At 43.3% G+C, this 288,358-nt stretch overlaps 2 protein-coding genes across 2 annotated transcripts; both read left to right on the top strand.

Moving 5' to 3' along the window:
- The first annotated feature begins 16,652 nt into the window (after positions 1-16,652).
- LOC124711543 (transmembrane protease serine 11D-like) lies at positions 16,653-55,427 on the top strand. The gene is made up of 2 exons (XM_047241678.1): positions 16,653-16,961; positions 55,029-55,427. Exons 1-2 carry the CDS (start codon positions 16,653-16,655, stop codon positions 55,425-55,427), a joined length of 708 nt encoding a protein of 235 aa, XP_047097634.1.
- A 76,157-nt stretch (positions 55,428-131,584) lies between these two features.
- LOC124711542 (UDP-glucosyltransferase 2-like) lies at positions 131,585-256,987 on the top strand. The gene is made up of 6 exons (XM_047241677.1): positions 131,585-131,590; positions 182,731-182,977; positions 197,533-198,116; positions 228,414-228,636; positions 243,053-243,272; positions 256,687-256,987. Exons 1-6 carry the CDS (start codon positions 131,585-131,587, stop codon positions 256,985-256,987), a joined length of 1,581 nt encoding a protein of 526 aa, XP_047097633.1.
- The last annotated feature ends 31,371 nt before the right edge of the window (positions 256,988-288,358 follow it).

Genomic DNA, 288,358 nt, shown 5'->3' with positions numbered 1-288,358 from the left:
AAATAACAACCAACACAAGGTCTCTTAAAATTGTAGTTCAGAGGTCAGGATCTACTTTCAGTTCCGTTCTACAAATTCTAGACGGCGAAGTTCGATTGTTGTCGAGCTTTTTCTTTGATTAAAGCCTAATTAACTCTGTACATACAAAAATTACGAAGCTTCTGAATTCATACAGAACAGTGTTATAAAATATGTGTCTAAGAAAGCGGCCGTTTAGAGGCTACTACTGGGGCATAGAGCGGATGACAGCAGCTGATCCCTTGACTGTACACTGCGCCTGTACATAAATACGGCCGTAGAGGCAACGACTTCACTTCGCACCCAGCTACCTTACGGTCCGTGTCAGTTAAACAACGGCTTACACGCTGCCTCGGGTGACGTCACAGACAGGCAGCTACTACACGCGCATTTTCAGTAATAATAGAGAGTTAACCCGCGAGGACTGTACACCGTCCTGTATCGCTTAGATTTCACGGAAGTAACTGTTGGTGTGCCGCCCAGGATGTTACCAAAACGCGTGGCGAGTGGTGACATTATTTTCCACTATATTTATTGGAACCTTACCGTACAGGTCGCCTCTGAACTGCTCATAGCGCTGTTTATGTCAGAGACTTCAATATTATTATTATCAGGAATATTACACTAATGGCCATTAAAATTGTTACACCACAAAGATAACGTGCTACAGATGCGAAATTTAACCGACAGGAACAAGATGCTGTGATATGCAAATGATTAGCTTTTCAGAGCATTCACACAAGGTTGCCGCCGGTGGCGACACCTACAACGTGCTGACATGAGGAATGTTTCTAACCGATTTCTCATACACAAACAGCAGTTGACCGGCGTTGCCTGGTGAAACGTTGTTGTGATGCCTCGTGTAAGGAGGAGTAATGCGTACCATCACGTTTCCGACTTTGATAAAGGTCGGATTGTAACCTATCGCGATTGCGGTTTATCGCATCGCGACATTGCTGCTCGCGTTGGTCGCGATCCAATGACGGAATCGGTGGGTTTAGGAGGGTTTAGGAGGGTAACACGGAACGCTGTGCTGGATCCCAACGGCCTCGTATCACTAGCAGTCGAGATGACAGTCATCTTATCCGCATGGCTGTAACGGATCGTGCAGCCACGTCCCGATACCTGAGTCAACAGATTAGGATGTTTGCAAGACAACAACCATCTGCACGAACAGTTCGACGACGTTTGCAACAGCATGGACTATCACCTCGGAGACCATGGCTGCAGTTACCCTTGACGCTGCATCACAGACAGGAGTGCCTGTGATGGTGTACTCAACGACGAACCTGGGTGCACGAATGGCAAATCGTCATTTTTTGCAGATGAATCCTGGTTCTGTTTACAGCATCATGATGGTCGCATCCGTGTACGGCGTCATCACGGTGAACGCACATTGGCAGCGTGTATTCGTCATCGCCATACTGGCGTATCACTCGGCGTGATGGTATGGGGTGGCATTGGTTACACGTCTCGGTCACCTCTTGTTCGCAATGACGGCACTTTAAACAGTGGACGTTACATTTCAGATATGTTACGACCCGTGGCTCTACCCTTCATTCAGTCCCTGCGAAATCCTACATTTCAGCAGGATAATGCACGACCGCATGTTGCAGGTCGTGTACGGGCCTTTCTGGATACAGAAAACTTTCGACTGCTGCCCTGGCCAGCACATTCTCCAGATCTCTCACCAAATGAAAACGCCTGATCAATGGTGGCCGCGCAACTGGCTCGCCAGAGTACGCCAGTCACTACTCTTGATGAACTGTGGTATCGTGTTGAAGCTGCATTGGCAGCTGTACCTGTACACGCCATCCAAGCTCTGTTTGACTCAATGCCCAGGCGTATGAAGGCCGTTATTACGGCGAGACGTGGTTGTTCTGGGTACTGATTTCTCAGGATCTGTGCACCCAAATTGCGTGAAAATGTAATCACATGTTAGTTGTAGGATAAGCTTCACTTGACGTTAATGAGCAGTGGTTAAATTTTTTTCTGAAAGCTACATTTTCTTTTTGCAAGGATGTTGCGGAGTGAAGAAGTGAAATATTGAACACGTACTTACCCATGGGGCAACTCCTCTCTACTTAACTTCGTTTAGATTACCTATGATAATAGTTGTGAGTGACTAAGAAACAGGCGCTTACACACGCACACACACACACACACACACACACACACACACACACACACACACACACACACACAAGGTCACAGCAAGTACAGGATGTGAAACTGAGAAGAATTTGCCTCATAACGATTAGCGCGCCAAAGTCTTTGCCTTTATATGAAGATAGTATCTGTTCTTTCGGAAAGAACAGATGTCATAGGTGATCTTGCAGCTCTCGAAGAATGAAGTTACAATGAAAAGCAGACCATTAGCTGCTTACAGGCGTTAATAAATATCAACGGCAACAGTTGAAAATGTGTGCCCCGTACCCGGGATATCACGCTTACACGGCAGACGCTCTATCCAATAGAGCCTTTTTTTAAAATTATTATCAGAGTGACTTGGTACTATCATGAAACTTCAGTAGACCATAGTCAAATCATCGAGTAATATAAGCCGCAAATGGGAGAAAAATTTAATTATGATAGCAACAATAGTAAAAGGAGAAAGGAAAAAACACGAGAACATAGCGGAAAACCACCAACAAGCTCTCATGATAGGTATAAGCAATTTCTTATAGTTTTTTAATATTTATTCAGTTTTTTTATTTTTATTTACCCGACTGGCCATTAAAATTGCTACACCACGAAGACGACGTGGTACAGACGCGAAATTTAACCGACTGCAAGAAGATGCTATGATATAAAAAGGATTAGCTTTTCAGAGCATCCACACAAAGTTGATGCCGGTGGCGACACCTACAACGTGCTGACATGAGGAAAGTTTCCAACCGATTTCTCATACACAAACAGCAGTTGACCGGCGTTACCTCGTGAAACGTTGTGGTCATGCCTCGTGTAAGGAGGAGAAATGCGTACCATCACGTTTCCAACTTTGATAAAGGTCGGATTGTAGCCTACCTCGATTGCGGTTTATCGTATCGCGACATTGCTGCTCGCGTTGGTCGAGATCCAATGACTGTTAACAGCAAATGGAATCGGTGGGTTCAGTAGGGTAATACGGAACCCAGTGCTGCATCCCAACGGCCTCGTATCACTAGCAGTCGAGATGACAGGTATCTTATCCGCATGGCTGTAACGGATTGTGCAGCCACGTCTCGATCCCTGAGTCAACAGATGGGGACGTTTGCAAGACAACAACCATCTGTACGAACAGTTCGACGACTCTTCATTCGATCCCTGCGAAACCCTACATTTCAGCAGGATAATGCACGACCGCATGTTGCAGGTCCTGTACGGGCCTTTCTGGATACAGAAAATGTTCGACTGCTGCCCTGGCCAGCACATTCTCCAGATGTCACCAATTGAAAACGACTGGTCAATGGTGGCCGAGCAACTGGCTCGTCACAATACGCCAGTCACTACTCTTGATGAACTGTACTATCGCCGGCCGGAGTGGCCGAGCGGTTAAAGGCGCTACAGTCTGGAACCGCACGACCACTACGGTCGCAGGTTCGAATCCTGCCTCGGGCATGGATGTGTGTGATGTCCTTAGGTTAGTTAGGTTTAAGTAGTTCTAAGTTCTAGGGGGCTTATGACCACAGCAGTTGAGTCCCATAGTGCTCAGAGCCATTTGAACCATTTTTTGAACTGTACTATCGTGTTGAAGCTGCATGGGCAGCTGTATCTGTACACGCCATCCATGCTCTGTTTGACTCTATGCCCAGGCGTATGAAGGCCGTTATTACGGCCAGAGGTGGTTGTTCTGGGTACTGATTTCTCAGGATCTATGCACCCAAATTGCGTGAAAATGTAATCACATGTCAGTTCTAGTATAATATATTTGTCCAATGAATATCCTTGTAAATACCCAGTAGTGTATTTACAAAGAATTAGATTATATTCTAAACAGCAAACTAACAAAATTTCCAAGATGATTTCAAGGATTGTATAGGCTCATGTGTGTATATACGTCATCTACATACATTTCACAATAGAACTGTAGCGATACTGAGTCAAAACACAAACAAAACAAGCAGGTAAACTGGGAGAGAACATACCGAAGCAAATCAGACGGGAAACATACACAACAAGGACAACACCTATAATCAGGAAAATGAAATTAACCAACTGCTTGCCGACGGAAAAGGCGAAGAGGTCTCGATATCGAGGCATTCGGAAGCATGTCCAGAAGGCCGGATCATGTACTGCATAAAGTTCATGTGATCTTCCCCCTCGTCTTCTACGACATAATGAACGAAGTGTCCCAGTAACCACATAACGGTAGGGGTTTTCGACCGTAGGAAGAAGGAAGAATCTGGCACCAATATGATGTGCGTAGTGTAGATCCAGTAATGAGGGCCAATTGCCTCGTAATGAAAGACCAAGATGCCATAAGACCTCCACCATTAAAGCGATGGCGTATCGTATCTGTAGAAGTACAACGATTACATAAATCCGTGTCGCTGATCCCAATACGGAAAAGTCGCTCGTTCGTTGGAATAAAGTTATTTACTACCTTATACCAAGAGTACACTATGCGCATCGGTATATCAGAAGACTATATTGCACCAAACTATTGCCCAGTTTCTTTGCGGCTGTACTCTTTCAACGAGGTTCGGGCAAGGGACTGTTTTACAACGAGTCCATAGGAATTTCAAGGTGAGGATGAGTCTCCATAAATTGTCATCTCCTAAACAGCTTACCGCAAGATAGAAATCACGAACGTGTTTTAATTTGTAACTTATGCGACCAACATCAATAGCGCGTTCAAGAGTAGCAGGACGGAAACAGAGAAATAAACGAGACGTGAATGTGTGAATTTCTTGAGTTATCATCAAAACAGTGCGTCACACATATAACATGTGCGTCTTCCTTCATACGTCATCCGGGCCCAACCCCCCAAAGGAACGAGGCTTCGTGACCACCTCATACCGTAAGCGAAAGATATGTCGTTTCCTTAAGAAACGACCAGGCAATTGCTGTAGTTTTTTCGCCATCGTCGAGAGTAGCGGATAAACTTGGGCCTCGTAAGAAGCTTTGCATAAAACATAAGTACCCAGTACTCAGACTTTCTGGAGCAGAGTAAGAGAACGCCTTTCATGTTCTAGTACCGCTCCCTGATTTTTTTCAGTAACAGACTTTCAGTTGAGCCTCGCCATTTTGAGTGGACAACGATCAGTGATGATACCGAGAGACGTATGCCGATCCACCACAGTAGCCCATGGAACAACGGCGTCATCAAAATCTCGCAAAGCGAGAAGCCTACAATTACCTCCATTAAGTACTGAGGCAATACTGACCCTACGACTTGTCTTAGAACAAAGATTAAGGAAAGGCAAACCTACGTTTCTAGCATTTGTACACTTAGAGATAGCTTTTGACAATGTTGACTGGAATACTCTCTTTCAAATTCTGAAGGTGGCAAGGATAAAATACAGGGAGCGAAAAGCTATTTACAGTTTGTATAGAAAGCAGATGGCAGTTATAAGGGTCGAGGGACATGAAAGAGAAGCAGTGGTTGGGAAGGGAGTGAGACAGGGTTGTAGCCACTCCCCGATGCTATTCAATCTGTATATTGAGCAAGCAGTAAAGGAAACAAAAGAAAAGTTCGGAGTAGGTATTAAAATCCATGGAGAAGAAATAAAAACTTTGAGATTCGCCGATAACATTGTAATACTGTCAGAAACAGCAAAGGACTTGCAAGAGCAGTTGAACGGAATGGACAGTGTCTCGAAATGAGGATATAAGATGAATATCAACAAAAGTAAAACGTCGATAATGGAATGTAGTCGAATTAAGTCGGGACATGCTGAGTCAATTAGATTACGAAATGAGACACTTAAAGTAGTGAATGAGTTTTGCTATTTGGGGAGCAAAATTACTGATGATGGTCGAAGTAGAAAGGATATAAAATGTAGACTGGCAATGGCAAGGAAAGCGTTTCTGAAGAAGAGAAATTTGTTAACATCGAGTATAGATTTATGTGTCAGGAAGTCGTTTCTGAAAGTATTTGTATGGAGTGTAGCCATGTATGGAAGTGAAACATGGACGATAAATAGTTTAGATAAGAAGAGAATAGAAGCTTTCGAAATGTAGTGCTACAGAAGAATGCTGAAGATTAGATGGGTAGATCACATAACTAATGAGGAGGTACTGAATAGAATTGGGGAGGAGTTTGTGGCACAACTTGACTAGAAGAAGGGATCGGTTGGTAGGACATGTTCTGAAGCATCAAGGGATCACTAATCTAGTACTGGAGGGCAGCGTGGAGGGTAAAAATCGTAGAGGGAGACTAAGAGATGAATACACTAAGGAGATACAGAAGGATGTAGGCTGCAGGAGGTACTGGGAGATGAAGAAACTTGCACAGGATGGAGTAGCATGGAGAGATGCATCAAACCAGTCTCAGGACTGACGACCACAACAACAACAACAAGTACTGCACCTGAATTCCGACAATAATGACCGATTACAGCCTCCAGTCGATGTATCTCCGCAGAATTGCGGAGTAGAACCATCACGTCATCTGCGTAAGGCCGAACAGCTCCGGAAACCTTCCAACCATTGAGGTGGGATGCTAGCATCCGAAGAAGAGGGGCTCCAGAGACAACACAAAGTCATTGACAGCGGGCATCCTTGAGGTACTCCCCGACGGATATTTGTGGGGGGCGTCAGTTGGCCATTAACAACCACTGAAGCTGAAATCCCCGTAAAGAGATTTGAGAGCACTCACCGTGTGTCAACAGTAATACCAACTGCCTCCAGAATCCGAAGCAAATATTCGTGATTAACACGATCAAACGACTTATTAAAGTCTAGGAAACCAAGGACACAAGGGACTTACGTTACAGCTTGGGTTGTTTGGGGAAGGAGACCAGACAGCGAGGTCATCGGTCTCATCGGATTAGGGAAGGATGGGGAAGGAAGTCGGCCGTGCCTTTTCAAAGGAACCATCCCGGCATTTGCCTGGAGCGATTTAGGGAAATCACGGAAAACCTAAATCAGGATGGCCGGACGCGGGATTGAACCGTCGTCCTCCCGAATGCGAGTCCAGTGTCTAACCACTGCGCCACCTCGCTCGGTGCGTTACAGCAGCAACCAAAACCATGTCACGACACTCGACTATAGGAGTAAGAATGGTTCAAATGGCTCTAAGCACTATGGGACTTAACATCTGAGGTCATTAGTCCCCTAGACTTAGAACTAGTTAAACCTAACTAACCTAAGGACATCACACACCTCCATGCCCGAGGCAGGATTCGAACTTGCGACCGTAGCAGCAGTGCGGTTCCGAACTGAAGCAGCTAGAACCGCTCGTCCACAGCGGTTGGTTAGTAAGAATGGTACGACCAGGTACGCAGCTTTGATGTTTGGCAACAATCATCTCCGTCAGAGCCAACATCCTACTATTAACTGCCTTCGCCACAGTCTTATAATCAAAGTTTAACAAAGTACAATTGAAAGAAAACAGCCCTCGGTCACTATTTTTAACGAATTAACCGGGTTTCAACAATGCTGGGAGTGTCTTCTTCAGAATTTAAATCAATACGTTTTTAGTCATAATTCTGTGACCATGTTATAGACCATTCTTTGATTTAAATTCTGAAGAAGACACTCCTAGCAGTGTTGAAACCCGCATAATTCGTTAAAAATAGTGACCGAGGGCTGTTTTCTTTCACGTTTAACTATTCACGGCCTCTGAACGTGCAGCCATGTACAAAAGTTTAACAAAGTAATTGGGCGAGAACTATCGGGGAAAGCCGGTCGAGGGCGTTTTGGGATTAAAAGAATTTTTCCTACTTTGAACGAGGTCGGCACTACTGTACCCTGTAACACTTTGTTCAAAATGGAGGTAAAGGCAGCACAGAACAGCGGCCAAAACCGCACATAAAATCCCTTGCGGAGTCCATCCAAAACCGGAGACTTTTGAGAAGGCAACCGCACAATAAGTTTGTAAACTTCCTCAGGCTGAAATGCAGCTGAGAGCGTTCATTATGTACTCGTGTAGTTGTCGTATCCAAGATGATGACTGGTGGGTCGTAAAGTGTTGCACTGGACTCGTCGATGTCGTAGATGTCTACATAGTATTTGTGTAAGACACGAACTATATCAGCTTCTCCGGTGCGATACGTCCATTATTTGTCGTGAGAGAGTGAATACAAGCGCGTCGGCGACGGGTCTGATGCAGAAAGCAAATGATATAAGAAAGTCAGTTCTTCTGTCACCAATGACGTGGCTAGGATCGCATTTTCAACCCTTCCATTTGCATTGTTTTCAAGGTCTACAATTCTGCCTTGACACGCTTAACATCCGCTATTCGCAGAGGGGCGTGATCCGCAGCATCACCAAATTCACGCAAGATGGAATAGTAATATTCGTAAGTTCTCAGAAAGTTTCGCACTTTGGCAGCACAGAGAGGTATCAAAAATTGCCTGAACCTCGGTTTTGCAAGCTGTGTCCACGAGTCAAGGATGGAAGAGTACTTCCCAGAGGCCTGTAGAATACGATCCCATAACGCTCAGATCACGTCATCGCGAGAGGGGTCAGCTAGGTGAGCGACGTTTAACATCGACGGAGTGCGAAACAATTTGACTGGTTGCCTTTCTAGATTGATGGTTGTAGTCACAACACAGTGATCCGTAAAGGAAGCTGGGATGACTTCAACATTAAGAATGCAGTCGCACAGGCTGTCTGATAAGTAAAACCTATCTAACCGGCTACTAGAAGTCGCAGTAAAGTGAGTAAATTTAACTAACGCCGGGTATTTACATACCCAGACATCTTGCAGGCGTAAGGAGCGGACCAGTTCTTGTAATTCGCAACAGAAAATAAAATTGGGGATTGATCTGCAGGACGCAACACACAGTTAAAATCACCGCCCAACAGAGTACCCCGAGGACTCTTATGCAACAAAAAAATGGCTCTGAGCACTATGGGACTCAACTTCTGAGGTCATCAGGCCCCTACAACTTAGAACAAATTAAACCTAACTAACCTGAGGACATCACACACATCCAAGCCCGAGGCAGGATTCCAACCTGCGACCGTAGCGGTCTCGCGGTTCCAGACTGCAGCGCCTAGAACCGCACGGCCACTCCGGCCGGCAATCTTACGCAACAGATAAACCATCTCATCTTTATAAAAACGTGAATGATCCACTGCGTGACCAGTGCCAGAAGGAGCATATAAAAGAACCAAGTTAAGATTAAAAAGTTGACAACCTATGCCCCTGCCAGAATCCAACATTTCCACCTCAGCAACAGGAATGCCTTCGGGAAAGAATAAGGCGGTCTCCGTAGAATATTCAGGTGCTACATTAAAGATCACACGAAAACCAGGTGAGGAGAAATGCCTAAATATGAGCCCGCATCTCGTGGTTGTGCGGTAGCGTTCTCGCTTCCCACGCCCGGGTTCCCGGGTTCGATTCCCGGCGGGGTCAGGGATTTTCTCCGCCTCGTGATGGCTGGGTGTTGTGTGCTGTCCTTAGGTTAGTTAGGTTTAAGTAGTTCTAAGTTCTAGGGGACTTACGACCACAGCAGTTGAGTCCCATAATACCCAGAGCCATTTGAACCTAAATATCACATACTGTAAGAAGACTATGTCCGCACATGGATCATAAATGAACTGACGCAGAGAATCGAATCGCAGTTCTGATTCCACATGATTAAGGAAAGGAACGTGTTGGCTTGGGTCCCTGATCACATCTATACAGGGCTGTACGGAACGCCCGAGCAGAATTAGGTAGACAGCTGAGAGTCAATGTCCATTGCAGAATCCACAGAGGAATCAGACATTGGTGGACCAGAACCTCCGTCATCGCAACCTCTTTTCTTAGATTTCTTAGGTGCCACCACACAGTCAGGTTGGATACGCTGTTTCTGTCAGCTACGTGGGATGGCGGCCTCAGCAGGCGGATGTGTGGGAGGGATCAGAGGCACAGCTTCCTGCCCCTCAGAACTGCGGTCATGTAATGCAGTTCCAGTCACTAAGGTGGAAGGATTCTGGTGATACTTGGAAGTATTCTGGTGATACTTGGTCGTCAATTTTATTCTCCTCGCGAGTTGCTGTAGTCAGTAGGTGGCTGAAGACGAAGGAGCAGGAGGACACAGCAGCGTCTCAGACTGTAACGGAGGACACAAAGACGAAGAGGGTGGGGGGCGACTCCGCTCCCTCTTCACACCCAGGCAGTTCAGAAGGAGCCACTTCGCGAGCAGGAGGGATGCTAGAGGTAACTTCTTCGCCACTTACCGTACCACGGACGGTAGGTATCGTAGCATCGAGATAAGCAGGGGAAACAATTGATGCGGAGGAAGTTGGCGCAGAAGGCACGGCCAAATCCTCACTATCACCATCCTGAATGCGACACCGCTTGTTTGTCACCGTTGCGGGTTCTATCCTGGGGGCAACAGGATTCGGAACCAGTCGCGGAGGTAGAGGCGGAAACTCATTAACATGATTATCAGAATTGACTGTCCGTTCATTATGATCCGAAGCAGAAGTAGGTCCGACGTCGGGAATGGAAAGAAAAAGATCAGCAATCTTCAATTTGCGACGCTGCACTAATGACGGCTTTAATACGAAAGCCCTCCGCGGGCAATTAGTCCGAACGTGTCCACTTCCATTACATAGGAAGCAGGTTCCCTCTTGACCAGTATACATGACACGGACGCGGTACCCACACGCTTGTAAATGTGATGGAATGTTGCGTTTGACATGCATTGCCACGGAACTATTTACACTACAACACTGTAATATGCGTTGAGTAGACCAGCGTCCACGACGGACGTTTTTCAAGTCAACGTAAAGAGTCAATCTGTCCTTTAGAAAGTTGTCATCAACTTCCGACGGGAGGCTGAACACTCGAACATTGGTATATTCGATTTCAGCATCTGCGAGTGACACCGCCGGCCGTGGTGGCCGAGGGGTTCTAGGCGCTTCAGTCTGGAACCGCGTGACTGCTACGGTCGCAGGTTCGAATCCTGCCTTGGGCATGGATGTGTGTGATGCCCTTAGGTTAGTTAGGTTTAAGTAGTTCTAAGTCTAGGGGACTAATGACCTCAGATGTTAAGTCCCATAGTGCTCAGAGCAGTCAATCTACTAATTGCCGTAAGACTTTGAGCAACGTGAGGGCATCCGCACTGAACAAGAGCATTGGCCGGTAAGCCTTATACAGGGTGTTTCTTAAATGACCGGTATATTTCAAACGGCAATAAAAACTAAACGAGCAGCGATAGAAATACACCGTTTGTTGCAATATGCTTGGGACAACAGTACATTTTCAGGCAGACAAACTTTCGAAATTACAGTAGTTACAATTTTCAACAACAGATGGCGCTGCGGTCTGGGAAACTCTATAGTACGATATTTTCCTCATATCCACCATGCTAGCAATAATATGGCGTAGTCTCTGAATGAAATTACCCGAAACCTTTGACAACGTGTCTGGCGGAATGGCTTCACATGCAGATGAGATGCACTGCTTCAGCTGTTCAATTGTTTCTGGATTCTGCCGGTACACCTGGTCTTTCAAGTGTCCCCACAGAAAGAAGTCACAGGGGTTCATGTCTGGCGAATAGGGAGGCCAATCCACGCCGCCTCCTGTATGTTTCGGATAGCCCAAAGCAATCACACGATCATCGAAATATTCATTCAGGAAATTAAAGGCGTCGGCCGTGCGATGTGGCCGGGCACCATCTTGCATAAACCACGAGGTGTTCGCAGTGTCGTCTAAGGCAGTTTGTACCGCCACAAATTCACGAAGAATGTCCAGATAGCGTGATGCAGTAATCGTTTCGGATCTGAAAAATGGGCCAATGATTCCTTTGGAAGAAATGGCGGCCCAGACCAGTACTTTTTGAGGATGCAGGGACGATGGGACTGCAACATGGGGCTTTTCGGTTCCCCATATGCGCCAGTTCTGTTTATTGACGAAGCCGTCCAGGTAAAAATAAGCTTCGTCAGTAAACCAAATGCTGCCCACATGCATATCGCCGTCATCAATCCTGTGCACTATATCGTTAGCGAATGTCTCTCGTCCAGCAATGGTAGCGGCGCTGAGGGGTTGCCGCGTTTGAATTTTGTATGGATAGAGGTGTAAACTCTGGCGCATGAGACGATACGTGGACGTTGGCGTCATTTGGACCGCAGCTGCAACACGGCGAACGGAAACCCGAGGCCCCTGTTGGATCACCTGCTGCACTAGCTGCGCGTTGCCCTCTGTGGTTGCCGTACGCGGTCGCCCTACCTTTCCAGCACGTTCATCCGTCACGTTCCCAGTCCGTTGAAATTTTTCAAACAGATCCTTTATTGTATCGCTTTTCGGTCCTTTGGTTACATTAAACCTCCGTTGAAAACTTCGTCTTGTTGCAACAACACTGTGTTCTAGGCGGTGGAATTCCAACACCAGAAAAATCCTCTGTTCCAAGGAATAAACCATGTTGTCTACAGCACACTTGCACGTTGTGAACAGCACACGCTTACAGCAGAAAGACGACGCACAGAATGGCGCACCCACAGACTGCGTTGTCTTCTATATCTTTCACATCACTTGCAGCGCCATCTGTTGTTGAAAATTGTAACTACTGTAATTTCGAAAGTTTGTCCGCCTGAAAATCTACTGTTGTCCCAAGCATATTGCAACAAACGGTGTATTTCTATCGCTGCTCGTTTAGTTTTTATTGCCGTTTCAAATATACCGGTCATTTTTGAAACACTCTGTACCATCTTCATATACGATAAGGCTTAGTAGCCAATGATCTTCTACAGGGCGGATGTACTCACGTTGCTCAAACTGTTACGGGAATCGGTAGATTGACTGCCGCGAGTAATGAGTATAGTGGGCAGGGGAATTACAAAAGTAGTGTGTGGACAGTAAGTTGGAAATATCGGTCTCAAGAGGAGCGTACCAGAGATAAGCTCCTGCAGTCGCTCTGTCGTCGGTGTCAAAAAAAAAAAAGTTCAAATGTGTGTGAAATCTTATGGGACTTAACTGCTAAGGTCATCAGTCCCTAAGCTTACACACTACTGAACCTAAAGTATCCTAAGGACAAACACACACACCCATGCCCGAGGGAGGGCTCGAACCTCCGCCGCGACCAGCCGCATCGTCGGTGTCCTCGATGGCTCACTTGGATAGAGTGTCTGCCATGTAAACAGGAGATCCCAGATTCGAGTCCCGGTCGGGGTACACATTTTCAACCGTCCCAGAAGCAGCTAATGGTCTGGATTTCATTGTAACTTCGTTCTTTACATTTAGCCTGACTCGCCCCAGCAGTGCCTGATAAGGTAAACAACGCAATTACTGTGTAATTGCCCGCATCTCGTGGTCGTGCGGTAGCGTTCTCGCTTCCCACGCCCGGGTTCCCGGGTTCGATTCCCGGCGGGGTCAGGGATTTTCTCTGCCTCGTGATGGCTGGGTGTTGGGTGTTGTGTGCTGTCCTTAGTTAGGTTTAAGTAGTTCTAAGTTCTAGGGGACTGATGACCATAGATGTTAAGTCCCATAGTGCTCAGAGCCATTTGAACTGTGTAATTATGTCAAGGCTACTGTTTAACCTGAATAGTCAAGACTAGTCAGATTTTAAATTTCTAGCCGGCTGGTTTGGCCGTGCGGTTCTAGGCGCTTCAGTCTGGAACCGCGTGACTGCTACGGTCGCAGGTTCGAATCCTGCCTTGGGCATGGATGTGTGTGATGCCCTTAGGTTAGTTAGGTTTAAGTAGTTCTAAGTTCTAGGGGACTGATGACCACAGATGTTAAGTCCCATAGTGCTCAGAGCCATTTGAACCATTTTTTTAAATTTCTGTCAATGGTTGGTTTCGTTAAATGCGCCTTCTCTCTTATGTGTACTGGGTAGGGTCCACTATTAGGAAATGTGGAAACAAGGCGGCAGGACACCTGCAGTTACCTGAAAGTATTCGAGACAAATGCCATTTGAACCATTTTTTTTAATTTCTGTCAATGGTCGGTTTCGTTAAATGCGCCTTCTCTGTTATGTTTACTGGGTAGCGTCCACTATTAGGAAATGTGGAAACAAGACGGCAGGACTACTGAAGTTGCCTGAAAGTATTCGAGACAAATGTTTCAATAAGCATAATAAGCAAAAAATTAGTGACCGACAATAGACATCACACTAATACTGGGTAACACTGCCTCTAACCTTGACAATCGCCTCAGCTCATAGAGGAAGAGACTCCATAAGTATCACTAAGTATGCCATGTATCCTACCAAAGTCACTCGCTGATGACGAAATCCAATAGAGCTAGAACCTACAAACCCCGTCAACATGGCTTGTATACTTACCATGTAGAAGAGAAGGCAAAACCTGGTCATGGAGGATGCTGAAATAAACATCCTAGGTCATGGTAACAGCGAACAGAATGAATGGGCCCAAGTCAAGGTACCAAGAACAACCTGGAAGACATCATAGAAGTACCTCCTGACAGAACTGCCCCTCCCCCCCCCCCCACCCCATCCCGCTCCGACCCCCTCCACATACACGTTGTGTAAGTTTCAATGCCTCATTCCGCTATTGGGGCACTCGTCGCAAAGTCGAGGCAAAGTCTCAACTCGTCGGACCCCAATACAACCTTCAGTCACCTTCTGCCCAGTGTGTACTGTTTGGATCACTGAAGCTGTGCAGCTGTAGGTTGCACTGAGAGCAACGACGTTTTGCGAAGTAACTACCTCTAAATGTCCATTGTGTGTAGGTTCCTTCGCAGAGCCCACTTGGAAACTAGTTGAGATAGATGTGCAGGCAGTGACACCAGCAACTCCTACCAAGTTCGGCAGCGTCTGTCACCGACAATGCGTGACAGCTGCGTCTTGTCCCTATTGATCGTAACTTTTTTTTTGACCACTGTTCTTTCGCCGTATTACATCACTGTAAGCTTCACACCATTGCTTCCTAACCCGTGGGACAGTTTGCACTGATACAACGAACTAGGCAGCTTCGTTTGTTGTGTGGTGACGAACATCTCAAAACACAACCGCTCCCTTATGACAGCACGTATCATCCCTATGTCAATTCATGTTACATCACTAATTCCATACAACCGACTAGCACAAGCACGCCACTTCACTGCCATGAGTCATTTCAGCGGTGGAGGGTCACGTGGCAGCCTAATACCAGTCCTACACCACCAACAGTGCTCCAGAGCGACCAGTGTGCTCTGTTATTGGGGTGAGTATGTGATCGTACGTCTTTTATGAAGCAACACCCTAAATTTTCGAGTAACTGTTCGACAGGTGAGTTCTACACTCGAAAACAAGTTGACCTTTTCAGAACAGATACATGACCCGATGTCTGAACATTTTGTGACAACAAGACGAGCTCTGTCGTCGAAAACAACTTGACTTTTCAGAATAGATAACTGACTGAGTCTCTGAGAATTTTGTAACAAAGCTGTGTGATATCTCTGTACATTGTATGCCACTTGAGATATGACCTTTGCAGACGTTGAATATCGACAAAGGTCGCATTGTTCACGGAGCAGTCTGATAGTGCCCAACAAGTGTCTGGGCGGTACAAAAGCGGCCTTACAACCTGCGCCTCGGCCCCTGCCTCCGCCATGACGCGCGCAGCGCCTGTCATCGCCGCGGCGTGTCTGCTGGCGCCGCCGTCGCTGGCGGCTCCCTGGCTCACAAGGGAACCTCCTCATCGCACCCCGCTCAGATTTAGTTATAAGTTGGCACAGTGGATAGGCCTCGAAAAACTGAACACAGATCAATCGAGAAAACAGGAAGTAGTTGTGTGGAACTATGAAAAAAATAAGCAAAATATACAAACTGAGTAGTCCATGTGCAAGATAAGCAACTTCATGGAGAGTTTGAGGGCAGGAGCGCCGTGGTCCCGTGGTTAGCGTGAGCAGCTGCGGAACGAGAGGTCCTTGGTTCAAGTCTTCCCTCGAGCGAAAAATTTATTTTCGCAAAGTTATGATCTGTCCGTACGTTCATTGACGTCTCTGTTGACTGTAAAAAGTTCAGTGTCTGTGTTTTGCGACCGCACCGCAAAACCGTGCGATTAGTAGTGCCTGTCCAGTGGGAACCGAAAACATTTGATCGCAAGGTCATAGGTCAACCGATTCCCCCCACAGGAAAACACGACTGATATATTCTATACGACACTGGTGACGGCATGTGCGTCACATGACAGGAATATGTTGTCCACCCACCTAACTTGTACACTTGGCCAATGGGTAAAAAGATTCTTCTACCTTGCTCGATTTAGGTTTTCTTGTGGATATGAGAATCACTCCCAAAAAAGTGATGAAAACATAAGAGTTTGTCCAGAAACAAAAAATAAAAAAATTAAACTTTTGATTCGAGAAGAGACTTGAACCAAGGACCTCACGTTCCGCAGCTGCTCACGCTAACCACGGGACCACGGCGCTCCTGTGCTCACACTCTCCTTGATGTTATGTATGTTGCGCATGGACTACTCAGTTTGTAGATTTTGCTTATTTTTTCATAGTTCCACACAACTTCTTCCTGTTTTCTCGATTGATCTGTGTTCAGTTTTTCGGCGCCTATCCACTGTGCCAACTTATAACTAAATCTGAGCGGGGTGCGATGAGGAGGTTCCCTTGTCAGGGCTCGCGGCCACGGGCGCGTCATCAACGGCACGGCGGCCGACATCGCCGACTTCCCTTGGATGGCCTCCATGCAGATCCTGGACAACAGCGGGAGCGGCGCGTCGATCATCGGCAGCACGTGGGCGCTGACGGCGGCTCGCTGCGTCCTCGCGAGCCAGGAGATGCCCGACGCCCACGCGACTTGGCGGGTCTGCTCGTCCTCCGCCTCGACGTCGCGCAGATGATCAAACACGCCGACTTCCACATGTCCACCGACGACGCCGACAACGATATCGGCGTCATCCAGGTGAGCCGACATTCAAGAGCACATTTATGGTACGTTTACTTCATGGTGTATACGCGGACAAGGAAAAAAAATTCCCGGATTTTCCCCGGGTTTCCTGGTTAAAAAGCACACTTTTTCCCAGGTGAAAATACACATCTTCCGCGTTAAGTGACAGTATACGTTTCCTCAGAACTGTAAAACTTATCAATCCTTTAAATGGTTATGATTTTATACACCGGCGTAGAACTTCTCAGCCCTTTAGAACACGCAACTAAGAAAAGACACAGCGTATACCGCAAGCCAACGCATACAGATCTATATTTGCAGGCCACAAGCTGCCATCATCCAGCACAATGCGGTAGTGCATTACGTACGCTAGCTCATAGAGAGCGTGCGGTATCTGACTCTGAAAGCCTGCCGAGTGAGATGCAACATTTGAAGACAGTCTTCCGTCAAAACGGTTATTCTGAGAGACAAATACGTAATGCATTCAGGCCCAAGCGAGTTCAATCTATGGAGCAGAATGAAGATACGAAGACACCCACCACCTTCGCCTTCTTGCCGTACTTTGATGCCATGTCGTCAAGAATCGGAAGGCCACAAGCTGCCATCATCCAGCACAATGCGGTAGTGCATTACGTACGCTAGTTCATAGAGAGCGTGTGGTATCTGACTCTGAAAGCCTGCCGAGTGAAGACATTTGAAGGCATTCTTCATTCAAAACGGTTATTCTGAGAGACAAATACGTAATGCATTCAGGCCCAAGTGAGTTCAATCTACGGAGCAGAATGAAGATACGAAGACACCCACCACCTTGGCCTTCTTGCCGTACTTTGGTGCCATGTCGTCAAGAATCGGAAGAGTCCTCGATAGATATGACATCAAGTGTGTTTTCCGACCATCTGCGAAACTGAGGAACCTGTTAGGTTCGGTTAAGGATGATCTCGGTCTGAGGAAACGTGGTGTGTACAAGATTCCTTGTCAGTGTGGGGCGGCATATACAGGTCAGACATGTCGCACAGTACAAGAACGTTGCGATGAACATCAGCGTCATACACGCCTACGCCAACCGGAGAAGTCGGCAATTGCAGAACACTGTCTGAACACAGGACATCACATGATTTATGAAAAGACGGAAGTTTTATCCCCAGCATCCTCTTTCTGGGATTGCGTCATTAAGGAGGCAACACATATCCGTACAGCTGATAACCTTAACAACAGGAATGCGGGATTTCAGTTGAGTACAGCCTGGAACCCTGCATTGGCTACTGTTAAATCACGACGAGCTTTCGATAATAGACCCGTCATAACTTTGGCAGCATGTTAGTAAACACAGCGTCAGCGCACGCGCAGAACGGCCGCTCTGCGTTTCCCGGCAGAGGGCGTTTGAGTCCGGCGCCATCTATCTGCAAATTTTGCGCATGCGTGGTTTCCGCGCCTGCGCAATCTTCACGCGCGTGCTCTATATACAGCGGCGTCGACATGCGGATCTTGTCAGTCGTACCCAGCCACCAGCGAAGTTCAACAACCTGATGATATCGGACAGTGCTCCGAAGAAATATTGTGGGATTTGCACAACGTCATCCGGCGACACACCCGTGAAGACTATTTACAGCATTATCACTGTTAGAGCATACACACAAATAGGAAAAGTTAATGGTGTAAATTAATATACATAGTGTTGCTACAAGAAAAGCACAGCTTCCACATATAATGTTGGTCTCGACGATTAAGAAGCTGCAAGACAAGCTAAACTTTCACGTATAATGTTGATCTTTTTTGCGCTTGTTACGCTTTAAGATATATCACACAATTGTGCCAGTAAAATTTTTAATACCGATATAAATGTCTGATCTCCCGGGCTCGAAATTTTTTCTAAAAGGCCTTCCTCAGTTGATTTTTGAATGAGTCAAAAGCTCTGTGATTTAAGAAATTCATCGCACATTCTCGCACATAGTTCATCTTGCTTAAAAAGAAATTTACTTTGGAAGTAACGCTTTTCAATCAATCATTCGCAATATTTTCAAAAATGGTTCAAATGGCTCTGAGCACTATGAGACTTAACTACTGAGGTCATCAGTCCCCTAGAACTTAGAACTACTTAAACCTAACTAACCTAAGGACATCACACACATCCACGCCCGAGGCAGGATTCGAACCTGCGACCGTAGCGGTCACGCGGTTCCAAACTGACGCGCTTAGAACCGCACGGCCACACCGGCTGGCGCAATATTTTCCCGCAACCTGTTAGAAAGAGATTCGTTTCAGCAGCTGCCAGAGAGCGCCAGATAACACGCTTCACCGCGCTTGCGCAGCTACGATGACGCAGGAATTCCGTATGTTCGCACGTGTAAAACATTGAAAGATCATACATTATGTCATAAAAGAAGCAAGACATCAGAGGAATTTCGTGAACCATACTAAAATGCATAATTCGGCTTAAAGTGCATTGTATTATGACATGTTTGGTTCTTTAATATGGCATAATGCCATACGTGCTAGAAGATGAAATGCAAAAAATGGTTCAAATGGCACTGTGCGACTTAACATCTGAGGTCATCAGTCCCCTAGAACTTAGAACAACTTAAACCTAACTAACCTAAGGACATCACACACATTCATGCCCGAGGCAGGATTCGAACCTGCGACCGTAGCGGTCGCGCGCTTCCAGACTGAAGCGCTTAGAACCGCTCAGCCACCCCGGCCGGCGATGAAATGCAGCAAACACTCGAAACTAGCCAGTGGTGTGGAATTAAACACTTCGTTTCAAATAAATTGACTACCTGAGCGGAAAAGATTAATAAAGCCATATTTCTCTAGCAAACCGACAAAAATATCTTCATTGTTCCGCAAGGCGATTAATGCTCGACTGAAATTGCCACTCGGGGCAGATACCCCGGTTTGCTCCCACTGAATATAGCAGCTTGCGCGCGCAAGTAAAATTTTTCCGGGTACCATCTTGCTGCTTGCCTATACAGCTAAGTCATACTTTTGTACCCAGAAGCGCATGCATGCGCATGGGCTCGCTCGCAACTGCTCACACGAATCTAATGTAAACAGTTGTGACATCGTGCTCATCGGAGGCAATTTGTTGTTATGAAGCATTGCAGAGTCTTCCTGAAGCCTTTTCGCTACTGGCAGGCGCTTGTATTAGCACTAGCCGGCCGAAGTGGCCGTGCGGTTAAAGGCGCTGCAGTCTGAAACCGCAAGACGCTACGGTCGCATGTTCGAATCCTGCCTCGGGCATGGATTTTTGTGATGTCCTTAGGTTAGTTAGGTTTAACTAGTTCTAAGTTCTAGGGGACTAATGACCTCAGCAGTTGAGTCCCATAGTGCTCAGAGCCATTTGAACCATTTTTTGTATTAGCACTGCATTTTGTTGTGTACATGGCACATTTCCTTTGTAACTTAAGTTTTATTTTAGTTTTTTCTCTTGTTCATGTTTTATTGCTGCAGTCCTCTGTTAAAGTATTATTTCTTCCCAGTCAAAATTACAAAAATTTAACTGAAAACTAAAACAAAAAGTATCCCCGAATTCTAAAAAATTCCCGGGTTTTTCCCGGTTTTCTCCCGGATGAAAAAATACCCGGGTTATTCCCGGATCTCCCGGTTGTCTCGGGTCCTATACACCCTGGTTTATTCTCCAAACTGCTCGCCAGCATGGCTCAGTGATGATGAAACTAGCCCATTGAATCTTACTGGTGCATTTCACTTGCACGATCGCTGCTCGCCCCGCCATTCACTACGACCCTCAGCAGTTGAGGTTCGTCTTTGGAGCAGCGAGCATCGCTCCCAGTCCTTAAACTTGAGCTGTGGTTCGCTGCTTCAGTGCCGCACTAGCAGAACCGTTCTTTAGAGACCTGCAAAGCGCTTTACGCGCCTTCTTGTGCACAATACACTAAGGTAACAAACGTCATGCGATTCCTCTTAATACCGTGTTGGACCTGCGCTTGCCCATACTCGACATGGCATGGACTCAACAAGACACTGGAGGTCCCCTGCTGAAATACTGAGCCACACTGCCTCTGTAGCCCTCCATAAAGGTGAAAGTGTTTCCAGTGCAGGATACTGTGCACGAAATGACCTCTCGATTTTGTGCCGTAAACGTTCGATGGGATTCATGTCAGGAGGTTGCATGGGGGCTTAATTATAAATAAATGACTAATATTAATGAATAAATGCAATGATTATACTACCTGTGTGGCCGGTTACGAAGTTTCGTAACCTGTTGGCCCTGACTCAAAGCACAAGTGTAACTGTTCTGTGTGTGGTAGTGTGACTCAACGTACATACTGGGTGATCAAAAAGTCAGTATGAATTTGAAAACTGAATAAATCAAGGAATAATGTAGATAGAGATGTACAAATTGACACACATGCTTGGAATGACATGGGGTTTTATTAGAACCAAAAAAATACAAAAGTTCAAAAACGTCCGACAGTTGGCGCTTCATATGATCAGAATATCAATAATTAGCATAACAAAGTAAGACAAAGCAAAGATGGTGTTCTTTACAGGAAATGCTCAAAATGTCCACCATCATTCCTCAACAATAACTGTAGTCGAGGAATAATGTTGTGAACAGCACTGTAAAACATGTCCCGAGTTATGGTGAGGCATTGGCGTGGGATGTTGTCTTTCAGCATCCCTAGAGATGTCGGTTGATCACGATACACTTGCGACTTCAGGTAACCCCAAAGCCAATAATCGCACAGACTGGGGTCTAGGGACCTGGGAGGCCAAGCATGACGAAAGTGGCGGCTGAGCACACGCTCACCACCAAACGAAGCGCGCAAGAGATCTTTCACGCGTCTAGCAATATTGTTGGAGCGCCATCCTGCATAAACATCGTATGTTCCAGCACGTGTTTATCAGCCAGGCTGGGGATGATGCGATTCTGTAACATATCGGCGTACCTCTCACCCGTCACGGTAGCAGTTACTGACGATTTGCTGTCCAGCGCCATCTGTCGGAAATTTTGTGAACTTTGTTTTTTTTTCTAATAAAACCCCATGTCATTCAAAGCATGTGTGTCAATTTTTACCTCTCTATCGACATTATTCCGTGGTTTATTAAGTTTTCAAATTTATGCTGACTTTTTGATCGCTCGGTACATCTGGCTCGGTTCTTTCTCAATACGACAAAATATTTTAAACACCATTTACAATGAACTAATTGAAAAACCAGAAATACTATAATTGCACAAAGAAAGCAGAATTACAAGTCTAATAAATGAACATGAGCCAGATGCTTCGTTGACTGTACCTGTGAGCAAGAGGGATTGTTATTAAAGAAAACTGTAATACCTTTTACCTCATTATATATTGACGAAAATATTCCATTACACCAGCATCATAAATCAAAAGCCCATCTCCTTTCTCAAATATATTCTGACAATTGCATCTTCTTCCATCTATACATTACACCAACCGAACAGTACAAGATTTCAGTCAACACTCAGATCGTCTACTCTCTCGCCCAACAGAACAACGACTGCTCTCTACATCCTCTGAACCACTACTGGGCCCAGTGGAGGCGGCGGAGTAGTAATCTTTGGCGGAAGCTCTGGCGCTGTGACTCAGTGTAGCCACCTTTCAAGATCTGGGCAGCCAAGTCATTCGCTTGAACTATCCAGAATGCCCTTCAAACCAACTGTTAGCAACTGTGGCCCAGTAACATGGTCCATTGTCATTCATAAAAATTCCATTACTATTTCGGAACATGAAGTCCATGAACGGCTGCATATGATCTCTAGGTAGCCTAGCAAAACAATTCCCAGTCAGTCGTCGATTTTGCTGGACCAGAGTACGCAGTTCATTCCGTGTAAACACAGCCTATGCTCTTGTGGACCCACCACCAGCTTGGCCGGCCGCTGTGGCCGAGCGGTTCTAGGCACCTCAGTCCGGGGTTAGGTTGTTTGGGGGAAGAGACCAAACAACGAGGTCATCGGTCTCATCGGATTAGGGAAGAACGGGGAAGGAAGTCGGCCGTGCCCTTTCAAAGGAACCATCCCGGCATTTGCCTGGAGCGATTTAGGGAAATCACGGAAAACCTAAATCAAGATGGCCGGACGCGGGATTGAACCGTCGTCCTTCCGAATGCGAGTCCAGTGTGCTAACCACTGTGCCACCTCGCTCCCTCACTCCGGAATCGCGCTGCTGCTATGCCCGCAGGTTCGAACCCTGCCTCGGGCATGGATGTGTGTCATGTCCTTAGGTTAGTTAGTTTTAAGTAGTTCTAAGTTCTAGGGGACTGATGACCTCAGATATTAAGTCCCATAGTGCTCAGAGCCATTTGAACCACCAGCTTGCACAGCTCCTTGTTCACAACCGAGGTCCGTGTCTTCGTGAGGTCTGCGCCATACTAGAACCCTACCATCAGCTCTTACCAGCTGAAATCCGGAATCATCTTTCCATGCTAGTTTTACAGTAGTCTAGGATCCAACCGATATAGTCACGCGCTGAGGAGAGGTGCTGCAAGCGATGTCGTCCTATTAGAAAAGACACTCGCGTCGCTCATCTGTTGCCATAGCCCATTAACGCCGAATTTTGCCGTACTGTCCTGACGAATACGTTCGGCGTACGTCCCACATTAATACCTGCGGTTATTTCACGCGTTGTTACTTGTCTGTTGGCACTGACAACTCTATGCAAACACCACTGCTCTCGGTCGTTAAGTGGAGGTCGTCGGCCATTGCGTTGTCTGTGGTGAGAGGTAATGCCTGAAATTTGCTGTTCTCGGCACACTATCGACACTGTGCATCGCGGAATATTGAATCCCTAAAGCTTTCCGAAACTGGATGTTCTATGCGGCTGGCTCAAGTTAGCATTCCGCTTTCAAAGTTTGTTGAGTTACGTCATAATTATGTTGGAAATTTTGTGTTAGCAGAACAGCCAACACCGTGTTACGAGTGGAGGCCGAAATGCACGCGATTTAGCTCACGCAGGCTGGCGTGAAGAGGGAAGAACTATACTGACGTGAAGTCTGGTACATGACAAGGAATGAGAATTCAGAAAGCGGACATAATTAATTTGATACTTAACTTTAATCCATTAATGATGAACGTCGCTCTTGACGGTACATGATTCACAATATTATCTGTTCAGAATACATTCTTGAAGATAGTACTTATAGTAACTGAATATGGCGCCTTGCTAGGTCGTAGCAAATGACGTAACTGAAGGCTATGCTAAACTGTCGTCTCTGCAAATGAGAGCGTATGTAGACAGTGAACCATCGCTAGCAAAGTCGGTTGTACAACTGGGGCGAGTGCTAGGGAGTCTCTCTAGACTAGACCTGCCGTGTGGCGGCGCTCGGTCTGCAATCACTGATAGTGGCGACACGCGGGTCCGACGTATACTAACGGACCGTGGCCGATTTAAAGGCTACCACCTAGCAAGTGTGGTGTCTGGCGGTGACGCCACAGGAAATCTTTTCACGTCAATCATCTGAGTGAAAATGACACCTCCGTCAATATACTCCCCTTTTATACCTTACTAGCTGACCCGGCGAACTCTGTTCCGCCTTAAAGCCAATAAATAATCAGATTTTGGATGTTAAGTTCAATTTTTTATTAGGACAAATAAAAATTAAGTATTTTAATGATTCTTTATGTTTTTTGGTGCATAGCTTCCACTCTTCAATTCAGTACCTTGTGATACACGACATTTTTTGTTTTATTATCAGGCGCAAGAACAAACAATGCATATGGTCTTCCGACCAGTGAACATGCCACATATAATTGACCATTTGAAAAATATGGATATTCCAGATTTAAACCACAAACTTTCAAGGATTAGCCTTGTGATTTGTTAATGGTCATGGCGAATGCAAGACGGATCGGAAATTGAAGTCTTTTAAACTCAAACGGCACATCGGTTGCGGGATCCTCTGAATGAGAACTTCCTCACCCTCGAATTTTCCTTTGAGTATCGTCGCGTAAATAACATTGGTCATCAATTTACTTACCTCAAAACGTTTACCGTTGCACAGTTTTGGTTGGTTTATGTTTCGAAGCATGATTACTACAGAGCCAACTTTTAGGCGTAAATTGTGCGGTGGTATGTCAGGCACATCCTAAGAGTTTAAAAATTCAATTGGATAGTTGGTGGCTTCATCTTCATTTGTTACACAGTCAATAGATTTGAATGAATACATTTTACCAATGATCTCATTCTGAATTATGTAGTTTAGATCATCTACATCTTTATTCTTAGCAGCTAAAATTGCTCGCTCACTCAACCATTCATTACTTTTGTAGTTAGTAATGATGTTTGGGAATACTTTGTTGATAAGTTCGTCTTTCGATGAGACAAAGCTACAGAAATTATGAGGAAATGAAATCAATCCGCTCGATTCTTCGACAGGTACTCGACCATTACCGATAGTCAGCAATTGCTCAAAGAAATCTTCAGCAGATGTATAATTAAGCAATGCAAATCTCATGTTTGTTGTCAGTTAAAGTTTCTTCACAAAGCGCCATAGATTCGATGATTTGAGGCAAGCATTTATTTCATCTGCAGCCATTGATCTTGGAACTACTGGCAGTGTTTGGCGGAATTCGCCAGACAGCTACTCCAAAACATCTCGAGTCATTGCGTAGATCTTTCAATGTTCGGTTAAGTGCCTCTAAAGTGCCTCTAATGCACGTTTATGAGCCGTTGTGCATTCGTCCCAGATCTTGGATGCTGATAAAACTTCGGCCACTGCTGAGTTTTTTGTAATATTACATGTTGGTTATTCAATAGCTTGAAGATTTAACGGTAATTTTAATGCTGACTGAGCCGTACGGCATCTTTCTAACAATGTGTCTGCTATTCCGGAAGAACCAACTGCAACCGCAATGTTGGATCTCGCACGAACAGTGGCTAAAACTACTGACATGAGGAATCTCTTGCCAGTTCCACTAGGGGCATCCAGGAAATATAAAGCACTATTTCCATCATCAATTGCCTTCATTAATGTATCATAAACTTCCTTTTGTTGGGGGTTCAACAGGGGTACATTCGTTTGAACTACTAAATCTAATTTGCGTTTTGTTATTCCACGCCAGATGCGTTTCTGTTATACTACGTTTTATAGCGATCGAACGGGATAAAAAGTATCCTATGCCCGTCTCCTGGTTCTAAGCTACCTCTCCACCAATTTTCAGCCAAATCGGTCCAGCCGTTCTTCAGTTATAAATAGTGTAACTAACATGTCTTTCTTTTATATGTATAGATTAAGTATTCATTACACATTTCTGAACGCACGCGTAATAAAATACACATAATGGTTTATTCATCCATTTTAAATAGTTTATCAACGCATCCATAAATGTCAATCATTACTTACAGATTTTGACAAAAAAATTTGACAGCTCCGAAACTAAAGAACTTTTAGGGAAAATATCGCATTGTTCAAGTATTCGTCAATTTTTCATTATTTTTTAGATGTATTCTGCTATTCGGAGCGGAGACAAATCCAACAAATCAAAAACCATGAAAATTTTTATTCGTCAATTTTTCATTATTGTTAAGATGTATTCTGCTATTCGGGGCGGAGACAAATCCAGCAAATCAAAAACCATGAAAATTTTTATTTGGCAATTTTTCATTATTTTTAAGATATATTCTGCTGTTCGGGGCGGAGACAAATCTAACAAATCAAAAACCATGAAAATTTTTATTCGTCAATTTTTCATTATTTTTAAGATGTATTCTGCTATTCGGGGCGGAGACAAATCCAACAAATCAAAAACCATGAAAATTTTTATTCGTCAATTTTTCATTATTTCTAAGATGTATTCTGCTATTCGGGGCGGAGACAAATCCAACAAATCAAAAACCATGAATATTTTTATTCATCAATTTTTCATTATTTTTAAGATGTATTCTGCTATTCGGGGCAGAGACAAATCCAACAAATCAAAAACCATGAAAATTTTTATTTGTCAATTTTTCATTATTTTTAAGATGTATTCTGCTATTCGGGGTGGAGACAAATCCAACAAATCAAAAACCATGAAAATTTTTATTCGTCAATTTTTCATTATTTTTAAGATGTATTCTGCTATTCGGGGCGGAGACAAATCCAACAAATCAAAAACCATGAAAATTTTTATTCGTCAATTTTTCATTATTTTTAAGATGTATTCTGCTATTCGGGGCAGAGACAAATCCAACAAATCAAAAACCATGAAAATTTTTATTTGTCAATTTTTCATTATTTTTAAGATGTATTCTGCTATTCGGGGCGGAGACAAATCCAACAAATCAAAAACAATGAAAATTTTTATTCGTCAATTTTTCATTATTTTTAAGATGTATTTTGCTATTCGGGGCGGAGACAAATCCAACAAATCAAAAACCATGAAAATCTTTATTCATCAATTTTTCATTATTTTTAAGATGTATTCTGCTATTCGGGGCGGAGACAAATCCAACAAATCAAAAACCATGAAAATTTTTATTCGTCAATTTTTCATTATTTTTAAGATGTATTCTGCTATTCGGGGCGGAGACAAATCCAAGAAATCAAAAACCATGAAAATTTTTATTCGTCAGTTTTTCATTATTTTTAAGATGTATTCTGCTATTCGGGGGGGAGACAAATCCAACAAATCAAAAACCATGAAAATTTTTATTCGTCAATATTTCATTATTTTTAAGATGTATTCTGCTATTCGGGGCGGAGACAAATCCAACAAATCAAAAACCATGAAAATTTTTATTCGTCAATTTTTCATTAGTTTTTAAGATGTATTCTGCTATTCGGGGCGGAGACAAATCCAACAAATCAAAAACCATGAAAATTGGCCCAGCAGATCTCGAGTTAAAAGTGTTGTAACAAACCCGACATTGTTTTATGTATATAGAAGATGTACTCGATACTACCGCTATCTGTATATGTGCATATCGCTTTCCCATGAATTTTGTCACATCGCTGTGCGTGTACTTTTACGTTCTCAGCTGCACCTGTACCCTTCACAGCACTGTGAACTGTATGGCACAGAGTAATTTTGTCACATCGCTGTGCGTGTACTTTTACGTTCTCAGCTGTACCTGTACCCTTCACAGCACTGTGAACTGTATGGCACAGAGTAATTATCACTGAGTAATTATCACTGAAACTCATATTAATCCCTCTTCCTATAGACGCTACAGTCTGGAACCGCAAGACCGTTACGGTCGCAGGTTCGAATCCTGCCTCGGGCATGGATGTTTGTGATGTCCTTAGGTTAGTTAGGTTTAACTAGTTCTAAGTTCTAGGGGCTAATGAACTCAGCAGTTGAGTCCCATAGTGCTCAGAGCCATTTTTGAACCTCTTCCTATACTATTCGTGTAAGGAGCGCGGGAAAAATAACTCCGTAAATGCCTCTGTACAAAACGTAATTATTTTAGGCTTACCTACACAATCATAGTGAGAACAATACGTAGGAAGTTCTTGTACTCGTATTTTTTTTTTAATTCCTCGCTTGATTCTGGCACTTGAGGTTTTGTAAGTAGTGTTACAAGAGACAGTGTCTGTCTAACTTCAAGCAATTGGCAGAGGTTTTGATGAGTGAGTTTGCGAGTATCAAAATACGCTACTAAATGGCTCTGAGCACTATGGGACTTAACATCTATGGTCATCAGTCCCCTAGAACTTAGAACTACTTAAACCTAACTAACCTAAGGGCATCACACAACACCCAGCCATCACGAGGCAGAGAAAATCCCTGACCCCGCCGGGAATCGAACCCGGGAACCCGGGCGTGGGAAAATACGCTACTGGCCATTAAAATTGCTACACCAAGGAGAAATGCAGATGATAAACGGGTATTCGTTGGACAAATATATTATACTAGAACTGACATGTGATTACATTTTCACGCAGTTTGGGTGCACACATCCTGAGAAATCAGTACCCAGAACACCTCTGGCCGTAATAACGGCCTTCATACGCCTGGGCATTGACTCAAACAGAGCTTGGATGGCGCGTACAGGTACAGCTGCCAATGCAGCTTCAACACGGTACCACAGTTCATCAAGAGAAGTGACTGGCGTACTCTGGCGAGCCAGTTGCGCGGCCACCATTGACCAGGCGTTTTCATTTGGTGAGAGATCTGGAGAATGTGCTGGCCAGGTCAGCAGTCGAACGTTTTCTGTATCCAGAAAGGCCCGTACACGACCTGCAACATGCGGTCGTGCATTATCCCGCTGAAATGTAGTGTTTCGCAGTGATCAAATGAATGGTAGAGCCACGGGTCGTAACACATCTGAAATGTAACCTCCACTGTTCAAAGTGCCGTCATTGCGAACAAGAGGTGTTCGAGACGTGTGACCAATGGCACCCCATACCATCACGCCGGGTGATACGCCAGTATGGTGATGACGAATAGACGCTTCCAATGTGCGTTCACCGCAATGTCGCCAAACACGGATGCGACCATCATGATGCTGTAAACAGAACGTGGATTCATCTGAAAAAATGACGTTTTGTCATTCGTACACCCAGGTTCGTCGTTGAGTACACCATCGCAGGCGCTCCTGTCTCTGATGCAGCGTCAAGGGTAACCGCAACCATGGTATCCTAGCTGATAGTCCATGCTGGTGCAAACGTCTTCGAACTGTTCGTGCAGATGGTTGTTATCTTGCAAACGTCCTCATCTGTTGACTCGGCGATCGAGACGTGGCTGCATAATCCGTTACACCCGTGCGGATAAGATGCCTGTCATCTCGACTGCTAGTGATACGAGGCCGTTGGGATCTAGCACGGCGTTCCGTATTACCCTCCTGAACCCACAGATTCCATATTCTGCTAACAGTCATTGGATCGCGACCAACGCGAGCAGCAATGTCGCGATACGATAAACCGCAATCGCGATAGGCTACAATCCGACATTTATCAAAGTCGGAAACGTGATGGTAAGCATTTCTCCCCCTTAGACGAGGCATCACAACAACGTTTCACCAGGCTACGCCGGTCAACTGCTGTTTGTGTGTGAGAAATCGGTTGGGAAATATCCTCTTGTCAGCACGTTGTAGGTGTCGCCTCCGGCGCCAGCCTTGTGTGAATGCTCTGAAAAGCTAATCATTTGCATATCACAGCATCTTCTTCCTGTCGGTTAAATTTCCCGTCTGTAGCACGTAATCTTCGTGGTGTAGCGATGTTAATGGCCAGTAGTGTGTGTGACATAAATAGCCGTACGTTTTAATTGCATTGACTTACAAGCTTAAAGGTGTATCGTAGTATTTTAACTTGATGACTCGACGCTTACCCGAGAAAAACAAGTCTGAACAAACGGACGGACGGACAGACTGACAACAAAGTAATCCTAAAACGGTTCCTTTTCCTTACGATTCAGGTACGCAACATTAAAAACTGAAACCACCTGTTAATTAATACCAAACTAGACCAGTAGGCTCAGAAATATTACCGTTAAACATGGTGAGTCACCAACTACTGACACCTAAAATAACTCTGAAAGTATGGTCGTACCTGAATAGTTTGTGGGACAAATGTTGCGTGGGACAACGAGAGCCATAATATGACGTTGGTTTTTTGTTGCTAGGTGGGGTCGCGTCCGAGATGTAAAGGTTAACTTTGTTTTTTTTTTTTTTTAAATGGGATGCTATATTTTGGTTCTTATTTTCTGATAGCGGTTATCGAGACGAATCTAATGATGTGTAACAGTAAGGTCTTTGAAGGTCAACGAAGGTCAAAAAGATAGCATGAACTTCTATTTACAGAAGGTGTTGGAAGTGATGACCATTGGTATCAGTGCACTGCTGCCATCTTCTTATCATGGACAGAGTGGTATTCCTTATCACATCGGCACTTATCGAAGCACATCCCCTGACAATTCTCTCTCGTATATCGTGCATATAGTAAATATCAGCCGAATACGGCGTTTTGACATGTAAACACCATTCGACGGTTTCGTAATACAACACTAATAGGAACGGTAAGACAAGTATCGTCGAATCAAGCGAATGTGAATGACGTATTCCTTCGAACAACAAGTCGATATGCTTCTCGTTTACGGAGAATGCCAATGATATTGAGTGAGAGCTAGAGACCTATACGCCGAAAGATCTCCTCAACGTACTCACCCTACACCTCGTACATTTAAATATGTGTATGCTAAATTGAGAACAACTGGATCTTTAACGCATCGGAAAGGAAAGTTACTAACGAGAAAGCGGAAATTGGTACTCTTGCCACTGTGTTAGAGATCCTCGTGTTAGTTCGCGTCAAATCGCAAGGGAATCTCGCATGAGCCAGAGTCGTGTTGTTCGTTTTCTGCATCGCCATAAATATCATCCTTACCATATCAGAAATAACTGGTAAGGATTATATGCGTCGCATTGAATTCTGCCGACGAGCTCAACGTCAGATTCAGAGGGATGACACATTTATTAATTTGATTTTATTTACTGATGAGGTTATATTCACGTACCGTGGAAATGTTAATTTGCATAACATGCGTTATTGGGCAACTGAAGATCCATGTTCGCTCCGGAACGTTTCACACCAAAAACCGCGCTCGGTGAATGTATGGTGTGGGATTCTGGAGGACAGAATTATAGGCCCCTATTTCATCGAAGGAAATCTTAATGGTAGGAAGTACATCACATTCCTGCAGGAAACATTACGTCTGTTACTGGGAGAAATACCTTTTGGAACAAGGAATAGAATGTGGTATCAACGCGATGGGTGTGCTGCACATTTTTCGCTGATGGCTAGAAATGAGTTGCAGAGACTATTCCCAAATCGTTGGATTGGACGCGGAGGAGATGTGTCGCGGCCGGTTCTTTCGCCAGACTTGACGCCTCTGGATTTTTTCTTGTGGGGATTCGTAAAAGACATCGTTTATAAAGATGTTCCAACTACACCTGAAGCTACGCGAGAGAGAATTGTCAGAGCATGTGCTTCGATAAGTGCCGATGTGATAAGGAATACCACTCAATCCATGATAAGAAGGTGCAGCACTGCATTGATAATACCGACGGTCATCGCTACGAACACCTTCTGTAAATGGACGTTCATGCTACCTTTATGACCTTCTTGACCTTCAAAACCCTTATTGTTACAAATCATTGGATTCACCTCGATAGCCGCTGTCAGAAAATAAGTACCAAACTGTAGCATTCCATTTAAAAAAATTGACTTTATATCTCTGACGCGACCCCACCTAGCAACAAAAAAACAACGTCATATTATGGCCCCCGTTGTCCCATGCAACTTTTGTCCCACAAACTTTTCAGCTCCCATAATTCCTTCGGTGTTATTCTTGGTGGAAATAGTTATTGACTCACCCTGTATACTCACGCGTCTTGAAGCAAAACAGTTTGACTGTTCACAATTTTGGCCGGAAGACGTCTTCCCTGGGAAGTAGTGGGGGAAGCTTACTATTATTCGGTGTCAACTGGAATTTATTTTAAGGAAAAGTTGCATCTTCTACACACCCTGAGACTACCGATAACTTCCGACTATCAGAATGCCGTTACGTTGGCACAGCTGAGGCACACAGATGTTACCTCCTGGTTCCTCACAGGGCTTTCAAAACCGACCGCTTTATTCACGAAATCAGATAGGGTACATAGCAAGGAAGGTCAATTAATAGGATACCAATACATAACAAGTAAACACATTTTGCAGCTAATTTTTCCTCCAGAGGCTTGTCATAACCGTAAAAGAGTGAAATGCCTTGTGACTCACGTATTAATATAACGTTCGGAAATTCTCACTGACAAATATTATGGAATAGAATTGACGGTACCGTTTCAGTACCGCTGGTAAGTGTACTTAATGTAGTGATTAAATTCGTGAAATAGTCCTTTCATTTTCTGAATTATCTCCATTTCCTGACCGCATATGTTGACCAATCAGAAGGCGGCCTGCCTTTTGGACTTTGTTCTCTCTCCATTCGCACAGTCGCTACTCGTCACGATTAATGGTGACGGTTTGGGTTCTCTAGTTTTCCATCGCGTGAGTGAGAGATTGTGAATTTTTGGTTGCCGCATCACTTTTCTATCGCCTGGGTCGCAGTAGGTTCTAAACAACATGAACATACCCAGACTGAAAAAAATCACACCACCAAAAAATAATAAATGTACAGTAATGAAATTTCGGGAGTAACATACGTAAGTGATAAATATTGCAAGATTTCAGGTTAATGTAAGTACGAGATACGCCATTTCAAATGTGAAATGCTGATACATTATTAACCAGTGTAACCCCAGAATGTTCAATGCAAGCATGCAAACGTGCAATCATCGTATTGTATGGGTGCCGTAAGTCAGTTTCAGGGTGAAGTTCCGTGGCTGTTCCACGTTGTCGATCAATACAGGGACGGTTAATGCTGGCTGTGGATGACGTTGGAGTTGTCGACCGCTGATGTCCCTTATCGTCCAATGAAGTCCCATGAGTGTTCGATTGGAGACATATCTGGTGATCGAGCAGGACAAGGCATCATGTGTACTCTCTGCAGAGCTAGAAGCTGGTCATGAATGTTAGCACAACAGGTCGAATCACCAGACCGACATACAAAACTGCGTTCAGGGGCGTGGCATAACTGTCAGAGTGCTCCCGCTGTCATACGAAATCACACCCCACACCATATCTCCAGATCTAGGTCCAATGTGTCTAGTACGGAGACAAATTGGTTGCATGCCATAAACTGGCCTCCTCTTAACCAACACACGGACGTCACTGGCGCCAGGGCAGACCAGTTTCATCAGAAAACACAACAGACCTTGTAAAGAAACTGTTTCTCTACTTTTTAAAAAGAAAACCTTTTTAAATAATAAAACATGACCTATACAAAGACTCTGATTATACCTGTTAGTCACGGACAAAAAAATTTGGCATAGTCTTTGTCAGAACGTGCAGAATCGTATGTGACACCAATAAGACATCAATTTTTATCTACATATGGTATGCCAATGTTTACGTAATAAAAAATAAATTAGGTAATTCAGTACAATTATTATATAGATGCGATAATCACTTTAACGAGGCCAAATGAACAATTAAAGTCAATATAATTCAAAGAAACCTGCAAAAGTAAAAACAAATTATTGTAGGGGCCTACATAGACATCGCGCATCTGCTAGATGACCACGAAATACGTAATTTTGTTTTGAAGCTGACAGGCAATGAGAAAATAGGTGCAGTTTTCAAGCAGTAGTGGCGGACAGCATTAGCTGGTAATACATGTAATTTTATGGTAGCTAATTTTGAAAAATGGTTCAAATGGCTCTGAGCACTATGGGACTCAACTGCTGAGGCCATTAGTCCCCTAGAACTTAGAACTAGTTAAACCTAACTAACCTAAGGACATCACAAACATCCGTGACAGAGGCAGGATTCGAACCTGCGACCGTAGCGGTCTTGCGGTTCCAGACTGCAGCGCCTTTAACCGCGCGGCCACTTCGGCCGGCTAGGTAGCTAATTTTACTACAGAAAAAATAAAATATGTACTCCCTCCAAAAGAAGTTACAAACAAACATTAAAATAAAATTATAATGAGCAGCAAAATGTCTGAGAAGAATTTTGAAAGAAAATTTTTAATTGAACTTTAATTCGGCAGGTTTTCAACACTGTCAACAAGACGAAATAATGGAAAGAATATTTACTGTAACTTAACAAAATTGAGATATTGTGACAGTATTTTTAAAATAGTTGATTTAACTGCAATTGTCCTTAATTTTGAAATGAGAGAGAGCGTAATAATTTTCTTTTAATGTCTTAACTGTTGCTGCAGGCAGTGCGATGACGTCAGCGGTGGTCCGCGCGGACGATGTGTGAAGTGAATCCTGGTTCGTGGCGTGAAGATAATGATGGATCCTCCTGTTTCATTAACATTCCAGTTACGGCGGTGGTCCACGTCTCCGTTGTAGTCGAATCAGCTGGCAGCACTGGCGCGATAGTAATAGTTCCAGTATGTGCGTTGTCGTTACGCGCGCGACGTTTTATTGTTAAGGATTTATTAATCACGCGGTGCGGATAGGTCGGAATTAGGCAATGTATTAATGTCTTTAGTATTTATGATATATATCCGGTTAATGCCAATACTTCACACAGTTCTTTCACCGTGTTGTCACAGGAAAACAGTCACATGTATTTATCACTGTAACAGTCCGTTAAACATCAGTTTAAATTTACGTCGTCGTCTTTAAGACAGTTTGGACGATGTAATAAATGTTTCTTGATCAAATCAGAGCACTGTTCTTTTACTTAACATTTTTGGTTTGTTCCACTTCCACGCAATTCTAACAGTTGGTGTCTCCACACGACAATGGTGTCTGATTCATGGCTAATTGTCACAAGTTCACACAGTTTGTAAAAGCATCACACTCGATATACTTTTCAGGTTTTACTGTTCACTTAATAATGCACGATCTCCTATTAACACAGGAGAGGCACTGTAATTAATGGTTCCCCCGCGTATCATAGTCTTTCACACCGACCTTGGCCACGGTTTTCCACCCGCGAACCGGCCACGTGTGGCAACAACTCGCACGCTGTCTATCGATAGTCGTTCGCTCTGACACAGTACTTCTCCTACCGTAACCAAAGATATAAAAAGCATATAAAACCAGAACATTCATGTTCGTACAATATAAAATATAAAACAGTAGCAAAATGAATGAAGAAACAATGTGACGTATTAACAAAAAAAGAACAAAGAAATAAATTATACATACGTGCTGTGACAGGGTAAGCACAAAAGAAAAAAAATATTATCGACTTTCGGGGAAAGCCATGTCTTTACAACCTCCACCTTGCCCTCCCATGTGCTTTCGCTTGATGCCACTGAAGTCGCAAATAGAGGTGGTTTGGAGTCAGTGGAATGCACATTATGGGGTGTCTGGCTCGCACCTGTCCTTGAGGAAACCTTATGTAACAGTTCGTTGTGTCACTGTGGTGCCAACTGGTGCTCAAACTGCTTCTGCAGATCCAGTTACGATGGGCCAGAGCCATACGCCGAGCACGATGGTCTTCATTCTCGGTAATGCAGCGTAGTTATCGGGAGCCCGGCCTTCTTGCGACTGCACATTCCCGATACCGCCGCTGCCAGCAGTTATTTAGAGTGGCTGCATTCCTGCCAAGTCTTTCTACATTATCACAGAAGGAACAACCAGCTTCTCGTATCCCAATTACACGACCTCGTTCAATCTCACTGAGGTGTTGATAATGGCGTTTTCGTCGCCATAAGTGTAGTCTTGACTAACGTCAACTCACCACGTCCCATCTCAAAGGTAGCTATCGCTCATGACCGTTCCAGTGTGCATTTAAAGCAAACGTGATTTGCATCCTCACAGGGCGCTCATAATGCCATTCTCACGCGACTGGCGTGAAATTGGAATAGATACCATATTTCAGATGTAGAAACACGCCTACCAACTTCTGCTTATGTCGCACACTTCTTCTTGGCTTTGCGATTTTTTTCCTTCAGTGACTTTTAGTATAATTGTTTGTGGCAGCTGGAAGAATGAAAGGGGGTTCATTAATTAGATATGCAGGTGGCTACCGAACTGGATCGTGTGTATAAACCAACCTTTGCACTGCGTCCTATTCATAGAGGGCTATACTTAGTAATCTTAAATGATAAAACTCAGTTTAAACACTGCAACCAACTGATTCATTCCAAAGTCTCGAAAGTGTGGACAGTCAACGTGCGATTTCCCTACCGTTGGCGAGAAACTGTAACGTCCAGAACGTTCTAGTACATTAGCAATACCGCAGCCATTGGGAAAGAGCTGTCTGATTTGGACTTTAGACAGGAGATTGCAGAAGCGTATGTCTTGGGTATAAGGTGTTTAAAGCACTGTTCTACCGTTGAGCTTGTGTGTGTGTGCAAACCGTAATCTGCAGAATCCGGCAGTCTGAGATCTGCTATGTATTAATCAAGCGCTGGCCGGAGTGGCCGTGCGGTTCTAGGCGCTACATTCTGGAACCGCGAGACCGCTACGGTCGCAGGTTCTAATCCCGCCTTGGGCATGGCTGTGTGTGATGTCCTTAGGTTAGTTAGGTTTAAGTAGTTCTAAGTTCTAGGGGACTGATGACCTCAGAAGTTGAGTCCCATGGTATTCAGAGCCATTTGAACCATTTTTTTTTTATTAATCAAGCAACACATATACCTTCACCTGTGTGTCCTGTCACACGACCCTGGACAGATACACCCAACAGCCTGCATACAGCGTGTGCAACAACGTCAGTAGAAATTAATAAAATGCTAAGATCGGGGATTCGAACCGAGGACGAACAAAGCTAAGTTAGGACAACTGACACACCCCGCCGACAATACGTTTTGATTAACATTTCAGAAGCATGATTTATATTTGACACTAATTATTTGCACTAAAAGGGCTAGGACGTTGATAGCGAAAACCAGTGCCAGTGCAGCAAGGTAACTGATGTACATCGTCTCACCAACGCTGCGCATTGTTATAGTAAAATTTACCAACGAGTTCATGCTCCTTGAGGAAGAAATCCCGCGTGAAATGATAATTAAATCAAGGCCCTAAGCTGTCGAAAATGTGTGCCCCGACCGGATCTCGAATCTGGGATCTCCCGCTTACATGGCAGACGCTCTATCCATCTGAGCCACCGAGGACGCTCAGGATAGTGCGACTGCAGGGATTTATCCCTTGCACGCTCCCCGTGAGACTCACTTTCCCAACTTGATGTCCACACACTACATTCGTAGTGCCCCTGGCCACTACACTCATTACTCGCGGCAGACAATCTTACCGAGTCCCGTAAGAGTTCGGGCAATGTGTGTGCATCCAGCACAGAAAGGTCAATGGCCGGCTAGCCTTAACTATATATGAAGATGGTATCAGTTCTTTCGGGCACGTCCGAAAGAACAGATACCATCTTTATACAGAAATCCTGCGTGTCCGCCGCTCATGATGACCCATGACGAAGTGCCTTGTCGTTCGATGACGTCCTCTTATTAGATTGCACAACGTATGTAAGTGTCAGCCAATCATGGGCTACTCTATCTTCCAGGCTACTCTATCTTTTAATGGTTTTTATGATAACTTCTGTTTTGAAAAGTAATTAATATTTCCAGATGACTTGGTGGAAGACCAACTCACTTTGTCTATATCTCTTGAATTTAGGTTGGCCGCTGTGACCGAGCGGTTCTAGGCGCTTCAGTCCGGAACCGCGCTACTGCTACGGTCGCAGGTTCGAATCCTGCCTCGGGCATGGATGTGTGTGATGTCCTTAGGGTAGTTAGGTTTAAGTAGTTGTAAGTCTAGGGGACTGATGACCTCAGATGTTAAGTCCCATTGTGCTTAGAGCCAATTTTTTTCTTGAATTTAGGATGCAGTTTTTTGTTTTAAACACGACAGGCTCAGTTTGGAATGCAGAAGTGTGATTAGTTGGATCCATTTTTGGTGTACTCTGGTATTTTTTTAGATGCACAGGGCTAGCTGGACCGTTGGCTCCACCCCCAGGGCGATCAGTGGTTTTCGATGGAGACGAGCCGTGGTCCTGCGTTCCACCGGCCCGCTTGCAAAGAGCTTTTGCGTCTCCTGACACCCCCAGCCAGAGGGTTTGACAGACGTTCCACTCCTGCATCCGCCTTTGCGTCGATTTTGAGTGTAGCTACAAAACCTGTCAACAAGCTTGTGGTCTTCTTAGACATGTGCTCCGTTCTATTACAGTGTTAAAAATGCACCTTTACAAGTTCCCTAAACGTTAAAATTGCGAGTAACTGTATCTAGTAGACAAAAACAGGAAAGGGCACTTCCACTCAAGGAAAGGTACGTCTAACGCAAATTTTGTTCAGTACAATCGAATCCGAATGTCCTCATGGTTTCCATTCATATATTTGCTCCTCTGTCCCACTGTAGGAACTCCGATTCATTCCCTTCTTCTTCTGCGTCTTCTTTCTTCTTCTTCTTTATATCTGTTGTGGATTGCCAAGAGAGCCAACCCACTATGAGAGGAAGCCGAAAGGCACGCGTTTTAGCTCACGCAGGCTGGCGTGAGGTCTGGAACAGGTCAAGGAAATGATACTAGCAAAAAAGGACGTAGCTGAGGAATACTTAACTTTAATCCATAAATAGTGAACATCGCTCTTGACGGTACATGTCTTACAGCATCAATAGTAACTGGTAATGGCGCCTTGCTAGGTCGTAGCAAATGACGTAGCTGAAGGCTATGTTAACTATCTTCTCGGCAAATGAGAGCGTAATTTGTCAGTGAACCATCGCTAGCAAAGTCGGCTGTACAACTGGGGCGAGTGCTAGGAAGTCTCTCTAGGCCTGCCGTGTGGCGGCGCTCGGTCTGCAATCACTGATAGTGGCGACACGCGGGTCCGACGTATACTAACGGACCGCGGCCGATTTAAAGGCTACCACCTAGCAAGTGTGGTGTCTGGCTGTGACACCACATTATCCTTTTCGTCTCTTCCATTTCCCCCTCTTTATTTGCCGTGCATCTTCGCCTGTTCATGTCCCCTTTCTCACTGCTGCTTTTACTGGGTAGGAGAGACACGTTGTGCCAACCTGAAGTTTCTTTGCTGTTTTTAGGAGGCACTGTTGGCCTAGAGAGTAGTTTCTCTGGCTCTCCGTTTGCCGTCGGTAGCGGATATTAGTATCTTCCTCCACTATCTTTGCGTTAGCGTCCAATTCAAGCTCATTTAATTGCTCAGAAATGTATTCTCACTAAGTTTAGGCAAGTAATCACCGAACAAACATCCAAAATAGGGAAAATCCTTGATCATAACTATTTTTTAGTCAACACATAATACTTTTCATAAAACAAGAGAATCATACAGAGTAGTGGTATATGCAATTCACGTTAACCTAAACATTGTGGTAGAGCAAAAAACTGCAGAGAAATAGATTATTCTTTCATACGTCTGCAAAATTGCATATATTTGTAACTACAACATAGTTATTAATCTGAACGTCGTACTAAGTTCAGTGCTACCTGCAGAAGCCTATACTGTTTGCACGTACCTTTTACATTAAAGTAAACACATGGAGCAATAATAACATCCATGTCATAATTAGTAAATTAAGTTTTGATAACGAGCAGCCGACACCGATAAAGCATCGCCTCGTTGCAGACCAGAAGATGAAGACGAACGTACATTTATGTACAGTTAACACACAACTGCAGTATGTGAAAGTAGCAGTTTGGTTGAAAGGTGGCTACACTGTGCCACTGCGCCAGAGATTGCGCCAAAGAGTACTATTAAGCCGCCTCCACAGTGTGTGGGCAGAGCTCGTAGTAGTCAGTGATTGTTAAGAGATCGGAGAGGACAGTGCTAGTAGAGAGCTCGTGGAAGTCAGTGGTTGTCGAGAGTTCGTGGAAGTCAGTGCTTGTTGAGAGCTCGTTGTAGTCAGTCGTTCCGAGATGTGCTAGTGGGCACTGCTTGTCGTGAAGTCGGAGTAAGATATAATAGTGGAGAGTGTTGTTCCATGTTTTATGCAGTTATTTGATGGGAGAGATAGCAGATGTTATTGTAATGAGTGCATTTCGTCAATATATATGAAGGTAAAAATTACAATGTTCTTTTATTAATTGTGTGTCTGAAATAATGCGTCACTACAGGTTCAGTCAACAAAGCATCTGGCTTGTGTTCTTGTATTAGAGTGAATTCTGTTTTCTTGCGTAATTATAGTTTTTCTAAATTTCTTTTGTCACGTCAGCATAGTGGATATTTAAAAAATTCTTGTCTTGTTGGAAAAGAACCGTGCCAGATGTGGACGTTGAGTCACACTCCCACATACAGAACAGTTACATTTGTGCTTGGATTTTGTAGGTTTTATAGTTGCTGGGGACTTAATTAATTAACTGTGTTTACGAAAATTTTCTTACATTGTTCTTTGCAGTCAGATAGCGTAATAATACTAGTCAGGGCCAACCGATTACGAGACACTGCGTAATCGGACAGACATACTAAAACAAAAAATCATTTTCAATCATATATATTTAATAAAGCCCCCATGCACGTGGCGACCGCTGCTTCGGATCGTCCCTTGGAATTTTTCTGACTGTAAAAGTAGTAGACAGTAGTTTTGTTGTAGTAATTTGTAGCTAGTAATTGTAGTCTATTTTGTATGTGTAGATTTGGTAATTGTCATTCTTCTAATGGTATTTTTTTCTCAGAATTGAATTTGTTGCCTTGTCAACGGGTTTGACAATTTAGTGCAATTATTTCAATTGTTCGATTGATCGTGTTTGAGGGAGTCATTGCATTTGAATGGTATTGTTGGAGATAAAGAGTCATTGTGTGTAATTTTCGTACAGTGACGAATTTTTTGTATGTTTTGCAAATGATTACGCGATCGATGAAAAAGGGAAAAATGATGAATAGTGAGAATGACGAAATTGTTGACATGGCGAACTCGCCAACAGAGGAAAACAGTATGGTGGATAATGAGGTGGAAAACAATGTAATAAGTCGGGAAAATAGTCCGGAACCATTTCAAAATTTTTCTCAATCAGAAAATTCGCAGAATCTGAGATTAACGACAGAAGATTCTGGAATAGTATCGAACACAGATAGCCTTATGGCTATGCAGAAGGAAGTTAGTTTTGCGGGAAATGTTAGGGGCGAAAAGAATTTTGAACAATTTAATATGGAGCAGTTGATGAGTGCTATATTAAATTTGGGAGCACGTATGGAAACACGGTTAGACTCACAAATAGGAACAATTAAAACTGAGATGGGAACAATTAAAACTGAGATGGGAACTTTACGATCTGAAATTAGAACTGAGATGGAAGCAATGACAACACGGTTATGCTCAAAAATAGGAACAATTAAAACCGAGATGAAAGCAGTGGGATCACAGTTACGATCTGAATTAGAAACTGAATGGGGAACAATGGAAACACAGTTAGGCTCACGAACAGGGACATGTTTTAAATACATGGAAGACGAATCAAATAAAGAAATTAGAGAAGTACAACCGATTTTGAAGGCTCACAATAATAGCTTAATTTCAATAGAAATCAGACAAGAGGAACAGGACAGAGAACGGGAAGGAAAAGATCGCGTGATAGTACAGAAATTTTCAGAGTTAAATTTACAACGTGCAAAAGATAAGGAAGAAATAATTGAAAGAATCGAGGAATCCGTACCAAATGACAGAATAAATAACTTAACGCAACAGTGTGAACAGTTAACTACCAAATGTGACAACACCGAAACCCGAGTCGCGACATTTACAGAAGACGTGAATAAACAGAAAGAACAATTAAGTGACTCATCGGAAAGAGTTGAGATGATCTCAGATAAATTGACAAGTGTTAGTTTAGCAGAAGGGTGTGAAGAAAATAATTTATTTCATTTACGGGATGCGACAAGAGAGCGCCAGGCGCGCGAACTTGACAATAATCGACATTCAAACTGGGACAGACGCGGTAGGTCTTTGTCGCCACGAGGCGAAAACATTGACTGTAAACACTTCTTAACTGTTCGGAAATTTAAGATCTTTCGCAATTCTAAGAATGACATACATCCATGTGCATGGTTAGAACAAATTATGTACGCACTTCCGCCAAAGTTGCCATTAAGTCACAAATTAGAAATTATGTGCAGTTATTAATGTCCTCAGGGGATTCACTACTCCTAAGTGAATATGTGCCGTAGCGAGCATAGGGCCCCGAGCTGTAGTGGTGCTATTTCTCTTTTAGATTTCTGTACCGCTGCCTACTCTTTCACTATTCTTTGCATCTGTCAAACCAACTCTTCGACTATCAATCTATCTAGAGATTAAGCAAACAATAACCGGATTTGACTATTTACCTAAATGAGATTTCGAAAATTACTGTTTGAACTTATTAATGTCCTCAGGGGATTCACTACTCTAAGTGAATATGTGCCGTAGCGAGCATAGGGCCCCGAGCTGTAGTGGTGCTATTTCTCTTTTAGTTTTCTGCACCGCTGCCTACTCTTTCACTATTCTTTGCATCTGTCAAACCAACTCTTCGACTATCAATCTATCTAGTGAGTAAGTAAACATTAACCGGATATGACTAATTGTACCTAAAAGTGATTTCGTAAATTACCATTTGCACTTACTGTACCTTCAGCAGCATTCATTCCTAGTTACCTGTTTATCTTCGTGACAACATTACTTCATATGTTGACGATATTCTTATTGCTAAACGTTCTTGGAGTGAGCACAACAAAATTTTGGATTCATTGTTACGTATTTTTGCACGAGTTGGCATTACAGTGAACTTAAAAAAATCTGAATTTGGTCGTTCTCAGGTGAAATTTCTCGGTCACATTATTGCTACAGAAGGTATTCTTCCTGATCCAGAGAAACTAGATGCTATTCAGTTCGCAATGACATTCCTTTTTAAACGAAAATCGGTCGACAACTCCGTTTGGTTAGTTTGTATTCCTGATGAGTGGATCAATAAATTGATTTGGTATACGCATTTCAGTTATGCACACTTTGGTCCCAGAAAATGCTTTCATAAATTACGAGAAAATTGCTATTTCAATAATATGGAAAAACGTATTCGATCTGTTCTGGCCAAATGCAAATTATGTCAAAAGGCTAAGCCGCCAACAGTTTCTCACAGAGCACCGTTGTTTCCTATCATTCCAGCGAAATTAAAGGAGATGGCTGCAGTTGATTTGTTCGGTCCAGTGGTTCGATCTACTAATGGTTTTGCGTACATTTTCGTAGCAGTGGAGTTGACGTCAAAATATGTGTGTTTTACACCGTTACGCAAAGCAACAGCTCGTTCAGTATCTAACGCTTTCATCAAACATTTTCTTAAAGAAGTTGGTCATGTTGACAAGGTTATATCAGATAATGGATCACAGTTTCGTTCTAAAATTTGGCTTCGTACTCTACGGCGTCGTAAAATCAAACCAATTTTCATTTCACTTTTTCACCCTCAATCTAATGCTTCAGAGAGATGGATGAAGGAAATCAATAAATTGTGCCGTCTTTATTGTCATCAGAATCACAGATCTTGGGATCAGTATCTTCATATTTTTCAAAACATTCTGAATGAACTTCCTAATGACTCAACTTCTTTACCGCCTCTATTGATATTAAAAAATAAAGTACCAACAAATCGCATTTCTGAAATCGTTCCTTTTCTGCCTTCACGGAAACTACGGCATTCTGAAGTTGTGGACATGGCTCTACGAAATATTGCGTCTGCGGCTGCTAGAAGAGAGAAATCAGCTAAGCGTCCTGGTCGTTCAAAAATCTTGTCAGTTGCTCAAAAAGTGTTAATTAAGTCTCATCGTTTGTCGCACAAAGGAAAAGGCTTGTGTCGCAAATTTTTTCTGCTTTATAACGGTCCATATAGAATTCGCAAAATTATTCATGATAACACTGTTGAAGTAGAAACTCTTAAATCTCGACGCTCTAAAGGAATACATCATACACTCCTGGAAATTGAAATAAGAACACCGTGAATTCATTGTCCCAGGAAGGGGAAACTTTATTGACACATTCCTGGGGTCAGATACATCACATGATCACACTGACAGAACCACAGGCACATAGATACAGGCAACAGAGCATGCACAATGTCGGCACTAGTACAGTGTATATCCACCTTTCGCACCAATGCAGGCTGCTATTCTCCCATGGAGACGATCGTAGAGATGCTGGATGTAGTCCTGTGGAACGGCTTGCCATGCCATTTCCACCTGGCGCCTCAGTTGGACCAGCGTTCGTGCTGGACGTGCAGACCGCGTGAGACGACGCTTCATCCAGTCCCAAACATGCTCAATGGGGGACAGATCCGGAGATCTTGCTGGCCAGGGTAGTTGACTTACACCTTCTAGAGCACGTTGGGTGGCACGGGATACATGCGGACGTGCATTGTCCTGTTGGAACAGCAAGTTCCCTTGCCGGTCTAGGAATGGTAGAACGATGGGTTCGATGACGGTTTGGATGTACCGTGCACTATTCAGTGTCCCCTCGACGATCACCAGTGGTGTACGGCCAGTGTAGGAGATCGCTCCCCACACCATGATGCCAGGTGTTGGCCCTGTGTGCCTCGGTCGTATGCAGTCCTGATTGTGGCGCTCACCTGCACGGCGCCAAACACTCATACGACCATCATTGGCACCAAGGCAGAAGCGACTCTCATCGCTGAAGACGACACGTCTCCATTCGTCCCTCCATTCACGCCTGTCGCGACACCACTGGAGGCGGGCTGCACGATGTTGGGGCGTGAGCGGAAGACGGCCTAACGGTGTGCGGGACCCTAGCCCAGCTTCATGGAGACGGTTGCGAATGGTCCTCGCCGATACCCCAGGAGCAACAGTGTCCCTAATTTGCTGGGAAGTGGCGGTGCGGTCCCCTACGGCACTGCGTAGGATCCTACGGTCTTGGCGTGCATCCGTGCGTCGCTGCGGTCCGGTCCCAGGTCGACGGGCACGTGCACCTTCCGCCGACCACTGGCGACAACATCGATGTACTGTGGAGACCTCACGCCCCACGTGTTGAGCAATTCGGCGGTACGTCCACCCGGCCTCCCGCATGCCCACTATATGCCCTCGCTCAAAGTCCGTCAACTGCACATACGGTTCACGTCCACGCTGTCGCGGCATGCTACCAGTGTTAAAGGCTGCGATGGAGCTCCGTATGCCACGGCAAACTGGCTGACACTGACGGCGGCGGTGCACAAATGCTGCGCAGCTAGCGCCATTCGACGGCCAACACCGCGGCTCCTGGTGTGTCCACTGTGCCGTGCGTGTGATCATTGCTTGTACAGCCCTCTCGCAGTGTCCGGAGCAAGTATGGTGGGTCTGACACACCGGTGTCAATGTGTTCTTTTTTCCATTTCCAGTAGTGTATATCAAACGTTAAAATTTTTGTGGAATGACATACTTTGGAGAACTAACAGCTACATGTAAACACGCAGAGAGTACAAGGATACCGCGCTGTGTTTTGGCGGCGGCACATACTCAAAGCAACAGTGAAGTCTGCGCGCCGCACAAGGCAGTCGTTGACCGCGAACAATAGCTTCCTACGTCACGCGCCCACAGCTGATCGAGCGCTCAGTGCGAATGCACTGACAGCCGTAAACAAACACACAGGCTAATTTCTCCGACTAAATTCTGTATAAAGCTATAGTGACTTGATGAATTCTGTTATTAACATTCAGTATTTTCCAGGATACGGTTGTGTAAAATATTTGAGAACTTCAGGTAAATTCTGTGTGTCTCCGACGTTAAGACGACTTGCTATCGAGAAATTTTCAGGAAGAATGTAATTTCGAAGAAGAAACTAATTAACTAAAAAAAAAAGAAGGTAACTATTAATTGAGTTTATTTTCAGGTAACAAATTTCCACTTAGGTACGTACTTTAGACGTAATTTGCTGCTCGCGATTACGTGATTCATACTTTGTGCTAATTTCATGTTCTATGAATTTACGTGTGAAGCGACGCGCTTGCGTACGTTAACTGATTTTGACAATGATTATTAATGAACAGGGTTGTTATTTGTATATATTATGCATCGCTTGGCTGCACTGCTTTTTCACTGATGTCATATTTTTTTTAATTATGTGCCTGCTGTGCTTATTTATTTAAATTATAATTGTCATCTGATTAATTGTGCTGACTGTGGTTATGTATGTAAGTTATACTTTGTGATTTATCTGCTTGCGCCTCCATGTTTACTTGCTAAGATGACATATGAACATTTATTTGCCTATGCTGATATGATGCTAATGACCTGTTTATTACGTAAGATATATGTTTACTGCTATGCGTATGGATTACATATTTACACATTTCTGTTTTGTTGCCATAACTGCTCTTTAATTTGGTGTAAAGAAATGCTGATATACTGTGTATAAACATAGAGTTTAGGTCACACTATTGGATTAATTATAGATTGTTCGCTTGGCAGAGCCTCGTTGTAAGAATTGTGCTGCATCCACTTGTTGACATTCTGTTCTCTACTGGTATATTTACTCGTTATTGCTTGTTTTGCTTACGCTCAGTGCCTTACATTTTTAAGATAAGAAAATTAACTGCTATAATTCGACGAACGACATTAGTACAAGAAAGTCATTGAAGTCACATGAGCTAAAGTTTTATGGAAGCTGTATAAATGTATGCTAATAGAAAGGAAGCTAACGACATGACAGACCAAAACTAGGTTTAGACCATTGACAGTTATTACACTGCATTTTCGTGAGCAATTGAAATAGGAAGTGACACTTGACACAAAAAATACTCCACATGTTTGCTTCTGTTTGCCATAATTCTTGAAGTGGTGTACACACTGTGAAATATTATGATCATTCACACTCCGTAATCGTACTTAATTACTGAGAGTTATTCGAACTAAGTCTGTTAGAGGTCAGGTATGCATTTCTTTTATTTAATGATGGACAAGGAACCAAAATGTATCTTATAATTTATAATGAGTAGAAAATTTGGGTCAGATGGATTACACAGAGGTTGTGTGTGGACACTGTGTCTTCGGATTGTATGGGATACTGAATTGAAGTTGCATTAGGATTTTATCTGTACTTGTTCAAGGAGACTGACTAGAGGAAAGAGTTGTGTTGGAAGTGAAATGATATTGGTGCTGAGGTTTATATTTATCGACGTATTATTGAGGTATTGAGAGTATATGAAGTTTATGATTATTGGAGTTTTTGTGGACAAGAGGTAAGGTGAATGATATTGATGATAAGAGTTATATGTATCGACGTATTGAAGAAGTATTAGTGACGTATTGAGATTAAGTTGATGATTATTGGAGTTTTGGTATATAAGAGGTAAAGTAAGTGAGGAGCATATTTTTTTTGTTGGTCTTATGGAACAAGGAGGATGAAGATAGCAGACTAGAACACTAAAATAGAAGGAAGATAGTCTATACACACACTTTGTTAAATCACTAAGCAGTATATACTTTTTTTTGAAGAGAGGAAGTAATTGCATATCGTGGCTCACTGACAGTTGTTCAACAACAGTACATTTTGATCTGGCTTGGCAAACATTGGTCTTGACATGATGACTATGACGTTGACTAACTATTATTGACTGTTATACATTGCTGCCACTACTACTTGATACACATGATGAACATCAGATTTTGACAGAATTACATTTACACAATTAACACTATTCAATTACACAGTAGTACTTAATGTGGATGAAAGATGAGTGAGTGTGTTTTGTGTGTTTTCCTTTACTAATCCTACCCACCTATCTCCTAAATATTATTTTATTTGTTGGTAGTGGCTTGCACTGACACCCATAAATATTATAGGTTTACTGGTATTTGAGTATTTGTAATAGTTAATATGAAAATTATCTGATATCATTTGTGTGTTTGTTATGATTTGTATGTTAGTGTAAAAGCACTGTATGTGTATTCAAACTATTGTTCATGCCTGAACTGTCTGATTAGTGAAGATAAATATTCTGAACTGTTACCTGCACTTTTCAACATGATGTGTGACATTTGGACGTGTTTAATTTCTGCTGATGAACTGTGTGATCAGTGATTGTAAAAAAAAAAAAAAAAAAAAAAAAAATTATGGACTGTTACCTGTACCTTTTCTACATGATTGGTGCCACTAGGACATGTTTAATTTGTGCTCATAAACTCTGATGAACAGTGTGATCAGTGCTAGTGAATTTGATGGAACTGCTTCTGCTGAGAGATGTGACTTTTTGCTGTCTGCACCTACTCAATATTGCTGGGTGCCACTGATGAACTGCTTCTACTGAACTAATGTGACTTGTTGCTGTGTGTACCTCTGCAACTTTACTGGGTGCCACAGATGGAACTGCTTCTACTGAAATAATGTCACTTGTTGCTGTCTGCACCTGCTCAACATTGCTGGGTGCAACTGATGGACTACTCCTACTGAAATGGTGTCACTTGTTGGTGTCTGCACCTGCACTCAACATTGCTGGGTGCAACTGATGAACTGTTTCTACTGAAATGGTGTCACTTGTTGGTGTCTGCCCCTGCTCTCAACATTGCTGGGTGCAACTGATGAACTGTTTTTACTGAAATGAAGTCACTTGTTGCTGTCTGCACCTACTCAACATTGCTGGGTGCCTCTGATGGACTGCTTCTACTGAAATAATGTCACTTGTTGCTGTCTGCACCTACTCAACATTGCTGGGTGCAACTAATGGAACTACTTCTACTGAAATGATGTCACTTGTTGGTGTCTGCACCTGCTCAACATTGCGGGGTGCAACTAATGAACTGTTTTTACTGACATGAAGTCACTTGTTGCTGTCTGCACCTACTCAACATTGCTGGGTGCCACTGTTAGAACTGTTTCTACTGAAATGATGTTACTTCTTGCTGTCTGCACCTGCTCAACATTGCTGGGTGCAACTGATGGACTGCTTCTACTGAAATGATGTCACTTGTTGGTGTCTGCACCTGCTTAACATTGCTGGGTGCAACTGATGGATTGCTTCTACTGAACTAATGTGACTTGTTGCTGGGTGTACCTGCTAAACTTTACTGGGTGCCACTGATGGACTGTTTCTACTGAAAAGATGTTACCTGTTGGTGCCTTTTTTTTGTATAAACTAATCATTGAAAGCATTTTTATGTGAACATTTGTATAAACTGATTTTTTGTATATTGTGTAAACTATTATGTAAAGCCACATGCATGAAAAGAAGTTGTATTGCTTACTGTATTTCATATATTAGGTTAGTGAAGGTCAGTGCAAAGCCAAAATTTCAACTAATTATGTGATATTTAGGTATTAATATTATCTTTTATTTTTTGTCTGTATTTTTGTGGACGAATTTGGTGGTATTTTCACCACCAATGCTGGCAAAAATACCATCAAATTCTGGCCTGTGGAGGAGGGGCATATGAAAGGTGGCTACACTGTGCCACTGCGCCAGAGATTGCGCCAAAGAGTACTATTAAGCCGCCTCCACAGTGTGTGGGCAGAGCTCGTAGTAGTCAGTGATTGTTAAGAGATCGGAGAGGACAGTGCTAGTAGAGAGCTCGTGGAAGTCAGTGGTTGTCGAGAGTTCGTGGAAGTCAGTGCTTGTTGAGAGCTCGTTGTAGTCAGTCGTTCCGAGATGTGCTAGTGGGCACTGCTTGTCGTGAAGTCGGAGTAAGATGTAATAGTGGAGAGTGTTGTTCCATGTTTTATGCAGTTATTTGATGGGAGAGATAGCAGATGTTATTGTAATGAGTGCATTTCGTCAATATATATGAAGGTAAAAATTACAATGTTCTTTTATTAATTGTGTGTCTGAAATAATGCGTCACTACAGGTTCAGTCAACAAAGCATCTGGCTTGTGTTCTTGTATTAGAGTGAATTCTGTTTTCTTGCGTAATTATAGTTTTTCTAAATTTCTTTTGTCACGTCAGCATAGTGGATATTTAAAAAATTCTTGTCTTGTTGGAAAAGAACCGTGCCAGATGTGGACGTTGAGTCACACTCCCACATACAGAACAGTTACATTTGTGCTTGGATTTTGTAGGTTTTATAGTTGCTGGGGACTTAATTAATTAACTGTGTTTACGAAAATTTTCTTACATTGTTCTTTGCAGTCAGATAGCGTAATAATACTAGTCAGGGCCAACCGTTTACGAGACACAGCGTAATCGGGCATACAGCTTAACTAAAAAATATTTTCAATCAATCTTATATTTAATAAAGCCCCCATGCATGGTCTTGAATCACTATTTCGTTTAGGAAATTATTAAATTACACAAAAGAAATTATGGGAGCGACCAAACTGGTTCAAATATTGACGTTTTATCAGAGGCATCAGACTGATAGTCTCTCAGTTTATTTAAGTGCAGATAAGAGCTGGACGGTGTGGCCGAGCGGTTCTAGGCGTTTCAGTCTGGAACCGCGTGACCGCTACGGTCGCAGGTTCGAATCCTGCCTCGGGCATGGATGTGTGTGATGTCCTTCGGTTAGTTACGTTTAAGTAGTTCTAAGTTCTAGGGGACTGATGACCTCAGTTGTTAAGTCCCTTAGTGGTCAGAGCCATTTGAACCATTTGAACTCACAACAACCCTCCACATAAATTCTGCTGCCGTAATGTGTGTCCTTTGCCTGAGGCTGTGACGTAATGGGTAGTGATGTAATGGGTAGTGACGTACATCAGAATCGCGACGTATCTAATGGTTCAAAATAAGTATCCTGTTGATCTAAGCTATGTCGATAGCTAGTAAAGCAGACACTTCACTGCATCCAAGTGGCACTGGTAAACCCTCAAAAATTTGCCAATTCTGGTGGCATGAAAACGGTGTTTGCGATGTTTTGATTCAGGCGGCTTAAAAAGCGTTAGAAGGGCTAAAAATGTATCAGAAAATTATTAGAAAATACTGGAATAAAGGTTAAACAGAATATATCATGATGTACGTTTAATAACTCCGACTGATCAGAGAATTGCAAAACTGTAATTAAATTTCGTGTAGGCAAAGTCTTATGAAAGTTACTGATTTGCCTTTAACAATGTTATAATTAATTAATAGTGATTATAACAGCGGCTTTCGAGGGAGATGACTTGTCAGAACAGAGGTATTGTGATCTCCTCCTTGGACTGAAATACATCAACTGCTTAAAAAGGTTTTTCTAGAAGAAAGTCAAAATTACGGTGAGCCATGTTCTCGTATCAGGATTTTCAAGATTAACTCAGGGAAGTCATCCCTCACAAAACCTGTTACGTCACTGTGAATAAGAGGTGGCTGTGACTTCCAATAAATGTTAGCAAAGCTGGCGATAGTTTCTAAAAGACAAACCAAATGTGATAACTTTAAACAGCATGCCTAGGAGAACTTCTGCAATGTTTATCTTCAGTACAAATGACCAAAGACAGTGCTGTGTCGGAAGAAGGCGGAGATGAAACAGATGAAACATGTCCAAAGATAATGGTACAACAAGACAGTAAAAATGCAATATTTCCCACTGAAATACAATTACCTCTCATAATAAGAAACGATATAGAGTACAAAACACACACACTCAGGTTGTTTATAATAATATGCAAGTATAATTATTGACCCCTGTTCACAAATTTGGTTTCCCTAGTTCACTTAAGTCAAATGCTATGATGGTTCCCTTGAAAACGACACTGTCAAATTCCTATCGTATCCTTCCTCAATTCAGTCCTGTGCTCCATCTCTAATACCATCATCATCAACGTTACTTGAAGCCTCTCCTTCCTTGCGTCTGTCACCAATTATACAGCCGTGAACAAATGTGCTTTATCCACTATGCGTCCACCTGACACAAAAATTGCCTGCGTGCAACTGATTACTCTGATGATTTTAATACATGTGACATGATAAGCTGTTCCATTTGTCATGATGATGGTGTCACTGTGGCTCTCATATACCAGGTGTCACGCAGTCAATTGATCACTAACGTACACTAATGTTGGTGAAAATGGCGACACAGTGAAAGGATAGTCCGTATACATCCAGACTTGGAGGTTGGGTGTAATAGTTTGTCGGTTTTAAGCGACTGGGATTAGGGTGATAACGAGTACATACCAGGTTATTCAAAAATGGATACAATTTAATAAACTTTTATTTCATGAAATACTAATTTTATATGAGTAACTTAAGTCAGTCGGAAACAGGTAGTTTTAAAGTACACAACCACAGGTTACCAGTGTATCTACACACATCAAAGAAAGTTTTGCATCACCTCGGTTCCGAGAGTTCCGGATCCTGTACAGAAAATTGGAATACATTATCAATATAAACATCATTTCCGCCCTTTTCGTTGCTCGTGAAAACCACACATTGCATGTTGTACCACCATACAGCGAGACCTTCAGAGGTGGTGGTCCAGATTGCTCTACACACCAGCACCTCTAACACCCAGTAGCACGTCCTCCTGCATTGATGCATGCCTGTATTCGTCGTGGCATACTATCCACAAGTTCATCAAGGCACTGTTGGTCCAGATTATCCCACTCCTAAACGGCGAATCGGCGTAGATCCTGCAGAGTGGTCGGTAGGGTCACATCACCCATTAACAACCCTTTTCAATCTATCCCAGGCATGTTCGATAGGGTTCATGTCTGGAGAACATTCTAGCCACTCTAGTCGAGCGATGTCATTATCCTGAAGGAAGTCATGTGCACGATGGGGGCGCGAATGAAGACGAATTCCTCGCGAGTATGCTGCCGATATGTTTGCTCTACCGGTCGGAGGATGGCATTCACGTATCGTACAGCCGTTACGGCCCCTTCCATGACCACCAGCGGCGTACGTCGGTTCCACATAGTGCCACCCTAAAACAGCAGGGAACCACCACCTTGCTGCACTCGGTGGACAGTGTGCCTAAAGCGTTCAGCCTGACCAGGTTGCCTCTAAAAACGTTTCCGACTATTGTCTGGTTGAAGGCATATGCGACACTCATCAGTGAAGAGAACGTGATGCCAATCCTGAGCGGTCGATTCGGCAAGTTGTTGGGCCCACCTGTACCACGCTGCATGGCGTAGTGGTTGCAAAGATTGATCTCGCAATGGACGTCGGGAGTGAAGCTGCGCATCATGCAGCCTATTGCGGACCGTTTGAGTCGTAACACGACGTCCTGCGGCTGCACGAAAAGCGTTATTCAACATGGTGCCGCTGCTGTCTGGGTTCCTCCAATCCATAACACGTAGGTAGCGGTCATCCACTGCAGTAGTAGCCCCTGGGTGGCTGGGCGAGGCATGTCTTCGACAGTTCCTGTCTTTCTCTATCTCCTCCGTGTCCGAACAACATCGCTCTGGTTCACTCCGAGACGCCTGGACACTTCCCTTGTTGAGACCCCTTCCTGGCACAAAGTAACAATGCGGACGCGATCGAACCGCGGTATTGACCGTCTAGGCATGGTTGAACTACAGACAACACGAGCCGTGTACTTCCTTCCTTGTGGAACGATTGGAATTGATCGGCTGTCGGACCCACTTCGTCTAATAGGCGCTGCTCATGCATGGTTGTTTACATATTTGGGCGGGTTTAGTGACATCTCTGAACAGTCAAAGCAACTGTGTCTGTGATACAATATCCACAGTCAACGCCTATCTTCAGAAGTTCTGGGAACTGGGTGATGCAAAACTTTTTTTGATGGGTGTAATATCGCAGTCCGTTGCTCTCACGTCCTCATCCGACACATGACATCAGTTTGCGCTTCTTCCTACGCATGGACATCCAGTTTGTAGAAACTGCTCGAACCAGTAGCTTATACTTTTCCTGGTTGATGTTTCAGTAACAAGTAGAAGGCGAAATGCCCATTTTACTGAATTGACGACTCAACTCTTCTGAAGTCAAGAACGCAGACTGCCTGGTAGCCTATTTATTTACAACTGCTGTGAAATGGTTGCCTGTCGGCATGAGCACTCAAGCTGTCGTTTACGCAACTATCAGCGCGCTGGAAGTGGTAATAGGAACTTTAGATCCTCGTCTTTTCAATGGCTTGTAGGTTATTGATATCCAGTTTTTGTTACTTGAAATTCAAATTATCTGGTACAAATATGTGAAATATTTTAAGATACTGCCTCGTTTGTTTCCCAAACTAGAATTACACTTGGTGCAAAAGTCGCTGCATTTGAGTGTTTGAAAATGTTAGTAATATCTTTCTGCTGTTTGAAAACCTCATCAATTTGTATCCCAAAAACATGGCTCATTGTACCATATTCACCAGTTACTGTTCATGAAGTATATTAATTGTTGGTATTATTGTACTTGCTATATATAATTAAGTAAATTAAGGGAGAGTTTATTTGTTAAGGAAAACATACTATTTTTCTGAAAAAATACTATCAATAATTTCTTCTACGTTTTAGTCATTTGTAGCATTTGTATCAGCTATAGAGTGTTCCAGTTTATGTGATTACGTAGGCTTTCCCAGCGTAATAAGTCTTGAAAGTCTCTTTGGGTTTGCTGCCGGATCCTAAAATCAACTTGACTCGAGAACTCTCAGCAGGGCTCATCAGCAGAAGGAGCATTTCCTGAAGATGGCGACCAGTTGGATGGCCGAAATATCGAGTCAAGTTGATTTTAGGATCCGGCAGCAATCCCGAAGAGACTTTCAAGGAATGTTCCAGTTTATTCCCAGCGTTCCCAGAATTTCATTAATATGTATTCGTACCTGCAGTAGACATGATGTGGTCTTCTTTTTTTCTGTACTCAGGCTTCTGAGCCGTTCCCACTAGGCTCGAACATACAAGTGGTCAACCTCCCTGCCGACGGATACGACGCTCCAGCAGGCCTGCCAGTCACTATCTCGGGCTGGGGCGTCACCGCGACCGAATTCAACCCCGTCTACCTGCAGCGGGCGGACATGCACGTCTTGGACCGCGACACCTGCCGGGACATGATGGCCGACGTTGCGGCAGTGACGCTGGGCATGGTGTGTGCGGGGGACCCCACGATGGCCATCTGCTATGGGGATTCTGGGAGCCCCCTGGTCTATGGGGACATGCAGATTGGCGTTGCATACTGGACCCGGCCTGGCTGCATCAGTACTACCTCTGTCTATGCCAGTGTGGGCAACTTCCGAACCTGGATCAGGAACAACACAGGAGTTTAGCTCCTGGATGCATAACAGGGATCTTTCGGACCTGACAACCTTTAATTTTATCAACAAACTGTATTAAAAATTGGTTATTTTTGTTTAAGTTCAGTGTAATTCTTGGAAATACAACTGACTTTGTTTTGGAAAAACATTGTCTGGTGCTGATCAAATCAATTATTTTTCTTTAATACTAGTTTTGTAATCCAACGCGTCTAATGCATGACAAGGGTCTTCCAGACACCTTACCCGAAAATCCATTTCTCGAATAGTTTATTCATCTGACTCTGATGAAACACAATGTAGGCAAGATAACTGACAACAGTTAACAGTACTGGACACCTACACTCATTGTCGAAAAGTGAGAAGTACTGCAAAGGTTACAATAGAGTATTCTTTTGAAGATAAGTGTATTTCTTAACGCCGAAATTGATTCACGGGATTCTTGAAACGCATCCTTGTTGATTTCTGAACATTTTTCAACACATACAAAACTGTTCAGAAAAAATAGCAATACAACAAAATACATCCCTTAGGAATGAAATAAATAGGAAGTGCAGGGCAGCAAATGCGAAATGTTTGTAGGAAAGATGTGACGAAATCGATAGAAAAATGATCGTCAGAAGGACTGACTCAGCGTATATAAAATTCAAAACAAACATCGGTGAAATTAAAAAAAAAGGATGGTTTCATTAAGAATCCAATGGCCAATGGGAATTCCACTGTTAAACGAAGCAGAGATGGCGGATGGACGAAAAGATTACGTTGAAGGCCTTTATGAAGGGGTGGATTTGTCCGATGACGTGAAAGAAGAAGGAACTGGAATCGATGTGGAAGACATAGGGGATCCAGTATTAGCAATTAGAAGCTCTGTGGGAGACTTGAGGTCAAATAAGGCAAAAAGGATAGACAACATTCCATCAGAATTTATGTACTCATGGAAAGAACTGGCAACAAAATGACTATTCAAGTTGGTGTGTAGAACAGGGTATGAGGCCGGCGTTGTAAGACAGACTTTCGGGAACATATCGTTCACGCAATTCCAAAAACAACAAGGACAGATTAGTGAGAGAACTGTCGCACAACAAGCTTAACAGCTCATGCATCCGTCGCAACGAAAAACGCCTTTGTTTTACTGATCGCCACTCCAATTCACGTATCATGTCTGTGGCACTCTCTCTCCTACTTCGCGATAATGAAAAGCGATCTGCCCTTCTTTGTACTTTTTCGATGTTATCCGTCAATCCCATATGTTTCGTATCCCACACCGCACAGCAGTAGCCCAGAATATGGCGGACAAGCGTGGTGTAAGCGGTCTCTTTAGTGGTCCTGTTGCACCTTCCAATGAATCGCAGTCTTTGGTTGGCTCTACCCACAAAACTATCTATGTGATCGTTCCAGTTTAGGGTATTTGTAATTGTAATTCCTAAGTATTTAGTTGAATTTTGAGCCTTCAGATTTGTGTGGCTTACCGCCGAAATTTACGCCGGCCGGTGTGGCCGAGCGGTTCTAGGCGCTACAATCTGGAACCGCGTGACCGCTACGGTCGCAGGTTCGAATCCTGCCTCGGGCATGGATGTGTGTGATGTCCTTAGGTTAGTTAGGTTTAAGTAGTTCTAAGTTCTAGGGGACTGATGACCTTAGAAGTTGAGTCCCATAGTGTTCAGAGCCATTTGAACCATTTGAACCGCCGAAATTTAGCGGGTTTCTTTTAGTACTGATGTGAATAACTTCACACTTCTCTTTATTCAGGATCAGTTGCCACTTTTCGCACCATACAGATATCTTATCTAAATCATTTTGAAATTCGTTTTGGTCATCTGATGACTTTACAAGACGATAAATGACAGCATCATCTGCAAACAATCTAAGACTGCTACTCAGATTTTCTTCTATGTCGTTAATATAGATCAGGAACAATAGAGGGCCTATAACACTTACTTGGGGAACGCCGGGTACTATTCCTGTTTTACTCGATGACTTTCCGTCTATTACTACGAACTGTGACCTTTCTGACAGGAAATCACGAATCCAGTCACACAACTGAGGCAATACTCCGTAGGCACGCAGTTTGATTAGAAGATGCTTGTGAGGAACGGTGCCGAATGCCTTCTGGTTCAAAAATGGTTCAAATGGCTCTGAGCACTATGGGACTTAACATCTATGGCCATCAGTCCCCTAGAACTTAGAACTACTTGAACCTAACTAACCTAAGGACATCACACAACACCCAGTCATCACGAGGCAGCGAAAATCCCTCTGGAAGAAGGTGGACGACTGCATCTGGCTCAGAGACATCGTCAGCTACAGATAATGTCTGAAACCTGTTTGCAGAACGAACCAAGGACGCCCTACGATCGGCTCCTCGGAAAGTTTTTCACTGCCTGCCAGACTTGGGAATGATCTCCCACTTGACCACAGGTGAGGGGTCAACCTCAGTGCACGCAGTACAGCAGTGGACCGAACGTGGGACACGTGGGACGCGCTCAACGTCTCTCGTATCCCCACGTCTGACCCCACCAGTGATGCCCCTTCGCAGCAGCCTCAGGCTGTGTGACGGAAGCCAATGCAGCCTGGAGCTATGAGCGAAGGGTCACCAACTCAGCTCGCATCTGTACAAAGCAATTACAGTTCCTATCCATTACTGTAGTTGCTCCCGTTTGAAGCTCGTAAAAATATACGACAAATGAACGGTGTACTCGGCTTATTACTAGCAGGAACATGAGGTGCTCTATCAGTCATGGTCTATCCATCACCATATTAGGCAGGTGTCCTAGTTTCTTTGGCTCTCAGTGTAAATGAGCGAAGAGATCTGGTACAGTTCTATTACATTACTGACGAGAAATCACTAGAGAAAAAGAAGCGATTATAAACTATTCGGAAGTAACTATCCATAGCAAGCTATAGTGCAGTGAGTACATAAAGCAAATAGTAGGAAAACCAGACGACATGCTGAGTTTCAGAGGAGAAGTCTTCAGGAAGTGTAATCCATCCACAAAGAAGGTGGCTTACAAACACTTTTTCGACCAATTTTGAAGAGTTACCCATCAGCGTGATCCCACGCCAAATCAGACTAACAGAAGATGCAGACAACATCTAATGAAGAGTGATTCGTTTTTCAAGAGATCGTTCTTTCGGCAGAAGATATTAAATGAATTCCTGTGGTAGAAATTACAAGAGATGATTTGTGCATCAGGGAGAGGTTTACTGCTGAAATAAATTCTGGTGAACATATTACTTCCTCCCGTGTACACTTTGCGAAATGACCACAACGAGAAATTACGCGCCACATCATAAAATGGCATGCAAGCTTTATATATCTGATTTTCAGTGTAGCGAGAAACATCATCTGGAAAAAGCAAAAGAGAGGGTGAAACGGAGGAAATCTGTGTTCTGCACATTTCACGATAATTTAATCAAACCTTGGATGCATATTAGAGGCTCTAACCTGCTATGAGAGTCTGGAATAGAATCAAGCAGGTCCAGATTCATGAAATTACTTGTAGGTTACTAGAGAGTGTTTGATTCTAGATGTTTCTCTGCCCTATAGGCATATTCAGAAATGAAATAGTGACAGTCTGCATGCAGTGTTATTTCTCTCATCTTACTCTCATAGACTCTACGCAAGGTATGCGATGGTTGCAGTAGAATTACCACAAAGTCTAATTTGAATGCCCTTTCCCTAAAATTAATTTTATGATGTATGGCTTTGGTGTCATTGTTACACAGAACTCGTAGGAACCCACCAATTTCGTATTTGTGGAAGGAGATTACCATTACAGAAATAACGAAAGATACGTACAATGGCGGACAATTGCCGAATTGAGGTGTAGCAATTACAGAAAGAAAAAAGCACTGATGACAATAAGCAAATTTCACTGCAAAATTGGAAAGATGGAACTCACTGTAGGTCACAAAGACAATAGTTTAGTGAATATCTGTTAATGGCAGGAATATAGAGAAAGGCAATCCCATGCTGCAATACACTAAAAAAGGAACGACAGAGAAAAATTTGTTGCATCTTCTGTGTTCGTGGAATAAAACGCAGCCTTTACCTGCTATTCCAGGGGACCTTAGCACTGTTGTTTAGGCTAATAAGGTTATTTCTTCCCATTTTTTTGTGTATGTACAGATATTATTTAGAAATGTAATAACAAACTTATAACTATGGATATTACACGTTAGGTGTGTTGAGAAAAAGGAATTACACGTGCCAGTGTTCAGAGTCAGAACGTCCCCGAGCTTTTAGCAGCACATTACATGATGCGATCATTACTTGTTTAATCATTATGATATGAATGGAAGCATCTGAAATGCATTGGCAGTAAGATTGGCTGTTGTTTTGCACTAGAACAAAGTGCTAATTGTGCCCCTGCTGCTGCTGGGTAGAGTGATGCGAGGTATTACCGTTGTACACTGATCAGCCAGAACATTATGACCACCGACCTAAACCCGTCCAGGCGATAGCAGAGTCACCTGGCGAGAAATGAATGCTAGTCAGACACACACATGATGCATAGAGTGTCAGTGAGCGTGCTTCCCGTGTGTAGAATGAGTTTGGCCGAGGTCAGACTGCGATGGCCTGGAGACTCGGCGTGAGCAATATGAAACTGCACGACTTGTCAGGTGTTCGAGGAGTGCTGTGGTGAGTGTCTCGTTCGAGGAGTGCTGTGGTGAATGTCTCCAGCACGTGGCGAAACCAATGTGAAACCACGTCCAAACTTCATGGGGCTGGGTGGCCATCTCTCATCACAGGTGTCGGGCGTCGTAGGCTGGGCAAACTGGTAAGACACGACGGGTGGCAAACTGTGGCGGAACTGACATCAGACTTTAATGATGGACAGAGTACAAGTGTGTCTGAAAGAGCAGTACACCGAACACTCCTAACGATGGGCCTCTGCAGCCGACGACCCACGCCTTTGCCAATGTTAACGCGACGACATCGCCATGTACGACTGAAATGGGAACGCGGCCATCGACGTTGGACGTTGGCGTAAAGGCAGAGTCGGCATAGTCTGATGAACCCCGAAATCTTCTTCATTTTGCCGATGGAAGGGCTCGAAACCGTTGTCTGCTGTGGGAACAGTTCCTTGACACCGTACTGTGGGACGTAAATAAGCTGGCGGCGACACCATTATGCTCTGAGCATCCATCGGTCCAGTGGAGGTAGTGCAAGGCACCATGACAAGCAAGGAGTATCGTATACCAGTTGCAGACCACGCACGCCAATTCGTGGCGATCATGCTTCCTGGCGGCAGTGGCATTTTCCAACAAGATAATTCGTCATGTCACAAGGCCACAGTGTGACGGAGTTTTCCGAGGAACACAGTGGCGAGTTCCAGCTGAGTGATGACCCGCCAAATTGCCAGGTCTGAGTCCGATCGAACACATCTAGGATCTGATTGAACGTGGCGTCACAGCTCATGCCCCCCCCCTCCCCCCACTTCCTGGAATTTACCTGAATTGGGTGACTTGTGTGTGCAGATGTGGTGTCACCTCCCTCCAGCCACCTACCAACAACTCATTGCTTCCATGCCACGACACATCGTCGATGTTATCTATGCCAAAGGTGGATATACACTACTGGCCATTAAAATTGCTACACCAGGGAGAAATACAGATGATAAACGGGCATTTATTGGACAAATATACTAGAACTGACATATGATTACATTTTCACACAATTTGGATGCATAGATCCTGAGAAATCAGTACATAGAACAACCACCTCTGGCCGTAATAATGGCCTTGATATGCCTGGCCATTGAGTCAAACACAGCTTGAATGCCGTGTACAGGTACAACTGCCCATGCAGCTTCAACACGATACCACAGTTCATCAAGAGTAGTGACTGGTGTATAGTGACGAGCCAGTTGCTCGGACACCATTGACCAGACGTTTTCAGTTGGTGAGAGATCTGGAGAATGTGCTAGCCAGGGCAGCAGTCGAACATTTTCTGTATCCAGAAAGGCCCGTACACGACCTGCAACATGCGGATGTGCATTATCCTGCTGAAATGTAGGGTTCCACAGGGATCGAATGAAGGGTAGAGCCACGGGTCGTAACACATCTGAAATGTAGCGTCCACTGTTCATAGCGCCGTCAATGCGAACAAGAGGTGACCGAGACGTGTAACCAATGGCACCCCATACCATCACGCCGGCGCCAGTATGGCGATGACGAATACACGCTTCCAATGTGCGTTCACTGCCATGTCGCCAAACACGGATGCGACCATCGTGGTGCTGTAAACTGAACCTGGATTCATCCGAAAAATGACGTTTTGCCATTCGTGCACCCAGGTTCGTCGTTGAGTACACCATCACAGGCGCTCCTGTCTCTGATGCAGCGCCAAGGGTAACCGTAGCCGTGGTCTCCCAGCTGACAGTCCATGCTCCTGCAAACGCCGTCGAACTGTTCGTGCAAATGGTTATTGCCTTGCAAACGTCCCCATATGTTGACTCAGGGCATGAGACGTGGCTGCACGAGCCGTTACAGCCATGCGGATAAGATGCCTGTCATCTCTACTGCTAGTGATACGAGGCCGTTGGGATCCAGCACGGCGTTCCGTATTACCCTCCTGAACCCACCAATTCCATATTCTGCTAACAGTCATTGGATCTCGACCAACGCGAGCAGCAATGTCGCGATACGATAAACCGCAATAGCGATTGCCTACAATCCGACCTTTATCAAAGTCGGATACGTGATGGTACGCATTTCTCCTCCTTACACGAGGCATCACAACAACGTTTCACCAGGCTACACCGGTCGACTGCTGTTTGTGTATGAGAAATCGGTTGGAAACTTTCCTCATGTCAGCACGTTGTATGTGTCGCCACCGGCACCAACCTTGTGTGAATGCTCTGAAAAGCTAATCATTTGCATATCACAGCATCTTCTTCCTGTCGGTTAAATTTCGTGTCTTTAGCACGTCATCTTCGTGGTGTAGCAATTTTAATGGCCAGTAGTGTATCTGCTATTAGGTAGGTGATGATGACGTTCTGGCTGATGGTGTATCTGCCAAAAGTGGCCCCTCTGTTTGCTCACATATGCCCTGGCAACCGTATGGCTGTGTTTGTGGTGGAATAATGGCAGCTGTAGTAGTTGCAACAAGCCATCACACTCCACTCTGTACGTACAAGGAACCCCTTCAGTAGTGTGAGATCGCAAAAGGCCAGCGATGTTGAAGGCATTCAACTCCCCACATATTGTCGACAATGAAACCACAATATTGTCTGGTAATAGAAACAGGGGGTGGACTGGACGAATCCAATGGTGAGCAGAGCAAAAGGCTATGGAGCGTGGTTGAACTGCTTATTCGACGAATAGCTCACTAAAGTACCACAGTGCTAGTAGTGTTGATACAAAGCAGAACAATGGCAACGATAAACAAAGTGAACGTTGGATTACGTCTACAACAACCGCTGCCGAAGTTGGCATATCGTCAGAAAGGAACCCAAGGTATTTCTCAGAATCAGATGAAATATTAGCGTTTCTGCAAGATGAGTGCGTGGAATGTGTAGTGTCGTTTACGCTTGACTGTGCGAACAATGTACATGAGCTGTACGATGATGACGATACGTGCTTAACAAGTGACAGTGATACTGAAACAGGTGTAGAGCCATGTTCGACAGGGAGCCACAAATTCCGTCTCCAGTGATGCTCTGCAAAGGACAATCGATGTCCAAGGAGCGAGTACTAGACATAATTAAATACATGGACGATCATCTGGAACATATAAAAAAAAGGTTACGAACAAAGTCGAATAAGTCCGCAGCAATACGGCCGTGTGGTGCACAAGAAAAATTACGGATATTCAAGCGAGGACAAGGCACACTTGTTACAAAAACCGGTGTCTGCGCGTTTCAAGGGCGCTCGATATAATTTACAGGATGCGCGCAACAGTGATCTATTACGTTATGCGCGTTAAACTGGGCGCAACAGAGATTACAGTGCTTTCAAGGGATGCAGTGGATGGTTGCACAGTTTTAATGCTACAGAAGTGGAAGATTTAAGATAACGAAATTTCAAACAAAGCGTCAACTTGACGATGCACAGCAAACTGTGGATTTGGCTCGAAAATTTGTGGATGAGAAAGAAAAACTTATCCTATCGTTCAATAAGGAGTTTTTTTCATCTATGACAATCGGGATTTGAAAAGGATATGCATATGAAAGGAACCCTGGAAATTAGAGGTACCGAGAGAACTGTATCCAGCAGAACTAAAATTAATGTCTTAATGCATTCGTATACGATTTGATGACTGTTAATCTGGATGGTAAACTGACTGGAAAGTTATTCATTGTGGTGCGAGAAGTTGGAGGTGCTCTGCCCCTTTAGATTCTTTCTCGTGCGCGTGATATTGCAATGGCAGTGGGGAACATTCACGTCACAAAATCAAGAGTGGGAAAATGGACGTAAGAGAACTACAACTATGGTATGAGCGCTGCTTTTGGCCTATAGCTGGTCAAAATAACTTGGTTTTCTTGATTTCTGGTCTGTGTATAAAAATGATGCTCTTTTGGAGCAAACTATCCTTCCTGAAAAGTTTGTGACATTGCAGTTCATACCACGGGAATCCACTGGACAAGTTCAGCATCTGGATGTTTGTTTTTCCTGTGCCTATAAAACATATTATCGCACTATCTGCAGTTACGCCTAAAACGATAGGCAGTTTCACGATAAGCCCCACGACATACTGTTTCGCAATGTTGCATGCCATCACTTTCCATCAGGTTCCATCAGCCCTTTGCACCAATACGATTCTATTTGCATTCTTTAAGTGTAGATAACTAGCTGAGTGTCCCACATGGTTTGTAACTCCCAAGGAGTTCGCCTTCGACATTGATGGTGCGAATCTTTGTGATCGCTGTGGAGCGCCATTTTTCATTCGGTGTTCATGGTACAAATTAATGGTTTGTTCTGAACATTTATTGTGTAAGGTTATGTTTAGGTGGTTTCTTATGCTATGACTGAACGCAATTAAGCTGTAATGACATTGTTTAATATTACAGTCTTGTCACAGAAATACACGTTTTTACACAGTTTACAGTGTGACAATGTTAAAGACAGTTGTCAAAATTACGCATCTCGTCCTCTGAAAGTGAACTAATCCTAAATGCAACAGTATTAAATTTTAACTCTCAGCAAGTTAAATAATCCTCAACACAAATTTTATCTAGAAGTTTCTTTACAAAATTATTCTTACGATTACGTTATGATGTTGGCCAGTACTACTATAAATCATACGATTCCGCTTCAAAGTTCGGTACTATTTTTAGGATGACAGTCAAGTCCACAGAGAATACTTAGTTTTACGACAAGTTGAGCAGATGATTACCCAACGTCGCTCGAGTTTACAGTGGACACAAACTGGTGAACCAACAAGTTTACACCTCTGCACGCGGTATTTACCATAGCTGCGATGAGCTGTCGTCTGCCTGACTGCCCTCGCCCTCTGAAATTCCCATAAAAATAATTAAACCTTTGCTGAATTTTCCAGCAGAAACTCTCCCTATGTTTCTCGATATGTGAGAAAACATGAACTCATCCCAAGTCTCAGACTATGGCGATATACACACGCTTGGCTGGAGCATCGTGCATATTATAATGCCCTCTCAGTTCTCGCAAGAACAATTAACTAACTGGCTGGTTCGTTTCTCCACAGTTGGAGCTCAACGACGCTACAGCTGATTTCTAGCTGGAGATCGGCCGCTGTGAACGCAGTGTTCACACAAATTTCTCCTCTACATCGTACAGAGCATTATGTGCCCCGTTCTGCACTAGACGCCAATTCAGAGAAGAGCCCCTGAAAATTTCTATCTTATCTTTCTCATAGCTGAACTGCCTCCCCGCCTGCATTCTTTTGTGCTCCACATCACGGCATTTTTCGACCAATAGGAGCATTCCCCTTATTTTGTGGAAACTCTCTCTTCCAATCGCAAGGGTCCTACCATTAAACTGCGTCGAAAGCTCGGCACTTTATTCCTTCCCAGTGTGTTTCCGCCAATCAGACGGTTTCTGACCGCTCCAGACGCCTAAAAAGTTACATGTCTCTATCATGTGTGTACCCCTCTAAGTTCACATGATCAAATGCATCACTGGTTTTGTTTGTATCCATTTGGAATTTTGAAATGCAGCTTACCAAAGCTTTTCCTGTCCTTCTCCTGGTGGCCTGGCCCATTACTCTTTATCCCATCTGAGTCACCTGGTCGGTTGGTCGTTGGCTGTCTCCTGGGACGCCGCTTAAGTGTTTTCCGTGGTGCTCCCTGTGGCGCAGCATTCACCTCCGCCCGCCCTTGCTTCCAAACCAAAATGTTTCCTCTCACTGCTTGTTCCACCTTCTGCTCATAGACATACATTGTATAGGATCAGTGTGTTAATCCCGTCGATTGAGTGTCATCCCTTTTTACATTACATACAACTAGGCAAATTTGCTCATTACTGCCAAATTAAGTTAGGTGCCATATTCACCTTCCCATTGAAATGCATAAAGTTCTTATGTAAGGTGCAAAACTGATCTTCATTTATTCCGCCACCTTACAATTGAAATCGACGGTGTCCATTTTGTGAAGTGTAAGACATATATCCCATTGAAGATTGATCTCTGCACCTCCGGGACAATCATTCTCCATCGTTTTCCTGATGCACGTAGTGACTCTTAAGCAGCAATACTTTTCGTGTCATAATTATTAACACAACACTTTCAGATGAGCCTCACTGAATATTGAGCTTCCGACCTCGCACTCATGGAGTTGATTGTTACAGTACACATCACTGACCACAGAAGGTAATCTCCTGCATTTCTACTTGTCAATTATGACATCGTTATTTTTCCAGTCCTGTAACAGTGTTGGTTGAAGCCTAAGTGTGGGATGTTGGCCTAATTTAGCAATGTCTCGTGTGTGTATACACTTGTCTGTAGAAGCGTTCTTTCTTGGATATTTTTGCCCTTCCACCATTGTTTACAGTTGTACTACAACCTTAACCATGTCAGACTCCTCTAACACTGTCCAATACCGACGTGATAGGCCGCAGGCAACTGATATTTAACACACTAATAATGCAGTGAGAAGTTCCTTACAGTGAAACATGGATTTGTTATGTGGCAGTGTATTTGTTTTTAAATAATCTACAGTGTAAATGTTAAACATTTAAACTCTCTTATTTATGATAACCTACGTGTGTCCTTGGATGATTATCTCGAAATGTGTATATTTGGAATACTGGGAAAAAATCGGCAAAACTGTCCAAAAACTGCAACAAATTGCCGAAAAAGTATTAATAGTACTGAGCTGGTAGATGCTTGCTGTACCACACATCTACTTTCAAAGTGTCTGACGTCATTTTTCAAGTCAAAACCATAGTGATTACGATAATTTGGCCAATAGGATAACGCCCATTTAAATTTCGCACTACTTTTAAGGCACTTAATCGGCCTAGAGAAATGGGGCTGTGGAAAAGGTGGCGGGAAGGGTAAAGGATAACCCTGACTGTGACTCATATCCTTTCTTACAGAAAAATCCCCAACAACACTGCAGAGTGATCCAGCTTGCCCAATGCTCCAGTACTAACTAGTTCTGGTATTTACACATTTATTACATTTGTGGAGTGTATATAGCGTACATTATATATAATTACATAATGATGAGAATACACTTTTAGAAACTCATAAGGTATTACTTTATTTTACCTACCTGTTTGTTTGCTAGAAGAGGATCTCCTTTACCATAACATGTCGTTTTATTATATCAACACTTGTTTCGATGCAAAAAACATAATCTATGAAATTCAGAAAGTCTCAGAAACGTTAAAAAATGTACGAAATTTGCAGACCTCTGATGATATTTCAATAAAACGAAACGTATGTGGTGTATCAAATTCGCATTTCGTATTTACTGACTGGATAATGTATCATACAGCAACTACAGGTATGATGGACAAACAAATTTAACAGTTTGTTATTTATTTAAAGCTACATGAACTGGTTATGTATCTAAGAGGCTTGCTTTAGTTAGAGTTAATGGCAGACAAAAATAAACGCAATGAACCTGTGGATATATTGCAAGATTAACGTATTTTTCACTACAATGTTATTTATTCTCAATCCTAGTATGACTAAAGAAAGGGAGCCACGAACCTGTCTGTTACGGTGTCATAATAGGAGGAGAGGTGTACTCCAACGTGGCGCGTCCCAGGTGGCGGATAGGGGAGTCCTCACCAGCTTGCTGGCGGACTTGAGCGAAATAAATAGCTCTCGTGGACCAAATACATATCCCATCAATCTCATTTTTTTACCATCCATAATTCACCCATCACCTTTCAAGATCAAATCTGGAATTATAAACCCTGACCTTGATCAGACACTTGATCATTGATCAGACAATCAAATAAACATGAGGAGTCTTCTGCTGAAAGCATCCACCGGTTTGGACAGTCACGATAAGGTTATCCAGGCGAAGACACCATTCGGAGGACGAAGGTGAGTAGGAGCGCCTAGTGATGCACTGAATGAACAAGCAAACATGCTACATATTCCATATAAAAAGGTGCTAAAATTTAACAAACCAGGAAGATTTTCGTATTTTGCAACGGTAAATATTAATCCTTCGGAAATTTGGTAAATTGAAACATTTAGCAGATGTCTTAGATCAACAGAACATAGTTATCACAGCCCTTCAAGAGTTACGCAATACTGACCAGGACTCGATCGAATCAGGAGGATGTCGACTTCATAAGGGACCACCAGGAGAAAGAGTATATAACAGAATATTGGAGTCCATAGAGGATTTTTCATCCAATTCCTCAAGAATGCCATTTTTAACAATTATGATGGAAAACAAAAGATACACACCGATAAAAATTCATGCTCCATCTAATGTTAAAAATGGAACTGAGAAGAACGGAACGGAAAAATTCTGGGATGAACTTGATAAGGACCATAACGGATACTAACATTAAAATTCTGCTTGGAGACAGTAATGCGAAGATAGGACGAGAGACGAAATTCCGAGGTGTGGTGGGGTGATGGCCAGCCCATAAACTTACAAACAAGAATCGGGAACGGTTAATTGAATTTTGTACTACAAATGGGTTGGTTTTGAGACAACAAGTTTTAAGAGAAGACCACATAAGTTAATAACATGGAAATGCCCAAACGTCAAGCTAGGAGAGTTCCAAATAGATCATGTGGACATGGATCAGAAATTCCTTAAGGAAATCTATAATGTTAAAGTGCTGCGTGGCGTCGATGTTGATTCATACCACTACATTTCAAAATTTAAAATCAAACTGACACCTAAAAGAAAAGGCAAACCTCAAAAGTTAGATACAAAGAGAACATATGACCCTAGTTATATTATTAATAATCAGTTATATTACGAGAGATCAATAATACCCTTAAGTGACAATCTAGAATCACTGTCAATCAATTCAAAGCCTTGGATGAAGAAGTAGCTCCCGTACGGAAACGCAAGTAACATGCATGGTGGAATGAGAAATGCGATGTAGCGATTCAACGTAGACATAAGACCTGATTAAGGGACCAACAAAACAGAACTGAAAGCTCTAGGGACGAATTAATAAACGCTAGACGATCAACCGCTAAAGAAATTAGAAGGGTAAAAAGGCAATTTCATAAGGACTCGCTAAAATGTATCGAGGATGCTTTCAGTCGCCACTGGTCAAGAGATTACTATCAGACATTCAAACAGTACCAGACGAAATACACCCCACCTACTCTTATGATGAAGGATACAAACGGAAACGTAGCGCATGACAACAAAGGCACTTCAATGATATTGGCTAAATATTTCAGACAGTTACTAAATAGCGTTGAACTTGAACATCATTTGGAATTTGATCCCTGTCCAAGAAACAAAACGCATTTAGAAAGAATTATACCACCACATCCAGATGAAGTACAAGCAGCGATTAACTCACTTCGGAATTATAAAGCAGCAGATGAAAACCAACTAGTGGCAGAACTTTGAAAATATGCAAATGTACAAACTATTCTGAACTTACACAAACACCTTACTGACATTTGGAATACTGAGAAGTTACCAGAGGAATGGAATGTTGCAATAATCCATCCACTACGCAGAAAAGGAGATAGACCGGATCCAAATAACTATAGGGGTATATCCGTGCTGGATATTACTTATAAAATTTTCCAGGGCTCTTTATTTCAGAATTCATGAACAGTTTGATGGTGAACTAGGCGAATATCAAGGAGTCTTTCGTCGAGGACGAAGCTGTCCTGATCAAATTATTAGTCTCAAATGGACAATGAAACATCAAAGGGTCAGGAACAAGAAGCTTGTGATCACCTTCGTCGATTTTTAAAAAAGCCTACGACAGTATCCATCGTGAATCTCTACTGTCAATTCTTAAAGAATTTGACTTACATCAGAAACTTGTCAATCTCGTTGCAATCACCCTTCTAAAAGCCAAAGCTAGAGTAAGGTTCAGAAATGAATTCTCTGAACGTTTTGAGATTCATACTGGCCTTCAACAAGGCGATGGATTGTCTCTATTATTGTTCAGTTGCGTACTGGAGAAAATCATGCATGAATGGGACAAGATATGCCCACCATCTTTTAAGATAGGAAGAAAGATTCGACTTAACTGCCTTGTATTTGCAGATGATTTGACGCTGTTAGCAAACAATACTGATGAAGCAAAGGTTCAGGTAGAACAACTAGAACGATTAGCGGCAAAGGTTGGATTGCAAAATTCGTTCGAGAAAACAGAAATGATGCCGAGCTTCCAAATTGACACATCCTATACCATACTCCATAATGATCAAAAAATTACAGTAGTAAAAAAAGTTTAAATATGTTGGTGAGATTATTACCTGGAATTCTAATGAAAGAGCGTCAATAGAGAATAGAACATTAAAACTACAGCGAGCGTAAAGAACTGCATGGCCAACCTACAGAAACGATCCCTCTCAATAAATGCTATATTTCGACATTACTCCTCCGTCGTTAAGCCGGAAGCAACGTATGCAAGTGAAACACTATTCAAAGTAAATACTCAAGCAACAAGTGACAAATTGCAGAAAGTTGATAGAAGAATACTCCGAAAAATAATCAGTAAAAACACATCAAGTTAATGGGCAGTGGAGACTTTTGCCCAATTCAGTAATGTATAAGGAAAGTGAATCCATTATTGATGTTGTTGTTGTTATGGTCTTCAGTCCTGAGACTGGTTTGATGCAGCTCTCCATGCTACTCTATCCTGTGCAAGCTTCTTCATCTCCCAGTACCTACTGCAACCTACATCCTTCTGTATCTGCTTAGTGTATTCATCTCTTGGTCTCCCTCTACGATTTTTACCCTCCACGCTGCCCTCCAATGCTAAATTTGTGGTCCCTTCATGCCTCAAAACATGTCCTACCAACCGATCCCTTCTTCTAGTCAAGTTGTGCCACAAACTTCTCTTCTCCCCAATTCTATTCAATACTTCCTCATTAGTTACGTGATCTACCCACCTTATCTTCAGCATTCTTCTGTAGCACCACATTTCGAAAGCTTCTATTCTCTTCTTGTCCATACTAGTTATCGTCCATGTTTCACTTCCATACATGGCTACACTCCATACAAATACTTTCAGAAACGACTTCCTGACATTTAAATCTATACTCGATGTTAACAAATTTCTCTTCTTCAGAAACACTTTCCTTGTCATTGCCAGTCTACATTTTATATCCTCTCTACTTCGACCATCATCAGTTATTTTACTCCCTAAATAGCAAAACTCCTTTACTACTTTAAGTGTCTCATTTCCTAATCTAATTCCCTCAGCATCACCCGATTTAATCTGACTACATTCCATTATCCGCGTTTTGCTTTTGTTGATGTTCACCTTATATCCTCCTTTCAAGACACTGTCCATTCCGTTCAACTGCTCTTCCAAGTCCTTTGCTGTCTATGACAGAATGACAATGTCATCGGCGAACCTCAACGTTTTTATTTCTTCTCCATGAATTTTAATACCTACTCCGAATTTTTCTTTTGTTTCCTTTACTGCCTGCTCAATATACAGATTGAATAACATCGGGGAGAGGCTACAACCCTGTCTCACTCCTTTCCCAACCACTGCTTCCCTTTCATGCCCCGCGACTCTTATAACTGCCATCTGGTTTCTGTACAAATTGTAAATAGCCTTTCGCTCCCTGTATTTTACCCCTGCCACCTTCAGAATGTGAAAGAGAGGATTCCAGTCAACATTGTCAAAAGCTTTCTCTAAGTCTACAAATGCTAGAAACGTAGGTTTGCCTTTTCTTAATCTTTCTTCTAAGATAAGTCGTAAGGTTAGTATTGCCTCACGTGTTCCAACATTTCTACGGAATCCAAACTGATCTTCCCCGAGGTCCGCTTCTACCAGTTTTTCCATTCGTCTGTAAAGAATTCGCGTTAGTATTTTGTAGCTGTGACTTGTTAAACTGATAGTTCGGTAATTTTCACATCTGTCAACACCTGCTTTCTTTGGGATTGGAATTATTATATTCTTCTTGAAGTCTGAGGGTATTTCACCTGTCTCATACATCTTGCTCACCAGATGGTAGAGTTTTGTCAGGACTGGCTCTCCCAAGGCCGTCAGTAGTTCTAATGGAATATTGTCTACTCCCGGGGCCTTGTTTCGACTCAGGTCTTTCAGTGCTCTGTCAAACTCTTCACGCAGTATCGTATCTCCCATTTCATCTTCATCTACATCCTCTTCCATTTCCATAATATTGTCCTCAAGTACATCGCCCTTGTATAAACCCTCTATATACTCCTTCCACCTTTCTGCCTTCCCTTCTTTGTTTAGAACTGGGTTGCCATCTGAGCTCTTGATATTCATACAAGTGGTTCTCTTCTCTCCAAAGGTCTCTTTAATTTTCCTGTAGGCAGTATCTATCTTACCCCTAGTGAGACAAGCCTCTACATCCTTAAATTTGTCCTCTAGCCATCCCTGCTTAGCCATTTTGCACTTCCTGTCGATCTCATTTTTGAGACGTTTGTATTCCTTTTTGCATGCTTCATTTACTGCATTTTTATATTTTCTCCTTTCATCAATTAAATTCAATATTTCTTCTGTTACCCAAGGATTTCTATTAGCCCTCGTCTTTTTACCTACTTGATCGTCTGCTGCTTTCACTACCTCATCCCTCAGAGCTACCCATTCTTCTTCTACTGTATTTCTTTCCCCCATTCCTGTCAATTGTTCCCTTATGCTCTCCCTGAAACTCTCGTTCTTTCAGTTTATCCAGGTCCCATCTCCTTAAATTCCCACCTTTTTGCAGTTTCTTCAGTTTCAATCTGCAGTTCATAACCAAGAGATTGTGGTCAGAATCCATATCTGCCCCTGGAAATGTCTTACAATTTAAAACCTGGTTCCTAAATCTCTGTATTACCATTATATAATCTCTTCCAGGTAAACAACCTTCTTTTATGATTCTTGAACCAAGTGTTAGCTATGATTAAGTTATGCTCTGTGCAAAATTCTACAAGGTGGCTTCCTCTTTCATTTCTTCCCCCCAATCCATATTCACCTACTATGTTTCCTTCTCTCCCTTTTCCTACTGACGAATTCCAGTCACCCATGACTATTAAATTTTCGTCTCCCTTCACTATCTGAATAATTTCTTTTATCTCGTCATACATTTCATCAATTTCTTCATCATCTGCAGAGCTAGTTGGCATATAAACTTGTACTACTGTAGTAGGCATGGGCTTTGTGTCTATCTTGGCCACAATAATGCGTTCACTATGCTGTTTGTAGTAGGTAACCCGCACTCCTATCACCTGACCAAAAGTCTTGTTCCTCCTGCCACCGAACTTCACTAATTCCCACTATATCTAACTTTAACCTATCCATATTCTTATTTAAATTTTCTAACCTAACTGCCCGATTAAGGGATCTGGCATTCCACGCTCCGATCCGTAGAACGCCAGTTTTCTTTCTCCTGATAACGACGTGCTCTTGAGTAGTCCCCTCCCGGAGATCCGAATGGGGGACTATTTAACCTCCGGAATATTTTACCCAAGAGGACGCCATCATCATTTAATCATACAGTAAAGCGGAAAAGAAGGATTGCATTTTTCGCTCACATATCTCACCTATCAAATACTAAAATCCTGAAGCATCTTTGTGACTACTTCTGGAACAGTAAAACCAAAAACGTCTGGTTTAAAGGAGTACAAAGTGATCTGGATGAATTGAACATCACCACACACCAAATTCGACACAGAGAAGAGAAACTGCTTCTGAAGAACAAATACACACGGCTGACATTCAAACCATCAGAACGGAAGACGTCTGTCACATTTGCAGAAGAACGAGCGGCCAGATCACACTGAATGAAGAAATTTTGGGTAACGAAGAATTGGCTAGCTGTTAAATCTAAACTTAATCATTGTAGACTCTGTTGTATTATGTTTGATTTTAGTGCTCCAATGTGGGCGTAAACTATGTAAATAAATAAATAATGGGAAAGGAATGGGAATGTAGATTGCAGAACACATTTTGATAATATTTGGGTTAATAATTATATTGCCAAGGAATTACACCGTTTGAAACAAAATGTCTTGCAAGTTGCTAACGTTTCTCCTTCACATTGTTGCCTGCTCTTTGCACAATAATTCTCAGTGTCTTGAGTAAGGGTCCGTCACAAACATTTCACCATCGACAGCGAATTCACCAATCTATTGGTTTTCCTATCGAGTGCGTGAGAACTTAAATACTTTCCCAAACGTCATGTAAGTATAAAGCAGACGACAGACTTTTTTGAGCTTTCAGGTTTCAGTAATACTGGTTTGTTTAAGACCTTAAACACAGAACTTAGAACACCAAAGCGTTTTCCACCACGTGCTCGTGACAATCTCATAACTGGCCACTCTTTATATAGAACTTCCATCAATGTATTCTTCATGCAGTTTCATAATATATTTCCGTAATGCGAATTCTCTGTCAATCGAAATGAAGCAAAGAATTTCAGTTCCATATGGTACTTGGAGTACATTCGGGGAACATATGTTCAATGATTTTTCTTCTAGGTTCTTGTATAAGTGAGTGACGGATATCTTGCCCTAATACATAACATTTACATACAGAAGAACTGGTCCGTCTTGTAGCAAAGTAGATGGATCCTTTCCAGCTGGTATGTTTTTCTTTCACCCAGTACACTGCAAATTCTGAGATATGTTCTGTAATGTTATTCAGCTGTTATGTTATTCACGTGGCATGTGCACAGTACCAAAAATCTAAAATATTAACTAAGGGATCATCCAGTTTAACTTTATTATCTATTACATTCTTTAATTGTCAGAAGTTAACGAGCTAACTAGTTTGCCTAAAAACCATGCTAATTACGAAATATCAGTAATTTGAGATTTTGTTCGAATTTATGTGCACATGGTTTCCACACTGATACGACTGTTAGATTTCGAGGGCAGTGATTTGAGAACTTTATACAGAGACTGTGTTAATGATGTCTTTGCCACCACATTAATGATGACATTAGTAATAATGCTTAATTATGCCTGTGTTAGGTTACTGCACCCGAACAATACTGCCGAATATCAGTGCAGTGTACGCCTGCTTAGCTGGGTGGTAACGTGCTCGCCCCCCATGCAAGTGGGCCCGGGTTCGATTTCCGGCTGGGTTGGAGTTTTTCTCCGCTTGGGGACTGGGTGTTGTGTTTTCCTCATCATCATTTCATCCTCATCACCGGCATGCAAGTCACCCCATGTGGCGTCGACTGAAATAAGACTTGCACTTGGTGCCCGAACTTCCCCGAAAGGGGCCTCCCAGACAACGATGCCATACGCTCATTTTACTTTTCTCATTGCAGTATGTGGCTAGTAAAGCAGTCTATATCAAAGCGTGCAATAAAAATTGCAATTCTATACAGTTTTGTGGTTACATTGTTTTATTTCACTCGCCTTTATTTCAGAGCCTCGATAATTATATCACAAATTCAGGCACACTTAGTCGCTTCTCTAAACATGGTGTCCGTTTTTCTTATTTTGGGCTCAATCATCGACTTTAATTGTTCAGAATCATATAACGCCAACTGAGTAAAATTTTTAAATGCATCTTTCACCGCTTCTAAATTGTTATCTTGCATTAGTCTGTTTCCATACTGTATTCATACAATTCTCTCAACCTCCAAGGCACTTTTCGTTTCGGTTTTCAACAGCTTTGGTTGTTATACATCAGTATGGAGGCTTGCTACTGCACGTGTCACATTCTTGCATACACTGAGTATGCATTGATCAGCAGCAAAACTCATGCTACAGAATGAAGTCACATATCGACTGAGCACAGAACGCCCATATGAAGACGGTGAGCAGCAGGTGGTAGTGTGGCGTCGAAAAAGAGTGGTGACTGGTAGAGTAGTGAGGAGTAGGTGGTAGAGCAGGAAAGTGGTGAGGCAGTGAATGGTAGGTCAAGAGCGACATTTGGTAGAGGGGCAGAGCAGTGCAGCTGTGCATTGTAGAGTGGTGAGGGGCAGATGGTAGAGTGGAGAACGCAGGTGATAAGGTGGTAGTGTCTTGGATGATAGAGTGGCGAGCAGCAGGTCGTAGAGCAGTGCAGCAGTAGAGTGGCGAGAGGTACAACAGTGGCCAGCAAGAGGAACAGTGGCAGAGCAGTAGAGTAGTGAGCGGTGGACAGTGAGTGGCATCTGGTAGAGAAATGGAGTCGTAGAACAGTGAGTGGTGAGGTAGTGAGTGGTAGAGTGGTAATAGACCAGCAGAGCAGTGAGTGGTGGAGCACTGAGAGAAAGGTGGTAGAGCACCACCAGCACTCGTCACCCACCAGCCTAACACTCACCACTCTGTGGGTCTAACAGAGTGGTAGAGTGGTGAGTGTTAGGGTGGTGAGTAACTAGTGGTGGTGCAGCAAAGCAGTAGATCAGTGTGTAGCAGAACAGTGAGCAGCTGATGAGAGAGCAGCAGAGCTGTAGATCAATGAGTGGTAGAACAGAGACCAGCAGGTGGAAGAGCAGTGAGTGGCAGCTGGCAGAGCAGTGAGCAGCAGGTAGTAGAGCAACGGAAGGTACGGCAGTGTGCGACACATGGTAGAATGGTGGAACAGCATAGGAGTGAGCGCTCGAGCTGTGAGTGACAGGTAGTAGAGTACTGGAGCAATGACTGGTGGGAGGTAGAGCAGCAGATGGATAGAGCAGTGAATGTTACAGCAGTGATTACCAAAGTGGTAGAGCAGTGAGTGGTAGAACAGTGGGTAGCTGATAGTACACCAACAGAGCAGCAGATCAGTGAGTGATAGAGCAACGAGTAGCAAGTGGCAGAGCAGTGAGTGGCAGGTGGTAGAGCAGTGACCAGGAGGTGGTAGAGAAGTAGAGCAGTGGGAGGCACAGCAGTGAGCGACATGTGGTAGAATGGCAAAACAGTGCTCCAGTGAGTGGTACAGTGCTGAGTGACAGGTGGTAGAACACGTGAGTAATGAGTAGTGAGTGGAAGAGCTGCAGATTGATAGAACAGTTGTCAAGCAGTGAGTGGTAGAACAGTGAGCAACTGAAGGTAGAGCTGCAGAACAGTAGATCAGTGGGTGGTAGTGCCATGAGTGGCAGGTGGTAGAGCAGCGAGTGCAAATGGTAGAGCAGCAGAGCAGTGGGAGGTTGGGCAGTGATTGACAGGTAGTAAAATGGCAGAGTGGCATAGCAGTGAGTGGTAAAGTGGTGAGTGAAAGGTGGTAGAATACCAGAACAATGAGTGGTGAGAGGTATAGCAGCAGACTGATAGAGCAGTGGCTGTTAGGGCAGTGAGTGACGAGTCATAGATTAGCAAATGGTAGGGCAGTGAGTGATAGAACAGCGAGCAGGTGATGTTAGAGTAGCAGAGCAGTAGATCAATAGGTGGTAGAGCAGTAAGTGCCAGGTGACAGAGCAGTGAGCAGCAGGTGGTAGAGCATTAGAGCAGTGGAAGGTTTAGCAGTGAGTGACGGATGGTAGAATAGTGGAACAGCATAGTAGTGAGCGGTAGAGCTGTGAGTTGCAGGTGGTGGAGAAGCAGGGCAATACAGTGGTGAGTCGTATAGTGGCAGAGTAGTAGAATAGTTGGTGGGGCTAGCTATGACAAGACCGACAGAGCAGTATTTCCCATGAGGGACATGACGCTGAACAAGAGCATGGTGGGTCGTTGGGAGAGGGCTCTGTCATCTTCGCAACAGGTCACACCAAATTGTCCCACGTGTCAGCCAGCCACTCATAGTTGTGATACTCGCAATATTGGAAATTGAAGAAATGACTTCAGCGTGTTCGTCGCGACAAAAACGCCAACAGGTTTCTTCTTCTTCCTAACAACGCAAAAAACCCCACAATTCTGCACACCGAGAGGAGCCCAAAACTTCGTTGGACTGTCCTTTGTCATCCACCAACAGTCCAGATCGTGCACCTTCCGACTTTCATCTGTCTGGCCCAATCAAGGATACACTCTGCCGGCAGCAGTACGGCGATGATGGGCAGGTTATTGATACAACACGACGTTGGCTCCGACGTCGACCCGTAGAGTGATACCATGCGAGCAAGCAGACTCTCCTAGTAAGGTGGCTTAAGGCGGTGGCGTAAGTCTCCCAAATCGCCAAAGAGTTGGAAGTGTTAAAACAACAGCGTCAGGGCGGTCAGGTTATTTCGATTACACGATAAGTCACACAAATATGAATTCAACAAAATACTTAGGGATTACAGTTACGAATAACCTAAACTCGAACGATCACATAAATAATGTTGTGGATAGAGCAAACCAAAGACTGCGAATCGTTGGCAGAACACTTAGAAGGTGCAACAGACCTACTAAAGAGACTGCTTACACTACACTTGTCCGCCCTAATCTGGAGTATTAGTGTGCGGTGTGGGATCCGTATCAGATGGAACTGACGGATGATATTGAAAAAGTTCAAAGAAGAGCGGATCGTTTTGCATAACCGCGAAATAGAGGAGATTAGTGCCACAGACATGATACTTGAATCGGAGTGGCAGTCATTAAAACAAAGGCGTTTTCCGTTGCGACGGGATCTTCTCATAAAATTTCAGTCATCAGCCGGCCGGAGTGGCCGAGCGGTTCTAGGCGCTACAGTCTGGAGCCGCGCGACCGCTACGGTCGCAAAATGGTTCAAATGGCTCTGAGCACTATGGGACTTAACTTCTAAGGTCATCAGTCCCCTAGAACTTAGAACTACTTAAACCTAACTAACCTAAGGACATCACACACATCCATGCCCGAGGCAGGATTCGAAGCTGCGACCGTAGCGGTCGCGCGGAACCAGACTGTAGCGCCTAGAACCGCTCGGCCACCCCGGTCAGCGCTACGGTCGCAGGTTCGAATCCTGCCTCGGGCATGGGTGTGTGTGATGTCCTTAGGTTAGTTAGGTTTAAGTAGTTCTAAGTTCTAGGGGACTGATGACCACAGATGTTAAGTCCCATAGTGCTCAGAGTCATTTTTTCAGTCACCAGTTTCCTCCTCCAATTGCGAAAAGATTCTGTTGGGACCAACCTAAATAGGGAGAATGATCAGCACGATAAAATAAGATAAATCAGGGCTCGCACAGAAATATTTTAGTGCTCGTTTTTCCCGCGCGCCTTTCTAGAGTGCAATGGTACAGAGGCAGCTTGAAGATTGTTCATTGAACCCTCTGCCAGGCACTTAATTGTGAATACCAGAGTAATCACGTAGATGTAGATGTAAATGTTCTAGTTCACCAGTTGTGGAATATAATGGAAGTCATTTGTCCTCGCAAGACTCGCCAGCTCCGTTCCCCAGGTCGGCCACTGAGAGGCCTGGTACAGCTCTTAGTGCAGTCACTCAAACAAGCAACATTGTGACTCAAGGCACAAAGTTTTTCACAAAATGACGTTACCGATCAGCAGTTCTAATACGATAAATAATATAGAACAAGACAATGTTTTGTCTAACGTTCCATACTTTAACGGCGTTCCATACTAACTGCAGTCTATGAAAATTCCTTTGTGGTTGTATGTTGTTGATTTTTGTCCTGTGCTACAGATTAGTAAAACGTTTATTTTTCATTGCGTGTATTGCAAATAATAATAAAAAGTTATCCGTTACAACTACAAGAAAACTGCCTTCACACAATGTACTTCGCACACAGCACGTGTGGACAGAATAGTTAATGCGCTTGCAGTGTCAGTTTCTGGGAAAACACCAGCACAATATTTTTGGACTTAGGGTTTGTGTTCTAGTTTTGAGTTATAGCAGCAGTAGCTCTGTATGCATCGTGTGAGGTAACGGGCGAGTTGCGGCGCCCTGGAAATATTCTAAGTTCAGAGTTGGTGGCCACCGCTCAGACCGTTTGGCAAGCCGCGGCTCGTTAGCGTCCGCGTAGTGCCTCACAACGGACGGAGCACGTGGTCCATCGGCCTCGTGGCTGGGAATTCCGCTATGACGAGGACGGTGCTCTGTGTCGATGAAGGAGGCACGCCGGGAGTGCCAAAGATGGCGGAATTCGTGAAGCCTTAATGGCAGACATTTCACAGTTCGTACAGAAATTAATAGCAGCCAGATGAATCGTGATACCTCAAAAAGAAACATGTACATTGCCATTATTTGCACGACGATTCTGATGGTGTAATCTTTATTAGTTTAAAGTTTAGTATGTGACGGCAAATTATATAAGTAACCAAAAAAGAAATGGTTCAAATGGCTCTGAGCACTATGCGACTTAACTTCTGAGGTCATCAGTCGCCTAGAACTTAGAACTACTTAAACCTAACTAACCTAAGGACATCACACACACCCATGCCCGAGGCAGGATTCGAACCTGCGACCGTAACGGTATCGCGGTTCCAGACTGTAGCGCCTAGAACCGCACGGCCACACCGGCCGGCTATAAGTAACACCCAGCAACGAATGTCCAAATGAACACTTCATCCGATTTTGTCAATCGCCGTGTCTTTAGAAAGCTATTAGTGTAAACCTAAATTGGTATGAATTACAGGCATGTAACTTAAATAGTACATGAATTATAGGAGGTCAAAGTGGCCGATTACTATCGATCGCGTCAGGCCATAAGTACTCCACAGTTACACGAAAATACGGTAGCAGCATGCTTGCAAATATATTTATTCATCTATGTCCTTGTATATATCCGACATATACTATTCATGAAGAAACTGGTTAAATATTTACTGTGTGTTACAAAGCACAGAGACATTAGGCTCCTGGCCTACCTTTCGCTTCTTTTCTTTTAATATATGTCTATTTAATTGTTTATGTATTTAATAATGGGTGTTAGAGCGTGTTTATGGTCTAGACGTAGGAATATTTCTTTAATTTCAAGTATTTAAATGTAAATCCAGTATTTCGAATATGTTTCATTATGTTTGTGAGTGTGCGTTGACATGAAGACATGGCGCGAGCGCTCTAGCCAATCACAGCGCTCGTGAATGGGGGGACTGGATGGAAGCGAGAGAAGAGTGCTTTGCAGGACGCCACAGGACACGAACTGCACAGGACAGGACACGGGGTGGTGCAGGACTCAGCAGTGTTTGGCTTGTAATGCGGCAACTACGTATTCCAGTCCCTAGACAACGAAACCAGCCAAAACTTTTAATATTGCAACGCAACGTCGGAGGGTGCGTAGTTAGTTTGAAGACCCGCAATCTACTACAGTGCCCTTTTTGTTAAATAAATTTGACTTAGTGGTGTAATGGAATCCACAAATGGGAGCATGTAGACGTAACAGTGGAGAAGAATGAACTTTCCGGTCCCTTGTTCTAAACGTGATATGCTGCCCAAGAGTGATAAATTGCCTTGCCCTGCCATTACTCAGGTGTAGGGTTGCGTTCCACCAAACCTACCGTGCGGTAGCTTCGGTACAGTACATGAATAACGTAGTAAGTTGTAGGATTACTGGTAATATTTGCAGCATTCGTAGGGAAAGCAACATAAATGAATATGTGAGAGGGAAACTGGAAGCCGACGATTTCTCTTTGTTTTTTTGTTTGTTTGTTAGTTTGTTTTGCACATAATTGGAACCGCACATCGTTCACTGTTAGTCCACTGTGTAATTTTTTCCTTACAAAGTATAAACTGCATTTTATATGTAATGAAAATTGATTGATCGCGTAACTTCTGCGCTTTTATCTACTGTCGATGCAAGCACAGTTTACGCAAATAAACATAAAAAAATCCATATTTTGTTGTTATTTTCTACTCAATAGAACATGCTTCATCACGCTCAAAGGCAGGAGTTTCCTGCTATTATTAATATGTGCGAAACTTATTTATGAATAACGGAAACATGTTTTATAGAAGCTCAACGAAGAATTGAAGCGATGTTTGATAGTTTTTTAGTCCGCCCCGATAGCTGAACGGTCAGCGTGACGGAGTGCCGTCCAAAGGGCCCCGTGTTCGATTCCCCGCTGATTCGGGGATTTTCTCCGCACAGGAACTGGGTGATGTGTTGTCTTCATCGTCATTTCATCCCCATCCGGTGTGCAGGTCGCCCAATGTGGCGTCGAATGTGATAAGACCTGCACCAAGGCGGGCGGACCTGCCAATGACGCCAAACGCTCTTTTCCATAGTTTTTTTCACATTAATTTTTTTTAAATTTTACCTTTTCTTGAGGTAATTGTGAAACGTCCCCTTTGAACAATTATAAGTGACTGTGCTTAAACTGACACACAATATTTTTAGCGCAACGCAATCTGACTTTTAATAATCCCTACAAAAGAATGGCCCTGACTAACATTAACCTATACATTTCACAAATCACTAACCTCACAAAAATCTTCGTTACTCGAACTACTGCAATACAGCGAGCGCCACTACTGCCAGCTAAATGAAAGATTCAAACTACTGAAGGCACTAACTACTGATAGGCATAGTTAGCAAATGAAAGGCTTTGATAGAGAACACATAATGTATTTACCTTAATAGTGTTCAAAAGTGATAATATATATAGCAGTTCATGACATTCATTCTTACAAATGTACTGTTTCTGATGGACACACGTCCAGATCATCCGCTCTCAAAACACTGCCATTTCTCTCCCCACATCCACCACTGCTGGCGGCTCGCCTCCAACTGCGCAACGCTACGCGCTGTTAACAGCCAACTGCCCAACACTACAATAGCAGACAACAATGCAAACCAGCCACAGACTGCACACAGCACAGCCAGTGATTTTCATACAGAGCGCTACGTGGCGTTACCAATAAGAAAACCTAAACAGCCTACTTACAATTGTGTTGTCTGGTACTATATGACAATTTTTTTTATTTTTACTGCAGCATTTCTCTATTTCAAGTTAAAAATCAACAATTTTCGAGTAAAGCCTGAATTAAACGTTGAAAATTTCAATTTTGCAATAGGTACTGTTTATTTTTAAGTAACAGTCACGGGGATAACTACGCAGATCAGAAATGGTCCATAGGTTACGTAGCTCTTTATTCATCCTCTGTCAGTTACTAAACAGTTCACTGCGTCCGGTTTCTGGGGTAATCTGTTATAAGACTGATCGCATACGCAGACAAAGGTACTGGAATCAGGTGACATCCGATAGGTGTGCAACACACATAACGTACAGGTAACTCAGTACGATCTTAACTGACCAAGGCCACAAAGCCTACAAGGAAAACTATCATAGTCTGCGCTTGATTGCGATCGTCTACGGAACACTGCGGTAGGTTTAGGACTGCACGCAGGTGACGTGAGTTTCATTATCTTTTTGTGGTTCAAATGGCTCTGAGCACTATGGGACTCAACTTCTGAGGTCATTAGTCCCCTAGAACTTAGAACTAGTTAAACCTAACTAACCTAAGGACATCACAAACATCCATGCCCGAGGCAGGATTCGAACCTGCGACCGTAGCGGTCTTGCGGTTCCAGACTGCAGCGCCTTTAACCGCACGGGCACTTCGGCCGGCTATCTTTTTGTGAGTACCATAGTTTCCCGAGGCTTTTTCCTTTGTAGAACCTCCTACTCGTTTCGTTACGTGCAAGCTTAGTAGTCATTTTGTGCAACAGAAACGACAATTCTGTGAAAAAGTAATAAGCAATGCAGCACACTTTTTCCTTCGACCAATTTCTGGTGAGACAATGTAGAGTTCGTTGTACACCATCGTGGAACATTCTCGCTTCAGCACCTGTAAGTTCGTGAGTTCCGATATATGGCAACGCCATCAACTGAAGTATGTCCCCTTCTGAAAGACGGGTTTGCCTGACATGAATGAACCAGCGTCGGCAGATATCATGAGGAAAAGTTCTAAGAATTTTTGGCGGTAGCAAGCGACCATAACCATTTACGCCTTCACCGAACACGCGCAAAGTTTGAATGCGGCGGCTGAACTCGATAAATGTAGAACTACGGGATTCTGGAATCGGGAACTGAGTGGGTTTAATAATTCTAAATATCCACGTGAGGTTGAATAATTCTATTTCTTCATATGTGTCAGAGATCACAGCAATACCGTCAGCTAAATACTTTGTTTCCCCTTTTAAACAGCCAGGTAGAAAAATGTATGTTGGATACTGTGAGATCTCGATCAATTGATCGCTGGAATTGTTTTCAAAAACGAGCCCAGTTCTCAAACATTTCTAGGAAACGCCTCAAGTTTTATAGTGGGCAATCTGATATTAGGTGGTGGAATAACTGAAGTGTCGGTCGTAGCAGGTTGTTTATCACTAATGGTAGTGCGAATCATGGATGGAATTCGTAAGTTTCCCAGCGTTCACCATTTCTCCTGTAATCGATCTTTCGAATATTCAAAATTTTCAATGGTAGTTGTTTCATTAAAATTGTGTACTTCGTTCAAAATACGTCCAACATAGCTCTTGCCCTTGACCTCGCCCGCAGTCCTTTCGAGCGTTGTAGCTGATAGTTGCTATCAGCGTTTCCCGTTTCAGGCATCGTGAAGTGATTGCAATCGTCTAAGCGGATCAAAATAGTACGTAGTTTGGTGAGCAACTAACAGATGGCAGCACCAGTCACAAAAAATTTGATAATCCGTTAAGCGCTAATCGAACAGCTACAAAAGCAGTATAGAGGGGGAATAATACGATCAGTTGCTTTTGCAAATTTCATTACAAATATGTGACGTTATAATTCAGTTGTACTTAACTGTCTATGCAGGCAGTTGTCGTCGGACAGTTTGTTACGTGGCGTGTCAAATCACTGCAGTGAGATCCTCTTGGTATTACCGCCTGAAGTACGTTAAAAATCGTGTTGTCACAGCAGCAGTCGTGGAAATCTCCCGGGTTTCGGCACCGATTCTTATGTTGTGAATCACAGTAGGAAGCAGCGATTTGCAGTCTAGCACCATACTTTATTTAACAGTCACAGAACATACATATAACGAAAGAGTTTATAACATGTTATGTCTTTCAAAGAGTATTATTAATCAGAGATATGAATGTCCCGACGACTTCGATTGCCAACAGCTGTGATTGTTGGTATGCTGGAAAGTCCGGCTACTCTCGTCTGAGGTGATCGATAGATCACAATCAAACATCTCGCTGCACAACTAGGTGTCTCTGTCGGTAGTGATGAAACACTCGTCCACCAGTTGGGGTGCTGAAAGGGAAATTGAAGAGACAACTTCATCGTGTTCGTCACAACAAAAACGCGAACTAACTGCTCCTTCTCCATGACAACGCAAGGCTTCACGCAAGTCTCCGCATCCGAGACGATCTCACAAAACTTCACAGGACTGTTCTTCCTCATCCACCCCCAAGCCCGCATCTCGCAAACGGGAAGCAATACGTAGGTGGTGGAGAGGTTCTTCATGCTGCAAGACATTGGCTCCGACATCGAGTGGCAGAGAGGTACCACGCGTGTTTGAAGGCTCTCCCAAGCAGTAAGGTGACGTATGACCGTCACATTGCATGTAGCTTATGTTGAAAAATACGGTTTTTTGACCAGAGGATTGGGGAAGAATATGGAGTATTCGAATCCTGAATAAAACAAACCGTCCTTCAGAAAAAAAAGGGTTGCTCTGCCTACTGAATTCCCCTTCTACAAGTGATAGTCTGTGAGAGAGCAGGAATTAACTGTTTTTGTGTAGCTTACATTTGATCGACAAAGGTCGTTGTGTTCTTTTATAATTAGCACTACCTGTAGGGACTTCAATGACCAACAGACGTGTTTCATTTTATGTGTATGCAATACACTGAAGGTTGCTGACAGCCTGGAGTAATAAATGAAGTGGTAATGGTATCAAGAATCGACAATCTGTCTGAGAACGGAGCGCTGTAAATTATCTTAAGTTTGTAGGTATTGTTGTTGTCTGTGGTATTAACGTCTGTAGATAAGGAATTTTACTGTCGTTACCAGAAGTCAATGGCTTGATCGACAGTCTTCACTAGATAGTGGCGTGTCCATTGTAGCCAACATAAGATGGATTGTCGATACGTGCCAGAGATTTTCAGAGTGTATTTAAAGAGCTCAGACTATTGTAGACGTTTTTCAGGGGTGTTCGTAGGTTTTCCCGACGAATACACTACTTGGAAATCTCTCGGGCATGCAACTGAATTGATTGATCGTTGTAGAACGATTTTTTCGAGCCGGCCGCTGCGGAAGAGCGGTTCTAGGCGCTTCAGTCTGGAAACGCGCGACCGCTACTGAGTTGTAGTTGCCGGTCCTATGCTCCCATGCGTTAGTTTGACGTGTGTGTGACCCCCATGACTGATTGGGTATAATTGTATAATTGTACGGTATTAAAAAGTGAGCAGTGGGAAAACTAGAACATAAGAGAATCGAAGCATTTGAGGTGTGGTTGTAACCTCCCCCTTCCTAATCGGCCTACTGGATTGCGATGTAACTGGCCATCATCGTACATGCCTAATGAAATATTACAATGAAAAGGCTATTGTTACCGAAGGAAATTAACGCCGGTTAGTTGGAGGAAAGTGTACAACACTCTTTTGAAGGAAGAATCTATTCCAGGGGCGTCTTCTGAGATAATGCCACTGTGCCATGGCACTACTTGTACGAAGAACATATATATATATATATATATATATATATATATATATATATATATATACAAATTGCGCATGAAACATTGTTTCGGAGAATGTATTCTCTGATTTGAAGAGGCGAGATTCGATGCGCGCGATCTCGCGGTAGTTTTCTGAAGCTTGGAGCCAACTGCAGATTGGCACCGTCTGCTCTCATAAGCTCTGCGTTTAAGGTTCGGCAGTCGGTTTCTACACGTCCGTTATGACGGATGTGGAGCCACAGCTGCACTGACTCAGATCTTTACGTACCTTCCGCCAGACGGCAGTACAGTGCAGAACGTGCCCTTGTTAGAATATACTGGAGCTCAAACTTCTTGTAATCCAGTGTTACAATCTTTCTGTAAGTTAATGTGTGGTGTGCGTACTATAAGACCTTTGGTATCGCATTATCTGACTTGTCGCAATAACGAAGTAGGCGAGTGTCAGCAATATGTCTCATGGTCTTATCGTGGCGTGTTTATCTTCTGCCGTTAGGTCAGACGATAGAAATTCCACTTGCACGCTTAGAGTAGCAGATTGACGGTGACCAACTTTAAACAGAACTTGATTAGTTTTCACGCACATTTATTAAAATAATAAAAAATAGACATTACGTAACTTGATTCTGGATGCTGTTTACAACTGACAATCTGAAGGTCCTTTGGTCTTGGTACGTTAATCTTATTCTCATATATCTCTGATACTTGACAAAGTGTCTATACATTTTGCTTCATGGCTATGTACAGGAATATGATAATCTTATTAGGTGCAGACTGAAAATTGACTACAGACTAATGCAGAGTAATGCAGACTGACTAATCAGAGGTCTGTACACTCCTTATAATACGTCGAGCGTTCAGGTATCACTGCGCGAGTGTGATCCGCGAGGAGAAAGGTTTCTACATTAACAGCAATCTCATTGGCTGCCTTACATATTAATACGCGGATCGGCGGAAGCAGAATTTGGTCCGTCTCTAAGACAGCGCCACCTCGTAGTGCGGAGACAGACGAGCGCTGCGCCTGCACTGTTGTGCTTAGTGGGGCGCGCTGTAGTGGGAAAGTAGTGTACGCACCGACTACGCAGAACTATGTACACAACATAATGCTAATGCACTCACAAACAGAATGTAATGCTCCATTAAACTCAATGCAGAAATAATATGCTTAAATATCGTCATAAACAGCTTGATATCGTTCGAATATAATTATGCCCTTATATTTTGAAACTAAGAGGATTATTCAGTATTTGTATATTTCAAAACAACAGCTCAATTCACCACCTGTTGAGCATCTATTTTCCAAACAACAGTGTAGTATTTCCGTTCATATTCAATACAGAATGTAATACAGTTCTGTACAAACACATTGTAGTTATCGTAAGGTCAGGTAAAATGGTTCAAATGGCTCTGAGCACTATGCGACTTAACTTCGGAGGTCATCAGTCGCCTAGGACTTAGAGCTAATTAAACCTAACTAACCTAAGGACATCACACACATCCATGCCCGAGGCAGGATTCGAACCTGCGACCGTAGCGGTCACGCGGTTCCAGACTGAAGCGCCTTTAACCGCACGGCCACACCGGCTGGCTAAGGTCAGGTAATTGATGATATATAGCTGTGAGCACAGTGTTATCTGTAAGTGAAAATTCAGTTGACTGTGTAAGTAGAGAACACGAACTAAATAAGTGAGTAATTTAAAACATAATTTAGCGACAGGACTCTCAGTGAAAAAAAATCACACTAGGTAGGCCACTCCCGAATCTGAATCTGCGGCAGCAAACAAAAAGTCGGTGCTGTAATTTCAGTCCAGAAATTTACCAAAAGAACAAATGGATTTGTGGCTGTGAAGAAAACAATGCTGTTTTTTTTTGTTTTCCTTGTGCATTATATGGGGAAGACGTTCATTGATGTTAAGACCGGAATAACTGATATTGGACATAAATGGTCTAAAATGAAAGTACATGAAATGTCGAAGCAACACATGAATAATATACTTAGTCTCTCATTTCTAGGCAAAACCAACATTCATCAAAAATTAGATTCGCTATGTAGACAAACAATGGACAGCCACAACAAACGTGTAGAAAAGAATAGATATACAGGGTGGTCGGAAATTCCCGTTACAAACTTCTAGGACTTTAAGAGGGGAGTGAGTACGTAATATTTTGAATTGGAACACATGTCAGGAAACGCACTGTTTTTGTGCTACAGCCGTTGGCAAACATGTGTGCTAGGTAGGTTTGCAACAGGATACTCATAATGGTGGGTGCTTACGTCAGTTCGGCTGATGTCATTTGACATCCTGTCCTACCTCACTGACCTGGTTGAGCCTCATTCACGCGCCTGTCAGTGTTGGAGCAACATGGTTGAGTACAAGTTTGCAGAAAACACCGACATGATCTTCCAGAATGGAAGAGCTGTTCGTCACCTTTATCAAGATAGTTCTCCACAACTTCAGACTACGTCGCGTACCCTTCTCGCCACAATCACGCAGCGGTTTCGAGAACGGGTATCTTCACCAGCAGCAGGCGTGACTGTGGCGCTCCAGGGAGGCCCCACACGCCCGAACTGGAAGCGGCGTTAGTGCATCATGTTGATGAGGACCCGTCAACAAGTACGAGAGCAGCCTCATTGTCTATTAATGAGTGGAACTGTAAAACAAGTGATTTACTGGATCACGCCCAGTCAACTACTTGTAAAAATGGTCGCATTAGCAACACGTTTTCAAATGGTTGTAGCACGAAAATGGTACGTTTCTGAACATGGATTCCTGTTCAAAATATTATGTACTCACTCCCCACTACAAGTTCTAGAAGCTTGTAACTGGAATTTCGGAGCACCCTGTATATTGAATTTAACTGTAAACTGCATTCGGTTTTTTGGCGCTTTGGAACTGGCTCTCAGGAGCCACGATGAACCTAATGCCTCTGAAAATCAGAGGGTTTCTCGTGAGCTGGTTCATTTCAGTGCAGAACTGGATAAAGATCTTCATCTCAGTCAAGTATCAGTGTTCAAATCCACTTCTAACGCTGTTCAGAACGAACTACTGCAATTCGTGTTGGAAATGTACCATGATGAAGTTCCTGAAGAAATAAAACGTGCCGATTATGTTGGAATAATCGCGTCTGAAACCACAGAGGTGTCTTGCGAATTTCAATTGGTTGCTGGCTGGTTCAAATGGCTCTGAGCACTATGGGACTTAACTTCTAAGGTCATCAGTCCCCTAGAACTTAGAACTACTTAAACCTAACCAACCTAAGGACATCACACACATCCATGCCCGAGGCAGGATTCGAACCTGCAACCGTAGCAGTCGGGCGGCTCCAGACTGTAGCGCCTAGAACCGCTCGGCCACCCCGGCCGGCAATTGGTTGTTGTTTTGCCTTATATTTTCGAGGGAAAACCTGCTGAAAAATTTCATACTATATCTGAGAGTATTCTGAAACAAAATGAACCATTAATTGGCGATGACCAAGCAACAATACTAGCTCAGAGTTACGACAGTGCATTCGTTACGAGTGTGAAGTCGAATGGCGTTCAGAAATGAGTTAAAGACAAATACCCAAAAGCAAACTACATCCATTGTTATGAGCATCAGTTCATCCTTATTATGTCTACGGCAGCCTCTGTTAATAGAAAAGCCTGCATCTTTTTTGCACATCTTTCAGATATATCTTCTTTCTTTTCTAACTCGCCACAGTAATCAAAAGTGCTGTATAGCATTATTCAAAAAAGCTTGCCTCATGTGTGTGTCGCAAGATGGAATACCATTCGAGAGTAGCAAAACATGTTTGTGAAAACAGAGAAGGTCTTATTACTGTTACGGAAGTCAGAGAAACAAGTGAGAGCATACAACTATCTTCTACTATTGGGAAAGCCGATTCATACAAACAAAGACTGCGGGATAACGAATTTTTGTGGCTATCATTTTTCTATAAGATAATGCCTCATGCAGAAGTACTTTTTAATCGGCTTCAGAAGAAGATAACCGATCCGACCAAAGCAAAACAAGACATCTAGAGCTTCGAGGCTGTAATGGAAAACATCAGGGACGACATTGGCTCTATCGTTAACGAGATTAGTTTCGAAAATGACGAAACAGATCCTGCCAAGAAGCCACAGACTCTTGATGAGCATTAAAAAAGAGATATTTTGGAAGTGGTCGATCCCATCCTTTCTGAAATAATACTACATTTTCATTTCACTGGTAACCTCATTGCAGCCAACTTATTTGACGCAAAATCAGTTTGACAAATACTGTACATCTCAAATTTTCCAAATAGCTTGAAATTACAGACACATACATATTTCTTGAAAAAAGGAAGGTGAAGGATAAGTTTCAAGTCTTCTATGCTAGGCCTGAATTGAGAGCAGTTTCTGGCGCAGTTCCGTTTGTAAGTAGGCTGTTTAGGTTTTCTTATTGGTAACGCCACGTAGCGGTCTGTGTGAGAATCACTGGCTGTGCTGTGTGCAGTCTGTGGCTGGTTTGCATTGTTGTCTGCCATTGTAGTGTTGGGCAGCGGCAGCTGGATGTGAACAGCGCGTAGCGTTGCGCAGTTGGAGGTGAGCCGCCAGCAGTGGTGGATGTGGGGAGAGAGATGGCGGAGTTTTGTAATTTGTCATGAACTGCTACATATATTATGACTATTAAGGTAAATACATTGTTTGTTCTCTATTAATATCTTTCATTTGCTAACTATCCCTATCAGTAGTTAGTGCCTTCCGTAATTCGAATCTTTTATTTAGCTGGCAGTAGTGGCGCTCGCTGTATTGCAGTAGTTCGAGTAATGAAGATTTTTGTGAGGTAAGTGATTTCTGAAAGGTATAGTTTAATGTTAGTCAGGGCCATTCTTTTGTAGGGATTTTTGAAAGTCAGATTGCGTTGCGCTAAAAATATAGTATGTCAGTTTAAGCACAGTCTTGTATAATTGTTCAAAGGGGACGTTTCATATGTCGACCCTTAGCCGAGGATACCTCACTGGAATCTTCTGATTTTTTTCTTGTAGTTTGTGTAATTAGTGTAGCTTTTGTTTATTGCTAGCACGTAATTATAGAGAGAGTTTCCATTGTAGTTGTAGTTTTTCATTGTTGTACAGTAAAACAGTTGTGGCATGTATGTAGATTTGCACCAAGTATTTCGCAGCTGCGCTTGCAATTAAGTAGACATTATTTCCATTGCTATGTTATTTTGTTTTGCTCTTCAAATTGTGCTTTTCTGTGTTATCGTGTGAAATATTGTGACAATAATGGCGTGTGAAAAACGTAATACTAGGCTTCAAAGTAAACTGAGAAATGACAGTGAAAACGAAAGCAGTGTGTTAGCGTCACCGAGTAATGAATTAACTGATGTTCAAAGTAGTAATTTGGTAATTGTGCATAGGGAAATGGAGCGGGCTGCAAACACTGGTGTACACAGTGAAACAATTAGTGAACAGGGAAGCATTATCGATCGATCGGTCGGCAACAGCTCGCCTCAGGAATCCGAAATGACAGGAAACAATCTCGCAAATACTGTAGATTCAGGTTTTGGGTCCTCACCGTTTTCTCAAATAAGTCAAGACACATTTTCTGTTTGTCAAAATGTGAATGTTGCCGGTGCAAATGCACTGCCGAAAAGCATAGAGGAACAGATTCCAGACACTAATACATTATTATTGCAATTAATGCAACAAATGAAACAAAATCAGAGACAAACACAGCTACAGTTAGACACAATGGAACAAAATCTTCAAAAGTTAGACATAATGGAACAAAATCTTCAAAAGTTAGACACAATGGAACAAAATCAGAGACAAACACAGCAAAAGCTTCAAAAGTTAGACACAGTGGAACAAAATCTTAAAAAGTTAGACGCCACACTTGAACACACACGTGAAGATTTAACTACTGAGTTACATAACATCGAATCGAAATGTCAAAAAGTCTGTAATGACGTAAAAACACAAATTTGTGAGCATTTCCAACCTATTTTTTCGCGTCATGAAAATGCATTACAGAATCACCAAGCAGCCATAAAAGAACTGCAAACTATTATTCATGAAAATCACGACACCTTGCAAGCTAAAATTGACTCAGTTGCATCTACCGATTCGGTTACGCAACTTGCAAAAACTCTAGAAAACTTAAAGGACACAGTAGATTCGATTTCAACACAAATGGACACTATGAAACTTGGTTCAGAAAAACACACTGAGGAAATGTGTTCACTATCGGAGAAAGTAGCCGAACTTTCGGATCAGGTCACTAATTTATCTACGAAGGTAGATGATAATCTGAATGACACAGAAGAGTGCAAACAAATTAGGAAATTCAAACAAAATCAGAATCAAATTAATACACAACACCAAAGAGAAATTCGGGAAGTACAAGATCAGCTGACACAGGTAATATAAGAATTACGTATTTCAGAGGACACTCGCGCCCCAATACGGGAAGAGGGACATACAAATACGGAACAGCCACAAAAAAATAACACAGTGCATTTCAGAAATTATGAAAGAAATTGGCAAGGTGCACCGAATTTTGAAATGGACACGCGAAACGACGTAACAATGACCGATATGCGACTCACCGACATGATGACTTTGACTATAAGCTGTTCATCACTACACGTAAATTCAAAACATTTAAGAATTCTGGCAACGACATTCATCCACAAGCGTGGCTCCATCAATTCTCTCATTGTTTTCCTCCCAACTGGTCATTAGAGCACAGATTAGAATTTATGTGTGGCTACTTAGAGAATGAACCAGCTGTAAGAATGCGATCGGTCATTCACGATTGCCACAGTGAAGGAGAGTTTTACCATGCCTTCCTCTCAGCATATTGGTCTCAAGCCACACAAGACCGAGTAAAACATGGCATCATAATGATGAATTATTTCGAACAATCTGAATTTTCCAGTCTTGTGAAATACACTACTGGAAATGGAAAAAAGAACACATTGACACCGGTGTGTCAGACCCACCATACTTGCTCCGGACACTGCGAGAGGGCTGTACAAGCAATGATCACACGCACGGCACAGCGGACACACCAGGAACCGCGGTGTTGGCCGTCGAATGGCGCTAGCTGCACAGCATTTGTGCACCGCCGCCGTCAGTGTCAGCCAGTTTGCCGTGGCATACGGAGCTCCATCGCAGTCTTTAACACTGGTAGCATGCCGCGACAGCGTGGACGTGAACCGTATGTGCAGTTGACGGACTTTGAGCGAGGGCGTATAGTGGGCATGCGGGAGGCCGGGTGGACGTACCGCCGAATTGCTCAACACGTGGGGCGTGAGGTCTCCACAGTACATCGATGTTGTCGCCAGTGGTCGGCGGAAGGTGCACGTGCCCGTCGACCTGGGACCGGACCGCAGCGACGCACGGATGCACGCCAAGACCGTAGGATCCTACGCAGTGCCGTAGGGGACCGCACCGCCACTTCCCAGCAAATTAAGGACACTGTTGCTCCTGGGGTATCGGCGAGGACCATTCGCAACCGTCTCCATGAAGCTGGGCTACGGTCCCACACACCGTTAGGCCGTCTTCCGCTCACGCCCCAACATCGTGCAGCCCGCCTCCAGTGGTGTCGCGACAGGCGTGAATGGAGGGACGAATGGAGACGTGTCGTCTTCAGCGATGAGAGTCGCTTCTGCGTTGGTGCCAATGATGGTCGTATGCGTGTTTGGCGCCGTGCAGGTGAGCGCCACAATCAGGACTGCATACGACCGAGGCACACAGGGCCAACACCCGGCATCATGGTGTGGGGAGCGATCTCCTACACTGGACGTACACCACTGGTGATCGTCGAGGGGACACTGAATAGTGCACGGTACATCCAAACCGCCGTCGAACCCATCGTTCTACCATTCCTAGACCGGCAAGGGAACTTGCTGTTCCAACAGGACAATGCACGTCCGCATGTATCCCGTGCCACCCAACGTGGTCTAGAAGGTGTAAGTCAACTACCCTGGCCAGCAAGATCTCCGGATCTGTCCCCCATTGAGCATGTTTGGGACTGGATGAAGCGTCGTCTCACGCGGTCTGCACGTCCAGCACGAACGCTGGTCCAACTGAGGCGCCAGGTGGAAATGGCATGGCAAGCCGTTCCACAGGACTACATCCAGCATCTCTACGATCGTCTCCATGGGAGAATAGCAGTCTGCATTGCTGCGAAAGGTGGATATACACTGTACTAGTGCCGACATTGTGCATGCTCTGTTGCCTGTGTCTATGTGCCTGTGGTTCTGTCAGTGTGATCATGTGATGTATCTGACCCCAGGAATGTGTCAATAAAGTTTCCCCTTCCTGGGACAATGAATTCACGGTGTTCTTATTTCAATTTCCAGGAGTGTATTTTGAAGACATGTTGCACAAGAATCAGTATCTTTCAAACCCATACAGCCCCTCAGAACTCATCCGCATTTGCTTAATCAAATTACCTGAACATTTAGGACATATTATTTTGGCAGGACGTTGCAAAGATGACATTGAAGCTTTTCAGGGACTCTTACAAGAATTAGAAATTGACACAGACAGTCGCAGGATGCGAAAACAGGAAAACAATCACTACAGGTCACATCCGTCACAATTCCGTGACGACAGAAACAATAACTGGACACGACAGGTCTATTCTTACAACGCAAATCGTGACCAAAATAGACACCACCCGTACGACAACCGTTGGCAGAGTAGTAATAATTACAGGGAAAGATCACCTCTCCGCGGTAATGACTATCACAGAGACAATCAGAGAAACAGACAATATGGGAACCAAAATAATTATTATCAAGGGAGACAGAATAACTTTAGACGCAACGGTCCAGCGCACAGTTACGACTCAGGGAGAAATTCTCCACCACGTGACCGACAAGAAAGAAACTATGGAATCTACCGACATGACGACAGACGATATGATCGTAACAACAGACCTGAATTGCATCAGAACTGGCGGGATTTAAACAGGGCAGGGCCCTCTCGTCACGGTGAATTTGTAGAAGTTATGTCTCCAAATCCCAATAACGACGCGCGCCAACAAAGAGACAATAGGCAATGACTCACACCGCTGGCAGCCACAAAACGTACTTATGAAACTGACGACGCAGCTGCCGTAGATAGTAATTACGTAAAAATGGAAGACATTAGGGACATCTTACTCCAGGAACACGACGTAAAACATAACAACATTGCATATCCTGTGATTCACATTACAGTAAATGACGTAAAATTTACGGCAGTACTTGACTCTGGCAGTCCCATTTCAGTAATTAGTGAAACAGCTTTTAGCAAGTGCAACAAATCGAACGATTGCCCCACACTTCCGTTACGGAAGATTAAATTACAAGGTGCAATCTTTGGAAAAAGTGTAGATGTACGCCAACAAACCAATTTAGAATTCCTTTGCCAAAGCCACAGCTTCTCTATGAACTTTCTTGTTGTTCCATTATTGTCGACGGAAATTATATTGGGAGTAGACTTTTTGAATGAATACAAAGCAATCTTAAACTTTCACGATGCGGAAATAAGTTTAGAGAAGGAAGGTAAGTCAATAGCTTTGAAATTTGAAGATTGGCTCTCAAACCATGACGAGGAAATTAATCAGCTTTACCTTCTGTTAGACAACAGTTCGGAATTTTCTATGGAACTAGACACTAATAATCACTCTGCAAGTACTGACAGGGATGATATCGACGGCATATTTGAAATTAATGAGTTAATTCAGAATAAAATTCAAACAATTGAGAATTGTAATGACACTGAGAGGCAGGACCTTTTTGAGATTTTACAAGCACATTCCACAGTTTTTACTCACAAAACAGGAACAATCAAGGGATTTCAATACCAATTTCGTGTTCATGAGCATACTAAGTTTTGTGTTAGACCATACATAAATCCGGCGCATTATAGGGACCGTGTTAGAACAGAAATACAATCTATGCTTAATGAGGGCATTATTGAGCCTGCAGTAAGCTCATACAACAATCCATTACATGTTGTTGAAAAGAAAAATGGACCGATCAGACTTGTCTTAGATTCGAGACAAATCAATACTATCATCATTCCTGAAACAGACTGGCCGCAAACGTTGGAAGAACTTCTTCAAAATTTTAATGGTGTAAAAGTGTTGTCTTCTATTGATCTCAGATCCAGCTTTTATCAGATCGAACTTCATCCAGAATGTAGAAAATACACAGCTTTCCTTTGTTTCGGCGTTTGTTATCAGTTTTGGAAACTTCCTTTTGGTTTGAACATCTCTTCGGCAGCATTCATTCGCGGGCTAAATTCCATATTACCTGAGTTCTTAAAACGTCACATCACCTTATATGTGGACGATATTCTAATAGCAGAAGCTTCATGGGAACAACATAATCGCATCCTCAACAGTTTGTTACGTATTTTTGCAGAATCTGGAATTACAGTTAACTTGGAAAAGTCTGAATTCGGTAGGTCAAAGGTGAGGTTTTTGGGACATATTATTTCTTCTGAAGGCATTCAGCTGGATCCTGAAAAGTTAGAAGCAATCAGAGCCATTCCAGTTCCATCCACAAAAAAACAAGTCTGCAGTTTTCTAGGTCTCGTAAATTTTTACCGTCGTTTTCTGAATATGCAAATTCTTGTTACACCAAAACTTTGTTCTCTCACTGGAAAAAATACTATTTGGAACTGGGACGAACAAGCACAGTTGGAATTCAATTCTTTGAAAGAATCGCTACTTAACGCGCCAATACTAGCTCATCCAGATCTGTCACAAGATTTCTGCCTTAGCACAGATTCTTCTAAAGTCGGTCTTGGTGCCCACTTATTTCAAGAAGCCACAGAAAATGACACTACTGTTCATAAAACCATTGCTTTTGCTAGCCGAGTGCTAACAAATTCCGAAAAAAATTATTCCGTTACTGAATTAGAAGCTTTAGCAATCGTTTGGGCATTTAACAAATTCCGTTTCTTTCTTTCTGGTAAGCACGTAAAAGTATACAGTGATCATCGTGCATTACAATTTCTTATGTCTTCAAAATTAAATCATGACAGGTTAAAACGTTGGGCATTGTTTCTGCAAGAATTCCACTTCACAATAGTCTACATTCCCGGGAAGGAGAACATTGTTGCGGACGCACTGTCACGCGCACCGGCTGGGCTTGAGAAAAGTAACACAGAAGGCAACCTCGAGAAAAATTTCAGTATTCTTTACATTCAGAAAGTCGCCTTTGAAAACTTCATCACCACATCTTTAAAGGACATTGCTCATGAACAAGATAAAGATCCGATTTGGAAAGACATCAAAAGCAAATGGCATGAAAAGACACACACACAGATTCGGCATTATTATCTGGTTAGAAACAACATACTGTTCAAACGCTGCACTGTTGATGACAAGCTATGGGCACTTTGCATTCCTGACGATTTTGTTAATAAGCTCATTTGGTACATTCATTTCAGCTACGCACATTTTGGTCCACGACAATGTTATCATATTCTTCGAACGACTTGTTATTTTAACAATATGGAAAAGAGAAGTCGAAGAGTCCTGTCTATTTGTATACTTTGTCAAAAGGCTAAACCATCTACTATCTCACATCATGCTCCGTTGTTTCCTATCATTCCTTCTAAATTAAAAGAATTTGCTGCAGTTGATCTATTGGGACCCCTTGTCAGAACATCGAATGGATTTTCGTACGTTCTAGTCACTGTTGAACTTACATCAAAATTTGTTTCTTTCACTCCGTTACGTAAAGCCACTGGACGATCTGTATCCAACTCCTTTGTTAAAAATTTCTTACGTGAAGTTGGTCACGTTGCTAAAGTCATTTCAGATAACGGACCGCAATTTAGATCTGCTGTTTGGTCACGCATGCTTCGGAATCATAAAATCAAACCTGTTTTTATTTCATTGTACTCACCACATTGCAACCCATCTGAAAGGATTATGAAAGAAATCAATAAGCTTTGCAGACTTTATTGTCACAGAAATCATCAGCATTGGGACAGATATTTACACTTATTTCAAAATGTGCTGAATGAAATGCCTCATGATTCCACTGCTTTACCACCTATTCTTGTACTGAAGAATGAAGAACCACCGAACAGAATCAGAGAGCTTGTACCTTTCCCGAATACACGTAAACTTCAACACAAAGACATAATTGATTTGGCTCTTAAAAATATAAAATCTGCAGCAGACAAAAGGAGAAAACTACACGGTAAAGCAAATGCAAAGAAATTGTATACTTTCTCATTAAAGCTCATTCATTGTCACATAAGAAGAAACACTTGAGTCACAAATTCTTTGCAGTTTACAATGGACCTTACAGAATCCGACGTATACCACATGATAATTGCGTTGAAGTTGAAACTCTGCGTACTAGGAAGAGTAAAGGTTTACACCACATTTCACATGTAAAACCGTTTATTGAAAGATAATCTGCTTTTTAACTTTGTCTTTGCCATATAACTTTTCACTTTACATTACTAGTATGCTTTGTCAGACTTAGAATCTGTTAACATACAACAATGTTTGAAGTTAAATATCCAATCAAGAACCAAGAGAACTTATTTAAACAGAAATGACGAATGAATTGTTATAGTGAACAGACGTCACAGTGCTATTGTGTGTGTACATTCTTGCTTGTTAGTTGCACGATTATGGAACGACTATAAGGCTTATATACTTAGAACATTTACCAGTACTGCTAATGAGATTTTAATGCAACATTTTGGTTTACTTGAAAATATATTCTGGATTTAAAGTACTTTCATTGAGATACCAGATGACACAGTGGTTAGTTTATGTGACAGCTACACGATTTTATCACGACGCTACTAATGAGTGACAATTTACAATGTTGCTTTTGCAGTGTTTCTGTTTTATATCTGCACAGTTTTCTGTTTTATTCTGGAAAGTAAAACATGTTTTAGTAGTAACTTTTGTGGTATAGCTACAATGAGACTGCCTTTTCCGTAGCACAACAATACGTTACAGCACAGCACTTTCTTCATCATGGCAATAAGCGTAATAACTAAGATATCTATACATAAAGCATTTCACTTTTGTGTATCATGAGGTAAGTACATTGGCTTCTGCAGAACTTAGCTTTCAGAGGACGATAACTACGACACTTCCACATAGATTATCCTACAGCAAGACGCACATTTAGCGCTACAGGACACGTATTTGAGTGATTAATTTCGCACTTAAAACATGCATTTTTTAAGGTATTTGAAGTACAATGATACAAGGGTTTTCTGTGATATATTTCATTCCATTGCTGTAATCTGTAACACCTGAGGGAATAATTACATTAATCCTCAGGGGGGTACACGCTTACTTTGTGTACCATGTGTTTGGCAAGCACAAGGAGCCCTAGCTAATATGGTATTTGCTTATACAACTTTACACATCGGTACCATACTTCTCTAACACACAAATTACACAGCTATCTGATCATTTAACTGAGAGATAAACTTTTTTTTACTACGTCAGTGACACATGTTACGTAATTACACAGTTGGATAACTTCACACTTATGAAATTGTATTTTGTCTGTACTTTGTGAACTGTTCATATTTTTTCGGAACCATTGTGATACTATGAGAGCTTTGAGATATTTAGTATGGGATCATGATTTTTAAAGTGCGTTTGAGGCAGATGACACTTTTGACAAGAGCAGAGAATTTTTTTAGGTTTTGAAATTATTGGAGGAAGCTACGACGATTTTGAGAGTTGACTGAGATGTTATGATATTATTACGACGACAATGTGTATTATGCTGTTGAGGTATGTTTATGATCAATAAGATGATGATACCGTATATGAGGAGTTTGATTATGCTACGTATTTCTTATGATGAAATACCGAAGAAGTGTTGACGAATAAGGTAAGGAATAATGAGTAGTGATTAGGGACTCTGATTTGTGGAAAAGGTTGTTGGAAACCAAGAATCGTACTTTAAGAGTTATGAAATGTGTGTATATGCGTGAATGTATCACAATGCTGGCGAAAATTTTTTGGACGCTGTTATATTTATAGGATTTTGTTTCTACAGATTTTTAACCCAAATTCTTGACCTGTGAAATATTTTTATATGAGACTGTCACTGTAGCAGAAACTGGTGTCGTAAATATTTCGGTAAGAAAGTTAAGTGACCATCTGCACGTAATGCGTCGTGGGCACCCAGCTGGGCGACAGTCGCCTGAAAAAAAAAGGGCCATTAGCATGTGCCTTTCAGAGGTACAGGTGGAGGAAAAAAAAAGGAGGCCATTATCCTCGCCATTGTCATTCCTTTAGAGAAAGCATCGCAAATACGACACGCTAATTACTTGGAAACATATCGTACTTTCTGATATTTACTGAAATGCCTAATGAAATGACAAGAAATAGTTTGTCTACACACCTGACTATGACTACTGTCTTTCTAGATGAGAGATTTTTTTAGTACTTATGAAATGCCACATGACCATTGAACGATGTTCTTATGCTTTGCTTTGTACATAGTTGCTTATTTCATTTGATATCTAGTTTCTAGCTGCACTGCAGCATTGATTAAAATAAAATTTTATAGCTGTACTAATATAAATATTTTCTGTCTACAGATCGAGTAAATAATAATTTTTTTCAAAAAAATGAGGAAGCACAAAACGACATTTACCTTCACAGGAACTGCATTCATAATTTTCTTTTCAAGTACTTGGTAACTTTTTTGGTAGAATAACTTCTTGTGGTGCACCACTTTAATTACATAGACATTAAGATGTGATTATACATTACCTTTATCTGCATTGTTGTCTTTAGTGTACTATTTTTTCTGCTTGAGCTTTGTCATGCTTAGGTATACATTATAGCATTTACTGCTGCTGTTTGCCAGGCATAGTGCTACTGAATTTTAATTTGTGTTACTCTGCTAAGCCAGTTTTACTACGCATTTATTTTTCTTGTTTGCTGCTCATTGCCTTATATTAGTTGTAATTTATGCTGCTTGCTTTGCCTTTTGTATTTTTTATCATTGCTGTTTGTGTTAATTGTTTTGTGCTGCTGCATTGCCTCGTCCCTTAGTTTAGCATCTGAGCTCAGTAGATTTAAGTTAGCTTAAGAGGGGGTAGACTATATAAGAAACTAACTATGATGAATTGGAAGAAATGCATTGAGAAGATATAAGAAAATGGTTTGGCCAAAAAAAAAAAAAGGGGGGTAGTGTACAGTGGAGAAAAACTATTTTGAAAGAGGATGTGAACAGAAGACAGAAAGCAGGCTTAGATAGTACTTTTGGGAATAATGATGAACAAAGGGAGATCTCCATGCAAAATACTGCAGTAAAACAAACCCTGTCCTTTCCTTTTGTGTCATCCCTCTACATGTTTGTGTACCCTTGTGTATTTGTGTTTTTCCTGTCTTTATGTGTTTAGCTGATGAGAGTTATGTTGTAGAATTTTTCTAATACTATGTTATTTACTTTGTAAAGATGTTTAGACATTATTTATTCTGTTTTGTTTTAATGCTCATGTGTGAAGTTGATGTTTCGAAAGTTATTCAGACCTTTTATGTATTTACTTATGTCATATTTCCTGTAACACTGATATATATGTTATTTCTATTCTTTTGTAAAGCCTGTTTTACTACAAATGTTATCTGTATTGTTATGTTCTTTAAAGATGTATTTTGTACCTTTGTAATTGTATTCTCATGTTATAAAATTGTAATTGACACCAGTTCATCAAATTAAGTACCTTATAAGTTACATTTCACTGCACAAGTTTCTGTTGGTCATAGTATATGGACAATATGTGAGAAGTAGGGACCGTTAGTGTTTGCACGTGTGTTAATAATTCAGCAAGGGACTGGATAACAGCATTGCTGGTTCTAAGGACATTTCAAACAAACTTTTTGTGAGTGGACAAGTGGTGGTTTATGGACTTGCTATATTCTCCGCAAGACTCTTCGATGGTGATTGTGCACCTGCACAGTCGCAACAAGTGGCTGCTGGCCGTCTCTACATGGACTACAGTGGGTCTGCATCTTTGATGGCCCACCAAGACCATTATTTCTACAAGGACTGCAGTGGGTCTGCACCTCTGGTGGCCCACCAATACCATACTCTCTACCAGGACTACAGTGGGTCTGCTCTGTGATGACCTACCTACCAATATTCTTCAAAACGTCGAATGACTCTGCTGTGGGTTTGCTCTATTGTGGCCCATTACTTGTCTGCATGTCAAGAGTCAGCACTGTCTTTCCATTGGAAGGACACTACTTCTTCAAGACTGCATGGAAATCCACTACTTCTGTGTGCATTCTCTTTTACTGTTCAGACTTTGAAAAAAAAGAAAAACACTGTAATTTTACTGTGATGAATCAGGACTGTCTTTATGGACTGTGCCAAAATTTTAGCTTTTGACCAACATTGTATCAATAAGTGTGTGCATTTGATTTCTTTGTTATTGTAATAATGAAAAATTTTTTCAAATCATTACTGGCCACTGCCCAAAACAATTTGTAAAATATTTGTGGGGAGCGTGGGGGCTATGTAAGTAGGCTGTTTAGGTTTTCTTATTGGTAACGCCACGTAGCGGTCTGTGTGAGAATCACTGGCTGTGCTGTGTGCAGTCTGTGGCTGGTTTGCATTGTTGTCTGCCATTGTAGTGTTGGGCAGCGGCAGCTGGATGTGAACAGCGCGTAGCGTTGCGCAGCCCGCATCTCGTGGTCGTGCGGTAGTGTTCTCGTTTCCCACGCCCGGGTTCTCGGGTTCGATTCCCGGCGGGGTCAGGGATTTTCTCTGCCTCGTGATGGCTGGGTGTTGTGTGCTGTCCTTAGGTTAGTTAGGCTTAAGTAGTTCTAAGTTCTAGGGGACTTATGACCACAGCAGTTGAGTCCCATAGTGCTCAGAGCCATTTGAACCATTTGTAGCGTTGCGCAGTTGGAGGTGAGCCGCCAGCAGTGGTGGATGTGGGGAGAGAGATGGCGGAGTTTTGTAATTTGTCATGAACTGCTACATATATTATGACTATTAAGGTAAATACATTGTTTGTTCTCTATTAATATCTTTCATTTGCTAACTATCCCTATCAGTAGTTAGTGCCTTCCGTAGTTTGAATCTTTTATTTAGCTGGCAGTAGTGGCGCTCGCTGTATTGCAGTAGTTCGAGTAATGAAGATTTTTGTGAGGTAAGTGATTTCTGAAAGGTATAGTTTAATGTTAGTCAGGGCCATTCTTTTGTAGGGATTTTTGAAAGTCAGATTGCGTTGCGCTAAAAATATAGTATGTCAGTTTAAGCACAGTCTTGTATAATTGTACAAAGGGGACGTTTCACGTTTCTTTCGCTGATCCCTCTGATTCTAGCGGATGAGCTTCGTGATGCTTTCGAAGAGACTGTTAAATTCTGAAACAGCTAATCACGATGTCTGTCTCGACATCGGAAGCTGAACTGTGCTTTTCAGTGCACTATAGAATTAAAACGTTTTTACGAAACACCATGAAAGAAGAACGACTGAGTGCCTTAAAGACGCTATCTTGTGAAAAATCATTCGTGTGTGAAATTGAGGATTTCAGTTCAAGAGCGACAGATTTATTTGCCAACAAGAAGAAGCGGCGGACGGATTTCCAATACCGTTCCTTCTAATTATTTTAAAACTATCTTCTTAAAGTCATGGAGTTGCTGCTTTTGGTGAGTACAATGCTTTTAGTTTTAAATGTTGGCAATTTGATTAAATTTGCTTCCCAAAATCCAGACTAAAATTTCGAATAATTTATGCCTGCTCTATTATTTCTCCTGTTGGCACTTACGTTGTAGCGGACACTTTTCCGGCAGTCGACCGCGAACGTAAAACAAATGAGGAGTTCAGGCTGTCGACAGGAGAGGAGCGGAGTGGGGGGGACAAGCCACGCCTCCATCTCACAGGGCTGGCAGCCTACGTCCGTGTTTTGTGCTCCTGGGAAGGCAAAACCGATGTAATAATGTACATATGGATCCCTGATTGCATCAGGTTTTGTGAGAGTCGTATTCAAACCCTGTGACACAGCAAGACTGCTCTCTGCGCTCATTTGAAAACAAGAAAAGTAAACAACCAGCAAGCGCAACACACAGCAAAGTGGAGTCACAAATCATACAGTAGCGGCTGGAGCGCAATTGTTAGCTGTGGTGGTTCAGGCCCGAAGTCTCGCCAGTATCTTAGGCAACCACACATACCTTGTGAATAGTAAAGAATTGTGCTGGTGATATGTGTACGAGCGTACAGTTTCATACGCGAGAGACATTTTCGGAGTTTCTGTTACGATTTATATTTCATGCAGACATGCGAAAAAGATAGCTACAGCAACCCTCTCTCTCTCTCTCTCTCTCTCTCTCTCTCTCTCTCTCCCTCTCTGAATCTTATACAAACTATACAAACGCTCGCTATCATGTTCTCCAGGAATATATCAAACTCCTACTGTGCGTAAGAAGGATGCTGTTGTAAAAAGTGTTTTGTTTCACTATATGTTTTTTTATATGGTATCGTACTAAATGTGCGAATTATTGACAAAATTTCGTAATACGTTCGATGCGACCAAACAAATATTTTTTTTAGATGATAATCTTGAAATAGGTGGAATATAGCGCAATCGGTCACGAACCACACAGGGGTAAAAAGGGTACCACCTAATATTTACTACAAAAATCACTGATAATACAAAGAAAACACCGACTGGCTAAGAACAAGGATAACTGAACGGTGACCAGCGCGCTAGGGCAAAGAATCTCCAGAATCTTGAGAAAGTTAATGGCAACGAAATCTAAGCAAATAATCACTGGCGTAGCAACAGAAGGTTGTCGTGCTTTTCAACAGCACACAGTTCATGAGAAAATAAACGAATCAGATAGCACTGAGTTTCAAATTATTTCTTCTGAAATACTAAATTTTGAAAGTAACGTCAAATGAAATTACTGGTTAAATAAATGCCTGGCTTAACTTGTAAAAAAAAAAAAAATAACTTTCAGTAACCACAGTGTAACGTAATGAAAAATTTAGAAAAAGGCAACCAATTTACTTTTGATTATTGAAAGATTTAACTGAATGTACTTTAAGCAAATGAGCAATTGGTTTTACTTTTCAAAGAACAACAATAAAATACACTCCAAGCCAGCAGAAGTCACTTGCTAAGCTAAATACAGAATAAATCAAATTGCGCACTCTTAATCCGTGCTGCATCTTTAATTATTAGTTTTGCCAGTGAAATTTTAATTTACTTTCAGTAGTCTCTGTTATGCAATACAACAATGAACAGTTACTGCGGCAGAAAATTTAGAGTGAAACTGGCCTTTAGCAAACACTAATTGGCAGTAAACAGTTAATCACTTTTCATATTCTTACGACATTCGGTGATTGCGTGGAAAGGAAATGGATCCTGCTCGGTAACGACAATGACACTGACAACACAGGTGCCACTCAAGTTTTGATTATTGCAAGTTATTATTCAAATTATTCATACCTTGTGAAAGAAATACTGCTGGGGAATGCCTTGACAATCTTACGATGTTGTAGCTGTGCGGAAGACGAAGAATACAGCGGCCGACAATGCTGAGCTGCCGTTGTTGCTGCTGCTGCTGTTCGATGAGAACCCGAGTCGTCTCCAGAGCGACGTATAATTAAGGGACAGGTAATATTTGGAATTGCAGCTTCCTCCGCCTGTCCACACCTGCTGTCAATACTCGCGGGTTAGCAAATCAGGCGCGTTTTACTCGCGCGAGCATAGCTGCACACCGCGGCGGCGGGAGCGCGCAACAAACACTTCCGCACTCTTTTATGACTCAAGCCGCTTTGCTTCCTCTGTTCGCAACGCGACAGAGACTCTCTATACGCAAAGATAAACACCAACACACTATTACCATTTCATCGTTGCTATCGGTACATTTAAGTAATGTTCCCTTAGCTATTACCCAGCAATTTACAATATTTTCTTTATAATTAAAATCAGTTATATACAGTCGAAAATACACACACTAGTACATCTATTACATATTAAATATAGTTTCTGTAATACAGATTAAAACTTCAGAATCGAAAGTACAATACAAATTGTTGTTGTTGTTGTTGTTGTTGTTGTGGTCTTCAGTCCACAGTCTGGTTTGATGCAGCTCTCCATGCTGCTCTATCCTGTGCCAGCTTCTTCATCTCCCAGTGCCTACTGCAGCCAACATCCTTCTGAATCTGCTTAGTGTATTCATCTCTTGGTCTCCCTCTACCATTTTTACCCTCCACGCTGCCGTCCAGTACCAAATTGGTGATCCCTTGATGCCTCAGAACATGTCCTACCAACCGATCCCTTCTTCTAGTCAAGTTGTGCCACAAACTCCTCTTCTCCCCAATTCTATTCAATACCTCCTCATTATTATGCGATCTACCCATCTAATCTTCAGCATTTTTCTGTAGCACCACATTTCGAAAGCTTCTATTCTCTTCTTGTCTAAAGTATTTGTCGTCCATGTTTCACTTCCATACATGGCTGCACTCCATACAAATACTTTCAGAAACGACTTCCTGACACTTAAATCAATACTTGATGTTAACAAATTTCTCTTCTTCAGAAACACTTTCCCTGTCATTGCCAGTCTACATTTTATATCCTCTCTACTTCGACCATCATCGGTTATTTTGCTCCCCAATAGCAAAACTCCTTTACTACTTTAAGTGTCTCATTTCCTAATGTAATTCTCTCAGCATCACCCGATTTCATTCGACTACATTCCATTATCCTCCTTTTGCTTTAGTTGATGTTCATCTTATATCTGTCAAGACACTGTCCATTCCGTTGAACTGCTCTTCCAAGTCCTTTGCTGTCTCTGACAGAATTACAATGTCATCGGCGAACCTCAAAGTTTTTCTTTCTTCTCCATGGATTTTAATATCTACTCCGAACTTTTCTTTCGTTTCGTTTACTGCTTGCTCAATATAGAGATTGAATAGCATCGGGGAGAGGCTACAAGCCTGTCTCACTCCCTTCCCAACCACTGCTTTCCTTTCATGTCCCTCGACTCTTATAACTGCCATCTCGTTTCTGTACAAATTGTAAATAGCCTCTCCCTCCCTGTATTTTACCCCTGCCACCTCCAGAATTTGAAAGAGAGTATTCCAGTCAACATTGTCAAAAGCTTTCTCTAAGTCTACAATGCTAGAAAAGTAGGTTTGCCTTTCCTTGATCTTCCTTCTAAGATATGTCGTAAGGTCAGTATTGCCTCACGTGTTCCAACATTTCTACGGAATTCAAACTGATCTTCCCCGAGGTCTGCTTCTACCAGTTTTTCCATTCGTCTCTAAAGACTTCGCGTTAGTACACTCCTGGAAATTGAAATAAGAACACCGTGAATTCATTGTCCCAGGAAGGGGAAACTTTATTGACACATTCCTGGGATCAGATACATCACATGATCACACTGACAGAACCACAGGCACATAGACACAGGCAACAGAGCATGCACAATGTCGGCACTAGTACAGTGTATATCCACCTTTCGCAGCAATGCAGGCTGCTATTCTCCCATGGAGACGATCGTAGAGATGCTGGATGTAGTCCTGTGGAACGGCTTGCCATGCCATTTCCACCTGGCGCCTCAGTTGGACCAGCGTTCGTGCTGGACGTGCAGACCGCGTGAGACGACGCTTCATCCAGTCCCAAACATGCTCAATGGGGGACAGATCCGGAGATCTTGCAGGCCAGGGTAGTTGACTTACACCTTCTAGACCACGTTGGGTGGCACGGGATACATGCGGACGTGCATTGTCCTGTTGGAACAGCAAGTTCCCTTGCCGGTCTAGGAATGGTAGAACGATGGGTTCGATGACGGTTTGGATGTACCGTGCACTATTCAGTGTCCCCTCGACGATCACCAGTGGTGTACGGCCAGTGTAGGAGATCGCTCCCCACACCATGATGCCGGGTGTTGGCCCTGTGTGCCTCGGTCGTATGCAGTCCTGATTGTGGCGCTCACCTGCACGGCGCCAAACACGCATACGACCATCATTGGCACCAAGGCAGAAGCGACTCTCATCGCTGAAGACGACACGTCTCCATTCGTCCCTCCATTCACGCCTGTCGCGACACCACTGGAGACGGGCTGCACGATGTTGGGGCGTGAGCGGAAGACGGCCTAACGGTGTGCGGGACCGTAGCCCAGCTTCATGGAGACGGTTGCGAATGGTCCTCGCCGATACCCCAGGAGCAACAGTGTCCCTAATTTGCTGGGAAGTGGCGGTGCGGTCCCCTACGGCACTGCGTAGGATCCTATGGTCTTGGCGTGCATCCGTGCGTCGCTGCGGTCCGGTCCCACGTCGACGAGCACGTGCACCTTCCGCCGACCACTGGCGACAACATCGATGTACTGTGGAGACCTCACGCCCCACGTGTTGAGCAATTCGGCGGTACGTCCACCCGGCCTCCCGCATGCCCACTATACGCCCTCGCTCAAAGTCCGTCAACTGCACATACGGTTCACGTCCACGCTGTCGCGGCATGCTACCAGTGTTAAAGACTGCGATGGAGCTCCGTATGCCACGGCAAACTGGCTGACACTGACGACGGCGGTGCACAAATGCTGCGCAGCTAGCGCCATTCCACGGCCAACACCTCGGTTCCTGGTGTGTCCGCTGTGCCGTGCGTGTGATCATTGCTTGTACAGCCCTCTCGCAGTGTCCGGAGCAAGTATGGTGGGTCTGACACACCGGTGTCAATGTGTTCTTTTTTCCATTTCCAGGAGTGTATTTTGCAACCGAGACTTATTAAACTGATAGTTCGGTCATTATCACATCTGTCAACACCTGCTTTCTTTGGGATTGGAATTATTATATTCTTCTTGAAGTCTGAAGATATCCCGCCTGTCTCATACATTTTACTCACCAGATGGTAGACGTTTGTCAGGACTGGCTCTCCGAGGGCTGTTAGTAGTTCTAATGGAATGTTGTCTACTCCCGGGGCCTTATTTCGGCTTAGGTCGTTCAGTGCTCTATCAAACTCTTCACGCAGTATCATATCTCCCATTTCATCTTCATCTACATCCTCTTCCCTTTCTATAACATTGCCCTCAAGCACATCGCCCTTGTATAGTCCCTCCATATACTCCTTCCACCTTTCTGCTTTCCCTTCTTTGCTTAGAACTGTGTTTCCATCTGAGCTCTTGATATTCATACAAGTAGTTCTCTTTTCTCCAAAGCTCTCTTTAATTTTCTTGTAGGCAGTGTCAATCTTACCCCTCGTGAGATAAGCCTCTACATCCTTACATTTGTCCTCTAGCCATCCCTGCTTAGCCATTTTGCACTTCCTGTCGATCTCATTTTTGAGACGTTTGTATTCCTTTTTGCCTTCTTCATTTACTGCATTTTTATATTTTCTTCTTTCATCAATAAAATTCAGTAGTTCTTCTATCACTCAAGGACTTCTATTAGCCCTCGTCTTTTTACCTACCTTATCCTCTGCTGCCTTCACTACTTCATCCCTCAAAGCTACCCATTCTTCTTCTACTGCTTCTCTTTCCCCCATTCTTGTCAATTGTTCCTTTATGCTCTCCCTGAAACTCTGTGCAACCTCTGGTTTTGTCAGATTATCCAGGTCCCATTTCCTTAAATTCCCACCTTTTTGTAGTTTCTTCCGTGTTAATCTACAGTTCATAACCAATAGATTGTGGTCCACATCTGCCGCTGGAAATGTCTTACAATTTAGAACCTGGTTCCTGAATCTCTGTCTTACCATTATATAATCTATCTGAAACCGGTCAGTATCTCCAGGCTTCTTCCATGTATATAACCTTCTTTTATGATTCTTGAACCAAGTGTTAGCTATGATTAAGTTGTGCTCTGTGCAAACTTCTACCAGACGGCTTCCTCTTTCATTTCTTAGCCCCAATCCATATTCACGTACTACGATTCCTTCTCTCCCTTTTCCTACTCTCGAATGCCAGTCACCCATGACTATTAAATTTTCGTCTCCCTTCACTATCTGAATAATATCTTTTATCTCATCGTACATTTCTTCAATTTCTTCGTCATCTGCAGAGCTAGTTAGCATACAGACTTGTACTACTGTCGTAGGCGTGGGCTTCGTGTCTATCTTCTACATCTACATCTACATCTACATCCATACTCCGCAAGCCACCTGACGGTGTGTGGCGGTGGATACCCTGAGTACCTCTATCGGTTCTCCCTTCTATTCCAGTCTCGTATTGTTCGTGGAAAGAAGGATTGTCGGTATGCTTCTGTGTGGGCTCTAATCTCTCTGATTTTATCCTCATGGTCTCTTCGCGAGATATACGTAGGAGGGAGCAATACACTGCTTGACTCTTCGATGAAAGGTATGTTCTTGAAACTTTAACAAAAGCCCGTACCGAGCTACTGAGCGTCTCTCCTGCAGAGTCTTTCACTGGAGTTTATCTATCATCTCCGTAACCCTTTCGCGATTACTAAATGATCCTGTAACGAAGCGCGCTGCTCTCCGTTGGATCTTCTCTATCTCTTCTATCAACCCCATCTGGTACGGATCCCACAGTGCTGAGCAGTATTCAAGCAGTGGGCGAACAAGCATACTGTAACCTACTTCCTTTGTTTTCGGATTGCATTTCCTTAGGATTCTTCCAATGAATCTCAGTCTGGCATCTGCTTTACCGACGATCAACTTTTTATGATCATTCCATTTTAAATCACTCCTAATGCGTACTCCCAGATAACTTATGGAATTAACTGCTTCCAGTTGCTGACCTGCTATTTTGTAGCTAAATGGTAAGGGATCTATCTTTCTATGTATTCGCAGCACATTACACTTGTCTACATTGAGATTCAATTGCCATTCCCTGCACCATGCGTCAATTCACTGCAGATCCTCCTGCATTTCAGTACAATTTTCCATTGTTACAACCTCTCGATACACCACAGCATCATCTGCAAAAAGCCTCAATGAACTTCCGATGTCATCCACAAGGTCATATATGTTTATTGTGAATAGCAACGGTCCCATGACACTACCCTGCGGCACACCTGAAATCACTCTTACTTCGGAAGACTTCTCTCCATTGAGAATGACATGCTGCGTTCTGTTATCTAGGAACTCTTCAATCCAATCACACAATTGGACTGATAGTCCATATGCTCTTACTTTGTTCATTAAACGACTGTGGGGAACTGTATCGAACGCCTTGCGGAAGTCAAGAAACACGGCATCTACCTGTGAACCCGTGTCTATGGCCCTCTGAGTCTCGTGGACGAATAGCGCGAGCTGGGTTTCACACGACCGTCTTTATCGAAACCCATGCTGATTCCTACAGAGTAGATTTCTAGTCTCTAGAAAAGTCATTATAGTCGAACATCATACGTGTTCCAAAATTCTACAACTGATCGACGTTAGAGATATAGGTCTATAGTTCTGCACATCAGTTCGACGTCCCTTCTTGAAAACGGGGATGACCTGTGCCCTTTTCCAATCCTTTGGAACGCTACGCTCTTCTAGAGACCTACGGTACACCGCTGCAAGAAGGGGGGCAAGTTCCTTCGTGTGTGTAAAATCGAACTGGTATCCCATCAGGTCCAGCGGCCTTTCCTCTTTTGAGCGATTTTAATTGTTTCTCTATCCCTCTGTCGTCTATTTCTATATCTACCATTTTGTCATCTGTACGACAATCTAGAGAAGGAACTACAGTGCAGTCTTCCTCTGTGAAACAACTTTGGAAAAAGACATTTAGTATTTCGGCCTTTAGTCTGTCATCCTCTGTTTCAGTACCATTTTGGTCACAGAGTGTCTGGACATTTTGTTTTGATCCACCTACTTCTTTGACATAAGACCAAAATTTCTTAGGATTTTCTGCCAAGTCAGTACATAGAACTTTACTTTCGAATTCATTGAACGCCTCTCGCATAGCCCTCCTCACACTACATTTCGCTTCGCGTAGTTTTTTTTTTGTCTGCAAGACTTTGTCTATGTTTATGTTTGTTGTGAAGTTCCCTTTGCTTCCGCAGCAGTTTTCTAACTCGGTTGTTGTACCACGGTGGCTCTTTTCCATCTCTTACGATCTTGCTTGGCACATACTCATCTAACGCATATTGTACGATGGTTTTGAACTTTGTCCACTGATCCTCAACACTATCTGTACTTGAGACAAAACTTTTGTGTTGAGCCGTCAGGTACTCTGTAATCTGCTTTTTGTCACTTTTGCTAAACAGAGAAATCTTCCTACCTTTTTTAATATTTCAATTTATGGCTTAAATCATCGATGCCGTAACCGCTTTATGATCGCTGATTCCCTGTTCTGCGTTAACTGTTTCAAATAGTTCGGGTCTGTTTGTCACCAGAAGGTCTAATATGTTATCGCCACGAGTCGGTTCTCTGTTTAACTGCTCAAGGTAGTTTTCAGATAATGCACTTAAAAATATTTCACTGGATTCTTTGTCCCTGCCACCCGTTATGAAAGTTTGAGTCTCCCAGTCTACACCCGGCAAATTAAAATCTCCACCCAGAACTACAACATGGTGGAGAAATCTACTCGAAATATTTTCCAAGTTATCCTTCAGGTGCTCAGCCACAACAGCTGCTGAGTCAGGGGGCCTATAGAGACATCCAATTACCATGTCTGAGCCTGCTTTAACCGTGACCTTCACCCAAATCATTTCACATTTCGCATCTCCGTCAATTTCCTTCGATACTATTGCACTTCTAATCGCTATAAACACGCCTCCCCCTTCACTGTCCAGCCTGTCTCTGCGGTATACATTCCAATCTGAGTTTAGGATTTCATTACTGTTTACGTCTGGTTTCAGCCAACTTTGTGCCCCTAGTACTATATGGGCGTTGTGACCGTTTTTTAATGAGAGCAGTTCTGGGACCTTTCTATAGACGCTCCTGCAGTTTACTATTAGCACATCAATATTGTTATTCCCTGTTGCATTTTGCCTACTCCTGCCTTGCCGCGTCTCAGAAGGCGTCTTGTCGGGCCTAGGGAGGGAATTCTGTAACCTAAAAAACCCCCATGTGCACTCCACACGTACTCCGCTACCCTTGTAGCCGCTTCCGGCGTGTAGTGCACGCCTGACCTATTCAGGGGGACCCTACATTTCTCCACCCGAGGACCGCGATCGGTTCTGGGAACGATACTACAAATAGTTAGCTCTGATTCCACCCCGCGAGTGAGGCTTTCCGCCTTCACCAATTCCGCCAACCGCCTGTACGAACTGAGGATGACCTCTGAACCCAGACGGCAGGAGTCCATTGGTCCCGACATGAGCAACAATTTGCAGTCGGGTGCACCCAGTGCTCTCTATCGCCGCCGGCAGGACCTCCTCCACATCTCGGATGAGACCCCCCGGCAAGCAGACAGAGTGAACACTGGCCTTCTTCCCCGACCTTTCCGCTGGCCACAATAATGCGTTCATTACGTTATTGGTAGTAGCTTACCCGAACTCCTATTTTTTTAATCATTATTAAAACTACTCCTGCATTACCCCTGTTTCATTTTGTATTTATAACCCTGTATTCACCTGACCAACAGTCTTGTTCCTCCTGCCACCGAACTTCACTAATTCCCACTATATCTAACTTTAACCTATCCATTTCCCTTTTTAAATTTTCTAACCTGCCTGCCCGATTAATGGATCTGACATTCCATGCTCTGATCAGTAGAACGCCAGTTTTCTTTCTCCTGATAACGACGTCCTCTTGAGTAGTCCCCGCCCAGAGATCCGAATGGGGGACTATTTTACCTCCGGAATATTTTACCCAAGAGGACGCCATCATCATTTATCCATACAGTAATGCTGCATGCCCTCGGGAAAAATTACGGCCGTAGTTTCCCCTTGCTTTCAGCCGTTCGCAGTACCAGCACAGTGTGTTACAATGCCAGATCAGTCAATCATCCAGCCTGTTGCCCCTGCAACTACTGAAAAGGCTGCTGTCCCTCTTCAGGAACCATACGTTTCTCTCGCCTCTCAACAGATACGCCTGCGTTGTGGTTGCACCTACGGTACGGCTATCTGTATCGCTGAGGCACGCAAGCCTCCCCACCAACGGCAAGGTCTATGGTTCATGGGGGAGGTGGGGTGGGAGGGGGAAGCAGCATGTAAATACACTCCTGGAAATGGAAAAAAGAACACATTGACACCGGTGTGTCAGACCCACCATACTTGCTCCGGACACTGCGAGAGGGCTGTACAGGCAATGATCACACGCACGGCACAGCGGACACACCAGGAACCGCGGTGTTGGCCGTCGAATGGCGCTAGCTGCGCAGCATTTGTGCACCGCCGCCGTCAGTGTCAGCCAGTTTGCCGTGGCATACGGAGCTCCATCGCAGTCTTTAACACTGGTAGCATGCCGCGACAGCGTGGACGTGAACCGTATGTGCAGTTGACGGACTTTGAGCGAGGGCGTATAGTGGGCATGCGGGAGGCCGGGTGGACGTACCGCCGAATTGCTCAACACGTGGGGCGTGAGGTCTCCACAGTACATCGATGTTGTCGCCAGTGGTCGGCGGAAGGTGCACGTGCCCGTCGACCAGGGACCGGACCGCAGCGACGCACGGATGCACGCCAAGACCGTAGGATCCTACGCAGTGCCGTAGGGGACCGCACCGCCACTTCCCAGCAAATTAGGGACACTGTTGCTCCTGGGGTATCGGCGAGGACCATTCGCAACCGTCTCCATGAAGCTGGGCTACGGTCCCGCACACCGTTAGGCCGTCTTCCGCTCACGCCCCAACATCGTGCAGCCCGCCTCCAGTGGTGTCGCGACAGGCGTGAATGGAGGGACGAATGGAGACGTGTCGTCTTCAGCGATGAGAGTCGCTTCTGCATTGGTGCCAATGATGGTCGTATGCGTGTTTGGCGCCGTGCAGGTGAGCGCCACAATCAGGACTGCATACGACCGAGGCACACAGGGCCAACACCCGGCATCATGGTGTGGGGAGCGATCTCCTACACTGGCCGTACACCACTGGTGATCGTCGAGGGGACACTGAATAGTGCACGGTACATCCAAACCGTCATCGAACCCATCGTTCTACCATTCCTAGACCGGCAAGGGAACTTGCTGTTCCAACAGGACAATGCACGTCCGCATGTATCCCGTGCCACCCAACATGATCTAGAAGGTGTAAGTCAACTACCCTGGCCAGCAAGATCTCCGGATCGGTCCCCCATTGAGCATGTTTGGGACTGGATGAAGCGTCGTCTCACGCGGTCTGCACGTCCAGCACGAACGCTGGTCCAACTGAGGCGCCAGGTGGAAATGGCATGGCAAGCCGTTCCACAGGACTACATCCAGCATCTCTACGATCGTCTCCATGGGAGAATAGCAGCCTGCATTGCTGCGAAAGGTGGATATACACTGTACTAGTGCCGACATTGTGCATGCTCTGTTGCCTGTGTCTATGTGCCTGTGGTTCTGTCAGTGTGATCATGTGATGTATCTGATCCCAGGAATGTGTCAATAAAGTTTCCCCTTCCTGGGACAATGAATTCACGATGTTCTTATTTCAATTTCCAGGAGTGTAGTTCATATTTGATTAACTGATATCCTCATTTACCTAGAAATTTAAATTTAAGGACGTTTGGCTAAAGGACAGTCAGTCTATTCAACATAAAGAGATCATTTGTAATTAGTTGTATAAATACTAATGAGAAGAGCTATTTGTTTCTAGGTTCCTGTAGAAAACAGTTTTCCTGCATGAGTGGGGTTTCCATACCTAGCTGGGATCTCGTTGGGACATACTGCGATGGCTGTGTAGAAATGAAATAAAAAATGTATTTAATGAAATCACTTTTTATTTGGAACACAGTTACATTGAACTTGTGCGGCAGAAGTAATTGGTACACCGTATTTTTAGGAAGATTTCACCTTTTTAAGCAAGTCTTTTTCCCTTTCATGTATTCATATAACTCCATGCTAATCATCTTGTAGTTAAACTGGCAGTGGCCCCTTCAACTTTTATAGTGGCAGTGGCCCGTTTCACACTGGGACACTGGTGGCGGTCGCCAGTGACGGTCACCGGTAATTGTGGTGAACACTGCTGTATCACCGCTGTCCGACACCGCAGGTATTGCCAACTGATTAGTTAGTGAAATGGACTCGAGAGAGGAGGAACTTTTGTTGGTACTTCTAAGCAGGAGGTTACAGCTTTTGAAACCAGTGTATGAAAGTCTTCTTCCTCATATAGAACATATATACTTTGTACCATCGATCTGTAACAGTAAAATTGAGACATGTTATCACAAATGGTTAAGCGTCTCATGAAAATGCGTTCTCCAAGATGTAGGTAGCTCTCGAAATGCCGTAACAGAAGTTTCTTTTTTTTTTGTGGTTTTAGGGCGCACAACTACAGTGGTCATTAGCGCCCACACTAAATTATGAACGCACTGCGAGGCACAAGTTGAAACAGCAACTAAAAAAGACAACACTATAAAAGGCACATTAACAGGCAAGGGATTAAAAGAAAACAGCATAATCAAATGTCCTTAGACGGGTTTGTCAAGTGGATAAAAATGAAGAACGCGAGCAGCTGCTCCTGGGTCATCCGCTAAAAGTTCATCCAGAGTGCCATAACAGAAGTAAGGAGTGCAGGAGGAGGAGGAGAATGAAGACAAAACGTTTATTTCACGCACATCCACTGCTACGTTATCGGCTGGAGAAAGGATTGTTTTATACTCTTTGTGTCGTTTGAGGATACGTTAGTTATTCAGGAATTGCAGGACATGTCGCCTCGTTTAGTCCGTGGAGGAAATATTGCGAACAGTGTCAGACATGACTTTGCAAACTATTTCGTTAGCCCTGAAAGTGAAGAGCCCTGGCAGCTGCAAAAAATGTAAGTGCTAGAAATGTTACGTGAACGTTAATGTGGTTAGGCCTCATTGTTCATCTGGCATTGTATTTGTGAAATGCATCGTGCAATCATTACTATGTTAACTGTAGGAAGTCACATTATTGTATTCACTGCACTGATTGGAACTTACAATTAAAATTATAGTGTGTCAGGAACTTGTACCTCAATAATATTATAATAAATAAATAAAATTCATTATTGTAGTAGCCACATACGCGTAAATAATTGTAATGAAGAATAATATTTTAACTATATTTTTTGGGCCATAAGGCGGAACGCCTTAAGACACAGAAGAAAAGAGGGGCGAGGGATGCAAATGTACTGCTTGAAGGTTACTTCCCTCCTAGCCACCACTTTGTTGCTGTAGTCATCGCTTTTGACATCCCAAATACACTACTGGCCATTAAAATTGCTACACCTAGAAGGAATGCAGATGATAAATGGGTATTCATTGGACAAATATATTATACTAGAACTGACATGTGATTACATTTTCACGCAATTTGGATACATAGATCCTCAGAAATCAGTACCCAGAACAACCACCTCTGGCCATAATAACGGCCTTGATATGCCTGGGCATTGAGTCAAACAGAACTTGGATGGCGTGTACAAATACAGCTGCCCATGCAGCTTCAACACGATACCACAGTTCATCAAGAGCAGAGACTGGCGTATTGTGACGAGCCAGTTGCTCGGCCACGATTGGCCATACGTTTTCAATTGGTGAAATATCTGGAGAATGTGCTGCCCAGGGCAGCAGTCGAACATTTTCTGTATCCGGAAAGGCCCGTACATGACCTGCAACATGCGGTCGTGCATTATCCTGCTGAAATGTAGGGTTTCGCAGAGATCGAATGAAGGGGAGAGCCACGGGTCATAATACATCTGAAATGCAACGGTCACTGTTCAGAGTGCCGTCAATACGAACAAAAGGTGACCAAGACGTGTAACCAATGGCACCCCATACCATCACGCCGGGTGATACGCCAGTATGGCGATGACGAATATACGCTTCTAATGTGTGTTCACCGCGATGTCGTCAAACACGGATGCGACCATCATGATGCTGTAAACAGAACCTGGATTCATCCGAAAAAATGACGTTTCGCCATTCGTGCACCCAGGTGCGTCTTTGAGTACACCATCGCAGGCGCTCCTGTTTGTGATGCAGCGTCAAGGGTAACCGCAGACGTGGTCTCCGGGCTTATAGTCCATGCTGTTACAAACGTCGTCGAACCGTTCGTGCAGATCTTTGTATCTTGCAAACGTCCCCACGTCTCAGGGATCGAGACGTGGGTGCACGATCCGTTACAGCCATGCGGATAAGATGCCTGTCATCCTGATTGCTAGTGATACGAGGCCGTTGGGATCCAGCTCGGCGTTTCGTATTACCCTTCCGAACCCACCGATTCCATTCTGATAACAGTCATTGGATCTCGACCAACGCGAGCAACAATGTTGCGATACGATAAACCACAATCGCGATAGGCTACAATCCGACCTTTATAAAAGCGGGAAACGTGATGGTACGCATTTCACCTCCTTACACTAGGCATCACAACAACATTTCACCAGGCAACGCCGGTCAACTTCTGTTTGTGTATGACAAATCGGTTGGAAACTTTCCTCATGTCAACACGTTGTAGGTGTCGCCATCGGCGCCAACCTTGTGTGAATGCTCTGAAAAGCTAATCATTTGCGTATCACAGCATATTCTTGCTGTCGGTTAAATTTCGCGTGTGTAGCACGTCATCTTCTTGGTGTAGCAATTTTAATGGCCAGTAGTGTAGTAGGAGGACTTTCTACTTCACTTATAAAACCTTCCGTATTAATGAAACCTAAACTGATGCCTACAATTTGTACAGTATAATATATAATGAATGTTTCGCGGCACTGTCTCAGAAATAACTGCCTGTCTGTTGGCAGATCTGCAGCGCTGTGCCGGTGATCTGTGTCCCAGTGCGAACACTCCAATTCAAACTAATGAATGTCCAGCGGTGACTGCTGTGATCAAAGTGACCGTGTCGGTCACGTGTGGCGAGTGTGAGTCACTGTTGCGTCACCGTGGCCTGGTGAGGCGGTGTATTGTCCCGGTGTGAACGCTCCAGTTCAAACGAATGTACCGGTATGTCTGTCGGTGACCGTCGCTGGTGACCGTCACCAGTGTCCCAGTGTGAAACGGGCCTTGATTCATTCCACAGTCCCTGGCAGCAGTGGATTCCTTTCATCAGTCCACTGGGCCGACATCAGCGAAAATACTCTTTTCACAGTGGCGTTGTGTGCAGGAATAGATAACAAACACTCGCATAATTATAGCAGTTGCATTTGCGTTAAGGATTTTCGGTTTCGTTACAAAGTAAACTCTCCTTTCTTAAGTCCGCCCCCGATAGCTGAATGGTCAGCGTAACGGACTGTCAGTCCTCTCGGCCAGGGTTCGATTCCCGGCTGGGTCGGGAAATTGTCTCAGCCCAGGGACTGGGTGTTGTGCTGTCCTCATCATCAACCTAACATCCTCATCGACTGCAGGTCGCCGAAGTGGCGTCAAATTGAAATACTGGCACCCGGCGAACGGCCTGCCTGACGGTGGGCCCTAGCCATACGATTAAATAAACAAAACCTTTCTTAAACGGAGTGTTTAGACTTCCATTCTTCCGAGCCACGCTCAGTTTCTAAAAAAGCTCTTCAAATACGTATATTCCTGAAAATAATTGCCGCGTAAAATCTACACACTAGTTTAGTCCGGTGTAAATAGTGTTTGCAATCATAACCCAGTCTGGGATTTCAGATAGCATCATCCAGTCAAATACTTGGCATTTATTAAAAGAAATAGCCCATTTCTCCAAGTATTCAAATTCTATGTCATAGAAAGCCAAATCCCACAAATTTCGCAATCGAATTAATTGTTTCTCGGTTAGGGTTCTCGTTCCTTAATTTGTTCAAATCCATCTTGGTTTGCATGTCAGTGAAACCGGCAGTAATCACCTCAAATATTGCTAATTTGCACTCGTTGTTCATATTGTGTTTACAAAGAACCGTCTTAGCAGACCGCTATTCAAATGGTAAATGCTCGATTCTTCCGCATGACGCTGCTTAAATATTCCAGCCCCGTACAAATAGCGAAGTGTGGTATTTTCTCGAATATTGGCACTAGATCTAGAAGATCCTTGCATCGTCTATACGGGATATGCATCATGCAACAACATCTGTGAAACGAACTTGTCAACATAAACTCATTGACATGAGTAAAACCAACTGAGGCTGCATTTACATTGTGAGGAGTCCATTTGTACGTGGAGACCTATTTTGTAAAATATTTCATGAAAAATGACCATAAATGGTTATCACATGTAGAAGAGATTGTATCTTTGACATCACTGAACCAAAGATGTTGCCTGAGTGGCAGAATCGATTGTAAGTAGGGGCGCGCGAAGCGCCGTAGCGGTTTGCCGTTGCATTCTGTTAAAGGAAGGATGTAAGACTTAAAGATAGTGGCTAGCTGTGAAAATTTAGCTGTTGGCCTATGGACGCAACATAATACAGTTTTGTAAGGTAATGAAGTTTTGTATGTTTAGTTTTAAGTATGCAGCAACGCAATGTGGATCTTGCTAATTTTACAGTTCTGACCATTCCATGTAAGAACTATGTACTTCCCCTCAGGTTTAGTGTATAGATTCATTTGGTATGCCCGATTTGTAATATTTTGTGTGTTTTGTAATCCTGAGACAAACAAGTTACATTTTGCAATCTATTTGTTAAACGCTGTTAAACTTTTCGTCATGTAACAATCCAAGTAAGTAAGAATTGTAGAACAATTGAGAAGTTCATTGATATTGAAATTAATGTAAAATGTTTCATATTAGAATTTGTGAAGAAGAAAGTTTATTTTGAATGCAATTTTCGGACTGAAACATTCGGTCTTAGCATATCCCGTTATCAGTTCCTCGCCCTCTTCCATGTCGTGTTTGTTTAAATCCAATGAGTATTATTGAAAGAAATTTTTGAATCAGAATCAGAAAAATATTAATGTCCCAGTATCAGAAAAGTATTAATGTTTGTAACAGTTTTAATGCAGGCGGCATTACACAGCGCTGAGCCAATATCGGAAATTATCACTGAACATTTGCAACGTTATTCATTTATCAACCAATCTACTGACATTATTTGTGTGAAGCTATTTTACGGCCGGTATTGCAATTCGCTGTGCCAAGACAATATTTTCTATGCCTAGTGTGGAGAGGACAGAATACCAAGATTACATCCGTTGCGACTCAAGAGCTGAGAGAAATGTATTTCATTGTTTATTTGCATAGGGAATTTTATCAGTTTATTGCACAGGGCCATAGAACTCGGCGCTCACGAGACTGAGTAAATTTCAGAGGGACTGATTTCATTATAGGCATACTGGTTTTCCAGATTAAGTTGTTTAATTTAACTTTGGATTGCAGTAAAACTGATTAAGCACACCATTAGCTCAACAACACATCACACAAAAATTTGGAAGAGATAGAAAGTTGCGCTAACAGACGGCGTTACTTCAGTTCTTGAGTCAAACTCGTAGCAGTATTTTGCAAAATCGGGAAAGAATTCGGCCTTGTCGGGACAAGAAGGGTAATAACAGTGACTGTCCCGATATATCGGGACGGATGGCAGCCCAATGCGTGATTGATATTATTGAGAATGGGAAACGCAATTTGGAATCCGCAGTCACGTGATCAGTAATGATTACGTTAAGTGTAAGACACTGCTGTAGTAGCACCCCGTGAGGTTGTAGGGTATATGTACAGATATAGTATCGGTTATATATCTTCAGCACCTATCTGAACAGTGGAACTAAAAAGATGGAGAGATAAAGAGGAAAAAAGCTGGTTCAAAATGGTTCAAGTGGCTCTGAGCACTATGGGATTTAACATCTGAGGACATCACACACATCCATGCCCGAGGCAGGATTCGAACCTGCGACCGTAGCAGCAGCGCGGTTCCGGACTGAAGCGCCTAGAACCGCTCGGCCACAACGGCCAGCAAAAAAACTGGAATCACTTCTGTCACGCAATTGAGCTCCACATGAGAATTACGATAATAAAATATTAAACAAAACACATAGAAGTTTTGTACACAAATAAAACGAGAGACACCGTATTCTGTGTAATGCAAACAACAATTGTAAATATTCCTCGAGCCAAGTACTGTAAATACAGTTTTACAATTCGTGGAGCTACCAAGGAAAGATACTCTGCACAAGTTCCTAAGTGAAGTTAATAGAGTCGGATTTCCGTATGTAAACCTAGTGTTCTTCACTCGAGTTTGAATGGATAAAGTAGTATGTGGGACGTTCCTGCAAGCCAAGACAATAGGTGATGCACGCGAGCAGACATTTGAAAGTGCACAGTGCCTGTGTACTCAACTCTTATAAGCTGTAAGAGACGTGAGACTGAGTGATGGATCCAAGGACGCTCCCCACCTTCTGTATCTACCGCAGTTGAAGATAAGCACTCGCACTCACAGGAACACATGATACCGCTGCAGGCCACAGACATGAACTAGCTTCCTGCTCAAACACAGGGTGTCAACAATGCCACGTCAAAACCAACTGTCGCTGTGTCTCTTCTAAACTAAACAGCATTAATTGAATATCACCTATAGTTACACTATGCTGACGTATGCTTGTTGTCTGTGATGAACATCTGAGTCACCTCTATACAACGAAATGTTTCATATATTAAATGACTGGGAAGGACAGTCCTGTTTGTAAATGTGTTGCCTGTCGCATGCAGCAAACAGCATTACCAGCTTATGCCTAGCACAAAATATGCCCCCAACGGATTCAGGCCATAGAAGTGTGTAAATGCGTATATTTGCAAATTATAATTTCTTTGTAACATGAACGTGCTAAGCAATTTGGTCACAGGGCAGCATAGACCGTCAAGTCTTAACGTAAATCTGATAATGCCCCAACGATTGCTTCATGAGTCCCTTGACAAGTGGTATGAAGAACATCGATCACACCAGACGACCTGTGCAGCGACCGGCAGCTGACCTCGGCGGCCGCGGTTTCTGGCCACGCCCCCTCCCCCCTCCACCCCCCCCCCCCCCCCCCACTCCACCCTGCACCCCATCTGCCTATCTGTCGTTACGTGGCAACATACGATGCCCGCTCCGATCGTCCCCTGCCGCAAGGAGATGAAGCAACCTTGGTTCAATCCCCGACGACGCCATTTTATCATCATGTACAAAATTTTTCTCGAGAACTAAACTTTCACAAAGAAGTTCGACGTTGAATAAACAGAAAGATTTCATCACTGTATTAGTCAGTTTATGTACGGAAGGAATAATTATTTTGAACTCACTAAGCACAAAAGATAAAAAGTGTGTGAAATCTGAGATTCTTCATGTATGATAAGCATGACTGTAACTCATGAACACTTTACTAAGTATACAATTTCGGGTCAGAGCATTAGATGTGCAGAACGAACGGTGACGGCCTTCGCTCTGTAGGATTTTTCCTCGTTGGCTATTTTTTCCCACAAGCTGATCCCAGACAGGGAAGGACAGACAACTCAAAAGAATAAATAAGCCAAGAACATCAGACTACTGCAATATAAAAATGAACTCTGTTATCACGAGCATTCTCATCACGCTACCAATTATCCTGAATGTCTTTCAAGACTCTACCATATTTGTAAACTTTCCTTAACAAATGATTCATCAAATATTTTATTTTCTATCTCTTATCTTACACTTTATTTATTAAAAGTTAACATAAGTACAGTATACTGACAGATACCTCCCATTCCTATTGCAGTTGAATGTTTGTGGTGTATACTGGGTTGATACACTAAGTACAACTATACAAGGGGGCGATAAAGGTTTTTATCTTATCAACTATTTTTTGCCCTAATTTTTGTTCTCAAAGTTGGTAATAGGAAAGTTGTGTAATAGGAAAACCATATCTCATTTGCAAACAGAGAAATATGTTTGTGGGAAATGTATTCACCATATGTTCAAAGACTGATAGACCGATGACCTCGCTGTTTGTCCCGCTCCCCCAAATCAACCAACGGACCAAAGATTGCATTAAACACGGAAAAACTTCCGGAAGCTGTAAAAGTTGTGAATGCAAAGCCATCTTCTTTCTGTGTTATCACTTTTTGTCAATTGGAGCTCAAACTGAGCTGACGTAAGTTTCGTAGTTGTCAATATATTTTCCGGCCGTTGTGGCCGAGCGGTTCTGGGCGCTTCAGTCTGGAACCGCGCGACCGCTACGGTCGCAGGTTCGAAACCTGCCTCGGGCATAGATGTGTGTGATGTCCTTAGGTTAGTTAGGTTGAAGTAGTTCTAAGTTCTAGGGGACTGATGACCTCAGATGTTAAGTCCCATAGTGCTCAGAGCCATTTGAACCATTTTTTTGTCAATATATTTGATCGATATAGATCGTTTAATTCTATCTGTTGTGTCGGCTCCGTCATTGGCTCAAGCCACTACCTTGTCTCTTTATCATTTATGTTGTGATTTCCACATGTTACAGGATAACGTAGGCGATGTTGGCGGTGGATTGTTCGGTAACGAACGATCGGATATATGTAGTGTCCATTCTTTAATTACTTTTCAATTAAGTATCGGAATTCCCCTGAGATGTTTATTCCGATCATTTGTCGTCTGTATATAATGTTTTGCAACTTAAACTGCGTGGGTGTGATCGATTTCCGTTTCGGAACAGTGACGTCTGCTGGTCTACTCAGTGACCTAATTCCACGCTGATCTGCTAATGAACCGCACGACGGTGGATTTCTATGAGATAAATTGTTGTTGTTTTAAAACAGGGAGCTTTCCTGTGACGCAGCACGTGTACGCTTTTTAGTAAAATTATCCATCCTCAATTGGGGTTACCTCCATGTTACAGCTGTTCTATTATACTGCGCTGCACCATTTGCAAATTGTTAAATTCTCGCCGCATCTTTGAGAAACCTTTCACTCTTAACTCTCACTGTGAGGCAAAAGAGAAACGCCTCATCCTTCCTTCTCCTGTCCGGTTTACATCTCGGTTTCCTCTGTCCATCTCCTGCTCCCCACTCTCTCTGACCTCGAGCCTTCATTGTTGCTGTTGTTGTGTTGGCTACTGTGGGAGTCAGCACCGACACAAACAAGGAAGGAGAGAAGTTACGATGGCCCGTGCCAGGAATCCAAAATCATATGTACAGAAGACTGTAAAATTGACTGAACACTTCATTCTTAAAAAGAAAATAAACATAGCTTCGCTGAATTAAGTGACTTCCTGTGTCTCCTATTGCAAGTACGTACGCCATTATCATTACTCGCAGAACGCAGGCTAAGTAGCGTCTTCCCATTCCTCAGTACTGATGCTCTCGAAATCTGCGACCTAATTGGGGCGACCAGCCATGGGCGGCTGGTTAAGGGGGGGGGGGGGGGGGTTAGGGCGTCAAACGGGCCGACTTGGAGCACGAGAAGCACCACAGGACATTTTAACTTCCACTGTCTATACTTTTACAAGTAAATTGATAAAACTGTGTCAGCATGACCAGGAAGGATTCGGGATTCACACTCGTAGCAGCGGAAGTTCAAAAACATAACAAAATAAATTTTTTACATGTGAAATTTCATCATTTTTTCACTTAGTATTGGCTGCATTTGTTGCTATAGGTACTCTTTTCTTCATAAGTAAGAGAGACTGTTCGATGAATTTTGCACAGCATACATACTCAGGAAGTCATTTCTGAAAGTATTTGTATGGAGTGTAGCCGTGTATGGAAGTGAAACATGGACGATAAATAGTTTGGACAAGAAGAGAATAGAAGCTTTCGAAATGTGGTCCTACAGAAGAATGCTGAAGATTAGATGGGTAGATCACATAACTAATGAGGAGGCACTGAATAGAATTGTGGGAAAGAGGAGGATGTTCCACTACTTGACCAGAAGAAGGGATCGGTTGGTAGGACATGTGTTGAGGCATCAAGGGATCACCAATTTAGTATCGGAGGGCAGCGTGGAGGGTAAAAATCGTAAAGGGAGACCAAGAGATGAATACACCAAGCAGATTCAGAGGGATGTAGGTTGCAGCAGGCACTGGGAGATGAAGACGCTTGCACAGGATAGAGAACCATGGAGAGCTGCATCAAACCAGTCTCAGGACTGAAGACCACAACAACAACAACAAACCATACTTACAGGTGCCTGAAACTCTAGAATCTATTTCATTTATGAAAAAATGAATGACCTGTTACGTTTTAAATTTTATGTTTAGAAAAAAAAATCTAATTTTGTAGTTAATTATCTCGTTTTTTACCACAGTTTTTAATAGATTTGTAAAATTGTAGAGTTTCATACACCTGTAACTATGATTTGTATGCTGTGCAAAATTCATCAAAGAATCTCTCTTACTTGTGAAGAAAAATGTACCTATAGCAACAAGTGCAGCCAACAGTAAGTGAAAAAATGATCAAATTTCATATCTAAAAAAAATTATTTTGTTATGTTTTTGCACTTCCACTGTTATGAGTGTGAATCCTGAATCCTTCCTGGTCATGTTGACAAAGTTTTATGAATTTGTTGTAAAAGTATAGACAGTAGACAAATGTCCTGTGGTGCCCCTCCTTTTTCAGGTCGGCCCGTTTGACGTCCTACCCCCCTTAATTCAGCGTTGACACGGGAAGCTGAGCTCTTTTCCCGGGCGCCTTCTTGCCGCTTCGCGGCGCTGCGCTGGTCGGTGTGCAGTCTATCCTATGGAACTGCACAGTTATTGCATAATATTCTGTAGTAGTTGTCCAGTCATAAGCTGATATGCCATAAATACCGCTTTTCGGTTAAAAGATTCTGAACAAATGAAGATTTACTTGTTTATTTACATTGATTATTGAAGCCGTCAGTGGCTTAGAAAGGTGTTCAGTACGTAACAACAAAAGCGTTTGATCGTTTGCCCACTAACATAAAATGTCTGACAGGCAGCAAAGCATAAATTAAACATAACTTAAAATCATTTCTCCTGGACAGCTCCTTGTACTCCACTGACAAATTACTTAAAAACTGTCAGCCAGTAAGAAAAAGATTCGCTCAAATGATCTGTGGAACATTTAGCTAACTAAATTATGTAAACCACTAATCTAGCAATGGGTTGCTATCCAGTAATTTCACTTTGTTATAAGCATTACCTTGCATTCGTTCATTTTTAAACAAAATTAACAAGGGATCCCTTGAAAGCCAGATCAGAAAGGCCAACGGTGGTTACGACATCCGACGCACCACGTAATGTCTACCATGCAACCACAATATTGGCTGCTAATGGGAACAGGGGGTGGGACTGGAGGTATTGTAGGGAAGCAGCCTACTCACGCCTTGTAAAATTCACATCAGTCTTTCCATTGTGTGCCAGCCAGTCTTGTGTAACTAGCTGTGACGTCATAAATGTTGCGCAATACTTTAAAAATCAAGTAAATAACCTGAAACGTTTCTAGCATGTCAGGAGTAATACTAAATCAATATGTGTTGAATATCAGTTCAATAACTTTAACCATTTTCGAAATTTGGACGTTTTTCTGTAAAAATCATTGGCGCAACAGAAAAGAGCTAGAAACTTAGAAATTTATATTTAGATTCCTTTTGCATAATAATTTAGTAGAAAAAGTATTCTGGATCTCACAAATTAAAATTTTAGTTGAGATTCATGATTTTCTGGTTTTTGTCTTAGAAATTAAGGAAGTAAGATAGATTAAGTAGGCGAATAAATAAAGCTAGGATGTTTAAATTTAAGTAGAAGGGAGATCCGCTATAACCATAAAAATGTGACAAGTTTCAACAGAATAACTATAAAACTATAGCTATAGCGTATCTCCAAAGAGCAAGTTCAGAGCTCATTCTACTGGGTGTAGTGTAATTAAATTAATTCTTAGCCACGTCAGACTTTTATTATGATTACTTACTTGTGTGCTGATTGCACAATTAAATTGAAAGCTTCATCGACCATCAGCAAAGGAAGCAATGATTTATTCGATAACTTAAAGTGGTGCATTACTAGCCCAGCGGCTAGTCGGGAGAGCAGATTTGATCAGGCGTTCCCTTAGCCGTCCGCACCGCGGCTTTGTATGTAAGAACGCTGCGCGACAAAAGGAAGGCCCCAGTTCTCTCCAGACGCTGGCTGATTAGCGCACCACCTGTGACGGGAGTCGCGTCGGTATCGTTGATATAAACAGCCTCGGATGCGGATGCCGTAATAAGTTACTCGGGATACGCGTAACCATGAAATCGTTTTCGAGTGAAGTGTTAATTCTGGGATGAATTTAATGATCTATCTTCAGTTTGCGTATGTCGTTTTTTCACGTGCCGCCGCAGGACAGACATTCTACCATTGTTTAGCGTGGCGTTTGATGAACATTATCATCAAATTATGACGAGCATTCACTTATACATTTAATTTGAACAGTTATAGTTGCATCAGCGCATTAGACTCTAAACTGCTCTGGTAGTTGGATTGTGTGGATTCTTTTTGGTCTGTGACTTTCAGAATATAGTGAACATTTTAGAGAGAATGGTTTTTGATTATGAATCCCAGACAATCTCCTAATTCCTCAGAGCTATAAGCTGTGGCTATAAATGTATTTCTCAGATGAAGTGGGCACTAGGAATTCTAATAACAAAATGGTTCAAATGGCTCTGAGCACTATGGGACTCAACTGCTGAGGTCATTAGTCCCCTAGAACTTAGAACTAGTTAAACCTAACTAACCTAAGGACATCACAAACATCCATGCCCGAGGCAGGATTCGAACCTGCGACCGTAGCGGTCCTGCGGTTCCAGACTGCAGCGCCTTTAACCGCACGGCCACTTCGGCCGGCCATTCTAATAACAGGCTTCACGTTTTGCTAATCACTTTCTGGTTGCCAATATTGTAGTTAGAGAGCCAGTGTTGACAACGGCAAACAGCATAAATACAAAACATTTATTCCATTATTCCACCGGCCGCCCCACAGTATCCAATGGCGAGCACACAATGAGGCTACGGAGCGTAGTTGGACAACTTAGTCGACGAGTAACTCACAACACTGCTACAGTGCTAGTGGTGTCGATACAAAGCAGAGCAATGGAAACGATAAACAACGCAAACATTGCATTATACCTACGACAACAGTTGCCAAAGTTGACATTTCGTTAGAAAGGAACCCAAGGAATTTCGCAGAGTGAGAAAGAAGTAGCAGATGAGATTTTAGCCTTTCTGCAAGAGGAGTCATTTGAATCGTCGTACACGCTCGACATGAGGAGTACAATGATGGCGATACGTGCTTAACATGTGGAGTCGTATTGAAACAGGTGTCGAGCTTTTAGTTCATCGTCCTTGTCGGACTGGGAGCCACAAACTCTGTCTCCAGTGAAACGTCGTAAAGGACACGCGACGTCGAAGAAGCGGGTATTAAACATAATAACGTACGTGGAAGATCATCCGCAGCATAGTAAAAGAAAAGAAAATTATGGCAGATTTCGATTAAGACCACATCAGTATGACCGTGTAGTGAAGAGGAAAAACTACGAATATTCAAGGAAGCACAAGACGCACTTGTCACAAAAAGTAGTGTTTGCGCATTTCAATATGGTCAGTACAATTTACAGGATGTGCATGATAGTGACTTACTACGTTATCTATATAACTTGAAGCACTGATACAGGACTGGAAAGCGCAAGATAATGACAAATTGCGTATTGGGCCAGAAAATTTGTAGTAGATGAGATAAACAAACTTATGTCATCGTCCAGAAAGAAATTTGTCTTCAACTCTGAGCGTCGGGATTTGAAGAGGATGCGAATGCGAAATGAACACTTGAAATCAGAGGTACCAAGCGAGTCGTATCAAGGTCAACTAACATCATTGTGTTAACGCATTCATATACAACTGTGTCGACTGTTAATCTGGATGGTAAATTGGCTAGAAAACTTATTTATTGTGCTGCGAGAAGTTGGAGGTGCTCTGTCCCCTACGATTCTTTCTCATGTGCCTGATCTTGCAAGGGCAGTAAGGAATATTTACGTCACAGCAAGCAAGATAGGAAAAGTGGGCATAACAGAACTAAAATTACGATATGAGCACTGATGTCGGCCAACAGGTGGTCAATATAACTTTGTTTTGCTTGATTCGTGATCTGCGTATAAAAATCTACTCCTTTATAGCATACAATCTCTCCTGAAAAGTTGGTGACATTGTAGTTCATACCACATGGAACCACTGGACAAATTCAGCCTGTGGATGTTTCTTTTCCGTGCCTATAAAACATAGCGTCTCACTATCTGCAGCTACGCCTTAAAGGACAGCCGGTTCAAATGGCTCTGAGCACTATGGGACTCAACTTCTGAGGTCATCAGTCCCCTAGAACTTAGAACTACTTACACCTAACTAACCTAAGGACATTACACACACCCATGTCCGAGGCAGGATTCGAACCTGCGACCGTAGCGGTCGCGCGGTTCCAGACTGTAGCGGCTAGAACCGCGAGGTCCCATAGTGCTCAGAGCCATTTGAACCATTTAAGAGTGGATTACCTAGCTGACTGTTCTGCACGGTTTGTAACTCCCAAGAAGATCACCTTCGATCTTGATGTTGTGAACCTTTGTGATCACGGTGCCGTGCCATTTTTCATTCGGTGTTCACGGTGCAAGTTAATGATTTGTTTTGAACATTTCTTAAATGTCTACGATGTCCATTTTGTGAAGTGTAATACATGCATCCCATTGAAGGTTGATCTCTGCACCTCCCGCCGTCCTGATGGACAAGTTGAGTCATCAGCAGCTAATATTTTTCCTGTCGTAATTGTTAATACAACGCTTTCAAATGAGACTTACTAAGGACTGAACTTGTGACCTCGCACTCGAGGGGTTCGTTTTAAGTTTTACTGAATATCCTCTCCATTGTCCAACGTTGACAATAAACAGCATCTTCTGCAAAACAGTCTCATTATGCTGTTGACGCGACCGGATAAATCCCTTGTGTATAGGAAGAACGTTAAGGTCCTATTACGCTTCTCTGGGGCACGGTCGGTGTTATTATAGCTCCTGTTGACTACTTGCTGTCCAGTATAACATACTGCTCGAAAATTCTACGGGTTATGTGAGGATCATCCATGTGATCGTATTTTGGTTATTAATCGACGACGTGTAAATAAATTCTGTCGGAGCAATAAGTAATCTTTCAGTGATGGAAAAGCCAGTTCCCACATCAATACGCAAGGTATTAAAGTTCACCTGCGAAACGCGAGTCACCCTGAGCACCTATCACCAGCCAGATAACGACCGACTTGTCGCAGATAAACCGGTAAGGAGCGCGCCTTTCGGCCAGCAGTTGCCGCTAAGTGGGCTCGGCGCTGTGACGACTCCTTATCTGCTGTTCCCGCTTCGCCGCCAGCTGAGCTCCGACAACATGAAGGTGAGTTATACGCAGTGCGCTTGGGTCTTGCGTCCGTCTCGGCGCCGTCGTCCACGCACGAACGCTACACAACTGCCAGGAAAGCAGGCGTTTCTCGCCGACGGAGACGTTCTCCGTCTCCCTCTATCGCCTGGCTCCGTCCCTCTGCTCCAGTTGCCTGCACTCACGTCTGACCACCAGTCACTGAAGCGAGCAGTTAGGACTCAAGATTGCCTGCCGCTTTTACGGCAGTTCGTGTCACGCCTGAGCACAGTGGTCGAGAATAGTAATTTGCCACTACCTCCCACGGTCAATGGATCCGTAATTTCTAAAGCGGTGGCCCTACAGGTGTAATGGAAGGTCGGATACAATCGGACACGTATGCTTCTTCGAAATTAAATTTTTTTTTCTGAAGATTGTACTTGCACAGTTTTAACACTAAAGACTACTATCCATGCGGCTTTTCGCGGATGATGCTGTAGTATACAGAGATGATGCAGCATTAGAAAATTGCAGCGAAATGCAGGAAGATCTGTAGCGGATAGGCACTTGGTGCAGGGAGTGGCAACTTACCCTTAACATAGACAAATGTAATGTATTGCGAATACATAGAAAGAAGGATCCTTTATTGTATGATTATATGATAGCTGAACAAACAGTGGTAGTAGTTCCTTCTGTAAAATATCTGGGAGTATGCGTACGAAACGATTTGAAGTGGAATGATGATATAAAATTAATTGTTGGTAAGGCGGGTGCCAGGTTGAGATTCATTGGGAGAGTCCTTAGAAAATGTAGTCCATCAACAAAGGAGGTGGCTTACAGAACACTCATTCGACCTATGTATATTTCAGTATTGCTCATCAGTGTGGGATCCGTACCAGGTCGGGTTGACGGAGGGGGTAGAGAAGATCCAAAGAAGAGCGGCACGTTTCGTCACAGGGTTATTTGGTAAGCGTGATGGCGTTACGGAGATGTTTAGCAAACTCAAGTGGCAGACTCTGCAAGACAGGCGCTCTGCATCGCGGTGTAGCTTGCTGTCCAGGTTTCGAGAGAGTGAGTTTTTGGATGAGGTATCGAATATATTGCTTCCCCCTACTTATACCTCCCGAGGAGATCACGAATGTAAAATTAGAGAGATTCCAGCGCGCACGGAGGTTCTCCGGCAGTCGTTCTTCCCGCGAACCATACGCGACTGGAACAGGAAAGGGAGGTAATGACAGGGGCACGTAAAGTGCCCTCCACCACACATCGTTGGGTGGCTTGCGGAGTATAAATGTAAATTTAGATGTAGACTATGATATACTACTTCATTCTAAAACTCAGTGTCAAGAGAATATGCAATCGCTTGTTATTGTGTACTTTTTCGAGCGTTTTCATTTCGGTCGTTAAAATTTTTGAAGGGTTGTATCGGACATGAAGTTTTAACGTGTAAAAAACATCATTTTTTTACGAAAAAGCTTTAAATGGACCGTAAATGATTATTAACATCAAACTAAAATAAGAACGGGATGGTTATAATCGAAGTACACCTACTCACGGAGATCCAATGTGGGCTGTAATTATCGTACGGGAGCGAAACTTAATAGATACGCTAATGCGTTAACGCTGAAAAAACATAGTTCCAGTTTTGCTCACCAGTTGCTTATCTGACGCAGTACACTGTTGGTATGACATCCAAGCTCTGATTTTACAAGCCGTGACGTGAGCGAACGGTATGGCTAACGAGAAGGAACACCGTGCGCTGTTACATGGTGAAACTTGTTTCATGTGAATGCCAGAAACTTACAGTGCTGCTTTGAGGGACTATCGCCTACTGAAAGGTCTAAGGAGAGGCGCGATGTCATTAAATAGTTTAAAAAAGATGAGAATGAAATTAGAAAACACGGGTGAGCTTGGTGTGGAACCTGGAAGATGAAGGCGTCCTATCCTGGTGGAAGTTATTGATGAGATGGCTGTTCCTGTAACTGACCATGCAGCACGTGACCCGGGTAGCGCTAGAACTCGTAGAATGTTACGAGAGCTGTCCATCCCGTGATCAACAGCACCGAAAGTTGCCCGGTCTGTTGTACGCTAGTACTCGGATCTTGGTCTATTTCACACTGGTACCTGTACACGATCCAGACGGTGCAGCAACTGAAACCATTTCATCAGTAGCAACCTCCTGAATTTGCTCATCGGTAACTGGCGCGGATCGAAGTTGATGACATCTAGCTGGGCAATATTCTATGGAGTGACGAAGCACGTTTTACACTACAGGTTTGCAATGAATACACAGAACTGCCGAATTTGTGGTTCTGTTAAACGGCCTGTTGTGGACTAAGAATTATTGCCCTCACCATATGTGAGTGCACTTTTACACTCGGTTCGTTCTTCTTTGAAGAGAGCACATCCACAGGGTCCGTCATGTGTACTGTGACGTCTCCACGTTGTCGAAACTCCCTTGTTCAGCATGTGATTCCTGTTCTGGAAAAGCATACCTGTGTGGGAACCACTCTTTTCATGTTATATGGGGCAACAATTAAGCTCGCTGGCGCAGTGAAAAAAAATGGTTCAAATGGCTCTGAGCACTATAGGACTTAACATCTGTGGTCATCAGTCCCCTAGAACTTAGAACTACTTAAACCTAACTAACCTAAGGACATCACACACATCCATGCCCGAGGCAGGATTCGAACCTGCGACCGTAGCAGTCGCGCGGTTCCGGACTGAGCGCCTAGAACCGCGAGACCACCACGGCCGGCGCGGCGCAGTGAAAGATCTGCATAGTGCAGCTTTCCTCGAACGTGTTATGTCAAGAGATTTTCCTGATGCGTGGCCTGCAAGGTCACGTAATCTGAATCCATGTGATTTCTGGTTCTGGAGATATCTAAAAGAACGCGTTTACCAGGGACACATTTGGTCTCTCTACCTGATCTGAATGCCGGTACACAGGAACACGTGGCTCATATTCCACCGAAACTGCTGCGAGCAACTGTTGATTATGTCGTTTCACGGATGCAGAGCCTCGTCGACGTCTCCAGTGCTCACACTGAACAAATTGTGTAAGTGGCAGTTAACAATAAAATCAACATTTTTTTTTTTTTGCTTTCTCACATGTTTGACTTCTTCCGTCCATGTCCCATTCCTAACACAATACATATGGAACCTTTTTCTATACGTCTTTCTTGTATTCACAGCGCCCGATTTGAGTCTTGCAGCCAAAACTGAAACTAAGTTTTTTTTTCCATCATAAATCAGTTTCGCATTAACACATTAGAATATCTACCAAGTTTCGCTGCCATGCGATGATCACAGCATACGCTGGACTCCCATGAGTAGCCGCACTTCCATTATAACTACCCGTTACTACCTATACGCTGCGGTGTGTACGGTCGTCTGGATAGAGCGGCTTCCACGTGTTGTATTAGGTTTAGGTGCTGTGAAGTGGACGGAGGAACTGTGACAGTGCAAACGAATTAGTGACGCACAAATACACCTTTTATTGCGCTGCGATATTTAACTTAAGTTGTGCAGCAACTCGCTGGAAGTGCTTGCGGAAAGATACAACTAGCAGTGGCCTGTCAAGTCATGTGTTCGGAATGTAATCTCAACAGGACTATGTCTGTCCTGAATGCTACACTATCAGTCACTGTAGTAAATACTTCTCCCTTTGTTAACGCTGTAGGCGACTCCACTTGTAGATTAAGTCTCGCAGGCCGATCTCCACTATAAACTGTAACTACAAACTGCAACACTCGAACCCCATACTAGAACTTTTATACACCAACGCCGAACATGAACTCAGTTGCTAATAACGACACTGGCGGCACGGTCGCAGGTTCGAATCCTGCCTCGGGCATGGGTGTGTGTGTTGTCCTTAGGTTAGTTAGGTTTAAGTAGTTCTAAGTTCTAGGGGACTTATGACCTCAGCAGTTGAGTCCCATAGTGCTCAGAGCCATTTAACACTGGCGGCGACGTGGAGTTAGCTGTTGGGCCGCACTTGTGGCTGGCGGCGAACTTCAAAGCTCCGCCCGTGGCGCCAATCGGCAGCTCCGTTTGCGAGGCACGAAGCTCTGAGGCGACAAAATGCATGGGACAGTGCTGTTCATGTATACAGGTGGCGGTAGTATTACGTACAGAAGGTAGAAAAGGACAGTGGATTGCCAGAGCTTTCGTTTGTACGCGGGTGATTCATGTGAAAAGGTTTCCGACGTGATTATGGCCGCGCGATGGGAATTAACAAACTTTGAACTTTGAATCGTTCGGGGATTCAGTATTGCTAGATCCACAGTGTCAAGAGTGTGCCACGAATATTAAATTTCAGATATTACCTCTCACTATCGACATCGCAGTGGCCTATGGCCTCCACTTAACTGCGAGAGCAGCGGCGTTTGCGTAGTTGTCAGTGCTAACAGATTAACAACACTGCGTAACATAACCGCAGAATTCAATGTCGGACTACGACGAACGTATGCGTTAAGACAGTGCTGTGAAATCTGGCGTTAGCAGCAGATGACTGACGCCTTTGCTAATAGTACGACATTACTGGCGGCGCCTATCCTGGACTTCTGACCATATCGATTGGAGCCTAGACGACTGGAAAACCGTGGCCTGGCCACATGTGAGTGGGTAAGAGGTGATGGTAAGGTTCGAGTGTGGCGCAGACCCCACGAAGCCATGAAGCCAAGTTGTCAACAAGGCACTGTGCAAGCTGGTACTAGTCCCATAATGATGTCAGCTGTGCTTACATGGAATCAACTGGTCCTCTGGTCCAAATGAACCGATTATTGACAGGTAATGTTTCCGTTCGGTTACATGGAGACCATTTGCACCCATTCATGGCCTTCATGTTACCTAACACCGACGAAATTTTGGTTAATGACAATGTGCCATATTACCTGACCACAGTTCCTCGCAATTGGTTTGAGGAACATTCTGGACACTTCGAGCGAATGACATGGCCGCCCAGATCGCCCGACATGAATCCCATCGAACGTAATCGAGAGGACATTTCGTGCAAAAAATCGTGCATCGGTTACGTTTTCGCAATTATGGATAGCTATAGAGGCAGCATGGCTAGTATTTCTGCAGAGGACTTGCAACGACTTGAGTCCATGGGAGGTCGAGTTGTTGGACTACGCTGGGCGAAAGGAGGTCCAATACGGTATTAGGAGGTATCCCGAGACTCTTGTCACCTCAGTGTAGATTTTCGTACTGCGTGTCGATGTAGGGAGAAAGTTGACTAAAGTTAGCAAACATTCGTAATAAAGTCATTAAGTTAAAGTTTTGAAAAGAACAGGCCTAAATCAGAATATTAGTTTAATCCATACTGAAACACTTATCACGTATAGTAAAGACTGTTCGGCTTTCTATAGATACAGTTCTTACGGGCCAAATCCTCACAAATATCTCAGTAAATCCAGGCTGCTTCGAAACTCTCGCGGAGTTGTTTCCTGTTCATCAGTGAATGTTTTCGGAATAAGCTCGGTAGTTTCTAAAGCACTTTTCATGGTCACTTCTGTTTTCCCGTAAAGTTCTTAAGTCTATCACCTGCTCTACTTCTTGGAACAGAATATTTCTTACTCGCTCCCCTGGATGTCATTTCAGAGAGTAGATTTTTTCGTGTTATTTTCATCTAATTTATGTTTTCATTTCCCCAAACTCGCCTGTTAAAAAGAAAACTTGAAAACTTCAACTTTTATGGTATCTGTGGTGTCCAGTCTGTGGCGGAAAAAGCGATACATTTAACTGTTTCGAACGTTTCAAAACAGGAGGCAACTGTCCTTGACAATTGTATCGCTGTCAGCCAGTCGTGCGTCTGCTTACTTGTTCTGTCCACACGAGATACGACATACTTGGTTATACACTTATTATCCCTCTTTTGTTGGTTGTATGCGTGGTTGGGTGGTGTGTCTTGCCGTTCGTTGCAAATTAGCTTAGCGGTTAAAGTAAGATGAGATGCTAAATCTAAAAAGCTCGAACTTGCCAATAATATTTGTGCGTCTGAAAAATCAAGAATTTCGACGTTGTCGGTAGATGATATAACGGAAAAGTTAAACATGAATACTGAACCGTCCGCCCCAGTAGCTGAGTGGTCAGCGTGACGGATTACCGTCCTCTGGGCCCGGGTTCGATTCCCGGCTGGGTCGGAGATTTTCTCCGCTCAGGGACTGGGTGTTGTGTTGTGTTCATCATCATTTCATCCCCATCCGGCGTGCAGGTCGCCGAATGTGGCGCCGAATGTAATAAGACCTGCGATATGGCGGCCGGACCTGCCCCGCGGGGGCCTCCCGGCCAATGACGCCAAACGCTCATTTCCATTTCCAATACTGAACCAAGTGCGACAATACAGTGAACGGTAAAAAGTCAAATGATAGTCCAGAACGTCGAGTTCTGGTTCCAGAAATCACATTTTGTGGTAAAAATGACTGTTTAATCGTTTCAAACAAAAAACTTCGTAAAAAATTTTGCGTCAAAAGAAATAAAAATGGCATGAACGTGGCACAACGCTGGCCTACCGTATGTGTGTCATCTTCAGGTGATTCAAAAATAGAATAGACAGTTTTTTTGCAGAAAAAATATTTATGAAGAATGGTCTGCTCATCTACCTGCTGCTCAAATAGTACTTTGTGCTAAAAAGAAGACTTTGGAATATGCTTGAACTAGGGCATTTCAGAAGTGAACAAGGGATAACATCCCATTTATTTCACGGTGCTTTAAAAGTCGCGAAAAGCAATCAACCTTTCAGAGTTTTTTAAACCGAAACTGACCTGCAAGAAGTTAACGGAGTTACCATGAGCCGCATTTAACATTCTCGAAATGAGTGTACTGACATTATTAACCACACTGCACAAGAAATGAAGAACATAGTGTATAAAGAGTTATTGAGACAATTTCAAAAACATCATTCTACATCTACATTCTAGATCTCCATTTATACTCCGCAAGCCACCCAACGGTGTGTGGCGGAGGGCACTTTAAGTGCCACTGTCATTACCTCCCTTTCCTGTACCAGTCGCGTATGGTTCGCGGGAACAACGATTGCCGGAAAGTCTCCGTGCGCGCTCGAATCTCTCTAATTTTACATTCGTGATCTCCTCGGGAGGTATAAGTAGGGGGAAGCAATATATTCGATACCTCATCCAGAAACGCACCCTCTCGAAACCTGGACAGCAAGCTACACCGCGATGCAGAGCGCCTCTCTTGCAGAGTCTGCCACTTGAGTTTGCTAAACATCTCCGTAACGCTATCACGCTTACCAAATAACCCTGCGACGAAACGCGCCGTTCTTCTTTGCATCTTCTCTATGTACCTCTGTCAACCCGACCTGGTAGGGACACCACATTGATGAGCAATACTAAAGTATAGCTCGAACGAGTGTTTTGTAAGCCACCTCCTTTGTTGATGGACTACATTTTCTAAGGACTCTCCTAATGAATCTCAACCTGGTACCCGCGTTACAAACAATTAATTTTATATGATCATTCCACTTCAAATCGTTCCGCAAGCATACTCCCAGATATTTTACTGCTACCAGTGTTTGTTCCGCTATCATATAATCATACAATAAAGTATCCTTCTTTCTATGTATTCGCAATACATTACATTTGTCTATGTTAAGGGTCAGTTGCCGCTCCCTGCACCAAGTGCCTATCCGCTGCAGATCTTCCTGCATTTCGCTGCAGTTTTCTAATGCTGCAACTTCTCTGTATACTACAGCATCATCCACGAAAAGCCGCATGGAACTTCCGACACAATCCACTAGGTTATTTATATAAATTGTGGAAAGCAATGGTCCCATAACACTCCCCTGTGGCACGCCAGAGGTTACTTTAACGTCTGTAGACGTCTCTCCATTGAGAACATCGTGCTGTGTTCTGTTTGCTAAAAACTCTTCAATCCAGCCACACAGCTAGTCTGATATTCCGTAGACCCCTACTTTGTTTATCAGGCGACAGTGCGTAACTGTATCGAACGCCTTCCGGAAGTCAAGGAAAATGGCATCTACCTGGGAGCCTCTATCTAATATTTTCTGGGTCTCATGAACAAATGAAGCGAGTTAAGTGTCACACGATCGCTGTTTCCGAAATCCATGTTGATTCCTACAGAGTAGACTCTGGGTTTCCAGAAATGACATGATACGCGAGCAAAAAACGTGTTCTAAAATTCTACAAGAGATCGATGTCAGAGATATAAGCCTATAGTTTTGCGCATCTGCTCGACGACTCTTCTTGAAAGCTGGAACTACCTGTGCTCATTTCTAATCATTTGGAACCTTCCGTTCCTCTAGAGACTTGCGGTACACGGCTGTTAGAAGGGGGGCAAGTTCTTACGCGTCCTATTTTGCGTATTATTGATGAGGGCTCAATAGTTAGCCAATTATCATGGTTAATAATTTATTTACGAAGCGAACTGCCTGGCATGAGCCTTCAAATTTTTCATTGATATAAACAAACACAGTCCGAACAGACCGTGAAGGCCCAACGGTACCGACCGCCCGCCACGTCATCCTCAGACCTCCGGCATCTTCGGAAGCGGATACGGAGGGGTATGTGGTCAGCACACCGCTCTCCCGACCGTCGTCAGTTTTCGTGACCGGAGCCGCTACTTCTCAGTCAAGTAGCTCCTCAGTTTTCCTCACAAGGGCTGAGTGCACCCTGCTTGCCAACAGCAAATTTCGATCACTAGCTTTCTCCTCCGAATTCGAAAACATTTTGTTGATGCCGACCTACACAGGAAGAAACGATCATCATAATAAAATAAGGGAAATCAGAGCTCGCAACGAAAGATACAGGCGTTCCATTTTTCCGCGCGCTCTTCAAGAGTGGAATAATAGAGAACTACTGTCAAGGTGGTTCGATGAACACTCTGTCAGGTACTTATGTGTGATTTGCAGAGTATTCCTGTAGATGTAGATGTGGCCAAGCTCGACGGCGCTTAACTTCGGCGATACGACACTGTTACCACTACGGCAAGGTCATTGGCTTTCATTGACATAGTTGAGCTAAATAGTGTTTCTGCTGGAAATATTTGTAACACATTGCTAAATTATTTGAAATCCGTGGATTTTCTAACCAGTTCCAGAAAGAGAATCTTATTTCAGCTCCAACAGAGTCAGCAACGGTGGTGATGGTGAGAAAAGAAGTTTCCACGTTAATGCTTCAGCATGTCTCACAGATTTTAGTTTTTCATTATAGTAACCATAGACCTCAATTGTCTGATAGTGATGTAATAGAAATGGACCTTTCCTCACAAATGAATAACTTCAGGTCTTTCTCACACAATCTATATTCAGTGTACCACTAGTCATTGGAGAACGGTCGAGAGTTAAAGCAGCATGTGGAGCTACTTGAAATTGAAATTCTGAAAATAAGCAGAATATTGTGCACAGGATTGGTAGCATCGAGCTTCAAAAATGTCAGCAGTGTGGATAAGCTTTAAAGCTTTCGTTGTTCAGCTGCAAAAGATGATCAAAGCATGGAATCAACTAACAGATGTTTGTACGAAGGTTTAATGAAGGGCATCATTAAAGTTGAGTTCATTCTCAACTTAGCTCTAATGAGTGATGCTCTTCAAGAATTATTTGTAATAAGACTTTAACTACAGCCACATGAAATCAGACTCCATTCTGTCCAACGGAAGCTCAGAAATCAGCTTTTGGTGTACGGAGAAAGGGAACTGAGCGGTAGTCCTCATTCATGTGAAGCTCTCACAGCAGTAGATGAGCTGAACTTCAGAGGAATTACTCTTTCCCTGCAGACTTTATGTTTGCCTGAAACATCGGATGAAGAATTGTCTTCCACATACAGAGGATATTGCTATCTGTGAACCTGCAAACCTGTAGGACCCGTCTACTTGGCCTGAAAATCCTGCAACAGTGTGTGAAAACAAGTCTAAAAATCTGTTGTCGTCGTACTGGTCTTCCAGAGAGAGAGAGAGAGAGAGATACTTAGAGGATTTCGGAATTATTTGATAAGAAGAAAATACCAGCATCCTTCCTTTCTCTTCTCTATGCAATGAAATATCTTCCCACGGCATGAATATGAGCGTGGGTTTTCGCAAATGAATCTCAGTATCACACATACAGGAGCTTCATTCCATTCTTCTGCCATCAGTGTTCTAATATCCGTTAAATTGTTTGGTCCTCCACTGTGGTTTTTTTTAACTTACGGGTTATGTACGCTGTTGGTTTCCGAAAGGCAGACATCTTGCTACTGATACCAAGGGTAATGTTAGAAGGGCTAAAGACTAAAGCAGCCATGAACTGATGTACAGGGTGACTGTTATTGAACTACGAGGGTTGTAACTTAAATAGTGGCAATTATTTATTCACAACCGATACAAAAGAGTTACATGCTTGCACCTGTTACTGTCCTTCAAAGTAGTCACCAGCGTTGTGTAGAACCCGTTGCCAGCGATGTGGAAGGCGTAGTATACCATTAGCAGAGCCTGTTCTGTTGATGGTGCGAATGGAGCGGTCTACTGCCTGTCGAATCTGTGGAACAGTTCTGAAGCGAATGCCACGAAGTGGTTGCTTCATCTTCGGAATCAAATCAAAGTCAGAAGGACTTAAGTCCGGGGAGTATGGTGGATGGTACAGTACTTCCCAGTCCCGTCGACGTAACAGAGCAGCCACAGCTTGCGCTGTATGCTCCCGCGTATTGTCGTGCAAAATGATGGGTGGGTACGGCAGAAAAGTGTCGCCGCTTCTTTCGCAAAGCTGGTCGCAGGTGATGCTCCAAAAACGAACAGTGATACTGTGCACTAACGGTTTGCCGTGGAGAAACGTAATGCGTTAGGGTAATACCATCACAGTCGTACACGAGATTCACCATAACGTTCACCATACTAGGGCTCTGACGCACTTTCGACTTTCGCGGCGACCCATAATGCTTTGCGAAAGAAGCGGCAATTCTCAACAACCGTGTTGCTCACGATTACTCCTCTGCCCTGTCCCCCTCGCCCAGGCTGAATCCCGCTTGAACATCGTCACAACAACAATTGTTTCATCTGCAAAGAGAAAAAGTTTTAAGTTATCTGTCATGTTTATTTATTTATTTATTTATGCATTTATTTTACCTGGCAAGATTAGGGCCTTCAGGCCCTCTCTTACACCTAACCAGGCATACTCAGATTCAACAAATTTCAGTGTCTACAGAAAATTAGGACATATAACATGTTATACAGTATTAATGTTAAAGAAAAAAAATAGAGATTATAAAAGTAGTACAATGATAATTATAACAATCAAAAAATAATTATAACAATCAAGAATAATAAAAATAATAATAATAATAATAATAGTAATAATGACTATGTATATGAAAGTAAACATATTTTTCTTTTATGAGTGTCAGTCCTATTGCTAGTTGGGAATTTTCTCGTTATATTCTTGCAGCTTGTGAGTTATTCTCATCAAGCAGAGACATAAGACGATGGAATGGGGTGAAAGAGATATAGAAGAGGTAGATAGGTTAGAGGAAGAGAAATAGAATGGTAAAATTCGAAGCTATGATGGAGAGGAGAAAGAAAAAGATGAGGTGGGGCACAACAATGGTGGCTATACCGTCCCTAATATGTAAGTCTTAAGTTCCCTCTTGAATGTTGAGTGGTTTTGGATAAGACGCAGATCACAGGGGAGCGCGTTCCATAGTCGTATGGCTGAGATGGAGAATGACACGGAGAAAGATTTTGTGTTATGTAAAGGTACAGCCAAGATGCTAGATGTATCCGATCTGGTATTGCGGTTGTGGAATGATGATAGGTGTTTAATGTGAGAAGATAAGTATTGGGGGCTCCAGTGGCTAAGAAATCGATGAAGTAAGCACATCGTGTGGAGATCGCGTGCCTTATGTGGGCGTATCCAACCTAGCTGGGAGTATGAAGGACTGATATGATCATACAACCGTATGTTGCATACGTATCTAACACAAGCATTCATCACTAGCTCGAGGCATCTCGAATTTTCATTAATTGTGCCATGTTGAACTACATCACAGTAGTAAAGATTAGGCAAGACTAGTGTTTGGACTAATTTTTGTTTAACATGGGTTGGAAATATTTTTCTAAATTTTTGAATTGCATGTAGGGAGGAGAGCGATTTCCGGCAAGCTGTGACTGTTTGTTCTTCCCAGTTTAGGTGTTCATCCAAGATTATTCCAAGGTCTTTTACTGTTTTTTGGTATGGTAGTTGGGTACCATTGAGGAGTATTTGAGGGACTGTTTCGCGAAAGTACCGACTGATTAACTTTGGATGAGATATAAGTATGACCTGGGATTTCTTGGGGTTTAGTTTCAGACCTAGGTTCTGTGCCCATCGAGAAACAGAGCAAAGATCTGCGTTCATACTCGCTACTGCGTCAGCAATGTTCTTGGGGCTTGCACTTATGTACAGTTGGATGTCGTCGGCATATAGATGGTAGTTGCAGGAGTGAATCACTGAAGAAATATCATTAATGTACAGTGAGAAGAGTAATGGAGCAAGGACGGAGCCTTGGGGAACTCCAGAGCGCACGTTTTTCCATGATGACTTTTCCGACCCACAAATGACTTGGTGACTTCTGTTTTTGAGGTAGCTGTCGAACCAGTGTATTGCGCTGTTTGAGAAATTCAGCTGCTTCATTTTAATTAGTAATATATCAAAGTCAACTGTATCAAAAGCCTTGCTAAAGTCAAGCAGTGTTAGGATGGTAGCTTCACGTCTGTCCATGGCATGTTTAATGTCATCAGTTACTTTGATTAATGCAGTTGCTGTACTATGGTGCTTTCGAAAGCCTGACTGATATTTGTCGTGGATGTTATGAGTTTTGAGGTAATCCGTCAGCTGTTCATGGACGATGTGTTCTAGGGCTTTAGATATTGCAGGAAGTATGCTGATCGGCCTGTAGTCACCTGGCGACTTAGGGTTTGTCAGTCTTGGGTATAGGTTTAGTGGCAGATCATTGATATTTATATTATTCTAAACAACGGATCCCGAACAGAATTCTGTGGCATTCCCCCTCACTTTGGCACTGACATTGAGAGACGACCTGTTTCCAACTTTCGAGATATGAGACGAAACATTGTGTTTTCCTAATCCCATAATATTTCACCTTATGCAGAAGATTGCATCATACACTGGACACTCCTCTTCCTGAAGTTTGTGTAATGAACAGCGCCACCGCTCTCCTAGACAGGGTGTATCGCAGTTAACTGCGTAAACGCATACAGTTGATACAGATCTCAGTAAACATAGACCCTACGACACATACGTTAAGAGCTTGTTCACCTTGGTCGCTGTAAAACAAATCTCTTCTACTGTAAGCTCATTGCTTTCCACGTTTTGGGAGCAAGTGGTATGGACCACATCAAGAAAAAAAAACGTCCAGTAAACATAGAATCTAACACATATACTTTCATAGCTAAGAGCTCTTGTCCATCTTCGCTACTTTGAAACACACCCACTGAATACTCATAGCTCTTAAACTATGCATTCTAGAGCATATGTTTACTGGGCGCGTTTCTTTCTTTTTTCGGTCCATACTACCCTTCGAAAAAATGGAAAACAAAGAGCTCGCAGCAGAAGAGATTTGTTTCACAGTATTGAAGATCAAGAAGAGCTCACAGCTCTTAAGCTATGCATTTTAGAGCCCATGTTTACTGCGACTTCTTTGCGTCTAGTGTCGCCTACTTTCAACTGTATGCGTTTACGCCATTAATCGTGATATACTCTGTACATTGTTTTCTTAATTACTTTTCGAAAGTAGCAAATAAACTGGGCGGTTATTGTCTACGTTATCTCATTCATCCTCATATACTACACAAAACACCCTTTACATCTAGGTGCCCAAAATATTTCAGTATGACCTGTACGCACTTGCATTCGGGTTCTACCAATCGAAAACCAGAAATATTGTCCACATAGACGCATTAACGTACATTTTCCTAAATGTAGGTCAAGTCGGCAACACAGAAAGCAGGTCTGTGTTACAAAGTCGGCTTTCCTGTTTCACATTCCCTCGCGATATCAATTGATTGTACTCGTAAGTACTGATACCGTTGCTTACGTCATGTATTCAGCCGTCTTACATCTGGACGCGCTCTTAACAACATTGCTTCACTCCATTTCCATTTTGATGGTGGCTTTTTATTATTATTTGTTATTATTAGGTTTTGAAATTAGTATTTAATTTTATATTATTCTGGCTTTTAGAATGTTTGAACTCAAATGCAAGTCTGAATCAAGTTAAAATTATCTTTGGCTAAATCTGTCATAAATTAGAGCAAGAAAATTACGTACTTGAAAAATTATGTAAAAATATTTTTAAATATTGAAATTTGAATGCAGTTTGCCAGATATTTACCACCATAATAATTAATGATTGATATTTTGTAGCTAGGCTCCTCTATCGTGATTGTCTGTTGGCGAGTATAATTTTGGGATGTGATTTACGCCTAAAAGTTGTCGGTCTTCGTTTTGTATAAGTGAAATTTTAGATTTAGGTTCTATTCTCAAAGCAAACCAAACGTATTACACTGATTGGTGCCGTTAATATGCGATCGTTCACTAACAGTCATCCCTACACAAAGTAAGCCACATTTAATTAGCAAATTCACGAAGAAAAAAAAAGCTGAGGAAAAAAGATATGATTAGTTGTAATAACAAACACAGTGAAATGAAATAGTTATTGTTAGGCAACATGAGCACAAATAACAAAATCTCTGCATAACATAGACCAAGCAATATATTGTATGACCGTGCTAGACAATGGGCGAAAAGAAAGAGCAAGAACAAAATGTTGCGAATCCTTATTCGCTTAAATAACATAGATAATCCAATTATAGAGATATTAATTTCATTGCAATCGCAGTGTCTATTGTCAGCGATTAAACCGTCCCCTACAATTCTCCACGACATTAATTTCGCTGTATGGTTGTTTACGGAAGTGAAGCCAAGCTTTACATCGTTTTTTTCAGTACGTAATGCGAGTTTAGTCATTTCTACTGGAGCTAAGGACATCACTGACTATTTTTACCTAGACGAATTGGTGTGTGCCGTTGAAATTCGTCGCGAGGACTAGTGCGGAATACAAAACTGCTTATGTCACTCTGTTGCCATTACCCTACTATCGGACTAAAATCTCAGTAGTTTTATCACTTCACTTGAACAGCACGACCCACAGTAGCTTGCTGTTTATGTTTACTGTGGTGTCACCGCCAGACACCACACTTGCTAAGTGGTAGCCTTTAAATCGGCCGCGGTCCGTTAGTATACGCCGGACCCGCGTGTCGCCACTATCAGTGATTGCAGACCGAGCGCCGCCACACGGCAGGTCTAGAGAGACTTCCTAGCACTCGCCCCAGTTGTACAACCGACTTTGCTAGCGATGGTTCACTGACAAATTACGCTCTCATTTGCAGAGACGATAGATTAACATAGCCTTCAGCTACGTCATTTGCTACGACCTAGCAAGGCGCCATTATCAGTTATTATTGATACTAAATCATGTACCGTCAAGACCGACGTTCTTCATTAACGGATTAAAGTTAAGTATTCCACCAGCTACGTCCGTTTTCCTAAATTCTAATTTCTTTGTCCTGTTCCAGACCTCACGCCAGCCTGCGTGGCTAAAACGCGTGCCTTCCGGCCTCCTTCTAGTAACACGGTGTTGACTCTCCTGCCAACCAAAACATTTACAAACTACGTTAGGCATAAACAGAAAAATTATTTTACGCTACAAATCATTGCATTTGTACAAACTTAAATTCTGCTGATAAAAAAACTTTTCATCTGTATCGCTTCTGCTTTACTTTCTTCACTTAGAATTGCATAGCAAAAGGAATGGAATAATTGCACCCATGAAAAATGTTACTACGATTACATCAAAACAAGTTTCTTGTTTATTTTTCTCTTCATAATATTAATGAATTGACTTTACTTAAAAGATTATTCCTGAATTTCTACTATTATCGTAAAAATTTGTTGTTCAGCAAAAGGTTTACTTAAGATCTATTTATGGACATGAAGAAAATAAATTTATCTTAAGACTACTATGTACACTGTGAAATGTCTTACATACTAACATATTTACAAATTTTGATAATATTTACATACGTAAATCAACTCTAGGAAATGTTTACTCAACAATATATTTCTTTATATCCTGTTCTAGCCACTGCAAGTAGTGGACTACTATATAGTGACATGGATGGTTCTATAGTATCCCATTCGAACATGCGACGGATTTCATGTGATACAGCTTCTCTGTTGGCCCACAGGACAGAATAGGTAGAGTGGCAAAATGTTTCGTGAGGCTTCACTTACATTGTATACACATATCCTTTAATTATGCCGGGCGTTTCATCAAAAACAGATATATATTTGTTTAAAAGTTTAATCAGTTCGTTTTTCTGTACAGTACTTAAATAAACTGATTCATAGACTTTTCTTTGTATTTCTTGTCTGCAAGACTGTACATCAAATTGCTGTTGACTGGACTGTGTTTCATCTGGCAGCATAGGAAATTGATTGTCACGTAAAATTACCTCTGGTTTTATGTATTTGATTCGGACTCCTTGACATAACTTGCTGTCTACCAGCTTGCTTTTAATGAGTGGTAGGGCTATCTCCTTGTCATTCACTTTTAATACACACGTGCCACAAGAAAGGTCAATTACTGCATCTCTTTCTTGTAAGAAATCTACTCCCCATATGCAGCTTACTGATAAACCTTCACAAACCAGGAATGTACCCTCTATAGCTCTAATTACCTGCCACAGCTAATACATGAGTCTGCATATGTACTCCCTTTGACTTATTTCCAAGCACACTAATGATCATACAATTGTGTACCGGCAACGTATGTGGTGTCTGAAGTTCACAAATCTTGTTACAGAATTCTAAACCATACAATTTGTAGCCACGCCCGTGTCAACAGTAACTGTGGTTGGTATCCCACCTACTACTGCGCGAAATGCAGCTTGGATTGTTTACTTTACTGTTAGTTTACACAAATGGTTTTCTTCGCAAAGTTCATCGCTCAGATTGTATCTTATTAAATGCACGCTCTCACGACATTTGCCCTCTGTTTCCTCCACGACCGCCATATGAGGGCTGTATGAGGTCGCACTTACTTTAACGCCTCTGAAGTGCTGGACGTAGCGTTTCCCACCACTTCTATAATTCTTACTGGTGGCTGTTGCCTCCAGTTTTGTCCAGAACTATTGTGTTCAGCGGCACTGTTCGGTGGTACAGAAGCCCCAACTGATTGTGTATTGGTTCCTGTATTAGGATGCCAATTACTGTTTGACTGCTATGGTGGTAGTTGCCAGCGGTTTGGATGATTATTGTTATTACTATTGTAATTGCCGTACCCTGGATGACACCTGTTGTCTTGCTTACGCCTCTTATTAATAGGCGGAGAATTTCTTCCATCCCTTTGTCCTAGGTTAATTACCATTGTAAGATTGAGGCAAACTAATCCCATTTTTGTCACCATTACCGTTTTTGTTGAGATATTGGTAGTGTTTATTACTGTTGTTGTTTGATACTTGAGCATTACTGTCCTCGTTCAATATCGCTTCTTCATGCAACACGTCAATCGAATCAAGCGTTGACATGAACAGTTCTACGTCTAAATCTGGTACATGAAGTAGTTTTTCTTTTATTGAGACTGGTAATTTTGATTTTAAAACCCATATGACTTCTTGTTTGGACACTATTTCATCCCAATATTTCGTCTTATTTGTATACTTCTCAAAATATTTACGCAGTGTTCCTGCTTTACTACACACCCCACGCCTTAAGCGTTCTTGAGTTTTTGCTGACCAATACTTATTTAGGAAAGCTTTCTCGAATTCCTCATAAGTAGGGCAATAATCTATTACTTCACTTTCCCATAAGGCTCCATCACCTTGAATATGGGTAGTGACAAACCGAATTTTTGGTTTGTCACTCCACGATTTTAGTAGTATACCACGGAAACTTTTGATAAGAAATGACAGGGTGTGGTATTTTGCGATCCGGTGTAAAACTTTGGAATAGTCTGTATTCTAGAAAACTCTCTTCCACAAGTACGTTAGAAAGAGAACTGGCCACCCCTTGTTCACAAGCTACGGGGACGGGTTGCTGGCTAGGGATTTCTGCCGAACAGCTGTTTGATGGTGCCGCGCGAGATGTCACAGTCTGCTTCTCTGGCAACTTATTGACACGTAAACCACACTCGCCTTCTGCGTTTTTTATCGCTGGAAGCTCCTTTTTTAACGTGTCTACTTCTTGTGTGTCTGTTTCCATTCAGAAACCTGTTCGGTGTTTTCACCTAACATGTTTGCTCCAGACAAAGCTTCGTTTGTTGCTTTCTTTACGGTACTGCACTCCGTGAAAGATGGGCTGCATTCCCAAAGAAACCTTTCAGCAACTGATTGAACGTACGGCTGCGAGAGTGGAAGCTGTCATCAAGGCTAGAAGTGGGCCATCACCATACTAAATTGCAGGATTATGGATGGAGGGCGCCACGAACTTTTAAGTCATTTTTAGCCAGGGGTCCGGATTCTTTTGATCACATGGTGTACCTCAGCTCAGTACAAAGGGGAAACATAGTTACAAATAAATTAATTCCTTCAAAGAAGTCCTGAATTCAGTCACAAACCAGGACTGATACTCGGTAATCTGGTATTCCGACAGAGCAAACTGTGCACAAGGGCTCCCTAAGGCCATGGAACACTGCATATCAACCCGGGCGTCTTTCCCTGGCAGCGGCTCTAATGGACGAACGGAGTGAGCTAATTTTCACACTTCGCGAAACGAAAATACGTATTACCCTATGACTACAGTGCTAATGACTCCCAATAGAAACTTGTGGATCATACAAATGACTGGTTGTAATAGTTCGTAGGGAAATTTAATATAAGGATCAAATAGGCTCGGTCCTAATAAAGCAGGTGGCAGGATACTGGGAAACCAAAATCAGTTCGCTTTTCGAAAGCACTTGTGCGATCCATTCTAGAATATTGCTCCAGTTTGTTAGATCCACATGGAATAAGACTAACGGTTAAAATTTAAAGCGTACAGAGAGCAGCAGCATAAATGATCACAAGTGAAAGCTGATAAACAAATCAAATTCTAGCATTTCGTAAACTGTTTTGCGTCAAAAGACGTTACTTTCCCTTCGTTAAGGCCTATCCTGAATGTGTGTTTCAAACATACCGCTTTAAATTTGTCCATGCTTTTGTTGCGAAAGAAGTTAATTCATTCTCCAAATTGGGATCACGCTTGTGGTGCGCATTCCTCGTGAGCAAGAACCAACATGACGTGATTACGTTTATGATTTCAATAAATTCCGTACATTGTATTGATTTTGGAGTTTCTACTTGTCCTTATTACAGCTATTTTAGTGTTAAAATTATCATACGACTTATTATTCAGCAACTGTTGATTGCATAACGATATACACTCCTGGAAATTGAAATAAGAACACCGTGAATTCATTGTCCCAGGAAGAGGAAACTTTATTGACACATTCCTGGGGTCAGATACATCACATGATCACACTGACAGAACCACAGGCACATAGACACAGGCAACAGAGCATGCACAATGTCGGCACTAGTACAGTGTATATCCACCTTTCGCAGCAATGCAGGCTGCTATTCTCCCATGGAGACGATCGTAGAGATGCTGGATGTAGTCCTGTGGAACGGCTTGCCATGCCATTTCCACCTGGCGCCTCAGTTGGACCAGCGTTCGTGCTGGACGTGCAGACCGCGTGAGACGACGCTTCATCCAGTCCCAAACATGCTCAATGGGGGACTGATCCGGAGATCTTGCTGGCCAGGGTAGTTGACTTACACCTCCTAGAGCACGTTGGGTGGCACGGGATACATGCGGACGTGCATTGTCCTGTTGGAACAGCAAGTTCCCTTGCCGGTCTAGGAATGGTAGAACTATGGGTTCGATGACGGTTTGGATGTACCGTGCACTATTCAGTGTCCCCTCGACGATCACCAGTGGTGTACGGCCAGTGTAGGAGATCGCTCCCCACACCATGATGCCGGGTGTTGGCCCTGTGTGCCTCGGTCGTATGCAGTCCTGATTGTGGCGCTCACCTGCACGGCGCCAAACACGCATACGACCATCATTGGCACCAAGGCAGAAGCGACTCTCATCGCTGAAGACGACACGTCTCCATTCGTCCCTCCATTCACGCCTGTCGCGACACCACTGGAGGCGGGCTGCACGATGTTGGGGCGTGAGCGGAAGACGGCCTAACGGTGTGCGGGACCGTAGCCCAGCTTCATGGAGACGGTTGCGAATGGTCCTCGCCGATACCCCAGGAGCAACAGTGTCCCTAATTTGCTGGGAAGTGGCGGTGCGGTCCCCTACGGCACTGCGTAGGATCCTACGGTCTTGGCGTGCATCCGTGCGTCGCTGCGGTCCGGTCCCAGGTCGACGGGCACGTGCACCTTCCGCCGACCACTGGCGACAACATCGATGTACTGTGGAGACCTCACGCCCCACGTGTTGAGCAATTCGGCGGTACGTCCACCCGGCCTCCCGCATGCCCACTATACGCCCTCGCTCAAAGTCCGGCAACTGCACATACGGTTCACGTCCACGCTGTCGCGGCATGCTACCAGTGTTAAAGACTGCGATGGAGCTCCGTATGCCACGGCAAACTGGCTGACACTGACGACGGCGGTGCACAAATGCTGCGTAGCTAGCGCCATTCGACGGCCAACACCGCGGTTCCTGGTGTGTCCGCTGTGCCGTGCGTGTGATCATTGCTTGTACAGCCCTCTCGCAGTGTCCGGAGCAAGTATGGTGGGTCTGACACACCGGTGTCAATGTGTTCTTTTTTCCATTTCCAGGAGTGTATTTAACGTGACTTCAAATCTACTTTCGCGTGTGCAGTTTTCCAATCAGAACCTTCTTCAGTATGTAAACATGGCTGATCAAATGACTGTAGCTACTGAAAATCAAACCAATAACGTCATCGAAGATGAAAGTATGGCAATTCTAGATGTAAACAGAGGATCACGTAAACGTAAACTAGGAATTTCAAAACAAGCTACGTTAAAGAGGAATCGTTGCTCTGATCTGTAAGATAGCCAACTCCCATGGAAACAACAATATCGCCATAGACTTGAACGTCTTTGTTATGCTTGGACATTCCCGGTTTTTACATAAACTTGCCGTTATCCCGAGAAAATTACTCGGGAGACATAACTATCACGGTTTCCAATTGGGAAACAAAATACATCCAATAAAGTTCCACATTTAATTAAATACTTGCGAAAAACATATTTCGTAGAAGCAGAACGTTATTTAAATACACATTTTCGCAGTATATACCTCGTTTTATGCCTAAAGAAAGAGAAAGAGAAGTGTTGAAAAGAAAAGCAGCTATTGTCTACCGCCCCCCCCCCCCCCCAATCTAACTTCGCGACCTTCCAGTTTATGGTCCTCGAAACAAGTAAACCGGAGAGGAGCATCACTAAAGCTATTTCTCCTACAGGGACTGCAGCCATACGGAAGTTAATTTTATGAAGAATGTGAGTGTTGCTGGGTGTATTGGCAGTGCTTAAAGAATATTCTTTGGCGTGTATGCACACTTCTATAACAGTTTGAGCTCCAACGAAAGAGCGGCGCATTGTTGCTAGATTTTACGCACTCATTGAAAAACTTCAGTCTACCGTTTTTGCAACAGCTGACAACAATTCTGACTTAGAAGTCGGAGGATGATGAACTGCGCGGACAAAGTTACTACTGCGAAGTTGCCTAGCGGTATTTTGCTGAGTAGCACCTCTCTTACAAACAATACATACGAGCAAATCAAAGCAATTGCGTATTCATCTGATGTCAGTAGTACTGTAGGTAATTGGGCTATGCATGGCTCTATTTAAAAAGATTAACTTGACAATGTAGTAGTGTCGAGCCCCACGCATCTGCTTTCATGCCGAGCAGCTAACACGCTGCAAATTATAACCACAATCTGTTATCCCTCAGTCAAATAGTCTATGCATTGCCTAGAATTGCTTATTAATAAAATATACAGGAATAAAAAATAAATGAATGATTTAATAAAAAGCGTTCTATCCTAACGCCTGGAATTGATGTAGACAACAGGGAATTGTGTTGAATAATGTTTATTCAAATAAGCAAGACTCAAATAACCGGAAAATGGTCCTACGTTACCCATATGTAATGCAAACAGCAATAATGTTATTAAATACAGTAAAGTTGTGTTAAGACAATTTTGATACTTATAGCAGAATCTCCAATTTAAATAGTCATCAAACACTCGTGGAAACTAAAACCATTTCGTTATCACAACACACGAAATATTCGCCAGATTAAAAAAGTTCAGAGTTCAACATGGTGATTTACAAATTAATGCACGCGAGACAACGTGTAGCAATTCATTGCCTGTCTGTTCTCAGTTCTGTAATTCAGTCGCAAAAAGTTAAGGGTTCCGAATTGGATCACACTCGGACCTCGCAAGAACTAGGCCTATCCAGAAGTTAATTGTAATAGTGGCGATTCACCACCTAGAATCTATCACTTACACGATCAAATGCCGCACGATTCCACATGCAGGGCTGCTGCTTCAAGAACTCGACATGAAATGCCTTCTCGCCTCTTTGAGGGCACTGCTTGGAAAGTGTCTGTCTCCACTTGACATCAGCAGTGTTCCACCGCTGTCTGCTTCTCCATTGGCTGAAGGCTGTCTCCACAAAAAATCCATCGATCTTATGTTTTACAGACATGATTTGTCTCAATTTGACCACTTTCTGCACGAAATCAATATATTACCACAATATTTAAATAAAGATATGTTATAAACTTTCCGTCACACTCGGATCATTTACCATAAACATAAATCTATCACTGCAGAACTGCTAAAGAACTTCAGATCGAAGTCTTTACAGGAACTTACACAAATAATCACAGCCATCTGACAAACAGAAAAACGTCCTGACGACTGGAAATGTGCACTTCTCCATCTGCTGCACAAGAAAGGAGTAGAGTGAATTTGAACAACTACAGAGGAATCTCCCTCCTACAAGTCATCTACAGAATTTTTTCAGCTTGCTTACTCCAGAGAACACAAGAACAGATAGAACATAAAATTCGAAACACCAGAAAGGCTGCCGACCCAGCCGTTCACCCATGGAACAAATAATCAATCAGAAAATAATTCTAAAATACAAGGCTATCAGGAACATTCAAATCACCTTCAGTTTCATAGACTTCAAGAAAGCATATGATGGCCATTGTTCAGCGTCTTAGAAGAACGGGGACATGATCCAAAAGCGCTAAGACTAATCAGACAGACATTGGCTGGTACACCATAGAAAATTATATTCATTGGTGAAACATCTGACCCCTTCATGATCAAAACCTGAAGTAAGCCGAGGCAATGGATTATTCCCACTATTTTTCAATCTAGAGCTGGACAAAGTAATGAGGGAAAGGGAAAAAGAACTGAAAATACAAGGACACTGGAAACCAACACGACTAGGACGATCCCGAAACAAGTCAAAAATCTCAAACCAAGCTTTCGCTAGCTGTCTGGGCATACTCTCGGATAAAGAAACAACAGCAATCAAACAAACAGAAATACTGAAAGAATATGCAGAAAAAGTAGACGTGCAAATCTATTTCCGGAAGTCTGAATTATTTTGCTCAAAGTTACACAAACGTAAATTACAGTCAAATAGGGCGAGATAAACAGAGTAACATTTTTAAATAGCTAGGTGAAATCCTCGAACCTACAGGAGGAGAAAAGATCTCACAGAAATCAAGTCTACTGCCAAAATAATGAAGAGAGCTTACAGCAAAACATAAGACACATACAATAAGACATGCGTGTCCTTGCAAAGTCCAGACATTACAACACAGTAATCGAGACTCAAATCCTATACGCAAGTGAGACACTAACAGGCCAAACAACAAGCGATGTGGTAGGTATACTGAAGGAAGAACAGAAAATCAAAAGAAAAATTCTCGGCCCACGGCTGACAGAAGAGGGATAGAAATTACACTACACAGATTACACTGTATGAAAACAACAGAGAATGTCGGACCTAGCAGCAAATCTCAGAAAAATAAGGTTGAAGTCCTTCGGGCACCACCAACAAGAATCACGAACAGAATTCTGACATACTTACGAGGGGTGAAGTTAACAATACTATGGATCACACAAGTCAAACTTGACCTAGAAAAAGCACAAACAGATCCAACAGAAACAGAAGAAAGAAAAATATACAGAGACAACATATACCAGTGGGATATTAGGTCAGAGAAGTCCCAAAGAAACCAGGAACAAAGTGGGCTGCAGATAGAAAGAGACTTTATGGAGGAAAAATGAGAGAATCGTTAACATGTGAAAGAACGCTCAAATGAGGAAAATGCTTTGTGTGATACTACAGGGTCTCTACATAAATAATAATAATAATACTAGTAATAATAATAAATAATAGTTTGTATATACATAAATAAGCTAGTATTCTTATGTAAGTACACTCAAGTTCAATAACAACAGTTTGTAATTAAACATTGTTTAAACAATTATTTATGCCTGGCTGATAGCATCGTCTTCTGACACTCTTTACAATAGTGGTGTCAGCTGATACATGCGACTGACCACTTCTTAAATTATCATGATTTTGTATTAGGAATTGTAATCAATCATTACGTGAATATCTGGCAAAATCAGTAACATATTCATTATGTAAATACACAAATATGACAGAACATGAGGTATTCATGCTGCATTCATTTTCTGTGTTATTGTGGAGAATACGATGTTCTGACAAATATTTGCACAAAAAAAGATGTAAAAGACATCATTAGTCAATAAATAAAATACAGATTAATGGCTTTCAGTGGTGATAGCTGTAGTGTAATGTTATCATCTGAGATGTCGCTTGTTGAAATCGCATGTAGTGTTTAAAATTTATTAATTCTAAGGGTCATTGTGAAAATATTTATTCACTGTAAATGATTAACTATTGTACTTTTGAAGGTATTGAAAACATTATTGTTTCATTGGTTCAAAGGGTTCAAGTGGCTGTGAGCACTATGGGACTTAACATCTGAGTTCATCAGTCCCCTAGAACTTAGAACTACTTAAACCTAAGTAACCTAAGGACGTCACACACATCCATGCCCGAGGCAGGGTTCGAACCTGCGACCGTTGCGGTCGCGCGGTTCCAGATTGAAGCGCCCAGAACCGCTCGACCACAGGTTTCATTGGTAGCACCTATTTTTCTGAGATCGTAGATGTATTCAGAATTGCTTTGTTAATCGACTCTGATGTATTGTTGAATTTTTAAGAGCTGTAAGCACCCATCTTGCAGCCTGTCTGGAAATCCACCATAGCTCATGCAGCACCGGTCCACTTGGCACATCACTTCGTCCGAATTGGCCTTGAAGGCCCAACGGTACCTGCCCGACCGCCACGTCATCCTAAGACCACAGGCTTTATTAGACACATATACGGTGATGCATGTGGTCAGTACATCGTTCTCCCAGCCGTTGTCAGCTTACGTGACCGCAAACGCTCCTTTTCAGTCAAACAGCTTTTCAATTTGCTTCACAAGGGGTGACTGCACCCCCTTTGCCAACAGCGTGGGTCAAACAGGACGGTGATCCATCCAAGTGATAGCACTTAACTTTGGTGATCTGTTGGGAGCCTATGTCACCATTGCAGCAAGGCCGTTTCCAACTTAGAACATTAAGTCGTACCAAATTTGATATAATTGCGTAACATAATAAATAAATAGATAACATAATAAACAGAACACTCTGTGTCAGACCAATAGTGGCAGTATCTTTGTGGCGATGTGTGAAACAGTACGTACCTCCTAGGATAACATCCCCATGCGGGGAAGTTCGGTCGCTGTATTGCAAGTCCTTTTTAGATGACGCGACTTCGGCGACTTGGGAGTCAATGAAGATGAAATGATGATGAAGAACATACAACACCCAGTCATCACGAGGCAGAGAAAATCCCTGACCCCGCCTGGAATCGAACCCGGGACCTCGTGCGCGGGAAGCGAAAACGCTACCGCAAGACCACGAGCTACGGACCCTCTCCCAGGACAAACTCATTATCTCGGTTTAGGACTCACAAACAACGTTATCAGTTATTAGGCGTATATATTCCAGTCTCTGTCATTCCTAACAGTTTCTGCCATGTACGGCTCCATCAGGTACCGTAGAAATTGTTTCTATTCATTCGTCCTATCAGCCTTCCCTATCTTGTAGTCGCTTTTTCCACAAATTATATTGCTTGCTGATTCTGCAGAGAACCTCCTCCACTTAATTTGTAGCATCCTTTTGTACGCATCACAGGCGCTTCGACTGTCTTCTGTTCCATTTTTCCTTCATGCATACACGTTCATAGTCGGTCAAACAGCGGTAAGCGTACACCTTGAAAGCGTCAGTTGGTCGACATCGCGAACAGGTGGTAAATTAACTCACATGCATTATTAATCGTAGGAACAGAACGAGATAGCGAAACAACGCCTACTCTCCAGACGAGTGAACTGGGGAAATCACGCAGCGCTCATTTGGATTTGGCGTATGAACTGTATATTTCGCTTCCTATATGGCCGGCGAAAGTCAGGTCTGAAACCAGTTTTATATTGTGTGACTGTAATTAAGAGAGGGACCTTGGCCCAGCTGATGTAGTTGCTGATAATCAACTTCTGCTTTCTGCACTATCGAGACCACTTCACAAGCCTGGCGTATCTCGTAACCTTCTCATCGATGAGCGATAGCCACATACCGCTGAGCAGCGATAAGATACCTCTTGCGTATCACCTTTTTGAAGAGCTTTTTCTTATTAACGAGATATCAAATCTCATCCTGCAGGTGCTATATTCGTGGTATCGTCAAGAAACTAGTTTTGTGAGATGACTGTGATCCAGAGTATTAAAGTTCAGATTAGATTTTTCTCAGACTGTTTCTGGAACTTAACATGATATTCTGTAAACTTTATACTTCTAACTGCCTATACGAAACCATTATGTAAGACTGTGCCCCACTTCCGTATTTGGGCTTCCAGGGTTTATACTTGTGTGCGCTGCACGCGGTCTCTTTGAAGCCTACAAATCTGACCTTCAAGATTCTCTGTTCCTCAAACGCATTAAACAATATCTGAACCTGCACCTGTGTAACCATGCCCACTTGATTCTAATCATCTGCAACAAGATGGGCTAGAAGAAATCACGCTCCTTTTCATATTACACAAACAACATTCGTTAGGTGCCATGCGAGTAAGCCAAGCGCCATTAAACCATTAGCTAATAATCGAATCACACAAACTGCAATGCGTGTCCAGAAAATCGTACTTAAATTTTTGAATAGACAAGTGGTATATGAAGGCTCGGTAAGGAATAACTTCAAAACTGTTGTGATATAGTTGTGTACTAACTACGAACGACTAACACGAACACATTTAGAAAATATTAACATGTCTAAGTTGATGGCCATTCTTAACAGTTACTGTCATCACCCACCCAAAACCCTAAGGGCAGTAACTTGAAATTTGGAGAGGGTGTTGGCCTTATACTGTAGGCGTCGTTTAAAAACCCTAAGAGGGTGAAATAGGGGATGAAAGTTATTTTGAAAATACACTCCTGGAAATTGAAAAAAGAACACATTGACACCGGTGTGTCAGACCCACCATACATGCTCCGGACACTGCGAGAGGGCTGTACAAGCAATGATCACACGCACGGCACAGCGGACACACCAGGAACCGCGCTGTTGGCCGTCGAATGGCGCTAGCTGCGCAGCATTTGTGCACCGCCGCCGTCAGTGTCAGTCAGTTTGCCGTGGCATACGGAGCTCCATCGCAGTCTTTAACACTGGTAGCATGCCGCGACAGCGTGGACGTGAACCGTATGTGCAGTTGACGGACTTTGAGCGAGGGCGTATAGTGGGCATGCGGGAGGCCGGGTGGACGTACCGCCGAATTGCTCAACACGTTGGGCGTGAGGTATCCACAGTACATCGATGTTGTCGCCAGTGGTCGGCGGAAGGTGCACGTGCCCGTCGACCTGGGACCGGACCGCAGCGACGCACGGATGCACGCCAAGACCGTAGGATCCTACACAGTGCCGTAGGGGACCGCACCGCCACTTCCCAGCAAATTAGGGACACTGTTGCTCCTGGGGTATCGGCGAGGACCATTCGCAACCGTCTCCATGAAGCTGGGCTACGGTCCCGCACACCGTTAGGCCGTCTTCCGCTCACGCCCCAACATCGTGCAGCCCGCCTCCAGTGGTGTCGCGACAGGCGTGAATGGAGGGACGAATGGAGACGTGTCGTCTTCAGCGATGAGAGTCGCTTCTGCCTTGGTGCCAATGATGGTCGTATGCGTGTTTGGCGCCGTGCAGGTGGGCGCCACAATCAGGACTGCATACGACCGAGGCACACAGGGCCAACACCCGCATCATGGTGTGGGGAGCGATCTCCTACACTGGCCGTACACCACTGGTGATCGTCGAGGGGACACTGAATAGTGCACGGTACATCCAAACCGTCATCGAACCCATCGTTCTACCATTCCTAGACCGGCAAGGGAACTTGCTGTTCCAACAGGACCATGCACGTCCGCATGTATCCCGTGCCACCCAACGTGCTCTAGAAGATGTAAGTCAACTACCCTGGCCAGCAAGATCTCCGGATCTGTCCCCCATTGAGCATGTTTGGGACCGGATGAAGCGTCGTCTCACGCGGTCTGTACGTCCAGCACGAACGCTGGTCCAACTGAGGCGCCAGGTGGAAATGGCATGGCAAGCCGTTCCACAGGACTACATCCAGCATGTCTACGATCGTCTCCATGGGAAAATAGCAGCCTGCATTGCTGCGAAAGGTGGATATACACTGTACTAGTGCCGACATTGTGCATGCTCTGTTGCCTGTGTCTATGTGCCTGTGGTTCTGTCAGTGTGATCATGTGATGTATCTGACCCCAGGAATGTGTCAATAAAGTTTCCCCTTCCTGGGACAATGAATTCACGGTGTTCTTATTTCTATTTCCAGGAGTGTATGTCGCCATTCAGGCAAATCTGAACCAAGAATTAAGAAAAATGGGATTTGGTTCCTCGATGAGAAATAAAGAAATCCGTATTTCAGCATATTTGGAAATTTAACCCGTATGGAGATGAGTCGAGAGGGACATGAAAGGGAAGTAGTGGTTGGGAAGGGAGTGAGACAGGGTTGTTGCCTCTCCCTGATCTTATTCAATTTGTATATTCAGCAAGCAATGGCGGAACAAAAAAAAATTGGAGTAGGAATTAAAAACCATGGAAAAAAATAAACATTTTCGTGTTTGCCGATGACATTGTTTTGCTATTTGGGAAGCAAAATAACTGACGATGGTTGAAGTAGAGACGATATAAAATGCGGACCGACTACGGCTAGGAAAGCGTTTCTGAAGAAAAGAAATTTTTTAACATCGAGTACAGATTTAAGCATCGTGAAGTCCTTTCTGAAAGTATCAGTATAGATTTAAGCGTCAGAAAGTCCTTTCTGAAAGTATTTGTATGGAGTGCAGCCGTGTGCGGATGTGAAACATGGACGATAAATAGTTTAGACAAGAAGAGTGGCGCTACAGAAGAATACTGAAGATTAGATGTGTAGATCACGTAACTAATGAGGAGGTACTGAACAGCACTGGGGAGAAAAGAAATTTGTGACACAACTTGACTACAAGAAGGGATTGGTTGGTAGGTCACATCGTGAGACATCGAGGAATCACCAGTTCAAGACTTGTGGAAAAGGGAGGGGGGGGGGGGGGGATAAAAATCGTAGAGGGAGACCGAGAGATGAATACAGTAAGCATATTCAGAAGAATGTAGGTTGCAGTAGTTACTCGGAGATGGAGAGACTTGCACAGGACAGAGTATCATGGAGAGCTGCATCAAACCAGTCTCTGGCCTGAAGACCGCAAAAACATGGGGATAAAATTGTGGGTGAAAGCTTTTTTTGAAAATAAATCGTTGTTAAAGAACTAATAAAGAATTTTTAAAGCTATATATATGAATATTGGTATTTGACATCTAGGTTACAAATTAAAAAAATACGTCTTTCACAGTTTTTGGAAATTCTCTTCCTAAGGGGGAGAAACAGGGCCAGACTAATTCACTGACCTGAAGGACAACCAAAGAAACAGTAATATTTTCCACACTGTCACGGGGCAACAGCAGGCTGTCAGAATATAGTGTGCAGTGCACAGTGTCACTTTTACAGCAAAAATGGATTAAACAGCATGTATTGGAAGCCAAGCACCCATTTTCAAGTCTCCCACAGAAAGGCAAAACCAAAGTGCGCGTTGTGCTGACGTATGTTGAGATTACAGCATGTACTGATGCAAAGACCCATTTACGATATACGGAACACATTATTCATTCTACGAACATCAAATTATAATGATAAATATGTCTGTACGATCTGACTGTCTTTAATTGTTTAATACACGAGTGGAAACAGGCACAGCAGTGGCGAGCTTTCTGACACGGATACGGCACGTGGAGAACCAGATATTGCTGTCACGTCACCGACAGTCGTACCCCAGAGAAATAAGCCATCATCATTGTGGATGTTCTTTCCTGCATTACTTATTCGAAGAAGTCATAATTTTGTTGATATCAGAAAAAAGAATATCTTGATTTCAGCTTCAAGTAACTCACTTATTGTCTTCACCCACAACAACTTATATATTATCATACGTTTGATGTGCGTGGCATAACATCATGCATATTCGCTGAAGAAAATACATCAGTGCAAGGGGTTTCGTTTCAAAATAAAGACAATCGGATGTGAATGTTGTTGTTGTTGTTGTTGTTGTGGTCTTCAGTCCTCAGACTGGTTTGATAAAGTTCTCCATGCTTTTCTATCCTGTGCAAGCTTCATCTCCCAGTACCTACTGCAACCTCCATCCTTCTGAATCTGCTTACTGTATTCATCTCTTGGTCTCCCTCTACGATTTTTACCCTCCACCCTGCCTGCCAATACTAAATTGGTGATCCCTTGATGTCTCAGAAACATGTCCTACCAACCGATCCCTTCTTCTAGTCAAGTTGTGCCACAAACTCCTCCCCAATTCTATTCAATACGTGCTCATTAGTTATGTGATCTACCATCTAATCTTCAGCATTCTTCTGTAGCACCACATTTCGAAAGCTTCTATTCTCTTCTTGCCCAAACTATTTAGCGTCCATGTGTAACTTTCATACATGACTACACTCCATACAAATACTTTCAGAAACGATTTCGTGACACTTAAATCTGTACTTCATGTTAACAAATTTCTATTCTTCAGAAACGCTTTCCTTGCTATTGCCAGTCTACATTTTATATCCTCTCTACTTCGTCCATCATCAGTTAGTTTGCTCCACAAATAGCAAAACTCCTTTACTACTTTAAGTATCTCATTTCCTAATCTAATTCCCTCAGCATCACCCGACTTAATTCGACTACATTCCATTATCCTCGTTTTGATTGCGTTGATGTTCATGTTATATCCTCCTTTCAAGACACTGTCCATTCTATTCAACTGCTCCTCCAAGTCCTTTGCTCTCTCTGACAGAATTACCATGTCATCGGGGAACCTCAAAGTTTTTATTTCTTCTCCATGGATTTTAACACCTACTCCGAATTTTTCTTTTGTTTCCTTTACTGCTTGCTCAATACACAGATTGAATAACATCGGGGAGAGGCTACAACCCTGTGTCACTCCCTTCCCAACCACTGCTTCCCTTTCATGTGCCTCGACTCTTATAACTGCCATCTCGTTTCTGTACAAATTGTAAATAGCCTTTCGCTCCCTGTATTTTATCCCTGCCACCTTCAGAATTTGAAAGAGAGTATTCCAGTCAACGTTGTCAAAAGCTTTCTCTAAGTCTACAAATGCTAGAAACGTAGGTTTGCCTTTCCTTAATCTATCTTCTAAGACAAGTCGTAGGGTCAGTATTGCGTGTTCCAACATTTCTACGGAATCCAAACTGATCTTCCCCGAGGTCGGCTTCTACCAGTTTTTCCATTCGTCTGTAAAGAATTCGCGTTAGTATTTTGCAGCCGTGACTTATTAAACTGGTAGTTCGGTAATTTTCACATCTGTCAACACCTGCTTTCTTTGGGAGTGGAATTATTATATTCTTGTGAATATTTATTTAAAATAGTGTACTTGCTGGAAAGAACGCGACTATTTCAATTTCAGTAAGACTAGAATGTGGCTGTAACTCACTACAATTTATGTGAGACAATTGCTTATGAAGTATTATATTTCTGACCGTCACCAATTACAATAACTTAAGTTTTTTTATACCAGAAACGACCTGAGGTTGAAGTGAAGATAGTTCAATTGAAACAATTGTCGAAGAAAAGAAAATTAATTTCACTTGTCAATACTATTCAAAATCTCCAATTTTAATTGTAGTCCAAGACGATCTACAAAGAAATACACTCTTTAAGACGATAATATACAGAACATGATCTGTGGCACCAATAGAAAAGAAAAATGCACTGAAACTAGTTTACGATGAATTACTAAGCTTGGGGATGAAATTTGTTCTTCAGCATTAAATGAATGTTTTGTGCCCTAGTCTTGATAAAAGAGCAAGTGCAGCATCGAAAGTAAATTCACATATATGAATATTATTTCTTCCACACCTACAGTTTATAAATGTTAAACCAAGAAATCACTATAGTAAAATAATCCAGAGAGCATTCTCGGTGAAAAAGATACGGCATAAGTACCTGTGTTGTCTTAATATTAACTACGACCGAGTTTAAAAACCAGTACAGTTGCCTCTGACCAATGACAGCGTAGGAAAATATCAGTACAGTGTGCACAAAATATTACTTTTTTACTTGAGTTGTCCATAGTTCTTTTTGCTGTATTTTGGCATTCATTTCACCATTTAATAGTTCCTAATTCATATAAAATCTCTTTTAGGTCTTGCCTGTCTTTTTGTTCTGGCACTGCACAGTAGTATCTACAGCCGGTCACATGGGAAATTAGCAGGTTTTCCCCTACAAAAAGATGAACACAGGGACAAAAAAAGTGACCGGCCCAGAGAGCGCAGTTGCGTGGAGTGAGCCAGAGGCAGGCAGAACACTGGATATCACAGTTGGTAGGACAGCAAGAACTTATAATACAACGACATTCTCACAAACACTAATCCAGTAAACTATTACAGGTGTGTTCATTACTGCTGTGTGGTTATCAAGCATTCCTGAAAGAGCTCAGGTGTCAGAAGAGCACTGCCGAAACCGTACCTCCACAGGTCACGAAGTGAATGATGTTGCAATTACTAGTCAAAAATTAACAAACAGAAGTGCAGTGTGCACCTGAATCTATAAATTTCATAACGAATTCCCATCTTCTGACGCAATCCAAATTCCTTCCCTGCCTTCTGTCTGTGACTCACTCTCTCTCTCTCTCTCTCTCTCCTTTTTCTACTTTTTTAATTTCTCAAATCTGTGCACAAACTACCATGGCAAACATAAATATTTCTCTACCTCTAATCATAGGTACATTGACCGTCATACAATATTTTGATACAGACTACCCTCTACTACTCCTAAAATGTCAGCTAAACTCTGTGTTCAAAACAACTACTTATGCCTTGACTCACTATTTTTCCCATATTCCTTTTTCAAGAAAATTTACTTGCTGCAGGTTCAGAAAATGTCGAACTGCCCTGCATGACAATTGTCCGATATGTGGCAGCACCAGCAGTGAACGTCAATGCATACAAACAGCAAAAATGATTACAGTATCTATTTTAGTACACATTGACATACAATTGTGAATTCTGATGTATGTGAGAGGGAGACTGAATGGTGGGGCGCAGATAAAAAGTAAGTGTGTGTGTGTGTGTGTGTGTGTGTGTGTGTGTGTGTCGGGTGTTGGGATGGGGGTATGGGGATTGATTGTAGGTATGAAACCCAAATTCCTAAGGATACGAACTTTAAGTGTGAAGACAGTGTTCATCTCATACTGTATGCATCGACACTCCTAAGGGGGTGAAAAGAAAATGACAAGTTTTTTTTGTAAATATGTCACTACAATTTTGAAGCTAGAACTATGAAAATTAGTATTTGATTTCTCAGTCAGAAATAAAAAGACACGTGTTTCAAAATTTTTAGAAATTCAAACACAAAGGGGGAAAATAGTGGTTGAAAGTTTTTTTTTTAAATAAATAATTATTGAGGAACTAATAGAGCAGTTTTAAAGCTATATCTATGAAGATCGACATTTAACTTCTCACTCAGAAATAAAAAAATACGTGTGGCACTAGTTTTGGAAATTCAGTCCCTAATAAGGAGAATATTTTTAAGAAAATATTTCGTTACTGTGAATTATACCTGTCGTCTTTTACTACTGCAAGGTTCTGGTAAGATCAGCTACGCAAAATACCTCTTTACTGGTTCGCTAACTCCCAAGAATGACTCTTTCCATTAGAGGCTACTTTTGCTTGCCTGCAACAAGTACCAAACACAAAACTTCTGATTGGTGGGCCAAATTTATTTAAATATTAATTATTTAAACTGATAAAAAGGCGCCACCTCATAGATCGTTTGATGATTTAATAAAACACCAATCCAATAATCGTGATAAATTCTGATGAAACACTACTAAAAGGAGGTGCAAACTGATTTTAAGGGTCCTGACTAGGGAATGGAATGGCGCTATGAGACGTAATAGCAAAGAATTTAACAATAATTCACATTTATTTCTTCATTAACAGTTACACACACACACACACACACACACAGAAGTTAAAAGACAGTTGATTGGGATGCTAGCCCGTGCATCGATACATGGCGCATTATACAGGGCTGCATCTGGACCGACACATGTGGGACAAGACTGCTAATTACTGGATACGTTTTATCAAGATCACACACACCATGTCACATCGGTCACTCACACAACGAAAGATAGAATTTAGAAAAAAGCTTCCCTAATCCATATGTAATCTCAGTGGGTCATGGAGCGAATGCCTTTAACGGTCAATTTTAGAGCACGAAGTCCACATTTAAAATATCGTGTAACTCCGTAATTTTGTACATAAATTTACCAAACCAGACCACATCTACTACGTCACGAAACTGAGGCGTCAATTCGAACACGAGAGGTGTTCATGTCGAACTGAAGCATCACAGTATACAAAGAACACACTTGGTGCACCAGACTACAGGCCACTAAGTCCGTGGGGATGAAATACAAATTGGACGGTAAATTAAATAAAATTTAGCACACGCATGCCACAAAGCTCAAAACACATTCATACCTAATACGTTAAACTAACTAAAGCTTTACATCATATGATGGCACCGCTCGTCCACGCCAAACTACTATTGCACAAAACATCTCACCGAATGAACGGAATATTATTGAAATTAACACCGTTCCCTGATTGAATTAGTTGGTGCTGCATGCTTATCAATGCCACGCACCATAGTGACTACAGGGAACAGGGAACGCAAACAAAGCTCTCACACATTTTAACTCATCAGATGATACTCAGAGCATCTGTACTCACCGGCGACCTAGAGAAGAGTAACCTAATCATCTCTGACGTCCGGGGTCCACACACGGGGTTAGAAGGGCCCACAGGCCGTAGGCGGTTTCTACCAGTACCAACCTCACAGTGGGTGCTGATCAGTGGCCACTAATGCCTCTCTGACCCAACGTAGTAGGGTCTCGTGGGGTTTCCTACCGTGGGGTTTCCTACGAGCAGTGGCACACTAAACCTGTCAGAGGCCCGGGCCGGCAAAACAAATCGAGGCTCCCCTTGCTGCCCCCTTCCACCCTCCTCACCACACAGAATTTCTCCGAGAGTTTCAAACGCATACGGAAGGAAGCCCCACACTGCTTATCATCTTCATTTTGTGTGTCATGATAATTTACAAGGTATAACGTTATTTTACGTAACACTGAAAGTGACTGCTCTCGTAATCTCGTTACCATTATTTAATAGCTATGTTGCCCCTTATACGACAGAAATCATTACATGATTTCTGTTGTTCGAATCTATTATTTATGTTTCGCAACTAAGTCGGCATAGAGCGAACGGGGTGTATAAAAATGGATTCCTATTTCCCTAATCAAGAGGAAGGTCACTGTCCACATAAAATTTCGATATTGATGAAATTTTGTACATTTCATCTTCAAAGCAAGGGGAACCTCACCGTCTACGTGAAATTTCATACGGCGTATGGCGGAGGGTGCCTTACAACAGAATTACACACCATTTGACTGATCAGCTTGGGAGTTTGCTCATGTATGTATGTTTTCGTGGTGAAGGCATTCACTCAAGCCAACGTATGCTGGATGGCGGATGGTTGGCCTACCTTTAAATACATTCAACATCGTCTCGTCACTCAGCATGAAAGTTGGCAGATATACGTATTTTTCCATAGACGGGGAAACAGGAGATGGCATTACGGAGGCGGAGGAGATATACAGAGAGAGGAGAACGTGATGGGGGCGGGGAGGGGGGAGGAGGTGCATCCAGAGAAGTGAAAGAAGCAGATTAAAAGAGAGAGGGAGCAGCAGGTGAACAGAGAAAGGGGAAGGTGATGAACGACTAATGGAACACTGTAATAAATACATAAATTAGGGGCCGGCTGGTGTGGCCGAGCAGTTCTATTCGCTTCACTCTAGAACCGCACGACCGCTACGGTCGCAGGTTCGAATCCTGCCTCGGGCATGGATGTGTGTGATGTCCTTAGGTTAGTTAGGTTTAAGTGGTTCTAAGTTCTAGGGGACTGATGACCTCAGATATTCAGTCCCATAGTGCTCAGAGCCATTTGAACCATTTTTTGATCATAAATTAGGGGTGTTATTGTGAATTTGATGTACTATTTGAAAAAGCGGAGGAGGAGGTGGACAGAGACGGGAAGATGGATGGAGAAGGAGAGGAGGAGGAAGTGTTGTGAGAGAGGGGGGGGGGTGCAGATGGAGGAGATGGAAAGAGAGACAGATGGGCGGAAGTAGGATGTGGATAGAGAGACGAGATAGGAATAAATGGACAAGAGAGGTGAGGGAAGAGGGGATGAACTGACATAAAACTGGGATGAATAAATATCTGGGCAACGCCGGGTTTACACTTAGTAATTAGATAAAGATTTACGCGACAATGGGCGTGTTCATCTGAAAGAAATTACAGTATATTTCCCTATGGTTAGATGCGGCGTATAAAGTCTCGATAACTAGAGTGTTGTTCTTGATGTCTACAGATGATAAAATTCGTTGCTTAATATAGATGACTCCACCAAAGTTCATCTAGTTGGAATTTCATCTTTATAAAATGAACTACATAATAATCAGCTGAAAAATGCTCCTGTTGGAGCAAATATGATCATGTTTAAAAGTCTCTGACAGAAAAGTAGGCAACCAGCTGTCTGATTCCTCATTCCGCTTTCCTCACCAAAAATTCTGGAAGCTTCACAGGACAAGTGACAATGTTATGTAAGAAATTTACCTAGTAAAATTTCAGTTTTGTTGAGATAAAAATTCAATAAGTAGCAGATTGTGTATTAGAACTTTAGAAATACCGTTGAGGGCGTACTTTTGTGAATGAGATCCGCCAAATACAAATAATTACTTTCGTATGACATATATGACGAAACTCCAGAATCGGCAAGTTAATTTTGCGAAATTATTGATGCTGATCGACGACGACACTGCCTGAGAAACGGGGACAACACCTGCACTGAGGGTGAGCGACTGGGGTAGACAAGCAGTGGGAGAGTCTCAGTCTGCAAACACCTCGTTAGGGAACCGGTTCCTCGGGACACCTTCGCTACCTGCTGCACCCTTGTAGGAAACCCCACTTAGGAAACCCCACGTAGCCCTTAGTATTATTCGAAACTCTACACAATGGCTGGCTACACTGATCTTAACATTCATAGAACCATGTAGCGGCTCACATAAAGCCGTTACAAATGATGTATTAAAATATTTTAGAAAATCTATGAATACTGGTGTTTCACTTCCCTGTTAGTTATCAAGAAAGGAGATGAAAGTTTCTATGGAAATATCTCTACAAGAATGCAAAAGGCATGATTTACAAAAACCTTGGAATCCGGCTACAAGAAACGCTTCTTGGTCAGAAGTACATTCGGAAAAGATGAACTGCTATACCCTTAATTTGGCGCTAAGAGTGTAGAAGGCATTGCAACTTGTGAACGAAAAAATTCGATTAAAGAAAAACAAATAAAATCTGTGCAGACCATACAGTGTGCGTGAGCGAAGCAACAGGCGCTAATTTAGTCTGGATATAAAACGGAAGAAGTGAATGATTCTGACAAAACTCCCCTTACAGTCACTGCTTAAAAAATAAAACGGTAAACAGTCGTGTGAAGCTTTCCTGAGTCCATGTATACTATGAAATGCTTAATTTGACAATGATCTAATAGCCAAGGTACAAGCTATAATACTGAAACATGCTTAAACTGGAAACGCTCCCTAAACACATTTCCTGCAGTATTAGCGCACACGCCTCCTCCGAACAAGTCCTTAGCTAACATGCTCTCTGTGGCAAATATTACAAACCAAACTGCCACCTCTCATAATGCAGAAACTTCACAATTCTTATTAGGCACATTTTAGGCTCTCTCTCTCTCTCTCTCTGTCTCTCTCTCTCTCTCTCTCTCTCTCTCTGTCTGTCTCTGTGTCTGTGTGTGGGGGGGGGGGGGGGGCGTTGTTCGGCTGATTAAAGTGATTCACTAATCTGATCTGATCCTTCAGGTTCATAACTACATTACGTTAGTGAGTAGGTAGATGTCAGTTGAAATTGTACTGAAAAGGGAACTCCCCATCGCACATCGCACCCCCCCCCCCCCCCTCAGATTTAGATTTAGGGGTTAGATAGCCCGTTCAAAACTGAACACGTAGAAATAGTGAACGGTCCAAGTACAAGAAGTCCAATAAAGAGCAGCGTGCTACAGCAACGGCGTCATAGGTGGTCTCGGTGTAGGACTGCCAAGCGGGCGAGCCGTGTTCAAAACTACCTCGTGTTTTTTTTCCAAGAACATTACGAATTGTCCGTCCGGTCATTGAAATGTTTGATCTATTTATGAGTCTGGGCAGTTGTACTATACACTGTTTAAAGAATATGAGTCACGTGGTAAAAATACGTTACCGTCGCAAATAAATCTTATGAATAGTTGAGAGCAGGCGAGACACCACACAGACATCTCACAGAAATGAAAACAACAAATAAGTGGGTGAGAACTATGTTACAACAAAGGAACGCTACTTCAGAAACGTTAAAAACACATGTTTTGACAGAGCACAGAAAAACTGGGTGATTATGAAACTATTGCGATCATTTGTTGCATCTCATGTGACAAACTATTATGTTTTCATCATTCCCTTGGGAGTGATCACATCTACACAGATCAAAAAAAGTTTTGCATCACCGCAGTCCCAGAACTACTGACTATAGACGTTGACTGTGGATATTGTATCACAGACACAGTCCATATTACTGTTCAGAGATGTCACTAAACCCGCCCAAATATGTAAACAACCATGCATGAGCAGCGCCTATTAGACGGAGGGGGTCCGACAGCCGATTAGTTCCAGGCATTCCACCAGGAAGAAGGTACACGGCTCGTGTTCTCTGTACTTCAACCATTGCTGGACGGTCAATACCGCGGTTCGATCGCTTCCGCAATGTTATTTTGTGCCGGGAAGGGCTCTTTCAATGATAGTGTCCAGGCGTCTCCGAGTGAACCAAAGCGATGTTCTTCGGACATGCAGAAGGCACAGAGAGACAGGAACCGTCGAAGAAATGCCTCGCTCTGGCCGCCCAAGGGCTACTACCGCAGTGGATGACCGCTATCTACGGATTATGGCTCGGAGAAACCCCGACAGCAACGCCGCCATGTTGAGTAATGCTTTTCGTGCAGCCACAGGACGTCGTGTTACGACTCAAACTGTGCGCAATAGGCTGCACCATGCGCAACTCGACTCCCGACGTCCATGGCGAGGTCCACATTTGCAACCACAACACCATGTATCGCGGCACAGATGTGCCCAACAACATGTCGAATGGACCGCTCAGGATTGGCATCATGTTCTCTTCACCGATGAGTGTCGCATATGCCTTCAACCACATAATCGTCGGAGACGTGTTTGGAGGTAACCCGTTCAGGCTGAATGCCTTAGACACACTGTCCAGCGAGTGCAGCAAGATGGTGGTTCCATGCTGTTTTGAGGTGGCATTATGTGAGGTCGACTTACGAAGCTGGTGGTCATGGAAGGCGCCGTTAACGGCTGTACGAAACGTAGATGCCATCCTACGACCTATAGTGCAACCATATCGGCAGCGTATTGGAGAAGCATTCGTCTTCATGGACGACAATTCACACCCCCATCGTGCACATCTTGTGAATGACTTCCTTCAGGATAACGACATCGCTCGTCTAGAGTGGCCAGCATGTTCTCCAGACATGAACCCTGTCGAACATGCCTGGGATAGATTGAAAACGGCTATTTATGGACGAAGTGACCCACCAACCACTCTGAGGGATCTACGCCGGGTCGCCGTTGAGGAGAGTGACAATCTGGACCAACAGTACCTTGATGAATTTGTGGATAGTATGCGACGAAGAATACAGGCATGCATCAATGCAAGAGGACGTGCTACTGGGTATTAGAAGTACCGGTGACTACAGCAATCTGGACCACCACCTCTGAAGGTCTCGCTGTATGGTAGTACAACTTCATGAGCAATAAAAATGGCAGAAATGATGTTTATGTTGATCTCTATTCCCATTTTCTGAACAGGCTCCAGAACTCTCGGAATCGAGGTGATGCAAAACTTCTTTTGATGTGTGTATATCGGGCAAGGTGGCAGGTCTCACGCTCTTACCAGTCGTACAAATTAGGTGCTACGATAACGTATTTCTATCACATGACACACGTACTGTGACTAATGCCGTGTATGACACGCCAGACGTGTTTTCCGGTGAAGGATTCGGTTGACTTGTCGCCTTGTCATCAAACGTTAGCAGTTCCATTCAAAACCAGTTCCTTTCGGCTGCTACTGGAGTAGTTGTGCAAAAACAACTGTCATTATAGATCCCTACCTACATCTCGCTGTTGCAAACGGACGTTACACCACGACACAGACACAAATTTGAATAAAGCTAACAGCGGAAAAAAAAAGATTGGCACCACAAGATCGCACACGGGTCGGCCGCTTGGCAGCCCAACACCGTAACCACTTAACCACGACGGCATTTCTGTTCCGGCTACTCTTGGACCGTTCACTGTTCCTATTTTGCTTTTTTTCACAGTCCAGCACACCTTCTTCCTGTTTTCATGCTTGATCTGTGTTCAGTTTTTCATAGGCTGTGCACTAGCCCCACTTACACTGAAGCTGAGGGAGGATGCAATGGGGAGTTTCCCCTTTGTGAGTCGTTTTGGCGATTCCAACCTGTTTTCTGGTCGTTACCAAACGGAAAGTTTGGATCGTAGCGTACTATCTGTATATATATTCCAAAATCTGGTTTTTGTTTAACTGGTTTCCCAGTTCCACTCCTGGTTGCTGTTGCACAGTTCAGCGTCGATTACTTAAATAACTGTTTCGCCGCCAGATTTCTGCTCCGCCAGTTGATTTTCACTCCATCAAAAGTCTCTGCAGCATTATCGTCGTGACTGGGTTATCAGATTGCCATTTGCTTTTCAAAATGTTCGTTAAAGTGGACGAAATGATTTTCAGTGAAGTCAAGGAAAAGTAGTATTCCAGTAGCCAATCAGAGAAGCACATTTTACCCTACTATACGGAAAGAAATACAGGAATGCTGATATATTTCTGATTTAATGAATCTGGATTGCTTCAAAATAATCCCCTTTTCTGCGCAGGTAGCTAATTTATAAATTGCTGCGCTCACTTTCTATTTTAATGGCAAACAATAAATTTTCTTATGTCTTAACGTTATTTGAAATTTTTCTAACCATTCCAAGCCTCACAAGTCTTGTAACCTAATAATACTTTACCAGTGATCGCTTCGCACATTTCTTTTCCTCAGCATGGACTAGGCTGGTGTATAGAAATACAATGACGGGAAAAACTGCAATCAATATAGTGCAATGAAATTTCAGAAGTAAATTTGTGTAGGTAATATATTTAAGTGACTGACGTTGCAAGATCACAGGTTAATGTACGCGTGAAATAAGACATTGCAAACGTGAACTGCTGGTACATTTGTAATAACCGGTGTAACCGTCAGAATGTTGAATTAAAAGCTGCAAACGTGCATGTATTGTGTTGTGCAGTTGCCGGAGGTCAGTTTGTGGGATGGAGTTCCATGCTTGTTGCACTTTGCCAGGGACAGCTAATGCTGGTTGGCCGGCCGAGGTGGGCGAGCAAATCTAGGCGCTACAGTCTGGAACAGCGCGACCGTTACGGTCGCAGGTTCGAATCCTGCCTCGGGCATGGATGTGTGTGATGTCCTTAGGTTAGTTAGGTTTAGGTAGTTCTAAGTTCTAGGGGATTGATGACGTCAGAAGTTAAGTCCCATAGTGCTCAGAGCCATTTGAACCATTTGAACCAATGCTGGTTGTGGATGACGTTGGAATTGTCATTCGATAATGTCCCATATGTGCTCGATTGGAGACAGATCTGGTCACCAGACAGGCCAAGACAACATGTTGGCACTCTGTAGAGCACGTTGGGTTACAACAGCGATATGTAGGCGGGTGTTATCCTGTTGGAAAACACCCCCTGGAATACGATTCATGAATGCCAGTACAACAGGTCAAATCACCAGATTGACAGATTTGCAGTCAGGCTGCGTGGGATAACCACAAGAGCGCCCTTACTGTCATATGAAATCGCACCCTAGACAATAAATCCACGTGTAGGTCCATCCAGTGTGTGTGTAGCATGCAGACGGGTTGGCTGCACGCCCTCAACTGACCTCCTTGTAACCAACACACGGCGCCAGAGCCATACGCCGAAGACTATGGCCTTCCCTCTCGGTAATGACACTTGGCCGTCCGGAGGTCGGTCTTCTTGCGACTTTACATTCTCGTGACCACCGCTGTCAACAATCACGTATGGTGGCCACGTGCTTGCCATGTGTTTTTGCAGGAGCATACAGCTCCTCATAGCACAAACGAAACAATGGCTGACATCGAAATAAGTGTCCAAGGAACAGAAAAGCAACTGAAATCAGTCAACAGAGGAAAGTCCACTGGACCTGACGGGATACCAATTCGATTCTACACAGAGTACGCGAAAGAAATTGCCCCCCTTCTAACAGCCGTGTACCACAAGTCTCTAGAGCAACGGAAGGTCCCAAATGATTGGAAAAGAGCACAGGTAGTCCCAGTCTTCAAGAAGGGTCGTCGAGCAGATGCGCAAAACTATAGACCTATATCCCTGACGTCTGTCTGTTGTAGAATTCTAGAACATGTTTTTTGCTCGCGTGTCATGTCGTTTCTGGAAACCCAGAATCTACTCTGTAGGAATCAACATGGATTCCGGAAACAGTGATCGTGTGAGACCCAATTCGCTTTATTTGTTCATGAGACCCAGAAAATATTAGATACAGGCTCAAAGGTAGATGCCATTTTCCTTGACTTCCGGAAGGCGTTCGATACAGTTCCGCACTGTCGCCTGATAAAGAAAGTAAGAGCCTACAGAATATCAGACCAGCTGTGTGGCTGGATTGAAGAGTTTTTAGCAAACAGAATACAGCATGTTATTCTCAATGGAGAGACGTCTACAGACGTTAAAGTAACCTCTGGCATGCCACAGGGGAGTGTTATGGGACCATTGCTTTACACAATATATATAAATGACCTAGTAGATAGTGTCGGAAGTTCCATGCGGCTTCCCGCGGATTATGCCGTAGTATACAGAGAAGTTGCAGCATTAGAAAATTGCAGCGAAATGCAGGAAGATCTGCAGCGGATAGGCACTTGTTGCAGGAAGTGGCAACTGACCCTTAACATAGACAAATGTAATGTATTGCGAATACATAGAAAGAAGAATCCTTTATTGTATGATTATATGATAGCGGAACAAACGCTGGTAGCAGTTACTTCTGTAAAATATTTGGGAGTATGCGTGCGGAACGATTTGAAGTGGAATGATCATATAAAATTAATTGTTGGTAAGGCGGGTGCCAGGTTGAGATTCATTGAGAGAGTCCTTAGAAAATGTAGTCCATCAACAAAGGAATAGGCTTACAAAACACTCGTTCGACCTATACTTGAGTATTGCTCGTCAGTGTGGGATCCGTACCAGATCGGGTTGACGGAGGAGATAGAGAAGATCCAAAGAAGAGCGGCGCGTTTCGTCACAAGGTTATTTGGTAACCGTGATAGCGTTACGGAGATGTTTAGCAAACTCAAGTGGCAGACTCTGCAAGAGAGGCGCTCTGCATCACGGTGTAGCTTGCTGTCCAGATTTCGAGAGCATGCGTGTCTGGATGAGGTATTAAATATATTGCTTCCCCCTACTTATACCTCCCGAGATCACGAATGTAAAATTAGAGAGATTCGAGCCCGCACGGAGGCTTTCCGGCAGTAGTTCTTCCGGCGAACCATACGCGACTGGAACAGGAAAGAGAGGTAATGACAGTGGCACGTAAAGTGCCCTCCGCCACACACCGTTGGCTTGCGGAGAATAAATGTAGATGTAGATGTAGTCCTATTACATAAGCTCGTTCAAACCCAGTGAATTGTAGATAATGGCGCCTGTGTCACCTTACAGGCGTTATTGACTAACGTCAACTCACCACGCCCAGTCTCAGAGCTGACTAACGCTCACAAGCATTGCAGAATATATTTAAAGCAAATCTGATTTACATGCTGATAGTGGTGCTACTAGCGCCTCTCTTATGCGACTGGCGCGATTTTTGAAGGTACATCGTCCTTTATATGAAGAAACACGTCTACTACGTTCCGTTTATGTCACAAAACTCCTTCTTGTGGTTGTGATAGTTTCACATCCATTACCTGTAGTGGATAAGATTTCCAAACGAGTGGATCAGTCTACTCCACCGCCATCGTTCCCACCAGGTCTTCCTCCCTCTGCCCTGCTCTCTCTGTCCTCTGTCCAACTTCACTGACTTAGCAATTCATAACCATAGTACAAGAACTAGAGATATTTCCATATAGAGTGTGCATCAATGTCTAGGATACACAGTGGAGTTTAATAGCACTTTCGCGAACGGTTAGCGTCGCTGTTTTCGGTGTGGATGGACTGGGTGCGATTCCTGATACCTCCTCAGAGCCGCATTTGGTAACCGCGCGGTCTAGGACGTCTTGTCACGGTCCGCGCGGCTCCCCCCGCGAGGTTCGAGTCCTCCCTCGGGGATGGGTGTGCGTGTTGTCCTTAGCGTAAGTTAGTTTAAGTTAGATTAAGTAGTGTGTAAGCTTAGCTACAGATGACCTCAGCAGTTTGGTCCCATAAGACCTTACCACAAATTTAAAAACTTTTTTTAACTTCACAGATTTCTCCTGAGGTATGGAGGTCTGGAACAGGGTCTACCTAGCATCGCGAGGTCAGATGAGGAACTGCCTGAAAATAAGGGTACAGCGGCATCTCCAAGATTCACCTACAGACAAAAATAGCTAAATCGACTGGTGACTTGCTGACCATTTGCCCCACAATCATAGATCACCCCTTGTACTGTCTTGTAGGCAGAAACTGGTCGCTCAGAATAGCCCTAAGTCCTAAGAGCCAAAACAAGTAGAAAAATCTACATATTCAGTAAACTAAATAAAACAGCAATAGAGTTGTATCTCAATGACGAGTTTCAAACTTTCGGTACAGGAGAAGATCATGTAGGGAAATTGTGGTTCAAATGGCTCTCAGCACTATCGGACTTAACATCTGTGGTCATCAGTCCCCTAGAACCGAGAACTACTTAAACCTAACTAACCTAAGGTCATCACACACATCCATGCCCGAGGAAGGATTCGAACCTGCGACCGTAGCGGTCACGCGGTTCCAGACTGAAGCGCCTAGAACCGCACGGCCACACCGGCCGGCAGGGAAACTGTGGCTCTAGTTGAAAAGAATAGTTTCACTGGGTAGGTATGTACCCAGTAAAATAGTTCATAATGATTGGAAAGCACCATGGTACACAGTCACAGTAAAGAAACTTCTAAAGAAACAAAGACTACTGTTTAAAACGATGACGGAGGGAGGAATCACAACGCTGAGGAGGAGATGTGCGACGAAAAGGAAAGTTGCTAGGCGTGTTCCTATATCTGAAAGGTGACGCACGTTCAGATTTCACGCAACTGTCGTAAGATCGGCGTTAGTAGCGCCACCAAGAGGAAGCAGATCAGGTTTGCTTTAAATACACACTGCAACGGCCGTGAGCGTTATTTGCCTTTGAGTATTGGACGTGGTGCGTTGATGTTAGCCAAGAATGACTTTAAGGCGACAAAGACGCCGATTATCAACACCTCGCTGAGTTTTAACCAGTTCAGGTAGTACGGCTACGAGAAGTTGCATGTTGCTTCTGAAATACTGTAGGAAGACTTGGCGAGAATGTAGCCACTGTAAGTGCTTGCTGGCAGCGGTAGTAACGAGAACGTACGGTCGCAAGAAGACCGGACTCAGGACGGCAACCGGGCACTATAGTTGGGCAACACCATTCTTTTTCCTGATTCGATTCCTATGATTCAATCTCACATTCCGAATCCATTCCTACGATTCGTTCACGATTCTTTCACAATTCATTCTAGTCTGCGATGGCACGATTCTTACGGAATGCAAAAAGTTCTACATCTTACTCACAGATGGCAGGACATGTCTGAAATTGTCAGTGCGGTTACAATCGAACTGTGTCATGATAAGATATGCTAGAAATAGTTTATTTATGAGTAAACATGCATATGACGTTACAAGTCTGATTCTCGATTTATACGTGTAGTGCCTTAACTGATGAAAGGTCACGTTTGATTTGATTGCATCTTTTGTTTTGTTTCAGTATGCCAGGAAAGAGGAGTCGATTTGTGCGAAAGGTGGTGCAAAATTACGTGGTATGCCAGTTTGGTTGTGTGGCTTAAACATATCTAACTACAGACGTCTGTTTTATAGTAACAAAATCTAGCAGTGAGGCAGACGTGGTTTGGCTCATATCATCCTATGTTTTTCTGTGCTAAGATGTCTTTCCAAGTCCACATCACCCCTGTAATTCATAACGCAGCTGACAGCCCTCCCACACAGCAAATTTAGCGTGCTGTAGGGAAAGATACCTAGATACAGATAAACATAAAAACCAAAACTTTAACTACATTCAATATGTACTAACAAAGTTTTACGAGATGGCGTTATAAAAATATCTGAAATAGCGCTTTTATAATATAAAATTGCGTTTTTACGAATGGAACTATGTAGGATATATATATTGTAAAATTGACTTTTTACGAAAGAATGGAACTACGTAGGTGAACTCAAAAAGCAAAGACCTGTCTAAATAGAAAATTTAATCAAAATTGTTAGGGCCGTTTTTGAGATACGCGAAATATAATACACTCCTGGAAATGGAAAAAAGAACACATTGACACCGTTGTGTCAGACCCACCATACTTGCTCCGGACACTGCGAGAGGGCTGTACAAGCAATGATCACACGCACGGCACAGCGGACACACCAGGAACCGCGGTGTTGGCCGTCGAATGGCGCTAGCTGTGCAGCATTTGTACACCGCCGCCGTCAGTGTCTGCCAGTTTGCCGTGGCATACGGAGCTCCATCGCAGTCTTTAACACTGGTAGTATGCCGCGACAGCGTGGACGTGAACCGTATGTGCAGTTGACGGACTTTGAGCGAGGGCGTATAGTGGGCATGCGGGAGGCCGGGTGGACGTACCGCCGAATTGCTCAACACATGGGGCGTGAGGTCTCCACAGTACATCGATGTTGTCGCCAGTGGTCGGCGGAAGGTGCACGTGCCCGTCGACCTGGGACCGGACCGCAGCGACGCACGGATGCGCGCCAAGACCGTAGGATCCTACGCAGTGCCGTAGGGGACCGCACCGCCACTTCCCAGCAAATTAGGGACACTGTTGCTCCTGGGGTATCGGCGAGGACCATTCGCAACCGTCTCCATGAAGCTGGGCTACGGTCCCGCACACCGTTAGGCCGTCTTCCGCTCACGCCCCAACATCGTGCAGCCCGCCTCCAGTGGTGTCGCGACAGGCGTGAATGGAGGGACGAATGGAGACGTGTCGTCTTCAGCGATGAGAGTCGCTTCTGCCTTGGTGCCAATGATGGTCGTATGCGTGTTTGGCGCCGTGCAGGTGAGCGCCACAATCAGGACTGCATACGACCGAGGCACACAGGGCCAACACCCGGCATCATGGTGTGGGGAGCGATCTCCTACACTGGCCGTACACCACTGGTGATCGTCGAGGGGACACTGAATAGTGCACGGTACATCCAAACCGTCATCGAACCCATCGTTCTACCGTTCCTAGACCGGCAAGGGAACTTGCTGTTACAGGACAATGCACGTCCGCATGTATCCCGTGCCACCCAACGTGCTCTAGAAGGTGTAAGTCAACTACCCGGGCCAGCAAGATCTCCGGATCTGTCCTCCATTGAGCATGTTTGGGACTGGATGAAGCGTCGTCTCACGCGGTCTGCACGTCCAGCACGAACGCTGGTCCAACTGAGGCGCCAGGTGGAAATGGCATGGCAAGCCGTTCCACAGGACTACATCCAGCACCTCTACGATCGTCTCCATGGGAGAATAGCAGCCTGCATTGCTGCGAAAGGTGGATATACACTGTACTAGTGCCGACATTGTGCATACTCTGTTGCCTGTGTCTATGTGCCTGTGGTTCTGTCAGTGTGATCATGTGATGTATCTGACCCCAGGAATGTGTCAATAAAGTTTCCCCTTCCTGGGACAATGAATTCACGGTGTTCTTATTTCAATTTCCAGGAGTGTACATAATCCAAGTGCTATCGCTCGTGTGTAAAGAAGGTGTGTGTGTTTTGCATTGCATCTTCAACAAATAAGAGGTACGTATTTATTCATCATACTTAGATTTCTTGATTTTAATCGTGTGTATTTGGAGCTGTGTACTCGCTGTATATCGTTTCTGATATCACTAGTTCGTGTATTACTCGCCCAAGCTAAGCTGACGTCTACGCGGTGGCTGATGGTAGCGATAGTAAATGGGAAATGCCTTTACGCTCGTTCGCGCCAGCCACCGCCAAGTTCAGCTTAGTTTTCACGAGTAATATTACGGCCCACAAACTTCGTTTGTTCGTTCCGAGCTTCCTTTGTTCACACGCATCCTCCACTTGACTGCCATCTGGCGGTCGTAATCACTCGGCACGACTCGGCATGATTCGGAAGTTGCCTTCGAAGCATAGCGTACTAAGAATGGATGAATCGTTGGAACTTGGGAATCGTTACGACTCGGAGACACGCAATCGTTCTTACGATTCTTTTGAACGACGATTCGTCCGTATGACGATTCGATTCTTACCATTCTTTATTTAGAGTCGTTCAGATGAATGATTCATTCACGAATCGCCACAACTCTACTTGGCACTACCGTCAGGGAAGGCCTGTGTTAGGGATATGGCTCTGTTGCATCGTACTGCATCTGCAGTAGCAGTCTGAGCAGCAGTTGGCATGATGGCGATGCAACGAACTGTTACAGATTCGTTACTTCAAAGAGAGCTGCGAGCCAGACACCATGTAGCGTCACTCTACTGACCCCAAACCACAGCCATTTGCGACTTTAGTGACGTCAAGCGAGAGGTCATTGGAGGGCAGGGTGGAGGTCTGTTGTGTTTTTTAATGGAATTTGGGTCTGCCGCGGTAGCAGTGCTGGTTGTGTGTCAGTTCGAAGGGGCCAGCTGACGGCTTGCAACCGACTTGTCTGCACGCTGACACACTGGATTTGCACCTGGAGGCATGCTCTGTGGTGCAGTTTCGTATGACAACAGAAACACTCTCGTGCTTATCCCACAGACACTGACTACGAATTTGTACGTCGCCCTGGTGATTCGACCCGATGTGCTGCCATTAATGGAAAGCATTACAGGAGGTGTTTTCCGACAGAATAACGTTCGCCCACATACCTCTGTGGTAAGCCAACGTGCTCTACAGAGTGTCGAAATGTTGCCTTGGCCTGCTTGATCGCCAGATCTGTCTCCAATCGAGCTCATACGGAACATCATTGGACAACTCCAGCGTCATACACAACCAGCATTAACAACCCCTGTATTGATCGACTAAGTGCAACAGACATGGAACTTCATCCCACAAACTGACAGCCGGCTCCAGTACAATAATTCATGCTTGAATTCAACAGTATGGCGGTTACACCGGTTGTTAATGTACCAGAATTTCACATTTGCAATAGCTTATCTCGCGCTTACAGTAACCTGAGATTTTGCAAAGTTTATCACTTAAATATGTTAGGTACACAATTTGTATGGAGTGTAGCCATGTATGGAAGTGAAACATGGACAATGAGTAGTTTGGACAAGAAGAGAACAGACGCTTTCGAAATGTGGTGCTACAGAAGAATGGTGAAGATTAGATGGGTAGATCATATAACTAATGAGGGGGTATTGAATAGGATTGGGGAAAAGAGAAGTTTGTGGCACAACTTGACTAGAAGAAGGGATCGGTTGGTGGCACATGTTCTGAGGCATCAAGGGATCACCAATTTAGTATTGGAGGGCAGCGTGGAGGGTAAAAATCGTAGAGGGAGACAAAGAGATGAATACACCAAACAGATACAGAAGGATGTACGTTGCAGTAGGTACTGGGAGATGAAGAAGCTTGCACAGGATAGAGTAACACGGAGAGCTGCATCAAACCAGTCTCAGGACTGAAGACCAGAATAACAACAACACAAATGTATTCCTCAAATTTCATTATTCCACATTAATTATTCTGGCGTTGTAATTTTTTTCCGACAGAGTATTTCCAAGGTATTTTGCAACACAGAAAGTAATACACAGTCAGCAAAAGTGATGAAATTACTGACTCAGCAAAGAAGTGGTGGAAATATCGACTCTATCAATAATAGGAAGAAGTTTAAACGTATTAGACAGTCCAGTAGGTGAGGAAAGAAGTAGACTTGTACGCGAATTTCACTGTCGGTAGACTATTATTATTTCCTCGATGAGTGACGCCTTGCCTTTACATGTTTACGCGGCAGGTCCTGCTGGTGGCGGTGGCCGCCGCCGTGGCGCTGTCGGCGCTGGCGCCTCCCTGCGAGGCGGCGGACATCTTGGCGGCGTTCCCCTTCCCCAGCAAGAGCCACTGGCACGTGTTCCGGCAGCTGCTGCATGCGCTGGTGGCCCGCGGGCACCGCCTCACCGTCATCGCCTACTTCCCCGAGGAGAATCCGCCGCCTGGCTGGGAGCACATCAGCCTCGAGGCCTCGCAGGGCGCCGCACCTCAGGGTAAGCCACCTCTCACTTCTACACTGAATCCCGTAATATAACAAGAAATCTCAAAAAAGAAAAACAGAACGAATATCTCTCTGCAGCGCACGGTGCTCTGCTTTGAAACTTCCTGGCAGATTAAAACTGTATATCAGATCAGGCCCCCCATGAACCATGAACCTTGCCACTGGTGGGGAGGCTTGCGTGCCTCAGCAATAAAGATGGCCGTACTGTAGGTGCAAGAGGGGCAGCAGCCTTTTCAGTAGTTGCAGGGGCAACAGTCTGGATCATTGACTAATCTGGCCTTGTAACACTAACTAAAACGCCGGCCAGTGTGGTCAAGCGGTTCTAGGCGCTTCAGTATAGAACCGCGCGACCGCTACGGTCGCAGGTTCGAATCCTGCCTCGGGCATGGATGTGTGTGATGTCCTTAGGTTAGTTAGGTTTAAGTAGTTCTAAGTTCTAGGGGGCTGATGACCTCAGATGTTAAGTCCCATAGTGCTCAGAGCCTCCTTTGAACTAACTAAAACGGCCTTGCTGTAGTAGTACTGCGAACGGCTGAAAGCAAGCGGAAACCACAGCCGTAATTTTTCCCGAGGGCATGGAGCTTTACTGTATGGTTAAATGATGATGGCGTCCTCTTAGGTAAAATATTCCGGAGGTAAAATAGCCCCCCATTCGGATCTCCGGGCGGGGACTATTCAAGAGGACGTCGTTATCAGGAGAAAGAAAACTGGCGTTCTATGGATCGGGGCGTGGAATATCAGATCCCTTAATCGGCCAGGTAGGTCAGAAAATTTAAATAGGAATATGGATAGGTTAAAGTTAGATATAGTGGGAATTAGTGAAGTTCGGTGGCAGGAGGAACAAGACTTTTGGTCAGGTGAATGCAGGGTTATAAATACAAAATCGAATAGGGGTAGAGCAAGAGTAGCGTTAATAATGAACAAAAAATAAGAGTACGGGTAAGCTAATACAAACAGCATAGTGAACACATTATTGTGGCCAAGATAGACACAAAGCCCATGCCTACTACAGTAGCACAAGTTTATATGCCAACTAGCTATGCAGATGATGAAGAAATTGATGAAATGTATGATGAGATAAAAAATAATTATTCAGGTAGTGAAGGAAGAAGAAAATTTAATAGTCATGGATGACTGGAATTCGAGAGTAGGAAATGGGAGAGAAGGAAACATAGTACGTGAATATGGATTGCGGGTAAGAAATGAAAGAGGAAGCCGTCTGGTAGAATTTTGCACAGAACGTAACTTAATCATAGCTAACACTTAGTTCTAGAATCATAAAACAAGGTTTTATACATGGAAGAATCCTGGAGATACCAGAAGGTATCAGGCAGATTATATAATAGTAAGACAGAGATTTAATAGCCAGGTTGTAAATTGTGAGGCATTTCCAGAGACACATGTGGACTCTGACCACAATATATTGGTTATGAACTGTAGATTAAGGCTGAAGAAACAGCAAAAAGGTGGGAATTTATGGAGATGGGACCTGGATAAATTGACTAAACCAGAGGTTGTACACAGTTTCAGGGAGAGCATAAGGGAAAAATTGACAGGAATGGGGGAAAGAAATACAGTAGAAGAAGAATAGGTAGCTCTGAGGGATGAAGTAGTGGAGGCAGCAGAGGATCAAGGAGGTAAAACGACAAGGGCTAGCAGAAATCCTTGGGTAGCAGAAGAAATATTGAATTTAATTGATGAAAGGAGAAAATATAAAAACGCAGTAAATGAAGCAGGCAAAAAGGAATACAAACGTCTCAAAAATGAGATCGACAGGAAGTGCAAAATGGCTAACCAGGAATGGCTAGAGCACAAATGTAAGGATGTAGAGGCTTATCTCACAAGGGGTAAGATAGATACTGCCTACAGGAAAATTAAAAGGACCTTTGGAGAAAAGAGAGCCACTTGTATGAATATCAAGAGCTCAGATGGAAACCCAGTTCTAAGTAAAGAAGGGAAAGCAGAATGGTGGAAGGAGTATATAGAGGGTCTATACAAGGGCGATGTACTTGAGGACAATATTATGGAAATGGAAGAGGATGTAGATGAAGATGAAATGGGAGATATGATAATGCATCAAGAGTTTGACAGAGCACTGAAAGACCTGAGTCAAAACAAGGCCCCAGGAGCAGACAACTACTGACGGCCTTGGGAGAGCCAGTCCTGACAAAACTCTACCATCTGGTGAGCAAGATGTATGAGACAGGCGAAATACCCTCAGACTTCAAGAAGAATATAATAATTCCAATCCCAAAGAAAGCAGGTGTTGACAGATGTGAAAATTACCGAACTATCAGCTTAATAAGTCACAGCTGCAAAATACTAATGCGAATTCTTTACAGATGAATGGAAAAACTGGTAGAAGCTGACCTTGGGGAAGATCAGTTTGGATGCTGTAGAAATATTGGAACACGTGAGGCATACTGACCCTACGACCTACACTCCTGGAAATTGAAATAAGAACACCGTGAATTCTTTGTCCCAGGAAGGGGAAACTTTATTGACACAGTCCTGGGGTCAGATACATTACATGATCACACTGACAGAACCACAGGTACATAGACACAGGCAACAGAGCATGCACAATGTCGGCACTAGTACAGTGTATATCCACCTTTCGCAGCAATGCAGGCTGCTATTCTCCCTAGGAGACGATTGTAGAGATGCTGGATGTAGTCCTGTGGAACGGCTTGCCATGCCATTTCCACCTGGCGCCTCAGTTGGACCAGCGTTCGTGCTGGACGTGCAGACCGCGTGAGACGACGCTTCATCCAGTCCCAAACATGCTCAACGGGGGACAGATCCGGAGATCTTGCTGCCCAGGGTAGTTGCTTACACCTTCTAGAGCACGTTGGATGGCACGGGATACATGCGGACGTGCATTGTCCTGTTGGAACAGCAAGTTCCCTTGCCGGTCTAGGAATGGTAGAACGATGGGTTCGATGACGGTTTGGATGTACCGTGCACTATTCAGTGTCCCCTCGACGATCACCAGTGGTGTACGGCCAGTGTAGGAGATCGCTCCCCACACCATGATGCCGGGTGTTGGCCCTGTGTGCCTCGGTCGTATGCAGTCCTGATTGTGGCGCTCACCTGCACGGCGCCAAACACGCATACGACCATCATTGGCACCAAGGCAGAAGCGACTCTCATCGCTGAAGACGACACGTCTCCATTCGTCCCTCCATTCACGACTGTCGCGACACCACTGGAGGCGGGCTGCACGATGTTGGGGCGTGAGCGGAAGACGGCCTAACGGTGTGCGGGACCGTAGCCCAGCTTCATGGAGACGGTTGCGAATGGTCCTCGCCGATACCCCAGGAGCAACAGTGTCCCTAATTTGCTGGGAAGTGGCGGTGCGGTCCCCTACGGCACTGCGTAGGATCCTACGGTCTTGGCGTGCATCCGTGCGTCGCTGCGGTCCGGTCCCAGGTCGACGAGCATTTGCACCTTCCGCCGACCACTGGCGACAACATCGATGTACTGTGGAGACCTCACGCCCCACGTGTTGAGCAATTCGGCGGTACGTCCACCCGGCCTCCCGCATGCCCACTATACGCCCTCGCTCAAAGTCCGTCAACTGCACATACGGTTCACGTCCACGCTGTCGCGGCATGCTACCAGTGTTAAAGACTGCGATGGAGCTCCGTATGCCACGGCAAACTGGCAGACACTGACGGCGGCGGTGTACAAATGCTGCGCAGCTAGCGCCATTCGACGGCCAACACCGCGGTTCCTGGTGTGTCCGCTGTGCCGTGCGTGTGATCATTGCTTGTACAGCCCTCTCGCAGTGTCCGGAGCAAGTATGGTGGGTCTGACACACCGGTGTCAATGTGTTCTTTTTTCCATTTCCAGGAGTGTATATAGAAAATAGATTAAGGAAAGGCCAACCTACGTTTCTAGCATTTGTAGACTTAGAGAAAGCTTTTGACAATGTAGACTGCAACACTCTCTTTCAAATTCCAAAGGTGGCAGGGGTTAAATACAGGGAGCGAAAGGCTATTTACAATTTGTACAGAAACCAGATGGCAGTTATAAGAGTCGAGGGACATGAAAGGGAAGCAGCGGTTGGGAAGGGAGTGAGACAGGTTTGTAGCCTCTCCCTGATGTTATTCAATCTGTATATTGAGCAAGCAGTAAAGGAAACAAAAGAAAAATTCAGAGTAGGTATTAAAATCCGTGGAGAAGAAATAAAAACATTGAGGTTCGCCGATGACATTGTAATTCTGTCAGAGGCAGCAAAGGACTTGGAAGAGCAGTTGAACGGAATGGACAGTGCCTTGACAGGAGGATATAAGATGAACATCAACAAAAGCAAAACGAGGATAATGGAAGTAGTCGAATTAAGTCGGGTGATGCTGAGGGAATTAGATTAGGAAATGAGACACTTAAAGTAGTAAAGGAGTTTTGCTATTTGGGGAGCAAAATAACTGATTATCCTCGAAGTAGAGAGGATATAAAATGTAGACTGGCAATGGCAAGAAGAGCACTTCTGAAGAAGAGAAATTTGTTAACATCGAGTATAGATTTAAGTGTCAGGAAGTCGTTTCTGGAAGTATTTGTATGGAGTGTAGCCATCCATGGAAGTGAAACATGGAAGATAAATAGTTTGAACAAGAAGAGAATAGAAGCTTTCGAAATACGGTGCTACAGAAGAATGCTGAAGATTAAATGGGTAGATCACATAACTAATGAGGAGGTATTGAACAGAATTGGGGAGAAGAGGAGTTTGTGGCACAACTTGACAAGAAGAAGGGACCGGTTGGTAGGACATGTTCTGAGGCATCAAGGGATCACAAATTTAGCATTGGAAAGCAGCGTGGAGGGTAAAAATCGTAGAGGGAGACCAAGAGATGAATACACTAAGCAGATTCAGAAGGATGTAGGTTGCGGTAAGTACTGGGAGATGAAGAAGCTTGCACAGGATAGAGTAGTATGGAGAGCTGCATCAAACCAGTCTCAAGACTGAAGACCACAACAACAACAACATCAGACCAGGATTCATACCCAGGACCTCTTCCGTGGTCATGCTCTTAAGCAGTGAGCTATCCAGCCAATATCAAGCCGCCCCTTCGCCCCACTCCTCACAGCTTCCCTTTCCCCAGTGCTCCTTCCCTGCTTCCCAAACTTCACAGCTACACTCCTACATACTTTCTTGGACAAGCTGTGCTAGAACAAAGGTTCCCTGCACTTTTATATATATAACAATACCTCTCCTGCTTTCTAAAGAAAGCAGGTGCTGATAGGTGTAAATAATACCGAACTAGCAGTTGAATCAGTCATGGTTGCAAAATACTGACACTAATTCTTTTCAGAAGAATTGAAAAACTGGTAGACACCATGATCTGGGAAGATCATAAAAGACAGAAAGAAGATTTCAGAGAAGTATAGGCACACACTATACAATACTGATCGTACGACTTTTCTTAGAAAACAGATTGAAGAAAGGAAAATATACATACGTAGCATTTGTAGACATTGAGAAAGCTTTTGACAATGTTGACTGGGGTACTCTCCTTGAAATTCCGAAGGTAGCAGGGCTAAAATACAGTGAGCAAAAGGCTATTTACAGCTTGTACAGTAATCAGACAGGAATTATAAGAGTCGAGGGACAAGAAATGGAAGGAGTGGTTGAGAAAGGGGTGAGTCATGGTTTGTGTGTATCGTCAGTGTTATTCAGTCCGTACACTGACAAGCAGTAATTGAAACAAAAGGAAAATCTGGAGTAGGAATTAAATATCAGGGAAAAGAAACAAAAACTATGCTGATGACATTGTTATTCTGTCATAGGCAGCAAAGGAAATGTGCAGTGTCTGGAAAGGAGGATATAAGACGAACATCAACAAAAGCAAAATGATTATCATGGAATGTAGTCGAAATTAAATCAGGTGATGCTGAGGGAATTAGATTAGGAAAGGAGACACTGAAAGTAATAGATGAGTTTTGATATTAGGGCAGCAAAGCAACTGATGATGGCTGAAATAGAGAGGATATAAACAGTAGACTGTCAATGGCAAGAAAAACTTTTCTGAAGAAGAAGAAGTTGTTAACATAAGAGTATAAATTTAAGGGTCAAGAAGTCTTTTCTGATAGTATTTGTATGGAGTGTAGACGTGTATGGAAGTGAAATATGGACGATAAACTGTTTAGACAAGAAGAGAATAGAAGCTTTTGAAATGTGGTGCTATAGAAGAATGTTGAAGATTAGGTGAGTAGAGCACATATCTACTGAGGAGGTACTGAAGAGAAATGGGGAGCAGAGATATTTGCGGCACAACTTGACTAGAAGAAGGAATCGGTTGGTGGGACACATTCCGAGATGTCAAGGGATCACCAATTTAGTACTGGAGGGAAGAGTGGAAGGGTAAAAATCATAGTGGTCTTCCCTTGGTCATCATAATCTGTCATCATTACCATTTTAAAAATGTCTATTCAAAATTTACAAGCCGAATCGACTGTAGTGGTTTAGCCATTCCCCTACTAAATCCATTCACACATAGGAAGTGTCTCTCATCATGAAGCAAGCGAAATTTAGTATCTGTTGTGGCAGCTGCATGATATAAAACGACCTCCTGCATCTCATGGAACACAGCGTGTTCTTCATCGTCATTTGTGACCGCAGCGCTCACCGGCAGCAGTTGTCAGATTATCTGGAAGCAAACCGCACGGTTTGTTTACAAAAACGGACATATGTAAAACAGCTGCATTAACTGCAGCAAATAAAATCGTGAAATACGCTCTGAATTCCTCTGTGGCTTAAGCAGCGAACTGGTGCCAGAGGAACACTAAAAATGGTGTAATAGAAAATAATAAACAAATTGTACTACAAATCATTCCTGGTAAAAACTGCATTATGCAGAATGGTCCAAATGGCTCTGAGCACTATGGGATCTAACATCGGAGGTCATCAGTTCCCTAAACTTAGAACTACTTGAACTTAACTAACCTAAGGACATCACACCCACATCCATGCCCGAGGCAGGATTCGAACCTGCGACCATAGCAACAGTGCGGTTCTTGACTGAAGCGCCTAGAACCGCTCAGCCACAACGGCCGGCTGCATTGTGCGATAGGCTAATTAATATAAAATTCTTCCATCATCTGCCCTAGCCCCTTTGCTATTGCTCTCCTATTTTTCAACTTTCTACACGGTACATATTCAAAAATTTTGTGTAGTATCCATCTGAAGTCACTTTGTCAAACGCATGGGTCAGTGCCTTCACTCGACAATGTTTGTGATAATTCTTACTAATGCAAGCACTGCTCCTTTTTGACTGAATCTATTAAGTCGCACATTTGTTCCTGTGACTCCATGTTTCTGATGTTGTTCTCTTTGTACTATAAACTGTACTGAACTGCGAGAGAATCGGTCACTGATAGACACTACAGTCTCGCAATTCATTGGTCCATGTTCCATAATAGATAAGATAGATTGTTCCAAATCGCATATGTATTAAATTAATGAGATATTCCTAGAGTGTTTTAGAAAACATAAGGTAGAAAAAAACGTAGACAGCTGGACGCATACCTTTTATCTACTCCTTCGTAGTTCCGCCTGCCACGCTGAAGTTCCAGGATGACAGCAAAGTCTAAAGGTTGTGAGCACAGATGTCATAATTTGATATTTAACTGTTTAACAGCAACAGATTGCACCAAAGATGATCAATTTTCATAAATAATCAGTGTGCCATATGACTCAAACACTATATTTCCACAGCACTTACGTAAGCTATAAAACGAAAATCATTAAACACTAGAAGCCTTTGACTCTCAGTATGTAAATGAAATGTATTCGCAATTACGAATACAGACAACCGTCAGCCGCATAATGGAATGACGACAGTGAAAATTTGTGTCAGACCAGGATTCCAACCCGAATTTCCCAATTTACCAGAGCGGTCGCCTTACCACTATGACTACCCCTTTTGAAGGGGTAGGAAAGGACGGACATACCTGTCAGGTTCAGGAAGGATGGAGACAAGGTGGGAAAGGATCGAATCGCGAGGCCTGGCCATAATACCTCCGCCCCAGCCTATTACTGTTTGGGCCTACACATGGTATTGGGCTTTTTTATTTTTTGATCTTTATTTATTTTTTGTGTTGAAACCTAACAACTTGGTAATCAAAAGTTAAGGAAGCAGAATCTAATTTAATTCTACGTGGTTTCTGCACTGAAAAAATCATTTCAAGTCGTGTCCTGTAACAATTTTTGTTTATTTTTCATTATTTAAATAAAAAAAGGCAAACAGGACTACAAAAATGAAATAAACTCCCTAATAAAACATCTGAAATGGGACCATAGCGAAAGTACCAAGAGGTGTTGTGGGGCGGCGAGTGGAATAATAGGATAAATGTTTTGTATTTATGCTGTTTGCCACTCTCAACACCGGCTCTCTAACTACAATATTGGCAACCAGAAAGTGCTTAGCAAAACGTGAAGCCTGTAATTAGAATTCCTAGTGCCCACTTCATCTGAGAAATACATTTATAGCTACAGCTTATAGCTCTGAGGAATTAGGAGATTGTCTGGGATTCATAATCAGAAACCATTCTCTCTAAAATGTTCACTATATTCTGAAAGCCACAGACCAAAAAGAATCCACACAATCCAACTACCAGAGCAGTTCAGAGTCTAATGCGCTGATGCAACTATAACAGTTCAAATTAAACGTTTAAGTCAATGCTCGCCATAATTTGATGATAATGTTCATCAAACGCCACGCTAAACAATGGTAGACTGTCTGTCCTGCGGCGGCACGTGAAAATATGACATACGCAAACTGAAGATAGATCATTAAAGTCATCCCAGAATTAACACTTCACTCGAAAACGATTTCATGGTTACGCGTATCCCGAGTAACTTATTACGGCATCCGAGGCTGGTTATAGCAAAGATACCGACGCGACGCGACTCCCGGCACAGGTGGTGCGCTAATCAGCGTCTGGAGAGAACTGGGGCCTTTTTTTCTCGTGCAGCGTTCTTACATATAAAGCCACGGTGCGGACGGCTAAGGGAACGCCTGATCGAATCTGCTCTCCCGACTAGCCGCTGGGCTTGTAATGGACCACTTTAAGTTATCGAATAAATCATTCCTTCTTTTGCTGATGGCCAATGAAGCTTTCAATTTAATTGTGCAATCAGCACACAAGTAAGTAATCATAATAAAAGTCTGACGTGGCTAAGTCAAATATTTTGGGCGAGAGAATTAATTTAATTACACTACACGCAGTAGACGAGCTCTGAACTTGCTCTTTGGAGATACGCTATAGCTATAGTTTTATAGTTATTCTGTTGAAAAGTATCACATTTTTATGATTACAGCGGATCTCCCTTCTACTTAAATTTAAACATCCTAGCTTTATTTATTCGCCTACTTAATCCATCTTGTTTCCTTAATTTCTGAGACAAAACCTGGAAAATTATGAATTTCAACTAAAATTTTAATTTGTGAGATTCAGAATACTGTTTCTACTAAATTATTATGCAAAAGGAATCTAAATATAAATTTTTAAGTTCCTAGCTCTTTTCTGTTGCGCCAATGATTTTTACAGAAACACGTCCAAATTTCGAAAATGGTTAAAGTTATTGAACTGATATTCAACACATATTGATTTAGTATTACTCCTGACATGCTAGAAGCGTTTCAGGTTATTTACTTGATTTTTAAAGTATTGCGCAACATTTATGACGTCAGAGCTAGTTACAGCGAACTGGCTGGCATGCAATGGAAAGACTGATGTGAATTTTATAAGGTGTGAGTAGGCTGCTTCCCTACAGTGTGAAGTTCATCAAAAAACAGGTAACATGAATGAAACATACGAACAGAAAAGGTATATCACACTTGAACTCCTTGATGATTGAATAGCAGATGCAGCATATTCGCAAAGAGCTCACTATAGAGCGGCATTCTTTGCCATGTTCAATTGGCTGTAAGTGGTAAAAGGCACAAGCGTATGGGTCACACTCGCTCCCAATCACATGACAACCGCCAAGCCAAGTAACAGTATTGTTCACCGTTCTGGGAAAGAAAGTTGAATCGGGATGCAAGGGAATCGGACTGGAGAATGCCGCTTCCGCATTCCTGGCAAGAAAGGCCAATTGTCAGTGGAGCCAACTCCATTGTCTGTGTCCGCCGACGACCAACCGATGACATAATGTATCCGTTTCATAGCAACGACCTCATCGGTCTGTCTCACTAAGGCCAATGCGAAACAGAAACAACCGAGTTTGAATGCGCCAGAGGTCATACAGCATAACAGTGTCATCAATGTCTTCAAGAGGCGTTCTGGGAATCGGCATTGCTGTACAGAACAGTGGAACGTTGGCAAAAGCCTTCAACGAAGGTCGGCAAACTGTGGCAGACATGCATTCGGCAGGTTGTCCTAGCGTCTCTGAAGAAGAAGTGCATGTTGTTGCCGCGTTGGTGGACAGTGATAGACGCCATACGATTCGTGAGCTCGCCCACGAAACCGGATTAGCGCATACGACAGTGCCTCGCATACTGAAGGAACGTCCGGGCATGCGAAAAATTGCACCACGATGGGCTCCGCATGACTTGATGGAATTGCAGAAATAGATGCGTTACGACGCTGCTCAGACGCACTTGGAGCGCTATGAGCGCTTTCTTACGCCGTATCGTAACACTGGATGAGACATGGCCCATATCGTACGAGCCAAAACTGAAACGTCATTATGGACCGCCGCCAAAGTCGTAAGTGCATCAGAGTCCCAGTATGGTGAAAGTTATGTTGATTTCTCGTGCACAACTGTGATGGTGTTATCCAAACGCATTACATTCCTCCACGTCAGACCGTCACTGCACAGTATTACTGCTCGTTTTTGGAGCACCACCTACGACCAGCTTTGCAAAAGAAGAGGCGACACTTTCTTCGCAACCCACCCTTCATTTTGCACGACAATGCGCGGGTGCATACAGCGCAAGCTTTGACTGCTCTGTTCGGTCGATGGCACTGGGAAGTACTGTACCAACCACCATACTCGCTGACTTAAGTCCTTCTGACTTTGATTTGATTCCGAAGATGAAGGGACCACTTCGTGCCATTCGCTTCAGAACTGTTCCAGAGATTCGACAGGCAGTAGACCGCTCTATTCGCACCATCAACAGAACAGGCTCTGCCAATGGTATACTACGCCTTCCACATCGCTAGCAACGCGTTCTACACTACGCTGGTGGCGACTTTGAAGGACAGTAACAGGTGCTAACATGTAATTCTTTTGTATCAGTTATGAATAAATAGTGGCGACTATTTAAGTTCCAACCCTGGTACAATAAAGCATCTCGCAAGTTCTGTTCCTGACATAAAACCGATGTTGCATCTCATTGGCTACGTTCCTCTTGGCAAGGTAAAAATCTGGCTTGACAGATCATTACTTTCACACTTTTCAGTATTATGTAACGTGAAATTCGACGCTGTGATGTCAGAAAATTCGACCAGCTCCTCGTCTACGAACGCTTTCACGTCCCGTGACAGGATGCCTTAAGGCCTTGAAAGCCTGGTTCCTCCCTCTCGTCGCAGTGAATGTCCCACACGTGTTGAGTGACAAATGGCCACCTCTAGCACGAGTTTCCCAGTTCTCTGCACCAGCATGGTTCTCTCCTACACCGCAGCAAAGGATTCTGTGACTAAATTCATACTTTATGCAAATCGTGTCAAGAGCGAGCGGTGAGACCGGAAATGACGCACGAACTTCATTCGCTGGCCTGTCTGATGCCTGGGCACCTTCACAATGTGTAGACCCCACTTGTGATTTATGATGTTTCAAAAAAGGCTCAAATGGCTCCGAGCACTATGGGACTTAACTTCTGAGGTCATCAGTCCCCTAGAGCTTAGAACTACTTAAACCTAACTAACCTAAGTACATCACACACACCCATGCCCGAGGCAGGATTCGAACCTGCAACCGTAGCGGTCGCGCGGTTCCAGACTGTAGCGCCTAGAACCGCTCGGCCATACCGGCCGGCTTATAATGTTTCCCCAGCATTCTCAGTTGACATATTTTCAATCTTCATCATACAGTGGTTTGCGTCAAAAAAGTGCTGCAGTCTCATAAACTCATCCTCTCTTGGAACTTCATGGCGTGGTCAATGTCTTAATAGAAAAACTATAACACTCTGATTATTTTTGTTTCCAGTTCCAAACATATGTCGATTTATTTTGAATTAATATCCCGTGCGTCGGTAAAACTTTATTTGAGCAACGTAGTAACACCTCCTCGTCCGTCGAATTAATGATCGGTCTGTAATGTATGGGATAACAAAGGTTACAATACGAAAACCGTGATATTTAAGATAATAAACGCCATTTTACACGGAAAATGTGTGCAGCGTTAGGGCAGTACGGTGACCGTCTTTTAATACTCCTGTCACGTTGTTCAGCATCTGGTCCCACAAGTGGTAACATAACCGGTTTAGACTCATTACCAAATCATTGACAGACGATAGTAAGATACTAGGGAGCTAAATCACAAAATCAAACTTCTATACACAACCATATCCACCTGAATGCGTCACACAGTAGCTCGTCAGCAGGTTAACAGACCCTGAGAACCGCTCCTCAAGTAACACATCTGCGCTCTGATTCTTGGAACTGAAGGCAACAGTCGAGTATGAAATAGCGTTAAGTCGGTAAATCTTGAAGCGCAAATATCAAACCGAGAATATTGGTATCGCAACACTGTTCTACATCTACATTCATACTCCGCAAGCCAACTGACGGCGTGTGGCGGAGGGTACCTTGAGTGCCTCTATCTGTTCTCCCTTCTATTCCAGTCTCGTATTGTTCGTGGAAAGAAAGATTGTCGATATGCTTCGGTCTCTTCGCGAGATATACGTAGGAGAGAGCAATATACTGCTTGACTCCTTGGTTAAGGTATGTTCTCGAAACTTCAACAAAAGCCCGAACCGAGCTACTGAGAGACTCTCCTGCAGAGTCTTCCACTGGAGTTTGTCTATCATCTCCGTAACGCTTTCGCGATTACTAAATGATCCTGTAACGAATCGCGCTGCTCTCCGTTGGATCTTCTCTATCTCTTCTATCGATCCTATCTGGAACGGATCCCACACTGGTGAGCAGTATTCAAGCAGTGGGCGAACAAGCGTACTGTAACCCACTTCCTTTGTTTCCGGATTGCATTTCCTTAGCATTCTTCGAACGAATCTCAGTCTGGCATCTGCTTTACCGACGATCAACTTTATATGATCATTCCATTTCAAATCACTCCTAATGCCTGCTCCCAGATAATTTATGGACTTAACTGCTTCAAATGGTTCAAATGGCTCTGAGCACTATGGGACTTAACTTCTGAGGTCATCAGTCCACTAGAACTCAGAACTACTTAAACCTAACTAACCTAAGGACATCACACACATCCATGCCCGAGGCAGGATTCGATCCTGCGACCGTAGCGGTCGCGCGGTTCCGGACTGTACCGCCTAGAAACGCTCGGCCATCCCGGCCGTCCTAAATGCTTCCAGTTGCTGACCTGCTATATTGTAGCTAAATAATAAAGGATCTTTGTTTCTATATATTCGCAGGACATTACACTTGTCTACATTGAGATTCAATTGCCACTCTCTGCACCATGCGTCAATTCGCTGCAGATCCTCCTGCATTTCAGTACAATTTTCCATTGTTACAACCTCTCGATATACCACAGCATCATCCGCAAAAAGCCTCAGTGAACTTCCGATGTCATCCACAAGGTCATTTATGTATATTGTGAATAGCAACGGTCCTACGACACTCCCCTGCGGCACACCTGAAATCACTCTCACTTTAGAAGACTTCTCTCCATTGAGAATGACAAGCTGCGTTCTGTTATCTAGGAACTCTTCAATCCAATCACACAAGTGGTCTGATAGTCCATATGCTCTTACTTTTTTCATTAAACGACTGTGGGGAACTGTATCGAACGCCTTGCAGAAGTCAAGAAACACGGCATCTACCTGGGAAAGAGAGGCTAATAAAACTTATTTAACTACTGATTTAGCTAAGCTAGACTTGCACTATAACTAGGACAGAAGGCGCTCACCCGCAGAAGTGACGCCAGTAGTTAATTAATTGTTTAGTAATTTCTACTTTGCTAAGGCCGTCTATAACAATCAGTTTTCTATTGTGGATATTCTTACTCTTAAATTTTCAGTTTAAGAGCTATCGTCTTTATATTATTACATAGTCAACTGAGGCCTTTTTACTTCACTCTAAGTGACGAGTGCTATACTGGATCCGTGATTTCCTGTGAAGAAAGTCACAGTTCGTAATCGCTAACTGGAAGTCAACTGAAACAAAAGTGGCGTCTGACATTGCCTTAGGAAACGTTGTAGGTCCTCTGCTTTTCCTATTCCATATAAACATTTAGGAGACAATGTGAGCAGCCCTCTTAGACTGTTTGCATTGATGCAGTCTTTTATCGTCGGCGAACGCAGTAGAATAACTCTGTAGGATTTTATACTTTAATTGTGGATTTAAAATAACACAACTACACTGGCGTATAAGCAACTTAAGAGTATTTCTTGACTCTTACAGCTCCAAATTTCTTCGAGGTCGGCGACGCAGGAGCGGTGATCGAAGCGCTGATGGTGTCTGGGGTGGGGAAGAGGCTGTGCGCCGCCATGATGGAGACGGAGGGCGTGAAGCAGCTGGTGACATCTGGCGACAGGAAGTTCGACCTGCTCCTGATCGAGGTGTTCTCGAACGACTGCTACCTGGCGTTCGCCCACAAGTACCGCGTGCCCGTGGTGGGGGCGGTGGCGCTCGGCGGCGGGCTCAGCTGGATGACCGACATGGTGGGCAACCCCTTCCCACACGCCTACCTGCCGGAGCCCATGCTGCCCCTCAGCACCGGCATGAGCTTCCTGCAGCGCATGCACAACTCGCTCTTCGGCAACTTCCTCAGGTTCTACCGGCAGTTCTATTACCTCCCGTCGCTGGACTCCATGGTTCGCCAGCATTTCAGTGACCCCGACATGCCGTCCCTGGCAAACCTGGAGCGCAACACGTCACTCCTGCTGGTGAACACTCACGTCAGCTTCTATTACCCCCGGCCTCTGGTGCCGAACATAATAGAGGTTGGAGGCATGCACATCAAGCCTCCGAAGAAGCTGCCACAGGTAGGCGGGAAAATACTGGGTGATCAAAAAGTCAGTATAAATTTGAAAACTGAATAAATCACGGAATAGTGTAGATAGAGAGGTACAAATTGACACATATGCTTGGAATGACATGGGGTTTTATTAGAACCAAAAAAATACAAACGTTCAAAAAATGTCCGACATATGGCGCTTCATCTGACCAGAACAGCAATAATTAGCATAACAAAGTAAGACGAAGCAAAGATGATGTTCTTTACAGGAAATGCTCAATATGTCCACCGTCATTCCTCAACAATAACTGTAGTCGAGGAATAATGTTGTGAACAGCACTGTAAAGCCTGTCCGGAGTTATGGTGAGGCATTGGCATCGGATGTTGTCTTTCAGCATCCCTAGAGATGTCGGTCGATCACGATGCACTTGCGGCTTCAGGTAACCCCAAAGCCAATAAGAGCACGGACTGAGGTCTGGGGACCTGGGAGGCCAAGCATGACGAAAGCGGCGGCTGAGCACACGATCATCACCAAACGACACCCGCAAGAGATCTTTCACACGTCTAGCAATACTTCGTTTTTTTGTTTTTTTTGGGTTCTAATAAAACCCCATGTCATTCCAAGCATGTGTGTCAATTTTTACCTCTCTATCTACATTATTCCGTGGTTTATTAAGTTTCCAGATTTATACTGACTTTTTGATCACCTAGTATTTTATTTACTTTGCTTTTCATTTTCTGACTCAAGGTCTGTGGCGTCAGTCGCTACACGCATAATTCATGTGATTCTAATGAAAAAAGAGAGCAGAAATAGCGTATTCAGACAAGTAACTCAGTACAATGGAAGGCTCGAAACTACAGCGAGAAATTCACGTATAAAAAAGCCTTGAATACTCGGCTTTGGCCGGTTACTTCTTTATTCCCGTTTACATCAGACAAGTAAAGGAATGAAATCAGCCTCTACTGTAAAAATGAGCATAGCTTATGTAGAGGAAACGTGCCTAATATGAGACACACTTTTGTAAACCCATTTGAAAGGCCTAAAAGTAAGTGCAATTCTATTCTTTATGATGGTAATAAGATATTGCATAATTTAATTTTATCATACAATTATCATATTTGCAATAATAAACAATCTTCCAGAGTAGTTATTACATCTTCACAAACAAGGCATTTCTTAGAAATGATACCAAAGTTTCCTAATATTATTACAGAATAATGACATATGAATATACAATTTTTACACGTTCATTCATTTCTGTTATCCTTCTCTCATTTCTCACTACTTAGGTTTACATTTACGACATCCAGGGCAAACAAAATTGTCTTGTGTGTCACCGCAATCTCCATGAGCCCAGCGATAACATGTCGTGCACTGTGCCCATTTCTCCCCGTGTTTGTCTTCAGAAAAGCGCCCAGTACAGAACAGACATCGCCATCACTGCTGTCTGAATCCCCACTGTCAACAAGATGGACATCGGATGCCGAGTCACTAGACGATTCTTCTGCTTTAAGTCTACGATTTGAAGATTTTCCACTCTTCTCCCCAAATAACTTTCTGGCTGCTTTCTTAGCTTCAGCCTCTGATTTTTTCTGTTTAGATTCTGGCAATTGCTTCACATAAGGAGTTGAAGTAAGTAACGCAGCAGAGCACGAACGCGATGTTTGACCTATTTGACTATCTCCAGGTGGTTTCGCGATGTGTGGGAGAGGTCTGATGTCTGCCGGGCTGACAGCCTGAGCATCACCATCAGTAGTTTCATTTTCGTTTTTGGCATCTCTTTCTTGAAGAGCGTCAGCATGGTGACGAATTGAAAATTCATGTTCCCTAAAGATGTTTCTGTTGCGTGGGATGAGACCTGTTTTTCTGAAGTCATTCACAGATGCTTCCATTGTTGCTGCTCGATTGTAAGCTCCCTCAAATAACCTGGCTATTAATAATGGAGTGATAACACGCCCAGGGTTAACTGCCAACGACGTTTCTATCTCTTGGGCATAGTAGGTTTATAAGGCCCCATAAATCCGGCGTCAAGTGGCTGCATTTTGTACGTTGAGTGAGGTGGCAAACATACAATATGAACATTGTTTTCACGTGCTGTATCTAACATATCGAGATTCTTTGTGCGGGAATAATGCCCATCCAGCATCAAAATGACAGGGTCACTTGAAGATGGCTTTACATAACTTACAAAATGATCAAACCACTGAGTAAAAATGTGAGTTTGTATCCAGCCACTTGGATAACAAGCTGATATTGATCCTGCAGGTGCACCGTCCATCAATTCCTGCTTCATAATCTTCCTTAAGAAGACGATTAGTGGTGGAACGTAAGTGCCAGCTGCGTTCATACACGTTACAACTGTGATGAGATTTCCCCTTTCTGCTGAAGTCATGGCAGCAACTTGTCTCTTCCCTTTCATAGCAATAACCTTGCTGTGTTTGTGCTGCACAGACGTCACCCCAGTTTCGTCAACATTGAAGACTCGATGAGGGTTATGGTTGACTTTAGATAGCACAGATTCGTAAATATCAAAAAATCTCCCCGCACTTTCTGGAGTGATTCCTTTTACTCTTGCTGCAAGACCCTGAGGAGTTCTCATTGATGAATGAAAGCTCGGAGCCATTTCTTTCCTGTTGAAGTCTTTTCTGAATTGAAGGAATTCTTCAGCCTATTCCTGACAGCTAACTGGAAGGCCACGCTTCGTATGTCCTTACATTTAAGAGCATAAATTCGCTCTTCCATTGCAAGGCCTTGGTAAGGATGGTGGTCTACGCCATCACACACATATATCAATATAGTCAGGGTGGAGATTCATACGGATCTCATCAGAAAAGAGCGTAGTCTAGCAAGAGCGGTTTCGTGCTTTCACTTCTTGGTCTCTTTTCTATTTACTTTGCTTTGTTTTATTGTTATTATTACTTGCGTAACAACGCATATACGAAAAGAGCCGCGAAATACCTTTCAGTAATGCTGTGCCATGAATTTCTTTATAAACATTAATTTTCAACAAAACAGAATATATCGTATTGTTATTGTTCTGTATCTGGCTTTCTATTAAAGGAACATTTTTACGTTACTGTAACTCACTATAAAATTCAACATATCTTCCCTACTTGATAGTTATTGAAAATGAAAATTACTTTGTTATGAATACTGATGTTACAGTTCGCAATGATTGCTCAACATCAAAATTTTGCAGTGGATTTTTGTTAACAGTAAAACACCAATAATTACCACGACTAGCACAAGAACATGAGACTATTATCGGAGAAAAAGACGTTTTTTCTATAAGGTTTGCCAGACCAGAACTAAGCACAGCAAGATTCCTATTATGTTACGAAGGTAAATTATCTTTTTTGTACTGTTAGTAATATATTATCAGCAGCCCGTGTCAACCTCCAAAACACCTCATAAAACCTGCTGCTCTGCTCTGCATGTCCGAAAGCTGAAAGAAATAATTTTATTTCACTATTACCTTCCCGCTTCTTTGCGGTATGATAGATTTCATTTAATGCAGTTTGAATGCGCCGCGGCAGCGGTCGTTCGTTCGTAGCGCAGTTCTGCACCACGGATAATATTTAAATAACTGAAAATGTCTTAAAGGGATGGGATAATATGCCGAGCAAGCTATTACAAATAATAATGCAAGGTTTCATTAAATAACTCTATTCAAAACATTTAAATATGTTAATTATTACACACCTTTAAAATGAGTACGTAATGGCGTACATCATTCAATCTTGACAAAAGAATGTTACGCTAGCGTACAATACAACGTCACAGGCTATCCTACTCCCGTAACTCAAAGAAGAAGACAGAGAAATTAATGTTCGTTCTGCATTATTTATACTAGTTGCATATTCTCATCTTTGTTTGATATTTATCGTCTGTGGCGGTTTCAGTACTCGCCGACACAGATATTATCTAAAATAAATAATTAAAAAAGTACATAATTCCATACAAGACCAAAACATGATACACAATGTTTTTTCTTTATTATATAATATGTTTTTTGCTAAGAGACGTTACAATGCCCCCTGGCAGCAGTTGACTAACGTTAAGAATGTTCGGCAATATGCTGCCACCAACGTCCGTTTTGTCACTGTCTATCACATTATTTGGAATATTCACTGTTCACTTCTTTGCTCTATTGCACTATAGTTTTAATTACACTCTTTATGGTTTTCTCACACTTTGCGAGGTGACCGTAAACCTAGTCCCAGGGTCATTACAGTTTTCTGGCTCCCCCATTCAGGCTACGTGCAGTCAGAAAACCTGGGAAAACTGCGCCGGAGCCATGGTCATCTCGCCTGGTTTGTCTTAAAACACAGTTTGATTGTTCATCAAAAAAGGTTGGACTTTATCCAATGTTCATAGATAACAAAGGTTATTTATGACAAAATGTTAAACTCTTAGTCTCCTTGTTAAAAATGTACCTTCTACACTCTTTCACATTTGTGTTCTGTGTCACAATGAAAGTCAATCATTAAACATTTTTACAATAGTGTAATGGATTGTCTCTGCACTTATTCACGACAAATGTTCTACCATGGTATGGCATTCGTGTCAGTTTGCTTCACTAATGTGACGAAAACATATAACATATATCACTGAACCAATGAATATTTTGAGTCTATACACAGTAACTGAAGAAAAAAAAAATGTTTGTCACGTAATTTCGTGTCCAATAAATCATTTTCATATTAGTACATTAACAACGTAGTTGGTAATGTTCGGTTGAGTGTCGACAATGTCGTACGGAGCGGGCGGTGCGAAGCAATTGTTGCGTAGCGTCGTCTGGAACGCGGCGTGCCATCGACCGCTGGGGTCGACGACCTGCTCGCAGTAACAGCGACGGAGTGTTGAGGTGGCGCCCGAGCAGTCGCGAACCGCGCCGAACCATTCACCAATGTCGGCGTGTGGCAGTGGTTTCCCGCGACCGGCTGGCTGGCGGCACGGCACCCGTCTCTGCTTCTCCGCATGGCTCCCCGTCGTAACGCATGAAACAAATATTCCACAACGGTGTACTGTCTTTAAGGATACAGATTATTAGCTGTGGGAGAAAATGCAACTTGGTTAAAAGCGTTTATTGTTCAGTAAGCCGTCGCTTCGCTGGTATGCACAGGATGTTTTGGCGTGATAACAGGTTTCTTGTGACACTAGTATTCAGGGTTCGTCACACACACGTTGTACTACACACTTTCACTTATTCTCACGGTCGATACGCTGCCAGGGCGTCTCTCAACACGCGAAAATGTTTCAGTTCACACACACTAAATGGTTCCGTCGAGCGATGTTTGTTTGAATCAACTCAGAACGGATCACTAACTACCGTTTTTACACACAGTGTATTGTTCGTTGAGCACTGCACTATGACAGTTAGTCACTCAAGACTTATCTTATACCGACGTATATATTGGTGCAGATACAACAGTCATTTTCTGTCCCTACTACACACAATATTCCGTCCTTTTCTAGATTGTTTATGCACACAGTTTATTTTTAATGCATATCAATTGTTCTTAGCATAATCACTCTCATCTACATTGAGTCCATTGTTTTTACCTTGTCATTACACACTTTTAATACTATTACTAGGCATATATGGCCTTTTTGTAATTATTTTAAGGTGTGTGATTTTTGGCACATAGCTTTCTTTTCCTTTTTCAGTGTAGCTTGCCAGGTTATCACCCATCTAGCAAACAGATTTTACCACGTGCATGACAGCTTGACTTGGGCATATTGCTCAATAAATACTTCATTTAGTACTAGTATTATTTTTAATAATCTGTCCTACAGGACTACAGTGTAGTTTCCGCGTGACTTGATTCGCGTACCGCGTAATTAATATTCAAGGCCGTGTACCAAGTACACAGGTTTCAATTGAAGCATCGATACATACAAAGCGTAGGTTACAAGGAACGGGTTTGTTTTTAATCGAATTCTGTTCCAGTGTCGTTCTCAGATCACTACTGGCAGTAAACGTTACATCACATAATTGTTTCGTACTACAAAGTCAATTTTTGGAGAGACTCTCTCTCAGGGTTCCTTAATTCTAACAAAATTACATCTGTTACATTACTATATGAGATTTCATCATTAATTGTACTTATTTACTACAAATGAAAAATGATTCAAGAAATTAATCATTATTTTATCAACAAAAAGATTATTCATTGCTTGATGAGCATATAGTATTTTAATGACACTAATTGTCTGTAAACAAAGTCTTCCATTTGCATGCTATTGCTCAGTTTACTGATTCTACTTCCTCAAAATTTTAACTATACACAAATTCTTTCTTAAAGCTAACATACTTATACTCTAAAACACAATTGAAATCTTCTCATAACTACTACTATTTACATCTGACACGTCATTGAATAAATAATTTTACATCTTTCAAATGTCTCTAACTACTACTTCCCTCCTTGACCAAGGGATGGAGTAAGATGCGCGACAGTATGTTTTGTGGGGCATCACCTCTATGTGATAGTGGTACCCCTTGACTATTCCTGGTCGGTCGGTAAATACCATGGTATATTCCGATAGCAGCTGCGTCAACTGTTGCTTTTGTATGTTGCTTAAACCTTCAGATTCCTGTACTTTGGTTTGAAATTCAACAACATTTGTTTCAAAATTTCGATCTTCTATACTCGGATAATAGAGATCTGTCACAGGTGAATAATCATTGAGGTGTAGTACCCAGGGGTTCCTACATTTGATATTAATTCGATTGCAACATGGCACAAGTACCTCCTTCGATTTCATCATAGACAACTCAATCCTCCTACCTTTATTAACTATGTTTAGTTTTCCCGAGGAGAGGTCGATCACTGCGTCCCTCTCACGGAGAAAATCTACTCCCAGAATGCAGGCCACCTTTAACCCTTTAACAATGAGGAACGAGCTCACTATGGCTTCGCCCTCCTTATAAATCTCCACCTGCACCTGGTACTTAACTAATTGGCTCTGTGCACTTATAGCTCCAGACACCCTGCAATTATTAACCGGGAAAGTCGGTATGCTACGTCCCTTCCCCAGCGCTTTACACAACTCTGTACTCATTACACTCACCGAGGCACCTGTGTCGATGATTATATTCACTGCAACATCATTGATTTTCGCTTCTATTATGGCTTGCACATTTTCGTTGCTATCTTTCTTACATTCATGCGGTTCGGTCAGTAGATCTTTATCCATGCTGATACCGTCGTCGTATCGCAGCATATGTATTCCAGCGATATTATTGTCATTCGTGTTGCTCTCACTCCACCCCTCGGCCAGCGATGGAGAGCATATCGAGGCCGATTCTACACTCCTGGAAATGGAAAAAAGAACACATTGACACCGGTGTGTCAGACCCACCATACTTGCTCCGGACACTGCGAGAGGGCTGTACAAGCAATGATCACACGCACGGCGCAGCGGACACACCAGGAACCGCGGTGTTGGCCGTCGAATGGCGCTAGCTGCGCAGCATTTGTGCACCGCCGCCGTCAGTGTCAGCCAGTTTGCCGTGGCATACGGAGCTCCATCGCAGTCTTTAACACTGGTAGCATGCCGCGACAGCGTGGACGTGAACCGTATGTGCAGTTGCCGGACTTTGAGCGAGGGCGTATAGTGGGCATGCGGGAGGCCGGGTGGACGTACCGCCGAATTGCTCAACACGTGGGGCGTGAGGTCACCACAGTACATCGATGTTGTCGCCAGTGGTCGGCGGAAGGTGCACGTGCCCGTCGACCTGGGACCGGACCGCAGCGACGCACGGATGCACGCCAAGACCGTAGGATCCTACGCAGTGCCGCAGGGGACCGCACCGCCACTTCCCAGCAAATTAGGGACACTGTTGCTCCTGGGGTATCGACGAGGACCATTCGCAACCGTCTCCATGAAGCTGCTGGGCTACGGTCCCGCACACCGTTAGGCCGTCTTCCGCTCACGCCCCAACATCGTGCAGCCCGCCTCCAGTGGTGTCGCGACAGGCGTGAATGGAGGGACGAATGGAGACGTGTCGTCTTCAGCGATGAGAGTCGCTTCTGCCTTGGTGCCAATGATGGTCGTATGCGTGTTTGGCGCCGTGGAGGTGAGCGCCACAATCAGGACTGCATACGACCGAGGCACACAGGGCCAACACCCGGCATCATGGTGTGGGGAGCGATCTCCTACACTGGCCGTACACCACTGGTGATCGTCGAGGGGACACTGAATAGTGCACGGTACATCCAAACCGTCATCGAACCCATCGTTCTACCATTCCTAGACCGGCAAGGGAACTTGCTGTGCCAACAGGACAATGCACGTCCGCATGTATCCCGTGCCACCCAACGTGCTCTAGAAGGTGTAAGTCAACTACCCTGGCCAGCAAGATCTCCGGATCTGTCCCCCATTGAGCATGTTTGGGACTGGATGAAGCGTCGTCTCATGCGGTCTGCACGTCCAGCACGAACGCCGGTCCAACTGAGGCGCCAGGTGGAAATGGCATGGCAAGCCGTTCCACAGGACTACATCCAGCATCTCTACGATCGTCTCCATGGGAGAATAGCAGCCTGCATTGCTGCGAAAGGTGGATATACACTGTACTAGTGCCGACATTGTGCATGCTCTGTTGCCTGTGTCTATGTGCCTGTGGTTCTGTCAGTGTGATCATGTGATGTATCTGACCCCAGGAATGTGTCAATAAAGTTTCCCCTTCCTGGGACAATGAATTCACGGTGCTCTTATTTCAATTTCCAGGAGTGTAGTTTGTTGGATGGCTTGCTTGCGAGGTACTTGGACGGCTATTGTCCGCTACCTCTATGTGTACGTTTTGATTTGTATGCCGCCACGACTGCGCAATAGGCGCGTTTTGCAGTGGTGGTCTGTTGTTATCGTACCGGTCATTACCCTGCCGCTCTGGGCTTGGTCGCTGATTCTGATTCCAATTGCGATTACTGTCGCTGTAATTGCTATGCTACTGACCTCGCGCATTTTTCCAGCGGTTGGTTCCTGGCAGTCCGGAATCGTACCGGTCGTCAAATCGACGCTTTTTATTATGGGACAGTTGACTATACCCGTTCTGACTTCTCCCATTATTACCATTTTGCGAATGCTCTTGCCTCTTGTTACCACCCCCACCATTTCCATGGTTGTGGTTTTGTGCACTATTATTTCTATCATGTTTACACCCTGATCCATTATTACGCGAGTGATCACACGCTGCTTTTGCGTCTTCCTGGATTAAGTCTATTGAATCTAGAACAGACAGGAAATGTTCCATGTCGCTCTCTGGTACGTGTATTAATTTCTCTTTGATATGAATGGGTAAATGTGATTTTAGGAGTCTTATTATGTCTCTTGGTGAGATAGGCTCGTCCCAGTAGCGCGTTTTGTTTATATATTTCTCGAAATACCGTCTCAGATTCCCAAGACGGGGTGAGTACGGTTCGGGATTGTATACTTGTTTTCTTAGCCGCTCTTGTATACAAGGCGACCAGTATTTCGACAAAAACGCCCTTTCAAACTGTTCATACGTCATGCAGCTGTCTGCTACTTCCGTAGCCCACAACGCTGCATCACCCTGAATGCATGACATTACGTATTGAATTTTCTGTGCTTCGTTCCACACACTAGGCAAGATATTTTTAAAGCTTTTTATGAATACTACTGGGTGTACTGACTTACGTTCAGTAGTAAACGTTTGAAACTGCCTATTTTTTATCAAACTTTCTTCAACTAATATTTTTGGACTATACTGGTTTGCTCCTGGGACATAGGCTGTGTGCTCCGAACCGAAGCTGCAGCTCTTCGCATTATCGCCTAAAGATTCACCATTGTTGCGTCGCGTATAAGTTTGTGCGTTGCCAAAAACATTGGCTGTTGGCGACATAGTTTCATGTTCAAGATGTTTGTTACTCTGTGCTAAACCCTTTTCCAAGTCGGATATCCGTTTGTTAATATTCACTTGCCACTGCGGAATATCCTCACTGAGTATTTGTTTGATGGTTTGCACGTCGTTCTGTACCTGACTATTTACTGCAGTACTGAACGATTCGGGATCTCTATCTGCCATGGCTGCTTGTACCTTAGAATTAATATTTTTGTCGATCTCACTCTCCTTCGCTTCTAGCCATGAGTTGAATTCGGTTTCAATTTTAGTCGCTTGTTCGTTCCACTTCTGCTCTACAAGCTGTGTGGAATCCATTTCTAGCTTTTCTAATCGGTTGGCTAAGACACCTATCTCGTCTACCCTGTTAGTGTTTGCTACTTGCAGGTTGTTGACCTGTACAGTCAACTCCTGCACGGCCTTAGGTATCGACTCATAATTCTGTTTCATACAGGCAATCTCTTTTTTCATATTTTCTAACGATTGCACAAGTTGCTGGTCCCGCTCAGCTTGCTGGCGATCCCGCTCAGCCTGCTGGGCAAGAAACTTTTCCTCTAGCCGGCGATCCCGCTCAGCTTGCTGGGCAAGGAAATTTTCTGCTAACTGGCGATCTCGCTCAGCTTGCTGGCGATCTCGCTCAGCTTGCTGGCGATCTCGCTCGGCTTGCTGTTGCGCAAATTTTGCCTGGTAATCCAGCACGCGCTCTAATATCGCCTGAAGTGAATACCCCCCAGGCAGATTACCACTCTCTGGTTCCTGCTTTTCTGGAGGTGGTGCAATTTCTTTATCTACCTCTCCTTGAGCAGGTGGGCGGTGGCATCACTTCCTGTGCCCCTGCCCTCACATTTTCGCATGGTATATCCTCAAAGAGAGTACTTGTACTGCTTAATGCACCCGTTTCTACATTTCCTGCACTAACTAATGGCTGTTCCTCAGTATCCATATTGCTCGGACGTTGACTACGCAATTTAACCATATTCATAAATTACCTACTCGAACACACGGTCTGACAGTTTTTCCTTGCACACAAAATATGTTAATTTATCTACAATACACTGCACACTAAAAATTACTATCTACAATCAACTTTGCCCTGTCATAAACACTAACTTCAAACTACGCACACCACTAGCGATATGAGATCACTTCACTGGAGTTAAGCTTCTACAAACAGGACAACTACACTGTAGTCTTACCTTTTATTTATCTGATCTCGGGGTTCGGCTGCCCCCGGATTATGTAGTCGTTACAGTTTCTCAGTACTTTCAGGATCGTTTCCTCTGACTCGCTTGCAGTGGTGCGTTTTTCCATGAAAGAATGTTTGTACATTCATTAATACATGGCATTAATCATGATACACATACATACATTTATCACTAAATACATACATATATATAACAATAGACACTGAAAGAAAATGCATAAAACAATTATTTTCGTGGCCACTGCAAATTCGGGCCCCGCGTTTTTGGGCGACAGTTTCACTTCTTGGTCTCTTTTCTATTTACTTTGCTTTGTTTTATTGTTATTATTACTTGCGTAACAACGCATATACGAAAAGAGCCGCGAAATACCTTTCAGTAATGCTGTGCCATGAATTTCTTTATAAACATTAATTTTCAACAAAACAGGATATATCGTATTGTTATTGTTCTGTATCTGGCTTTCTATTAAAGGAACATTTTTACGTTACTGTAACTCACTATAAAATTCAACATATCTTCCCTACTTGATAGTTATTGAAAATGAAAATTACTTTGTTATGAATACTGATGTTACAGTTCGCAATGATTGCTCAACATCAAAATTTTGCAGTGGATTTTTGTTAACAGTAAAACACCAATAATTACCACGACTAGCACAAGAACATGAGACTATTATCGGAGAAAAAGACGTTTTTTCTATAAGGTTTGCCAGACCAGAACTAAGCACAGCAGGATTCCTATTATGTTACGAAGGTAAATTATCTTTTTTGTACTGTTAGTAATATATTATCAGCAGCCCGCGTCAACCCGCAAAACACCTCATAAAATCTGCTGCTCTGCTCTGCATGTCCGAAAGCTGAAAGAAATAATTTTATTTCACTATTACCTTCCCGCTTCTTTGCGGTATGATTGATTTCATTTAATGCAGTTTGAATGCGCCGCGGCAGCGGCTCGTTCGTTCGTAGCGCAGCTCTGCACCACGGATAATATTTAAATAACTGAAAATGTCTTAAAGGGATGGGATAATATGCCGAGCAAGCTATTACAAATAATAATGCAAGGTTTCATTAAATAACTCTATTCAAAACATTTAAATATGTTAATTATTACACACCTTTAAAATGAGTACGTAATGGCGTACATCTCTCAATCTTGACAAAAGAAGGCTACGCTAGCGTACAATACAACGTCACAGGCTATCCTACTCCCGTAACTCCAAGAAGAAGACAGAGAAATTAATGTTCGTTCTGCATTATTTATACTAGTTGCATATTCTCATCTTTGTTTGATATTTATCGTCTGTGGCGGTTTCAGTACTCGCCGACACAGATATTATCTAAAATAAATAATAAAAAAAAGTACATAATTCCATACAAGACCAAAACATGATACACAATGTTTTTTCTTTATTATATAATATGTTTTTGGCTAAGAGACGTTACAGTGTCCATGCGGCACGAGTCCCTCTGCCAGTTCTATGTAGAGGAGGAGCCTTGAGAGACCCCATGGCACGCAACGCCTGCTCATGCAGCGTATTTCGTATCGTTTGTGTCGACACCTGCACTGGTGTAGCAGTCCGGAACTACTTCTGTAGACGTGTAGTGGTGTGCTGAGGGTTTCTCCTTGCTGTTATACGCAGGTATCAGTTCTGCACACCTGTCGTTTTTCTTCCGTAGCCGCCTCTGTGACGATCCTCAATTGTTTCTCTCACTAGAAACATTCTAGAGACTATGCTTTGACTCGCACAGACATTTGCTGCGACGTCCACAATTCTCATTCTCTGCTCCATTAGAGTGACTATATGGTGTTTCTTATCGTACATTGTTGTTGCCCCAACCATCCTGAAGCAATGCAACTCTCACAATGACACAGACAGCACATGTAGTCCAATGCTCACAGGTCACTCAGTTTCCATAGACTGCATGTAGTGCCCCCTCCCAGTAAAATCGTGGACTATTTACGGTAGTGGTAAGTTACTATGGGACCAAACTGCCGCACGAGCCGTGAGAAGACGCCTCAGATAGCACGGCTAACCCGCGCGGAGGACTGTTTACATTACAAACAAACCAGTGTATTGATATCATAACGTATTTCTGGATCACAAAGTTCAATATTAAAGTTTCGGCAATATCTAGCATTTATTTTGACCACTAGAAATACGCTGAAATATTAAAAACTACCAACCAAAAACTTAGGAATCGTCAGTAAGAGTCGTCGTTAATTTATTTATTGGTTATTGATTTATTAATCGTTGATTTCTTATTAATCTTTTATTCTTTCACACTCCTACGGAAGAAATGCCATCAGAATCGTCACGAAACACCCTAATGACCTCGAAAATTATGGATGCGACACTCTTTCCACCCCATCCCTTTCACCTCTTAGGGGAAAAATACCGTCGGCATTGTCATCACACACCCTAATTACCCCGAAAATTAAGGATGCGACACTCTTTCCACCCCATCCATTTCATCTCTTAGGGGAAAAATACCGTCGGCATTGTCATCACACACCCTAATGACCTTGAAAATTATGGATGCGACACTCTTTCCACCCCATCCCTTTCACCTCTTAGGGGAAAATACCGTCGGCATTGTCATCACACACCCTAATGACCTTGAAAATTATGGATGCGACACTCTTTCCACCCCATCCCTTTCACCTCTTAGGGGAAAAATACCGTCGGCATTGTCATCACACACCCTAATGACCTGAAAAATTGTAGATGTGACTCTAGTGTCAGCTCTTACACATCGCCTTTACATGGCACGCTCTTCCCACGCCTAGCCGCTCTCTCAGGAGCGAAATGTCAGCCCAATGAAACCGGGAGCTGCAGCCTCCACACTGATACAGGTCGTTTTCTGTTACTTTCACACGTCACCCCCCTTGTACTCCCTGTACTGCGAGGGGCTTTTTACCTTCACAATAGTTTTTCATAGAGGCTGATCCAAATGAATACCACATTTGGTTCATATTGCTCCAAGTGTTGGAGTTAGGTTTTATATTCAACCCCTAGCCCGTGACTTCACTTCAAGCTTTCCTGTCTTCACTTACCATACCTTATACACCTCCTCAGGTGGCACTTTCTCTATCACTAATACCGGACACTTCATAGATATTCTCTCATCCGTTGTGTTTAGTACACTTGTTATATAAGTGCCCTCCTTAACTCGTACCAGCGCTTCTGGTACATAAACTCCAGGATTTATTTCCTTTTTAGGAATAACCACCTCTGATTCATTCCTTGCATTGACTTCGATTCCAAGAATTCACTCTTCTCTAGGGCCCATAGCTATTCTTTGCCTCTTTTGTTTCGCTCTTGCGGTTTCCCTCCCGACCTTACTTAACCTCTGTGTCACGGCACCAACCGTAACCACGTTTTCGCACTGTTTTGCAGATTCTACTGCCATTGAACCGGTCCCAACCGCGTTCGACGTGTCTTTTATTTCTCTTGTGGCTCCAACCGCCATCGAACCAGCTCCAACTGCCTTCGTTACATGTTTACTTCGTTTCACGGTTGCGACCGCAAACGAACATTTACACTTTTGCTTGGCGGCTCCAACCGCCTTCTCACTAAAATAGCTATCCCTCGCGGATACCGCCACCATCGAACCGGCTCCGACCGTGTTCGATCTGACTTTGCCCGGTTTCGCGGCTCCGACCGCAACCGAACAAGTACTTCTCTTTTCCGCGGCTCCTACCGCGCTACCATTGTAATTGTTTCTACAGGATTCCCTCCCTATAGACTGACGTTCCCGTGCCGTTCTTAACTCAATTCGCCTCCCACGAATCCATACACATTTTGCTCCATAATCTATCACGGAATTCTGTCTTGTTAGGAAATCTCTCCCTAGCAGACCTTCAAACGGCAGATCTAACCCTGTCCCTATAACATGAACTGTATGTTTTACAGGCAGATCCCTTGCAATCTGCAATTCCAACTCTATTGAACCTTCAGTCTTTTCTACGGTATTAGCGATCCCCCTTATCCTAATACCGTCTCTTGGGTTACATTTTCCAATGTTCCATAAACTTTCCTTTTTTACTAAACTTATTTGTGCCCCACTATCTATTAAAAACTTCATTTGATTTCTTTTTCCTGTTGTACACCCTGACTCTATAAAATCGTTTCTATTTTTACAGTGTACTGTAAATACCTTACATGATGTGGCGCAATGCAACTGCCTCACTGAGCCTCCTCCCAGCTTACTGGCTTCTTAGTCTTTCGTTTCGCCAACCATGGGCATTCGTTACACTGACTTGCGTAATGTCCTCTATGGCTGCATTTAAAACATATTACATCACTTGAATATGTACATGGTGCTTTGTGCCCTGACAAATTACACTGCATCTACATCTACATTTATACTCCGCAAGCCACCCAACGGTGTGTGGCGGAGGGCACTGTCACTGTCATTACCTCACATTCCTGTTCCAGTCGCGTATGGTTCTCGGGAAGAACGACTGTCTGAAAGCCTCCGTGCGCGCTCGAATCTCTCTAATTTTACATTCGTGATCTCCTCGGGAGGTATAAGTAGGGGGAAGCAATATACTCGATACCTCATCCAGAAACGCACCCTCTCGAAACCTGGACAGCAAGCTACACCGCGATGCAGAGCGCCTCTCTTGCAGAGTCTGCCACTTGAGTTTCCTAAACATCTCCGTAACGCTATCACGGTTACCAAATAACCCTGTGACGAAACGCGCCGCTCTTCTTTGGATCTTCTCTATCTCCTCCGTCAACCCGATCTGGTACAGATCCCACACTGATGAGCAATAAGTATAGGTCGAACGAGTGTTTTGTAAGCCTCCTCCTTTGTTGATGGACTACATTTTCTAAGGACTCTCCCAATGAATCTCAACCTGGTATCCGCCTTACCAACAATTAATTTTATATGATCATTCCACTTCAAATCGTTCCGCACGCATACTCCCAGATATTTTACAGAAGTAACTGCTACCAGTGTTTGTTCCGCTATCATATAATCATACAATAAAGGATCCTTCTTTCTATGTATTCGCAATACATTACATTTGTCTATGTTAAGGGTCAGTTGCCACTCCCTGCATCAAGTGCCTATCCGCTGCAGATCTTCCTGCATTTCGCTACAATTTTCTAATGCTGCAACTTCTCTGTATACTACAGCATCATCCGCGAAAAGCCGCATGGAACTTCCGACACTATCTACTAGGTCATTTATACATATTGTGAAAAGCAACGGTCCCATAACATTCCCTGTGGCACGCCAGAGGTTACTTTAACGTCTGTAGAAGTCTCTCCATTGATAACAACATGCTGTGTTCTGTTTGCTAAAAACTCTTCAATCCAGCGACACAGCTGGTCTGATATTCCGTAGGCCCGTACTTTGTTTATCAGGCGACAGTGCGGAACTGTATCGAACGCCTTCCGGAAGTGAAGGTTCAATTGGTTCAATTGGCTCTGAGCACTATGGGACTTAACATCTATGGTCATCAGTCCCCTAGAACTTAGAAATACTTAAATCTAACTAACCTAAGGACAGCACACAACACCCAGCCATCACGAGGCAGAGAAAATCCCTGACCCCGGAAGTGAAGGAAAATGGCATCTACCTGGTAGCCTGTATCTAATATTTTCTGGGTCTCATGAACAAATCAAGCGAGTTGGGTCACACACGATCGCTGTTTCCGGAATCCATGTTGATTCCTACAGAGTAGATTCTGGGTTTCCAAAAACGACATGATATGCGAGCAAAAAACATGTTCTAAAATTCTAGAACAGATCGACGTCAGAGATATAGGTCTATAGTTTTGCGCAGCTACTCGACGACCCTTCTTGATGACTGGAACTACCTGTGCTCATTTCCAATCATTTGGAACCTTCCGTTCCTCTAGAGACTTGCGGTACACGGCTGTTAGAAGGGGGGCAAGTTCTTTCGCGTACTCTGTGTAGAATCGAATTGGTATCCCGTCAAGTCCAGTGGAATTTCCTCTGTTGAGTGATTCCAGTTGCTTTTCTTATCCTTGGACACTTATTTCGATGTCAGCCATTTTTTTCGTTTGTGCGAGGATTTAGAGAAGGAACTGCAGTGCGGTCTTCCTCTGCGAAACAGCTTTGGAAAAAGGTCTTTAGTATTTCAGCTTTAAGCGTGTCATCCTCTGTTTCAATGCCATCATCATCCCGGAGTGTCTGGATATGCTGTTTCGGGCCACTTGCTGATTTAACGTAAGACCAGAACTTCCTAGGTTTTTCTGTCAAGTCGGTACATAGAATTTTACTTTCGAATTCACTGAACGCTTCACGCATAGCCCTCCTTACGCTAATTTTGACATCGTTTAGCTTCTGAGTACACTAAGTATACTTAGCCGGTGTCAAACTCTCTATTTCTCTACAGTGCCTCTTAAATTCTCTATTTATCTCCGCTAGCCTGTCCGCCCTTTCCTGTTCAAAGTTCGCTAGCCTGTGTGTATTTTCTTTCTGTTCCCGACGCTTTCTATCCACGTCTTTGTCGAAAACTCGTACGCGTCCGTGTGCAGCACAGTCTCCCGCCATGTGCCCTGGCTTTCCACAATTATAACCCGTTAGACTTTTAGCCTTGTCCCTCCTTGGTGCTCTAACCATATTTCTCACGGTCGGCTCCTCTTTAGCCGATGCTATCGCGCTTTCCTCCGTAGCAGCAATGTCAACGGCTTCAGAGAGTGTCACGGACTCTCCTCTAGCCCTCACTATTGTTTTGATTCTGTCGCCATAGAGTCCCTGTATGAACACTGCTCTTCCTAATTTCAACACTAGCGCAATACTCCCAGCCAATTCAGCCTATGTCATCACACCTCGAATGGCTTCTCTAAAATGATGTTGTAACGCGTCAATACGTGAACCCCACTGTGCAATGCCTTCACCTCTTTCCTGACGACTTGCAAACAGTTTACATGCAAAGTAATCCAACGAGCATTTACAAGCTTAATTTTCAACAAGTGTAGCACGTACAACGGACCAAGTGGTTGTCAAGTCTCTATCTAATAATTTACTTCTAGCCGCACCCACTACGCGCGCCTTAACAAACTTCAGTAACACACCGTGTTGTTCCGGAGCGACTAACTCAAACGCACTATTATAGTTGTCTAGAAACTCGTTCAGCTGAAATTTGTGTTGTTGTTGTGGTCTTCAGTCCTGAGACTGGTTTGATGCAGCTGTCCATACTACTCTATCCTGTGCAAGCTTCTTCATCTCCCAGTACCTACTGCAACCTACATCCTTCTGAATCTGTTTAGTGTACTTATCTCTTGGTCTCCCTCTACGATTTTTACCCTCCACGCTGCCGTCCAGTACTAAACTGGTGATCCCTTGATGCCTCAGAACATGTCCTACCAACCGATCCCTTCCTCTAGTCAAGTAGTGCCACAAACTCCTCCCCAATTCTATTCAATACCTCCTCATTAGTTATGTGATCTACCCATCTAATCTTCAGCATTCTTCTGTAGCACCACATTTCGAAAGCTTCTATTCTCTTCTTGTCCAAACTATTTATCGTCCACGTCTCACTTCCATACATGGCTATACTCCATACAAATACTTTCAGAAACGACTTCCGGACACTTAAATCAATACTCGATGTTAACAAATTTCTATTCTTCAGAAACGCTTTCCTTGCCATTGCCAGTCTACATTTTATATCCTCCCTACTTCGACCATCATCAGTTATTTTCCTCCCCAAATAGCAAAACTCCTTTACTACTTTAAGTGTCTCATTTCCTAATCTAATTCCCTCAGCATCATCCGACTTAATTCGACTACATTCCATTATCCTCGTTTTGCTTTTGTTGACGTTCATCTTATATCCTCCTTTCAAGACCCTGTCCATTCCGTTCAACTGTTCTTCCAAGTCCTTTGCTGTCTCTGACAGAATTACAATGTCATCGGCGAACCTCAAAGTTTTTATTTCTTCTCCACGGATTTTAATACTTACCCCGAATTTTTCTTTCGTTTCCTTTACTGCTTGTTCAATATACAGATTGAATAACATCGGGGAGAGGCTACAACCCTGTCTCACTCCCTTCCCAACCACTGCTTCTCTTTCGTGCCCCTCGACTCTTATAACTGCCATCTGGTTTCTATACAAATTGTACATAGCCTTTCGCTCCCTGTATTTTACCCCTGCCACCTTCAGAATTTGAAGGAGAGTATTCCAGTCAATACTGTCAAAATCTTTCTCTAAGTCTACAAATGCTAGAAACGTAGGTTTCCCTTTCCTTAGTCTAGCTTCTAAGATAAGTCGCAGGGTCAGTATTGCCTCACGTGTTCCAGTATTTCTACGGAATCCAAACTGATCTTCCCGAAGGTCAGCTTCTACCAGTTTTTCCATTCTTCTGTAGAGAATACTTATTACCATCAAATGGATAAGGCAACAACTTTAACGCATGACTCAAACTAATGTGTTGCGCAGTCTTATTACTGCTTGATTCTGCCTGCCCTGACTGTGGCATTTTGCACCAAAAAGATTTGTCTTATCTTATTAAGTGTCTCTGTGGTCTGCGCTGATTCATGCGCCGCTTCTCGTTGCTCGCGTCGGCTCGCCGCCACGCCTCCTTTGCCGCCTGCCACGATCGTCAGCCACGCACCTCGTTATCTGCTTCCAGCAGCTGACGGGCCTCTGCGGCCCTCCCAAAGACCCATAACGCCGCTCCCATCTCTGGAGCTGCGTGCCGTTTACGCCTCGCCGGCGACCGCTTCCCGCGTGTCGAACCCGGGCTGTGACGGACCCTCCCAACCCGTCAAAGTCGACTTCTTCTTTCTTCTCCTCAGTACGCACCTCGTCTCAGTTTGATTGCTCAAAGCCGTCAGTCTTTTCCTGACTTCGGGCTGAGTACTGTCAAAAGTTAAAGTCGCCCTACACTTAATCCTCAAATCCGTAGCTTGGCTAACGCCGGTACTCTGTGTTAAGAACAGTAAGGCTAAGGCTTCCACAATTAGCCAACACCTACACTACTGGCCATTAAAATTGCTACACCAAGAAGAAATGCAGACGATAAACGGGTATTCATTCGACAGATATATTATACTAGAACTGACATGTGATTACATTTTGACGCAATTTGGGAGCATAGATCTTGAAACGTCCCCTTTGAAAAATTACTGACACACAATATTTTTTAGCGCAACGCAATCTGACTTTCAGTAATCCCTACAAAAGAATGGCCCTGAATAACATCAAACTATACCTTTCAGAAATCACTTACCTCACAAAAATCTTCATTACTCGAACTACTGCAATACAGCGAGCGCCACTACTGCCAGCTAAATAAAAGATTGAAACTACGGAAGGCACTAACTACTGATAGGGATAGTTAGCAAATGAAAGATATTAATAGAGAACAAACAATGTATTTACCTTAATAGTCATAATATATGTAGCAGTTCATGACAAATTACAAAACTCCGCCATCTCTCTCCCCACATCCACCACTGCTGGCGGCTCACTTCCAACTGCGCAACGCTACGTGCTGTTCACATCCCAGCTGCCCAACACTACAATGGCAGACAACAATGCAAACTAGACACAGACTGCACACAGCACAGCCAGTGATTTTCACACAGAGGTGGCGTTACCAATAAAAAACCTAAACAGCCTACTTACAATCTTGAGAAATCAGTACCCCGAACAACCACCTCTAGCCGTAATAACGGCCTTGATACGCCTGGGCATTGAGTCAAACAGAGCTTGGATGGCGTGTACAGGTACGGCTGCCCATGCAGCTTCAACACGATGCCACAGTTCATCAAGAGCAGTGACTGGCGTATTGTGACGAGCCAGTTGCTCGGCCACCATTGACCAGAAGTTTTTAATTGGTGAGAGACCTGGAGAATGTGCTGGCCGGGGCAGCAGTCGAACATCTTCTGTATCCAGAAAGGCCCGTACAGGACCTACAACATGCGGTCGTCTATTATCCTGCTGAAATGTAGGGTTTCATAGGGATCGAATGAAGCGTAGAGCCACGGGTGGTAACACATCTGAAATGTAACGTCCACTGTTCAAAGTGCCGTCAGTGCGAAAAAGAGGTGACCGAGACGTGTAACCAATGGCACCTCATACCATCACGCCGGGTGATACGCCAGTATGGCCATGACGAATACACGCTTCCAGTGTGCGTTCACCGCGATGTCGCCAAACACGGATGCGACCATCAGGATGCTGTAAACAGAACCTGGATTAATCCGAAAAAATGACGTTTTGCCATTCGTGCACCCAGGTTCGTCGTTGAGTACACCACCGCAGGCGCTCCTGTCTGTGATGCAGCGTCAACGGTAACCGCAGCCATGGTCTCCGAGCTGACAGTCCATGCTGCTGCAAACGTCGTCGAACTGTTCGTGCAGATGGTTGTTGTCTTGAAAACGCCCCATCTGTTGATTCAGGGATCGAGACGTGGCTGAACGATCCGTTACAGCCATGCGGATAAGATGCCTGTCATCTCGACTGCTAGTAATACGAGGCCGTTGGGATCCAGCAGGGCGTTCCGTATTATCCTCCTGAAGCCACCGATTCCATATGCTGCAAACAGTCATTGGAACTCGACCAACGCTAGCAGCAATTTCACGATACGATAAACCGCAATCGCGATAGGCTACAATCCGACCTTTATCAAAGTCGGAAACGTGATGGTACGCATTTCTCCTCCTTACACGAGGCATCACAACAACGTTTCACCAGGCAACTGCTGTTTGTGTATGAGAAATCGGTTGGAAACTTTCCTTATGTCAGGACGTTGTAGGTGTCGCCACCGGCGCCAACCTTGTGTGGATGCTCTGAAAAGCTAATCATTTGCATATCACAGCACCTTCTTCCTGTCGGTTAAATTTCTCGTCTGTAGCACGGCATCTTCGTGGTGTATCAATTTCAATGGACAGTAGTGTATTAGAAGGGATGCGTGATTTGTGCCAACCCCACACTTGGCAGCAAAAAGTGTGGGTCGCGTCTGTAGTTTCCTGCGAGCGGATCAGGACGGGAGCTAGACGCTAAATCCAGTAATGAGGTGGCCCGTCCAACTCGAAGTCCTGGTGCTCGAAAACAAGCTGGAAATTCTTTGCAGATAAGGGAACTCGGTGGGGTAAAGGACGTATAGTTCTGGTGAAATAACTGAGTCGAAACACGAGGTAGGATAAGACCACTATCGAACCCTAAGAGGCACAAACACATTGAATGTAAGTTGTGCAATCTTGCATGTACCCTGCGCAGCTAAGTGCCATGAGAAAGTGCAGGGTGGCGCACGATATGTGTTGCCAATTGTTTCTTTCACAATTTACGACGCACATTAGATATCCCGCTGGGATCTCTACAGCAGTACCAGCAGAGCTTGGAAAAACAAATGAGTTACGAAATGACGTGTAATTCACGATACTGCCGCTAGGAGACTAGTAAGCAGCAATGGCTGACAATGGAAGACTGACGACACAGCAACGATAGGCAAATGTGTTACTTTTTCATGAAACAAAAAGCCTTGTTGTGACTCAGAGGCGTTTTCTCCAACAGTTATCACACGATGGGTCCCTTGCAAGAAGACCACCCACAGGTTGTTCGACAAATTTGCACAGGAAGGTACAGTATTGGAAGCGAAGCGACCTCGGCCTAAGACTGTTTGTTCGCCGGAGAATATTGAAGCGGTACGAGTTGCTGTACAGAGAAGTGAAGAAAGGCAGAAGTGCAACTGGGAATATCCAGATGCTCCATTCAACGCATTCTTAAAAGTGACCTCCATATGTACCCATACAAGATGACCTGTGCGCAGAAGCTCACTGAAGAACACAAACAGCAGACACTACTGTTTGCTCAGTGGGCGGAAGATAGGGAAGAAACTCTCAACATCGTCTGGTTTTCAGTCGAGGCGCATTTTCATTTAGACGGTGTGGTTAACAAACGAAATGTACGCTTTAGGGCCACTGAAAATCCACAAGTGCTTCATGAACGACAACATTATGCTCCGAGGATTACAGCGTGGGCAGCAATTTCCAGTCACGGACTTACTGGACCTTTTTTCTGTGAAGAAACTATGAACAGCGAGCGTTATTTGAGCATGCTTCGCAATAGCTTTATTCCACAGCTTCTTGCTACTGCCTTGCCCTTCGACACGCCGTGGTTCATGCAAGATGGAACAAGGCCACATACTGCAAACACTGTGTTGGGAGTTTTTACACGAGCATTTCGACATGCGGATCATTTCACTCGGGTTTCCAGGTCGCTTCAATGAAGGACAAAATTGGCCCCCCAGTAGTCCAGACCTCTATCCATGTGACTCTTTTCTTTGGGGGTACCTGATGGAAAAAATTTTCCCGAAACGTCCACGTGACTTAATGGAGCTCAGAAGACTTATCCTTCACGATTGCAGTGAAATTACGGAAGACAGGTGCCGTAGGGTAATCACAAACTTCAGTGTTCGTTTGAAGGAAGTTAGGAAACGAAATGGCGGATATATTGAACATGTGCTGAGTTAGAACAAATCTCCATGGACGGCTCTTCATTGTAGTATATGTTCTTTTCAGATTGTATTGACAATAAAGTTTATATTCAAAAACAAACTGGTAACACATTTCGTGCGCCACCCTGTAAGTCCCGTCCCGAGGGCAGAGAAACACAGGTCCAGCGTCTGAGGCAACTGTCGAAGGAATCTCCCAGCAACACCAGCGGCCCTGCTTATATATGCTCGTCTGATGCAATCCCCCGCGGTCACTCGCGTCTCCCGTGTCCTGCCGTCCTTCTAGAACATTCTGTCGCAGCTAGTCACGTAGCTCCAGCGTCCCTTACTACAAAAACGCAACCTCTCCTACTTCCCAGCGCCGTGGCTGACGTTAGCTTGCTTTCCTGCAGGTTCATCTTATGCATTCTTATGTGTTTCTTCTCACATCCGCGACCCATTGGCGACACCACACCACACACTAAGCGAACAAGGACTTTGGTGGTCAACTTGCCGTAACAAGTGGGGACCGACTATACTCCAGTAATGCATGTTATGCCGGTTCACTCTACCATGGTTTGCGAATGTAGACTCATCGGAAAATAGTATTTTGGCAAAGGACGCGAGGGTCCTCTGCATTTATTGGCGTGCCCATTCACAAAACACTACCCAGTAATGGAAATCGGCGGCATGAAGTTCTTGATGCAGTGTCGTGTGGTATGGATGATACCTATGGCTATGCAGTATTGTGTCAATACTACCGACGGACACACTGTAATCGCTCTGTCATTGCCGCGCTCTTATCTGTGGGTTGTGGGGCACTGCCGCTTGTTCATCTACTTCATTAGCTTCTTCTGTAACACGTCTCATTTCCTTTTCCCAGTCTGTACGCTGCCATCAGGCACAAAGGCATTCACAATCTTGTAAAAGAATGAACGAGAGCGAGCTTTCTCTGGAAAACGCTCGACATGCAAGGCAACAGAAATCAATATTTCTCCTACAGTCTCCGTAAATCAGGATCATTTCAGGACTTTCTTCTATGGTTGCAACATTCATAGTCCATCGCCTCTTCTCCAAATAATAGGTAGGTGTGCACGCAATAAATATTGCGCAAGTGTTGTAATGCTTAGAGTCGTTATCTGCTCTACATCTGCACGATACGTGAGCTCCGGTCCCAGTGTACTGCCTGTTATGATAACGTCGTAGTTCGCTACAAGGCCACGGTGGCGCGTCTACATCTACATTTATACTCCGCAAGCCACCCAACGGTGTGTGGCGGAGGGCACTTTACGTGCTACTGTCATTACCTCCCTTTCCTGTTCCAGTCGCGTATGGTTCGCGGAAAGAACGACTGCCGGAAAGCCTCCGTGCGCGCTCGAATCTCTCTAATTTTACATTCGTGATCTCCTCGGCAGGTATAAGTAAGGGGAAGCAATATATTCGATACCTCATCCAGAAACTCACCCTCTCGAAACCTGGACAGCAAGCTACACCGCGATGCAAAGCGCCTCTCTTGCAGAATCTGCCACTTCAATTTGCTAAACATCTCCGTAACACTATCACGCTTACCAAATAGCGCTGTGACGAAACGCGCCGCTCTTCTTTGGATCTTCTCTATCTCCTCTGTCAATCCGATCTGGTACGGATCCCACATTGATGAGCAATACTCAAGTATAGGTCGAACGAGTGTTTTGTAAGCCTCCTCCTTTGTTGATGGACTACATTTTCTAAGGATTCTCGCAATGAATCTCAACCTGGCACCCGACTTACCAACAATTAACTTTATATGATCATTCTACTTGAAATCGTTCATACTCCCAGATATTTTACAGAAGTAACTGCTACCATTATTTGTTCCGCTATCATATAATTATACAATAAAGGATCCCTCTTCGTTATGTCGGAGGAATCCAACGTTGGGAATAGTGTTTCCAATAAGAAGTTACGAAATAGGAACACTGGCCTGTCCTGTTCTCACGGTATGGAGGTGAGATCCCACGTGTCATTGGACACCGAACAGCCATTGCGTAATATGTGGGAAATCAGGATTGTGTAATCCTCCGATTACAGCGCCGTCTGTAGTGAAACAAAGAAAATGGCTCAGACAAAACGCACGTAGATTTTGCAGTGGAATAGTAGCCTGTAATAAAAAATGAGGGTTCCCATTGAAAATTTCAAAGTTGCCCCTGCCACCCACGCACGGGGTGGCGGGTCGTGTGTCGCATCATTGGATGGCCTCCTCCGAGACAAACAAATCGAAATTTTAATATTTTTTATATTATGTGTAGTTTTCGAAATATTTCAATGTCTTCAGTTAAAACGAACACCTTTACTTATTTTACAAATGTCTACATCTACATCTACATACATACTCCGCAATCCACCATACGGTGCGTGGCGAAGGGTACCTCGTACCATAACTAGCATCTTCTCTCCCTGTTCCACTCCCAAACAGAACGAGGGAAAAATGACTGCCTATATGCCTCTGTAGGAGCCCTAATCTCTCTTATCTTATCTTTGTGGTCTTTCCGCGAAATATAAGTTGGCGGCAGTAAAATTGTACTGCAGTCAGCCTCAAATGCTGGTTCTCTAAATTTCCTCAGTAGCGATTCACGAAAAGAACGCCTCCTTTCCCCCAGAGACTCCCACCCGACTTCCTGAAGCATTTCCGTAACACTCGCGTGATGATCAAACCTACCAGTAACAAATCTAGCAGCCCGCCTCTGCACTGCTTCTATGTCCTCCCTCAATCTGACCTGATAGGGATCCCAAACGCTTGAGCAGTACCCAAGAATAGGTCGTATTAATGTTTTATAAGCGGTCTCCTTTACAGATGAACCACATCTTCCCAAAATTCTACCACTGAACCGAAGACAACTATCCGCCTTCCCCACAACTGCCATTACATGCTTGTCCCACTTCATATCGCTCTGCAATGTTACGCCCAAATATTTAATCGACGTGACTGTGTCAAGCGCTACACTACTAATGGGGTATTCAAACATTACGGGATTCTTTTTCTAATTCATCTGCATTAGTTTACAGTTATCTATATTTAGAGTTAGCTGCCATTCTTTACACCAGTCACAAATCCTGTCCAAGTCATCTTGTATCCTCCTACAGTGACTCAACGACGACACCTTCCCGTACACCACAGCATCATCAGCAAACAGCCGCACATTGCTATCCACCCTATCCAAAAGATCATTTATGTAGGTAGAAAACAACAGCGGAACTACCACACTTCTCTGGGGCACTCCAGATGATACCCTCACCTCCGATGAACACGCACCATCGAGGACTCTCCAGAATAGATTATGCATACAGGAGTAATGACAGTAATTTTAAATTGAGATTACAATTTTAAATTCAATTGAAAATAAATCCTGTGCCGGTTTTATATATTATTTCTATTTATGAAAAATATAAGAATGAATTATGTTTTCAAATTTACGGTTTAGGTTCTGTTAGATCATGCAATTAATTTATTGCGAGTATCCTGTTCTACAATATGTGACAGAAAGAAGCGCTGACCAGTTATATTAAAAGCTTCAGTGTACAGTGTGTGGCAGAGGGTATTTGTAATGAATATTAGCGATTTTTCTTATGGATCAGTTGTCTACAAACAATGTCGATTGCCAGGTTTGATTCAACGATAATGAATAATGTACCCTTAATGCGAAAACAGCCAGAAACTGAGTGTTGCTCAGCGAGCAGTGGAGAGACAGTTGTTGGGAATTACTTGCAGAAAGAGGAAAACAAACAAATGTATCATGGATGAGACTGTAACGATAATGATAGGCGGTTTTGTGGAATTCGTAGCTAGGTAGATGGATGGAACGTGATTCGATAAAGCTGTCTGCTGGATTACAATTGAAAGGAAAAATTCGAGGGAGCGACCTAATGGAAGTTGGGTTCATTAAATTATTAAATGTGCAGGTGGAACGTGGATGCACAGAGTCCGGCAGGTCTCGAGGAGTCCTTTGTTCAGCATTTGATATCGGGTGTTTGATGATGATGATGATGATGACTTCTAATGTTCTCTCTCTCTCTCTCTCTCTCTCTCTCTCTCTCTCTCTCTCTGAATAATTGTCTGATCTGTTTTAATAATCGGTCAGCGAGAATTTCTGCAGTCTACCTCGTTATTCTCATAACATAATTTATCTGAACATCAAGATAATTTATATCTGCACCACGCCAGAGCATAACCACTTTCTCTTTATCCTGTATCGAAATTTCAGTTCTTGAACGATTCACTTGTAAAGTTCAGATATATTTCTTACACTCCTGGTTTCAAAGGGCGTAAATCATCATCATTAGAATTAGCGTAAGTATTATCAGTTGCCATAAAGCAAACGCGAAATACACCAGACAGTAACACTACCCAGGATTTCTTATTTTATCACCAATGGATACTTCTAAGATGCCTAGATATGGTGTAGGTGGATCCCAGAATATCTACTTATAGTTAGCAGGTAGACATTTTATAAATGCAAATTGCTTTCAAGCGCCGAGAAGCTTTGTTGCACCACTTGTCCATCTGAGACTGTATAGGTCCTCTCCGATCCTGATCCATCGTTTGTTGTACTTCAACAGCTACGTCCATCTCTTTCTTCCACATAGTCTGCTAGTGCATGTTTTCCTATTCCGAACTGACAAAACTCCAAAACTTCTCTACCACCTATTTCCTGGTTAACCGCACTACGTCCGAATTATTGCAGTGTTGTAACGGGTAATTACTCACCATGACTTTTCTGTTCTTTTCCTGAGTACAATGTCGAGCACTGCGGAGAGTCCAGAACAAGCAGCGTATCTGATGACAGGATGACACAGGCATTCTGGGCCTTGATGGTATTTCCACCATTCAGCTTGTTTTCCAAAATATTTTCTGATGCTGTGGATGTATTCTTTGCTGAGCTCCATTCTCATGTACGGTACCTATGATTGATTTTGTATTGTTGCATAATACCGAAGTGTTTATGAGGTGCAGGCTCGTGGATGATTATTGTTATTGTTATTTGACTGGTATATCACGACATTACAGTAAAGTAATCATAATTTCGGGGCCAATACATCCAAAAGTTTAGATACACAAAAATTTATTGTTTCCAGTAGTGTTCAAAAGGAAAAGCGCTACTACTGGTGCAAACACAGCTGTTACTGCAAAACTATTAACATAAGTCATACTATTATTACTATTGGTATTAATTACTACTTTTATGATTGGTATTTCAATATGTACCCAACTAAAATATTTCTCCAGTGTTTTAGAAATAGTTTTTAGCGCGAAAAAAAGAAAGAGCCGAAGGTGTAATCTGCTCAGCTTGTTGTTTTTGTGGTCTTCAGTCCAGAGACTGGTTTGATGCAGTTCTCCATGCTACTCTATCCTGTGCAAGCTTCTTCATCTCCCAGTACCTGCTGCAACCTAAATCCTCCTGAATCTGCTTAGTGTATTCATCTCTTGGTCTCCCTCTACGATTTTTACCCTCCACGCTGCCCTCCAATACTAAATTAGTGATCCCATGATGCCTCACAATATGTCCTACCAAGCGATCCTTTCTCCTAATCTAGTTAATCCACAAATTTCTCTTCTCCCTAATTCTATTCAATACCTCCTCATTAGTTATAGATGTACCCATCTAATCTTCAGCATTCTTCTGTAGCACCACATTTCCACAGCTCCTATTCTCTTCTTGTCTAAACTATTTGTCGTCCACGTTTCACTTCCATACATGGCTACACTCCATACAAATACTTTCAGAAACGACTTCCTAACACTTAAATCTATACTCGATGTTAACAAATTTCTCTTATTCAGAAACGCTTTCCTTGCCATTGCCAGTTTACATTTTATATCCTCTCTACTTCCCCCATCATCAGTTATTTTGCTCCCCAAATAGCAAAACTCATTCACTACTTTAAGCATCTCATTTCCTAATCTAATTCCCTCAGCGTCACCCGATTTAATTCGACTAAATTCCATTATCCTTGTTTTGCTTTTGTGGATGTTCATCTTACATCCTCCTTTCAAGACACTGTCCATTCCATTCAACTGCTCTTTCAAGTCCTTTACTGTCTCTGACAGAATTACAATGTCATCGGCGAACCTCAAAGTTTTTATTTCTTCTCCATGGATTTTAATTCCTACTCCGAATTTTTCTTTTGTTTCCTTTACTGCTTGCTCAACATACAGGTTGAATAACATCGAGGATAGGCTACAACCCTGTCTGACTCCCTTCCCAACCACTGCTTCCCTTTCATGTCCCTCGACTCTTATAACTGCCATCTGGTTTCTGTACAAATTGTAAATAGCCTTTCGCTCCCTGTATTTAACCCCTGCCACCTTTAGAATTTGAAAGAGAGTATTCCAGTCAACATTGTCAAAAGCTTTCTCTAAGTCTACAAATGCTAGAAACGTAGGTTTGCCTTTCTTTATCTATCTTCTAAGATAAGTCTTAGGGGCAGTATTGCCTCACGTGTTCCAATAGTTCTACGTAATCCAAACTGATCTCCCCCCAGGGTCGGCTTCTTCCACCTGCTCAGATTGAGTAAACCAATTAGAAAATCAATAAAAATGTCATAGAAGCATTTACTACAGTCTCTGGTAGATAGTGAAAAGTATTGTATGATTCTGAGAGGGCCTCTGCGAATTTCAGGAAAAAAAACAGAGGAAGGAGGAGACAGTCATCACAGACTTAACTTGTAAATCTCACGACATATAATCGTAAGGTCAGAAACAAGTGCACCCAAGGGGCGTGAAGTTTTTACTTTTTTTTCGTTAACTTTATCCATAATTGTAATAATGTAGTAATGTATTTCTTAACTTTCCAGGACCTGCAGAAGTTCATGGATGACGCAAAGGATGGAGTCATATTCTTCAGTTTGGGCAGTAACATCAAGAGCTCAGACATTCCCGAGAAACAAAAGGCGGCGATTCTCAGCGTGTTCTCCAAACTGAAGCAGAAAGTTCTGTGGAAGTTTGATCTGGAAAGTATGCCCAACCAGCCAGCGAATCTAAAACTGAGCAAATGGTTTCCCCAAAATGATCTGCTCAGTAAGTACGCAAGAGAAAGTTATAATTCGTAATAGGAAAACAGATGAAATTTTATCATTTTCGCTTATTTATGTAATGACTGGGCTTTAAGAGAACTTAAAACAGAAAAAAGGAAAACGCCACCCGTGCGATACTTTCGCACAGTAATAGTTTTAAATAATGACAGTATTTGTGATAAATGAAGTCGTTGGGATAAGGATAGTTGCGGGAATGAAGAAGTTTCAAAAATGACGACTTGAAATAAATGATATGAAATAATAATAATGAATTTATGATACGCCCTTGTATATATATTGCCTTGTGTCCTGAAATGTTTCTTGAAATCGGTGTGTTTGTCCTGGCTTGCAAGACGGGCAGAGATCGGGGACTGTCAGTGGGGCCACAAAACCTGCAACTGTAACTCGACAAACACTTTCAATTAAATTAAGCACATTTGGCGGTAGTAACAATAGGTAAATTACAATTCTGGGTGAAAATGAGAAATATGTTTGTCGCTTCGGAAAGTATATTCGTTTAGAAAAGTCAGCTTGCACGAAGGGCAGGGTAACTGACTACCACAGTGATCACGGTTATTATGTATGACACTGCTGTACAGAAATTATCCAGTTAATAAGTACTTTAAAACAAATCAAATGGTATATATAATAAGATAATATACACTAAAGGGCTAAAGAGACTGGTGTAGGCATGTGTATTCAAATAAAGATATGTGTAAAACAAGCAGAATACGGTGCTGCGGTCGGCAACGCCTATATAAAACAACAAGTCTCTGGCGCTGCTGCTACAATCGCAGGTTATCAAGATTCAAGTGAGTCTGAACGTGGTGCTATGGTCGGCGCGTTAGCGATGGGACACAGCATCTCCGAGGCAGCGACGAAGTGGGCATTTTCCGGTACGACCATTTCATGAGTGTACCGTGAATATCAGGAATCCGGTAAAACATCAAATCTCCGACATTGCTGAGGCCTGAAAAAGATCCTACAAGAACGGGACCAACGACGACTGAAGAAATTCGTTCAACGTGACAGAAGTGAAACTCTTCCGCAAATTGCTGCAGATTTCACTGCTGGGCCATCAATAAGTAGCAGCGTGCGAACCATTCAACGAAACGTCATCGTTATGGGCTTTCGGAGCTACTCGTGTACCCTTGATGACTGCTCGACACAAAGCTTTACGCCTCGCCTGTTCGCGTCAACACCGACACTGTACTGTTGATGACGAAACATGTTGCCTGGTCGGACGAGTCTCGTTTCAAACTGTATCCAGCGGATGGACGTGTAGGAGTATGGAGAGAACCTCATAAATCCATGGACCTTGCATGTTAGCAGAGAACTGTTCAATCTGGTGGGTGCTCTGCAATGGTGTGGGGCGTGTACCGTTGGAGCGATATGGGACTCGTGATACGTCTAGATACGACTCTGACAGGTGACACGTACTGATTACCGGCATCCAGTCATGTCTATTGGGCACTCCGGCGGATTTGGGCAATTCCAGCACGACAGTACGACACCCCACACGTAAATAATTCCTACAGAGTGGCTCCAGGAACACTTTTCTGAGTTTAAACACTTCTGTTGGCCACCAAACTCCCCAGATATGAACGTTACTGAGCATATCTGGGATGCCTTGCAACGTGCTGTTCAGAAGAGATCTCCAGCCCCTCGTACTCTTACAGATTTATGGACAGCCCTGCAGGATCCATGGTGTCATTTCGTTCCAGCACTACTTCAGTCGAGTACATGCTACGTCGTGTTGTGGCATTTCTGCGTGCTCGCGGGGGTCCTACGCGATATCTGGCAAGTGTACCAGTTTCTTTGGCTCTTTAGTGTAAGTGCGGAATATGACCGCCACGACTCACAAAGTTTATGTACAATATGTAGCTTATTCATTAAGGCATTAAGCTGTTCACATCGCTGAGCTTATCGCATGCTGTCTTTACTTTGCTATACGATTCGGAATACACCCTCGGTACTTATTTTGGACTGTTCTCGCGAGCTCACGATCTCTTTAGTATTCTCACAGTTATTGGAAGTGTGAGGGTCATATTTTAGTCTTTTCATGTTTTCTGCGACGAAAGTACAGGATTGTGAATTTAACGACTGTAGCTTCGCCACTCTTCCGTGCGTAGCATACTCGAACACCACAAAACCATTAAATCCCAATCCCTTAAAGATTCAAACTCGCACATAAGAAACAGCTTCAAACATCTGATTAAAAATAATTTAGTGTGAATAATTTAATTTAATCATGTAAGCGTGAAATATTTTAGCAATGATTTGACATTGGTTGGTTCTGAGCACTATGGGACTTAACAGCTGTGGTCATCAGTCCCCTAGAACTTAGAACTACTTAAACCTAACTAACCTAAGGACATCACACACATCCATGCCCGAGGCAGGATTCGAACCTGCGACCGTAGCAGTCGCGCGGTTCCGGACTGGGCGCCTAGAACCGCTAGACCACCGCGGCCGGCGATTTGACATTGTGCATAAAGTTCGTTAGAAGTCTCTAAGTGCTGTGATTACGAAACACTGGATGAATTCCAACTGGGTAATCTGCGTTGCGTCTTAAAGCAGAAGCTAGTTTATCATGTATCTTGATGTCTATGACGTCATATCTCCTGAACTGCAAAGGGTGGACAAAAATACGGAAACATGGCGAGAAATGCGTGCTTGACCATAAAGCCTAAGGAAGCCTGCTCGAGGTGCAGTTGTCCCTGACCACGAACAGCACCTGTGCAATGTCTTCAATCCGTTGCAAGTGTCAGTCGTGACCGGAAGAGTGTTCTGTGTAGTTGTGTGCGCATTGTGTCGGTGCTAAGTGCATTCAAACGTGGGAAAAGTGTTGGCACTCGTGTGGTTGATACGTCCTTAACCAAGGCAGCCGAAGCACCGTATAGAAACATGATTTAGTACGCACACAAGGACAATGGAAAAACATCGTCCGCTAAGTTACAAAGAGGAAGAAAGTGTCTGTTATTGACCGTGACGGACGGTCATTAAAGAGGAGCATGTCAAAAAAATAAGAGAATGGCAGTTGCAAAACTCACTAAACACGAAGGGAGCTTCACAAGCGTGGGAATTTTAAGACTAGCTGGAATACCGGGTGACCAAAAAGCCAGTATAAATTTGAAAACTTAATAAACCACTGAATGATGTAGATAGAGAGGTAAAAATTGACACACATGCTTGGAATGACATGGGATTTTATTAGAACAAAAAAAAAAAAAACCACCCCATATTGCTAGACGTGTGAAAGATCTCTTACACGCGTCGTTTGGTGATGATCGTGTGCTGAGCCGCCACTTTCGTCATGCTTGGCCTCCCAGGTCCCCAGACCTCAGTCCGTGCGATTATTGGTTTTGGGGTTACCTGAAGTCGCAAGTGTATCGTGATCGACCGACATCTCTAGGGATGCTGAAAGACAACATCCGGCGCCAGTGCCTCACCATAACTCCGGACGTGCTGTACAGTGCTGTTAACAACATTATTCCTCGACTACACCTATTGTTGAGGAATGATGGTGGACATATTGAGCATTTGCTGTAAAGAACATCATCTTTGCTTTGTTTTACTTTGTTATGCTATTTATTGCTATTCTGATCAGATGAAGCGCCATCTGTCGGACATTTTTTGAACGTTTGTACTTTTTTTTGGTTCATATAAAACCCCATGTTATTCCAAGCATGTGTGTCAATTTGTACCTCTCTATCTACATTATTCCGTGATTTATAATGACTTTTTGATCACCCGGTATTTTGTTTCACACTGTTTCAAATTTCTAGACGAGTTCCCGTCACCAGAGCGAAACATGGCGTGGGTTCGGTAATAACTTGGGCTGCTATGTCGTGGTATTCCATGGGCCCCATAGTTACGGTGCTGGGGCGTATTACTTCCAAGGAGCCTCGAGATGACTGGGTGTTGTGTGTCTTTCGTGATCATTTCATCCTCACTCACTCGCAAGTCGCCGTAGTGGCGTTAAAGAACTTATGAAGCAGCGGCCGAACCGCCCCCGCAAGGGGTCTCCCGGCCACCAATGCCTTACGCTCATTATTATTTTTACTTCCATGGAACGATTACGCGACCATTCTGCCATCTGATCCATCCCATGGTAAAATGCTAGCTAAACTTTTAAAATAAGATTATACCTCCCAGTGAGTAGAATACGAGAATTTTTAAAAATTTAAGTTCGGCTAACAATTGCGCGGAAAACTGAAAGTTAAATTTTTGTAGCGCCTGGAAGCCGTTAGATTGGCAACCAGTAAATTGATAAGGGTTCCGTGGCCGGGGTTACAAGTTAGTCGTTTCGTAGTGTCGATCAGCAATGACCCAAATACTGGCCATGAAGGCCTGCATTCTACAAGTGTCTGTAAAGTCACAAAAAATTTTTAAGTGACCAGTTACTCGTACTTCAGGTACTTGGTCTACGCACGGCTCTGATTAAAAAGAATACCTCGATGTAATCACGGGGTCGACCCGTACACGTTTGCTTTCATGCCCTGCAAGTTCAAAAATGGCTCTGAGCACTATGGGACTCAACTGCTGTGGTCATAAGTCCCCTAGAACTTAGAACTACTTAAACCTAACTAACCTAAGGACAGCACACAACACCCAGCCATCACGAGGTAGAGAAAATCCCTGACCCCGCCGGGAATCGAACCCGGGAACCCCGGCGTGGGAAGCGAGAACGCTACCGCACGACCACGAGATGCGGGCGCCCTGCAAGTAATTCACAGTAAATGATATCCTGTAGCTGTGATACTACAGTCAAGTAGCCTATGCAATAGCTACAAATTGGGAGTTAATAAAATCCACAGAATTCCTAAATAATAGTTAAATGAATAATTTAATGACAAGGGTTCTATTCTAACGTCTGTAATCGATGTAGATTGGTTTAAATGGCTCTTAGCACTATGGGACTTAACATCTGAGGTCATCAGTCCCCTAGAACTTAGAAATACTTAAACCTAACTAACCCAAGGACATCACACACATCCATGCCCGAGGCAGGATTCGAACCTGCGACCGTAGTGGCCGCGTGGTTCCAGACTGAAGCGCCTAGAACCACTCGGCCACAATGGCCGGCAATTGATGTAGACTACAGAGAATTATGTTGAATAATGTTTACTCAAGCAAGGACTTTGCAAATAAACGGGAAGTGGTCCTACAATATTCAGTTAAAATACAGACAGAAAATACCCTTATCAAATTCAGTAAAGTTACTTTGAGAGCATTATGAGAACGGCAGGAAAATACCCAACTGAATTATAATCAACGATACGTTAAAATTAAATGCATTTTGTAATCACTATTCACGAAATACTCACCAACTCAAAACAGTTCAGAGTGCAAAGCGATGATTTACACATTACTAAACAGATTACAAAGTATAGTAACTCATATTCTGTCTATCCTCATTTCTGTAGCACAAGAGGAAAAACTTAGAGTCTTACTCTTGAGCACATACAGAAGTTAGATTACTGCAGCGGCCTTCCATCGCCTAGAATCAGTCACCTGTATGACTGAATCATGCACGTTACTGCAGGCAGGTCTGCCTTCTTCCAGCAGTCAGCATAAAGTGTCCAGAATCACTCCCTTGAGCTCTTCAGTCGAAAAAGTCCCCTGTCCCCACTTGACTGCCACAGCGTTCCACTACTGTCTGCTTTCCAATCGTCTAGAGGCTGACTCTCACCAAAAATACATCGTTCTTACGCTCAACAGACATCATTCGATTCAGCTTGACCCCTTCATGGAGTAAACTAATGTATTACAAAAATATTTAAGTAAAGAAATTGTTGTGTACATAGTTCCGCGTAGTCAGCGCGTACACAACTTTCCCACTAGAGCGCGACCCGCTAAGCAGAACAACACAGGCGCAGCGCTCGTCCGTCTCCACACTACGAGATGGCGCTGCCTTAGAGACGGACCAAATTCTGCTTCCGCCGATCCGCGTATTAATATGTAACGCAGCCAATGAGAACCTTTTCTCCTCGCGGATCACAATCGTGCAGTGATACCTGAACGCGCGAGGTATTATAACGAGTGTACAGACCTCCAATTAGTCAGTCTGTATTTGTCAGCATTAGTCTGTACCAGTCTGCATTAGTCTGTACCAGTCTGCATTTGTCTGTACCAGTCTATAGTCAAATTTCAGTCTGCGCCTAATAAGGTTACCATATTCCTGTGCAAAGCCATGAAGAGAAATGAATAGACACTTTGTCAAGTATCAGAGATATGTGAGAATAAGATTAACGTACCAAGACCAAAGGAACTTCAGATTGTCAATTGTAAACAGCATCCAAAATCAAGTTACGTAATGTCTATGCTTTTTATTATTTTAATATATGTGTGTGAAAATTAATCAAGTTCTGTTTAAAGTTGGTCACTGTCAATCTGCTACTCTAAGCTTGCAAGTAGCATTTCTATCGTCTGACCTAATGGCAGAAGATAAACACGCCACGATAAGACCATGAGACATATTGCTGACACTCGCCTACTTCGTTAGAGCGACAAGTCAAACAATCTGATGGTGTGTGTACCAAAGGTCTTACAGTATGCACACCATAGAAATGTTATAAACATACAGTCACACTCATCTCATTTGCAATAAATGGAAACAAAGGTTTGTTCATAAAAGAATAAGCTAGTATTGTTGTGCACGGGCACTCACAGTAAATAACTAGATATTTTCATTAAATACTATTTAAACAATTATTTAGACCTTCTTGACAGAAGCGTCTTTTTGTTCTCTTTTCGATTGTGGTGTCCACTAACACATGCTATTGACCACTTTTAAGTTAGCACAGTTTTTTAATAGTACTTGCAATCTACATTCAAATAAAGTTACTGGTAAAATAGTAAACTGTTCATTAAATAACTACGCAAGTATAACAATATGTGAGGTTGATTGGCGACTCCATGGAGTGTTCTGTGCACCATGACTAAATAGTGGATAGAATTGGAAGGAAAATCAGCACTGGTCGTATTTTTTTGTTTTATTATCCGCAAAAAACAAAAAAATACGACCAATGCTGATTCTCCTTCCAATTCTAATATGTGAGGTATTCACACTGAATTCTTTTGCTGGTAAGTGTGGAGAATACCGTGTTCTGACAAACATTTGCGAAATAAATAATATATAGAAGATGTTTTAAGTCAATAAATAAAGTAGATACAGATGGGTGGCGTTCTGGGATGATAGCTATCGTGCAATGCTATCACATATGTGGAAATTGTACGATTCATTTAAAAGATGTTGATTCAGAGGTTCATCGTGAAAATGTTTAAGTTCAAATGTGTATGAAATCTTACGGGACTTAACTGCTAAGGTCATCAGTCCCTAAGCTTACACACTACTTAACCGAAATTATCCTAGGGACAAACACACACACCCATGCCCGAGGGAGGACACGAACCTCCGCCGGGACCAGAATGTTTATACGCTGTGTAATATTAACTTCTGCAGTTTCAAAGGCACTGAAATACAGTTGTGTCATTGGATGCGCCTCATTTTTCTGGGGTCGCAGATGTATTCAGATTTGCTTTAATACTTGACTGTGAATCATTATAGATTCTTAAAGAGTGGGAAGAAGCCTTCTTTCAGCTTGTCTGATACTCCGCCATTTCTTGGAGCGTTGTCTGTCCACTTAAGCAACCTCCGTCATCAAAATTCCCCGAACTGGGATTCACCCATTCCCGGCGACACTCTTGCCTTTGTACCTGGACTTAGCCGTTCATGTCACCTAGCCGGACCTGCATCAGCGCACCCGGAGGCCTGCGCTCGCTAGCGTGCAGCCGTATCACAAGTTCATTTTGTCTCGTAGCAATAATGGGCGCGCAGTTACCTCGCCTAAACACATGTGACATTACAGTCTTTTGGTTGTTTCACCGCTCTTCAGGCGCTTTCCGTAGATACTCCCCACAGCAGTGTGCCAACAGCCAATCAGCTCCACCGTTTCCAAGATGTTCGTTCCTCGGTGCCATGCCACGACAGTCGCCCAAAGTCGCTTATGTCACGAATTTTACCCGCTTGCGGTCCCGATCGTCGCGAAGATGAATCCCCAAGTCACTTACGCTTCTTCTTAATAAGTTCAACGAGAATGAGTTTTCACTCCACAATGTAGTGTCCACTGATTTGAAACTTCATGGCATATTAAAAATGTCTGCCGGATTGGGACAGCAACCTGGGACAGCATTTAGCGTGCAAGCGCTCTAATGACTGAGCTATGCTAGCACGATTCAGGACCTGCCCTCATACCTTCACTTCCGCCATTATCTCATCTACCTCCTAAACTTCCCACAAGTTCTCCCGCTACCTTGGCGGACAGTAATTCCTGGAAGAAAGGATATTAAAGAGACGTGTCTTAATTAGAGCCTGGGGGACTGTTTTCAGAATTTATTTTCACCCTGTAGAAGAGCATGCGCTTATTTGAAAGATTAAAGATTAAACTGCATGCCGAGGCGGGAGATAAGGAACTGGCGGAATAAAAGATGTGAGGAGAGGTCACAAGTTTGCTTGAACAGTGCAGTCAGCAGAGCACTTACCCGCGAATGGCAAAGGCCTCAAGATCGAGTAATGTTCGGGCACTCAGTCTGAACCTGCCAGGAAGTTTCAGGTTCAACCTATTTGTTCATAGGGTGCAGTAGTTAACCCGAAGAAATTCCCTGTTTGTAGTCTCGAGCCAATTTTTATTTGCCACTAGCTGGTCTGTTTGTGGACCTCCTCCTTGTTCAGTTGGGCCATTGGCTGCTTAAGGCAGTCGGTGTCTTCGATGCGCTGACCTAGACGTCGGGCGAAAGACTTTCGTCACTGACGCGGCTTACAAGATGATTTTGCAGCGCGCATCCTTGAATCGTGGGAGCAGTTGTCTTTCCCCTGCAGTTTCTTGGTGGTAGCTGGCTGGAATTGACCGATTTGAGCAATTCCAGCGGGACAATGCGACACCCCACACGTCCAGAATTATTTATTAATTGAAAATCGCACAATATGCAGAGAGAAATTACAAATTACATATGAACAGTTATTTCAGAGCCAATTTTATAATCGAGGTTTTCCTCATTTTGCGGTTTTGAGCGTGAAATCTCTCACAATGTTTCATGCACAAATCACAAACACAGTCTTCGTTCGACTGGTGAAATCTCTTGTTTTGGCAGAGTTTATGGCGAAATCCACGCGTGGCGTAACGCGGTTTACCTTCCATTCAGAAGGCTGTTGCACGCAGCGACTGTTATATTGACCTGTCAATAATAGATTTCAGCTATCAGTCGTCCGTTTTCAATTTTATTGGCAGATCTAGATTTCAGCTAGAAACTAGCCTTCTCAATGCAGTATCACATTTGATGAATGCATGTAATGCCTCTTGGTTGGGCTTCATGAACAGTTCATTGAATTGAATATTCAATGAATTACATTCATTGATCAAAAATGATAGTGCATTGAGAATGGCTAGTTTCTAGCCAATAAAATTTAAAAAGGACGACTGATAGTTGAAATCTATTATTTACAAGCGTTAATACCTGCCGTAGCTTGTAGTTTGCTTGTTTCCATTTGTCCGTCATTATGGCGTCTGTGGAGTAGAAATCGGGCCAGATGGCTCTGCACTTCTCGGTGAGCGTTTGACGTGTGTGAGTTAACGAGCGTTTCGCTCTCATTTAAGTATATGGCCGAAAGAGTCAGCCCTCAGGAATTGTGAAACGAACCCTATCGTCCGGGACCTTGCGCCACAAAGAACGCAGATTCGCCACGAGATGGGGAAACTCACAGTCGTCTATTGTCTATCGAGGCCTAACCACTGTAGCGTGCGAGTGAGACAGAGGAGAACCTACGTCATAGGAAAACCCAGTAGAAGGCTTTTGTGGCCAAGGAGACGTAGCGGTGTTAAATATGGCGGACCTAAGATCGACTATAAAGGGAAAAATTTACGAAAACTATTAAATTCTGTAGTAGTGCAGGGAATCAAGCCACAGTACTTTTAATCTGCCATCCTCCATAAATTTTCATGGTAATCCCAATAAAACTTGAATATTGAGCATATCTATAATAGTTTAGGATTAAAGTGAAATTAACAAGTTTTGTAACAAAGATCTGATTGCTAAAATCTGAACACTTTGGTCGATCTTAACGATCGACATTTCATATAGATGCGCATCATTAAAATGACAAACGTTGTAAATATCAACTCTGTAACTTTATTTGTTTAAAAGTTATAGTAAATTTAAATTATCAGTATTTTCAGTTAACCATCAGATCATCATTTCCTCCACACAAAACGCATTGAACGATGACAGCATGACACCTTATTGAATCATTAGGTAATAGAATATTTGTTGTAAAGTTTAGTGCATAAAAGTTACTTTTGTTCTTTATTTATTCATCAGAAAGCACATTGGTGCAAGGCTACTGGCCGTGGCATTCAAAGCTAAGAAGGAAATTGTATTGGTTTTATGCAAAAGAATTTAACGTTTATTATGTAATGGATATTATTGTTACTTTATTTAGAACGTGAAAGTGGTCAAGCGTTGATTATATAAATATGTTAAAATGTAAAATAATGTAGAATAAGCTGTGCACTAGTCAGTTGAGTGAGTATGTTTGGCGCGCGGGAAACGCGGCCGGGGACGGGCAGAGGCAGTGCTGGTGCAGACGCGAAAGCGGACAGTTCGGCTGGAGACACCAAAGGGTACAGTTAGGACTGAGACGCGAAAGCGGATAGTCGGTCTTTAGGCAGCTAGGAAGTGAAACGACTTACAAAATTTCGCGTTGGGTGGTATCGGGGGACTTAGTCTCTGAGCGGTGAGCAGCGGCGCGCCTGGATTGAACTCTCTTAACTTTTCGTGTAAATATCGAGGTGGAGTACTGTTTATCGCGATGAGATTGTGAATGATCCAACTGTGTCATATGGATATGCGCTCTAGTGTAACAGTAACTCTAAATACGACCACTTTCGCTATTAGTTTGCTTATGCTATCTAAATCGCAACTGCGTGGCCTACATCATTTATGGGTGGTTAATTTAGTTCCCGATGTAATTATTACTGTTATTATATGTTGTGTTAACTTTGTATTTCGCAAACTTGCCATCAGCCAGACAATTTAACCAAAGGGTCACAAGTGTCTAATTTAAAGCGTGTAATGCGACCTGTATATTGAGCAAGCAGTAAAGGAAACAAAAGAAAAGTTCGGAGTGGGTATTATAATCCATGGAGAAGAAATAAAAACTTTGAGGTTCGCCAATGACATTGTAATTCTGTCAGAGACAGAAAAGGACTTGGAAGAGCAGTTGAATGGAATGGACAGTGTCTTGAAAGGAGGGTGTAATACGAACATCAACAAAAGCAAAACGAGGATAATGGAATGTAGTCGAATTAGGTCTGGTGATGCTGAGGGAATTAGATTAGGAAATGAGACACTTAAAGCAGTAAAGGAGTTTTGTTATTTGGGGAGCAAAATAACTGATGATGGTCGAAGTGAAGAGGATATAAAATGTAGACTGGCAATGGCAAGGAAAGCGTTTCTGAAGAATAGAAATTTGTTAACATCGAGTATTGATTTAAGTGTCAGGAAGTCGTTTCTGAAAGTATTTGTATGGAGTGCAGCCATATATGGAAGTGAAACATGGACGATAAATAGTTTAGACCAGAAGAGAATAGAAGCTTCCGAAATGTGGTGCTACAGAAGAATGCTGAAGATTGGATGGGTAGACCACATAACTAATGAGGTGGTATTGAATAGAACTGGGGAGAAGAGGAGTTTGTGGCACAAGTTGACTAGAAGAAGGGATCGGTTGGTAGGACAAGTTCTGAGGCATCAAGGGATCACCAATTTAGTATTGGAGGGCAGCGTGGATGGTAAAAATCGTAGAGGGAGACCGAGAGATGAATACACTAAGCAGATTCAGAAGGATGTAGGCTGCAGTAGGTACTGGGAGATGAAGAACCTTGCACAGGATAGAGTAGCATGGAGAGCTGCATCAAACCAGTCTTAGGACTGAAGACCACAACAACAACAACAACAATGCGACACGTGCGGTTCAACCCCTAGACGAGTTTGAGCCGACACATTTCGACGAAGAGGAACCGCATGTGAGCCCGAACATCTATGGGATGTTAGCTCGCACGTGATTTCTCGTAGGGCTTCGCATTTAGCAGCCAGTACCACATTTTTATGTCGTCGATGAAGTAGTTTTCCTTGAGTGTGCCGACTTCCCGATGCCTAGAATCCTTTTCATGTAGCGAGCTTTGACTTTTTCTGTTGTTAACAGGTCGCTTAGGGTGAGTTTTTGCTGTATGATTCTGATCCCATAGGTAACTATTGGGGAAATAGCTGTCTTGAACAGTAACATTGCTGCATCCAGTGATATTTGTAGAGGCTGTTGGATGTGGTAGATGGCTTTTATTGCTGCGGCCGCTCTTTCTTTCACGTGGTTACTGAAGGGTGACAGGATGGTTTGCAGGGTGACTCCAAGATACTTGCATTTTGGCACTACCTCCAAGGGCCTATTGTGTAGGGTTTCCTTTCTTTCCTAAAAGCCGTTTGTTTGGTTTTGATGTGGTTTACTTGCAATCCATTTCTTCCCGCCCACCATGTGAGCCTGTTGAGGACGCTTTGGAGCTCTTCTGCATTATCTGAGCCTATTGTCATGTCGTCCACATAGAGAATAAGTGATGCTGATGTGTCTCGGATTGTGTCTGTGATGTCTGCGGTCATGATGCTGAATAGCCTTGGGCTAATTGGATCCCCTTGTAGAACTCCATTTCTCTTGATTATGTTCGTGGATATTGCTGTGCTGCCTGATATTTGGATATTGTTGTATCTGAGGATATTTGAGACTGTGATTGCACGTCCAGAATTGCTACAGAGTGGCTCCAGGAACACTCTTCTGAGTTTAAACACTTCCGATGGCCACTAAACTCCCCAACCTGAACATTATTGAGCATATCTGGTATGGTATTTTAACTAAAGTTCAGTCTTGATCACAACACTTATGTCTCAATAACATAGGTGACCGGTTTCGGTTATATTTATATAACCATCTTCAGACCCATGGCTTCCTTGGAGGATGGTAGGCGGAGCTCTACTCAGCTGCTACGAAGTCAGCTGAGTAGAGTCAGTTGACTTCGTATCAGCTGAGTAGAGCTCCGCCTACCATCCTCCGAGGGAGCCATGGGTCTGAAGATGGTTATATAAATATAACCGAAACCGGTCACCTATGTTATTGAGACATAAGTGTTGTGATCAAGACTGAACTTTAGTTAAAATATAATACTCTATTGATCACTGTGTCCAAAAATGTTTACCAAAATATTTGGTATGCCTTGCTACGTGCTGTTCACAAGAGATCTCGACCGGCTCGTACTCTTACGGATTTGTGGACAGCCCTGCAGGATTCATGGTGTCAGTTCCCTCCAACACTACCTCAGACGTTAGTCGAGTCCATACCACGTCATATTGTGGCACTTCGCGGGTGCCCTACACGATATTAGGCAGGTGTACCAATTCTTTGGTTCTTCGGTGTATAACACACCAAATGAAAATAGAACTTTCATCAATAGGTTTGTTTATAAACAATTCATCTGCTACCAGTCACGATTTTCTTTATTTTATTTTTCGCACGACGCGTTTCGGGAAATGATTCCCATTTTCAGGTGCATTTTTTGTGTTTGTTATGCCATTTCTATCTGATGTTGTCGATGTGTGAGAGTCTGCTTCATTTCGTTGACTTTACTGCTATATATAGGAGAACGCGCGATTTTTAGTTGATTGTAAGTACAAATTCTTCTAAATTTCGCCACTAATTTCACAAAAAGATCGACAACCAACTAAAAATCGCGTGTTTTACTACATATCGCAGTAAAGTCAACGAAATGAAGCAGAATCTCAAACATCGACAACATCAGATAGAAATGGCATAACAAACACAAAAAATGCACCTGAAAATGGGAATCATTTCCCGAAACGCGTCGTGCGAAAAATAAAATAAAGAAAATCGTGACTGGTAGCAGATGAATTATTTCTAAACAAACATATTGTTTTCGCCGGCCGCGGTGGCCGAGCGGTTCTAGGTGCTTCAGTCCGGAACCGCACGACTGCTACGATCCCAGGTTCGAATCCTGCCTCGGGCATGGATGTGTGTGATGTCCTTAGGTTAGTTAGGTTTAAGTAGTTCTAAGTTCTAGGGGACTGATGACCTCAGATGTTAAGTCCCATAGTGTTCAGAGCCATTTTTGAACCTATTGTTTTCACAGTCGCAGGCCTTGAGAACCGTTAAAATGGATCAAATGAGAACCTACATCACTTTTCTCGAACACCAAAAATAGGCTAGTAACCTTGTGGCACTATAAATCAGTTCCACAGTAAAATCCGCTAAACACGTTTTCTGGGCTCGTCACTGTGTCTGACAGGTGTTTCTTCCATTGCAGATCACAAGAACATGAAGTTGTTCATAACGCACGGCGGGCTGATGAGCATACAGGAGGCGATATCGGCCGGTGTGCCGCTGCTGGGGATCCCGGTGTTCGGCGACCAGAACGCCAACCTGGCCAGGGCGGAGGCTGACGGCTTCGGAATGAAACTTAGGGTCAACGAGCTGACTGAAGAGTCCTTCGGGAGGGCTCTCAACGAACTCCTGACCAATCCCAAGTAAGTAGTTCATCATTCAGCGCTGTGGAGATACGTGCACTGTGTTTGCAGGTTCTGTTTATGTGAATATCATTAACTGGCAGAACACTCCTTTCTCTCATCAGAATCCCAAATTTTAGGGACTGCCCATTATTTGTGGAAAACACGAGTTTCCTGTTAATCAACTATTTGAAGGTACAAGTAATGTAAGGCATCTCCGATCCCTTTCAGCAACAACTGAAGGTACCTTATTCTACACGCTTTTATCCTCCTGTCTGTAAACTTTCTCTACAAATCATACATGTTCTATCTTTATGTATGGTCCCAAATTCGAGTATAAATTCACGTTGATGTATATATCCACGAATACGACGAATAAAAAATTGTATCAAAGCCTGGATTCGAACCTGGGTCTCTTGCTCACTAGGTAGATGGGCTAACCAGTATGCCAACCTGGAACAGTGGCTTTGCACAATCGCGTGGACTACGCTGACACAACTCCCTCCTCAAGTCAACTTCCCATTCACGCCTCAGTCCACTTGGTCTTTCTTTCTTTCGCTACTGCCTTTATCCCGCATTGTGCGCAGGGTCAGCAGGGTTCAGGACGGATTTCACATGGTTAATTTTTAAGGCGTGGCTGGATGCCCTTCCTGGCGCCACCCCATACCCCCTGGGACGGAATTAGTGTACCCCAGCTGTCTGCGTCTAGTGTAAATCGTGAAGTAGTGTGAATGTGTTTCAAATGTCTGTGAATCGTGTAATTGAGGCGGGACGTGGGGACCAGCCCGGTATTCACCTATGAGAATGTGGAAAACCGCCTAAAAACCACATCCAGGCTGGCCGTCGTCGTTAATCCGCCGGGCGGATTCGATCCGGGGCCGGCGCGCAGACCCGAGTCCAGGAAGCAGCGCGTTAGCGCTCTCGGCTATCCAGGCGTGTCACCTCAGGCCTCTTGGTATCACCTCCTAAAGTCAAACAGCAATGCGGAGGCTCTCGAACTGTATTGGAACAGTTCCTCAGCATCGAATGAAAGGGGGGGGGGGGGTTCTGCCCGAAACCCAGGCATAGGTGGTTTAATTAAAATGCTGTTCAGTTTAGGGGGAACACCAACTGGTCTGGGTGCGTGAATGGAAAGTAAGACTGAGGAGGGAGCCATGGTTGGTTGGTTGGTTGGTTTGAGGGAGGGGGCCAAACAGCGAGGTCATCAGTCCCATCGAATTAGGTAAGGATGGGGAAGGAAATCGGCCGTGTCCTTTCAAAGGAACCATCCCGGTATTACCTGAAGTGATTTAGGGAAATCAAGGAAAACCTAAATCAGTATGGCCGGTTGCGGGCTTGAACCGTCATCCTCCCGAACGCGAGTCCGGTGTCCTAACAACCACTGCCCCACCTCGCTCTGTAGGGAGCCATTCTATGATAGTTCCTGCAGTTGTGCAAAGCCACTGTGACAGGATGGAGTAGTGGTTAGCGCATCTGCCTCGTGAGCAGGAGACACGGGTTCGAATCCCAGCCTTGGTACAAATTAAATTTTCATTTGTCACTTCAGTCTGCATGTATTTATCACGTGTGTGTGTGGCTGTGTCTGTGTTGGAAGACACATCAAAATCCACGCAGGTTGCTTGTCACACAGTGGAGGTCTGCAGCGCTAGCAACTAGGAAAGGGCCCTTTACACGCAGATTGTGTTCGCAACGACTGTCTGCACATCTGGTCTGCAGTATTTATGTCGCATTTACACCTCCAACCACAACGCAGCTTTCCCAGAGTCATAAATGAGAGCTTTCCCAGAGTCATAAATGAGTAGTCCGAGACGGAAGAGTATTTTCTGGTCATAGCCAGATTAATTATATATGCTTGTAAGATAATTATTCCGTCTAATGCTATTATTTCGGAAGTTATAAAAACAAAAACATCGGCACGGAGCAGGCGGACATAAGAGTGCTTCTAAAACATGTAACGCTTTCGTATCTTAATCTTTTGAAGGAACTAAAAATTAAAAAGGAGGACTATTTAACTACCTAGGACGAGGAGACATTGTTTGGGTTGTTGCAGTACGTTACATCGTGTGTATGGAGAAATGACACTGTAATGAGAAAGTCGATAAGTGCTTATGAAAGTCTTATAGAAACGTTGAGCCGGCCGCGGTGGCCACGCAGTTCTAGGCGCTGCAGTCCGGAACCGCGCGACTGCTACGGTCGCAGGTTCGAATCCTGCCTCGGGCATGGACGTGTGTGGTGTCCTTAGGTTAGTTAGGTTTAAGTAGTTCTAAGTTCTAGGGGACTGATGGCCTCAGATGTTAAGTCCCATAGTGCTCAGAGCCATTTGAACCATTTGTTAGAAACGTTGAGGTACATGTCAACATGCAGCAACTACGCTGATATCAAATTTTCTGCTGCTTTTTCACCTCCATCGTTGCGCCACATCCTTCTGGATGCATGTCTTGTTATACATGAAGTAGTGAAGCACTTCGTGTGGTCTTCGTCAATTTAAGCGTCGCCCGACTTGGCACAGGCTGAACACAGACAGTAAGAGAGACAATTTTTTACTCGGCAGTTCATTCACACACGATATGTCTGTGCAAACTCTGTCTGCAAACACTATGTCTCAGCAAGTAGAGGGCCCTTAAGGGGAAGTTGCTGAACGCCCTTGTTTTTCTGCTGAGATGGGGGAATTACGGTATAATGGCAAAATTTGCCAGAATTGTTCATTATATTAGGATAAAAATGGCCGCCAACATTAAGAAGCGTATTGGTTCTACTTTAGTTAGGGAGTGCATTCGTTTTACACGCAGACAACTGGAATTCATGTCCAAGGAATTATTTTATTTGCATTTGTAAGTCTCGGCGCTGCTGTCTGCTGCGTCCTACGGAAGGATTGACAGTTCGTCTGGGCAATGTCAGACTGGGTCCATCCAAATGTCGTCAGTAGGCAGTCTTCTACGTTTCTTCTCAGTCTACAATAACGAATCATGATACCCGTAGACATGTTGAGATTAATCTCACAACCAAAAAACTGAACGATGCTACGCTGGCAGCATTAGGAAAGGAATTAAATTTTCCCCTTACACCCAGGAATCCTCCCATTACTGAATTTACTTACGCGGTTGAACAAGCGGTGTCCAGATTTCCCAAGGTTCTGGCTGATTAAGTTAGGCAAGAGATCTCGCATACGTTGCGTCGGGCGCCATCCCGCGAAGTAATATCACATCGCTTGAAAGAGCTGCGATCCGGTTCATCAGACCAGAATTTAGTAGTTCTGCCAGCGGGCAAGGTCACTACAACGGTTCTTCTTTCGCTGGATGATTATTTGTGTAAAATGGATCTTTTGCTTGCAAATTCCGCATTTCGAGATAACAGAACGATGCAACTGAACGTTTAAAGCTTTCACTTTTCTAGAACAGTTCATTACCTGACGATGTTCTAAAAAAACTTCGAACTGGTGCTGCAGTCCCGCCGAGATTATACGGTTTGCCAGATACACAAGCAAGGGATTCCTCTTCAGCCTATTTGGGTGCTCCTGCTTACAACTTGCCAAGTATTTAGTATCCATTCTCAGTCCTCATGTTCGGAAAATACGAACATCATATTTCCAACTGTCTGGTTTTTATCAGCGTTTGAAGTCTTTGTGTCTCAGCCCGACGGATTTGCAAGTTAGTTGTAATATTGTGTCACATTTTACCAGAGCTCCTCTCCTAGATTCTTTCCAGTTATCTGTGAAAAAGTGGATGAAGAAACAACTCAGCTTTGTCGCCATGTGTTGACGTCGACGTAATTTTTATTTAATAACAAATACTTTGAACAAACCGACGGAGTGACTATGGGGAGTCCATTATCCTCTACAGTAGCCTGTTTGTTTATTGAAGATTTTGAGAACACGGCACTGTAGAAGGCGTTCTTAAAACCAACTTCTTTTTGGAGATACGTTGACGATACGTTTATGGTATGGCCACATCGGAGGGATGCTCTGGACCGTTTCATAGGTCATTTTAACTGCCTGCATCCGAATATTAAGTTCACGATGGAAGTTGAAAAGGATGGAAAATTTCCGTTTCTATATGTCTTGGTCTACAGGAGGGATGGTGGGACATTAGGACACAATGTTTGTCGTAAGCCCCCACATACAGACCAATATCTTCATGCACCGAGCTGTCATCCATTGTACCAACGCAAAGGCGTCCTTCGTACTTTCGTAAGAAGAGATTGTTGAGTGGTACTTAAGATAGGTAAATAAATTAGTGAAATCAATGTGAAGCAGAAATTAGAAAATAAATGAAAAACTTAGTTTAGTTTAGAAGAGTTACACACTGGCAAACAGTGGGCAGAGAAGAAGAGGCAATGACCGTGAAGTCAGCACGTTCAGGAGAAGCCATCGCCCTCCCCACATAAGCGGACGCTGTCGATTCAGCCGTCAGGGCATCGCCCGACCGGCTCACGTGTTTCTCAATTGTCACATGCGATCAAAGGTCCTCGCCTACATTCCAAGAGCCAATGACCAACGTTAAGAAGATTCTTCGAGAAGCTTTTCAGCGTGACAGAAGAGGCGATGACCTTGAAGTCGTTCACCTCCAGTGAACTGAAGTAAATAAATACGCGAGACGGAGTGGGCCCGACAGAGTAGTTTTCAGTCCAGTTTCGGTGCTGAAGACCGTCATGCGGGAAGAGACTACATCGTACACAGAAGCAACAAGTCCGCCGCTGTAATGGAATAGCAAGCAGCAGCCTCGCCGCCAGAAGACAGAAGTTAGAAGGTATTTGAAGACTGATTTTTACGTACCCAGGTGACTCGTGAGGACGGGAAGGAGACGGCCTCACATCAGCAGTCACCTGTGAGCTGGTGATGAAGATCTGTCAGCCGAAGACTGGCAAGCTGGAGTCCATTGTTCGAGTCCGGGACAGTGGCCTTCCCCTCGCTGCGCTGCTCCGCTCGCTGATGCACAACACTTAACACACGCGGCCGCTTCGAAAAGAGAAACACTGGGACGCCACATCCAAGGTATCGCCATCCGATGCACGACTTCGTTCTCAATAATTAAACGGGCCACCTCACGATGCGCGTCTCCAGTCAACTGGGCGAGACGGCAACACGAGATGCACACCGCCACGCGTAATCAGACGCCGCCGCTCACGCAAGCAGAAGGCTTCGCAAACGACACAGCTGCCGCTCTCCCAGCCAAAACAATCCAGTAAGGAAACCATTGTACAAAACTTTCAATAAAAGTTATCTTATGCAAAAATGCTGTTTCATTCTACCTCATACCCGAGCCAAGGAAGAACCCACCCTGCCCACATGTTGTTAAGAGAGAAAAAGTAATTTATTTAGTGTTTTTCACCCTGACATAAAGCGTTAGAATCAAATGCCCTTTGCAGTAATGCTCATCCTGACAATTGACTAGCATCAAAAGAGGTTAACCAGTTACAAGATTATGGCATCTCAGATGCAGATACACTCCTGGAAATGGAAAAAAGAACACATTGACACCGGTGTGTCAGACCCACCATACTTGCTCCGCACACTGCGAGAGGGCTGTACAAGCAATGATCACACGCACGGCACAGCGGACACACCAGGAACCGCGGTGTTGCCCGTCGAATGGCGCTAGCTGCGTAGCATTTGTGCACCGCCGCCGTCAGTGTCAGCCAGTTTGCCGTGGCATACGGAGCTCCATCGCAGTCTTTAACACTGGTAGCATGCCGCGACAGCGTGGACGTGAACCGTATGTGCAGTTGACGGACTTTGAGCGAGGGCGTATAGTGGGCATGCGGGAGACCGGGTGGACGTACCGCCGAATTGCTCAACACGTGGGGCGTGAGGTCTCCACAGTACATCGATGTTGTCGCCAGTGGTCGGCGGAAGGTGCACGTGCCCGTCGACCTGGGACCGGACCGCAGCGACGCACGGATGCACGCCAAGACCGTAGGATCCTACGCAGTGCCGTAGGGGACCGCACCGCCACTTCCCAGCAAATTAGGGACACTGTTGCTCCTGGGGTATCGGCGAGGACCATTCGCAACCGTCTCCATGAAGCTGGGCTACGGTCCCGCACACCGTTAGGCCGTCTTCCGCTCACGCCCCAACATCGTGCAGCCCGCCTCCAGTGGTGTCGCGACAGGCGTGAATGGAGGGACGAATGGAGACGTGTCGTCTTCAGCGATGAGAGTCGCTTCTGCCTTGGTGCCAATGATGGTCGTATGCGTGTTTGGCGCCGTGCAGGTGAGCGCCACAATCAGGACTGCATACGACCGAGGCACACAGGGCCAACACCCCGCATCATGGTGTGGGGAGCGATCTCCTACACTGGCCGTACACCACTGGTGATCGTCGAGGGGACACTGAATAGTGCACGGTACATCCAAACCGTCATCGAACCCATCGTTCCTAGACCGGCAAGGGAACTTGCTGTTCCAACAGGACAATGCACGTCCGCATGTATCCCGTGCCACCCAACGTGCTCTAGAAGGTGTAAGTCAACTACCCTGGCCAGCAAGATCTCCGGATCTGTCCCCCATTGAGCATGTTTGGGACTGGATGAAGCGTCGTCTCACGCGGTCTGCACGTCCAGCACGAACGCTGGTCCAACTGAGGCGCCAGGTGGAAATGGCATGGCAAGCCGTTCCACAGGACTACATCCAGCATCTCTACGATCGTCTCCATGGGAGAATAGCAGCCAGCATTGCTGCGAAAGGTGGATATACACTGTACTAGTGCCGTCATTGTGCATGCTCTGTTGCCTGTGTCTATGTGCCTGTGGTTCTGTCAGTGTGATCATGTGATGTATCTGACCCCAGGAATGTGTCAATAAAGTTTTCCCTTCCTGGGACAATGAATTCACGGTGTTCTTATTTCAATTTCCAGGAGTGTAGTTTGACACAACTGTGTCATCTAAAAGCAGCGTTCAAGCAGAATGATTATACCGACAGTCAGTTCCATCGCGCTCTACAAAGTGGATCTTCGCGGGAGCCAACAGAAGATAGAAGCAAATCGGTGGCGTTCCTACCTTTTGAAGCATACCTTCAAAAATAGAAAGAATTTTAAAGAGATTGGATATTAAAAGTGTATTCCGTCCGCCAGCCAAGACTAGAGCGCTGCTTAGCTCAGTAAAGGATGATATGGGTGTGAGGAAACACGGTGTCTACAAAATTTCCTGTCATTGCGGGAAAGCCTATATTGGACAAACGATTCGTATCGTCCAAGATCGATGCGTGGAGAGCCAACGCCACACGCGTTTATTCAGCCAGAGAAATCTGCGGTTGCGGAACATTGTATTACCGAGGGACATAAAATGTTGTATGGTGAGACACAAGTGATTGCCCTTGCGTCGCATTATTGGGCATGTAGCGAAAAAAGCTATTGAAATCTGGCAGTCTGACAATATTATAAACAGAGATTATAAATAGATGGATATCCTTTAAGTAAGATTTGGAACGCTGTTTTGTTTGACATTAAAAACCCACGGTCATTGTTTCGGTCATCAAAAAGTGTCAACAGTGTTTGATATTCGATTTATCGTTTCCGCAAGTTTTCACCACCTTCGCGTTGTCGTGCTTTGCACTAGAGGGCAGTTGCGTTCGCTGCCGCTACGGTTTAATTTCAATTCCGGCGAGTTAGTGCGACGGCTTGCTCACCTAACGATGTCAGTGAAGTGGACCGCCGAAATATTGTGTCAAAATGACGTTATGTTACCGCTGGAAACCCGGTTGAACATCAGGGCCCTTAGAAGTTTATCCCCAACCGTCCTTTGTTATCATCCCATTGTTAATTTTTTCAACAGAACATTCTTATCCATATAGTGCCAAGGTGTCCATACGATATAAAAAGGTCGTGATATCGCGAGTTTATTCAATATACGAACATCTCATTTCAGGTTTTTAGATCCTTAAAACTAGCTGTGACAATGCTGCAATCTTCTTCTTCTAAAGGTTTAGGCACTTGTGCCTGCCTGTTCCGTCTTCACTTTTCACTGACACCTCGTTATGTGTCTTCCAACGTCCCTTCGTCCTCTTGGCTGGTACAGCATGAGCAGACGTTGGATCCTCTCCGCACTCATTTTTTATAGGTGATGTTTTCATAATGTTTTACTTCCCTCAATCTTTTCGTTAATATTATAAACATCTAGTTCATTCCTAATATCTTCATTTCTTATATTGTCTTCCCTCATAATATCTCTCCCCCTCCCCTAAAAAAACTTATTTCTGTTGCTTGTAGTTTATTTTTATGGCTTTTTAGGGATCTATGACTATCTTCCATATAGCAGTACAGACGTAGCCATGATTTTACAAAATTTTAATATCACAGCTTACGTCGCATCCTAAAAACTTGGAGACCTGCTCAAGTAGTGTATTATCTATTATTACTTTTTGAGCGAGTGAGGTATTCTACAATGTTAACTTTTAATGATATACTTCATCTGTTTTATTGCAATAGTAATTACTGTCTTCTATCTACATCTATGGTCAGTTTGCCTCACAATTGGCAGGTATCCAACACCCACCAAGGAGAGCATCTACTACAAGTTACTACCACTGCGTCGTATTCTTCTATGTCACCTAACCCAATACCAGTACCAGTTTTAAATTACTGCAACAAACTCGGTTAGAATACATAAAATTAGGATCTACTGCCATCATTAGTCGTAAATGACACGTCTGGCGCCAAATCCAACCAACAGTCGGGTCCAGACCATCTCTCTTGGATCCAGACTGTCACATGGTGTTATTTCTGTTCACATCCCTCCACTGACTAATTTGGTACGTTCATTGGTTGACAAGGAGCCACCATAAAACTACCTATACTTATCATTCATGATACAATACTTAATTTCAATGTCTGTCAAGGTGTTCTTGAGCTTACTAAAACACTTCGTCCGCTGTGATATTAAGTATTCAATTTTGTCTAGCTCCTTCACTTATGTTTCTGTTTATGAATGTCTGCCTTCCCACAGTGACTACTTGTGCACATTCTGAGCAATCAAATACGCACTGCGTGACCTGGGCTTTCTTCAATGGTGCCACATTCACAACCTTGTGTAAATCATATCCTTATACAAAACAAATAGTGTGGGGAAGGATCCTGGACGATATGGGACTGCAATATTTGACGAGTTCATTGAAAATTTTAATGTTAGTCATTCTGACACACAGTCAAAACTTTTGCAAGTGCTGCCACCTGTTTCCAATCTCTCTGAGCAAAAAGGCAACACTCATTCCAGAAGGGTATTATCAGGAAAACATAACACCTCAGTGGCTTGAAGGAGATGCTCCACAGCAATTTGGTAGACTTTCCAGGTTGCAGCTTCGCGTCTCTTACTTCCAGTCACTCCTCTACCGAACGACTTACGATTCTGCTCCTAACCACCTATCACGCAGCATGTAGAGGTAATTTGTATTCCTTCATTTTACGTATTTTTAGGCTACCTTGAATCAGACATTTAGCTACTGCGGAAGGTAGATTATAAGGACGATCTTTCCGGCTTCTCTGTCAGTTGTGACATCAGTTTCGACAAGCTGCTGGGCGGTTATATAAGGTGTCTCGTGGGGTATACTGCTCGGAAACGTCATCCAACGATACCACAGAGCCCCCAAGATATAGCAGCCAACACTTCCGACTATAACCACCCCTTTGGCAGCAAACTACGAGGGATTCTAGAGGGCCCCTTGAGGAGCATAAAATTCAGAAACGGCGTACCACCACGCCGAAAGCTATCCAAGTAATGCTGACCAACGCCCACCGACGGGCCACCCCTTTGGAAGAACACTGAGAGACATTCTAGACGTTATCTGAAGCAGCATAATGGCCAGAACCATCATCACACGACGCTTCAAAATGTCCAGTCTATAGCGGCAAATCCCCCGGCAGGCTAACTATTTGACAGCAAACTGCGAGGAGCTCTAGATGGCGTTTTGTCCAGCAACACAATCCCACAAAGCTATAGGGTGTGGGAGTTACGGCCACAAACGCCTCCCGATATTCCACTCTTTGAACTGCTTCTAGAGTGTGTCTTGGGAAATGTTCATTAACAACGTCCCACGACTCTACAGAGTGTCCAAGTTATAATGACGATGCCTGCAACTAGCCCACCACTTTGGCAGCAAATTGAGAGAGATTGTAGAGGGTAATGTCCAGAAACGTCGTCCCACCATGCCACAGTGTGTCCGAGTTATCTTGACGAAAGGCTGTGAATAGGCCACTCCCTTGGCCACATATTGAGTGGGGTTCTAGAGGGTGACTTGAGGACTGTAACGTTCAGAAACAAGAGGGTGTCGAAGTTATGGCAACCTAGTCCCGCCAATAATCCAATGACAGAAGTTCTAGAGGCCGTCTACAGTAGTGTAATGTCCAGAACCGGCATCTTACAACGCTATAAAGCGCAAAAATAACAGCGACCAACAACTGCTGCAGGGCTACCCCTTTCGCAGCAAAGTGCAAGGGGTCTCAGATGTTGTTCTGAAGAGCGTTATGTTCAGAAACGCCATCTCACAATGCTATAGCGGGCAACACCTACCACTAGGTCATCCATTGCAAAAAAGTGAGAGTGGTTCCAGAAGGCGTTTTGAGGAGCATAATGCTCAGAATTGTCCTCCCACAACATTACGCAGTATGCAAGTTACTGTAGTTATTGCCTCCAGCCAGGGCACCCATTTGTCAGCAAACTGCGTGGGTTTTAGAGGAGTTCTTGATGGTCGTAATATCCAGAGTCGCCATTCCATGGCGCTAAATGACTTCAAACTCACGGTGGTAGCGCCTGTCGCTAGTCCACCCATTTACAGTAACTTTCGATGGGTTCCAGAGGCTGTCTTGAAGACCGCAATGTCCAGAAACGTCATGCGACTGCAGTAGGGCGTGGCCGAGTTACAGCATCCAACGCCCACTCCTAGGTCGCTCCTTCGGCTGCAAAATTGAATTTGGCCACATCAGGCAGTAATGCCTTGTTATGTGGGCACAAATACGACGACACTACCGTTCTGAATGCTGCGACGACCATTACGAGATGTTCCGTTGCCGTCCGTCAGCATAGTAATAATGTCTGCTTCTAAAATGATGGGTAGACCCTGTTACTTCAATGCTCTGTAGAGTTGTTGGATGACTTTCCAGATATTAGTTCCTATCATCGATTTGTTTGTCAAGACACCGTTCAAAACCTCTCCAAATTTATTGGGACAATGTGTCACACTCTGTGTTACAGTGTCCATCTTGAGATGCTCACTGATAGAATTTATATACATTAATTATCAAAACGTCCACTGGATTGTGGCGTTTAAAATTATTACAAGGTCAAAGTGTACCACCTGCAGGAATATTAATATAATGCGTTGCAACTACTGTATTTCCACAAAATGTTTCTGTTTTGGACCTTAGATAGACTTATCGAAATTAGCTTTTGCAAAACTTTTCCCGATGCAGTTCATCTCTTTCACTGACATACTACGTTTAAACAAGAGGATGATAATATGTCTGTTGCATTAACAATTATCTCAGGATCTCTTTCTCAGGTGTTAACAGCTGTTTAGAGACAAGTGGAACGTTGTCAGGTCAACGTTTACTAGTGTGCGTGCGTTCGTGTGTGAGTGTGTGTGTGTGTGTGTGTGTGTGTGTGTGTGTGTGTGTGTGTGGCTGTGTGTGAGTGCCTTTCATTAGTACGTGGTGATGTCTCTATACGTCATCAGCTAACAACATGCAGCAGTCGGGTAATAGCGGTCGTTTGCTTCTGCAACTGTATTTCAGGGCTCGACTGGCATTAGCGAAAATCACTCCTAATGGCAGTCGTTGTTTACGCCAATGATCAGTGTCCTGTGTGACTTCTGATTAGACATAAAGGTATTTGACGTAAGGTCACAAAGTGAAGTGTGTCACACTTGGAATCTCTCTCCCTAGCGTTTGCTTCGGCCATGTTCTTATCTATACTTGTGGGTGGTCAGTTCAGATTCGCATTCTTTCCAATCAAATTGTTTGCTAGCAATTTTCATTGTTGTCACGTAACACAAACGTTTCAAAGTATTCCTTTCTAATAGAGTTCCTGTGTAGTATTACGTACGTTTCTGATAGCGACCAATGTTACTTTCCTTTGGGACATAAATTTTCTATACGTTAGGCTTGTCTAGTGTACATTATCGCTGACGTAAAATTGCAACAAGCCTTCGGTCTGGTCCCTAGATCAGCATCTGGAATGGCTTTCTAGATGACACCTGCAGAGTCATCGCCTAGCGAGCTGCCTCTTCCCCCTGTATCTTGAGGCCAACCCCTTCTTCATATGGAGACACAACGAGGCTCAGAAACGATGTTACTCGTCCATCTCTAACATTCTGCATGGTGTCTGTTTGTTCTAAGTCGTGTCTCCCTACCACATTCGCGCAACGACGCTCTGAGCGTGTTTTTTAGGGAATTGACTAGTTTGAACCTGGGACCTGTTGCTTGTAAGGAGACGCCAGACCACACATGACATGTAGAGTTCAGAAGAGTTCAGTGAGACTAGCGATGATATAATCAAATACTTAATGATTTCAGCGTCAGCTCCACTGCACTCCCTGTAAAAGAATCTTAATACTAACTAAATTTAGTGGAAGGGGTTCAAGGCTTTCCTATTTCTAGTTAGCTGGTAAAATAACGTCGAAAAAGCAGTTAAGTTCACCACTGGAATTTTTATTCTACTCACAAAACATTTTTTTATAAATTGCGCTATTGATGAAAGGAAATATTTTAATACAAGATGATAAAAACCAACTGCGTTCAACAAAAATGTGAACGAATATTCCCTGAATGGGTTTCCAAGTTCTACAATGGATCGAAGGATGACCTATGCCACATCACATCTATAATCTAGGTTTAAGTTAAGTTTCATAAAAGAGATGTTAACCTTAAGCTCCACCTACAAAAATTGTGTCTATCCAATGAGAAACGTTATACTTTTCATGGTGGGGCAATGTTTTTAATGTTTGCAAAGTAACAGAGACGCGTATAGTCTCACGCTAAAACTTGCAGCTGGTGTGGCCCTTTTTGTGTTATCGTAAGATCTATACTGTTCTTCTGGAGGGCTCTATCTTTTAACATGGGCTGGGGGGTCGTCCTGACGGTTAGCTGGCGACGTGGGTGTCCGTCCCTTATCGTAGGGCCTTCTAGCCTACACAACTCTGCTCTCGGCTTCTGTTCTCGTTTCTCCTCTCGGAACTGCATCTGTTTCACGGTTTGAAGGTATGACATGCATTTAGGCGTTGTTGTGCTAGTCTGTGGTATTCCGTTTGCTTACTTGTTGGTCGTATTACTCTGGTTAATTTAGTGTCAGGATTTATTTGGAGCTATGTGACATACTGCCGGATTTGCTATCATGTCAGGGTTTTCATGGAAGGTGTTGGATTTGCCTGACACCTTACACAACCTACAGTACTACATACTCCAACAACAGTCTGCTGACGACGGTGTCCTCTTTAATCTCGAAATGTTTGGCAGGTACAAACAAAACGCGGAGAAACGCTCCGTGCTGTTCCACGACCGGCCAGAGAAGCCGATGGAGACTGCGGTGCACTGGACGGAGTACGTGATACGGCACAAGGGCGCGTACCACATGAGGTCGGCCTCGCTGGACCTGGCGTGGTACCAGTACCTGCTGCTCGACGTCATCGCGGCGCTGGTGCTGCTGCTGGGGGCGCTGATGCTGCTCGTGGCGCTCTCTGTCAGAGCTCTGTACAGGGCCGCCAGGGCGGCGCTGGGGTCGCCGCCAGCGGGCAAGAACAGGCCCAAGCGGGACTAGGGCCGCCATTTCTGTACACACACACACACACACACACACGGCAACGAGCTTTACATCATCAATAACAAAGAGCTGCACACTGCATAACACACAAGCAGTGGAGCTAATTTTTATCATCATTTTTATTGTCATTATTACTCATCCATCTCCTATTGTTCAAGAAACAAAATGTATTGTGTGTATGAATGATATAAACTAAATAAACATAACTGTTTCTATTTATGCAACAGTATTGCTTGATACGGTCAACAAGGATATGTACCAAGATAAAGAGGACAAACAGTCAGGCCTGAGGTGAAGGGCTGGGAGATTAATTGAATGTAGCTTGTTACTTACAAGGGAACCTCGCCATCGCACCTCCCCTCTGATGTATTTATAAGTTGGCATAGTGGATAGGCCTTGAAAGACTGAACACAGATCAATCGAGAAAACAGGAAGACGTTGTGTGGAACTATGAAAAAATAAGCAAAATGTACAGACTGAGTAGTCCATGCGCAAGATAGGCAACATCAAGTATAGTACGAGCTCAGCTGCGCCGTGGTCCTGTGGTTAGCGTGAGCAGCTACGTAACGAGAGGTCCTTGGTTCAAGTATTCCCCCGAGTGAAACGTTTGTTTTCTTTATTTTCGCAAAGTTATGATCTGTCCGTTCGTTCATTGACGTCTCTGTCCACTGTAATAAGTTTAGTGTCTGTAAAACTCTGAACATAGCTGCTAAGGTGCAGTGACCGTGTCAGAATTATATTGTGACAAATGAGCCCTCGGTCACAAATATTAAGTCAAAATTGACCTGGTTTCGACGCTACTATGAGCGTCGTCTTCAGAATTAGACTAACCGTACTAAAACATTAGGTATATAGTACATTAATAAAATTAAAGTTTGTACTGACGCGAAAAGATGCAGTACTTACAAGTCACATATTAAAAAAGATCTAAGCCGGAAAGGCGACGTCATGAACACTTGTTAGATGGCGAGCCGGTAAGGGCTGCTCGTACTGTGAACAAGGGTTGCAACAAGACCGGTTGTTAAAACCTTCGGAGCATTAAACGGGATCAACTACTGGCTGTGCTGCAGGGTGGCTGTAGCAGCATGAAACACAGATTTTACTTCTAAGTACAAATACTTTTAAGTACAAATAGGGTGGGTGCCGCAAGGCAGAGCGGACCTTCTCTCTTAATCAAACACACTAACAAGATAAGATACCCCTCACAGTTCAGTCTAGCCCGCTGGGCCCTAAAGTCAAAACACAAGCCACAGTCATCAAATCTTAGTTTAACAGGGCACCCACACTGTTTGTAAGAGGAAGAAACTCTGATAGGAAATTAAATTGCTCTACGGGAGAGAGCTGAGCACTTATTGGTGGTTCATTTAGTAAAGACATGGCTAGAGCCTCCTGTTGGGTAGACCGGTCGCCTGGTGCAAGTATTTTGAGTGGACGCCATTTTGGCAACTTCCGTGTCTATGGGAATGAGATGATGATGTTTAGGACAACACAACTCTCAGTCCCTGTTCGGCAAGGTGGTTGTAACGCTATAAATCACAGATTATACTTCTAGGTACAAATACTTTTAAGTACAAATAGGGTGGTTGCCACAAGGCAGAGCTGACCTATAATAGACAACAGGTCTGTCATCACCGCTCCCCCCTCCTGCTTCTTAGGGACGAAGATACAGGGGAGGCGTAAGGCGAGGTGGAGGCCATCTTAACCCCTTCACGAAGCATACCATTGATTATTCCCCGACGGATCCTCATCTTGGGGGAGGGGGGGGGGTAACCTATAGGGAGCCTTCCTAACAGAAAGATCATATTTCAAACGGATCCTTTATTTAGTTTTACTTGTAACACCAAATTTGTCGGCTAAAACATTAGGGAATCGCTGAAGTACGTGCAACAGCTTCCTACCTTTTTCTGCTTCCAAATGAGCAAGATCAAGCCAGTGACTTTGTTCCCTCACCATATTAACAATAGAAGCCCCCTGGCAGTAACACAGAGCAATACGTACACTGGGGCAGAACTTAAAATAAAACACGTTATTCCCACAATCAAGAACAAGCCCAATACTGCGTATAAAATCTCTCCTCAAGACAAGTTAACCACAAAGGACGTCAACCACCAACAACTTAACGGGTCATTAAAATTCCAGAATGCTGAGTTTGCCCCGCACTCCACCAATCAGAGATAACATTTGTTCTTTAACAGCACGTCTCTGATCGGAAGCACATAAGGAAGGCAGCTTACAGATGGTACAAAACACAAGATACCATCGATAGTAAAGAAAAGAGAATGTACTTTCGGAATGAAGAAGGGCACAAATGGGCTCCCGATTAAATTGTGCACAAATATAAGGGAGTTTATCACCCACCACCGGTCTAATCTGAGCACACTGTCTAGGTGGATTAGACAAATTTACCACAGTACCAATCTTCTGGCGTTAGCTGTTCGGACGATGACCCCGATTGATCGTGCATCACATGCCTTGAATTACCAAACTGATAACAGCTCATTACTTTGGGTTCAACATAAGGGACCGGTTCTGAACTTTCAACATGCTGGTAAAAATCAGGAAGAGCATTCTCTGTTTTCTTGCGTCATTCATCGGCTAAGCACATCCCTTCAATAGAAACAGGCAGGTCATCAAGTTATGTCAGCGAAGTGAATTTAGTGAACGATCCTTGGGTTTACCCCTCAACAACATTGCCATCAATGTGTAACTCAGTGATCGGAAGCTCTAAGGAGATCTCGGCTGTGCAAACCCTCTCAATATAATCAGGTAAGTTCTCATCAATAGATTGTACTCGCCAAAACTGTTTATTCTCAAGTTAGCTTTCAACTCGAGGAGGTAATTTAAGCTGTGTTATTCTCTTCCTAAATGCACTTAATGAGGATTTGAGAGTACCTCTGAAAAAATCCTAATCAGCAACCCGCGAGTTAATGGGTATAATAATTCCATAATGCCACTTTGTGAAACGCCTAACGCGTTGGCATGATGTTCAAATCGGACTGTTAACCACAAAAGACTCTAAACATGGGTAAGGTACTCCGCAGAAAGATCAATGAGGCCTCGCAATAAGTGAACCAGCGAGTCTGACAATTTAGCATAATCTTTACCAAAAGACCCACTTGTCGGTAATTGCCCGACAGCAGCTGTATTCTGCGAGACCTGGCTAGTAATTCCATCCTGATCGTGACTAGCACTTCCTCTTTTAAACCAAGGAGACTAGCGTTAACTTGCAACTCTTTAACCTGAGTTAGCAATTGTTCCATGGGAGTACTCTTCTCTGAGCCCGCCCGGCTAGCCATGCAGTCTAAAGCGCTGCTTCCCGAGCGGGTAGGCATGCCGGTCCCCGGCACGAATCCGCCTGTCGGATTAGTGTCGAGGTCCGGCGTGCCTGCCAGCCTCTGGATAGTATTTAAGGGTGTTTTCCATCTACCTCGGCGAACGCGGGCTGGTTCCCATTATTTCGCCTCAGTTACACTATGTTGGCGATTGCTACCCAAACACTGTCTCCATGTACGCATACACCATAATTACTCTACCACGCAAACATTTGGAGTTACACTTGTCTCCCATTAGACGTTCCTGGGAGGGGGAGAGAGGGGGGGGGGGGTCTACTGGGGGCGAACCACACAGTAACCCTGGGTTCGGCGTGGGGCGGCGGTGGGGTAGGTGGACTGCTGTGGCCTGTTGTGGGGTTCTGAACCACTGAGGGCTACTACGGGACGAAGCCTATCCGTTGTTCCTAGGTCCCCAGTATAATACACAGAACACAATACACCCTTCTCTGCAGTTAACTGTAATTTCTTTAGATCAGAGACTCCATTACTCCAATGTCAACAATTGCGCTTGCACATGACACAGCTGTCTACAGATAGGTTGATTGTTTTCGAGAACTGCAAGAGTTCGCGCCACTTCTGAAAGCGCTGAAGAGTAAGAAACAATTACTGAACCGATCTCACTGATGACATCAGGAGTGATGTTCACCGGATGTTCAGTGGCGGGACGTAAACGTAGTGACGTCCTGGCAGTCCTGCCAATTCATTCATATTGCACATGACATAGATAATTTCCAACAATAAAAGAAAAATACGGGCAGTGCGTCTTAACAGCTTCTTTTGATGCGTTCTCACACTGTGTATGTGTGTGTGTGTGTGTGTGTGTGTGTGTGTATGTTTGTGTGTGAAAAAAAGAAAAAAGTAGGTTTCGGCATGGTAGAATGGACTCTTCCCTTGTGAGTGGTATAGGATAGCGATAGGGCAGTTCAGCTCTTATTTCGTTCCGTATTAAGTGTCCTTGATGACAGGAAACCCTAAAGCTCCCGATGATTTTGATCTTGTCTTCGGCTATCGACCAACGTTCATGGCCCAGTGCCACGCTACACTTAGACCTCAGGTGAGCCGCGACCAAGCATTGGGAACTACCATCCTAAAGCGTGATGTATTTATCTCTGAGTTCATTGCAGTATGATAATCTCCCGAAATGTACGCGGCTCGTGGTCTTGCGGTAGCGTTCTCGCTTCCCGCGCACGGGGTCCCGGGCGGGGTCAGGGATTTTCTCTCCCTCGAGATGACTGGATGTTGTGTCTCTTTCATCATCATTTCATCCTCACTCACTCGCAAGTCGCCGTAGTGGCGTTAAAGAACTTGTGGAGCGGCGGCCGAACCGCGCCGCGAGGGGTCTCCCGACCACCAATGCCATACGCTCATTCAGTCATTCATCTCCCGAAATGCTGTTATTTGCCCGAAGCACTAATTTGCTTTCCGGAATGAATCCGGAAGCAGAAATTGATATAATTTTAAAACGGGCCTGGAGAGACAGCGTATGGATAAATTTTAAGAAAAGAGCGGGAAAGACCGCGCATTGATACATTTTGCAATGGTAGCAGGGATTGTTTGCACCAGAAAGCATTGTTGGTAGGAGAGACCGCACTTTAGCGTTCGTAGGAAGTCAGTAGTGAGCGAGAAGTGAAGCGAGTTGGTAGCAGGTCTGAAGCGAGAGGTTGAGAGGAGCGGTGTGCCTGCCAGCCACCAGCTATGATTTACAAGAGATTATAAACGGATGTACAGAGACATCAGCTAACTATTATCATAAGAGGAACTAAAATTATTGAATTATTTTCTTTGCGAAACTCAAGACTACTGAAGGTATGTTCGCGCAATGCTAGTTGTAACATTATTGTAAAAAGTATGTCCCATTTGAACGTTTGTAAAATCATTTCATTACCAACAGTAAATATTTGAAGCGTTTTCAGAATATAATTAATTTTTGCCAGCAATGTTGCATTACTGATTATAATCCATCCCAAAAACCATCAACGTAAAACTTTGGAAAAACTTAATTGTTGTCAAGAAAAAGTGTAACTATGAATTACGTAACTTCAGTCAAATTAATTAAAGTATAACATCAGCTTTGCTATTAAAGAATAATGTCAGCTTTGGTAATAAATACAGCCACTTATAATGACAGCCCACCAGCAGTTAATAATAGAGAATAGTAAACCAGAGTAAGTATATTCATGTCACAGTTCGATGTAGCAGTAACAGTAAAAAAAGGTAAGGAACAGTTTTGGGTTATTCCAGATAACGACTGAGGGCCACGACGACGACACATTCTATGTTTCATCGAAATAATCAGAAAATGATTTCTAATAAGCAGCAATTAAATTTGTATGCGAAGATTGAGAAAGAGAATAAATTTCAAAGGGAAGATTTCATTTGTTATTATTAAGCAAGAGATAGAAATCCTAAGGAAAGGTTTCATAGTTTATTGTAAAAGGGAAGGTTATCATTAACAAAAGAGATATAGAGGAGACAGGAAGGTTTCAATATTCGATCACAAACTTTCTTCCGTCATTGGTATGTACATGTTTGAGTCCAACGTTTTCCAGTATTCTTCGCATTGAGGTAACACTGGCTTTACAATTTATGGTTTCACGCATTTTCAACGTAATATTCGCCTTCCTTATACACATTGATCACTACTCGTCTTAGAGCATCTTTGTCGAAATCGTCTAAATTCGTGACAGGCTTCTCACAACTTTGATGTTTCCTTGGTGATCTGAAAACTTGGGCTTCTGCTTGTCTGGAAAGATAAATTACCTTCCTTGACAATCCGATGAACAATTCTCAAGCTGGCGCCACTCGGTTCTGCAGTGCGTTTCTGATAGGTCCACCGTTTTCGCTTCGCGCTTGAACAAATCGTGTATCCTGTAAATTAAATCTCCCGCTTGTTTATGGAGAATTTGTCACTTACACCACCATCTGCCATGACTGCTTGCAACAAACTGATTAAAAATTCACCAAATAACCTCCACCGAAACGTTGAACAAACGCACAGGCCAGCAGAGCGCCGAGAAAACTACTGGAAGCTGTCGCAGGATGACGTCAGATCAGGTGTGCAGAACGAGCCTAAACTCCACCGCCGTCGCTCATGAGTCCAGCTATAGTACTTTCGTGATGAAGATCTGCTGATTGCCTGGCCATCGATCAACTTGTTTTAAAACAAGCCACTGTGACCACGGTTGAAGGCCTTATACGCCAAGAATGGCAATAAATTAAGAATGTTTAAGAACTTGCTGCAATTTACAACTTGAAAATATTGAGATATTACAGGTAAAAAGCCATGAACACAGCAGAAGGCATCAGACACCAGACACGGCAGTAAACAAGGTTTTGAGGCTTACTGGTAAAATACCGATACCAAATTAAAATTTTAAGGCAAACAGCCACAACTACGGCTGAAGGCCTTACACGCCAGGAACGGCAATTTTATTAAAAAATTTAGAAACCTGCCGTAAATCAGCAAACACAATATCGAAGATTAATTTTAAAAAAACAAGCAACTGATTACCAAACGCGTGAAATTGTAAACCTTGTAAGACAACCCTTACGCTTAAAATACAGATATAACAGATAATGTTTTAAAAACAAACCACTGTGATCACGGCTGAAGGCCTTATACACCAAGAATGGCAATAAATTAAAAATGTTTAAGAACTCGCTTAAATTTACAACTTACAAATATTAAGATATTGCAGGTAAGTAGCCACAAGGCATCATAACCTTTAATGTAGGCATGGTGGGGGGGGGGGGGGGTATTATACTACACAGTACAATAATAAAACACAAGGACCAGTCACAGACGGTGTTCCAAGAATCGACCTCTGAGAACAAACACATTCGCGAGCGATGAGATATGCAGCTAAGAATTGCATTCACTTCACAAGACGGTAACTCAGACTAGTGGCAGTCCAACGAATGACTAATGATAACTTGCTGAAGGTACCTGATGTCCGACAAACCAAATACAACGATGGAACAATACGCCAAAGCCGGAACCGGCGGTCTGCACTACGTCCCTAGAACACAGTGCTTAGAGCGCCCGGAACGAGAAAGGAATCCCTACCACCAGAGTAGAAAAAAATCACCAACCGGCCTACAGTCAAGAAAGCTGTCAAAACTACACGCCTTACCGCACAGCAGCGGCAAGGCGAGGAAAAGTACACAGCCATTACATACACCAACCCCCACGGCAGGTAACTGGGGCGTTAGCAGCCAACAGGCATGAAAAATACCGCTGGTTGAACTTAACAAATTGTAACAAGCTGAAGGCAGAAAGTAGTAATAAGAAGTCGAGGAAAGCTAATCAGATCCGTCTTTCCCATGCACTCCACTCGCAGCTCTTCGCTTCGGCGACACTACGAGCCGCAACACGACCCAAGCCTCTGGAAAATCGCGAGATATCACAATGGTGGAGGTTTCCCTACTTGAATTTAAGTGCACTCATCTTAAAGCTTGCAGGATTCGGTTTACGACGAGGTCGTGCACCCTCGTGACCACAGCCATTCCATCCGGCAGTCCATGTGTGCTACCAGCAGTCCCGGCGTGTTCTGGCACTGTGCGGACCTGGCTCCTCCTGAGTCGCTAACCGAACTGCGCCACCCACACGACCCGGAAGAACCACGACGTCGCCCCAAAGATAGGCCAACAGTTACTACATAAGAAGAGAAACAACCGCAACCGTGCCAACTAAACGATACGGTCTGGCCTCCAACAGAGGGCGGAAACCTACAAAGCACAAACGGGAGCCACAGCACGGCTCAGAGTCCCTATTCGTCTCTGTTCCACTTATGGAAGTTTCTCTTTTTCTCAAACATAGGAATTATACAGCAGGTTGCAAATAACTGTTTGGAACAATTGACCTATGTTTCCGCACCTATTAAGGGTGTCTTCAAAAAATGGCTCTGAGCACTATGGGACTTAACTTCTGAGGTCATCAGTCCCCTAGAACTTAGAACTACTTAAACCTAACTAACCTAAGGACATCACACACATCCATGACCGAGGCAGGATTCGAACCTGCGACCGTAGCGGTCGCGCGGTTCCAGACTGTAGCGCCTAGAACCGCTTGGCCACTCGGCCGGCTTAAGGGTGTCTTCATTCGAATGAAATTTTGAGAAACCCTAAAATTACATTGCGCTCAAGCAATGGTCAGATTTTAGAGCACCTATGCTCCAGTGAAAAATAAAATAAAACACCTTCCAGTCTTGTCATGTGACAAGACTGGAACGTGTTTTTAAGTTTATTTTGCTTGAACATAGCTGTTCTAAATGACACCCGTAGTAGGTGTCGAAACCTAGGTCAGTTGCACCAAACAGATATTCGCAACTGGTTGATTGTATGATTCCTATGTTTGAAAATTGTATACCTTTGCTGATAAACAGCTATGTTTAAAATTATACTTATATAAGTGTTCCCTAACATGATTTGTGTTCGCATTGCCGTCGAGAATGTGTGGCAGCAGTCGCAATGTTTTGGCTTATCAGTGCAAATCCTCAAGAACGACTTTTACACGCGCTCAGCAGTGAAACAGACACACAGCGGAGTTATAGGACCATGATATAGCGGGCTATGCTCCAGAGCAGCTAATAATGTGCACCGGCTAGGTCCAAGTTCGTTCGATGTTACTTGTTCTGTTCCTGAAGCGACATTCGAATTTTGTTACATTTTTAATGTGTGCTTTCGATTTCCTCTTTACATTATCAGTAGACTGTTACAAGCGGAAGGAAAATTTGATTCGATACATTATGAAATACTTTCGGTACTCCGTTTATCCAACGTTACTTTTAAACATCTCCTTTCAACATTATTGTTCAGAAACGTGATGATTTCGGTTGGTTGTATCAGACTGACATCTGACGAGTCGCGAATTTTCTATTCACTCACCTTGGATCTACTATGGCCATTTGTTCATTGATTAGACCCTCCGTGACTACAACAAATTTCGCTATGATTTTACGAATCTGTTGAGCTATTCGCAACGAATGACTGCGTACTTTTTTAAAGGATGCTACAGCGTGTTTATTGTCATGGTGATATCTGTAGCACACTTTCTCAAACGAAACAGTTATGCACAATCCAAACTCAATAAAAACGCACTGTAGCACTACATATTCCTTACAGAGCACATTTCTGCTCAGACCAATGCTCGCCCTCAAAATTTATCCCTTCGGTTCAGTTCGTTCAGTTATTTCCGTTCTCCAACCCCCGTCAGTCAGGTGCCCGGAAAGACAACACTTCCCAATAAGGGCGTGTGGTTGCCAGCCAGTGGGAGAATAGCAAAAGTAGTTCATGTGCTCGCCCACACACCGGGTGCATGATTGGGATGCAATATGCATTACTTCAATTCATATTGCATCACATTATGCTTTCCACAAGGCTCAATTAGTCACAAACATTACAACCATATTTCATGATTACTTTCAGTTTTTAAGTGGCACTGTAAGTGCTTCGATGCCTTAGTTAGTAGCGCAGTTGGCCAACATTTCACGTTCTCTTTTGGAGCTATTGTCTAAATCACTGACGATTCAAACCGGTTTGATTCGCTAAACATGGGACGTGGCACGCCACTCTCTCGCTTTAAGGGGCTCCGGAACGCCCTATACTTGCAATGTTAAAATAACGCTTATAAATTACATCTTTCCTCACAAAGTATTTGAGGTAGGAAGTTGAACTTTTTACAGATTATTTATTGGAATATGGGCTACAACTTAACACAGGGATTTTACAAAATTTTAGTTCAGTTATTAAAGATGATTTTTTTTTCAATTGTAATGAAAATTCACAACATTTTTTTGGAATTTTTTATTTATATATTCAAAAATATACAGTTTTTTGGAAAAAGGCTGTGTTAAATTATGCAGAAGGTACTGTGTAACATTTAATGAAAGTTTGAAACAAATATGTTTGGAAGATCCTTAGAAAACATGTAATTACTATGAGAAAATAAAAATTTTGGGAATCGAGCGACAAAGATTGGATTAACTTTTTAGTGCATTCCAGGTCCATAGGATGGATTATCTTCATCCTCTGCAAACTCCTCCTCCAGCTTCCTCTTGTTCCTCCTCCTGTTTACTCTTGCTTGTATTTCTAGACTCTTTACAGCCCTGTCTGCAGCCCGAAGGAGTTCCTTGTCTAAAGCAAGCATCGCTCGTTGTTGTGTTCGTAGATTTTGCTACCATTTTCTTCAGTTGCAGTTACTGCAACACTGTTCCAAAAGGTGGTCATGTATGAACACTTATCACATTTCAGTTGTATTTCACTAGCAAGTCCTACGTGCTTTATTATGGAGAGTTCCAGACCAACTTCTCTACAATGAATACATCTTACACAGTTTGAAAAAATTCCTTTGAGAACCGACATATCAAATATTTCATTCACATCCGATTCGCCCATAAAACATTCATAGTTTTCACTCATTGAACCAAGCTTCTTCTGTGAAGTATTTTCTTTCCCACTTTGACTGCTATGGGCAGGTGTACTTGAGAGGTTAGGTTCACTCACTTGGTTATCGTCTTTATTGTTTACAGTAATAACACATACCTTTGGCTTTCCAACATTTCTCCTTTTCTTAAAAGCCTTCAGAGGATTTCTAATAACTTTACTTTTACTCATTATTATACTTCAACAAAACAGAGACTCAAGAAACAGAATTAATTACGAATATTTTCGAGATAACGACAGAGTAAATAAACATGAAACAATCGACAAGAAACAGAATTAATTACGAATATTTTCGAGATAACGACAGAGTAAATAAACATGAAACAATCGACAATCACACTAGCGATATATATTGAACCATCACAGGTTAGCCACAACACATACTTTATCTCACATCACTAAAATGTACCTGATGAACACGGACGTTAATAATAACACCATTTGAAAGCAGTTTAACAGCGCCACAGTGGGTCACGCCCATGTAGAACACATTTCAAAAAAAATTTAAAAATAGTTGTAGTCTTCGGAATTGAATAAATTATATATCTATTAAAACGTAATAGTCTGCAGATTCAGAAAACGCAAAAAAGTAAAAATTGAACTTTTCATGATTTTGAGCCTTTCTGGAGCCCCTTAACGACATTGTCAGTCAGATTAATAGTCATACGAGGGTTGTCCAGAAAATAAGTTCCGATCGGTCGCGAAATGGAAACCACTGGGAAAATCCGGTAAAGCTTTCCACAGATGTGTTGGGCAGTGTCTCTAATATGCCCTTTGATCGTGTCGCGTCGGTCTTTTCGGTTTTGAATCAACAGTGAGCACGTAAAGATGCGTAGGGAATGGCGTCTCCCGCCAAGTATGAGTGCCTGGTTAGAGATTTCGCCTGTGTCATGCAGCCCACATAACACAACTGTCGAGCAGTTCCTTCTTCATGCCGATTCTCGACCGCACACTGCAGGGGCAATGAAGACGCTCCTGCAGCGTTTCCGGTGAGAAGTGTTTGATCACCCACAATACAGTCCGTAATTGGCTCCCCCTGAGTCTCATCTCTGCTCACAGGAACCGCTGGCTATGAAGACAAAATTTTTCCACAGACAACGAGCTGCAGACCAGTGCAGGTAACTGGCCGAAAGCACAGGCGGATGCTTTCTATGACGAGGATATTGGGAAGTTGATACAACACTACGACAAAACTCCAAGCTGGAGCGGCGACTATGTAGAGAAGTAGGTGGAAGGTTACATAGCTGTTGCAAATAAAACGTTTCCGGTTTTCACAGTGGTTTCCAATTCTTGATCGATCGGAACTTACTTTCTGGACAACCATCGTATTTTAGGTAATGATTTCTGTGTTCCCCAGTGCTGCATTTGGCATGTGTGGTTTATAACTTTTTTACATGAGGAAATTGTGGGCCGGATATCCATATAACTTCATGTGCAGCCTATAGAGAACTTGCACCCGAGGTATCACAGTGGAGGCGACGGAGAACAGGGAGGGAGATGCGTAGGCGGCCATTAACTCTGAATGCATCAACCAGGCTGCGTGAGTGATTCTGGGAAGCAGCACTCAGTGGATCATACCTGCAGAGGGACTTCTGACCGTAGCACTCTCCACTTAGGGTCATACAGGAGGGCGCCAGTTTGCAAAATATTTTAGCTGGGCCTAGTGACAGTCCATCGTGATGTAGGCTAGTTGGTGAAAAAGTGGGTAGAGGAAGCCATTTAAGAGAGACGGCTGTAAACTGAGCCTTTCTGCAAACGGTGGTAAGATGATAAAACTCTGTGCATTCTTATGTTAGAAGCTGGGGCAATACGGACAGAACAGCTGGTGTACATGTTTAGTAGAGGCAAGGCTGTAACACCCCTGACGCCATGAAGTGTCCAGGTTCTTTTAGTGAGCGGCATAAAACGTATATATTTCATGGGCATGACTGTCTGGGAAGCTTAAAAGCCTTCTTTCAGAAATTGGAAATGGTCAGCCTGGGAAGGTTAGACATCTCTCTAAATGGGGGACTGTGGTCCCATCTAGGTAGATATTTTTGCCGAAACATGGCCTTGATTACCATGAGAACGACGCCTCCCTAGTCTAAAATCTTCTTTTCTCCGACAAGAGAGATTTTAGGACCCTGATTGGCTCTTCTCAGGATGTGCAAAGCTTAGGCTTGCTCCCCCCAGGGTGGGAACCCCAGTACTGTGTCTGGGTTGGCTATCAGGCCAAGAGAACAGCCTAGAGGAAAGATTCATTTGGTTTGCACGATGCGGAGGCGGCTTCATTTTTGCTATTCTGGCTCCCATACTAAGGCTTGGTGAAAAATGGTTGTGATTCTTTGTCTTCTTCATCTTCTGATCCTCCCCTGGTAGAAAAATTCATGTCTATCCCTAGCGAGTGAGACATCTGGTCTGTAGCTTGTGGTGAACTAAGAGCCAGTGGCAGTTTCCAACCGCACTGACAGTGGAACTGTATATCATCTCAGACAAATGGTTCAAATGGCTCTGAGCACTATGGGACTCAACTGCTGAGGTCATTAGTCCCCTAGAACTAAGAACTAGTTAAACCTAACTAACCTAAGGACATCACAAACATCCATGCCCGAGGTAGGATTCGAACCTGCGACCGTAGCGGTCTTGCGGTTCCAGACTGCAGCGCCTTTAACCGCACGGCCACTTCGGCCGGCCTCATCTCAGACATATCGTGTGTCACGAGGGTGAACTTATTCGTCCTGAGTCGGCCATCTGACGTTTGTCAATTCCAGTATGCACTGTCCCCATACCAAATTGGTTTGGCCAGACCAGCGAATGGGTGTTCCTCATACTGAAATCTGCTGGGATTTCAGGGCTCTGACAGGAAGATTTCCCGCATTCTAATAATCAGAACGGCAGTCTGCGTAGTTTACAAATTTTCGTGGACGTGTCAGAATGTTATAGCTGCCGCAGCGCGTCGCTCCTCTTCCACAGCGCGCCGTTTTCTGCTTCCGCCTGAATCAAGATGAAAGGATGAAGTGTTGCCGCACCGGCCTAGGATTGTTAAAGAATATTCACAGCTACTTGTTCTCCAGTGAACCGTAGTTTGTGGCGTACTTGGTCATGGTTGATTCCTTCTCAATAGAATTGGGCCCCACAGGGGATTCATGCAAACAAAGTCAGATTGCGTTGTATAGAGATTAATCCAGGGGACAATTTGTATAGGTTCTACTGCAATGAATACTTCGCCAATAAAGCATGTTTGTGTTTGTCATTATTTGTAAGACTTACCAGCTTTTTGTAGTTATAAAAGTATTAACAAAAACTTGTCATTATTTTTGTAAACTTAATTATGCCACTGTTCTCATTCATACTGCCTCAACTATTCATTGTTTTTATTTTATTGTGGTGATGCATGGATACACCAGCAATTCAAGATTCTATCTTATTAAATTAGTTATTTTGTTTCTTAATTTGAGTTCAGAAAGTGACCAAAGGCAAAGGCAATAAAAGTGCCATGAGTAAACTCACTAATTTTATATGTAAAAATTAAGCGTATAGCTCACGATTTGAAGTTTATTGAGAAGATAATACTTTTCTTTGTGTAAAGGCAATAATATTTTTTATTGAGAAGATAATACTTTTCTATATGTAAAGATAATAGTATTTAGCATCACTCGGACGTCTATGTATGATTAAAGCAAGAGAGGCTTGCAATACATTCAGTTCGTCAAACTGAAACCACCACGCAACAGATCAAAAGGGGTTATTTTTTGTGTTATCTACTTCTATTTATTCTAAATGTAATTCCTTTATATGCATTAGCACAGCTGGTGGTATGAAACCACAGCACAACTTTTAGCATTCGTTAAATATAAAAGTTTTTGCTGATGTCTACTTAGGTTAGTTAAGAGATTCCTCGTTTATTTTTGTTACATTTAGACACAACGCTACTGGCAGGATGTAGCGGAAGCTCCTAAAAGGAAGAAAAATATCCAAGAGCGCATACGAGATAAAGCTAACAATATCTGGCATGTTAATGCTCGAGGGTAAAATATACCAAATGTGAAACACAATGTAGTAAAAACGGAAGTGACCTGAGAAACGATTTTGGTACTTCGTGACAGAACCAAATTTTCAGCAGATAGGTTATTAGAAAACCAGACCGAACACCACAGCTCAAGTAAAAGCCTGAACAAAAATCCGACCAATCGCCGGTTAGCAATGGAAGTGAGAGTCAGAACACCGCAGTGTCAACATTTGATCAAATTCTACCTGTACCTGTCTCGAGGCAAATTTTATGTAGTACATTAGTTAAAGCGTTCATACCAATTTTGATGGTAGTTGCTACGTGAGGTGGTATCAGCACTTCTGGATATTCACTGTTTTTAATTTCTTGAGATGTAGTGGAAACTGAAGGTCGCAGGCTCCAACCCTGCTGAGACTATGAAGTCTTTCAGTCTGTCGTTGCACAAGCTTTCACCTCTTAATGATGTGAGGTATACCAGGAATGACACGTGATTCGGGCTGCATGTTAAATACGAGGGTTATTCCAAAAGTAAGGTCCGATTGATTGCCAAATTGAAACCACAGTGAACATCAGAAATGTTTTACTTGTAACAATTAGCTACACCTTTCAGCTACTTCTCTACGTAGTCGCCGTTCTGACTTAGACTTTTGTCATAGCGTTGTACCAACTTTTCAATAGCCTCATCATAGAAGCCAGCCGCCAGTGCTTTCCGCCAATTCTCCACGCTGGCCTACACCTCGTTGTCTGTGTCAAAATGTTGTCTTCAAAGACAGCGGTTCATGTGACCAGAGATGAAACTCAGGGGGAGACAATTGCGGACTCTATTGTGGGTAATCTCACATTTCCATTTGAAAACGATGCAGGAGCATCTTCATTGCCCCTGCAGAATGCGGCTGAGAATTGTCGTGAAGACGAAACAGCACGACAGTTATGTAATGTTGGCTGCATAGCTTCAGGCGAAATTTCTCACCAGGCCCTCGTACTTGGCGGCAGACACTATTTTCTAGACATCTTTACGCACTCACTGCGAGCTCAGAAATGAGAAGAGCGACGTGATGCTAACTGGGGTTATACTAGAGACACTACCCAACACATCTGTGCAAAGCTTTATCGGATTTTCATAGTCGTTTCCATTTCGCGACCGATCGGACCTTACTTTTGGAATAACCCTCGTAGTAGGCTCTCTCCCTGGCAGCATAACTGGAGCACGTTAGAGCCAAGCCAAGGTCGCCAAAATGGCTGCCAATTCAAAGGCTTTCACCGGGCCCCTGAACATACCTCTTTAAGGGACTCCCAGCCAGTCATCTCATACGACTAGTATATTTATAAATACGTTACGTCAACAGAATGAAAGGAGTCGATAGAATAAGAAATGAGAAGAATTTGAAGTCTGTTGCTGTTGACGAATTTTAAAAATTAGTGGGCACATGAAGTACGAAGTGAATAAGTACTAAACAATTTAGGTGAGCAAAGGCGTCCTTAGAAAACGCTTAGCAGAAGAAGGTAAAGGTTAACAGGAACCCAGGATTAGTTAACCTTGCACCAGAAGGACTAAAGGAGGCGAAATATTCAAGAGGCAAACACAGACAACAACGGAAAAAGATAGAGGCTGTTGGGTGCAACAGATGCGTAAATATGGAATGATCCGCAAAAGGCAGGGACGTTGCGTGAAATACTGGATTGCTTAATCAGGTAGGGAGGTTAGGGAATTGAAAAATGGAAATGGATAAATTGAAATCACACGTAGTGGAAATTAGTGAGGAACGGTGTCAGGGAGAGCAGCACTTCTGGCCTAGTGACTATAGAGTTATGAATACAAAATGAAATTGGGGTAATGCAGCTGGAATCCTGTTAATGAATAAGAAAACAGGAATGTGAGTAAGCTGCAACGAACAGCATAGTGAGTGCATCATTGTATCCAAGAGTTATGAAGCCAGTACCAACCACAGTAATACACTTTTATATGCCTACTAGTACCTCAAATGATGAAGAGATTCAAAGAGTATATGATGAGATAAAAGAAATTATTCATATTGTTAAGGGAGAGGAATTGTGACGGGAGAGTGGAATTTGATAGTAGTAAAAGAAAGAGAAGGAAAATTTGTAGATGAATATGGACTCGAGAAAATGAAATTAAGAGGAAGCTGTTAGGATTTTGCACAAAGTATAATTTAATAATCGCTAACATTTGGTTTGAGAGTCATGAAATAAGACTTCATGTGGAAGAGACGTGGGGACACTGAAAGGTTTCATGTTCATTATATAATGGTAAGAGAGAGATTTCGTAACCAGTTTTAAATTGTGACATATTTCCAGGAGCAGCGTGTGAAACGTTTTTGTTATATGGGAAGTGTGCACAAAGATTTCCCATATGGCAAAACTTGTAGATATGCTTGCGGAGTTTTGCTCTGTGTGGTTATGTACGCATCACTACAGCGCTATATGTACTTTACAGTGTTTCGTGAATGGAAACCAACAACATTCCAATAAAATTATGTGGCATTATCGACGAAGTATTAGTACTGTTAAGTAGTAAATATTTGTTGACATTGTGTTAGGTCGTTATGATAGTTTCGTTTAAATACATCGTTTCTAACATCGTTTTTTTAACATAGGGCACCACCCCCAAGAACATTTCACCACATGAGCAAAACACAAACTTTGAACAAACGTGCATCTTGTAAACAGTTGTCTGAAGACGAACGTGTCTGTTCGACACCGGTTACGGCGCTGTTTACTTAAGTAAATAGCGTTATTAATAGTGGCTGATTACTGTCTTATTCTTTGAAAGAAGCAACCTACGTTTCCTACACAGTTATGGTCTCAAAATGTCTGTTTTTGGCAAAATAGCACATTATACCGCATAGTTTATTGACTTTGAGTTGCAGATTGACACTGAAGAAATTCCAAAATGGCAGGAAATTAAGTTGTGACTGAACAGACTGAAAGAACCAAAGGTTTTTGAATTTCGGGGGAAGCTTTAGGTCACTTTGGTCTGAATACAGCGGAAGACCACTTGGTAGGTTTTGGAGAACAAATAGTGAAGCCAGCAGAGGATCACAAGGGTAAAAACCCAAGGCATAGAACTAATGCTTGAATTCACTGGACGAAACGAGAAAACATAAAAATGCACGAAACGAAGCAGGTGAAATGGAATCCAGACAGGTGAAAATGCAAAATGCCAATGTAGGGATGGCTAAAGGACAAATTCCAAGCTGTATAAAAGTGGATAACTGAAGGAAAGACAGATAACATCTATAGGAAAATTAAAGGCACCTTCAGAGAAAAGAGAAGGAGCTGAATGAATATCGAGAGCTCAGGTAGGAATAGCTGAGGATGAGGTGGGAGATATGATACTACGAGACGAATTTGACAGAGCACTGAATGGCCTATGTCGAAGAGCGACATTCCATAAGAATTACTGAGATAGTTGCAAGAGACGATGATGTCAATCGTATTTCATCTGGCGCGCAAATTATATAAGAAGAATTAAATAATTTAAATTCCAAAGAAGGAAGCTGCTGACTGGTGTGAATCTACTGCTCCATCAGTTTAATGAGTCTTGGTTGAAAAATATTGGCACGAATTATTTACAGAACAATGGAAAAACGTAGTAGCCAACTTTGGGAAAGATGAGTTTGGTTTCCGGAGACATGTAGAAACAAGCGAGATTTATCTTAGAAGATAGGTTAAAAGAAGACAAACCTACGGTTAAATAACTTGCATACTTAGAAAAAACTTTTGATATTGTTGACTGGACTATGCGCATTGAAATTTTGAAAGTAGCAGGAGTAAAATACAAGGAGAAAAACAGTGTTTACTATTTGCACAGAACCAGATCCGAACGACATAAAAGGGATGCAGTAGCTGAGAAGAGAGAGACAGGGTTGTAGCCTATCCCAAATGTTATTCAGTGTGTACACTGAGCAAGCAGCAAAGGAAACCAAAGAAAAATTTGGCATAAAAATTAAAGTTCAGCGAGAAGAAAAAAAAACATCGAGGTCTCCTGATCACATACTAATTCTGTCAGAGAGGACACAGGTCATGTAAGAAACAATATGTGTTGTTTTTATGAGCATATTTCAAAGTAACAGAGAAGAATAAGCAAATAGTCCATAGTACATCACAAAGAGATTAAATAAATATTCAAACATAGCGAAAGATTTCAATGCTAATTTTAATCGACGTTTGGCATCCCAACATACCAAATAACAACTAAATGAGTTTGCGGCGGTTTCTGGCTTGTACTAAACTTTTGATGGCCAGAGAAACAATAAGTTTTGGGACTTTTTTCTGTTTTTAGCTTATAAATGGAAAGTGATACATACTACAGAAAATCATCAAAACACTCAATGAAATTCTTGTTTAATGACCTACTTAAAAGTTAAAATCGGTTCTGCCGTTTAGCCATAGTCGAACGTGAAAGATCGGCAACATTTACCAATTTGCCGAAAAAGTGAATTACGTTCTTCCTCCAATGCATGTAATTCATAAACAGTTACTCCAAAGGATATGTGTCATTCATTCTGCTTAAAACAGACTCATAAATTTGAAACTCACTCACACCTTTGCAAAGATACAAATAAAAAAGTGAATGTATTTGTAGCGCTAAAATTCTGGTAAGCCTCTTTTATATCAAATTACTTTTGAACGCCAGTTCATCCATGTTCATCCAAATATTTAAATTTAAGGTCAGTTTATTTACTGTCAGGTGCTCCAATCAGGGACCTCAGTAGTCATTAGACATCGTGAGAGAGCAGAATGGGGCGCTCTGGAGAACTTACGTACGTGGAACGTGGTCAAGTGACTGGGTGTCACTTGTATCATACGTCTGTACGCGAGATTTCCACACTCCTAAACATCACTAGGTCCACTGTTTCCGATGTGTTAGTGAAGTGGAAACGTGAAGGGACACGTACAGCGCAAAATCGTACAGGCTGACCTCTTCTGTTGACTGACAGAGACCGCCGACAGTAGAAAAGGGCCGTAATGTCTAAGAGGCAGACATATATCCAGAACATCATACAGGAACTCCAAACTGCATCAGGATCCTCTGCAAGTACTAGGACATTTAGGCGCGAGGTGAGAAAACTTGGACTTCATGGCCGAGCTGCTGCTCATAAGCCACACATCACGCCGATAAATGACAAACGACGCCTCGCTTGGTGCAAGGAGCTTAAACATTGGACGATTCAATACAAAAACGTTGTGTGGAGTGGCGAATCACGGTGCACAATGTGGCGATCTGATGGCAGGGTGTGGGTATGGCGAATGCCCGGTGAACATCATTTGCCAGCGTGTGTAGTGCCATCAGTAAAATTGGGAGGCGGAGCTGTTATGGTGTGGTCGTGTTTTTCACGGAGGGGGCTTGCACCCTTTGTTACTTTGCGTGGCACTATCACAGCTTAGGCCCACACTGATGTTTTAAGCACCTTTTTACTTCGCACTGTTGAAGAGCGATTCGGGGTTGGCGACTGCATCTTTCAACACGATCGAGCACCTGTTCATAATGCACGGCCTGTGGCGGAGTTGTTACACGACAATAACATCCCTGTACTGGACTGGCCTGTACAGAGTCCTGACCTGAATCCTATAGAACACTGGTATATTTTGGAATGCCGACTTCGTGCCAGGCCTCTCCGACCGACGTCCATACCTCTCCTCAGTGCAGCATTCCGTGAAGATAGGGCTGCCATTCCCCGAGAAACCTTCCAGCACCTGACTGAACATATGTCTGCGAGAGTGGAAGCTGTCATCGAGGCTAAGGGTGGGCCAACACCATACTGGATTCCAGCATTGTCGATGGAGGGCGCCACGAACTTGTAAGTCATTTTCAGCCAGGTGACCGGATACTTTTGATCATATAGAATAACTCCCGGGAATTAAATCCGACCGAGAATGTGTGGGACCATCTCGATGGGGCTGCACACGCCAGAGCAACCTGGCGAAGCTGGCCACAGCACTGGAGTCAGCATAGCCCCACATCCCTGTTTGTCTTCGTGATCTACAGTTCTGGCATGGGCACGTATGAAAGCAAGACAAAACAAAAACAAATGTCCCTGTCGATAGCCTCTGACTCTCTTCCCGCATGTTTCGCAGTGGGCAGCGCTGCAAAAGGTGGTTATTCAGGCTTTTTACAAGTGGTCACATTAATGTTATACGACAGTGTATAGTGTCATAACGTAATACTACGAGAGTTACAAAATCATCACGGTGAAGGACTGATTCATCAAGTTGACTGGTTTCAGTTGGTATCACTAAAGGTGTAACCTGGTTCATGATACCAGGCTCTACTTGCAGACTGCTTATCTGCTTCCAGCGGGTATATACTGTGGATTGACGGTGGCATTCGCTTAGAACTGTTCCAGAGATTCAACAGGCAGTAGACCGTTCCATTCGCACCATCAACAGAACAGGCTCTACTAACGGTATACTACGCCTTCCACATCGCTGGCAACGGGCTCTACACAACACTGGTGACTACTTTGGAGGACAGTAACTGGTGCAAACATGTAACTCTTATGTATAGCTTGTGAATAAATAGTTGCCACTATTTAAGTTACAACCCTCGTAATTAAACTTTCAAACGGCTGTAGAAATAACACCACTGGTCAGAGTGAAGCCAAATTGCAACGGAATATTATCGGAGAAGGGGGAAAACGTATGGCAGAAGAAAAATAAATAGTTACAAAATGTAACAGTAGATGACGCTGTAAGCATCATAATTCAATAGTGGTCGACTACAAATGATAAATGAATATCATGCAACAATGCTTAAGGTGTAGGTTTGACGTTAACAAAACTGTGCTACTCGGCGAGAATGTGCGTACAAGTGTGATACTGTTAGTTACGTAAGCCCATCCACCACGGAAAGGTCATATCACATCGGATGGGAAAAATCGGTTATTAATTATCCTGAGACCAAAAACCGCATAAAAATCCTGAATCACATCGATTTTTAATTTTCCTGAGACCAAAATCCGCATGAAAAGCATAAATCAAAATCAAATCGGATACTAATTTTCGTGTGACTGGCGCAAAACATGTTCAATATTCTGTCCGCCGTTTTCTTCAACAAGTTGAAATCGAGAAACAGCATGTTCCACAACTGATCGAAGTGCTCCTGCGGTCATGTTCAGAATGTGTTGCTCAATGCGTGCCTTCAATGCAGCTAAGTTTGCAATCGGAACACTGAACACAACATCTTTCAGATGGCGCCACAGCCAGAAGTCACACGGGTTAAGATCAGGTGATCGGGAGGGCCAGGCTGTAGGGAAGTGGCGGTTGCTAATTCTAGAATTTCCGAAATGGCGCTTCGCAGCTGCTTAACTAGATGTGTCATTTTGCATAAAATGATCCCATCCACACATCCACGCTGTTGGAGAGTTGGAATGACGTGGTTGTGCAAAAGACGCTCATAGCGCTTACCAGTGACGGTACGGGTAACAGGACCGGAAGCACCTGTCTCTTCGAAAAAATATGGCCCTATGGTAAATGTTACCTTAGGCCCACACCATACGGTGACCTTTTCAGGATGAAGTGGTACTGGTTGATTTGCGTGTGCATTTTCCGTTGCCAATATTCGACAATTCAGATGGAAGTGGGCTTCGTCTGTCCACTAAATCTTCCAAGACCAATCATTGTCCACTTCAATGAGCGCAAGAAATTCTAAAACAAAAGTCTCTTTTGCCGACAGGTCAAAAGGAAGCAACTAGTGCACGTGGGAAATTTTGAATGGATAGCAAAGAAGGATGTTTCATAGGATTTTATGCACCATGCTCACGGGTATGTCCAATGTTCAGGCAATAGTCCATGCACTACACGTCTGCACACCATAACTCGTCTCCTCCCGCATTGGGCCGGCCGAAGTGGCCGTGCGGTTAAAGGCGCTGCAGTCTGGAACCGCAAGACCGCTACGGTCGCAGGTTCGAATCCTGCCTCGGGCATGGATGTTTGTGATGTCCTTAGGTTAGTTAGGTTTAACTAGTTCTAAGTTCTAGGGGACTAATGACCTCAGCAGTTGAGTCCCATAGTGCTCAGAGCCATTTGAACCATTTTTGAACCTCCCGCATTGCTGTGGCCGGCCGGTTTGGCCGAGCGGTTCTAGGCGCTACAGTCTGGAACCGGGCGACCCATACAGTCGCAGGTTCGAATCCTGCCTCGGGCATGGATGAATGTAATGTCCGTAGGTTAGTTAGGTTGAAGAAGTTCTAGGGGACTGATGACCTCAGCAGTTAAGTCCCATAGTGCTCAGACCCATTTGAACCATTTTTTTTTCTTTTTTTTTTTTTTTTGCATTGCTGTGGCCACTGCTTCCACTGACCTCGAATTAATGCGTTTCCTCCCTCTACCAGTCTGCACACCAAAAATTCCCGTCTTTTCGAACTTCCGAATCATTTTCTCCAGACCCACGGAAGTCATCGGATCAACGCCTTTTTTCAAACCCTTCAACGTGCGGAACTTCTACAGAGCGACGTGTGCAAAGTCATCATTCTTGTAATACAGCTTTACAAGCAGAGCGCGATGCTGCATTGAGACAGTCATGGCGAACGTCGCAGATGCGAAAGGAGGAAAAGCCGTGTGCCTGGCGTGTTTATGCCAACTTCAGTGTGTCGTGCGCAGGTGTTTTCATTTACGTATTCTGACACATACAGCGCCATCTATTGATCAATTTTCACACTATTTCTTTTCTTCTGTCATACGTTTTAACTCTTCTCTGATAATATTCCGTTACAATTTGACGTCATTCTGACCACTGGTGTTATTTCTCTAGCGTTTTGAAAGGTTAACTTTATTTATAATCACCCTCTACCTACGGTTGAAGCAGTCTTACCTCCAGAATAATATATCCAGGCTATAGCTGCCATGATTACAAAGGCTTCTGCGTGAAAAAATACGTTGTTTTCAATGTAGCTGAATGAGTAGTGGGGAAAATGTTAACACTAATCACGTATACATATTAAAAAAATGACTCGTGCAACTTCATTTCGATAAAATGATCGTTCAAATGATCTATGAACATGTAACAAACTCACTGAACAACAATCCGAAAGTTACGAAGTTAGGAGTGTGGAGTAACTTATTTACCAAGAGAACCGTTTCCTGTGTGTAGCGTAGACTGTGAAATATAAATGTATTGATGTGCATATCGCCGTAAATTAGTATTTGAGAAAGCATTATAAAAGCTGTACCTTTTGAACAGTAGTGACAAATGGTTAATAAGCGCAATGAAGTCACTAAACACCACGTATTCTCTGGGTGAGGAACGGTTGATCTACATCGCCGACTACAGATACTTCAGTCAAGGAAGAGACGGTAAATAACGCACTTCCAGTTTCATCTGTCTAAAAGTGGCCATTTTCACGAGGACATATTCTGTGCCAATTCTTTATAAATATTACACTAAAATGGCTCATGGGCAGCCAGCGTGGGATGCGGACACTCCATTACCCACAGCTAAGTGTTTTTTCACACAGTATAATATCACAAACGTACTTCTTTTGCAGGAGTTACTTTTATGACTTCTTATTATTGTTAGGTATCTGATATCATAAGCATTTTAAATCATATTTTCAATAATTTGAAAAAGTTAATCAGGAAAGTAAGGGCACTAGAGAGGAAATTCTGCCAGTGCGGTTAACAGTGGAAGCAAGATATAAGTAAAATTAAGACACGTTCATTGGATTCGTTGACCTGGAAAAAGCGTTCGATAATGTAACGTGGTGCAAGATATTTGAAATTCTGAGACAAATAGGAATAAGCTGTAGGTAAAGACTGAAAATCTCTATAAACAAAAGAACATGTCCTGACTGACTCAACATCTCCCAGCCCAAACTGTAAAGAAAAGAAACCTGAAATCTGGAGATGGTGTTCATCTGATACTGTCAGCATCGTTTAAGAAGGGATTTTTCGAAATTCCATAGCTAAGGACGTGAGACAGGGGATGGGAAATTTCTTGAAAATATATCGCTATGAAGACAACTTTAAGCTTGGACTATGAACATTTGTATTTGGTTTCTCGGTTATAAAAGAAGAAATTTTTGTTTCAGTATTTTTGGAAATTTAAACCCTATAGTAGTGGAATAGTGGGTGAAAGTTTTTTTAACATGCATCACTATTAAAGAACTACTAAAGCACTTTTAAAGCTGTATCTATAAATCTGGTACTTAACTTCTCGATTAGAAATGAAAAAATAGGTGTTTCAGTGATTTTGGAAATTCAACGCCTAAGTGTGTGAGACAGGTTTTCACTGATTCACTGACTCTTCATCGCCCTGTCTTAACCACTAAAGACAGAAACTTAAAATTTGGGTAGGGTATTGACCTTAAAATGTAAGCATCGTTTGGTAAGGGATTGTTCGACTCCCCATTCCTTACAGCACGAAGTGGAGAATGAAACGTTTTATGAAAATATCCTTCTAGCAAGGAAATTTTCAAGTTAGAACTTCGAAAACTGATTACCGGTTTCTTACTAGTAAATTTTTAAAAAATCACATCCTTTAGCACGTTTCAAAATTCAACCACTAAGAGAGTAAAACAATGCGTAAAAAATTATTTTCAAAATAAACATTATTGAAGTACTAGTTTAACATTTTTTAGTTACAGCTATGAAAATTGGTATTTGACTTAAAAAAATATGTTGTTTGAGGCTTTCCGGACGGACTAGTCACAAATATGGGTCTCGGGAGGGACGTCGAATGTCGTTGTGAAAACTCCACAATATTTCGTCAACGCAACTGACCGCTGCACCTGAAAATGATCGTAAGTTGCGCCGACGAAGTACTGTGGAGTTTTCACAACGATATTCGACGTCTCGCCCGAGAACCATATTTACGAAAAAGAGAAAAAAAGTGTTTCAGTGTTTTTGGAAATTGAAGTCGTAGGGGGGTAAATTGAAGATGAAAGTTATTTTGGAAACACATCATTATTAAAGAGATACTAAAGCATTTTCAAAAATTACATCTATGAAAACTGCTGTTTGACTTCTCATTTAGAAATAAAACAATATGTGTTTCAGTGTTTTTAGGAATTCAGCCACTAAGGGGGTGAAACATGGGATAAAAAATTTTATGAAAATATTTCACTATGAAAGCAAAATCGCTTTTTGGTCAGAAGTACAATCGAAAAGACCACGCTTCTATGGCCTTAATTGGTGTGACAAGTTTAGAAAGTGTTGCAATTTGTTAGCTAAATCAGACAAAACGATTTAACAGTCACCACGACAAGTCAGCTTTGTTGGAATTGCACAGAAGAAAAAAACGGATCTTTAATACATTAATTTTTCAGTAGGCATAACATACGTTTATAAAAATATTTCTATTGTAATTATTACGCAAATTAATTACACAACACAGATACCACGTTTAAATGCGATTTCATGTACAGGAATACCCTTCTGAGATAAGAGAATTCAATCCAAGGTGTAAGGCTGGCGCTAATAACAACAGAACAACCTTCCCGACTTGTCTATTACCTTCTTAACTAGCTATATGAAATTAAATTAAAACCACTGGTAGACTGTAATTATACAAAGACTGGCAGTCATGTAAGGGGTCACTAACTCTTTTGTAGTGTGTAGATTTAAATATGAGCAATGGGCGTGACAACATACAAATTCGATTAAAGAGAAACAAAATAAATCTGAGCAGAGGATATAGTCTACGCGAAGGAAGCAGCGGACGCTAATCTATCACACGGTATGTACAAGAACGAAAACAGAGCAATAAGGATGTAAGACCAAGAACTCTACACGTTGGAGAAGCAATGACGGAAAAAGAAAGGTGCAAGAATGGGATGAAAGGATATCAATGAAAAGATTCGCTGGTGACATTGCCTTCCTAGATGAAAGTGAAGATGGATTACGGGACATGTTGAATAGAATGAACAGTCTATGAATACAGAATAGAGAAAGATGAAGGTAATGAGGAGTAGCAGAAATTAGATAAGCATTAAAGGTGATGCCAAACCTGGAGACCAAGAAGCGGACGAGGTTAAGGTATTCTGTTACCTTGGAAGCAAAGTAACACATGATCAACGGAGCAAAAAGGACGTAAAAAGCAGATTAGTTCAGGCAGAAAGGGAATTCCTCAACAGGGGAAATCTTCTAGTATGAACCAACGGCTCATCTCCGAAGAAGGAATTCTGAGAGTGTACGTTTGGAGCAAAGCATTGTAAGCTACTGAATTATGGACAGTGAGAAAACCGCAAAAGAAAGGCGTCGAAGCTTTTTAGATGTGGTGCTACAGAAATACGGTGAAAATAAATTAGTTGGAGTGATAAGGTAAGTGATGGAGAGATTCTCCACAGCATCGGAGAAGAAATGAACATTCGGGAAAAATTGACAAGAAGAAGGGACATAAGGATGGGAAACATTTTAAGCCACCAGGGAATAACTGCCATGGAACTGTAGAGGGTAAAAACTGTAGAGGAAGACAGAGACTGGAATACAAACAACAAAAAACTGAGAACATGGGTTGCAAGTGCTACTCTGAGACGAAGAGGTTGCCACAAGAGAGGAATTCGCAGCGGTCCGCACCTACGATCCAGAAGACTAATTGCGGAGAATTTGTGTACATCACTTAGTGTGGCCCCTACAGTCGGTCTCTGGCTATAAAGTATTACTATATGAGTAAGTTGCTATAATTAATAGTTGTGGAAATATTTCCTCCGACGTTGATTCATCAGGAATGGCTCTCCAAAATGGTTCAAATGGCTCTAAGCACTATAGGACTTAACATCTGAGGTCATCAGTCCCCTAGACTTAGAAGTAAGGGAGACTGGGTACAGTTGAAACGATTTGGCTTTTATCGTTCATATTATTGTTGTTTATAAACCAATCGACAATAATGATATGTCAAATGCAAGAGCGCGGTACTACCTACAAAACGGCTATAGCACTTTTCTTTCTGGAAAGCATATTTTACATTATACAAATTAAAAGAAGAAAATATCCCCACACCAGGGGCGGTTGAAACAGTGATTGGGGTCAGTTGAAACACATGCAAATAACACTAAATATAGACTAATATTGCAACTTGTTTTATTTAAAAGTAGGTTAATTCTAGTGATACGCATAAGTATGGCACTCTATGATAAAATTAATCAGTCTTCAAGGTTTGAATACCTATAAAGACAATTCCAAATAACATTTGACAAGTAATGAACATTACGAAAAAACTAAAAGGAAACATTTCTTCAAACAAATAAACTTACAGAATAAAATTTTTGCTTGGGGTCAATCTGAATATTCAGAGTCACAGTTGTGGCAAACATAGCTAAGTCCACCTTCTGTGCATTCTCCTTGAGCCCATTGTTTAGAAGTAACACACTGAATCCACTTTTCTCCGGGTCTGCTCTCTGAATATGGCGATAAGCAAACAATACAGTAGCAGTCTTCCTCCTCTGATGACATTTCCTGCTGAGTATTATTTTTTCTTCGTTTTGAAATATATTTTTTTTTCCTTTTCTTCCATCCAATATTTTCTTCACTTGCTTTTCTCCGTTTCAATCTTGCTTCATGTTCTATTCTTATCTCCTCTTTCTCTGGGGTGTCAGTGTAAATTGTTGACTTTCTAGTTTTTCGTCCTTTCGGCCTATTACTTTTCCTCGGGAGTGCTTTGGGTAAAGGCCGTACTGCTTCCGGTGTAAATACAATAGAATCATTAGAAATTGCTTATGTGCTTATAGAGGGTCTCGGTGAAGTTTCTTGATTGATAGGCCTAATGCTGCTGCACAGTGTAGGTGTTTTAGGTCTATTCGAAGTTTCTTGACGTTCATCAACGTATTCTTGCTGGGTTGAAGGAACTGGTGAGCTATTAACAGCCTGTTGTTGAACTGTTGTCTCTGCTACTAGGCCTAGTTCCTCAGTTAAAAGAGAAGGCGACAGGCCTAATTGTGGTGTTTCATCTTCAGGTGGATTTTCATTAATTACAGTAACAACTGCAGACTCAGTTGTATTTCCAGGATTGGATCTATCCGTTACAAATGCAAGAGCAAAATCGAGCTCACTAAACAGCTGCCGGTTATATGGGTAAATTCCCGTTTTGCGAAAGCCGGCTTGCATGTTGGAAGATGTCAGAGCGACGGGGCATAGCAGATGCAACAATCCCCGGAATGTCGTACATTGACATTGTTTTTCCTGTATGGTTTCGCAACTACGCATCACAGGTCGAGTTTACAGCCTTCTTGAAGGGGCCATATGCAGATCGATCGAGTGGCTGGAGTTTGTGAGAACAATGGGGAGGGAAAGACAGTAAGACAATGCCATTGTTCTTGCAAAAATCCAGTGCCTCAATATGAATGTGTGAGGAGTGGTTATCAAGTAAGGGTAACACTTTATGAGACGGAGATACATTCACGTGCTTCTTGAAGTGTTCCAGGAAATTCATATATGATTCATCCTGCATCCAACCAGAGGGATTTGCAGTTCCAGCAGACCCTACCGGCCCACCCTAACAAAATGGTCTTGGTAACGCACTCGTGGAAAAACGAAGAATGGAGGAATAAGATTGCCAATGGCGTTTGCTGCGAAGGTTACTGTCACTAAACACCCCTTTCAGCTGAAGTTACTGAACCTACTTGACGAGCACCGCATCTGGCTACAACTCTGTCTGGGTTTTAAACAGTGGTTATGCCTGTTTCATCGGTGTTATATATGTCTTGGGTTTCAAAATTATGACGGTCCATGACAATAGCCAAATCGTCATAGAAAGCATCGACGTTAGTTTTATTAAAGCTAGTCGCCCTTGATAGGCTTGTAGCTTGCGCAGCGTGTACGGACAGTTCAGGGTTTCTTCTCATAAACATCCAAAACCAGTCCTCCCCAGCCATTTCGTTGTCGTCCCAAGTTGGAGGTCGTGATAAATTATACTTAATTGTAAGTTCGTAAGCCAATTTTCTTTTTTAGACAGACCAAAATATATATCAGCACATCACATCAAATATTTAGATAGTTCTTGTTCTTGTTCTTCTTTAAAAACTTTGTTGGGGGCTCTGTATCCCATACCTTCATCGTCCTGACCAGTCGCGTCTCGCTTTCGTATGTACCGGAGTAGAGAACAGTGGTTTATTCCATGCTTGTCCGCTGCATTACGTAGTGTGTTTCCTGCTTTCACCTCTTCATATGCATCCTTATACTTCGACAAATCAACCTGCCATCTGGAAGTCTTCTTCACTCTAACCCTCGGCATCTACAAAACAAAAGGAAGCAATATACACTCCTGGAAATTGAAATAAGAACACCGTGAATTCATTGTCCCAGGAAGGGGAAACTTTATTGACACATTCCTGGGGTCAGATACATCACATGATCACACTGACAGAACCACAGGCACATAGACACAGGCAACAGAGCATGCACAATGTCGGCACTAGTACAGTGTATATCCACCTTTCGCAGCAATGCAGGCTGCTATTCTCCCATGGAGACGATCGTAGAGATGCTGGATGTAGTCCTGTGGAACGGCTTGCTATGCCATTTCCACCTGGCGCCTCAGTTGGACCAGCGTTCGTGCTGGACGTGCAGACCGCGTGAGACGACGCTTCATCCAGTCCCAAACATGCTCAATGGGGGACAGATCCGGAGATCTTGCTGGCCAGGGTAGTTGACTTACACCTTCTAGAGCACGTTGGGTGGCACGGGATACATGCGGACGTGCATTGTCCTGTTGGAACAGCAAGTTCCCTTGCCGGTCTAGGAATGGTAGAACGATGGGTTCGATGACGGTTTGGATGTACCGTGCACTATTCAGTGTCCCCTCGACGATCACCAGTGGTGTACGGCCAGTGTAGGAGATCGCTCCCCACACCATGATGCCGGGTGTTGGCCCTGTGTGCCTCGGTCGTATGCAGTCCTGATTGTGGCGCTCACCTGCACGGCGCCAAACACGCATACGACCATCATTGGCACCAAGGCAGAAGCGACTCTCATCGCTGAAGACGACACGTCTCCATTCGTCCCTCCGTTCACGCCTGTCGCGACACCACTGGAGGCGGGCTGCACGATGTTGGGGCGTGAGCGGAAGACGGGCTAAAGGTTTGCGGGACCGTAGCCCAGCTTCATGGAGACGGTTGCAAATGGTCCTCGCCGATACCCCAGGAGGAACAGTGTCCCTAATTTGCTGGGAAGTGGCGGTGCGGTCCCCTACGGCACTGCGTAGGATCCTACGGTCTTGGCGTGCATCCGTGCGTCGCTGCGGTCCGGTCCCAGGTCGACGGGCACGTGCACCTTCCGCCGACCACTGGCGACAACATCGATGTACTGTGGAGACCTCACGCCCCACGTGTTGAGCAATTCGGCGGTACGTCCACCCGGCCTCCCGCATGCCCACTATACGCCCTCGCTCAAAGTCCGTCAACTGCACATACGGTTCACGCTGTCGCGGCATGCTACCAGTGTTAAAGACTGCGATGGAGCTCCGTATGCCACGGCAAACGCTGACACTGACGGCGGTGCACAAATGCTGCGCAGCTAGCGCCATTCGACGGCCAACACCGCGGTTCCTGGTGTGTCCGCTGTGCCGTGCGTGTGATCATTGCTTGTACAGCCCTCTCGCACTGTCCAGAGCAAGTATGGTGGGTCTGACACACCGGTGTCAATGTGTTCTTT

This window comes from Schistocerca piceifrons, chromosome 8, assembly GCF_021461385.2.
Source record: "Schistocerca piceifrons isolate TAMUIC-IGC-003096 chromosome 8, iqSchPice1.1, whole genome shotgun sequence".
NCBI lineage: Eukaryota > Metazoa > Arthropoda > Insecta > Orthoptera > Acrididae > Schistocerca > Schistocerca piceifrons.
The sequence above is the reverse complement of the archived record's forward strand: the minus strand, read 5'-3'. Positions and strand labels throughout refer to the sequence as shown.

What these genes read in the sequence shown, in the direction of transcription:
- LOC124711543 (XM_047241678.1), top strand. Translation starts at nt 16,653, where the DNA reads ATGAGGAGGTTCCCTTGTCAGGGCTCGCGGCCACGGGCGCGTCATCAA. An exon ending in ACGATATCGGCGTCATCCAG is followed by an intron (nt 16,962 to 55,028) that starts GTGAGCCGACAT and finishes TTCTGTACTCAG; the next exon opens with GCTTCTGAGCCGTTCCCACT.
- LOC124711542 (XM_047241677.1), top strand. An exon ending in CTCCGAAGAAGCTGCCACAG is followed by an intron (nt 198,117 to 228,413) that starts GTAGGCGGGAAA and finishes TTAACTTTCCAG; the next exon opens with GACCTGCAGAAGTTCATGGA. An exon ending in TCCCCAAAATGATCTGCTCA is followed by an intron (nt 228,637 to 243,052) that starts GTAAGTACGCAA and finishes CTTCCATTGCAG; the next exon opens with ATCACAAGAACATGAAGTTG.